General features: G+C 38.5%; 12 protein-coding genes and 1 long non-coding RNA gene across 19 annotated transcripts; 6 read left to right on the top strand and 7 right to left on the bottom strand.

Annotated features, from left to right (window-relative positions):
• Positions 1-3458: 3458 nt before the first annotated feature.
• LOC129729169 (uncharacterized) lies at positions 3459-4820 on the bottom strand. The gene has a single exon (XM_055687654.1). The coding sequence runs from the start codon at positions 4818-4820 to the stop codon at positions 3459-3461; it is 1362 nt and encodes a 453-aa protein (XP_055543629.1).
• Positions 4821-10508: 5688 nt separating this feature from the next.
• Positions 10509-14781, top strand: LOC129727900 (serine protease gd-like). Its single transcript, XM_055686173.1, has 3 exons — positions 10509-11104; positions 13375-13829; positions 13901-14781. Exons 1-3 carry the CDS (start codon positions 10883-10885, stop codon positions 14679-14681), a joined length of 1458 nt encoding a protein of 485 aa, XP_055542148.1. The 5' UTR covers positions 10509-10882; the 3' UTR covers positions 14682-14781.
• An 18223-nt stretch (positions 14782-33004) lies between these two features.
• Positions 33005-35339, top strand: LOC129729633 (serine protease gd-like). 4 transcript variants are annotated; one of them, XM_055688353.1, is made up of 3 exons: positions 33005-33449; positions 34465-34699; positions 34775-35339. In XM_055688353.1, the coding sequence occupies exons 1-3, from the start codon at positions 33204-33206 to the stop codon at positions 35005-35007; spliced, it is 714 nt and encodes a 237-aa protein (XP_055544328.1). In that variant the 5' UTR covers positions 33005-33203; the 3' UTR covers positions 35008-35339. The 4 variants fall into 4 exon arrangements, with proteins under 4 accessions (XP_055544328.1, XP_055544326.1, XP_055544329.1 ...); XM_055688354.1 differs by having other exon boundaries at positions 33026-33449; positions 34483-34699; positions 34775-35320; XM_055688351.1 differs by having other exon boundaries at positions 33017-33449; positions 34465-35325.
• Positions 35340-35463: 124 nt separating this feature from the next.
• On the bottom strand, positions 35464-42963 carry LOC129729632 (PAX-interacting protein 1). The gene is made up of 6 exons (XM_055688350.1): positions 42363-42963; positions 41247-42299; positions 40941-41131; positions 36908-40866; positions 36617-36845; positions 35464-36552 (listed from the first exon to the last, which is right to left on the bottom strand). The coding sequence occupies exons 1-6, from the start codon at positions 42483-42485 to the stop codon at positions 35979-35981; spliced, it is 6129 nt and encodes a 2042-aa protein (XP_055544325.1). The 5' UTR covers positions 42486-42963; the 3' UTR covers positions 35464-35978.
• A 994-nt stretch (positions 42964-43957) lies between these two features.
• On the bottom strand, positions 43958-44929 carry LOC129729505 (NADH dehydrogenase (ubiquinone) 23 kDa subunit). Its single transcript, XM_055688121.1, has 3 exons — positions 44771-44929; positions 44260-44705; positions 43958-44199 (listed from the first exon to the last, which is right to left on the bottom strand). The coding sequence occupies exons 1-3, from the start codon at positions 44805-44807 to the stop codon at positions 44038-44040; spliced, it is 645 nt and encodes a 214-aa protein (XP_055544096.1). The 5' UTR covers positions 44808-44929; the 3' UTR covers positions 43958-44037.
• A 6537-nt stretch (positions 44930-51466) lies between these two features.
• Positions 51467-52752, top strand: LOC129727883 (calcyclin-binding protein). Its single transcript, XM_055686139.1, has 2 exons — positions 51467-51636; positions 51695-52752. The coding sequence occupies exons 1-2, from the start codon at positions 51613-51615 to the stop codon at positions 52385-52387; spliced, it is 717 nt and encodes a 238-aa protein (XP_055542114.1). The 5' UTR covers positions 51467-51612; the 3' UTR covers positions 52388-52752.
• A 563-nt stretch (positions 52753-53315) lies between these two features.
• On the top strand, positions 53316-70648 carry LOC129732672 (dual specificity protein phosphatase MPK-4). The gene is made up of 5 exons (XM_055693752.1): positions 53316-54218; positions 54287-54386; positions 54453-54688; positions 55025-55600; positions 55663-70648. The coding sequence occupies exons 1-5, from the start codon at positions 53921-53923 to the stop codon at positions 55764-55766; spliced, it is 1314 nt and encodes a 437-aa protein (XP_055549727.1). The 5' UTR covers positions 53316-53920; the 3' UTR covers positions 55767-70648.
• On the bottom strand, positions 68923-149717 carry LOC129732673 (high affinity copper uptake protein 1). 4 transcript variants are annotated; one of them, XM_055693756.1, is made up of 6 exons: positions 149030-149717; positions 143401-143598; positions 101725-101994; positions 84596-84870; positions 84178-84207; positions 68923-71020 (listed from the first exon to the last, which is right to left on the bottom strand). In XM_055693756.1, exons 3-6 carry the CDS (start codon positions 101941-101943, stop codon positions 70819-70821), a joined length of 726 nt encoding a protein of 241 aa, XP_055549731.1. In that variant the 5' UTR covers positions 101944-101994; positions 143401-143598; positions 149030-149717; the 3' UTR covers positions 68923-70818. The 4 variants fall into 4 exon arrangements, with proteins under 4 accessions (XP_055549731.1, XP_055549730.1, XP_055549728.1 ...); XM_055693755.1 differs by lacking the exon at positions 143401-143598; XM_055693753.1 differs by lacking the exons at positions 143401-143598; positions 149030-149717 and adding an exon at positions 122593-122752.
• Positions 93358-94750, bottom strand: LOC129732674 (uncharacterized). The gene is made up of 3 exons (XR_008729313.1): positions 94271-94750; positions 93903-94210; positions 93358-93844 (listed from the first exon to the last, which is right to left on the bottom strand). It is a non-coding gene; the product is annotated as an uncharacterized LOC129732674 (long non-coding RNA).
• On the top strand, positions 135009-135524 carry LOC129729168 (uncharacterized). Its single transcript, XM_055687653.1, has one exon. The coding sequence runs from the start codon at positions 135009-135011 to the stop codon at positions 135522-135524; it is 516 nt and encodes a 171-aa protein (XP_055543628.1).
• Positions 149718-162533: 12816 nt separating the features above from the next.
• LOC129727494 (DNA repair protein complementing XP-C cells homolog) lies at positions 162534-165902 on the top strand. Its single transcript, XM_055685363.1, has 3 exons — positions 162534-162801; positions 162861-164772; positions 164839-165902. Exons 1-3 carry the CDS (start codon positions 162668-162670, stop codon positions 165763-165765), a joined length of 2973 nt encoding a protein of 990 aa, XP_055541338.1. The 5' UTR covers positions 162534-162667; the 3' UTR covers positions 165766-165902.
• A 419-nt stretch (positions 165903-166321) lies between these two features.
• LOC129730557 (uncharacterized) lies at positions 166322-167497 on the bottom strand. Its single transcript, XM_055689976.1, has 2 exons — positions 167029-167497; positions 166322-166968 (listed from the first exon to the last, which is right to left on the bottom strand). The coding sequence occupies exons 1-2, from the start codon at positions 167391-167393 to the stop codon at positions 166449-166451; spliced, it is 885 nt and encodes a 294-aa protein (XP_055545951.1). The 5' UTR covers positions 167394-167497; the 3' UTR covers positions 166322-166448.
• A 51647-nt stretch (positions 167498-219144) lies between these two features.
• LOC129729167 (uncharacterized) lies at positions 219145-224463 on the bottom strand. The gene has a single exon (XM_055687651.1). The coding sequence runs from the start codon at positions 224461-224463 to the stop codon at positions 219145-219147; it is 5319 nt and encodes a 1772-aa protein (XP_055543626.1).
• Positions 224464-231837: the final 7374 nt, after the last annotated feature.

The raw sequence follows: 231837 nt of genomic DNA, 5'->3' as shown, positions 1-231837 counted from the left end.
GTTTGAGGAATATATCTGTGACATATGCAGTGTTCGGCGTGGACTTCAAAGATTGCTGGATAATTTTCCTCAGTTAGCTCAAATAGGCGATGTTTTGTGACCGTGTGTTGCAAAATCCTCTATGAGGAGAAATTTCCGAGCAAAAAAAAAACAAAACATTTTTTTAAAACCGAAATTTGGCTTACGAATTGTGAAATTCACAATGAAAAAATTGTTTCTATGAGCAACTGCGAAAATGGATTAATAGAAATTTGAGGAGAAGATACACCTCTAAATATTTCGATGATTAAATACCTATAGGTTGGTTTAGATAAAGTGGAATCGATCGAAGGAACTTTTTTCAAGTGATGAAACTTTGTTACGCAGTGAAATGATGAATGTCTTTCAAATGTCAGTCCAAAATAAGAGATTCAAAATCAAGAAATTCTTTGAAGTTGTTATATGGATCATGCCTTGTAACCGATATGAATATGTTCAAAAATATTGTCTTTCAATACTACTCTGGTGACTTTGTCATCAATATTCAAGTGAATAACACTGGTGGACAAAAGAGGAAAAAAGTTGCCGTAGAGCTCAAACTGAAAAAATGAATGGAAGTGGGAAAAGTGTTTAGAGACATGAATAAAGTTTTCCGTAAGCAAACGTAGAAGCGACGAATCCGGCGAGCAATTACTCTACGACCTTTTGACGCACTTCCGAGGTGACTTGGAACACCAAACACAGAATCTGAGCTGGAATCTGCATTTAACAATTGCTCTAATACCAATGCTCTTAATCATGAGTTCTACAACACCAATTTCTGCTGCAATGAATTGCTGGAAGTTTAGAATGGTCACTAAAATGTTCATCCCTGAGAAAGTTTGCGTGAAGGCACTAATTCCCAAAAGAAGTAACGAAATTTAAACCCTAGACGATTACTGTAACACTGGTGAAAACAACCCAACTAACAATCAAATCGCTTCAAATACTTAGGATTGTTTTGTTATTGTTTTATATTGACTTACATCAAAGCCTTTGATTACAATGGTCAACAAAACCGAAAAAAAGCGAAAAAAGCGCATGCAGAAGTGCGGCAGAGTAATTGCTCGCTGGGTTCGTCGCTTCTACGTTGGTTTATGGGAAAACTCATTTAAGTCTCTGAAAAAGTTATCTCCGTTAGGGGCATCAAAATTCCCAGGAATGATTGAAAAGCTAGTATCTTTCATATTCGTTAGGTCGACTATTAAAAATGTTTTTGATGTAATTCGAGTACTATTTTCCTAACAATTAGCGAGAGCGGTTACTGATGTTACTGATGAATTATAAAATTTCAGCGAATTATGGAAAATGCGATGTTTAATACTCCAACAGACGTCGAATGGGACTGATGCAGCCAAGTGATGGAAATTAGATACAGGTTAAGATTACGTGACATTGAGGACATTTTTCAATTCCAGTTCAGATTCAACGTAATTTAACTGACAAATATCCTAAATGTTGTGTGTTTAAAATTATAAAAGCGTTATTATAAGTTATGGTTCTTCAAATTCAAACAAGTTTTCATTGGTCATTAGTTCGTTGCATCCAAATGAAGTACCGTAAGCCGGGGTAAGATTGTGCCAGTGGGGGTGAGATTGTGCCACACAAACTGCAGACGTTCGATGCGTAAACTCCACTCTAGCTGATAAGGGCACCAAATTAGAGAAACATTCTCGATCAGAGGCCTTACCAACGAGCAATAAAGCGTTTTTAAGCAGTGGAAATCTTAAAAGTTTTTGTGATAAGTCCAAGTTGACGAGTAGCTTTGGAGATAACAGCAGAGCGATGTTGAAAAAAGGTGAGCTTAGCACCAAGTAGGAGACCAAGGTCTTTAACTTGGTCCACTCTCTTGAGGGCATGCCCGTCGATTTGGTAGTTGAAAAGTATTGGACTACTTTTTCGGTGGAACGTCATAACATGACATTTAGAAACACTAAGGACAAGCCAAACATGACATTTAGAAACACTAAGGACAAGCCAATTCAATAATCAACAAACGTATCCAACAGCGCAGCGATTGCACTACTAAATATAATTTCAGATCATCGGCAAACACTAATTTGCAGTCGACTCCAAGAAGCAAGGTAATGTCGTTAAAGAATCATATGAACAGTAGAGGTCCCAAGTTACTGCCCTGAGGGACACAGGAAATACTGGTGACCCGTGACGAGAAGCAGGACTCAATCTACACACGAAGAACTCTGCCGCACTAATATGAACTGAGCCATTCTGTTAGTTTTCGAGAAGTACCAAGCCGTGCAAGTTTTCGTAAAATAATCTTGTGGTCAATACGGTCAACTGCAGCTTTCAAATCAGCGTATACAACATCGACTTGCGCCTTCTGTTCCATGTGAGAAATACAGGTTAACGTGAACTCCAAAAGATTTGTATAAACGGGTCGGCCAGGCATAAAACCATGTTGTTCGGGGGATATGTAGCACTTCGTTTGAGCAAGAATAAAATTGCTTATAACTATATTAACCCTCTAGTGCCCAGAGCCGCCTTTTGGCGGGCTTCAGTCAAACCTCTAAAAAGCTTCAATAAATACTTAAAAGGTGTTTATAATGATTCATAGTGATTTTACCGAAGCCCGTCTAGAAATTAACTTGGGCACTAGAGGGTTAAGTGGTAATATCCACCAAATGCTCAAAAAAATAAGGCTTTTCATCATTTTTAAAGGACATTTGAGATGTAGAGTATATAAATAATATATCATTAGAATAAGCAACTCTTGGTGTGGGGGTGGGAGGTTATGGTTATTCCGAGAGCAAACACTTTTTTATAGCGTTAGCTGAATTTAGGAAATATATTTTAATGAATTGTTTATAGGAAGTGTTAGTTTTACTCACAATTTTAGTGTAAGAATCTTTGCGAATAGAAGAAATCGTATCGATTGCCACGCGTTTTTTGTATGGCTATAACCTACAATTTTAATTAGTTTTTAGTTCGCAATTAATGTCGCAAATAGTACACAGTACCAAAAAATGAAATTTACAGCTAATACAAATGAATGCACATAGCAGTTTCTAGCACATAAAGTGAAGAAACATATCTAATTTCACACCGTTAATAATGCACAATACAGAACCGTTTTAAACCATGTAAATTTTTACGTTAGGTGATGTAAACTTTGAATATAAATATGCATGCAAATTAACAATATATTGATTTACATTGCATGTGAATATAATGCCACACATGGTTTCTAATGCTCCATTTATGTGCATTCAAAGAAATGTAAATTTTTTTTACTGTGTAATTTTAATATTAACTTACTTAATATTGTGAATAGTGGTTCCAATATAGCGATTTATAGATTTAAGTTTAGCATTTTATTAGTAGTAGTAGTTTAGTATTTAATAGTATAAAATGAATCAACCAACTTAAGTATAGAGTTATAATCGCGCTCCTCTCTCGATCGTCGACAAAGCGAATGGCCTTTAGGTCTTCGGGTTTTTGACACTTCGTTCCGTCCGTCGACTGATTGAGGCGACTTGATCAGCGCCACGTCGACGTTTATCGACGGCGCCGCCGTAACGAGGGGCTTGGTCGTTACATACCCCCGCCCGTAAACCTTGGTGTTCTGAATCTCCCGAAGGCCCCGCTGGTTTGCACTGATCTCCAACGTCCAACACCGCTAATTTAACGGCGGGTCGCCGTAGAACTCCAGTCGCTGTCCGTACTAGAGCCTGGCGAACTCTGCCATCTCGGCCGGGAAGGACCCTGTCCACACGTCCACGAATCCATTGATTGCGCCCAGTTCCATTGACTACTAGAGCGAGATCTCCCTCCTCCAGTTCTTTGACGTTCTCGAACCACTTACATCTGCGTGTTATAACAGGCAGGTATTCGCGGATCCATCTCCTCCAGAACTCCCCGGTGATGTACTGGGCTAGCTTCCAGCTACTGCGTAGAGCTGCATAGCCATTGACGTCTGCTGCCGGCTGAATTTTGTTACCCGTGGAACTTCCTAGTAGGAAGTGGTTTGGAGTCAGGGACTCTTGTTCCGCTGATTCCAGAGGCATGTAGGTTAGTGGCCTGGAGTTGACCAGTGCCTCGGCTTCGTAGATGATGGTCTTCAAAGTCTCGTCGTCCGGCTTTCGCCGAGTGTCCAACGCTGAGCCAACTGCTACTTTTACTGATTTGACGAGGCGCTCCCACACTCCGCCCATGTGTGGAGCTGCGGGAGGGTTAAATTTCCAAGCGGTTCTTGCGTTCGTGAAGGTGGTTGCCATTACATCGTTCAATGTTGCGATCTCCTCCTGAAGCTGCTTGTTCGCCCCTTGGAAACAGGTCATCTGGCTGCGCCCTACTCTGACCAGCACCGGCCCGAAATAGTCCACCCCCACGTACGTGAAAGGGCGGACGAATGGTTCTAATCTTTCTTCGGAATGGGGTGCCATTGGTGGTGCTGATGGAATGGCCTTGGCGATCTTGCAGAACGCACAGTTGTTAGCAACTTTCCTAACAAGAGCTCGAAGGTTAGCCACCTCAAAACGCTGCCGCATTTCGTTCACCACTGTCTCGCGATTGGCGTGCCGATATTGGCGGTGGTAGAAGTCCGTGACGAGTGCTGTTACAAGCTGACGTTTTGGAAGGATGACAGGGTACTTCGCTTCGAAAGGTGCATATTTCGCAGCCCCGATACGACCCCGCATCCGAAGAATGCCCTGTTCATCCATGTACGGCCAGGTTTTATAGATGGGACTGGACTTCGACACGGTAGGATGACGATTTTCCGGGGTTCCTTGAGTCAACTTCAATATATTGCGCTCATCTGGATATGCCTCTTCTTGTGCCATCTTCCACAGCAGCTTGTTCGCCCTCCTTAACTCTGCTTGGGTGAGGACCTTCGCCTGAAGCTGATGTCCCACATTCCTTCGCCGAGAGCTATCGATGAACCGTATAGCGTAGCCCTAGTCCGCTGCAGCTTTGTCCACCGGCTGAATCTCGAGAAATCTATCAGCGGGATAGTATTCCAGTGTATCTGTGCCCTTCGGATTTCTTCGTGGGTGGTCTCAGTAGTTATCTGTTTAGGCCAAGATTGCTCACCATAGCGTAAAAACTTGGGTCCTCGCAACCAGGCACTATCAGATTCTAAGTTTGGTCCGCTTTTCCACTTCGTGACATCGTCTGCCACGTTGTTCTTCGATACCTCCACTCTTGAGGATCGCTGAGTGTTATGATTTCACCAATTCGGACTGATACAAATTTGTGAAACCGACGGTGGTCAGAACGAATCCACGCCAGCACTGTCGTGGAATCACTCCAGAAGAAGCGTTGAGCCACCGGATAGGTGTGGTACTCTAGGACCGTCGTCACGAATCGAGCTCCCAATACTGCAGCCATGAGCTCGAGTCTTGGAATGGGGAGAGTCTTCAGAGGAGCCACCTTGCTTTTTGCACCAACCAAGACCAATTGAGCACTGCCGTTTTGCACTGAGCGGAAGTAGACAGTGCACGAGTAAGCATTTTCGCTAGCGTCCACGATTGTATGGACTTGCAGACCATCCAGAGAATCCGGAAACGGGGAGAAGTAGCAGCGTGGAATCATCAACCGGTCCAGCTTCGGAAAGAATTCGATCCATTGGCGCCACTTTTGATGAAGTTCCTCGTTAATCGGTTCATCCCATCCCGTTCCTGACGCCCAGGTTCCTTGAATCAGCACTTTCCCGTGGACTAGAAAATGGGAGATGAGCCCCAGAGGATCAGAGAGACTCATGACGACCTTCAACACCTCTCGCTTTGTCGGTATGTGCGCTGCCTTGACGATGGTTTGAAGGTCTTCCCGTAAATTAACCGTATAGGTGAAGCAGTCCTCCTCAGGAAGTCACTTCATTCCAAGCACAGATTCAATCGTGCCATTTCGTTCCAGTGTCAGGTTCTTCGGCTCATCCCCCGAAATTTCGCCGACTCCTTGCAGAAGTTGAGAAGAATTGGAGCGAAATTTGCTGGTTTCGAATCCGCCTTTTGCGTGAACCAGTATCACTTCCTTGACGACTTCGACAGCCTCTTCGGCGGTCAGAAAGCTATCCAAATAATCATCCACGTAGTGGTTTTTTATTGTGGCTGCTGTCGCCCGCGGATACAGTTCGGCAAACTCCTGCGCGTTAATATTTTTAACGTACTGTGCAGAAGCTGGTGAACAGTGGTCAAATTCCATCTTGCTGGACCCACCAATACAGACCAACAAATCAACAATCAACTAAGAGACTTCATCGCGCTGGATGCCGCTGGGGTCACCGGACACTACGAGCCGCTGGAATCTAAAGAAGATACACGAGCAAATAAAATTCTTGAAGATTTTTGTGGGGGTGGGAGGTTATGAACACAATTCCGAGAGCAAACACTTTTTTATAGCGTTAGCTTCAAGCTGAATTTAGGAAATATATTTTAATGAATTGTTTATAGGTAGTGTTAGTTTAACTTTCACCTATCCTCTTTGTTTGTTTAACACGTAGAGTATCGGACTATTTCGGTAGGTTTTGCGCATTAGAATGCCCTGCCGAAGTAGTCTCACCCCCGCCGCAACGAGGGGCTTGGTCGTTACACTTGGAGAATAGAAAAAAAAATCCTTTTTTCACAAAATGGCGGCTGTGCAACGATTGCCGTGAACCGCATTTTTAAAAGTCCTTTCGCGGCGAGCAGTAGAAGTCGTGCCAAACTCCAGCTATAAACATTTTTCCATTATCTACATAAGTGGCGCTGGTGAAGTACACATGATTGTGTTTTTAGAATTTTTCTTCGCAAAATGTCAACGGTTTAGATACAAAAAATTCTTTTTCGACAAAAAAAAAATCGACTTTAATTGTTTATAACTTCTGTTGTTGTAAAGTTGTCCTTCCTGGATTCTATGTTCCTGTTCTTCTTTTTTTTATCTGATGTAAGGCTGCGCCGATATCGATCATAGGTAACTTCTATTAGTTTACAAAGCCTCGAAATAATAAAAAAAAAACGAGCATCGCCAAAATAAACGAAAAATGTTGTTTTTAAGCAAAAAAGTTGTTCGGTAAAAATTGATTTAAACGAATTTTGAGTTTAGATCAGTACTTCGGCGATGTAGATTTTGATTGTGGGATAGTATTAACATGATTTAAGCCAATAAGAAAAATGATAAGAAATTTTTTTTTTGTTGGGTATTACCTCTTAAATAACTTGGATGCAGCAGAAAGACTCGTAAAACCACGATAGTTCCTTACATTCTCACGGTCTCCAAACGAAACGAATGAGGTTCTGCATCCGTGTTTTATTAATCTTACACTCGATACGAATGTAAATGATCCACAAAGCATCGTTTAAAAAATTATCACCCTCACCCCGGAAACAAATGATGAGCAATTCCGAACTCATAGATTTAATTTAAATTTTTTGAATTTCAGGTTCAATGCATTTCATTAACTAGCGTAACAATAGGTGAGTCTCAAAAAAAAACAGGAAAAATCCAGCATTTCCTAAATTAGGCCGATACAAATTTCATGCTCATTTTATGTCACCCCCCTCTTCAAAAACGTTGAAAATGGGAAGGGGAAGAAAAAAAAGTTCAAGCCGTTTTGTTAATAACATTGACTTTTCGACAGCGTATATGCTTAATTTAGCAACAAAAAAGTACAGTGACAGTGAAAGCGTCATCAAAAGACAAGCCAAATGATTAATAATGATAATAATGTGACATTTTTCAACACACTTTTGCATGCATGTTACAAACGTCGTAACTTGCACACAATTTTTTATGAAAGCTATTCTTTCTTTTTCTTCTCAATGTTATTTATTTTTTGCCCTCCCTTAGCTAACTTTGATTATCATGGACATAAAAACTATTCAAAATTTGTATCGGCCTTATTATACAAAAAAAAACAAACAAACAAAAACCTGGTATGAAGGGTGAACATGAAGTTATTGCAACAATTCCAATTGGCTAAATTCTAACTTTTGGTCTTCAAAATGTATTGTTTACATGCTGTGAATTTGACAATTGCGTATTTCATTACCGCCAATATGGAAGCTATTACAGTAAAAGGGCGAGAAAAAATGTTCTACGCACACATGGCAAATTCGGAGCTTTCCCATCATGCGTTGGGAAAAATGCATTTGTAATTCGATCGTCTCAAGAGTGCCTAAATGGTTCAAAGACAAGTTGACGCTGGATCCCAAGAGTGAAGCTGGAAGAAACCCGGGATCAACAGGCAGAAAACCCGAAGGGAAGATCAAGAAAAGCTGACTTAGAACAACTACCACGACAGGAGTTTTTCACTGGAAAAGATAAGTTTAAAGTGGATGATTGTTTCGAGAAGTGTCCAAATTCGCTGCCAAGTATCTAATTTGGAAGGCTATCTGCACCTGTGGCAAGCGGAGGAGGAACCATCAACAGTGAAACATCAATAGTTATAGTCTTGTAACTGAATTCCTCAAAAAACGCCTATGGAAAGCCCACCATTTTGGCAAGGCGACATCTATAAATTACGTATCGCAAAAAAAACCCAAATTTGGAACCACCACTCCATACCCCCCCCCCCCCCCCCCTATGTAACGAAACGTAACGCCAATACTTACCCCCTTATAAAAATTACATAACACTGTAAAACTTATGTAAATTAGTTCCAATAAATAAAGCACATTTGCTTAGTTCAGGTTTTTACTGTAATTTGGTATCAGTGGACAGTTTCAGCACACATCACCCTATTTATTAGTATTTGAAACGCTTTACAAAACATGTCAGATAACACTTTATCCCTGCTAAAGCATAGTTTGTATGAAGTATATTTCCACATCGAGGGTGAAAAATGTGTGGTCTTATACTAGCTATTATTCTATAAACTAACATACACAATCCACAAAAAAAATTGAATATTATCACTTAGCTGCATTAATGAACAGTTGCTGCTGCAACTTTCGTTATGTTTCTTTTTATATTGAAATTTTGTTTCATGAAACAGTGATTAAACCTTTTTGCTCGAACTGCTGCCAAATCGATGGCCGACCGAAAATAATTAAGATAATGAATATAAACTTGGGTTGTTTAACACTTTTAAGATTTTTTCCTTCGTCTGAAAATGTTCCTGTATCTCTGAAAAGGGGTCCAACTCTTAATAAATTAAAAAACGTGGTATTATGTTTTGGATGAGATTTAGCTGACGACCAGTAGAGGACAATTGAATGTTCGAGAAATAATGATTAGAAGAAATCTAAATCTTTCTACTTAGTTGTCGAAAACGGTAACCAACTCGAAGATGTAGATGAATTCAAATACTAATCATCGTCAACAATAACAGAAAGGAAGATCCAACGACGCAATCAAACTATAACTTGTGACTGTTTCATCCTTCGCGAAACGTTTCGACCAAAGATTTTATACCTCCTTGAGGTAATGTGGAAACGTTTGATGAGCGAAGTCGGGATTAGTTTTTTTTAACGGCGTGTCCGTTTTGACTAGCGAGATAACTAGAAGCAAAGTCGGTAACCAAGAGCGAATCTGTTCAAAAATGCACTTCTTAGTTTTCACTATCGTTGTTGTAATGTGATAAACGCCGTCATCGCTTTCGTTAAATATACCTACTACATAGAGCTCAGCAATGTAAACAGAGATTTTTCTCGTAGGTTAGTGGTTTTCATTATTATCTCACATGTACACAGAGAAAGATGTGCTGGCACTCAGTTGTAACGTAAGATAGCAACTCGCGGAAAGAATGATCCTCACGCCAGTAGATCTACAAATACACAGGCTGAGATCTCCAGTTGCTCGAAAGATAGTAGATCACCACAGAAATCGTTTAAATGTTGCAATTGTTTGAGTATTTTTATATATCTATTCTATTTTTATGACATATTCATCATTCAGCTATAGAAAATCATCAGTTTTTAAATTGGGTTGTTTAGCTATATCAGTTTTTATATCATCTGAAAGATCTGTATTTTCTAAGTAAAACGTGACTAGAAATTTTTTTTATTGTTGTCTTTCGCTTTTTATACGATTTAAAACTGCTCGAAATCGCTATAATGACAGTTCGCCCATATACCAACTGTCATTGTAGCGATTTATAGCGAATTTTTATTCTTCTTTTAAAAATCGAAGGATAATGATATAAAGTTTTAAAAAATCACGTTTTGCTCAGAAAATTACACTCTTCCAGATGCTATATAAACATCGGAAATCCGTGAATCGCTAAACAACCCAATTATGGATCAAGAAATAGATTCTGAAATTTGCGCACTCGTTTACAGCTGTACGAAATTGTTATCTATGGCTTCTTGACGTCCATTTAAAAACGTTTAGCATATTTTCAAAATGTGAAAGCTGTTATAGTATATGTTCTTATAAAAAATGAGCGTTACAACGATGAGAACAAATTGTATATTAACTCTATGGATTTGAAACAAACAAATAATTGCTCGAATATCGGACCTCATTCCATGCAACGCTCTCCCCTACCAAACGATCTCTCAGGTGATCTACTATCTCTCGAGCAGCTGGTCATCTCAGCCAGTGTGCGTGCAGATCTGCTAGCGTGAGGATCGTTCTTACTAAGTTTCTCGCGAGTTGCTATCTTACGTTACAACTGAGTGCCGGCGCGTAGAACCGTATCTTTCACTGTGTGCTTTCGAGATAATAATAAAAAATATCAATTACAAGTGCTCATCGAAGTCTGTTTTCACATGTAATACACAGAATCCAAATTGAAACAACAGCAGTGGAAACTGAGAAGCGCATTGTCAAACAGAGTCGCTGTTAGATACCTAATTTTACATAGAGTCATCGCATTCGAATCGGAAGCATCTGTCGGATTAAAGTTCCCAGAAATGTACGCATGTTTAAACTACCCGGCTTGAAATAAGTGCTATCCATTACAAAGAAATTAGTGGCTGTCGGAATGAAGCGATCAGCTGAACTGCTGCTGCTAGCACTTCATGTGCTGAACTTCTATCCAGTAAAAGCTCAACATGAACAACAGTCACCCTGTAAGGATGTTTTCACTTATCAACTGGATCCCGTAACCGGGCAAATATATGGTTACATCGAAGTTCGAGACATCCACGTCGGTCAAGAGGCACAACTACGCGTCGATCTGTCCATCCCAACCCAACTACCACCGGTAAATAGCTTGAATGACAACTTTTCTTCTCCGCTCGGAAATTCCGTGCTATGCTTGTTTCTCTCTGTCAATAAATCAACTCACTTCGTTATGAAAACACTTACATCAGCTGGTCGTGACTTGAATTACATTTGTCCGGGTGTTCAGATGTACACAAAAATAATAAGGAAAACCCCCTTTGTAGTACAGTGGACAAACATATCATAGCCTGCAGCAATGATACAGAAACTGAACACTTCACGGGGAAATTTAAGCAACAATAAATTTCAAATGGTGCAAGGAAGGCAATTAGCTCTAAATGACCACTTTAAAATGGTTTCTAATAACATGTAGTTGCATTCTAACCGTAGCACTTATACAGCTAGATTATCTCGTCAAACTTTTTTTATTCTCTTGATATTAAAGTTCAAATTTGGAGGTGACACATTCGTTTTCCGAACCGGTTCCCAAATCGTGGCAGTAAAAATGAAACGCTTGTATTTGAAGTAATGTTAAAATGAGCTCAGAAGTTTATTCATGAATTGTAAATCCCCAGATCGAAACAGGATACAAAATTTTCAAAACCTGGCCCATTCATTAGCTTATTACGATTGTGACGTAAGAACATTCTGCTCGTAAGATGGAATGTTCGGCTTGATAGTAAAATTTTATATGAAATTTTACACACCTGTACAGCTTATGTTTTATAGTTTTTCAGTAATGTCGTAATTGTGACATACTTTCGAATTTGGTCAGAGTTAGTTTAGTTGCCAACTCGTTTATATGCATTTTGGAAGTATAGCCGTATTGACGTTATGTTTTTATAAGGTTCCACCGAAAAGTGTTGTCGTTCATAAATACGTCTTAAACAATCATTTGGGTATTCCTAAATAGATAAGAGACATTCTCTGAAGGCTGTGTTACTTAGTCACTGCACTTTTACTGCTTACTTTCTCAAACTTATGACTAAACACAAAATCTACATACAGCAATGCTTTATGCTCTTAAAACAAGATTACTTCTACCTACCCGATCGCATTTCTTCGCTACTTCACGTCTTTTACCAATTCGTGCACAAAATAGCTGTTCACTCAAACACGTAAAACACAACAAAATCTTTTTGCAAAGCTTAGATAAAATAGAAGCTTAGTTAATTAGAGTCACACGAGGTGAAATTAGCACAGCAAACAAAACTAACTTAAAGCAAACAAATTAATTACAATACAAAATTGAAAAAGTTTTTTGAGTTGTTAAACAGTGTATTTTTTTTTTTTAAAGCTGATATATTTCAAATGAATTTTGTTATGTGATATTGATATTATACTCAGATTGTTTTGTGTTAAACCACGTTTCTTCTCATTCTCGAGTAACGAATGAGTTCAGTAATGGCGTACGTGTTTTTTTAACAAAAGGTGATTGATATAATGTTTGTCTGAGTTAATAAAATACTTAATGAGGTTACTAACCGCTTGAGCCAAAATATTCTCTATATTTTGACAGTTGTTTGAAAAAAATATTTATCATATACATGTATGTATTCAATCTTTTTTTGCTATTATTTAAATTTAATTTGATTGGGATACATAATTTGGTTAATATATTAAAATGTAGTGATTGACTTCTCACTCACTCAAAACTAGAGAACCACCCAGTTTGAATTTGTTACGTTTCAATCTATCGACGCGCTGTTATTAAATCAGGCTGCCCATTGACCATTTTCGAAGAAGAGTTGTAGTAAACCCGTTTTGGCAATGATGTCCAATTAAAATTCCGAATATTAATTCCAATCAAAATGGTTTTAAGTACATAAATGCAGATTAGACGTGAATATTTTATCAACTGATTTTGCACGTCAACTCATAATGATCGTTGATCACAAATCACCAGGAAGTGATTCTAGTTGATTTTTTTGGTGATTAGGGGTTATACACCTTTTTAATTTTCAAGAAATCGATAAAAAATTAATGCTCTATCTTAAAGAACAACTTCTTGAGAACATCGTCATGACCACAAAGGCTAACGTTAAAATTTTATACGCAATTATCTCGAAATGATATTTTCCAAAAATAACTTTGCCGTGTTTGCAATTGCTGAAAAACTACCCAACCGATTTTCTTCATCTTTTGTTCGAATATATAATTAGCGTCGTTAATCGTTGTAATAAAAACCAAATGCCTACAAAAATAAATCACACGAATGTGAACAGCATCAAGTGAATACCCCAAACATACCTAAATCAAATTACAACAAATTGGACACAATTGCCATAAATATTACATATATACTTTCAGAACAATGTTGGCTCTATCACACTGATAAAATCCGAAACGGAAACATTTAATGACATCCTCCGGGGATATCCCGCTCAGTATCGTGTAAACTTCCCCTTGCAACATTACATTCCATCGGTACTCTCCATTTCCCTCAATGGACATATACTTTGTACCGGGTACCGCACCCAAGGCCGCATCATGACCATAATAAATCTCGAACATAATTTGCGCATTCGGTTAGCTGGCCAAAATGTACCATTTGCTCCCAACAGCGTTCCGTACAAACGGCCAGATCAAACAACGCAAGTTCACTATCAACCGAAACCAGCGTTTCCAGAACCAATCGTTCCTGCGCCATCCCCACCGCAGATCCGAACGACTACACCGAGACCACGCCCTGTCGTCATACAGCCTCAAACAACAAGTCTACCTGTGCAATTTTCCACCGCTTCTAACGGGGCATCGTCGAATCGGTGAGTACATTGTATACTATCGAAATTCCAAAATATGAGAATAAATTAAATTAATATTTTCCAATTTGCAGCGTATGCGGTAAACCAGCGAAGTCTTCCTTCAGCAAACTATCGTTTAACGGCCAAGTGGCGGGGAAAGGACAATTTCCTTGGGCGGTGCCACTATTCGAACGTATTGATGACGCAGATCCGGAGTACTTATGTGGCAGCACAATCATCACCAGAAAACATTTGATCACTGCAGCATCATGCGTATACAAAACTAAGAGCCTGATGAAGCCAGACCAGATTTTTGCAATACCCGGATTGTATAATCTGGATGATGCAGCAGATGAAAATGCCGCTGGAATTGATGCCATCATTCCACACTCTGATTACGTACCGGAAGGGAATCTCGGAGACACGAACATCGCTGTGCTGCGTTTGAGAAGAAACTTACAATTTTCCGACTACATTCTACCAGTTTGCCTCTGGGACGGTGAGAATGGTTTGCAGCAAATTGTTGGCGAAGACGGTATTATGGTGGGCTGGGGTGTTACCGAAACCGGACCAACAACGGTGCCAACTTTTGTCAAACAAACGATCGTTGAACCGAGGCAATGCATCGAGAGTTGGTCACGTATTTTCTCCAGCAGTGCGCGAGTTTTCTGCGGAGATGGAAGCGGATCCGCTCCATGCTTTGGCGATGCCGGTAGTGCCCTGGTAATGAGGAAAGATAACCGCTTCTATCTTCGCGGAATTCTTTCCACCACACAGGTGGATACTAATACTCTCAAATGTGACGTGACAAAATATGCGCTTTACACCGATATTGCTGACTTCCCGTTCTGGCTGAACGATGTCGCCAACTAGTGATAGGCTTTCTTATTAGTTTGTATTTTAGCATCTTAACTTGGTCTTGTCTAAGACAAGCTTATCTGTAACAAAGTTTAAATAAAAAGAACTGACTCTAGGTGTAATACTTTCTATTACTAAGTTATTAATCTTATGATTTGGGCCTAATTAAAAACATCGGGCAATAAACTATTCAACAAAAAGAAAAAAATCAGTTACTAGCCAAATCAACTGCAATAATTTTTAGTTTTTGTTATTTTTAGGTTAATTGCGAAGAACTTAGAATGAAAACATTTACATTCTACCGTGACGTTACGACATTTTTACTATTCTGTTGGCAAAATTTTTATTCTAACTTGAATATTTTTCATAAAACTCTTCGATATTTTTACAGATTTGAAAAGTACATAACATTTCCTATAAGAATAATCTATAAGACATTTGTTTACTTTGTTTTTATCGCTTTGGGGAGTGAAAATGTAGCGTAACGTTACAACGCGCGAAAAATTGAGGTGTCGGGAGTTTTCTTACAAAAGTCAAAAACTCTGCTCTGCTGGCAATTTTATAACGATTTCTTCTTCCGCGATTTGATAACAAAAAATAATCCAACATTTTGCATGTTTAGAGTGCCGATAACTGGTTACATCTATTTTTGAGAACTTTTTATTTTTCGTTACGTTACAACGCTCATTTTTCAGCAAGAGGTATTCTCACTGCGTTGAAACTTCAAGAAAATATTATCGCATATTTCTTCCACATTTTCATGAGAAATAGTTCAATAACTGGTTCTATACATTTCTACTCCTACTTTATGCACTTGGTTCATGGGTTGCCCATAAATTACGTTACAAATTTAAGTTAGCATTATATGCTTGGGAATGCTAACTCTGCCTGTTACAGTTCTCCTTAGTTTAATCTAGCCTTTACGAATAGACTTGAATTATTGAGAACTGAAGCAGAGGGTCCAAAGCCTCTGGAAAGGATGATGGTTGTAGCAGCTCTGACCCATGGCTGTTACGTAAAATCCAATGGTTAAACCTCTATGCTAAGGTGTTATGCGACCCGTGCTGATTTTTTTTTCTGTATGGACTCATCACTGCGACCAGAGCTTAGATCTATTGTGATATTGCACAGGTATTTTCTGTACTCCGCACTTCATATTAATGGCAGTATCACTATTGAAGTAAGTGATATGCTTATCATTCATATCCGTGCTTGTGTGTGAGTTGTACCTTTCCGTTTCAAGCTTATTGCTCTACTATACCGAGCCTCTGTCCATCCTTACAATATCGCCTATTTACAATTCCCTGTAGAGAACTTTCATACGTTACTCACACCAGTTTTATTATAATAGGGACTTATTTTTGTTAGAAGGAGAGTTAACAAGGGTACTGTAGAATTCAGATTGAAGGAAGGGTACGTGGTGCGGAGCCTGAGAATAAACTCATGCTAAAGTCTTTTGACAACCAAATGGCCTGATTCTACTGAAATTCGAACCCACGACCACCTGCTTACCAAAGCGGACTCTGTAACCTTGCAGCTGCGGAGCTCCCCCGTGCTGATAGATGTTATAGTGGGGGGCGGGGGGGGGGGGGGGGTGGAGAGGTTTCCAAATACCCAGCCGCTAACGGAGCCTGTGGAGCACCAAGACACTCTTCACAGTAATTAGCCCTTAGTGCATCACACGGGTCACTGATGCAGCGGACCCTGCCTTAGGCAGCGACTCGTGGGAATTTTATGAACGAAAAAACTTCACAAAATTCAGCCACCGGCAGCCTTTCTTTGCCGGTACCCATGGACTTAACGGAGCGCAGTCCTTTAAAAACAAACGCACCGGGCGGAACGGAGGAGATGGAATATGAGGGTGATTTCAACCTCGACAGCGAATGGGCGGAGGACCCTCTGCTTCATTCTCAATCCTACGTTTTCCACACGGGAATGACGTGAGTTAAATGGACTTACTTCCCGGTCCAGAGACAAGGCCCGAAGACAAAGGGAAACCCAAATCATCGGCACCCCTTGTTCAGCGATTTTCTAACGCGCAAAGGCGGCGACTGAGCAAAAGTCTTCGCTCCGGTCTCTCGTACGAAGAAGCCAGAAAGCTGGCCCTCATTCCAACAGAGCAGCTTGCTCAAAAAAATCAAGTCGCCGTCAAGCGACAGCGGTCGGATGACTTGGTGTCCCCAAACACCAGTGCTAAGTGTCCACAGCCTAAAAAACTGTGGTACGGCACTGGTTTGGGGTCATCGGGTCCGAAGCCGCTCCCGACGGCCACATATAGGGACATTGCGGGAGCTATAGGCCTTGGGGTTGCTTCTGCCACCCACCCTAGCTCCCTACTCACAACGGACCAGCTTCAGACTGTCCGGACCTCTATCCTCGACCACATTGCTGATCAGGAAAATCCGACCACCAAACCCAAGTTCAACGATTGCCATCTAAAAAAAAGCTTCCTGCAACTCCCTGTGCCGACACCGACACTGTGCAGTTCTCTAGTACCGTGGGAGGAAGCACAGCTTCGTGTATACCATCTACCGAAGGCCAGACGCTATGTCGGTTACTTCGCGGGCAGTGCGAACTCTTTGGACGAGAAGATTCTTCTTTCACTCCAGAATCAGAACGACTATCTCTGTACCAAAATGTGGCGAGTCTGTAACTGCAAATTGGTAAACAGCTCGGTCGAGCTGGTTCTGGATGTTGACGAAGAATCGGCCAAACTCATTGAGAGTGGAAACCACGAACTGCACTACGGTTTCGGCAAAGCACGCATCCGAAAGGTAAGCGGAAGGCCGAACATCACAGGCAGAAAAGACTCCGCAACATCAGGGAAGGTACGTGCGGGCAACTCCTCCGGGAGTGCCCTGCCACCACACAGGCAAAGCGATCCTGCGAATGGGCTAAAGGTACGTGTGGGAAACTCCTCCGGGAGTGCCCCACAACCATCCAAACGCAACCCTGCGGCTGGGAAGGTACGCGCAGGATGTTCCCCCGGGAGTGCCCTGCCACCACCCAAACAACGCAGCCCCGTGACTGCTCGGACGGTTCCGCTGAAGACTCGCAAGAGTGCGAAGCATCAACCATCGAACAGTCGCACCCCTCGGAGTCAAAAACCGCCACAGAGTGCGGGTCGACCTTCTGTTGCCACTCGACTGCTGCAACCGAAGCCAAACAGTGAGGAAGAACAACTTCCATTAACCAGCCTAACCACTGTTGGCAGCTAATACCCGGATCATCTTCAGATCCAGATAAAGACGGCAACCTCACTGCATAGTGAGCAGCATTCGCTGCGTGCAAGCGAATCTCCATCACACAAAAGGCGCCTCGGGTGTTCTTTGCAGAAGATTCGCTAAAGAGCAGCTAGCGGCTGCACTCATCCAAGAGCCGTGGGTCTACTAATCCAAAGTTCTCGGACTTAACGCTCCTAACGGTAGGTTAATCTAATGCGACACGCAGTCCCGCAGTTCTACTTGAATACCTCACTTCGAACGATGCCAATGTATATAATGTAGGAAATAACCCCACTTTTATCAACACTTTCAGACAAGAGGTCCTTAATCTCACTCTGTGTAGCGCCTCTATTTCCGAAAGGATTAAAAATTGGCATGTCTCCGATGAACCAAGTTTGTCGGATCACAGACACATTGTTATTAACATAGAGACTAACCCTCTGAAGAATCCTAAGAATACAGATTGGGAATCCTTCAAGGAACACCTGATCGATTCACGAACTTCCAGTTACAGTAACATTCCAGATTTAGTTGACCTGAACTCGGACCAAATGATCTACTAAACCGAATCATGGATGCTTTTAACGCGAACTGTCCACTAACGGCGGTCAGTATGCCGTGGCGTACCCTGGTGGAATGATTAACTCAGTGACCATCGTCGGGAAACTAGGCGGTTGTTCAACAGGGCAAAAGTCACGTCTAACTAGGCAACTACAGAGCGTCCCTCACTAAGTACAACGCCGAGATATTCAAAGCTAAACGGAAATCCAGAGTTAGTGTCTATGAGAAAATCCAAACGGAAGCTACGTGGCTCCAAAAGACGATGTCCAAAAACCATACTAACGGTTTAGGACAAGTAAGGAAAGAGAATGGATGCCTCACTGTCGCTACCAAGGAAACGTTGGAGGTTCCTATGAACACCCACTTTCTTGGATCGACAGAGACCGAAGGACTGAGTAGGGATGAGTCGCAGCGGGACAATTCGAGACATATGGCGTCCATCCTGCTGGACCGTCGACTGTTCACGGAAGCGTCAATAGGTCGGGGCTCTAAGCTCATTCGACCCTATGAAGTTTCTGGGTCCAGACGGCATACTACCCATCTTTCTACAAAAATCGGACGCAGCTATTATGTCCGAACTCACCAACTTCTTCAGAGTCAGCTTTATCCTGGACCATATTCCGGATAACTAGCAAAAGGTGAACGTAGTGTTTATCCCCAAAGTTGGAAGAAAGGACAAAACCCTACCTAAGACTTTCAGACCCAAAGGTCTGACTTCATCACTTCTCAAGTTGACGGAGAAAATATTGGATAAATATATCCGTGGTGAGTTTCTTAAAGACTCCCCGCTGCATAGAAACCAACATGCCTATCAAAGTGGCAAGTCAACAGAAACTGCTCTTCACAGCTTAGTGACGTTGATTGAAAAGTCCTTGAAATATCAGGAGTCGGCACTATGTGCCTTTCTTGATATTGAAGGGGCCTTCGATAACACGTCCTTTGCATCAATTGATACGGCTCTCTCTCATAAGGGAATCGACCACACTTCAAAGAGCTGGATACACGCAATGCTCTCTTGTAGAGTGATCACAGCAACCTTGGGATATTTGTCTGTTACAATGTCGGTGATCAAGGAATGCGCGCAAGGAGGAGTTCTCTCGCCCTTGTTATGGTCACTAGTTATCGACGCACTTCTTAAGAAGCTTTCACAGCTTGGTTACGAGGTCATTAGATAACGCTGATGACATCGTCCTCATCTTCAGAATGCAAGCGGCTCTGAACATAATTGAGGGGTTTATGTCCTTATTTCATTCAGTAGGAGGAAGATCTCCATCACTCCCCCAACACTGATTGGAATTAAACTGAGCTTCAGCATTGAAGTCAAATACCTCGCAATTATTCTGAATAAAAAACTGAACTGGTCTGCACAACTGGATCATGCCGCTAAGAAAGCGACCTCGGCGATCTGGGCCTGCAGAACACTGTTCGGTAAGACCTGGGGACTGAAACCAGACTTGGCACTCTGGTCTTACAAGACCATTGCCCGACCAAGAATCATCTATGCTGCCCTTGTGGTGGCCTAAGGTGAACGAAGTGACTGCGCGAACCAAACTCAAAAGAGTTCAAAGACTTGCATGTCTTTCGGTTACCAGCGCTATGCGAACAACTTCAACTGCAGCTATGGAGCTATGCTCTGCCTACTGCCTCAACATCTTCATGTGAAAAAGGAAGCAGAGCTTGGCGCTTTAAGGTTGCAAAGGAGGAAAACTATACTCGAAGGGGACTAAACCGGCCACCTTCGCATACTTGGGAGTTCAAACTAACTCCGCTATTAACTACAGTCTCCTACTGGATGGATGGACGTTAGCTGACCATAATTTAAAAATTGGCTAATATGGCATTTTCACCAAAATCGAAGAAACAGTTTCTCGTGACGGTAAACACTCTAAACGAAAGCCGATTGTCAAAAAATGCATTTGGGAAGGCAGCAAATGTGAAACAATTTTGGCCAAAATAATTGGCTAATATCCAATATGTTACTACCTGTGGCATGTTCACGGGGTATTTAGATTGTGCCGGTAGTGGCCAATGCAGTCTGAATTCAAAAATATGTCTTTTTGATGCTTCCTGATGAAAAATCCTGAAGATAGAGCTGTCGCACGCTTTATTTTATGCAGAAATGTAAATGTCCCCATTCCGGGTTCCTCCGGGGCATCTGAATCGTTCCGAGAGTGGCCAACGTAATATGTATTTAAAAATTTGTCTTTTGGATAATTCCTGATGAAAAATCCTGAAAATAGAGGTGTCGCATGCTATATTTTGATGCAGAAATGTAAATTCTCCCACTATGGGTTCCTTCGGGGCATCCAGGTTGTTCCGGAAGTGGCCAATGCAGCCTATATTCAGATATATGTCTTTTAATAGATTCCTGATAAAAAATCCTGAAGATTGAGGTGTAACACGCTATATTTGGTGCAAAAACGTAAATGTCCCCTACTAAAGGTTCCTCTGAGGACCTCCGGATGAAAAATAGCCATTTCTCGATGAGTTCTTGGCCGATTCCGAATCTTGATGAACCATTCGCTTCAGAAATGATTTTGTCATCTATGCCAATGATTGACATGCCTACCGGAACTCAGGAATATTTCCTATATCCGGTGACCTAGGCCAGATCTGGGGTCAGAAAATTAAACTTCAAAAGTTTTCCAGTTCAATGGTGTTCGAATTATTAAAATCGAATAACGTTTAGCAAAGCTATAGCATTTCAAATTTCATCAAAATTTTGCCTATCCTACTTATTTTGACTATCCCCTGTAGGTACTCAATAAAAAAGTTGTCATGAACCGTCAAAATACCGACAGAAAACTTTAAAATGCGTTTTTCTCGATTCGATGCCTATGGCATATTAGCCAATTTTTGAATTATGGGCAGTTAGAACCAACATGGATATTCCGTATAGAGTGATGGAAACAAACCGCTCGATGTGGAACAATAGAGGGCCTAATCTTCCACCTGGCATCGTCAGTTTTTATACGGATGGCTCGTAAATGGGATTCTTAACGGGATCTGGTATATACGGACCCGGTATCAGGGAAACGTTTTCCACGGGCAAATGGTCCACCGTTTTTCAAGCATAGATATATGCCATATATATCTGCGCAAAAATATGTCTGAAACGCAACTACAGACATGCGAAAATCGGTATATTCTCGGACAGTCAAGCAACACTACTCGCACTTAAGTCCGTCAAATGCGCTTCCAAACCTGTTTGGGAGAAAATCTTTAAAAATCTGTCCACGTGGTATGTGGGTGGCCCCTAATATGGGAAAAGCTAGAAATAGAATTTCAATGGCAACAGGTACAGAGTTGTAGACAAGCTAAACAGTTAATCTATCTGAACCCTGGAACCGCCAGGAAGTTACTTAGTCTAAATCGTAGTAAACTACGGATAATCACGGGACTCCTTAGGCGTCGTACACAAATTACGTAACGCCAAAAATCTAGATTGCCGACCCCCTCCCCCCTATGTAACGATAGGTAACGTTCGATATGACTCCCCTCCCCCCCTTAAATTACGTAACGCTGAACAGCTTGACTCCCCTCCGAAATTTTAAATTTCAAGTAAACATCACAGTTACGTAACTGTCTTTACCACCCCCCCCCTCTCCCCTACGTAACGATAAGTAACGTAGACTCCTCTACGTAACGATAAGTTTTTTTTTTTTTTTTTTTTAAAAGGTGGCGGGGAAATCTGCAAACAGACACCTGAGAAGAGAACTCAGGGTGTGGGGATGAGACTAGGGGAGAGATGCTGGGGTAGTTACACTCGCCCAGACACCTACTGATCCCTGTCCCGACCCACTAAAACCCCTCCAGTCTCCAGCCCTGGTCTTCCCGGAACGACTGTTAAGTATTACGTCGGGGAGTGGCTTTTGTGCGTGATGCACCCTCTTTACTCTTATAACCTCCTAGCTAACTACCTGGAGACTGGTAATTAGCTACCACTGGCGTGTTGGTGGTTGACCCGCCACACACGTTGCAGCTCCAGAACAATCTGAGAGGCGGCCGCACAGACCGCGTTCCAGATGTCCGGGTCGTCGCACATCCTCCGGACTAGATTGTCCGGAGTAGTGCCAGGCCCGCTCACAGCCATCATGTTGCTCCTCGCTCTTGCGAAACGGGGGCATACGAAGAAGACATGCTCAGCAGTCTCCTCCTCCTCCACGCACTCGGGACACATGGGGGACACCGCGTGTCCGAACCTGTGCAGATATTGCCTGAAACAACCATGGCCTGACAGGATTTGTGTCAGGTGGAAGTTTACTTCACCATGTCGTCTCCCGACCCAGCCGGATATCTCCGGTATGAGTCGGTGCGTCCATCTGCCCTTTGTGGAGTTGGACCATTCCCGCTGCCAGCGGAGCATCGAGAATGACCTTCTGGTACCTCGTATGCCCCTTGTGTCACGTTGGTCGAAACACTCTCTGTCCTCCTTGATGGCGATGCTGATAGGCATCATGCCGGACAAGACACAGATTGCATCGTATGACACCGTACGATACGCACTCGCAACTCTCAGGCACATGAGCCTGTAGGTACTTTCCAGTTTACCACGGTAACTGTTAGTACCTAGCGCTCTTGACCACACTGGCCCACCATACCTAAGTATGGACGAAACCACGCTGGCAAGAAGTCTTCGCTTGCTGCCATAAACCGCTGAGCTATTGGACATTAACGAGATAGTGCTGCAATAGCCGATGAGGCCCTCTTACAGGCATAGTCGACGTGACTCCCGAACATGAGCTTGTCGTCCACCATAACCCCCAAGAGCTTCAGGGATCGCTTCGAGGTGATGGTGCAGTCTCCGACTCTGACCACCGCCTGTTGCTCCGATTTACGGTTGTTCACAACCGTGACCTCCGTCTTATGATGCGCGAGCTCCAGTTTCCTGGAGCGCATCCAGTCCTCGACCTTGCGTATACAGTGCGCGGCCGTCAACTCGACCTCCTCGATAGACTCGCCGTAAACCTCCAGCGTTATGTCGTCTGCAAAGCCGACGATCACAACCCCTACAGGGAACTTGAGTTTCAACACTCCGTCATACATGACATTCCACAACACCGGGCCCAGGATAGAACCTTGCGGAACTCCTGCGGTAATTGGGACGCACTTCTGACCCTCCTCCGTGTCGTAAACAAGTACTCGATTCTGGAAATAATTTTCCAGAATCTTGTACAGCGACACCGGTACATGGATGCTCCTGAGCGCGAGCGCTATGGAGTCCCAACTGGCACTATTGAACGCATTCTCCACGTCGAGCGTGCAATAGTACGATAAGTTACGCAGACACTTGTGTACACTTGTTACCGGACACTGCCCGCTTTTAACATTTGAAGAAAATTTAAGGATTTTCAGTGAAGGAATGTCAGTTATGATTAGAGCAACTCTTTTCATAAGTGTCGTATATGCTAAATAATCTAAAAAGTGTCTCATATAACATTATGTGTAAAACATACTAAATTTATTTGTCTTCAAGCTTTTCACAATGGCTGAATACATTAGCAATTCATCTAACATTTATGTTTAAAATATGTTTACAAATGTGTCCTAAATGTTAACATATTCAAGAAACCTTTTTTTAACATATTCAAAAACCTTTTGAAAATAATACGAATTCAGTAAAATAATTCTCGCATAATTTATAATAATAGTTATTGTAAAATATGAAAAAACAATCTGAACATTCCGAAAGATTAGCCCCTATAACAGAGGACGTGACTAGCGGCGAGTTACTCGTCTTACCAAGGGACCATTATCATATTTACAGCACCAGAAAAAAGAAACTAACTTCAGAATGATAGATGAAAAAATCAAAGAACATCTCTAATTGTTTCTGGGAAACAAGCCAGGCCAGGAGATTGTATAAAAAAATGCAATTTATGCAATGGTTGTGTTTAAAACCATGTAAAAACTTGTGGATGACCCATAATCACTGAATGAAACTTATAGTTTCAACACAGGTCAGACTTTTTCATTTGAATATAATGATATTAAGCTTTTTTAGATTGTAACCCACAGTTGAATGAACAAAATTTATTCTCAGTTGTATGACAAGTGTGACTTAAACTAATTAAGACACATCAAGTATGTTATTAGACATATACATATACTATATGGAGAGAAAAAAAATCGTAACGTTACAGCGCAAACTAAATCCGGTTGCAATTTAAGTTGTATTCAACTTAGCTAAAATCTTTTAGTGTCAAATTACAGGTATTTTTTAGTGGAACGCTTGTTTTTCATTATTATTATTATTTTTTTGAACTTTACAATTAGTTTTCTACAGTTGCTTAAACATTATAAATTTGACTTTTTAATTTTTGGAAAGTTGAAATACTATAGAATCTAGGAAAAATATACCTACATTGCTGAAATATGCATTTCAAAAATTGGTTTGTTGGTGTACCAAATGTTTACTATTTGTACGTCTCTTGGAGATATTGGAGATATGCACGTCGAATATGCTACATCTCTAGCAATCTTAACATATAAAAATGCAGCTCTGTCTGTCTGTCTGATTCATATAGGCTTGGAAACTACCGAACCGATCGGCGTGAAATTTTGTATATAAGGGTTTTAGGGGCCGGGAAAGGTGACTAAGATAGTTCGATACCTCTTTCTCTTCTGCAAGGGAGGGGTCCCATACAAATGAAACACAAATTTCTGCACATCTCGAAAACTAACCAAGCAAACGGAACCAAATTTGACATGTGGATGTTTTTAGGAGTAAAAAATATGTCCATGTTGATTCGACACCCTTCCCTCTTCTGCAAGGGAGGGGACTCATACGAATGAAACACAAATTTCTGCACATCTCGAAAACTAACCAAGCAAATGGAACCAAATTTGGCATGTGGATGTTTTTGGGAGTAGCAAATATGTCCATGTTGATTCGATACCCTTCCCGCTTCTGGAAGGGAGGGGTCCCATACAAATGAAACACTAATTTCTGCACATCTCGAGAACTAACCAAGTAAATAGAACCAAATTTGGTAGGTGGATGTTTTTAGGGGTGACGAATATATCCATAATGGTTTGACACCCTTCCCTCTTCTACAAAGGAGGGGTCCCATACAAATGAAACACGAATTTCGCACAGCTCGAGAACCAATCAACCAAATACAACCAAATTTGGTATGTGAATGTTTTTAGAGGTAACAAATATGTCCATAGTGGATCGACACCCTTCCTTCTTCTGGCATGTCTCCAAATACCATTACGAAATCCAAGATGGCGACTTCCCGTTTCTGAAAAACAGCGACAAATGACCAAATACCACCCAACATGGGTATTTCCGGAATTTTGACGTTGGACTAACGTCTATATCGAAGTTAGGCACCTGAATTTGAAAATCTAGTAATTCAACCGGGGAAAACCAGGGAAAAGTGGTCAGGTTTTGAGCGCTTATATATCAGTCATTTCTTTTCAGAATTTCCAGGTTTTGGTATCAACCGATCAGAAATTCTTTTACGGTTGAATTTATGTAACAAAAATAACCTATTGTTCGAGATACACTATTGAAAAATTGATAAATCACATCGATTGTCTAAATCATACCGAGCAACCAATCACCACCTCTCTTCACAAGCACAGTCGACACTAACGGATACAACCGATCTGACTTTGTAAACAGTCTCGCAGCTTTCAACCAATAACGAACTCGCTTTCGGTAGCTGCAACAGGTGTTTCAACACCGTTTTAAAATGCTTCTTTTATCATTATCACTGAACAGATTCTAAACACCAATGGCTTGATTGATAGGGGAAATATTGCGCAAGATTGTCATATAATAATTTAAATATGTTTTCGATACTAAACTAGTTAAAAGTTGTGTTAAAAGTCGTGCACATTCAACCAATCACCAGCTCGCTTCTTGTTTGCTCGCGGATGGATTTTTGCTTTGGGCTATATAATAGCCTGTGTCGTCTCATAGCAGTCATCAGTTAACAAGTGAAAGGCCACCAGGCCGGTCTTGTATAATCAGCAGCGGTGGCTGATTCCAGCGGCCAAACTGAGCTGCAGCAGAACCAGAGCGGTGGTATCAGGCAGCAGCGGCGGAGGTAGTGGGAAGCTGCATTTCTTCATTCAGTTCGGTTCTCCTTCGATCTGAGTTGGACCCCACCAGCGGTAATCCAATTCAGATATCAGTGGGTGAAAACAGCCAGAAACTGCACGAGCCAGCACCGCCACTAGGAAAGCTACCGCCATTTAGTGTGTGTGCAGTGTGCACATATAGCGTATGTGCATCTGTATTGCTATGCCATTTGCGATGATAGGGATGGCGCTGTTGTGTGTGTATGGCTAGATATAGCGTGTGTAAGACACTAGCATGTGTAGCATATTATGGCTATTGCGTGTATATCTTCAGCGTGTGTACGGATAGTTATAGCTTGTGTGTGGATAGCTGCTGCGTGTGTAATGATTAGTTATAGCGTATGTATGGATAGTAATAGCACATGGTTGCATAGCTTATGCGTGTGTATAGATAGTTGTATCGGATGTATGGAAAGGATTAGCGTGTGTATGGATAGCTATAGCTACAGCGTGTGTATGAATAGTTTTAACGCGTGTTTAGATAGTTATAGCATGTGTGTGAATAACTATAGCGGGTGTTTATCGAAGATTATTATTGTCATTGAAAATATTAAAACGTCTTAACGAACACAGTTGTGAATTTGATTTTACAGCAGCGATTTTAACTTCTTCAGCCAGTCTTTATTCATCGAGGAAAAATTACTACCTATGAATGATCAACACTTATTTACTAGAAATTTGATTTAGATCAAAACGGGTTCTTTTGAGTATCATAAATTATTGGTAAAAAGAGTTGCAAGTTTTCTCAATGAGCATTCATTAAATTTTCGTTTTTGTTTCTCGGTGCGCGGTTTTGATTTTGTTTCTCGCACACAGAGAAAGAAACAAACTTGTCGCTATCGTGAAAAATAACAAAACAATTAGAAATGCTCTAAATCACAACTGAAGAAGTTAAGATATTTTCCTGTCACTCGCCCAAACCTTGATAACAACTACCGAAAAACGTGTGATTGAGCTCTTGCTATATTGAGTTATTGAACCAAACGTTTTTTTTTTCAAATACATGAAGTTATATGCTGGGCTGGAACTAACCTAGCATGAGTTTTATCGATTAAATGTCAAACAATTTTCAAATTTAAAATTTTCGGTTGAATCGTTCGGGCTCCAATTTCAGATAGTTTCGTAAAGTTTGCTTTTTGCTTAGATAGGAAAATTTTACCAATTCGCTCAATTAAATGATTATCTTGGTAGTGCAGCAAACAAAGGGTTGATTCGAATATGTATGAAATGACAGTGATTAAATAAAAGATATCCATTCTTTTAGTATATATTATTATTTATAACGTTTTAACGTCTCAGCATTCAGAAATGCACTGTTAGATAAAATTGCAGCAGATACTAGAGTTGCAATTCTCTCTATTATTTGTTTTAATGGAATATAAGAATACCGTAGTCCAACGTCATGCGGTCGTGTCTTGAATACCACCCTCCTACTTTTTTATGATGCACTGAAGCCACAAATCGACCTCAGACAACATTTCGAATTGTAAGATGGCGACTTCCGGTGTCTGGAAAACAGCCGAAAATGACCAAATACCACCCAATATGAGTATTTCTTCAACCAGATTGACGCTCAGAGGCCAAAAATTGTCTCCTAATGCCATTTTGAAATCCAAGATGGCGACTTCCGGTTTTTGAAAAATAGCGGCAATTGACCAAATACCACCCAATATGAGTATTTCCGGGAATGTTATGATGCACTGAAGCCACAAATCGACCTTACACAACATTTTGAAATGTAAGATGGCGACTTCCGGTGCCTGGAAAGCAGCCGGAAATGACCAAATACCACCCAATATGAGTGTTTCTTTAAGCAGATTGACACTCAGAGGCCAAAAATTGTCTCCTGATGCCATTTTGAAATCCAAGATGGCGACTTTTGGTTTCTGAAAAACAGCGGCAAATGACCAAATACCATCTAATATGGGTATTTTCGGGATTGTTATGACGCACTGAAGCCACAAATCGACCTCAGACAACATTTTGAATTGTAAGATGGCAACTTCCGGTGTCTGGAAAACAGCCGAAAATGATCAATTACCACCCAATATGAGTATTTTTTTAACCAGATTGACGCACGGAGGCCAGAAATCGCCCCCAAATTCCAGTTTGAAATCCAAGATGGCGACTTCCGGTTTCCGAAAAACGGCGGCAAATGACCAAATACCACTCAACATGCGTATTTCCGGAAAATAGCCGATTTCCATACAATATTCGGTACCAGAATGATACACCGGAGCTAGAATTGACCCCAGAAACCATTTTGAATTCAAAGATTGTGACATCCGGTTTCTGAAAAACAGCCGAAAATGACCAAATAACACCCAATATGGGTGTTTCTTATACAGAATGACGCTCAGGGGCCAGAAATTGTCTCCAAATTCCATTTTAAAATCCAAGATGGCGACTTACGGTTCCTGAAAAATAACCCAAAGTGACCAAATACCACCCAATATGAGTATCACCGGATCCAGAATGATACAAGGAGCTAAAAATTAACCTCAGACACCAGTTTGAATTGAAAAATGGCAACTTCTGGGAAACAGCCGTAAATAACCGAAAACTACTACATATGGATATGTCCGTAATCGAAATGATGTAAAGAAGCCAAGCATTGACCCTGGACACCATTTTGAATTAGAAGATGACCACTTTCAGTTTCTGGAAAACAACGAAAATAACTGAAATGCACCCAATATATATCCGGAATAGAGGTCGTGTACAAGAGCCAAAAGTCGAGGATGTTGTCATTCCGATTAAACCAATCATTTCAAACGATATAAACCAATCGCAAGGAATCAATGAGTTTGAAATGGTTAAAATTATTAATTTAAACACTAAAATAGGCGGGACGAAGTTTGCCGGGTCAGCTAGTAATTGATAAAATTGCATGTGCCGGTCAATCCTGGTCAGTAACGAAGTGGCAACCGGTGGTAATCAATCAAGTTCTCAAGTCAAGCTTAACCCATTCCCGGCCTAGAGAAATCAGATTTTACCTCAAAAAATTACCTTCAAACTGTTATTACTCAGCAACTACATGTACAATTGACACAAACTGTGTTGCGTACTGTAGATTGATCTAATATCTAGCTGTATTGAATAGTTTCATCGTTTAAAATATCAAGTAAAATTGTTAAGCTGTAATCCAAGTTTAGATGTCAGGTGATGCCATGCGGCATCACCCGCCGTGAATGGGTTAAGCTCAAGCTCAAATTAACAGAGAAAACAGAATTGAAAATTTTTTATCCTGGTGAAAAAATGCTGAATACTTGACTTGAGTATTATTAATCGGTGATCGCTTTTGGGGCTGTCAAGACGTCAAAATAAATTTAAAATCCCTTTTTGAATAAAGGTCATTTCCATATCAGGGTTAAAAAAATCAGATTAAATCCTGTTATGCTAAAATCAATTCACTCACGTACCAATAAAATCTCTGCTTAAGTCAACAATATTTTTCGAATTGTATATATCAGCTGAAAAAGTGCAATTCTCCGTAAAAGCCGGCGATTAGTATGAGAATTCATGCTCAAGAACCAAATATGTGAGAAGCAAAAAAACGGTCCTAAACAGTTGTCGCAAACGGAAGTGTAAACGAGTTTGAATAAACGGCATTTGATTGATCGTAAACTAAAACAGAAGGGAACATTGAATGACACAATCGAACTGATACTTGTGACTGCTGCGCCCTTTACAAGACGTTTTAATCAAGAGTTTTGAACTGAGTCTTCAACAGTCGCGATTGGTTTATTTCAAATTCATCGTTGTTGAAACCTTTAAAACTCAATATTCTGAAAAAACAAATTCTGCTAAAATAATTTAGTATCTTTGCCAGATTTCAGATGAAATCACGAGAACGAGGTTATAATATAATTTACCTTAGCAAGTGAATAAGTTCCAACCCTAGCATCCTTCCTGATGAACCCGGATACTGAAAAAAGGCAACCGGCGCCGGTATAAATGCTGCAGACACGGATACTGTCTGGAACCAGCACCAGACTAGTGGATCGATTTTCCACCGAAACCGCAAAAAAAAACAAACAAGAACCAATAAAATGTATATTGATCATAATACCGGGTCGTGTTGTGAGTATCGTATTACTGACCGAGCTAAATGTGAGATTTTAATGTTGGAAATTAACTAACAGGCGCCACTAAACTGAGCAGATGATGGCATGATCTCAGAAGCTGTTAAGAGAGAGATCACATTACATACAGGGCACTATAGGAAAATGTCACTTTAAACTGTTCGCCACTTAGCATGAAAAAAAAACTTAAACTGGGTACTTAAGCTTTCCTAACAACTTTTTCGTATTTTTCGAAGCTTTTTCGTATAATAACTATAGAATCTGCGAAACTTTGGTCTAACTATGAAATGTAAAAAACTGTTCGAATTTTTAACAGAAACATAAGGTTTTTCTTGAGCATTTGCACATTTCTAAATACTCTATACTGCGTTTATATCAAATTTTAATTCAGCAAGGAGAAGATTGACATTTGATGTAATCGGTAAACACGCAAACGAATTATAAGGAGAGTAAGTTCTACTCCGTATGCTAATTAAGGAGAAACTCCCCAAGGTTTGGAAGCGCTGGAAAATCAAATAAATAATTTTCTTCTTGCATGTGGTATACGTATATAAACGATTTTGTATAATGTTAAATAAATTACTAGAATAGAGAATAAAAGCAATAAGAAATATGCTCAAAAAATTAATGATTTGTCAACAATTCAACTGAAATTAAAAAAAATATTGTTTAAAAACAAATACAACAAAGAACATTTTTCTTATCATTACCGCAAACTCTGTTTCGTTATTTTGAGGTTTGATACAATTTTCATTGCATAATTCGTTTGAAAAAATAAAAGGTGTTTTAAGTGACACGTTTTGCCTTTCTCCTAGAAAGTTATAGCAATCACTGGTGTCAGCAACCAGTGTGTTGCAACGGACTATCTTGACGGGGCGACTTCACGACCAGATAGGATCCAGACAAGGGGACAAAATCGGAACCAGAAACTATTTCTCACTCGTCGAGTAAAGTTTGAACAAATCTTGAAGACCTTTTATTTTATCAACTGGTTTGTTACAGTGGTTGTTAAGGAATGAAAATTTTTCACCATTTATCCGTGCATGGCTTGCTTGTCGCCAACAACTGGCAAAACCAAAAGTCCACAGATGGTCAAATGGGCCGAATGTCATATACCACTGGACTCAGTTTGTCGAACTGAGCATTTTCTGTACGTGTATTAAACTTTTTTTTTCTAGCTAACTTTTCTCGTAGATGGCTCTTACATAATACACATTTTGGATAGAATTTAGCTGTTCAAAGATGTATCACAATTGTTATGACTGGTTCTATGGAAATATTTGGCCATGATGGACTGTTTTCTAGAAACCTGAAGTTACCGTCTAAATAATGTAACATGTATTACATTTCTAGAATTATGTAGAAAAATGGTTTACCTATCTAATAAATTTTGCTTTTTTCACATATAGCGAATTTCTTTATTCCACCAGCTCACCTCGTTTTGACCTGGAAGCGCACTAACTGCTGTCAAAACCCTTCTTTATTCGCTCGATTTTGACCCAGTTTTGACCTGCCGAAGTGCCCGAAGCGCACTGTAAAATTTGTCAGCTTCAACCCACCACCGCACGTGCTAAGTTCGTAAACAATTATCTGGCATCTCTTTCTTACTCGCGTTTTAAATGGCGATGACGTTTTATTATTCCTCGGCAGTTTTGCCCGCACACAGAGGAATAAAGAAATTCGCTAATAGATGTTTCGAATGACTTCGTTTACATTGAATAGATATGAAATATAAACTTTTTTTCTTGTAAAAAATTCAAATAATTTTCCACATTTAATCCATCGACCAAAATTTTACTCCTTTACCAATATTTTGTAAATCTTATAGTTATTGGTGATACGATTCTTCAGTAAATACTATAATCCGTATTGATTATACATATATCACAGAAAGAAAAAAATGAATAATTTATAGACCAATAAAACGGCTAAATTCCCTCATCAATCGCACACTTCCCAACGACGGTCGAATGGATGGCGCCACCTAATAAACATGAATTTATTATACGTTTAGGTGAATCACAGCCGGTAACCGATCCCTGCGATCGTCGCCCATAAAATTCAGTCATCGCAGTCACTGAAATGGGCAGGCTTGAGAAAGATATCGCATATCTTATACGATGTTTTATCGCTTGCTCATGCGCCAATCTGTCTTCACTATTCAAATGCGCCAATATTATGCGAGAAGATGCTACAGGTAGCAATTTGATACGAACGCTGATTGGCCAATCGAGAATAGGCGCCCAGCCACTACCAGATTTGATATTTAATTAGTAGTAATCGATCCGTGAACAAGACTACTCAATGATAATACATGATTGATTTAAACTCAATCTTCGCCTCGAATGCTATTATTTTGCATTCTCACACCCGCCTCTTGACACTAGTTTTCTCAAGATAACGTATTCTCTCGAAGAAGGATCTGGGTATTTTCCTGTAAGCAACAAACATCACATAATGTTAGTTCAAGTTCAGCGACGAACCGAGTAAGGCGCGTTTAAACCGATTGTCGGCTTATAGTAACGTCGTGTTCTACAAAATTGCTCAACGAGTTTAAATACACGTATAAAACAATGTCACGAGTGACGTATTTCACCAAGAGCCCATTGGGAATTCCATTGCTGGTGTTGTTGTTATTTGGCTGCGCTGACTGTGTGCCGGCAAACTATCCGGCAGTGTCACCCTGTCCTAATCTGTTCAATTACCAGTACGACACCAACCGGTCCGAGTACTACGGCTTCATCAACCTTCAAACGCGATCTGTCAAAGGTTCTGCGGAGGTGGAAGTATCGTTCTCGATTGCCGCCCAACTGCCATCGGTAAGTCGTGGTAACGTGTGGGTTGGTCAAGAAACAAGTCTTGGCTATAATTACGAGTGCAAATATGGTTAACCATGCGTTCGCGTTCAAAATTTATTCTACGAAAAATTTCGCTGAAAACCCAGCCAATGATTGGGAAAGCGCAACGCAAGCAATGTTATTATAAACAATTATTTCAATGATTTATTATGCGTCTTCGCCATCAAAGACGTGCTTTAAACAGCAACCTCCGGTAAGGAGAGCTTTACCCGTTGTGACTATAGAAATGCCATCGAATTACTGGAACTAATGCAATTGAGGGGCAAGTTGTTTTCTAGCAGATCATGACTTATTTCGAGGCCTCCCACTTGATTTCAAGATACGAAGTTGGTCCATCGAGTAAAACGAAAAAAATCATTGGGATACGAAGACATACCTTTGGGCTCTAAAATAGAATAATGTAACAAATGAGAACGTGAGCTTTTCCTATTACCGCAGTAAAAAGTATCTTTCGATTTCACACTGTTTTTAACCTCTAAACTATTTGGTAATAACTAATAACTCTTTTAAACCAAACTTCATTACTCGAAAGTTTGCCGCTGATTTTCACTTTTTATCATTTTCTTGCGTAGAAAAAACTCTTCGTCTTGAAAACGAATGGATCAGATAAGTGCAAATATATTGAGCTGGACAGATAGTTCCATTTAAGTACTTCCAAAAAAAATTCATGACTTTATAGCAGAATATTTTCAAAATTACGATGTCCAAATTGAGGTCTTTGAATGCATTATCTGACCACCGAGAGATCAACTCTGAATGTTATCAGTTTTGCGGTTTTCGACCCGTCATCGGTAATGGAGTCGTAATAGTAGATCATTATTATTGAGGCACACAAAAAGTTTTGCTTTAGTTTTTAGTAGGTATACTTCGGTATCCAGATAAAAATTCAGACATTTTTAGAAGCACATCATTTCGGCTTCTTATGTTTAATTATAGAAATGTAATTTTGAATTAGTAATTTTCATATTAAACTTAGTATCAAATGTTTCAACAGAAGTTCATTGGATCCATCGAAACGATTGGTGACAGCAGCCAACTGCTTGATCAAATCACGAAAGGCCGTGGAATAAGTTATCGTGTGAATCTTCCAATTCAAGACCCGCTCCCGCAACTTACCAAGTTAACTCTGAACGGTCGTATATTATGTACTGGACCTGAAGAAAAAGGTAACTACGTAACAGAGACTCAACTGCGTCATCTACTGCGAGCAGGTACCAGCACAAAACGCATTCAAACCGGCTTGACCCGACCAATAGCACTAACTAGTCAGTTACCGGTAATTCCAGTGCCCCCGGTTACACCCCAAGCGGTTGAGAATTCCGACCAGTTCAAATTGATCGGTCACCGCGAGCAACATAAAACGGAAGAACGAACTGAACATGATATTAGTCCTGGCAAGAACACAACTTCTTACAAATATGTCAATCAGGTCGTAACTTATAGCGAATATCAATCGGCGCCGATTTTCCAGAAAACGACCCACTATTCCGTCAACACAACCAGCCAGCACCATGTTTGATGACAGTTTCGATACAGTGAGTTCAATTATACTGAAATGCATATAATATGGATATTGATATTGTTAACATTTAGCCTAGTCATTGAAATACAAAAATAAACACGAGCAAGCTCTAATACAGGTTTGATTCTTTAGTTGTTTAGATCAAAATGAGAAAGTAATCTCCATAAGGAGGGGTATTTTCGATGTTCATTTCCATCAAACTCAAAATGAAAATAAATCAAAAAACTTACCAATTCTGCTTAGATTTAAAGCCAGATTAATTATATAGAAGTAAATAAATAATCCATCTGAAAGATAAAACATAAGACATGCATATAATAATACCTCACTCGGAATGCTCTGATTACTAACCTATCACACGATCCAATCCGATCCGACATTGGAGTCGTTTCTTTTATGTTCTTCAGCGTTCAAGGCAATTTTCTCAACCAAAAATCACTGCACACCATAGCATAACTTGCTCCATAATTTATCTTTTTATATTCAAATAACGTTATTGATTTCCTGTGTTATTCATAATCATAATTATCCGTGGTATCAAGAGCTTCATATACTGTTTATATTCATTGTGTTAAATGTGTATAAGAGATAAAATGCACTCGTGATTTCTACTATAGTGTAATTTCTTATATTTTCAAAATTAGCTTACTGCCGACGGCATCCAACTTAATTATATTCCATCGATTATCTATTGACTTCGTGTATACTTCAGATCAGACTCATACACGTCTAGTTCTATTACTCTTCTCTTCATTGAAAATATATCTTCTTGATATAGTAACTTTAGGGATTAAATAAAGTTTATGTAAACTTTGCTTCTGCAATTACTTCTCCGAGAATAATTTCTCCCATTGGTAGTACTTTTTTTTTAAATTAGGCTTTTCACTATTCAATAGCATTCTATATAATTCTCAGTTTTTCCACACACTATTGCTTATGATTTAACACATTTTATATACAACGGCACCCTACGGTACCAACTCCCATTTTATGATATGCGGTTCGATAGCAAGCTTTTGCTGCAGAATCGACTGCATCACATACTCGGTTGTGCAAATCTGGCATACGCCATGCTTTCCCTTCTGTATAAAAGGCTGAATTAGGATTCGGTCTTCCGGGCAGCTGACGATAACATAACAGCCAGGTTTGTCCAAATTCGCTTCTCGAATCTTTTTCACAGACCGAGCGCTTTTCTCCACCAGCCCCCCACTTAATTCGATCATCTGTTTTACATCTTTGAGAGATGGTTTTACCTGCGGAGTGATAAAGAAAATCTTCCCTTCGAATAGTTTGCTTCGGTTTGTCATTTCGAGCACTTTGTACAATCCACACTTAAAAGTCTCGTCCAGTTCCTTTACATCAAGCCGATAGTTTTCCACCGGGAGGAAATAGCCAGCGCTGGCACTGTCTGTAATCCACTTACTCGAAAGCAAATATTTGATACTGGTCAGTGCAGTTATCAGCTTCACCGTTCGGGCTACTCGCGTCATCACCAGATGAGTAGCGTCCGCTGGTCCGTTAGCTATCCGGCCACCGAGAGTTCTACTCGAAATGAACGAAATTTTCAAATAAACATTCAAATTATTGTGATTTAAAAAAAACTTACATAACAGCCCGCGTTAGTCCTTCCGTATTGTCGATTTGGGAGAACAAGATGTTCGGTATGCTCTCCGCATCCGGCTGGCGTTGGCAGACAATCTCCGCAGGAACAGGCTCTAACGGTGGAAGTGTACGTGGTTTTTTCGCTGGTGTCGCCGGTTGTGGTGGCTCCGACAAGCTACGTTTTACACGCTCGTGCGATTCTGGCGTAAGGTTGATGGGTGATTTCCAGGCAGCTGAAATTAGACCCAAATATTTTACTGACTAACCGTCTGTTGATTAGCGTTGTCATACTTACTCATCAAATGCATAACCAGATTGTAGTCGATCCGAAATGGGCAGCTTAGATTAAACTGTTGATACTTGGGTCCATCACACTGCTGCATCGCGCTAAGGTTCCCGAGTAAAATGTCACTCAACCACACCGTGTTGACCGTCGGGATGTTCCACTCTTTCGCATACTTGTACTTCTGATTGTCGATGCGTTTGCATACCAATACCGTGTTTGATTTGCTGAAATATGGCGTCATTTTGGCGCCAGATTCCTCGATCATCTGCTTAATACGGATCCGCTCATCCCCCTCGAAACCGGTGATAGACATGTTGTGCTTCGGAGCTGGTTTTTGATTACCGAAAATGGAAGGTGTTGGAAGATGGAGCGCTTGCCATGGTGGAAGAAGTTGTTTTTTCAGTACGATATCGTTCAGCCAGTAAGACGTAATGCACCGCTTCGCGTCTCTAATGGCCTGCATTACGACGCCGTGCCGTTGGGTTCGACATAGGACGTGGGTTACCTTGGGACTGTAATATTGCTCAATTTTACCGCCATGTTTCCTGATTATTGTTTTCCAGTCTTCAATGTCGTTTTTATGAGTTTCGTCGTACTCGATGATGAAAAATACACACTCCAGAAGGAACAACTCTGGCGGAAGTTTTAGGTTAGGATTGTGTCCGTAGTACTGCGGTCGAGGGAGAGGAGCTCGTCCCGGACTAAAAGGCGGAGCACCTTTCATGGTTGATGGGGACTGTGGGATACCCGGTGTTCCCGGCGGTACTTGCTGCACAATTTGACTAACTACGGTACCCACCGGTGCACCGGAATTAGTTATATTTCCAAGAGTCCGGCGCTGTTGTTGTTGTTGTAGTACGATTAAATCCTGAGGTGATCGAGGTGTCATAGTTTGCTGCAGAGCGGCATTATGCTGTGCGGTCATCATCCTGAGTGTGCCAGCAGCAGATGGTTCGGAAGGAGCAGCACCCTCGGGAAGATTGGGAACAACATTTCCATTCGAACCAAGTCGGTTGCTGAGCATATTCGCAAGGGCAGTTTTCGTTTGGTTCTTCATTTGTTGGGCACCTGGCGGAGCGTTAGGATCTTGTGGTTGTCCAACAGGCGAACCAACAATAGTTTGCTGTACAATTGTCGCTGTGCCATCACCAATAGCAACCTCCGAAGGAAAGCCTGCACCGCGCGGAGAAATTGCCTGACCTTGTTGAGGTTGACCTTGAACACCTTTTTGAGCCTGCTCTCTTTGTAACTGCATTTGGAGCAATCTATGTTGCTGTTGCCGGTCAAGTAGCATCCGTTGTTGCTGTTGTGGAGAAACGTTTGGATCAACGGGAAATTGCCCCATTGGTGATCCCGGAGGAACCACATTTTGCTGAGTTATGGGGCTGAGACCAGGGGCTCCAGGTCGAACCACACCCTGTCGAGCATTTTGTTGCTGTATCCACTGCATTTGCTGCTGTTGGTTGAGCCCTGGAGGCATTGGTCCTCGATAGATTATTTGCTGCTGGCGAACACCGGGTTGAGCTCCCGGATGTCCGGGACGAGCTTGGAAAGCAGCTGCTTGTTGCTGTCTTTGCATCAACACCCGCTGTTTGGCTTGAAGTCTATCAATGTATTCCTGGCGGCTGGCGGGATCCATCTTCTGAAGAGCGGCATGTGCTTGCGGATCCAATTGAATGTATTGCCGTTGAACCTGTGGTCTGAGAGTTGATCTAATAAACTGAGGAGGACCTCCCAGCTGACCAGGAGCAACTCCTGCCGGGCCAGGCACGGGAGTTCCAGGTGGAACAATAGTCTGTTGAATAATTGTGGCACCTGCCGGAATTCCCTGCTGCTGCTGCTGTTGAAATTGTTGGAGCGGCGATTGATTAGGCTGCTGAATTGGACTCTGTGGTGTCCATTGCTGTTGCTGAGGCTGTCCAGGTTGCTGTCCTGGCATAAGCTGTTGTTGTTGGATTAATTCTCCTCCAGGACCAGTTTGTTGCATTATCGGGCCATCCATTGGAGGCGCCTGTCCAGGTCCTTGATTTACAATTTGCTGTTGCAGAATAGTTGGACCTTGACCCGGCGGTTGACCAGGTTGTTGCAGAAGCTGATGAACAGTTCCCCCACTGGTCGAAAGTGTTTGTTGTATGATTTGCTGTTGTGGTTGAGCCGATTGAGAACTCTGAATGATTAACGGCTGTTGTTGTTGCGATTGTTGTTGTTGCTGTTGCTGCTGCTGCTGTTGAGCGAGCATCTGCTGCTGTATAATGGTTGGTTGCTGATTCGAAATCATTTGTTGCTGTTGAACAACGATCGTTTGCTGCTGTTGAGGTTGCCCTGATTGCTGACCCGGCATCATGCCGGTTCCGACAGGTGTCAGAATCGATTGCTGCTGTTGCGGCTGCGATTGGCCAGCCATGCCTGGCTGTTGGTTGAGACTCTGTTGCAACGATCGTTGCTGTATGTGTACTACATTTTGGCCTGTTTGCTGCAAAATCTGACCTTGCTGATTGGGGCCTGCTCCGCTCACAATTATCTGTTGTGTTTGCTGCTGCTGCTGCTGTTGTTGTTGCTTTTGCTGTTGCAAGGTTTGCATATACTGAATCCGCTGCTGCTGGGTCATGGCCTGCATTTGACCGGGAAGAGGACCGGACGAGGAAGTGATAATCTGTTGCTGGTTTCCACTTTGATTGATGATGACAATGTTCTGCGGTTGACTTCCTGGCGGATTACTACCTGGTGGGCCCTGAAGAACCTGCTGTTGCACAATACGCTGAACAATCTGCTGCGGAGGTCCCTGTTGTTGGCCGGGTCCAGGACCTCCAGGTTTTTGCATTTGCTGTTGTTGTTGCTGTTGCTGCTGTTGAATAATTTGTTGTTGCTGCTGCGGTTGCGACTGTGATTGTTGCTGTTGCTGCGGCTGCTGACCCGAGGGTTGTCCTACAATCAACTGCTTAGTGATGGTTTGATAGTTCGACGAGATTGGAGGATGGATAATTGTTTGCTGGATTATCTTCGGCTGTTGACCTTGACCGGTTTGCAATTGCTGTAAATTTTGTTGCTGAATCATTTGACTACCTGGAGTGCTTGGTTGAGTACCGGATTGATTGGCCATTTGTTGCTGTGAGAGAGTTCGTTGTATCATAAGCTGCTGTTGTTGCTGCTGTGATTGCTGCTGAACCTGTCCCGGAAGATGCTGAATTTGTTGTTGGTTAACTTGAACCTGTTGTTGGCTTATTTGTATTTGTTGCTGGGACGATGGGGGTGGTGGCGGCTGTTGAACATTTCCGGGGGGTCCTTGATTGATCGTTATCTGTCGAATGATTTTCTGTTGCTGCTGTGCATTTGGTGCCTCAGTACCAGCAGTTAAATTTGACATGATTTGCTGTATTTGTTGCTGCTGTTGGGTTTGCTGTTGTTGTTGAAGGTTTTGAGCACCCTTATACACTACTTGAATATTCTGTTTTTGCTGCCCTGGCTGTTGCTGAATAACTTGCTGAATAATCTGATTGGGTTGATTCGGTTGCATTTGAATTTGGGTTTGCTGAATAATCTGCTGCTGTGGCGGTTGCGATTGTTGTTGTTGTTGTTGCTGCTGCTGCTGCAATATTTGCTGCTGAGATTGCGACTGGAGAATCTGCTGTTGCTGCTGCTGCTGCAATTGCTTCTGCTGCTGTAGCAGTTGCTGCTGAGCCATTTTTTGTTGGATTTGGTTAACATTGTGCTGCACCTGCTGTTGCAGGGTTTGCTGTTGAATGTTTTGCTGTGCATTCGATTGATTTGATTGCTGCAGAACCTGCTGTTGCATTTGCTGCTGCTGTTGCTGTTGATGCTGCTGTTGTAACTGTTGTTGCTGATGCTGTTGCTGTTGTTGCATTTGAAGTTGCTGCTGTTGTAGTTGTTGTTGATGCATCTGTTGTTGCTGAAGTTGCAGTTGTTGATGTTGCTGCTGTGTTAGCTGCTGTTGCTGCTGAATCGCGGAACTAAAGAAAAATAAAAAAAAATGTTTTGTGAATTATTAAATAAATAAGACATAATAATTAAAAACATAGTTTACCTTTGGATTTGCACTTGTTGCTGTGGTGATTGTTGTAATTGTTGTGGCTGCATCTGCTGCGAATTGGGTATTTGTTGATTTTGTGACTGCGGTTGTTGCATCGACTGTGAATGCACCTGTTGTAGCTGCTGCTGCTGTACCATAGACTGAGGTTGCTGTGCATTCTGATTTTGTGACTGTTGCATTGTTATCTGTTTGAAGTGTAAAGCAAAAATTAATAATAATGACAAATTTAAAATTTGAATTATATTCAGTAATGAAAAGATAACAAATTGAAAGTCAATAAAAACAGCCTTCTCTCTATACCTTTTGGAAATGTTGAATATTTTGTTGCTGTAAATGTAAGTGCTGTTGCTGTTGTTGCTGCTGAAACTGAATTTGTTGTTGCTGTTGCTGAATTTGCTGTTGAATTTGTTGCTGCTGTTGCAAGTTTTGGTTGACAGAAGGACCGTTTGGTCGGTTCAGATTTTGTAACGATTGGTGTTGAATTTGTTGCTGCTGCACTTGATCAGGAATCTGTGGTTGTTGATGGGGCCCGGGAGGTCTTGGGAATCGGGAACCTACTAGCTGCTGCTGTTGGCTCTGTATGGTTTGAATGATTTGTGGCTGCTGCTGTTGAGGAATAGGAGCCGGTGCGTTTTGAGCTGCAGCTGTGATTTTAACTGTGTCCTGGTTACTCTGGCTAGTAACTGGCAACTTTCCTTGGACAGCTGAGACTTCTCCGTCTTTTTTACCGTTTCCACTAGTTGGAACTTCTGTTTTGGCAATATTTTCTTCGAAATCGAAACCAATTATACTGGCCAGTGGCTTCTCGGATTCCGGCTTTTGCAACGGTGTGGCTGGTCGCTGTGGAGCTTGTTTAAAAATTCTTGGTGTAATCACTAATCGAGGATGATAGATTTCGGTAGCCAGCAAATGGTTGTTTTTTGCACTCTCAGTGACCCAGTCTGGAGTTATCACCGTTAAACCAGCAACACTGAGAGCTTTCGTATAAATTGGCCCTTTTGCCACACTGGAAATCAGATGCGTCGTCTTTCGATCAAGTACCTTTCGAAACGAACCTCCGTAAAACGTTACAATTGTGTACAGTTTCTTTAGATCACGGTTATCCAACTGAATAGCCGCAAACGTAAGATTACTGAACAGGGACGACTTAAGCGGAAAGTATGCTTTCGTCGAAGCCGGTCGACCGAGGCGCACAGATGCAAGAACCCAAGATTCAGTAACTGATGGGACTTCGTAGAGCTCTGCAGCCTGAGTTATTTCATTCTCATCGTAGTTCACTCCACACACGACATGAGTAATGAAATCCATAAATTTGAAAATTGATGCTCCGCCATCTTCCAGTAGTTTTGCAACCTACAAAATAAAGTTAGTGTTTACCGTACGTTTTTAAATTTTGATGTGATGAATTGATGTAACCTTTGGGTCAAGCGTTCCTGTCACGAAACATTTAACGGATTTGAACAAATCGTCCCGGATTTTGAGGTTCTCCAGGGCACTGCCTACTGAATCACTCGCACGGTTTTCATCGTTTGCACTCATTGTTACTGTTTACTATTACTATTTTCGTTATAATTTTCATGGAAAACAATCCACCGCGACGACGAGCATTAGTAAACACTTTCATTTCATACAAACACCACGAGATCAGTCAGGTTCGGAAAGCGGCTATCGTAAGCAAGCAGACACAACAGCGGATTGAAAAAAAACGCAAGCTTTTGTACAACACTTGGAAAAACACCAATACCACTGCCACCGTCTCCCGAAGGAGAGCAGGCAAAAAAAAGAATCCGCAGAACTAATTTCTTCCGATTTTGTGTACACTTTTTAGACTAATCAAAAACACTTTTACTCCTGGATTCCAGCAGCACCTGCTTCCGAAACACCGTCTCCAACAAAATACAGCTACTTTTTTCAGAACGTTGCACTTTTTCGGCGTTTTTTTGTCGTAAATCGCATCGAGTGAAAAATGCTGATCCGAAATCTTCTTGACGCACTTCGATTTTCAGCAGCTCGCAAGTTCAACAAGACTCACACACGTTCGCGGTTGTGTGCGTGTCAAGAAATGCAAGCAAAATGCAAAATTTTGACATTTTGTAACGATACAGGGTCAGCAAGAAGCAGACAGAAGTGACTGTACGGAAGTGGGATTTTGGTACGGTACACAGAGCGAAGTTGAGAGCGAAAACTTTAATTTACACAATTTCGATTTGATCGCGTGATTTGTTTTTTGGGTTGAAAAATACATTAGATAGCATATTAATGCCTGTTTCTTTTAGAACAAAACGCGCCGAAATCGTTACCATACAGTTTTTACAACGACGAATTCGGGGTGTTTCGTTTTAAAAGAAACAAATAATATTTGCTGATATAAAGCTTTTCGAACTGGTTTGAAGAATAATTATTCATCATCGACTGGATACATAACGATTAGCTTTTTTTTATTAGTTACAGTGTTATATTCAATGCATTATCTTGATATTATTACCTTTTGGCTAATAGTATTGACAAGTTTTATTACTCCTCTACTTTATTATTTAAAATCGAAGCATAAACTTTACTAACGTTTACATTGGTTTAATGAATTTCAATGTTTTCCTACTGTTAACGCTCTCATTTATTTGTTTGAAAATCTGATTGAAAACTGTTGAAAAAATCCGGCATGCGTACCAAAATTGGTAGGCATATATGTTTTATGATATCCAACTTCAAATCAAACTCGTGCCTAAGCATCCCTTTATTTAGCACATTTCCGAATCGTTAAATCAATCGTTTCGCGCATTGGTCATGTTGATACTTCCTATTTAACCCTCCAGTGCCCTCTTCGGACGGTCTCCAGTTAAACCTCTAAAAAACTCCAATCAATAATTAAAAAAACGTTTATAAAGATTCATATCGATTTTTTCGAAGTTCATCTGAAAATTAACTTGGGCACTAGAGGGTTAAGCTGATTGCATAAACAAAATTATATACGAAATATCAAACACTACTATCGGAACGAATAAAACACGCAATTGTTAATATTCAACAATTTATTCCACTTCTTCTGATCAAAATACCGGACGCACTAATCCGGTCTTCTAATATTTTATACTCAACGATACAGATAGTCAGCGTTTATGTTAGACGCTATTTCAGATTCCCACTTGTCTCCATTGCTGAGCAGCTTCTCCTTATTGTACAGAAGCTCCTCGTGCGTTTCAGTGGAAAACTCGAAGTTGGGCCCTTCGACGATAGCATCTACCGGACAGGCTTCCTAAAACACATAAAAATGAGATATTGGAAACATGACTTAAAGTTCTAGTCCTTTACTTACCTGACAGAATCCACAATAGATACATTTCGTCATATCGATATCATAGCGCGTAGTTCTGCGGCTACCGTCGGCTCGTTCTTCCGCCTCAATGGTGATAGCCTGCGCCGGGCAAATAGCCTCACATAATTTGCACGCGATGCAACGTTCCTCTCCACTAGGATACCGACGTAGGGCATGCTCTCCCCGAAATCGTGGACTCAGCGGACCCTTCTCGAAGGGGTAATTAATAGTGGCCGGTTCCTTAAAAATGTGTGCCAAAGTAACTGCAGCTCCTCGAAATAACTCCGTCCAGAAAAGAGTCTGAGCTGCGCGGTCCGTAATATCGGTCATCTCCATGCTCGGATCTTGATTGTTTACATAATAGTACTGCTCCGGCTTGATTTCAGTTGCCCTCGGTGCATTGCTGTACGAACGGTACACGGCAGCCGGGCGTACAAGTCGATTGCCTGTAGATAACCGGGATTAATTAAACAATAACGCATAGGGAAACTTCGTTTTGACTGGGACTTACTGTGTTTTGCAATGGAAAATATTTTCACGAGAGACATGATTCGAATTAAACAACTTTTTACGCTACAAAATAGAATTCAGTGAAAATCTTTTTCGATCGAACTCTATTGACAGCTGCTTTTGTTATTACGTAAGATTGGTAACCATTCTGACAGCACACCAGACAGTAAACTTCAAAAGGGAATATTAATAGGGTTGGGGACTGATCATATTGCACCATACAATTAGCGAAGTAAAAAGGACTGATCATATTGCACCATACAATTAGCGAAGTAGAAAGTGCTATACGAATAAAATTGATAAGTTGTTGTAAACATAATGATTTTCCATTAAAACAGACAAAAAACTGCGATAAAATATTCAATCGTAATATCTAAAGCATAGTTTACAGTTCTAAGCGAAGTAAGAAAATTAGGCTTGTGAAAAAGCATAAATTTCGCTAGCGAAATCTGTCGTGGAAATCTAGTTGTGGAACACGCAGGTATTTCACCAGTCTGCAGTTTACTGAAGTAGGTAATCCGCTCACGAACTGATCTGAAGAGCGGGTTCTTCAAAGTGAGTGAGTGATTCACTGCTACTTCAGTCAATAAGCGTTAGATGATTTTGTTGATCAGACACCGCAATCGAGAGCCATGTGAATCTTCACTCCAAGCGCAAAGCGGCGCGCGAAACTGCAATAGAACTCACAGCAACCAGCTGCCGCAGGTTGTCTGCTCATCACAGTTTACAAACAGGCGCTGAGTACGCACACGAATGGATGGCAAATAAAAGTGAAACGGAAAGAGCTAAAGAACAAGTTCACTAATATTCTGAGCCTATATAGATGCTGGCAATCGGCACGCGAGCTGATCAGAAGAGTCAGTTCTTCCGAAAGACGAAATCTTTTGATCGCGAGCGGATTGCCTGCGAGCTGATTAAAAGAACCGGTTCATCGGATCGGAATAACCTGTTTAGCAGTTTACAGTTTACGGAAAGCGAAATTCATGAGTTTACACTTCAAGTGAAGTGTTAATGGCCGGAATTGCCAGAACTTCCATGCGCTGAAGAGTCAAATTTTTGCTAGCTGCCCAAGTTAAAAAGATGTGAACTAAAACTTCCAATTTCGCTGGATCGAAATTTGTTTACAGTTCCAAGCGAAATAAAATTTTTGCGGCTTGCATTTTTCATGCGTGGACAAATTAACATTCTGTATGCGATTTTCATTTCACCTGAAACTCTAACTAGGGCCTCAAAAGATGGCGGATTTTTTTTTGACAAATCTATATAATACATATAAAATGTCTGTATGAATCTGCATGGCCCTGCAAAATGCAAAATTATTAATACATTGATACCTAATCATTTGTCAATAGGATCTATCTGAGTACATCCTTAACGGTGCGTTTCTATACCCCGTTTGGCAGCGCTCTATCATCACTTCATACTGTACCAGTCGCTGCTAAACGCGTTAAAGAAATAGTAGCGGGACCTCCGGGAAGCATCGCGCTCTCAAATTTGGCAGCCCGATAACAGCGCTGCTGAAGGTTTATGCTGAATGAAATGTCAAACAGAGACGATCAAGACCAGGGGAGTATAAACGTCAAAATTTTGCCTACCAATCATGAATTCATCATGGTGTCGAAATTTCATTTAAAATGCTTACACAAAATATCTTATTCATCGAAAGTGCACATTGTATTGAAAACAAACGTTGAGTCTTGATTTTTCACATCTATAAAGGTATTTTTTCGAGAATAAGTCAATGAACAATTATGGGACGTTAACTCTATTTCAACTGTCTTAGGGCGAACCAATCAAAAAGCGGGTACCAGAATCGTTGGTACCAGAATCAATGAGTGGTATATGAAAAATATATGAAGTTTGACAGCCACAAGAGCCCCCTGATCAAAACGATAGCAACGACCGCTGTGAAAACGGGCGAGTTAGCAAAAAAGTCGCGCTGTACACATTCGCCATAACAACTTGAATAGTAGCGCACTGTAAGAGCAAGCCCACCAGTGGCTACATTGAAGTTTCTAAAGCTAGTTTGGCAACTCCCACCATAACGCGGCAACCGCACTGGGTGTTGCTATGTTGGTTTGGGAAATAGCAATCCCCACCTCGGGTAGTAGCGAGTTATTAAATTTTGAAACGCGCCGCATCGTTGCTATTTGATGAATAATGTCAAACTGTTGTTAGTTTTGTTGTGCTCGAAAGTAAATGTTCGTAACAATATTATGAAAATAGTGAGTGTTTCGAACATAATTGGTCGGCCCCGGAAGACGAAACGCTTTGCCTTGGTTAAACACGTCGTAGGACGCAAGTATTGGCGTGAACCAGTCTATTTTAATTTCGTTTGAGCTGAAATTTTACACAGGGTGTTTTTTTTTCGGGCGGGTAAACATTAATAGTTTTTTTTTAAATTCGAGATGACCATTCTGGTTGGCACTCTGATCTACACGAAGCATAAAGCTCAAGTCCTCCTAAGATTGGTCAACCATGTCATTATTTCAATGAACCTGGAAGGTTTGAGCTAATTGCTCGGGAGTATTACCGACTATTGCTGCTGACTCTTTTGAAGGCATGTTAGTCTCAGTTTCCCGTTCCGTCCGGTTGTTGAATAAAAAACCATTTTTCGCATCTATAGCTGTTTTAATCTTCGAAAACAACGTAAAACGAATTCGAAAGCGGCGTCGGAACTGGTCATCGTTATAGACCGGTGTTTCCGAAAAAAAAAATTGTTAAAACGCTGGATGGCAAACTTCCTCAGCATAGCCTAGCATAGCATAGGTCAATATTTTACCGTTTTCCAGGCTGAGAGCCATCCCGAATCTTTCCAAAACAACAATTTCGAGAACAATTTCCACGTTCTTCATTTAAATTTTGTTTGGCTGCAAATTTGCAAATATTAATAGCAAATTGTAGAAATCGAGACAGCACAAAGTACAATTAATGATAGTTCGTCAATTTTGAGTATAATAGTTATTGAAGGCAACGTTGCGAAACGTTCCACGGTCTAACGCAATTACTTTAATTAAACATACAAGGATAAAAAAATCCATGCAAGCATAAACGAAGAAACCTGCAACAGAATTGTGTTATCGATAATTTGGGAGAACGGAAACAAAGTTAAAACAGAGTTGCTTGAAATAAAGGGGATATTTTATGAAGCAGAAAGAACGCAGATCATTCCGGAAACAATTGACGGACAGATAAATTGGTTATTACTAGATGCGCAGAATTTTTGGGAAATACGACACACACCAACATTTTGTTAATACGAGCTAGTGACGGTCTTTAGAAATTAGCAACTACCGGCGTTAAAAAGAAATAGATGAATTGGTAATCTCCAATAGCAACGACCGGTGCGAACATCGGTTGCTATCCAAAATAGCAAAGGCCAGCGTTGTGAAAATAGCAACTCAAATGGCAACTCACCGGTGCGCTTGCTCTAAGGATACCCTTAGTAATTCGATATTAATCTCAACGTTTGAATTCTAGTGGAACTTAGACGTAAGGGTCTTTCCCGCGATAGTTGTCATCGTTTTGGTCAGGATATTTCCGGGTGCTGTAGCGTCGTGGCAGTTTAAAAATCAATTGCTTCACCAACCAGGTTTCGAAAAAAGGTTCAAATTCAACAAGAATTTTTTAGATATGTCCCCCATTTCACCGTGTAAGAACGAACGCTTATATAAAGGTGGTAAGGCAATGCGATATATGGAAAAAACATCATCATCGAATTTAAAGAACCGACCATGTACATTTTGTTTATTTGCCCAAAATAATCACCTGTGAAAATTTTCAGATTGACATGATTTAGGGTTGCCTCAAAGCACTTAAAATTTTGGTGTTTTGACCCTTGAAATTAACATTTCTAATAGAAGATTTTGTTTAAGATGCCTAATAAATATTAATTTGATTTAAATGTGGTTTTGTGTTTATTAGGTATCTTGAACTCGATTTTTTATCAGGGATGTTCATTTTCGAGGGTCAAAATATCAAAACTTTGAACACTTTCAGGCACCCCTAAATAATGTCCGTTTGAGCTGAAGTTTTGCACAGTTAATTTTTTTAGATCAATGAACTAAATGCACATGGTCGGTGACATGGCCAATTTTCGCTGCCACTCTAGCTTACATACAGTAAAATAAACTTGATACCGAGGTATTTCCAATTCGTTTCCGGATTAAGACATTTGGCTACGAACGAATTGGATTGTTTAGCTATATCAGTTTTTAAAAATTTTCTATCGCTATTTTTAAATTTTCAAATCACGAATCAGAACTGCTCGAAATAGCTACAATGACAGTTCGCCCATATACCAATTGTCATTGTAGCGATTTAGAGTGATTTTTTTTTTTTCATTTAAAAATCGAAGGACAATGATAAAAATTTTAAAAAATCACGTTTTGCTCAGAAAATTACATTTTATTACCTGATATATGAAAATCTGAAATCCGTGAGTAGCTAAACAACCCAGTTAAACTTTTTTCATGTTGATTGTCTGTATGGAATCTTTAAGCTTATGCGTGTCTGTATCGCAACTCAGAAAGTCTGTATAATACAGATTTGTCTGTATATCTGGTATCTCTACTTTACTAGTAATTGAATAAAACCCAGGGGTATGACGTTCGATTAATATTCCGTATCCAAAATCTTAATGCAATATGGCGTCATTTGTTCAGTAAGCAATTTGAAAACCATGATTTTTCTCGAACACAGTGCAGTACTTACATGAAGATATTATTACCGTGTGGTGTTACCAAAATTATTACATTACGGGAGTCACTCATTACGGGAGTCACTCATTACGGGAGTCACTCCACGGAGAAACATATTTCACTCTCACGCTCACTTCACTTATTGAGACCTATTCCTGATTCCACCTCAAGTGAGGTGAAGTGAAATTGACAGAGAAGTGAAATTGAGAATAGGACAAGTGAAATGAGAATTCCCAGTTCAAAAATTTCTATTGTCCAAGAAAGTCGATTTTTTCCGTTTTTACAGATAACACCAGATTTTTACAGATAACACCATACGTTTTCTGTATTTCCAAGACTTTTGGCATCAAATTTTTTTTTTGTTTTCGGTATAGAAAATTTCATGGACTACGCACTTTTTTAATTAATCAAAAAGTTGAAAAACAATTGTCATTAGTGGCATGCAAATCTTGTCGTGTCTTGCTGTGTCAGTGGTACCGCTATAAAATTTGGTAACGCAACTGTTACATCGGGTTTGACGTTTGTAGCATGACCCTGATAAAACCTGCGTGGTGTACGTATTTCGGTTCCGCACGGTATTATGATTAAAAATTGACCGAATTTTTAGCAGAGACATCAATCAAGCCATTGCAAACTAAATGATATGTGAACGACCAACGAACAACACTTTGCTATCTGTACAGTTAACAGTATTTGCTTTCTCAAAGTTCTGTTAATTGCTACAAGCTCTGACATAAGGCTCGTTTTTTTCGAATAAAATTTTTGAGGTAATGTTGCATACCTGTATTGTATGTATTAATGTAAATAAGAAAATTACAAAATGTGGTACACGGTAAGAGTCGAAAACCTATTAATGGGTATTGTTGTACCCATTTTTTTCTGTCATATGCGGCTGTCAAAAAATAGGTAAATTTAAAAATGTAAAATGGGTAAAATTGTACGCATTAGAAAGACATGTTCTTAGAAAAAAAAGGGTCACTTGTTTACCCATTAAACACTATTGCACGCTTAGCCTTGGGGCTAATAGCGGTCTCGATCAACTAGATTAGTTGAGAGAATTCGTTATCGATATTATTTTGGCACATTTTGTATGTGTAGGATAAGTACAACGATACACCGTGCCCCAGTGCTGAGTCGAGAAAAATTCCAGCTCGATAAGATCCTCGACTCGATCGGGAATCGAACCCGATATCACAACCGTGTGGGAGAGCTAGCCGACCGACATCGCTAACTACAGAGCCACGGGGACCACATGTTTACCCATTAATGGGTGAAAAAATACTTCTTTTTAGTTTGCTCTGTCGATTTGTTCGCACGCGTTTCTTCTACGATCTGTTTTATTTATTATTTGTCAACAATTGCCATGGAAGGACTTTAAAAGAGATTCGATACTGCGTCGTTTAAGAAGTTGCAAGGTAAACAGTATGTTAATTCAAGTATTGAATTTTACAATGTGAGATTTTTTTATATTTAGGTCTAGAATGTTCACTATCCGTATGGTATTGGTTTTGTTGCAGAGAATAGCGATTCTGACAATTGATGATAACAGATGAAATACTCCTGTATTCGTAAATAAGATTCATTTTTGCAAATAATTGAAAATAATTGATTTCACTTTCAATTCTTTTCATTTTTTTAGTGATAATCACAAAATTTCCGTTTGTTTAATAATGGGTAAAATTTCACCCATTTGCTTAAGAAAATTCATTTTTCAAAATAAGTGAAATTTCACCCAGTTTTTGACGTTTAATCGCTATACCCGTTAATGGGTAAATCGAGTTTACCCACTAAATGGGTTGGCTCACTTTTTGGCGAAATGGTTGAAAATAAAGAATCTGGTTCATTGTCAGGAGCGTACTCAAAAATATGGCATAATGGCAACATTGTTTTTGGTAGCAAAAAAAGAATATAATTTTGCGCTTAAATTGGTAACTTAGAGCTAGCAGCCCTAGCCACTGATTACATTACTCGGCAAGCTGCTGTCAATTGATTTCCTTTCTCGAGGCTTCCAGAATTTACACATTCTGCTCTGCTGACATTCATCATCTCACTTTTCACGTACGCGCACAAGGCCAAGGCGTTTTCAAAACTTAACATCGTGATTTCACAAGTTGGCGTTTTTACTTAAACTGTAGTAGAAACCATGTCGCAAAGTAGCATTGAAAATGTAAGAACGAGTACTTCTATCAGAAGGTAAATCAGTAAAACTAATTCGTCCTTCACAGCTCACTTCGGATCTGGAGGAACTCCGTCGACTGGCCGAGAGTGCAACCCGAATCCGGGTACAGCAAATGCTGTCCATTGACATTCGCAAACTGGAAACCGATCTAGAACAACAGAAAAATGCTTTGGCAAGCAAGGAATCACAGTCACCGGCATCGTCTAAACCTCCGGCTTCTGTACCAGGAGATTGTAAACGCTATCGTGTCGAGCTTAAGGAGTACGCATGGGATCAAAGTGATAAGTTTATCAAAATATTTGTCACGGTCAACGATGTCCAGCAGGTTCCGGAGGAGAATGTCAATGTCGAGTTTACTGAGAACTCATTCAACCTACTTATTGGTAACCTTAATAACAAGGATTACACATTTGTTGTAAACCATCTGCTGAACAACATCGATCCGAGCAAGAGCTACCGAAAGGTGAAGTCTGACATGGTTGCTATATATCTGGCGAAACAGAAGCCCACCAAGTGGGCCCACCTCACACTGACAGCCAAGCGCCTGCAGGACATGAAAGACGAACGGGTGTCGAAAAATGCGAAAGAATCCAGCGACGATCCGTCCAATGGGCTAATGAAAATGATGCAGCAGCTGTACGACAGCGGTGATCCGGAGACGAAACGCATGATAAACAAGGCATGGCACGAATCGCAGAACAAGAAAAGCGAACTGCAAGGGGCCGCGTATGTTGAGTAGATGGAACCAGCTGGCATTTATCACACAAACGATTTAATGTTAGTTCGTAGATTAGGCTTATGAAGTTCGATTCACTTATGTCGAATTCGTTTTTGCGGTGCAAAAATTGTTCATTTTTGGTCTTCGAATTGCAAAAAGTGTAGCACGCGAATGAAGCAGAGGGTAGTTCAGAAACACCAACGATAAATATAAAAGTTATCAAATGCCATAACAAAAGAAGAGCTACGCGCATTAATGTAATTTCAGTTGTGAGGTTTAGCACGAAACGGTGCATCATTACTTCGAAAACGAATTCGGCATTATTATACTATGTAATAACAATTATACATACCACTTATCAATAAACGAAACCTAATAATCAGTAATTTCAACTGCCGACCAGTTATTTCGTAGTTTGTGTCACAAACTAATGTGTACAAAAAAACGAAGGGTTAAACCTTACTCTGTGCTTTTTGAATATTTCACGGTTTGCGGGTCATTAGTACATGCTTTTAAGACTGCCTTAAATCAAGTTTTTAGAGCTCGGAAAGGGTCGTTGCACGTTGCTTCTGTTTTATTTAAATCAAAATTCAACACTTTTAAAAGTATGTGAGTATACGAATTTTTCACAACACGTCAATATATTTTTTTAATAAAAAATTAGACAATTTCCCGAATTCTACATTTGAATTAATAGTTCCTGTAATTTTAATGTTACAAATTTTGGGGAACGCTTGAAAACAGTCCGAAATAAATTAACAAAAGAAAACCTAAAGGCATGCTGACTTGACGTGAAATCTTTCTTGTACAGGCAGGACTTTTCAATAAAATAGTTTAGAAGAAAACAAAACAGCGATGAGAGAGAAATCTTTTTAATTTCTCTTCCCGCTCTATTGAATAGCTTGCGTTTTCTATAGTGATAAGAACTGTCAAACTCGGAAGAATGTAAACAAAGGCTAGAGAATGCTCTCGGGGCGTAAATGAGCGACGACGCATTTTTCCTCTGCAAACATTAGCTTTTCCGAGGTGGTACGCGGCCTTTCTGGTGGAAAACTGTGTCCGCTTTGTGGCAGAAGAGATTGTGGGCAGTTTAGTTTTATAGTTCGAATCAGATACGCCAGGATAGTGTGATTAATTTGAGGAGAACAGCAGAGCATAAGGCAAAACCAATTTCAACATATTGGGTGGCTGATTTCCTTACGCTGTCGAAAGAAGGGAAAATCGATTTTTCACCCTAACAACTTAAGGAATCAACCTATAGTGGATTACATACAAACAAAGTATCGGACACGCCGAGAGCGATAATTGAAAGTTGATTTTATTAGTGGCGAGCTTATAACGACTATTTTAAAAGCATTTAGTCATTATTATTTGAAAAAGTATTCAAATATCTGATAGTGATATATAGTTGCCGTTTTCGCTTCCACTCGGTCTCGAGTTTTGCTGCTGACTTTAGCAGTTGGGGAAGCATAAATATTTCGTAGAAAAGGCACTGGAAAAGGCTTCAAAATAGGTCAACCCAACAGTAGATTCAACGATCCCGCACAATTTAATATGCATGAAGGTGAAGTCGTAGTGAAGAAGGTGTTGGGGCATGTGCCCAAGAGCAGTGTCCAGCACCGGGCGAAACCATTGGAAATGAAAACGTACCGCCTAGCGCGGGATGACATATCCGGCGGACCCGTCAATCTGGATGAAATAGAGCCAGGGCTGTGGCTGGGCAACGTTACGGCAGCGGCTGATTTACCGACGCTCGAGAAGCTATCCATTCGAAGTATACTAACAATCGATTCCTGTCCTCTACCATCGCATGTTACCGAGAATCCAAGCCTGCGGGTGAAGTATATTCAAGGTGAGGAAATACATGTACATATGTTTGTATCTTGCTAATTGGGTGAGTATTATTTTGCTTCTATACAGCATCCGATGTGCCCAGAGAGGATCTGATAAGACATTTCGAAGACACCAACAAATTTATCGGCGACAGCCTGGCAGAGGAACGGAACATTCTTGTGCACTGGTAAGTGAAACCCAGCGATAGACTTGATGCGTGTCTAATGTTAAGCAAATGTTTCTCTTACGCCAGCTATTTTGGGGTCAGCCGTAGTGCCACCATCGTGATTGCGTACCTCATGGAAAAGTACAAGCTGTCCTACGAGGCAGCACTGCATCGGGTTAAAAGCAAGCGCCGTTTCATAATGCCCAACCCGGGCTTCATCAATCAGCTGAAGCTGTTCTGTCTCATGAACTACCGTATCGATCCGCTGAACGAGAGGTACAAACTGTTTCGACTCAAACTGGCGGCCGATAATGTGCGGAAAGGTAGGTGTGGAAACGTGATGCCAACACGGGCGGAGTTGGTTATTATTTACGCTAGCTTTATGTGGTGGAAAAAGACATAATGACCGATAAGTACCTCCTGAAGAAGCATAAGATATGCGTCGCAATAGTTTTTAAGAAATTATAGCTACAGGGACGAAGACAAGGTTTTCTTAAACTGAGATTCCGACAAACTTTTGTCAACGAACGTAATTTATTCATTCACGGCCTTCCTTAAACTATTGTGGTTTAGTTCCGATTATTACAAGTACAGAACAGACCTGATCGATAACATTTAAGTAAAAAAACAAACAATAAATCGTCCATCTTTACTTTCAGCCAAACGACTTCCGGTGAACTGTATGGATGTGGTGAAGCCGGACCCGGCTGTGACCCAGGAAACACCCGAACCGATCGTGTACCGGTGCCGTAAGTGTCGTCGAGTGATCGCCAGGAAAAGCAACCTGCTGCTGCACAAACCGAAACCACCCGGTCAAGCGTCCCCTATCAAGCGTCCAATGTTCGGAGCCATCGACAGCGTGGATGAAGGGGACGAAAGTGAATCTGGCGATGAAAAGAAAGAAGGCGAGGAGGAAGCAGGAGCGGCACAGCCCGAGCAGAAAGAAGACTCGGCCGAGGAAGGTCAAGCCTGCTCGAAGGAAGCAGCAGAAGTTTCGGAACTGAATGATAGCTTGTACGTTCCGAAGGAAGCAATATCGTGTGTTACGGAGCAGATGAGAAGAAGTTCAATCGGTAGCGACCAAAGCAATCGCTCGGCGGACAAGGATGGTATGTGTAAGAAAATCTACTTTACCGAACCGCTCGCTTGGATGACGGACATATTCCATAACACGCAGGGACGATTGTACTGTCCCAAATGTTCGGTGAAGCTGGGAAGCTTCAACTGGGTGATGGGTTAGTACGATGAGTTAGCTGGATCAGGATTTGAACTAACTTATTTATATAACATTTTCCAGCTACTAAATGCCCCTGCGGAGCTGAGATATACCCCGCGTTCTATCTGGTGCCCTCGAAAACTGAGTACTCCACTGTCGTGCAGAACGTTCAGGTAACCGTATAATTTGTGGTGTACAAACTCATGAAAGTGCAAAAAGCTTAGCGAACTTTTTCGAATGCATTTCTACATCAAGACAGATACATGGCATTAGAAAATCTAGCAATACAAAAACGGTAATGATCAAAGATCTGGTTGCAAGCCACAAACAGAACCTACTCTTCCCTACATAAAAAAACATATATTGCATTAACTGCTTGGTCACATTGACTAATAATGACACACCGGTAAACCTACATTTACTTATACAAAACAATATTTAAATGCCATTATATATACAAGTAGCGACTTTAACACAAACAAGTGAGAAATAAAGCATTGATGTAGAGGAAGGAACAGCCTCTGAAGGATTGGTGGATAGGCCAAACCGTAATCAAAAGTGAGAACCGAGCTATTTGAGCGCCCATATATAGAAATAGTAGTGGTAGTCGTAAACTTCGTTGCCGTTAACCTTAGAAGCGTGGTTTTTGTTGGTGTTAAACATTTTTAAAATGCCGAGATGACTGCTGGTAGAGATCAAAAGAGGATTGGTAGGGTGCGCGGAACAGTGTACCGTGACGGACGTTGACTAGGCCAGTGCTAAATTTGTCAGACAAGACGGAATATTTGACGTAATTACAATTGTTTAATATTTTTAATATTTTATGAGCTCCTTTTAGTGAATATTCAGTTGGTTGAGAAGTGATTTAGTTTGAGAAAATGAGTGTGTTTCAACACTATCCAGCAACAAGCAACAAAATGTGACATTATATTTGTAGAACAAGAAAGCTTTCATCATTAGTACTGTGTATTTAAAAATACCAGATTTTACTAGAGTTCTCCTCAATTATGACCCGACTTTATTTTTTTCTCGGTATATTCTCGGAGCGGATGTCCTTTCAATAAGGGTTTCTGACTCTGACGATATGTAGGGTAGGGAACATATTCTAAGCAGCTTTAGGAACCGCCTGTGTATTCAGACGAAATACTCGAAATGTGTTGGGTGAAACTCAAACAGTAGTATATCAATCTGTTCTCTATCGTTTTCTCTGTCAGAACTTGTTTTCAGATTGTAAAACTAAGTCAGCAAACTTTAACAATCATCAATCAAAGTTAGAAATCGAGGGACACTATTCCAATCACCCCGAACCTATTTTAAGCAGTTTCCATCTGTTTTGCTGGCGTTTTTTCTCAGCACCCGAAGTGGCTCCTGAATGGCTGCAATATATGTCAATTTGTTTCAATTGCAATTGTTCACAGATTTCTTTGTGATTAACGGTATTTCTTATATTCGTAAGACAGCTAGCCAATCAAAGTTTTCGTTTCCATCATTAAAAATGTCGATATCGATCAAAATGCAGGAGTTTGAGGCCTGTTTTCTTCGACTGATTAAAATAGGCGCTACTGCTTAAGCCGTTCCCTACCCTACATCATCCCAAAATTATGGGCCAACCAGTATTATGGGCCAGTCTTCACTTTGTGTTGGTTTCTAACATATTTCAATAACTTTAAATAGTCAAATATAGTATAGTTTAGTGAACGTGAACAACGTGGCCCATAATACTGGGATGACTTTTCGGGTCAACAACTTTTGATGTTCAGTGAATTTCTTAATCAATAGCATCTTTAAATACCTTGATAAATTTATCTTAGTAAAATTTTAATCTATACATGCTGAATCTCCTGTCTTTTTCATAGAGCTTTTACATTCTGCATTTTGTTTAAGTTATTAAAAAGTATTTTAATGTAACCAAAATTCCATTTGCATTCCAAAAAACTGATGACCACAGCTCACTTCGGATTCAAGTTACTGCTGGTTCTAATTCAGGGTCATGATGTTTAGCCTAAGGCTGATTCATAAAGCGACGTACGACGTACACATCCTTTTTTAGGACGTATTATTTTTGTCAAGAGTAACTTTTCGAAATGGAGATTTTTTCTATAATAGAGTAAGTTTTCAAATTCGCTTATCTGATCAAAATTATAATAGGAAATGAACTATATTTTCAAAAAATAAACTTAAAGGAACAAAAATTGTCTCGTACAGTGCTGTCTGACTGTAGAGCAATTCCACAAAAAAAAGGGCAACAATTTTAATTAATCATTTCTAGAAAAACATTTCAAATGGTCCTATCTGCTTCGATCGACCACTTTCATTTAATCACCACAACTTATTAAACACCTTTTGTGACACGTTGTTTGCACAAGTTGATAGCAGAGGGATCACTCTAGCTTTTCAACGAACACCACACTTCGGAGAGTTACTTAAGCTGAACCATTTTCAAAATGATGAGACACTTCAGAAAAACGATGGAAGCAGATTTTTGATTTGGTTGAAACTTTGAATGGACGGTTATATGGGCAAAAGCTGCCTTTTTGTGCTATTGGTTTTTCATTTTAATCACGAATGTCTGGGAAGCTATGTGTTTAAGAAGCTATGTAAAAATGCTAAATGGAAAAGGAATTGATGATACCAAATATTTTTAGATGCTAAACGGTTTGTTTAATTGGTGTGACGTTTTCGGCAAAGTTGTAGATAACAATTTTGTCAAAGTTGTAGACAAATTTTAATAAAATTATTTTTTTTCCGCTCCAGCAGCCCAAGGCTCTGAAAAGGGCAATTTATGATTTGGCTGAAACTTTGCATAGATGCCATTTTGTGCTGTTGTTTCTTTCGACGTAGAACTATATCTCTCAGGAAGTTCAACGTTCTCTCAAGAAGGGATGTAAAATGAAATCTATTTCTGCGTAGGTTGGCACTGACTCAGTGGAATAAAAAAAATTCTCTTTAAGTGAGGCTCGTCAGATGCAGTATGTTGCCAGTATGCCAGATAAATCTTGATTTTGCCAGATTTCTAATTGCGCGTCAGACAAACCTAAGAATTTGCCAGATATTATATGAGAATGAGCCAGATTTTTGCCAGATTTCATTCGCGTCTTCACGCAAATATGTCAACACAGCGGAATGGGTCGTGACCGGTCTTAGCCTACCTACCCGGTGAGAGCAAAAAAAGGTCATCACTTCAATTTTTGTCCGTAATTTTATCCGAAAAAATGACGATTTGTTGCACGATGGTTCCTCGAAAGATTTTCAATCGTTGGGTACCAATGAACTCGGAATGAATTCTAGTTTATTGGGAACACAAACCTAAAAGAAACAGGATGTCAGCAAAAGTTCCACGCGTTGCAAGAATGCATATTTTGACACACACTCCTAAAATCCGGAACATTTCCGGTGTCCGTTGGTCCCGTCAAATTCGCTAGTACTTTTTGGAAACAACAATAGTTTTTCTTTAGTTTTTCTAGAATAGTTTCGGTTTCATCAAAATTGATTCATTTCTCGAGAAGTTCTGACTATTTCAAAATTGGCAAAATTTTGCTTGTCTCAATCATTTTGTCTATTTGTGGTGATACTTATCTCCTTCCTGAGGTCCAGATCATGATGTATAGATACATGGTGTAACGGTATGTCAAAACGCATAGTCAGCCATGTTGAAAAATTAGTTGACATGGCATCGGATTGTTTATAAACAATAATTAACTTCTCAGTTGCAGTGAATAAAGCAAAATTAGCTTCAATCTGCTTTTAATCGGTAGCGCTCACCGGAACAAATTATGAGGACAATCAACCAGCCCACCTTGCTCTAAAGGAGGCCATCGTACCAGCGAGAAATAATTCAGATATCTACGAAGGTTCGAAAGCACGATTTTTCCCTCCCGATATTTACGAGCTCGTGCCAAATTACAAAGATGCAACATGAAGCTACAAATCAACGCACAAAACTGTAACCACTGCAAAGCCTATGACATCCAAGACGTAAAGCCAAACATCAATTGGGTGCACCCAACACAAACGGGGAAGGTTTGTTACTTTTGGGCAACATTTTATTACTTTTTGTGTTCTATGACCGCACATTAGACACTTCTTCTTCTTCTCTTTTGTTTTGTTGAACAGGCTATATCAACCATACGTCCATCGAATACACATTAGACACAAAAAGTAATAACAAAATAAATGACGGCTACACGCTTGTATATGTATCTGCAGGATAATAACCAAGAACCGCAATGCATATGTATCGAGACTTCATTCGCTGCATTTTTATTGATGCAACGATCAGGTTCGTTTCTGTCCCCTTCATTCACACATAATCAAAATCTCACCCAACACCGGATGAACTGGAGATAAATAGACAGTCGTACTCCCGTTACACGCGCAAAATATATGACAACATGTGTTGTTACTTGATTGGAAAAGAACTTCATTGCTTTTTAAGTAAGAGATTTGTTATTTTAGGGGCCATTTTGCGTTATTGCTTTTAAAGTAATAACGAAAAATTTTGCGTGATGGTGGGCCGGAATTTGTCGGTACGAGCATAATACAATTGGTTTATACCATCAAAAGGCCATGGTTTAAACACTTTTCTGGCTTTAGCATTACTAACATCGCAAACGCAGACCGATAGATAAAAATTCCCAAACTTCAAGTATCTTGTGTTTATTTGTTTTAATTTAATCAGGTCGTCAACTATGCAAAATAACATTTAAGACAGATTTCTGGGGTTTCATTTTTTTTTTCAATTGACAGTTAGGCGGCCAGATTCGCGGTATACTGTGCACGGCAATTCTGGTGGTAAATCCTGTAAAATTGAAAATGTAGTTACCGTTCATAAGCTCGCCTTAATTATCTAGTTACGCGCGTATTTTATGCTCATTCGGTGGAAATGTGACCGACAAACCTAGCGAAAACAATTTAGCTGTTGTTATTGAAAAATTTGCTAGCTGTCACTTAGCGACGTTTCGTCTCCATTTCTCCAGCGCTAAAAAGCTACCTCACCGCGGCCCACTATTTAATCAAATCTTTACACCAGTATCTATACATCATGGTCCAGATGTTTATGATACCCACTTCATATTTGTTTTGATGTTATAATCTTATGTGTAGTTGTTTTTAGGATAAAAGTTCTACATACTTGAATGTGGTGATACTAATTTCTTTCCTGATGTCCAGATGTTCATGATACCCACTTCATATCTGTCTTGATGTTGGTGCCCGATTTTTGGAAGAAATTCAGAAGTTGTAAACCTATGGATGACCTATGTTGCCTCTCCGATATCATACTCATGTTATCTTGTTAGAGGTCAGAAAAAAAGAACGGAAGAAAAAAAAGAAAAAAAGGTTTTAGAGTACATATACACCCATATATACATACGCATATAACAACTATATACACACTTTACGCATACTAATACATATAGATACATACATGCATACATATCTACATACATACTAATATACATAGATACATATATAGATACACACATACATACATACACGTACATAAAAACTAAAAATAAACCATAAAACATTTCTACTACTACAGACGTAACACAGAGCGCGAAGACTAATAGCGAATTTCTTTATTCCACCAGCTCACCTCGTTTTGACCTGGAAGCGCACTAGCTGCTGTCAAAACCTTACTCTATTCGCACGATATTGACCCAGTTTTGGCCTGGCGTGCTGCCCGAAGCGCACTATTAAATTTGTCAGCTTCAACCCACCACCGCACGTGCTAAGTTCGTAAACAATTATCTGACATCTCTTTCTTACTTGCGTCGTAAATCGCTATGCCGTTTTTTTATTGCTCGGTAGATTTGCCCTGACGTAGTGGAATAAAGAAATTCGCTATAAGGTCAAGAAAGAGTAAACCGTCAGATTAAGGCTTCAAATGTGCAAGGTAGAGTAAGGTGGGGCAAGATGGGTTAATGCCGTTTTTGAGCGTGAAATAACTTTTTTGTGATGAGACTAATTTTGCATTTTTGCATACGTTAGGAATGTATTTTTGACTATGTATCACGTGTTCATAGTTCATATTTGCATATTGCTAGTTTATGATAAATAAATTTTTTTCACTAAGTTTCTTAGGTGATTCACAGTTTTGAAAAAATGTGTTCTCTCATCGTACGCTATATAATTTGAAGTAAACCTTCCTGCAACACTCCTTTGCTCATGATGTACTGAATAATATGCTTTTTAGCATGAATAAATGTAAAATGAACATAAGTATCACAAGCGTGAACTAAATTAATGATTAGGAAAGCACGGGTCACCAAAGACGAGGCAGTATGGTTCGCATTGACAGCTGAGTTTTAGGACTAGATTCGACGTAAGCGGTGTTGTCACTCCGGGAAAAAAACTGTCAAAAACATTCAATAAGCCGATAGTACAGAAGTGCTTGAAAATGCTGCAAAAAGTTATTGTCGTAAAAATTTACCTCTTTCGGCAGTATAACATGGACGAGATGACCCCATATTTTTGTTATCTATGAAGCGAAGGCATTATTCTTGCTATCCGTAAAAAGCTTATTGAGATTAAAACATAATTTTGTTCTGTTTGAGAGGGTGACCGATCTTGCCTCGCTTTTTTTACAGTGCAAAAAACCAAGCGAACCAACACTTGGTTTTTGATATTTTTCAGCGTAATTTCAAAAAAATCATCTGAAAAGTAGACCGAAACTAACTTCAGTTACGAGATATTGAAAAATCTTGGCTCGCAAAATATGGAGTTTACGCTCGATATTATGATTGAATAAACCTCAAAATTTAGCAGTGTATTCCTACAAAGTTTCGAAATTTCATTATGGGTATTCATGTCGAGCTCGTAAACAAATACCCAGCCGTAAAAATACTTACCTCCATTGACGAGTAATGGAAGATACACAGTTTACGGCTGGGTATTCGTATACGAGCTCGATGTGAAGACCCCTAATGTATTTTTCGGTGCTCACAGCAATTCATGCAAAGTTAAATCTGGGTGCCAAAATTGTTTAAAATAAAATATTGACCGTCTTCGCGCAACTCCATATACAACACAGGCCCTGATTTCTACTATTACTGAACATAACTAACAAGTATGTTACTATGACTTTTCAGATTAGAACAGAGCTTGCAGTTACTAGGTGGCCTGGTCCACGTGTGACGAGCATTCACTAAACTGATTACAATTAATATTGTCATGAATCCTCCTCACATAGGAGACTGCTGAGATCAGAGTAGGAAGGACTACAACATAGGTATCTGACACTCATAATCTCCCTTGGCTCCCATCCGCCACCCGGGAGTCATCCGCTAGAAATGGTCGGGTTTCGGGTTTTCAAACCCGAACCCATACTGCCGAAAGGGGTAAATTGTAACAACAAAGCAATATTAAATTCCAAAAATTCTGCGATACTTTATATTTCAAATTGGTGCAAAAATCATAACGCCTTGGGCCTCCTTTCTATTCTTTCTGATCGTTTGCTTCTGATTAATTTTTAATCTTAGTTGTATGTATCTTCTATTAACTATCGTCCAAATTATGACAACGCAGTGTGTTCAGTGCGAATATGTTTTATTAAGGGTTTCAAATATGTTATTAACCTGTTATGTTATGACTAGTTTTACTGTTTTCTTCTAAAAAATTCTAGCTCCAAAAAAAAATCGAATGTTGCCTCATTACCGAAAGTTGATGCATTTCTGGGTAGCTTTTTCGAAATGACCGTGATCAACCGACATATTATCCGGTGTCTTATCGGTGGGGAATCGAAAAAAGCCCATTTTTAAAACAACAGCACGGGTTTGAAATAAACCCAACCCGACCATCTCCACCATCCGCTGCTTGGGCTGTCAAAGCTGATAAAACTTGAATGATTCAGTAAAGTTATAAGAAGTCGAGATTGGAGCTCAACCAACAAAATCCAGGGATTTGGGCAAAGTTTCAGCCAAATCTTCTAAACATATAAAAATGCAGCTCTGTCTGTCTGTCTGATCCATATAGGCTTGGAAACTACCGAACCGATCGGCGTGAAATTTTGTATATAAGGGTTTTAGGGGCCGGGAAAGGTGACTAAGATAGTTCGAGACCCCTCCCTCTTCTGCAAGGGAGGGGTCCCATACAAATAAACACAAATTTCTGCACATCTCGAAAACGAACCAAGTAAATGGAACCAAATTTGGCATGTGGATGTTTTTGAGAGTAGCAAATATGTCCATGTTGATTCGACACCCTTCCCTCTCCTGGAAGGGAGGGGTCCCATACAAATGAAACACAAATTTCTGCACATCTCGAGAACTAACCAAGTAAATAGAACCAAATTTTGTAGGTGGATGTTTTTAGGGGTATAAATATATCCATAATGGTTTGACACCCCTCCCTCTTCTGTAAGGGAGGGGTTCATAACGAATGAAACACAAATTTCTGTTTATCTCGAGAACCAACCAACTAAATGGAACCAAATTTGGCAGGTGATTGTTTTTAGGGGTAACAAATATATCCATAATGGTTTGACACCTCTCTCTCTTCTTTAAGGGAGGGGTCCCATACAAATGAAACTCAAATTACGCACAGCTCGAGAACCAATCAAGCAAATATAACCAAATTTGGCAGGTGAATGTTTTTAGGTGTAACAAACATGTCCATAATGTTTCGACACCCTTCCTTCTTCTGGCATGTCTCTAAATACCATTTCGAAATCCAAGATGGCGACTTCCCGTTTCTGAAAAACAGCGGCAAATTACCAAATACCACCCAACATGGGTGTTTCCGGAATTGTTATGATGCACTGAAGCCACAAATCGACCTCAGACAACATTTCGAATTGTAAAATGGCGACTTCCGGTGTCTGGAAAACAGCCGAAAATGACCAAATACCACCCAATATGAGTGTTTCTTCAACCAGATTGACGCTCAGAGGCCAAAAATTGTTTACAAATGCCATTTTAGGATCCAAGATGGCAACTTTCGGTGTCTGGAAAACAGCTGAAAATTACCACTATAATACCACTCAAAATGTGCGTTTCTTCAATCTGATTGACGCACGGAGGCCAGGAATTGTTCCCAAATGCCATTTTGAAATCCAAGATGGCGACTTCCGGAATCCGAAAAACAGCGGCAAAAGACCGAATACCACCCAATATGAGTATTTCCGGGTTTGTTATGATGCACTGAAGCCACAAATCGACCTCAGACAACATTGTGAATTGTAAGATTGCGATTTCTGGTGTCTGGAAAACAGCCGGAAATGACCAAATACCACCCAATATGAGTGTTTCTTCAACCAGATTGACGCCCAGAGGCCAAAAATTGTCTCCTATTGCCATTTTGAAATCCAAGATGGCGACTTCCGGTTTCCGAAAAACAGCGGCAAATGACCAAATACCACCCAATATGAGTATTTCCGGGATTGTTATGATGCACTGAAGCCACAAAACGAGCTCAGACAACATTTTAAATTGTAAGATTGCGATTTCCGGTGTCTGGAAAACAGCCGGAAATGACCAAATACCACCCAATATAAGTGTTTCTTGACCCAGATTGACGCTCAGAGGCCAGAAATTGTTTACAAATGCCATTTTAGGATCCAAGATGGCGACTTCCGGTGTCTGGAAAACTGCTGAAAATGACCAAATAACACCCAATATGGGTGTTTCTTCAACCAGATTGACGCTCAGAGGCCAAAAATTGTCTCCTAATGCCATTTTGAAATCCAAGATGGCGACATCCGGTTTCTGGAAAACAGCGGCAAATGACCAAATACCACCCAATATGGGTATTTCCGGGATTGTTTTGACGCACTGAAGCCACAAATCAACCTCAGACAACATTTTGAATTGTACGATGGCGACTTCCGGTTTCTGGAAAACAGCCGAAAATGACCAAATACCACTCAATATGAGTGTTTCTTGACCTAGATTGACGCTCAGAGGCCAGAAATTGTCTCCAAATGTCATTTTAAAATCCAAGATGGCGACTTCCGGTTTCTAAGAAAAAGCGGTAAATTACCAAATACCACCCAATATGGGTATTATCCGGAATTGATATGATGCAATGAAGCCACAAATCGACCTCAGACAACATTTTGAATTGTAAGATGGCAACTTTCGGTGTCCGGGAAACAGCCTAAAGTGACCAAATACCACCCAATATGAGTATCTCTGAAACTAGAATGAAGCTGAAAGTTGACCTCAGACACCATTATGGATTGTAAGATGGCAACTTCCGGTTTCTAAAAAACGGCCGAAAATGGCCGATTTCCATACAATATGAGTATCTTCAGAACCAGAATGATACACAGGAGCTAGAATCGACCACAGACACCATTTTGAAAATCCAATATGGCGACTTACGGTTCCTGAGAAATAGCCCAAAGTGACCAAATACCACCCAATATGAGTATCACCGGATCCAGAATGATGCAAGGAGCTAAAAACTTACCTCAGACACCAGTTTGAATTGAAAAATGGCAACTTCTGGGAAACAGCCGAAAATAACCGAATACTACTACATATGGATATGTCCGTAATCGAAATGATGTAAAGAAGCCAAGCATTGACCCTGGACACCATTTTGAATTAGAAGATGACTACTTTCAGTTTCTGGAATACAACGAAAATAACTGAAATGCACCCAATATATATCCGGAATAGAGGTCATGTACAAAAGCCAAAAGTCAAGGATGTTGTCATTCCGATAAAACCAATCATTTCAAACGATATAAGCCAATCGCAAGGAATCAATGAATTTGAAAAGTTCAAAATTATTAAATTAAACACTAAAATAGGCGGGACGAAGTTTTCCGGGTCAGCTAGTCAAAAATGAAAATTGAAAAAAAAAATATTGAAATACTTAAAAATATTGCAAAACTAGATTCCATGCATCATTTTCAACAAAATATTTCATACTCGAGCTACTCTCGAGCTTGCAGTGCTTCTGTATCAGGATGCCAATGAAATGCATGGGATAAATTTAAGAGTTGGGGCATTGAGGTTTTGTATTTTCAAAAATGTCCTTAGGCAAATTTTCAAGCGGACTTTGGGAAAAAGAGCCTCAGAGTGACCAATGAAAAAATGCACATAACACGGTCAACATGCATTTTGCGAAATGCATGAAACGTTGAGATCTGTTCCTTCAAAACAATTTTTTTTTCGAAAAACTTCGGTCCTGGGACTTACACAATTTTTAAGCTGGGGCCAATGGAATGTATAAGAAATTTTATCATGGTCCGTAAAATAAATTCAACTGACACTCTGAATAACCAATTTGAAAAAAATATTATTAGCTACTGTTTTTAATATAGAAAAAATCCGAGAAATCTTTAACAAATAGCTCAAGGTGACGTCTTTCCCCAACAAAATCCAGTAGTCAAAAGGTCGAACACAGAATAAAAACTATTTTTTTCTGCGAAACACTTAATGTGGAGAATGTTGAAAATAACAGTCTGGATTATTTATATTACTAAAGAAATTTCAGCAGATATTGACCTAGTTTCCGCATGTCACTTGCGTATGCAATTGAAATGATTCGCAATATAAATATGCTGCTTGTGATCAAAATCATATCAAAAATCGATACGTACAAACCGGGTAGCTCCGTTCCGGTCCGGTTCGAAATAAAATCGAGACTCGAAGTTTCCGGTCCTATCTGACTGTTGACCGGATTCTGCCCGATGCGATGCCGAACACTATTCACAAGAAGTTTCAATACGCCTCCCACGACACTGATTACTTTTTGACTTCTTTGCAAATCTGACAATATATGTTACGGAACAGTAAATTTATCCACCTGACCAAGCCTGAATCTATTTGACGCAGATCTTACTGCAAAGCCGCTGTCGACTTTGGCTGAAACCTACAACCAGCTTTCCCCTAACCGGCAGAATCATGCCAGTTTAGGTCATCGTGCAAAAAAAAAAAACAGGTTTTCATGTTGACATTTTCTCAGAAATTGTTGAACAAATAAAACGGCGGACATGAAAGAAGATGTTTTTCCCGGCATGAAGCCTAATTTCCCGGTGGATTGCAATTCCCGGCTTTTTCCCGCTTCTCTCGTTTTTCCCGGTAGAGTGTACAAAGTTTTGTGAAAGAATAAATTATTTTTGAAGTGTTACTCTTGACGAAAAAATTGAGATAAATGGCAAAGGTTTCCCAACATGACAGCAAAATTTCATTTCAATTGCAAATCTTGAAAAAGAATTAATATCGACACCGCTTTGAGCTGCTATAGAGAAAGGATTATTGCAACATTTTCTGCGGTTCTAATTTTAAGACGAGAACTCTTGACTCAAATTTAGTTTGCAAACATGATTTAAATATGTGATACTCTGTATTCACCGTACACGTGTGAAATAGTCCTTAAATACATCAGTGACAGAGGTTTAATGAGTTTGTGACATCTCGTCATCTTTTAATCTATGCCACATCAAAGAACAAAGAACGTGAGATAACCGTAAAGTCGCACAATACTTATCTACAGTGCTTATACTCTAACAGAATATGAAAGCATAGTATTAGTACAAAACAAATAAAAATAAACATAAAAATCGACCAATCCCAACGCTACTTTTCTTTTAGCGATTTTAGTTGTTACTACTCAAATGCCAAATCAATGCGTCTAGAGCAAGGTCACATCAGGGTTTCATAAAAGTACCTCCGTTCACTATAGTTTCACATTTTAATTATGGCTTCCCTATTATAATCCCAGCCCTGTTTCGGTAAACGTTCCAAACGACATCTGCGCTTAAAGTTGTAAAGTTCACCGAATATCCACCTCAGTGGAGACAGTCGAATATTCAACTGAACCGAGAGCCAGTGTGTATCAAATACAACCAGCTGACGCTAAGATAACAATACCAGCTAGCTGCTAGCCTGAAACTATAAAGTAATATCAAGAAACAATAAAAGCTTTTTACGTTAGGAAAGAATAATGAATGGAGGTAGAGTTCGGTTTCATAATATACGTTATTCAGTATTTAAAAAAAAAACGATAGTAGTATTCGAATCAGTGCAGAGTATGCAATTAAATATGGATTTATAATCAAAAAAAAAAAAAGCTTTACAAGTAACAAAAAAGGTGAAACAACAATTGATAAAGCATTGTATAAGTTGCCTCTATGTATGAAGACTACAGAAAAAACGTCGTAATAGATTAGCTGTTACCATTACAATGTTCGTAAGTTAATCGCGCTTTTGAAACTATATTTTTAACATCCAAGCGGTACCGGATCAAGTTTTTTGTGAACTGTGAAACTGTGTACATACATACATATACATAATGTCGAAACGCTCACAATTCTACGGGGATTCTTAAATAAACCAGAGAAATTAGACAGTTAGACAAATTGCCTTCGGATAGGAAAGAAATCCTTGCTTGCTTGGCACAGGCAGACAAAAACAAAACATCAGGCGGGGGAATTTTTTGAATGCCTTAGAGTTTTTACTATTGTATTGATATATCACTTCTAAAGTTACGGTTTGTCGTCGTTCGAAATTATGGTAAGCATAAATTTATCGTAGGTACTTAATATTGCAGATAACTACTTGCAGTCTAAACTAGGATGATTGTGTGAACTGAATGAACATTTTCAGAGGATGAATGATCGAATCAAACGCGATTGAACTTGTCGACTGAACATCACATTTGTTTCGCGAGAAAATTGAAAACGGTATTTTATACTATCATCTTCCAAATAATGCTCGCAAAAATACATTAGGAGAACTTTGTCATTGTTTTCTACTGTAAATTTTGCCGACCAGTATCAAGATAACAAAAAATAATCTAATTAACCAACAAGTCTTGTCGCAGAATTGCGGAGCAACGTACGGTAATTTTTTCTTGTGCAACTCATTTTGCACCATTTGTTATAGATTTAAACCTGCACTGTAACAATTGCTATTCTCTATGTAAAAACCACCATCTCTTTTAAATCAGTAATTTCTATCAGAAAGGTGCTAAGGTACAAAAAAGCAACAGTAGGTATAAGAAAAAAAAGGATAACAGTGGCTATACTTTGCAGCCGAGTTTTGTGTCTTTTCCCAGTGCGAATTTCGATGGAACATTTTAGTTAATTTAGTAACGATCACAGGGATGCGCTGTTGGTAGATTAGCTGTTGTTTGCATCACACTGATATTGGGGATATGTCAGGAACCTTTTTTTTTCTTTTATATCATTTGTTTTAATCGGCTAAGTGTTTAGCACTATGAACAAACATTGTTTAATTGCAATCCAGTGCCTGTTATTATGGGTAACTTTTTAAATGCCCTTCTCATTAGCAATTTGTCGAAGTCACAGCACAGCAGGTCGAAAGCACATTTACCAAGTCTGCTAAGATTCATTTCTGTACGATAAGCAATATATTTCTAGACTGATATTGAGGCACGGAGATACGAATTCAAAATTCAACAGCGCATTCTATATAAAATTTCCTCACTTTATAGCTACTTATTAAGCAACATATCTCGATTCGAAGCAATCTAAGAATTTCCTTTCATACAAATTAGAAATGTTGCAATTCTGTATGAGCTAGTTTTTTTTTTACCATGTTCCAAAATCAGTCCTGCTTAAGCTTTTCCTTACACACTGGAAGACCAACTCAAAAATAGCGCACACATTTCAGTCGTTATCCATAGCACTAGGCACTGATTGCTTGTTTCTTTTGTTGAAAGCTATTTTACTAGCAAGTTTAACGATGACCGGTTGTTGACTTGTGAGGCAAACTACAGTTTAGCAATACACTGTACAGAAAGTGTGTACCATTAATAACTATACATATAGTTTATTTGTTTTCTCTCTCTCTATCGTTTGCTCCTGAATTAGATATTTTTTACAATATATCCGGGGAAAACCCCATCGGAGGATCGCTTTAATACATCAATTCTTTATTTGTTTTTTTTCTTCTGTTTTGCAGTATACTTTGAGAATCATCATTGGGATAAAACTAATTATTTGTTTATATTACAATTACAAAACAAAACTGGATTCAAATTGATGCGGCCCTAACTTTTACGATCTTTTTGCAGTTTGTGTGAAACAATCGACCAAATAATTAAGTCTTTTCCTCGCAATTCTCCTATATTACAATTTACTTTAAAAATATTTTGGAGTTTCTTGTGTTGCAGACCGCCGCCTAACCTGTTCTAGTATCTTCCTGGTAACTGTACCTACCCCGACGGTACCTAGATCGAAAAACTCCCGGGTAACCAGTGGATGCAAACTCGCAATGTCGTTACGAGAGGTGACGGTCTGTCGACTCCATAGGCCTGCCCCTAGTGGCAATGTTCGGTGACATCCACAACCACCGATTTCTTCCAGCCGAACAAAAAGTATCCCAGAGCAGCACCGAGAACGACGGCTATGCAGAGCCAAGTGTTGTAGGTCATGAAGATCAACATCAGCATGAAACTTAGCGTGACCTGGAGGATGTGCAGGAACGTTTGGAAGAGATGCATTACAGATAGCATTGTTGGTCTGTTGGTGAGAAGAAGCAAGGCGTGAGTTAGAAGGTGTGCTCTTTTCAGTTGGCCGGTGGAAGAGTAAATTGTGCTTGGAATTAAGTTGTGTACTACAGAGAATGGTGCAACATGTGGTTAGATAGTCTCGAAACGTACACAATTTTCGCAAATATAATCATAACAATTAGAAGTGACGTTCATCTTTTGTTAATGACATAGGGTTACAACAACAGATTACCAGAAATGATTACTTGGTTATTTTATTCCGTCTTAATAAAATGTGTGTATTTCATACTGAACAATCGAAAAAAAAAATTAAATAAAAAAAAACAAGGTGTCAAATATCATCATAAGCAATTGGTCTAAATGTATATTTAACTATCCATTCATCTCGACACGGTCGTCATATAATTTTTTTGAAATTTATATATAAATATAAAAACAGCCTTCAATATTTTATTAATAAAAAATTGACCGAAGAAATTTTTAATGAAAAAATGAAACTTTTGAATTGTTTATTTCCCAAGTAATAGTTCAAGATGTAGATTTAACAGATTTCATTTCCACTCTACTGACATCAGATGTTCTCATTATAATTAAGATACAACTGAGTGCCTCACTCTCGATTAAGTTTTCGCAGCAAATGGGCTTGGGAATAAATCTCATACTCTAAAAGCGGTTCTCTTAAGCTTGGGTAATAATAAGTCGTTAGAATTGGTTCAATGGAACTCTTTAAAGTTACCATAATATCACTTGAGAAGAAAAAAATGCCTCAGCTTCGAAGGAGTTTATAATTGGATTTATTGGGGTTATGGAAAAGTTGGTAATATTTTAAATGACTTGTTACTTTTGCTTTCGCTGCAGTAAAAGTTTCATTAACTCCGGATTTGTTGCTTTGGTTTATTATAAGTCTTCGAATATCTTTAAGTGCAAATTGTCCAAAACAGACTCTGAACTTTTTTCAGGATTTGATGGCGTTTATTACCGTAAGCCGGGGTGCAATTGTGCCAGTGAGGGTGAGATCGCGCCATACAAACCCATTGTTTGTCAGTCATCCCTCGACGATTACAGGACCAGATCCTTGTTGAATAAGTTTTTTCGAATACTTAACCAAAAAAGACTAGTCTTCTGATCCGGAAGAGATGGCTGACAAGTCACGGGTTGGATGGCTAAATCTCACCCCCACTGGCACAAACTTACCCCGGCTAACGGTACTTTTTATGTTCCTAATTTACAGTGGTGGGCACCATTCCGCTAATTCGCTAATTCGCTAATTAGCGACGCTAAAATTCAGTTAGCGACTTAGCGATTTCGCTAGTTTTTGAGTTAGTTAGCGAAACTGTTAGCGTCGCTAAAATTTTGGCCTTCGAAACGCTAATCGCTAATTCGCTAAATTTTGTAGAGAAGCGACAATAGAAATATTTAGAAAAACTGTGAATTGCTGATGGCGCACAGTGGGGCAGATTGGTATGTTGGTGGGACAAAACCTCATTACTTCTAAATGGTTGTTTCCACAGTGTTTATGTCTTCGGCAATGTTGTACAGCATAAAAATATCTTTATGAAAAATGTATTCGAGAAGCTTCAATTTTCTTCCTACAGATGGCGCTGACATCTATCTTCTGAAAAAATGGTGCTAGCCATTTTGTTTCTTCAGAAAAGTTGTTCATATCATCAATTGATATAAAGTTGTCGAAAACATCAAAATTGTAGGATTGACTGTTAACGAGATAGAACTAATTTTATTGTTCACAAAACAAAACCCCACAACTGCTCAAATTCAAATCATAGATTATTGGTGTCTTCGGCAAAGTTGTTTGAATGATTGTGATCTATCTTCAATGTTTGGTCTAGATCAGTTTATACTTATCTAAATCACTTTGTTTAAAAAAATAAGCCTAATAACTTTTTAGATTCATGTTATAGCCCTTTCCGACCGAGCCTATATGAATGCGTAGATAGAAGGTGACTTAAACTAAACCTTCTCTTCCGCTTTTTGAAAGTCTTATTCATTGTTTTATTGCTCACAAAGCTAGTGTTAACATCGCAGCTGCTACGAAAAATAAGAAACTGAAGCAAGCAAGTGTTTTTATATAGGAATTACTTTGATTTAAATTTTGTTATCCGTCATTTTTTACCTACACAATTGTGTAGGCTCGGTCGGAAAGGAATAGAGGTCACAAGTATCACGCGAAGTTGATCAACTATATACGATTTACCATTTTGCACATCATGTTTTGATCCAGAGGACTTTTTTATCTAGAATGTCAAAACAAGAAGGTTTGACATTTTCAGGCGAATTTTTTGGCAGGATTCCTAGTACATTCATGTACAACATGCCTGGATTACTGTTTGATCTAGATCGCTCAATTTTGAAAGTGAAATTCTTTTTGCTACTCAAGTTCAAGTCTAAGCAATTCTTTGTTCTTAGATCAGTTGTTAGGGTCATTTAATTGTTTGAGTCATGCATAAAAAAGTTTAAGTTACTTATTTCACACACATACACATACACATTCTAAACGTATTGTAAACGTATTAATGATATATAACAAAATGATTGAATTTGCATAGATTACAGAAACATTAATTCATCGTCTTCCATATCATTTTCAACGTAAAGGAGTTTCAAGACCGCTTTTTTTGATTTGCGGGTATCAGTTGAATCGATGTTTGTTCTAAAACTGGACGAAAAAGGGGTCAGATATAACCAACATACCGTTTAATACATCTTGTATGGTTTCAACTCCTCTGGACTTTTGGATGTGCTTCACGAATTCGTTCATAGAAAGCTGCCGCGAAACGCATGATTTATACTTAAAAGCATGCTGTACCAAAAATCGAATAACTTTTGAATAGGCAAAAAGTTGCAGCTAAAGTTGGGTTTTTTGAATAGCTGAGGCTGGCATCTTCAAATTTGAGAAGAATATAGAGTGGGTACTCGCTGGTAAATCATTTTTTCAAATGTTTGAAATTAATGAAAAACTGGGTTTTTTTTTATCTGCGTGAAACGTTGTGCTCAATCGTGGTATAGTAGGATATACTCAGCTATCTAAGTTTTTTTCCTTTAATTTACTTATATTGAAGAGATATCATGCATAATATCATAATTATTCGGGAGCTCCTGCATTTTGTAGGTTGGTAAAGATGATCGAAATTTTTTTTTTGGTTTTATGAAATGTTAAACCCCAGCTTCTCCTACCTCACGATGTACTAAAACATGCGAATTCTTTACAACCTATGCTTGATTCTTGGTCTCTAGGCATTCTAGTTTCTACAAAATATCGATTTTGAGCCTAATTCCGGAAAAAAAAATTTTAGGTTTTGTCCGAGCTTTTGTATGAGGCTGCCCCAGTGTGTGGCGTATGAAAACATTCCTAAGAGTATCTATTTTCAATGCAAGCTAAATAGCTTTTGTTATTCTTGTTTTTACAAAATCAAATATGAATACCGTTTCGTCAACCTCTTACTGTAAATAGCTTTAAAAAGTAATGGTTTTCGTTTGTTTAACCAAAAAAGATCAGTGTGGTCCAAATCTTACAAAACGCGAGCAATAAATATAGCGATATGACTATTTACATATTGAAAAGTTAGCGATTAGCGATTAGCGAAAGTTCCGCTAATGTGGGTTTAGCGTTTAGCGATTAGCGATTATCGAGCTAAATTTTCCGGTTAGCGACTTAGCGATTAGCGTCGCTAAATTTTCGATTAGCGGTGCCCACCACTGCTAATTTATCATTTTTATTTTTCTTCTAAGTTTGAATAATTCCTATTTCATATTTCTAGTTCAGTTTGTTTCAGTGTTTCACGCTTATTTCAATGGATTTAGTTTTTCGTCCATTTCCATTTTAGATAGAAGAAAGTCGACAAATTTTCTTATTTTCTTTACCCGGGGAGCCGATTTAGCCAATTGAAATGACTTTAATTGCAAATGACGAATTAAATATTCATTCACGCCAAGTTTTTGTTCGGAAAGAATTCTAAAAATTCCCAAAATTTATAAGCAGAGTCGGATTTAAGGGAGGGCCCAGGGCCTCTCATTTTTGGGGCCCCCATAAATCGATCTCTATCAAAAATGAGATTCAATCAAAAGTTTGATTTACAGTAAAAAAATTCGAACAGACCGTTTCGATCTGAAACTTTCCCTCAGTGTTATTTTTTCGCGAGCGTTAATATCACATTTACATTCATTAGAGTTCACCTTGGAGAATCCAAATAAATGGAATATAAATATTATACCTATAAGTCAGCTGGCATTGAATTGTTGAGGAATGAGAAATACGAGGTGGTTTGTGTACGAGTACCAAACGTTCGGTTCAACCCCGTTGGTGTTAAGAAAATAACCGCATTGACACAGATTTCTGCAGAGGAGAAATTCAAGAATGAAAGCATTCTACCAGCGAAAAGCGCCCCACCGATTTGGTTTTTTTGTCCGACATCAACACTAAACCTTTTGGAGCTTACTGCTGAAAAACTGGTGGTTGCCTATCCGGATGATCTAGAAAATGGATTGGGAAACGAGTTAGTTCAGCTTTTTTCGTTTGCTGAGCAATTGCAGAGTCCAGAGAATATTTCATTTGAATTACATTTATACAATGTGATTGTGAACAAAAATATGCAAAATGTATTTGTAAACGCTGAAATTGCGTTGCGGATTTATTTGAGTCTAATGATCTCGAACGCAACTGGAAAAATGTCTTTTTCGAAGATGAAACTGATTAAAAATAGGTTGCATACGCCTATGACTCACAAGAAAAAATTCTAACAAATATTTGGTAACTTTTCAATAACAAATAAACGTTTTCAACTCGTACGATAAAAAACGGATTTATTTTGTTTTGGGGCCCCCACTTAAAATTGGGCCGCGGGCCCCCCAATCGTAAATCCGGCTCTGTTTATAAACGAGAACCTTTTTTTTGCATTAATATTTATAGAGAGCTCAGTTTTGCTTTATTAAAGCACTACAATACATTAAAGCATAGTATTTTAAAAGCTCAACAATTCTGCCGAAAACACTGGAAAGCTAAGATGTCCCTGAAAAAAATATAACTTTTTATAGTGTGTCGAATTAAATGCAGAAAATTATTTTTTCTGCCAACAATAACCTGTGTACCGGCGTCAGTAGGATTTCTATCAGAAGTAACCTGAACTAGCAAGGCAAAGCCTTGGTGCTACATTCCGATTCGAAACTTGACCTTCTGTTTCTTTATACACAGACTTCGTAGTGCTGTTTAGTGCACAGGACAATTGCGGGGCTAGCGCTACGATCCTACTGACACTAACAGTCTCCCCCGAGACTCGACTCCCCCGACGACTGGATGTATAGGCCAGCATCGTATCTCGAGACCATCTGGGAGGTTGCTGTACTATTACCTGTAACCTGTACTATCGAGTTTATCAACTCAGCTGGATCAAGCAAACAAACGTAGGCTAAAAATTCTCGGCGTAGGTAGGATCTACAACGTGTTGCAGTGGTTAAGGACTGATTTCTTCGTTATATTTTCAACTCAAAAACGTCTTTTTTTACGCGGTCCCATACAAATTCCGATCGCATTCACCTCGTGAAAAAAGACCTTAGTGTATTCTTTTTTTCTTGTCGGTGTTTTTTTTTTATCCAACCTTCCCTTGGCTAGCTTTCATAACCTTGGATCTAAAAACAGTTCAAAATTTGTAGCTGAATTTGAGTATTTTTCACGATCTTTGACGTAGAATCATGTTTTACGGTAACATAGGGGTGCAAATTGAAAACCCGGAAACATCGGGAACATCACGAAAATTGTTCACTTTTAAATGCTCAAAATGAAGTCCAACGAATTTTCTTCATTCCTACATTCTTACAGACCGTGTTACAGCAATTGTGATTTTATGAAGCTTGCTGTCGTTTTATTGAAAAATGCCTATCTGTTGTATAAAGCTAGCCTGCAGAAATTTATCTTCATTATCTATCCAATCACTGTTGCAAAAGGATAATTCACTCGAAAGTGGATTGACCAGCAGAGCTGCGGCAAATCGTGCCGCAGCAGGCGGCGATTATAAAAAAAATGTGTTTGCATGGTTTTCTGCTGCAACCCCCGCTCATTCCATTGCAACCTTCCATAGAGGACAAACCAGCAGAGAGAACCGGCAAACTGCCACAGCGCTAGGTCCTGGATCTCCCGTCTATAGCCTGTAGAACTCTGAACAGTGATGGACATGAGACGAATATGACACAATTGTTTTGACCCTGACTAACGTCTATATCGAAGTTAGGCGCCTGAATTTGAAAATCTAGTAATTCAACCAGGAAAAAGTGGTCAGGTTTTGAGCGTTTATATATCAGTCATTACTTTTCAGAATTTCTAGGTTTCGGCATCAACCGATCAGAAGTTCGTTTACGGTTAAATGTATGTAACAAAAATAACCTATTGTTTGAGATACACTATTGAAAAGTTGATAAATAATATCGATTATCTAAATCATACCGAGAAACCAATCACCACCTCTCTTCACAAGCACAGTCGACACTATAGGATACAACCGATCTGACTTTGTAAACGATTTGATGTTGTTGTTGTTTACTCAAGGTCGCTTTCTATTCCTGATATTTTTAGAGCTATGTTGTAACTTACGAACCAGTAACAAACTGGAAAGAACTTGTAATAAAAGCGGAGTCTTACAGGTACAAGACTCCGCCTTTATTTCAAGTTTCTTCCTGTATCTGGTTCGTAATGCGAATGCACAAAATATTAATTTCATTTCATGTTGGCAGCCGGACCGATAGAGCTCTCGCTCACGCAGTATTATACCTAACACGTACAGTTTTGTATTTTGGAAGACAACCGAATTCTTCTGACGGAAAAAGAAAAGCCGGGTTTCAATTTCTGGCTGATCGCGCTGGGCGCGTTGATACTTAGCCACCTGTCTATCTGGCGGCTGTTATGGAGTTTTCGGTAGCTGCAGAATTATCGGAAGTGGCAGGCAATTCTACTAGAGGAAACGAGAGAACTAGAATTATCGGCGAATGGTTATCCGATAATTGAACAAACTTGCCAGTGTTGTTACTGTTGTGAAATATAATAGCACCTTTTGGTGCTCTACAATAATGTGATTGAAGTAGTTAAGATTTTTCATCATGTGTAAAAGACGGAAAACCGCAAATTTCAGTATTTGCAAGCCAAGAAAAATTCAACATTGCCTTAAGAACGTGTTGGTGGCCCTGAGAAGGGCTGGTTGTAATTTATACTTGTTCTCGTGCTGGATGGTAGCAGATAACAGAAATGCAGCACTTATGCTATTGCGTCTTAAAACAAAACGTTTATAGTTTGACATCACAGCAGAATTTCCACCCTCATACTCATGTCCACCATAGGCAATATCAAACACTCAACAATCTGCTTCTATTCGACACGGAGACGGGAACATTTTCTTATTCCAAGCCGCACAACACGACACAATACATCGTCGGCTTCGTGCAACACTGGCACAACTCAAAAAACATAGTTTCGAGAAAAACGCGTTTGAAAATTTGCGTCGAAAATTTATTTTTCGATTATCAAGAAAACTTTGAAGTTTGAGATTACCAATCCTTTATGGAGAAATTTCGATTTGTGCAGCAAAGGCACTTCTACTCATAACTGTGGAATTTTTATGATTTTCGAAATGGGATTTCGTGTGATGAAACTTAACAGTATTTGGCATCGTTTACCATCAAAAACTCAAAAATGCAAAATTTTGAGCCAGTGTTGCACGAAGCCGACGACATGTTATTTCGTTGCCTCTATGAGAGCTCTATAGGTCCGGCTCGACAGAATGTTCACAAGAAATCATTTTTGTACAACCGTGTTACGAAATCGAGAAAATTTGTAGGAACTGAAAATAAAGGCGGAGCTTATCAAAAGATTGCTCTGAGCCAGAATGAATGAGATGTATTTTTCGTACACTAGTATTACGACATACGAAACAAAAATTGCAATTGCAGCAACCGGCCTTTTTCAAGGCTACTAAATGTAGTTGGAAGAGCATAATGAATGGTTATTACTAAACTGCAACTGTGGTTTGCTGCTGCTCATAATGCACAGCATTACGATTTGTTGATACTGCGATTCAATCCGATTTCAAACAGAAAAGTTCGGCACGTTCAGGTCACGGTGCTGAGTCTGTTTTAGAAAATCACAACACTTTATTAGCAAGGATGTAACGTCTTGGAGAAGACGGTTATAGTTTGACATCACAGCAGAATTTCGACCGCACACACCATTTTTCACACCATTAAATTGATTAACCCTAATCGAGTTGATTTCCAAAGCTATTGCAAAAAAAATATTGACATAAGACAGACTGTCGTAATTCTACGTTAACTTGCGGTCGTATATTATAAACAACCTCTTCCACTTTTTTTAAATACATAAAGTTATATGCTGGACTGGAGCTAACCTAGTGTGAGCTTTATCGATTTAATGTCAAACAATTTTTAAATCTAAAAATTTCGCTTGAATCGTTCTGGTCTTTTATTTAAGATAGTTTCGTTGAGTTTGCTTTTTGCTTAGATAGGAAAATTTTACCCAATTCGCTAAATTAAATGATTGTCTTGGTAGTGCAGCTACGAACAAAGGTTTGATTCGAATATGTATGAAATGACAGCGATTACATAAGAGAGATCCATTCATTTAGTATATACTATTATTTATAACGTTTTACGGTTCAGCATTCAGAAATACACTGTTAGATAAAATCGCAGCAAATACTGGAGCTGCAATTCCCTCTACTATTTGTTTTAATGGAATATAACAATACCGTAGTCAACGTCATGCGGTCGTGTCTTGAATACCACACTCCTACTATTTTTATCTCGATGTGCACAACTCATGGTGTGTACAGATTGCGACTAAATCTGAATCCTCTCAATTCGTAATGAATTACGCTAAGGTCTTTTTATACGCGGGGGATGCGTTCCGAATTTGTATGGGCCCGCAAGACTTTTTTGAGTCGCAAATATAACGCAACCCGCGTAAAAAAGACCTGTTCTGGTTTGGTGCATTGATTTCTGGGATAAAACAGATACATGATTAGACTACATCGGCTCCTAGAAGCGAGTCGTTAGTTGTGCCTTTCTCTTCATAGTCCGTCGTTAGGGGAAGAAAGAATAGCAACAGGAGAATATCATGCAGGCTGAGTAGCAGGTGAGCTGTGAGAGGGAAAGTGTGGTGGAAGGGACTGCTTCGGCTGCGAATAAGTTGAGTGAGAGTAGGAGATATACACTGCCATTTACCCTCTTTTTTAACAAAAGAATCATGGTCATCAGCTAAATGAATAAAAATAGATCGGGATTGCTGAATATTGTTATTGCTGGTCAAGTTGAAATCTAGAATACCGCGAATAAAATGACAACCGCAGCATTAAGAACACTGATGGAAAACCTGACAAAGTAATTTAATGAGTTTTATCTCTTCACTGATACATCTCATATTTATGTTTACGAGGAATATTTGAGAGATGATATATAAATAAAAAAACAATGATGTAATTCAAAATTTAGAATAATTATTATGTAACATAATTAATAATCATTTGTGTTCGATTCGATACTGGCATCAAACACACCACCTGATTCATAACCACACTTCCTGAACCCTTTTGTAAAATTATATAGATTGAAATGTTTGAGAGGCAATTGATAACGTTTCCGACATAGGAGCGTTCTAGATACTTCTAGATATAACCAAAAGCGGGGGGAGTTTCGTAGCCGCAAGGTTACAGAGTCCGCTTCGATAAGCGGGTGGACGTGGGTTCGAATCATAGTAGAATCAGGCCATTTGGTTGTCAAAGGACTTTAACATGGGTTTATTCTCAGGCTCCCCACTACATACCCGTCCTTCAAGCTGAATTCTGTAGTATCCCTACTGACCTTCATCCTGACAAAAATAAGTCCCTCTTATAATAAAACTGGTCTGAGTAACGTATAATAGTTCTCTTCAGGGAATTGTGATTATGGCATGATCTTGGCTGGTGGAGGAACGAGGTTCGATAAGATTCCTTCCTCTTGACAAAAAAAGTTCTGCTTATAATAAAACTGACCAGAGGTAAAGCACTAAGTGCTTCTTCAGGGAATTGTAATTGTGACGCGGTGTTGGTTGGAGGAACGAGGTTTCGATAAGACTCCTTCCTCTTGACAAAATAAGTCCTTCTTATAATAAAACTGATCATAGGAATATTTATCCTTCAGGGAATTGTAATTGGCGATGTTGGCACGGGGAACGAGGTTTCGATAAGACTTCTTTCTCTTGACATAATAAGCCCCTCTTAGAATAAACCTGGCCAGAGAGGAACGTTAGGTGAAGTCTCACTCCAGGATAGAAAGAGGCTCGGTATTGTAGAGCAGTGAGCTTGAAACGGAAGGGTAAAATCTCTAAATGAAAAAAGCGTATCATTCATTTCAATAGTGATATTGGCTAATAATATGAAGTGCGGAATACAGAAAACAATCAATATAAGTGGGCAATATTACAATAGATCAAATGTCTCTGGTCGCAGTGATGAGTCCAAACAGGGAAAAAAAAAACAAAAAGCTATTCAACCGGGTAATAGAATAAAGCATACGCCGGCGGAAACACAACTCGTGTTTTCAAATTACGCAAATATTCTAAAATTCTCAATGGAAATAATGCGTGTTCCGTCCATAACCCAAACTGAGTGTCATTTTTCGATATCCGAAGTTGAAGAATATGACGCTAAGTTGAAATGTATAGCAAGTACTATTGTTCCAGTCGAAACGTTTTTTTCCATTATTTCTCGCTGAAGAAGTGACAGACTTAGCCGATTAGAGATCTATTCGTTTGTTCCTGTTATATTCTAAATTACTGTTATTTTTTTTTTAATTCGAGACCATTACAGCTATCTACAACTCGTTTTAAAAAGTGTTGCTTAGGCTTTGTAGAAGATCTTATGCTATAAAAAATCATCGATTGAATATCACCATAAAATTAAAAAAGTTAACGCTGGTATTTGACACTAACAGCACAATTTCTTATAGTCATAATGGACTTGGCAGCTGCAGTTATCTTTTGTGATTGTCCTATTCTAATCTTTTACCGCCCAAGCCATATAAACCTCATATACACTCACAACAAAATATTTATCGTAAGGGTATCGATATGGTAAACGGCCAATGTTAGTTGGTTGTGCGTTTGATGGTAGCGTGTGTTCCTTAGTAATATGCGTTACTTGCGTTCTTGCGGTGTGTCATGAAATAATAAAAAAACTAGAATCATCTCATGTCATCGGCAAATGGTGATCCGCAATGATGAGAATTTGAGAAAACTTGCCGAATTTTTGTCACATTTGCAGTCGGTCCCTTTATTCACACTCCTTCATCGTATTATTTACGCGGTGCCGCCTGGTTGTGGCATTAGTTCTCTCCGTAGGTATTTCAGACAATCGAGTTGTTAGATTATACAGTTTTTTTCACCGTCACACCGTGGCAGAGGAAGCAAAGCCAACGGAAAATTAAAGCTCCGATCATTTGTGCTAGACTGTAAATCTTGGTAGGTTGTCTGCTGCGAAATGGAAATTATGCGCGTTGGTGCTAGAGTATCTGGCGGCTGTAATGGAATACCTTGCAGTAGAAATTTTGGATTTGGCGTGGAACGCTGCTAGAGATAATGAAACGAGAATCATCTCGCGTTATCTGCAGTTGGCAATCCACAATGACGAAGAATTTCAAACAAGCTTCTATCCGGCGTCACTAGTGCCCGGGAAGTTGTTCTGTCGAATATCCAAGCTGTATGCTCCCGAAAAAATCGGGAAAGAAGACATAGTTCCATTGATTCGTTTAAAGGACAGCTACATAAGAATTCAATACTTGACATAATATTCTCATCAAGCAGGATTCAGTTCAACCCACGCTGTTTTGCTCTATCTACAACTGTGTTTCAGCAACCGTCATCATATTTTTCGAATGACTTCATATCAATCAAACAACGCTTCTCTTCAAGGTTACGAATCATCGATTTTTGACTTCTGTGCGTCATCGTCATCATTTTAGATTATTTCTGATCCACCCCCTTTAGAAACATTTCTTGTCCTCAAAAATCTCAACATGCTAAATTTGCTTGATTAGTTTCCTAGTTGTAGAGAAAGTTATGTTTCATTTGCATTGAAGCCCTCTCTTCCAGGAAAAAGAGGGGTGTCAAATTACCATGAAAATATTTCTCGCTCCCGAAAACCTTCACATGCTAAATTTAGTTTCATTTGCTTGATTAGTTTTCGATTTGTACAGAAATTTGTGTACTAGTATATACTTAGATACTTTTTTATACTTATATTATATACTTTTTATATGCTTATATTCTTTTTTTAGATTAGACACCCTTGAAGCGGAACCTCCTGAGATTGAGTACGGAAGTTGGACTTTTAATTTTAATTTTATGATTGTACGGTTAACAAGGGATGCATGCATTTGCCTTTAAGGGGCATTAGAATGGGATTTCAAATGTTTTCAATGAATCCATACTATATTTTTGCGTATTCTAGAGTGAAATATTTTTCACCCCGATGCATCATTGTTTCGTTCCTTCTGTTCTAGTTATTTTAAGTTTTACTTGTATTCAACTAAAAACTCCATATGATGATTTTTCTCTTTTTCTGCAGTTGTAGGCTCATTTTTGTAGTTTATTTCTGCCTTTTCTAATATGTTGCCAAGTATAAATCTCCTTTTTTCATAAAATAACCAGTTTAACCAGCAAAAATTGACATTTTAAAATTTTAAACAAAACATTGCTGAGTTTTTTCTAAAGTAAATTCAGATTTCTCTGATACAAGTGAAGATAAATTTGTTTAATATTACTTAATAGATTGGTAGTTTTTCAATATATATTTGTAATACAAACTGTCGCATATGAATGTTAATCTGAAACGATCGGAGGTTCAATTCCGGATTATTTCAGCTTATTCTGATATTCCGTGTCTACTTTTAACATATCAACGATAGTGCCTTTTAGGTTTTCGCAGCAACCAGTAAGTATTATTGAAATGCCACAAGTCGGATTAGTATTGTCTTCTGAACCAAGATAACAACAGTATTCCCTCAGCCCGTGTACACAGAGAAAGGTGAAATTATACAAATACATAAGCAAAACTCTAAGTAGTGCAGATAACGAGAAAGAAAGAATTCCGTGTCATTCAGTTCATTCCAGGAACTTACGGTTGCTTGTGGATCACTTCGCCAACCATGCTGCTCGGCGGTGGGCGTATTTTTTTTATCAGTTATCATTGTGTTTATCGCCGTAGAAGATAAATATGAGAGTTGGCGGGTATGGATCGCATTGGAGGGATGCGATGAACAATGCGGGGGTGGCATTTGATGATAGACGCCGCACACGTGAGTTGGGGTTTCCGTTATCAGAGGGATCAAACAAGAGAAAAAGAAAGGAAAACAATATGGGTTAAAACGTGCAAATTTGCGGTCTTTCTTGAAACAACGAGCAATATGATTCGTTAGAATATTCGAAATCTATCCAATGGCGCAAGATCGAATTCAGAGGTGGCATGAATTTGGAAGAATTTCAAAGATCATACTATTTGAAATGTTGGTGATAAACTTCGAAACATTCTCTACTCACTGTACAATGCGGGAGCCATCGTCTCCTCCGCCGCCGTTGGCCATGGTGTCGTTATTGTTGGCGACGTTACTATTCTGAGGATTTTTCTCCGTTACTGTTACGGGCCGATACTGCAGAGCATTGTACGTCTTCCAGAACAGATGTTCCCGATAATACTTGAGGCCTTCGTACGACGCGGCCATGATGAAGATCACCAGCATTGACCATAGCAGCCCGCTGAGGCTGTCGATTTTCCATTGATCGAATAAAATTGTCTCGTTGTAGCCTCCGTGAAACTGCAATATAAGTAAAAAAAAAATATCATTAGTTCATTGCAGTTATCCATTTTTATTTATGCTGCGATGTTCCGCATCCTTTGTGTGTGTAAACAAGCTGTAATTGACCAATGATACCAAAAATCGTCACTTTTGTCAACATTCATTTATGTTCCATGTTTCTACAAAAAAGCTACTACCTCGGGCTAACAAAATGAGGACAGTGAAGGTGAACCTGCAAGCATGTCCACACACATGGGCACCACTAAAAGTTAAACTCGTACCAATTAAAGCACAGTTAGGGCGATCATTGCTAGCAGTAAAACTTTCATGTTCGTATTTTGCGAAAGTAGTGTGAACAAGCTAAAAAGCAAATTCCACATCTACACCAGTTTCGACTTGTTTTTACACTAATGATACTCACACGATTTTAATTATTCGACAGAAGCTCGATTAACAATGTTACATGTAGTATTCTAGTGCAAATTGTTCACCAATTAATTATAAGGAATTATAGCGTATATTATAGCGTACAAATATATTGAGCCACTGAATGGCGATAGAGTCAAAAATCAGTAAAAAAGTATTGTTTTAAAATGCTTTGAAGAATGATTGAATTTGAAAATGAAAAAAAGTTAAACCTCAAACCAGCTAAATATGTATTGCGCGACAATATATTTTACGACTTTTTTGCCTTTATGTTCTATTTCGCTGCTTTTCGTCGATAGCAATGGCAGTGTGAACATTTTTGTTCCCATGTAATGTAAGAGAAACAATCCATCTCTCCAGTCTATTTCACCTTGAGGCAATGTGTATATGAAACAAGAAAATTGATGGAGAAAACTGAGTTTTCTTTACTTTTTTGACGAGAAAACCGTCGAGGATACTAAGACAGTGTATACGCATTTAGAAAGCTGTATATTGAGAACAAAAATTAGGAAGCAGTCTACAACATCCCACGCAAAACTCTTTCCCGACGAATAGATCAATTCAGAAACAAACGTCGTCGTAGTGAACCAGCTTGACCACTTTGATACGATTTTTTTCTCAGAATGTAAGAACAAGCTGTAGCGGAACATCTGTTCCTGTTGGCGAGTCGACTGTTAGGCCTGAATTGCTTGGACTTTAGACGCTTTACCTTTCAGCTAGCAGTGAGAAAAAAATTGCCGAACAAGTTTTGCAAGACGGGATTCGCAGAAAAAGATTGGCTTGAAGGATTTCGTGAACGCCATCCGGGATCGTCATTCCGCACTCCGGAAAGAGCTTCAATTGCTCCAATAAACCGACAGTGGAGAAGTTTTTCAAAAAGCTGCAGGATGTAATAGGCGAGAAATTTTTTTACCGTCAGTATAACATGGACGAGATTACAGCTTATTTTTGTTGCTTATGAAGAGAAGGCATCTTTCTTGCTATCCGTACAATGTTTATTAAATTTTAACATTGTTTTGTGCTGTTTGAGAAGTTGATTATTCTTACCCCGCTATTTTTCACAGTGTAAAAAATAACCTTATTTTTGAATTCTGTGAACTCGATAAAGCAGTTAATTTTTGAGTACAGTTATTAGTTATAACATTCGATATAACTCTTTGTAGTGCAAAAAACGATTTTTACAAAAATATAAACACATTGATATTGATTTTATTTCAGTACTAGTTGAACATTCCCGGCGATGCTCGGGATCAAAGGCTTCACAGATAGATTTTTTTTTATATTTCATTGCTGCATTAGCTCAACTCACTTCAGGAATATAATTTACATCTTATACTTCCATCATCACTTTAAGTAGGGTGTCGAACGTCTTCGTCAGTGGTTTTCTTCGGACCTTCTTTGCATAAGATTGCGCCAGTAAAACTACCGAAGAAAACCACTGACGAAGACGTTCGATACAATATTCTGAGAACGCGCAGAACGGAAATACCCATATTGGTTTGTTTTTTTGTGATTTTGGGCTGATTTACAGAAACTGGGAGTCACCATTTTGGATTTCAAAATGACGTATGGAGTTCCACTTTCGAAAGTATTGAAATTGTTGGCCAAATATCACTTTAGAAGTCATAAATTTGCATGTTTCATGTAGTTTTGTGAATAATATATCAAATTTAGTAATCAGATACTTGTTATTTTTCTTCAAATGGTCTTCTCAACGTTAACAAACATTTTAATGAAAAAAAATTGTGTCATCGCTATAAAATGACGTATGGAGGTCCACTTTCGGAAGTATTGAAATTGTTGGCCATATATCACTTTAGGTTATTTTCCTGAAACCGGAAGTCGCCATTTTTTATCCACAAAACTTTGTAGAAAATAAGAAAATAAAAGATTTTTAATGCTTAAGCTGCCTCTTAGTCGATATTCAAACAAATGAATCGTAACCATTCCTGCAGCGAAATGTGAGTTTTAGTTTGGATTAACGCAAAAAAAGTAAAACAGTAAGATTAAGAGCTGAATGACCTTCTGGTTAAAAGCTCTCTAATAAAAATCAAATTCAAATTCAAAAGTACAAAAGTAAATCGAATGCCGTAAAATGTAACTATTCACAAAACTACGAAAACATCAGAAATGTAAAATGTTCATGCTCGAGACATGGGTTATTCTGCAAAAAAAAATTGTAGATGGAAGAACAACGAACATTTTATTGCAAAAAAAAACAAATCATTGAATTTTGATTCAGAGGCGAATTGCGCATAAAAAGTCAAAGTTTCGCATGTAATCGTATAAAAACGTATAAATTAAAATAAAATATTTTTCGGTGATTTTCTGTATTTTGTATGCTGTATGTGGTCCTCGTGGCTCTGTGGTTAGCGATGTCGATTGGCTCCCACACGGTTGTGATATCGGGTTCGATCCCCGATCAGGTCGAGAATTTTTTCGAACTGCAATTTTTCTCGACTCAGCTCTGGGGCACGGTGTATCGTTGTTCTTATCCTACAACATGCAAAATGTGCTAAAACAATATCGATAACGAATTTTCTCATCTAATCTGGTTGATCGAGAGCGCTATTAGAAGGCTGCAATATTGTTGTGCTGTATACAGAAAATCGTCTTCAAACATACATTTTATATTTTAACATAAACAAACATTTTAATGAAAAAATAATCACATGTCATCGCTTTGAATTTTGATTTAGAGGCAAATCCAGCATAAAAAGTCATAATTTTGCATGTTTCACGCAGTTTTGTGAATAATATCTCAAGTTTTAGTAATCATATACACTTTATTTTTCCTCAAATGTCTTTCCTGAACGTTAACAAACATTTTAATGAAAAAAAATCATATGTCAACGCTTTGAATTTTGATTTAGAGGCAAATTTAGCACAGAAAGCCATAATTTTGCGTGTTTTCGGTAGTTTCGTGAATAATATCTCAAGTTTTAGTAATCAGATACTAATTATTTTTCCTTACATATCTTTCCTGAACGTTGACAAACATTTTAATGAAAAAAGATTCACATGTCATCGCTTTGAAATTAGATTTAGAGGCGAATTCAGCATAAAAAGTCATAATTTTTCTTGTTTTACGTAGTTTTGTGAATAAAATCTCAAGTTTTAGTAAACAGATACTTGTTACTTTTCTTCAAATGTCTTTCCTGAACGTTAACAAACATTTTAATGTAAAAAAATCACATGTCATCGCTTTAAATTTTGATTTAGAGGCAAATTGAGCATAAAAATTCATAAAGTTGCATGTTTCACGTAGTTTTGTGAAAAATATCTCGAGTTTTAGTAATAATATACTATTTATTTTTCCTCAAATGTCTTTCCTGAACATTAACAAACGTTTTAATGAAAAAATAATCACATGTCATGGCTTTAAATTTTGTTTTAGAGGCAAATTCAGCATAAAAAGTCATAATTTTGCAAGTTTTACGTAGTTTTGTGAATAAAATCTCAAGTTTTAGTAATCAGATACTAATTATTTTTCCGCACATGTCTTTCCTGAACATAAACAAACATTTTAGTGTAAAAAATCATATGTCAACGCTTTGAAGTTTGATTTAGAGGCAAATTTGGCACAGAAAGTCAAAATTTTGCGTGTTTTACGTAGTTTCGTGAATAATATCTCAAGTTTTAGTAATTAGATACCTATCATTTTTTCTCAAATATCTTTCTTAAACATCAACAAACATTTTAATGAAAAAAGAATCACATGTCATCGCTTTGAATTTTGATTTGGAGACGAATTAAGTATAAAAAGTCATAATTTTGCATGTTTTACGTAGTTTTGTGAATAATATCTCAAGTTTTAGTAATCAGATACTAATTATTTTTCCTCGAATGTCTTCCCTGAACATTAACAAACATTTTAGTGAAAAAAGAATCCTATGTCATCGCTTTGAATTTTGATTTAGAGGCAAATTTAGCACAGAAAGTCATAATTTTGTATGTTTTACGTAGTTTTGTGAATAATATCTCAAGTTTTAGTAATTAGATAACTATTTTTTTTATAACTAATGTCTTTTCTGAACATCAGCGAACATTTTCATGTTAAAAAACGTACATGTCACCGCTTATTATTTTTGATTTAGAACGATTCAAAATGATGATGAATACTGTACACCACAGAGACTGAGGGAATAATATCAATAAGATCAAGCGTTACGGAATTCCATTTTTATATAGTAGACGGAATTCCATTTTTATATAGTAGATAAAATTTCAAATATATTAGGAGCGCCAAAGCATTCGTGAAGATTTTGCAATCTAACTGAGTTTGAATCGAACACTTATTCGCAGGATTGTTTTCTAAAAACATCATGACGCGACGAAACAAGGAGTTAACTTGATATACTTGATAAAATTTTTGCAGGACAAAAATTTGACATCCAGTGAATTGCCGATTAGCTCAAATGTGCAGATAATGAAATATTTGAAAGAATCTGATTGAATTCTTTATATAATTATAGTTGACCTAGGGGATGAGGAAAGAAGCAACAACACAAACGGATAAACTCACTTTTCAGGAAGAGCTTAAAAATACCATCAACGAACAGTCATAATCAGAACTCAATAACAAATCAATGAACCGCGCAAAATTCGAACGTTTTTTTGTCAAACAATTTTCAAAAATTGTTACAGAACCAAATCTTTATGAAACAGAGCTCCACATGCAGTGAGCGGGTTTTTTCTCTGACTCGATTAACTTCTCAGCATAAAACGCGCATCTCTTACCGAAAAAACTTTAAAAATTCTAATATTCTCGAAATCGTATTTAGGAAACTTACCAGCCAAACCAATGTCTTTTGTTGATTTTTTTAATGCTTTTTCATGAATTCGAATCTTTTTCTAAGTTATTTTTCATGTAATAAAAAATGTTCTAGTTCGCCGTTTTTATATATTTTTTTGCAAATTTTCTTTCACTGCCGGGATTTCTCGAATCATAGGAAGCTGCAAACCGTCGAGAAATGCACGCTGAGGATCCTCCGAAGCGGCCAAAAGCGATACAATCAGCCCGTAAAATGTTGTTCGGTTTAATAAGGGTTCGAAAGGCATAATATTCAAAGACTGTCTCGAATATGGTATAACAATCAACAAAAACTGTTATTGTGTTTTGTTTTATCGACTGAACGTAAAAGTTAAGGCGAAACGGCCGTATATGGAGAAGAACAAAGTGCTCTTTCACCAAGACAACGTTCTTGCTCGTTCTGCTTGTGATACGACCAATGAATTAAAGAAATTACGCTACGAACTGCTTCCTGATTTGTCGTATTCGACTGACTATTTGCTTCAACAAGTGCACGCATGTACACATGTAAACTTCATCGAAGAACGAAAAAGTTTTTTTTATAACAATTATCGTTTTCTCATTAATAGGCCAACGACCTTTTAGCTCATATAGAATTAGTGTTTTTAGTATTTTTTAGTGATAATGAATTTATGAACATGGTTCATATTCAAATACAAGAAGTAAAAGATCCTAAGGATAAAGTACCTTTTATATAGCAAAAAAGCCCTTGCTTGTTCTACAAATCCCCTGATCCTGATTCCTTGGTAATTCTATTTTTTCTTCAGGCCCTATACAATCTGTATAACACAGCTCAACCACACACATTTCTCCGGTCAGTTAAAAAGAAGAAGTCAAATCGAAGCTGCATCCCTCTGGCCAGTATCGCTAATTACAATTCCCTGGAGAGCACAATATATCTCTGGTCAGTTTTATTATAAGACTTTGTGCAGAGGAAGAAGTCATAACGAAACCTCGTTCCTTCTGTCAATGTCGCGCCACAATTACATTTCCCTGAAGGGATTCTTATTTGTATAATTTAGTTCTGAACGCATCGATTTTTTTAGAATCAATACACACACTTCTCCAGGCAATTCTAATTGCCGATACTTGGCAGGAGCAACCAACGAGGCTCGGTAAAAGGGCAGAAGAAATGTAGAGAAGGATGAAGGTATAAAAATTCGATGACAAAAGTACCCTTCTTTTCCGTATGACAGTTGTTAGAGAGATGCAGAGGTAAACTCGATCTCTGGCAACAACTATTAAAACACCTCCTTTCTTCTCCAACCGACCGTAAAGACGTAGCCGGCGCTGTTATCAATCTGTACAAAGCGGAAGCTACTGAATTGTTGTACATTGAAGATTGTAAATTAAGCTCAAATTAGCCATCTTACGGTGGTACTTTGTGTAAGCCTTGTTAGCTTAGATCCACCAAACCCAGGAGCATGTGAGACTTCGTAATAATGGTGCCAGCTCTGCACGCCAGCCCTTTGTATAGACCATCACTCTGCTTTAAAAATCAAAAAGCAGAAAAATCATGTTCGAGTACAATTTACCATAACTCGTTTCTCTTAACTGAGTCGTACGCTGTCCTGAAGTCTATGAACAGATGGTGAGTTTACAAGTTGAATTTTAGAAACATATCGAAGATTTGTCGCAAGGCGAACATTTGGTACGAAGTGGAGCGTCCCAGCTAGTCTCGAGGTACGATGCTGGCCTGACAAGCCAGGCGTCGTAGGTTCGAGTCTCGGCTCGGGAGAGACTGTTAGGTTCAGTAGGATTGTAGCGCTAGCCCCACAACTGTCCTGTACAAATAACAGTTGGCTGCGAAGTCTGTGTATAATAAACAGAAGGTCGAGTTCTGATACGGAATGTAGCACCAAGGCTTTGCTTTGCTTTGGAGCGTCCCACTCGAAAATTACATCGGTATCCACCAATGTTCATTCTGCTCCTTCCGACGCCTCTATCTTCCTCGTCGTTCAACAGCACACTAAAATGTTGCCAAATGTCGGTAATTAGGTTCCTTTTACTGTCGTTACCCTTGCCCAAGACAGAGAGTGTTTTGCCTTTCTCCTAGAAAGGTATAGCAATCACTGTAAAAACTAAAGATATAAAAGTGGGACCAAATGTCGTATATCACTCGACTCAGTTCGACGAGCTGAGCATTTTCTGTATGTGTGTATGTAACGCTCTCCCAATCTCACTCGATTTTCTCAGAGATGGCTGGACCGATTTAAATGGAATTAGTTGCAAATGAAAGGTCTAGTTGTCCCATAAGACACTATTGAATTTTATTGTAACCGGATTTCTAGTTTAGAGGTTATGTATCAAAATGTAAAAATCACGAAACATCAATATCTCAGAAACTACACAACCGATTTGAACAAAGTAATTTCAAATGAACGAGCAACCTAAAAAACCCTTAACTTTTGAATTTTATGGAGATTGAGCTTGTGGCTCAAACGTTATTTACAGAAACGTGTTCTGGAGACTGTTTAATCTCACTCATGTTTCTCAGAGATGGCTGGACCGATTTTCATAAAATCAGTGTCATATGGAGGTCTTGTTGCCTCATAAGCAGCCGTCGGAAAAGTACAGCAATTTTGCAACTGTCGTTCCAATGCAGGATTTACTGCTGGTGTCTACACTCTACAATTATCCAAGTTAGCTGTTATGAGGTCTGTGCTAAGCTTATTGGCAACGAGAAGTTCATTACCACTTCAACACTGTGCAGCGCCTGCTTATTTGATACTTATCCGCTAGCCCTTCTGTACACCGATCGTTGTAAATCATATGCTACTGTTTCATTCTAAGTTCTCTGTGTCTTCCTCCACAATCAGTGTGTACCTGTAACAGTCGTTTTGCAATGATAACATCCTTCGTTTTGCCTCTGGACGACTGTTATGACTTATGAGCGGAGGTTATGATTAAACTGTTACATGTTGAATGATATCGTTTGGAAAGCTGCTGATACTTGATCATAACACGTCTTGTAACGCGAACATAAGTAGATTAGGATAATTTAAGCGTGACGTGACAGACACAAAGAAATTGAGCTAACATCAGTTTTTAAATACGGTGTGGGTTTAAGTTATAGTAAAGTTTGGGTCTCTCATATAGAAGTTTGCCACTAGGTTTGAAATAACAGCTAGCAAACGCAGACAAAAAATCTGCTAAAAATCTAGTGTTCGTTTCGTGCGACAAAGGGCCATTTTTACGAATAAAATAAAAAAAAAAAACGAGCAATGGAATTTAACAAATAATTACACAATCTCAGGTATATTATTTAGAAATTTTATTTTTGCGAGTGTATCCAATCCTTTGAATTGTTTCCAATCGTTCATATAAGGGACAATGACATCTAGTAACTCCTCGTTCAATTTAATAATTAAAATTTTTGATAAATTTTCCTCACTCAGTTTTGTTCTGGCATCTGACAACACAAGTGCTAGAGCACTAAATGCTCTCTCGACAGAGGCTTGGGTTGCTGGATTTGATAAAATAGCGAGGGCCAACTTCGAAAGCTCAGGATGCGAATCTCTTCGTTCTTTCCAGTGCTTCCATATGTCAAAGCTGTGTGGTTTATGTGATTCCAAATCCAAAGAGCTGACTTGTTTTTCAAGTTTGCTCTCTGAGGATTCAGAACCGGTAGATGGGAACGAACCTCCAAAGAGGTTTGTTTGATGTGTTTTTATTTTCGGCAGGAGCGGTTGCATCCAATGATTGTTTAGGTTTAACAGATTTCATTCGCTCATATGTATCAAAGATGAAACGCTATAAAAAAAATTGTTAGCGTGATCAAAAAATAGATAAAAAAGATTGATTGGTATACTTTAGCCTCTTGCTTTTCTTCTAGAGAGAGAACAGTTGAAGATAAATAGTTTAGTCTCGGGTCAATTAACAAAGCAGCTTTAAACGGTAAATTTTCGCGGAGAAGTTCGAGTCTCCTATTCAGCGATGCTACCAATGATTCAGCTAAGTCACTTGAGGTAAGCTGCTTTAGTTCCATCATGCACCGAAGCCATTCGATAAAAAACTCCGACAAAGTTATATGTTTCGCCTGCATCAACTTAGTGCAGATATAAACGGGGTGTAAAGCAGTTTTGAATTCGTGAATAAAATTCCAGAATTTCGATAGATCTGAAATTGATGAATAAATAATTTTCAAAAAAGAAGTAGTAATGATTCAAGGTATCTTACCAAGCTCGCTGAACTTTTTTCCTAGATCTCTTTAAAATTTTTCATTGTCGTAGAAATTGACGATCATTTCGTAAATTCCTCCCCACCTAGTTTTCGCGTACAGCGGTGGAAGAGGAACTTCTCCATCTCAAACGAAGGTTTGTATAAAGCTTTTCTGCAATTTTTCGCAACTTTCGTAATGCTGGTCGTCGTTCGGTTTCACCACATCAACCACCGCCAATTGCAGAGTGTGGACGGAACATTGAACTAAATTTACTGTCGGGGCAAACTCCTCAATAATATCACCCAAAAAGTCCTCATCATCGTTTTCATCGTCGCTCTCAAGCATGGATTGTTGGAGCTTTGATGCGTGCATATCTTGGTCTAGCTGTCTAACAGCTGCCAACATATTTGCCCCATTATCGCAGGTTACACTAATGATTTGTTCAGAAGTGATATCGTACGCTACAAGAATTTCTTGAATTTTCTGCTTGATAACAATGGCTGTTTGCCTCTCCGTCAGCTCGAGCATTGCTATTCAGAATAAAAACAATAAAATAATAACAATTATATAATATAATATGATATGACATAATTTCGATGATGCTCATAATTCATTAATTGATTATCAATAATAATAATAATAATATATTAAAAATTGTAATTGTATTTTAATTATGATAATAAAATAACAAAGCATTAAATTTAATTTCTAATAATTTATTTCACCATTATCAAATTGCAAGAGTATGTCAAAAATCGATGATTGTTTTCCAAATAACATTTTGTTTCAAAATCAATTCTTGTCTATGTGGCGTCTCAAATTTATTTTTCAACACTTTATTGAAACGAGCTCGGAATTATTCACACATGAACCTACATGCCGTTTCAAGAGAGCAATAAGTGAACTACAGCATATTGTTAACATCGACATGTCGTCTGGAATTTAAAAAAAAAACAGACTAAGTTGATATTTAGGATGACAACTTCATGATTGCTAATTTATTGTATTTTTGTTTTAAATTCAATGTATTTTAATATTAATATGGCGAAAAATTACGTATGCAAAGTTGCTTAGTTAGTAGGGCTATGTTATTGTTTAGGAATTCTTGTGTGTGCTTACCAAGAGTTCGGATTACTACTTCTGCGCCATTCCAGAACTGAACATTAATGCCCTGTATGTGGCGGCCATATCGAGAAGCCGAATCAATTTTTATTGATAACAACTTCGAATTAACCTCTTCGCGAATCCGTTCCTTTATCTTTCTTGCACAAACGTCTAGATGATCAACAACTTTCCTGACGTTCAGCTTCATACCTAGCAAATTACATATAGGGTCAAGCAGCATCTTGAGTCCTTTTGATTCCACTTTCCTAAGAGGCATATGCTCTACTCCTATCAATCGTATTACTGCTCCAACAACGGTTTGATGGTCTATGGTGACAGCAACTTTTCCAACACGTTGTTTCTTCGTTGGCACTTCGCCGTCATTTTTAAACAAGCCGCCCACGCGTGCTAGCTCCATATGCTCGCATCTCAAATGGCGTAGAAAATTTCCGCAGTCTAATCTCTGGGGCTTTTGTTTATATTCACATTTCGAGTTGCCTTCAATGCGACAACATAAAAATCCATTTTCTAAGGTCATGCATTCCTCCGCGATACTTCTGAATGTCTTTTTTTTATCACCTGCGCCCTCGGCATACCATGCATCATTCTCATGTGATGCAACACTATTTAAAAACGTTTCACTCAACAAGCTCACATTATAACTCAAATCTTCCATTTGAAAATCTTTTTGCCTTCAAGATTATTCACAAACACAACCGCTTCCGATTGACTAATAACCTTTTATCTACTGACATAAGCTTTACAATGAAAACAATGCTCAACTTAAACGACAGGCATGCTATGATGGAAAAATAAATCAGTGACCATTTCGCTATGTCACGAACAGAGATGCCAGATATACAGACAAATCTGTATTATACAGACTTTCTGTGTTGCGATACAGACACGCATAAGCCTACAGATTTTATACAGACATTTAGTATAATACAAATATTACACAGATATCTGATATTCTACATAATGGTTTTACCAGTATACACAAAAAAACGAACACAAAAACCAAAAGTCACTGTAGCCGTTGCTGGAAAAAGTGAACTAGGAACTGAACACTTTGCAGAACATATTAATCTTGCGTTTTTGAGAGTGAAATCATGACAACGGGAATCGAGTCAGGCTATCGGGGTTTTTATCGGCCCCGTGGGCACTGATCTGCCTGTTTCGCCCCCAGTAACAAACAGCTGATTGTCTCGATCGATTGCCATGCAGGTTATATTGGTGAAAAGACCGTTTGTTCTATTCGGAGCAATATCCAACGTTGAAGAATTGCTTAAAATGTCCCAAACCTTGAAGGTACTATTTTTATAACCGCGAGACTTCTGCCATCATGTATTAGTTTAGCTACATTACGTTGAACGACGATTTTTATCACGGGAAAGACTCTTACTTCTATGTGTTACTTAGATTTAAAAGATAAATTAGTTATCGATTAATCGACCAACTATGATAGACTCGAAAAAGAACAATCAAAACGAGCAGTAAAACAAAACAATCTGACAGGTCGACAAATAATTAGGTATCAATGTATCGGTAACTTTTTTTCGCAGCGGTATACAGACTTATACAGACATTTTTATGGATTATACAGACTTGCCAAAAAAAAGTCTGGCATCTCTGGTCACGAAGCATGTACCTGAGTTCAAATGTAACGCGACAAAACAGCATGCGTTGCATCGCGCACAGGCGAGAAGAGCAACTGTAATGTAATCACTGAAATGCATGGAGAATGCAACGGCAACGTTGCAAGTCGCACAATTTTATTTTCATCGGCTGTTACGTTTTGATTGGTGTTACTACTGTTGCTGGGGAAGAAGCACTGATGTCGCCCAACGGCTGTCGTAGTACTGTACATTTTCTAAGGCTGCTCATAAGACCCTATTTAATTTTTTTGCAAACGGATTATTACTTTGCCTGTTATGTTTAAAAATGTGAAATGCAGCTATGAAAAGAAACATATTCCAAAGACTACATAAACTCACTCACTTTGCTCAGAGATTGTTGAACCGATTTCCACAAAATTAGTGTGAAATGAAAGGTCTAGCTGCCTCAAAACACCCTATTGAATTTTGCTGTAATCGGACTGTAACTTCGTCTGTAATGTATCGAAATGTGAAAATCACGAAACTTCATTATCTTAGAAACTACACAACCGATTTGAACAATATTCATATCAGATGAACGGGCTAGTTAAGGGTTAACTGATGAATTATGATCGAACACGTGGTTTCAAAGTTTGGCTGCCCTACACGTTCCCTTTTCATTTGATTATAATCGAACTTAATCAACCGTTATGTATTATATTGTTAAAACAACGAAAGACTTTATCACAAAGATTACACGACTTATTTGAACATAACTAGTGCCATACAAACGAGTCATCTCTCAAACTTACAAATAACAAACTTCATAACATTTTGATATGTGGCTCAAAAGTTATAGACAGAAATGAAATTCAAAGACTAGATCAATATATGTAGCCCCAACATAATTTAAATGTGGTATCGTACTATTTGAACGTTCCCGGTATCGCTCGTGATTAAAATGTTCGAAATTAGGAGGCATTTCTTTTATTTCGCTATTTCTTAAGCACTAACATTACGTAAAATTTCATAATTTATACTTCAATTACAACATCAATATTTTAGAACCCAAAGAGTGAATATACCTTTATTGGATTCAAGCGTTCGTGTAAATCTATTTTTACGAATAATAAGTTTGAATGAAAAAGGCTGGGTCTGACCGCTAGGTTGATTAATTTAGGTTTTTTTTGTAGAAGCTCCTCGCATCATACCTGGAGAAGCAGCCTTCCGCCTCCGCAAGAACACGCTTCCAGTGCTGACGTTTCTTCCGGCGATGGAGTCTCTTTTCAGCGGCTCTAGCCGCTTGATATCTCCCTCCGCTCTGACGTATCACAGCGTGTTACAGCCTTATGTCTGTAACATCTGAAAAGTGCCGACCATCAATCAAAACATGGTCGATCTGAGATCAGGCCACCTCATTCGGGTGCCACCAGGTGTGCTAGGCCATTATCGTTTGTAGTAGAGTGGAAGCTTTCTCTACCAATTACGGGGTGGAAGAAGTCTTCCTGCTCGACCATTTGTGCATTTGCATCTCCGATAACGATCTAGATCCCCCATCACCAGGTTTATCATTGGTCGGTGCGTACACATTGATTAGGCTGTAATTGGTGAATTGGTCTTCAATTCTCAATATGATCACAGATCGGCGTACATCTAAAAACACGCTTATCTGTTTCTCTATTAGCACGAAACTGGATCCTCTCTCTGCTTTTAAACCGCCTCTGCAGTAGACTGCAGACCACAAGCGTTGCCGAAACTGTCACATAATGCAATGAAATCGAAGACGTGATAACCTTCTTGAAATCGTCTGCGAGAAGCTTTCACTGATTCTTTGTTACCATATAGGATGCTCCTCCGTTCTGGCGGAATAAGTTGTCGTAGATGCAGTACTCGGCATAAATTCTCGTGCACTCTAGCAAACTGAAGCTATAGATTTCTGCACGCAAAATTCCAGCACTAAACACAGCACGACGGATAAACTTGTGCGGAATGGATTCACGATAGATGCAAACTCGAGTATTGATCGAACTAGGGAGCAAATGAGGACACGTAAGCAGGTGAGATCACTCACGATTGGCTTGGTTGTTGGTAGTCTAGCAACACGCCAAGATCTCTGACTTCATCACATCGTTCAAGTACCTGATTATCTATGACGTAGTTGTAGAGAATCTCTTTTGAGAAGGTCTTTTGAGTGGCCGATATGAGATCACGTAACACTTCGACAAGCTCAATTTCAAAAAGTTTGGCTTGCACCAATACACGAAGTTATCCAGTAGCTTTGGGGGTTTCCTGCAATCGGTTTCATTTCGTATGATGAGGTATATTTTTAAATCGTCAGCATAAATTAGGATTCCACCATTCGCAAGAAGTATCGTCACATCCTTGAAAAGTAGTACAAATAACGGTGGACCAAAATTGCTTCTTTGAAGCACACCAGAGGATGTATACTGTTTATCCGACTTTAAAAGTAAAGCTGTCTGTTGCTCAAATAAGAACCCCTTCATTAAACCTGATATTGATCTAAATTCAGAAGCTTAGGGTCCGTCTTCTTCGACTAACGCAAATACAGTGCGTTTTCGATTTCATCACGGTCAAAAAAAATTTGACGAAACCGTGAATTTAGCGAAATGATAAAAATTGAATTTTTTGTGTTGGATTCAATTGAAATTTATGATATTTTGAGTAAAATGATGGACTTGAATAGTTGAATGGAATATAATTTCAAGATACAAATGAATAAACAAGAAAAGGTTAGTTTCTGATATTTTTCTCTATTGAATTTTCGCGGGCTTTCTCACGGCTATTATACATGCCATATCAATATGATTTGTACTGCCCATTCTTTAGCATAGCTAGCAGAGTCTAATGCTTGTTTATGTGAAATTGTGGAGCCGCTAGATTTTATAATTTTTAAAACCACGCTCTATGAGGACCGAACTGTAGGGATTTTTAAGTTGTTAACAGATCTTCTTTCTCAACTGCTCGAATAATACGTAATTTTTGCTTCAAAAACAATGAAATACGTATTTCACGGTACATTTTTCTCTAAATTATGACAAACTATTTGTAACAGATATGACACTTGGTTGCCTCAGAAAATTGATCAAATAAATTGAGTTTATAAAACTATACACATGCAAGGACACAAGGCACAAATGAAAATGATGTTTCGAATACATTTTCTACAACTGGAAGTACATTATTCTTGATTTGAAGTTATTTTTAAAAAAGCGTGATAAAAACGAAAAAAAAAACGTGATAAAATCGAGCGTGAATTTGGCAAGTAGTGATAAAAACGACTGTTGATAAAAGCGAAAAAGCACTGTAGTGGATTCCGATTATTCCATTTCATACCCTAAATCCGCTTTATTCATGATAGTATCCATGAAAAAAAAAACTGGTTTTCTTGCCACAAAAACAAATCTTTTCCATATTTTTCCACAAACTTATCCTCGCAAATAAACTTGAATTTGTTAGAAAACTTCATCGCGAGCTTGAGCATTGAAGAATTTGATTTGGTTGAAATTGGTTTCCGCATTGGTTTCATCGTCGATCAAGACCCGCATCCAACGCACAACTTGTTTAGGGTTGCGATTGGGTTGTCAATTAATTTTTACAAAACTTATAAATCCTGCGATCAGCATTCAGTTCACACACTTTCAACTGCCATTGGAGATCAAGGGTTTCACTTTTACGTTTGGTTCACACTCATGGTACAGTAGCTTTATGATAATCTAGCAGTTTCAGCGGCTGCTGGATCTTAGAACTAACAGCACAATTATTTTTTTCGGAATCATGTTGATTCAATGTAAAAAATAGTCGAGAACTGTTCAAACATAAAAAGCGCTGTCAGAAGCTCGCATACCTGTTGCATTTCGTAATGATCTTAGCTTCAGGAGCTGACCGAATGGTTACGTATAGTTACAGCTTTCAGCAAAGCATTACGAAGAGAAAAGCTAGAAACGTTTTGAAATGGAATCGATGAGGTTCGTAGCTTACATTTGGCGGCATGAACCAAATTAGGATGAACCTTCCAAGCAACGAGAAACTTTTCATAATGGTTCCATGTTCATCGAAGAAGGTGAGGCAAACAAAGGTAAGTGGGAGAGGCTTTTTGCACCATTCACATACACCTACCTAGCTTTGCCATCAAACTTTTCGGTTGGTAAATTACATTACCGAGAGCTACAAATTTCGATGGTTGATGAGGCCTCATTGTTACCGAACGTGGCCAGAATCAGAACAGTAATAGCTTATCAGTAAGATTTATGTCACGTAACACTCATGCTGATTGTCGCATTTGATCGTCATTAATTTCAGAACAAAACATAGGCACCGAAATTCATGGATTAAATTTTAATTTATTTAAACAAGAATCATTCTATACAAAATCAAATATATCAGAGCTTGTCACACCACAACCAAATTAGATTAGCTCTGAGCAGTGCTATAAGAATGAGACATTCACAGTCTTCTAACACTCACAACAGCAGTGAAAGCGAAACACAGAACGGCACTTTAATAGCTATTAACCACAACTGGATGTGGTCTTTTAAGTTATTATATGGAGCATTATTGTGCCTAGAGAGCGTACCTACTTGTGTTCAAAGCAGCTGCTTCAGAGTTGAAATGACTATGATAAACCACAACCCTTGAAAAAACAATTTTTTTGTTGAACACACCCAATAAATAACTTTTTGTAGAATAGAATGCAAGGCTACTGGCATTCGATTCTCAACTCAACTGTCAAAACCAGTTACTTTACTTACCGCCATCGACATCATGTGGTGAACCGTGGCCCCCGCCCCGGAACTGTGCCCTCCGTGGCTACCGTCGGCATGACGGTCTATCGCTAATTCTATACTATCGGATACCGTATGACCGTGCGAACCGTGATCCATTGCGGCATGGTGACCATCGTGCACATTTGCCCCCGCCGACAGATTCATCGGGATTTGGCTGTAGTCGTGGTGTTCTGAGTGATCCATACTAGTTCGCGGCACGTTACCAAACCGGATAGAGCGTTGCAGTGGGATAATCTGTAACCATGGAAACAATGGATATAAGTTGCAGGCTGGTTATGTAAGAAGTAGTGTTTCGCAGAGATTGAAAGTAAGGGTAGGTATTTTACATAATGTTAAGCTAGGAGAATAATTCCCCGTTTCCGTGTACTTCGCATTTAATGCGAATAAGTTATTCCAAAAATATAATAGTCAAACAAATTTCAGGAAAACTGCATATCTACTGGTCCAGATTAGAAGGAAATTAAAGCGGTGAGCATGTGAACTGCTTCGTCGTGGCAATCTGTTTAATGGATTACGAAATCAGTGCTGATTTCAGCGTCACATTAGGAAAACACACTACACTACATATAAAAAGTAAATGAACATGACACTTGACATAACCGCAGAATATGCAATTTATGCAGATTAGGAAAAACGAAGTAGTTTCTAGCTTCGTACTTGGTTCTCAGATGCAAAAGTTATCGTAATCTCTTGCAACAAAAAAGTGATGATCAAATGGTTTCTTCTGGCATTTCAGTTTTTTGTTAGTTACTTTTTTTGTGTTTTGAACTCAGACACATATTTCTTCTTTATAACAGAGATATTTTTACTAGATAAATGACAGGAAATCTTAGGAAAATTAAATAATAATGTTAAAGCTGGAAGCTTACAAGGGAACCAAAACTGGAATGAGAATGATTCCTATGTTTGTCCATCAGAACCATAACTTTCGAAGAAATATGTTCCGGTATCAACCAAATACCGGCATCCATGACAGTAGCCCGAAAGAGAGCGGCTGCCCAACAAAGTTAAAGGACCGATTCTACACCAAAGACGACTCTCCCGAAAGTGCAAGTTCAAGCACCTGTTCGATTTGAAGGTTATGTTGTACATCACAATATCCGATAGTTTTGGATTCAACATGATGTGTACTATAGAAAGTGTTTGTACAAAATACTGATTTCATTTCTTCAAAAGCGTCATTCTAGTGGGAAATACGTGTTTCGGATGGATGCCAAGAAAACACTAAAGTTACTGGAGAGCCAAAATATGTGTCAAATGCCGGAACCTGACAAATCTTTCTCGGTTTATTGTGCTCCACGGTAGACAAGCATAACTGGAAGACCACCAAGCAGCACACGAAAAGAAAAATCGATGTGGCAACCATCCAACGTTTCAATGTCATAACTAAGCTGCGCCCCACAGTGGACCACGAAGCGTATGATAAAAATCACTAGCCTCATGTTAAAGACTTAAGTTAACCCTTTGCATGAAATAAATGAGTTTGAATAAAACTTTTCTCCTGCTTTTCATTCTCATTTCTATAGGACAGCCTTTAAAAGGATACGATGTATGTATGTTTGATTGCTTTTTAGCGCACAACTTCCTTCGATTCGTGCTCTTGAAATTTAATTACACCCTTACTCTGCGGGATACAGCTTGAATAGTCTTTTCAAGACGCACTCGAGGTTTGCTGTAACGAACAAACCTCTTGTTTGAACAACAAATTGAATTCCTTAACTGTAAGTACAGAATAATAAAGAATCCCCAACTCTGGAAAAAAATCTAGTTTACTGTGACTTCCGAAAAGCATATCATGGGAAGAGCACTGGAAGTAGAATAGAGTTGCTTAGAATTTCACTTATTGTCAGTTACAAGCTAATATGCAGCACCAATAGAACCAATAGGTTGGTAAGTTCTTGGGATGGCCGATAAAAATTAATAAAAAATATGATGTTCGTACATCCCCCACGGGTTTATACACAACTTTGCTTTCCCCTAATACAATATAAGCAACTATAGAGCGATATTCACTCATTTTAATGACTATCAAAGCTGATTTCAAACCAACCAAACCAAGTTGTGAAACATCAGATAACTATAAGTTGAAAAATAACAATCAAAATTAAGCACAAATCAACTTAATAACAGATAATCGTTAAAATAAACAAACTTCTCAGATTTCTTTCAAACTGGGTTTTCAGATAGATGATTTATTTACGTAAAACTCTTCTGAACAAAACAAAGCGGGCACTCTTGTTAAAAAAATCTAACAAAAACTTTTTCATATCAAACACTGTTTTACTATTTTGGTTATATTTTTTTCTACAGAAATTCTAAATTAAAAATAATTTTAGGTACTTCAATTTTTTCGTGATAATGAAATAAACGAAAACGAAAACGGAAATAAAAACAACATGCAAAACATTAATTTGCTTCAAGAACTAAAAACATTTTTTGTCTGATGACTAACATTTTAAGTTGTAAAGTAGGCAATGTATGTACAGTCGAATCCCTTTATAGCGACATCGCAAGGACTGTCGTTATAGCGAAATGTCGCAACAGTACGAAGAATGCTTGCATATGTAGAACAGAAGGTACCGTTGAGAATGTCGTTATAGATTCAGCAATGTCGTTATAGAGAGATTCGACTGTACTATTGTCGTAATAAAGAATGACAAGTATGTGTTTTGGTATGCCGTTATAGAGGAAGATCGTGATAGCAAAATGTCGCAATAAACCGAAGAATTTTAGTATAAAACAGAAGGGACTGTTGAGAATGTCGCTATAGCGAGATTTGTCACTATAAAAAGTGTCGTTATAGAGGGATTCGACTGTATGTAGGTATGTTAAATATAGTAAGTCGCTATGCAAAGTGTGAGAGCGGCTGTCTCTCAGTTACAAAAATAACTGACACAGTGTGTGTTGATCGAGGCGTACTTGGAACATGACACAATAGATAAGGGTGATCGATATGAGTCTTAGGGGAAACTACCTCCCCAGTAGTTTAATTGGCCAAAACACCATACCGGAGACATCGGAGATTGTGGGTTCGAGTCCCGTCTAGGAGAGGGAAATTTTTCTTCGTTCACATAATGACAAATCGTTAGTCATCTCTTTTCCTACTTTTCCTATCCCACATAGTACGATGTTTTCTTGCACACAGACACAGCGTTTTTGTTTTTCATGCCGCTCACGAACAACCACTGCACAGTGGTCCAATAAGGCAAAAAGTGGAACTAAATTCCATAGCGCCTTTTACCTTCATCCTAGCTTAAAAGTGTCTTCGGAACAATTGTTTGTATGAATGACCCGCATAATCGCAAATTGTCAAAAAGTATGAAAAGTTTACTATACTAAAAATAAAAAAAATAACTTTTTGTGTTAAGAGATAGAAGAATAGTTTATGCAGCAAAGTTGTAGAAGATTCAAAAATATGAAACTTTGTTGAAAAAAAGAAAATCCTATCTTCTTTCGGTACAAAGTTATAAAGTAAATTACATGGAACTTACTTAGAAGTTAGTTTTTTGTACTTAACTTTTGTTATTTGCAATTTACACGGAAGTATTGTTCAGAGGAATCGTTAGGACACATAAAACACACATTTTTGCCAAAGGTCATATATCTCCAGGACTTTTCCTTACAAAGTTATATCATATTTCAGCTTATTTTTTTCGATAACTTCAAGAACGTATAGGTTAAAAAGGGGCAAGTGGAATCATGATGTCAATACTTTTCCTTGAAGTTAGACTAAAGTACTAAAATCTCCTGTAAGTTCCATTTGTCCCAATCCGACCATATTAGAGTACGGCGAGCATATGCTACAGTAGGTTTATTAGGTAGGTTTTTTTAGGTAGGTATATATCCAAAATACTAACTTTTTTGTGTTACGAGATAGAGGAATGGTTAATTCGGCAATGTTTTAGAACGTGCAAAAATATGAAACTTTGCTGAACAAATAAAATTCCTATCTTCATTGGGTACAGAGTTACAGCGTATATTCTATGAAAGTTACTTAAAAGTTAGTTTTTTGTACTTAACTCTTGTTAGTTACATTTTACAAGAAAACGTTGCTTTAAAGAAGCATGTGGGCATACAAAACACACGTTTTTGTTGAAGACCACACATCTCCAGGACTTTTCCTTACAAAGTTTTAGCACATTTCAACATATTTTTTCGATAACTTTAACAACGTGTAGAATAAAGGTGGATTGAGACAGATGGAACTTATAACAGTTCTGAGCGCTCGAGCTAAACTTCGAGAAAAAGTATTAACATCATGATTCTACTTGCCCCTTTTTACTTTATACGTTCTTAAAGTTATCGAAAATATAAGCTAAAACATGCTATAACTTTGTAAGGAAAAGTCCTGGAGATGTGTTGCCCTCAACAAAAACGTGTGTTTTGTATGCCCAAATGCTTCTTCAGAACAACGTTTTCTTGTAAAATGTAGCTAACAAAAGTTACGTGCAAAAAATTAACCTTTATGTAACTTTTACAGAATATACTCTGTAACTCTGTACCCAATGAAGATAGGAATTTTGTTTGTTCAGCAAAGATTCATATTTTTACACGTTCTAAAACATTGCCGAATTAACCATTCGTCTATCTCTAAACACAAAAAAGTTAGTATTTTGGATATATGAAAACCTACTGTAACATATGCTCGCCGTACTTTAATGTGGGTGGATTGGGACAAATGGAACCTTAAAGTATTAACATCATGATTCCACTTGCCCCTTTTCAACCTATACGTTTTTGAAATTATCGAAAAAATAAGCTATAATATGATATATCTTTGTAAGGAAAAGTCCTGCAGATATATGGCCTTTGGCAAAAATGTGTATTTTGTTTGTCCTAACACAACCTCTGAACAGTACTTTCGTGTAAAATGCAACTAACAAAAGTTAAGTACAAAAAACTAACCTTTGAGTAAGTTCCATGTTATATACTTCATAACTTTGTACCGAAAAAAGATAGGGTTTTCATTTGTTCAACAAAGTTTCATATTTTTGAATCTTCTACAACTTTGCTGCATAAACTATTCTTCTATCTTTTAACACAAAAAAAAATATTTTTTTTTTATTTTTAGTATAGTAAACTTTTCATACTTTTTGACAACTTGCGATTATGCGGGTCATTCATACAAACAATTATTCCGAAGACACTTTGGCGTCGTACACAAAATACGTAACGCATGAAGGGGAGGGGGTTAAGTCTGCGTTACTTATTGTTACATAGGGGGGAGGCGGGGTAGTTGAGCCCGTTACGTAACTGAGATGTTTGCTCAAAATTGCAAATTTGGAAGGGGGACAGGTTATCCAGCGTTACGTAATTTCAGAGGGGGGGAGTCATATCGAACGTTATTTATCGTTACATAGGGGGGGGAGGAGGTCTGAAATCTAGGTTTTTAGCGTTACGTAATTTGTGTACGAATTTAAGCTAGGATGAAGGTGAAAGTCGCTATGGAATTAAGTTCCACTTTTTGCCTTATTGGACCACTGTGCACTGGCGGTTCCAACCCCAAAAAATCACTATTACAGATCTCGGCAAACTCCAAATTCCATTTAAATGCTATAGTGTATTCGAAAAAGTTTTTGTAGATCTCAAATGGCAACTTTTGATGCAAATAGATTTTTGATTAATCCCCCTATTAGAGGGATGAAAATTTTATTTTTTTATTACTTGTCAAATCAAAGTGAAGTCTTTGGCAGAGTTGTAGGTAATTTTATGTTAGCTCAGAGATAGACACCTTCATTTGTTTTATTTTTGTTCAATATGACATCCGTAACGGTTGGTAAATGGCTGGGCACGTGTCACTTGAGACTCCATTGTGGTCAGTCACCTCTGTCCAGCAACTCTTATTCCAACCTCCATGAGGTGCCAATTGGAATACGAGTAACCTCAGAGGAGATCGGGTAACCAACCCCCGGTGGAAACTATGGTCGTATGCTGACTGGGAAGGGGGGTCGTACGCGGCTGTATCCACATGTTAGGGGCGGCGTACAATAGCGTCTGACCCGAAGCGGGCGGCTGAATTACGAACGGTGCCTCACAAGCTATATCTAAGACGGCAGCCCCGTCGTGAGACTAGGTATCGCAGTCTTAGAAAGGTAGCATACTGAAGGTAAATTACTACGAACAATCTAGATATACAGTCATGGAGAAAATAATAAATACACTTGCAGTTTTGGATAATGTTTCGTATTTGCGCACTGAATTTAATTGTTGTATGATGTTATGTTACGTCATTATGATCCTCTTTTTCAAAGAGGCACGGAGAAATTTCTCTGTCGGTGATTCCGAAAATTTTTTTCGTGAGTTAGTGTTTTTGGAGTGGCGATAAAAATAAATACACTATTGAAATATATATACAAAACAATCCAAATTAGCTTTATTTCTCTACATATCGTTGAAAAAGTGACCTTTAACGTTACAAAACTCACTTTCAAATTTTTGTGGCTTGTCCTTTGTTTTGTAAATATTCAATCTTCCGGGTATGTTTATCACCAGGTTTTCACGAGTAGAAGCTGAACTAGCATTTCACGCTGCCTGTCCGACGTTCCATAAGTCTGTTTTATTCTTTGATCCTAAACATATAGTATTGAAAACACGAAGATGATTTTCAAACGAAAATATAAGATTATTAATTTGACCAGCGCAGAATCCTAGTTTTAATCCTTTAGAAATTCTGTGGAAGATTGGAAAAGTCTAGGTTGCAAAGCATCATCCAAAGAATAAAACAGACTTATGGAACGTCGGACAGGCAGCGTGATATGCTAGTTCAACTTCTACTCGTGAAAACCTGGGGGTAAACATTCCACGAAGATTGAATATGGCTTTACAGAACAAAAAACAGGCCACAAAATTTTGAAAGTGAGTTTTGTAACGTAGAAGGCTGAGCTGTAGAAGGTGAATGTGGAGGATGCTGCCATACAGGAGGTGAGGTGGCCGAAAACAGGAGAACGCGAATTCCGGGCAGTAGATCCTATTGCGGGCACTTCATTTAAGTACCACATCTACAACAGTGACGGCGTGAAAGCAGAAAGGGGAGTCGGTTTCGTGCTCATAGGGAAACAGATAAAACGTGTCGTTAGATGGAGGCCGATCAGTGACCGTATATGTGTGTTGAGAATTAAGGGCAAATTTTTCAAGTACAGCCTGATAAATATGTACGCACCGACAAACGATAAACCCATGGAGAGAAGGAGGAGTTCTATGAGCTTCTGGAAAAGACGTATAATGAGTGCACAAAGCACGACATCACGATCGTCATCGGGGATGCAAATGCGCCAGTCGTGTAGGAGAACTTCTTCCGCCCCGTGATTGGTAGAGAAAGCCTCCACTCTACTACGAACGACCACTATAACACTATCATACACAAGGCAAACAACATGTTAGGGTTTATCAAACGCTTCTGTTATAATTTCCAAGACCCGTACACTATCAAAACTTTGTATATTGCCTATGTGAGGTCAATACTGGAATACTGTAGCATTGTGTGGTCTCCTCGTCCTGGCGTACATGAAGAAAGAATAGAATCAGTACAAAAGCAATTTCTACTATATGCTCTTCGTAAGCTAGGTTGGACCACACATCGTCTTCCGTCATATGAAGCACGCTGCATGTTGATTGACATTCAAACATTAAAAGAACGGCGAGAGTACGCGATGGCTTCATTTGTAAACGATATCGTTTCGCAGAACGTTGACTCAGCAGTACTACTTTCTAAATTGAACTTTTATGCACCCATTCGACAACTTCGACACCGTAGTTTATTTGCTCTTAACCATCATCGTACGGAATACGCAAAAAATGGACCTATGAATAGTATGATGAATTCTTATAATCAACACTGCGAAGCCATTGACTTTACGATGTCCCGGTATAAACTGAAACAGTATTTCAAGTCCTTGAGGCTGAGGACACAAAATTAATTTGTTTTATGTTCGTGTATAGTTTAGAAATTATTGTAACTAGTCTACATATATGATTGACGAAATAAATAAACAAACAACGGCCTGAGAGTTGTCAATTTCGCTGCAGCCAGATGTATGGCTATTTGTAGCACCTATTTTGCACGCCGGAATATACGTAAGCACACCTGGAGGCACCCAAATGGAGAGGCATGCTCTCAGATCGACCATGTTCTGATTGATGGTCGGTACTTTTCAGACGTTACAGACGTGAGGTCGTCTAGAGGACCAAACGTTGACTCCGATTATTATCACGTGGTATCCAAGATTCGCGCCTGATTGTCCAACGTGTTGAAATCCAGGACGATAAGGAGGATACAGTTGAACATCCAGCGGCCTTCAACTGGAGAAGTGGCTACAGAGTACCTGCGGAAGGTTGATGAGCGGATCGAGGATCAAGTTGGAGCTAGCCTGAATGAACAGTTATGCCTCCACTGTTCATTCAGGCTAGCTACAATCAGTACAACCAGCACCACAGCGGGAGAAGTGTTGGGTACATCTGCGGCAGCAACGTCCAATGAGTGGTTTGACGCTAAATACCAGCGAGCGACGGATGAAAAGAATCGCGCCAGAGTTCACATGTTAGATACCGGGAAGCTAGAGCTGCTGAAAAAAGACTCCACCACCGGAAGAAACGACAGCATTGGGAGCGTATTCTTGCGGAGGCGGAAGGTTGCTTCTCTAGACACGATGCGAGAAGCTTCTACAAGATGATTAATGGAATCAGGAACCGAAACGTGTCAGTCCCTGTCATGTGCAACGATAGGGAGGGGAACCTGATTACTGATAGAACGGAAGTGGCCAGGCATTGGAAGGAGCACTGTATGGATGTATGGTGAAGAAAACAGCGTAGTCGAAAGGTGCAGGATGGTGATTGAGGCAAAGGATGATGGTGGGTAAAGCTGTGGACCCACCATCCATGGACGAGATTGAGAAAGCAGTGAAAGAGCTGAGGAACTGCAAGTCAGCTGGTAAGGACAGCATTTTTGCGAACTGCGAAGTCGGGAGCGAACAGCTGTATCGTGTGTTACACCGGATTACGCTGATAGTGTGGTCCGATGAAGAATTACCCTCGGACTGGCTGGAAGGTCTCATACGTCCGATCTACAAGAAAGGCCATCGCCTGGACTGTAGTAATTATCGGGGCATAACCCTTGTTAACACCGTTTACAAAATTCCTCGAGAAAGTTCGAGCATTCAACCTACAGACTTACCTTCATAGACTTTAAGGCAGTGTAAGATACAGTTAAGAGAAATGAGTTATGGCAAATGATGCTCGAACATGGTTTCCCAAGAAAACTAATTAGAATGATACACGCCACCCTTGCAGGCTCTATATCATGCGTCAGGACAGCTCACTACGTTTTTTTAAATCCGCGTAAAGTTGTCCAGCAAGAAGGGCTTTAGAAAAAACCCGAGACGCTCTAGAACCAGTATTTATAATTGTCCTCTTTGACGAACATTCCGAATCTTTCGGTGGGCGGAGAGTATTTTTTGGATTAAGTCTTTTACTAGATAAACACTTAAACGTTTCTGGTTCCAAACCCACGTTAATTCGGAAATTCGTGAATTTTTTTTTTAAATTAGCGCTGTAAAAAAAACCGCGTTAAGTAAAAAATCCGCGTACAAATAACCGCGGTAATTCAAAAAGCCGCGTTAAAAAAACCTCGTAAAAATCCGCGTATAAAAAACCGCGTAAAAAAAACCTGACTGTATTTCAAATTGTCCTCTTTGACGTTCATTCCGGATCTTTCGGAGGGTGGAGGTTTTTTTTTTACTAAATCTTTTACTAAATAAACACTTAGACGTTTTTGGTTCCAAACCCACGTTAATTCGAAAATTCGCAAATTTTTTTTTTGAATTAACGTGGTATCGCGTAAAAGAGAACCGCGTTAATTCAAAAATCCGCGTAAAAAAATCGTAAACAAAACCCGCGTATAAAAAACCGAGTAAAAAACCTGACTGTATTTCTAAAAGAAATTATGACAGCTTTTCAAGTTTCCCGGAAGTTTCTTCGGAAATGGATGAGCAAATGAAGCGGAAGATATGTAGATAAATAATTTTCCGGTATGAAGCCACATTTCCCGGTTTGCCCGTCTTTTTCCCGGTGATTTAAAGTTCACGTCTTTTTCCTGTTTTTCCGGTAAAGTGGCCACCCTGATAGTATTTATTAGGTATTTCCGTTTGAACAAAGGTAAAAAAATTAGAGTATATTTGATCTGACATTTCCTTTTCAGAATGCGAGAAAAAACTTCAAAGTAACCTTTGCATTAAAAAACCTGAATTAATCCACCTAGCGGTCAGACCCAGCCTTTTAAAATATTGATGTTGTAATTTATACATATAAAAATGCAGTCCGGAATGTCTGTCTGTTTGATACATATAGGCTCGGAAACTACCGAACCGATCGACGTGGAAATTTGTATGTAGGGGTTTTTGGTCCCGATAAAAGTTCCTATGACAGTTTGAGACCCCTCCCTCTTCTGGAAAGGAGGGGTCCAATACAAATGAAACATACACTTCTGCAAAAATCAAGAACGAACCAAGCAAATGAAACCGAATTTGGCATGTGGATGTTTTGAAGGGTAATAAATAATGGTTCGACGCCCCTCCCTCTTATGGAAGCACATGTTTCTGCACAAATTTCTGCACATCTCGCGAACTAATCAACTAAATGGAACCATATTTGGCAGGTAAATGTTTTTAGTGGTAACAAATATGTTCCATAATCGACCTCAGGCAACATTTTGGATTGTAAGATAGCAACTTCCGGTTTCTGGAAAACAGCCAAAAATGGACGATTTCCACCCAATATAATAATATCCGGATGAAGAAGGATACACAGGAGCTAAATTCGACCACAGATACCATTTTGAATTCTAAGATGGCGACTACCGGTTTCGGAAACACAGCGGCAAACGACAAAATACCACCCAAAAAGGGGGGTATTTTCGGAAGCGTAATGATGCACTGGAGCCACAAATCGACTTCAGACACCACTATGAATTGTAGGATGGCAACTTGTGGTTTCTAGAAAACAGCCAGAAATGGCCTAATTCCGTCTAACATGAGTGTCTCCGGATCTAGAATGATACACAGCAGCTGAAATCGTTCAAAGACCCCTTTTTGGATTCTAGGTTGGCGACTCCCGGTTCCTGGAAAACAGCGGAAAATGAGCGAATTACACCCAATGTGGGTGTTTCTTCAACCAGAATGACGCTCAGAGGCCAGAAATTATCTTAAATATAATTTCGATATCCAAGATGGCGACTTCCGCTTTGTGAAAAACAGCCTAAAATAACCAAATAACATCCAATATGAGTAACTCTGGAACCAGAATGATGCAATGAGCTAACAATTGACCTCAGGCAGCATTTTGAATCGCTAAATGGCAACTTATAGGAAACAGCCGAAAATGACCAAATAATACTCAACATGGATATTTCCGTAATTGAGATGATGCATAGAAACCAAACATTGACCCTTGACACCATTTTGAGTTCAAAGACGACCACTGTTAGTTTCTGGAAAACAACCAAAATAACTAAATACCTCCCAATATGAATATTTCCGGTGTCAGATTGATGCCAGAAAATTTGCTGAAAATGACCGAATACCACCCAATATGAATATTCAGAATTAGGGCGATGTACAGAAGCCAAAAGTCGAGGATGTTGTCATTTCGATAAAACCAATCATTTCAAACGATTTGTCTTTTGACTTTGATCATATCCTATGGCCGATTCGTCGTGCATTTGCAGACGATGTGCAAGGAATCAATAATTTGGAACGTTCAAATATTACAAAACCACATTTAAATTATGTGGAGACCACATATATCAATCAAAGCAGGTATAGTTTTAAATAGCCTTTGAATTCCTTTTCTTTACATAACTTTCGAGCCACATATCAAGATGTTATGAAGTTTGTTATTTGTAAATTTGAGAGATGACTCGTTCGTATGACACTAGTTATGTTCAAATGAGTCATGTAATTTTTGAAATAATAGACATTCGTTGTTTTATTAACGATTTAATACAAAACGGTGGCTTAAGTTCAATTATAATCAAATGAAATGGGAACGTATAGGGCAGTCAAACTTTGAAACCCCTTAACTAGCCCGCTCATCTGATAATAATATTGATCAAATCGGTTGTGTAGTTTCTGAGATAATGAAGTTTTATGATTTTCACATTTTGGTACTTTACAGACGAAGTTACAGTCCGATTACAGTAAAATTCAATAGGGTGTTACGAGGCAGCTAGACTTATTAGTTGGCTTATTTTTGTGGAAATCGGGTCAGCCATCTCTGAGAAAAGTGAGTGAGTTCAATTAGTCTTCGAAATATGTTCCTTTTCAAAGCTGGATTTCACATTTTTAAACATAACAGGCAAACTAATAGTCTGATTGCAAAACAAATCAATAGGTCTTATGGGGCAACAAGACATTTGACACTGATTTTATGAAAATCGGTTCAGCCATCTCTGAGAAACATGAGTGAGATTAAGTAGTCTTCAAAACACGTTTCTTGTCATAACTTTTGAACCACAAGTTCAATCTTTATGAAATTCAAAAGTTAAGGGTATTTTAGGTAGCCCGTTCATTTTAAATCAATTTTGTTCAAATCGGTTGTGTGGTTTTCGAGATAATGATGTTTCATGATTTTTACATTTTGACACATAACCTCTAAACTAAAAATCCGATTACAATGAAATTTAATAGGGTCTTATGGGGTAACAAGACCTTTCATTTGCAATTAATTTCATGAGAATCGGTCCAGCCATCTCTGAGAAAAGTGAGTGAGAATAAAAATCTGCACATACACACACACATACATACAGAAAATGCTCAGCTCGTCGAGCTGAGTCGAGTGATATATGCCATTCGGCCCTTTGGAGCACTTTTATACTTTCGGTTTTGCAAGTGATTGCTATACCTTTCTAGGAGAAAGGCAAAAACTGTTTCGAATGGTCATAAAAACCAAGACAGATAATTAAGTTTGATAAATTTCCCATGTGAGATAATTATATTAGCTTACAGGCAAAAACAATTCAACGCCCTGGCGAGCGGTCTTCCTGCAGTTAACCGAGAAGTTCGCCATGGCGTACGAAAACATTGCAGGCATGTTTTTGAGTTCTTTCTTCGTTTTATTATTCAACTCTTCCAATGTTGTCCTCCAACAGGTTGCCCAGAAATTACGATTCAGGTTTGCCCAGAAATTATCGATGGGACGCAGCTGAGGAACGTTGGGCCGGTCACCAAGACTTGAGTACTACATCGATATTTAGCCGCTCCATCTTTTCCAACGATCGTTTGAAGTAGGCCGACACCAGATGCGCCCAGAACCACGCGTATTCGCACTTATTATATTTCTTGATGAACGACGCAACTTCCGGTAGGCCCTTCGTACTATAAATTTCCCCGTTCACGGCCAATCCGGAGCGAAAGAAGAGCGGCTTTGACATCCCCTTCTCGCTGATTGTCATCCACAGCAGCACCTTCTTGAGAAACTTGAAACTTGTGTGTGGAATGAACTTCATCCTGAATTTCAATACTTTCGTGAAGGAAATTAAATACGCAGTGCCCTGCCAGTCGTTGCCATCCAGGGTGAGATGTTGTATGTTGTATGTAACTTGGATGATACGTGTTTTTTCTGCGAAATTTGAACATGTTTTGAAAAGCAATAATAATCTATTTGGGAACACTTCCGCCCAAGAAAAAAAATTTTTTTTTGATTTATTTGGTTAATTTTTTGGTCTTACATCTATAAATTTTAAAAAAAAAGCAAACAGAGATAAAATTCGAATTAAAAAAAATCAACAGTAAAAATCAGGTGACATTCCAAGAAAACTCTAAACAGCGAAATTTTTGTTGTTGTGGTTCTATGAAAGATTATGGATTGACTGAAGATAAAACCCCACAAAAAAAAAGTTTATTTGCTATTAATTTTTATTGAATTGATCCAGTAAAGCAAAAGACAAAAAGAATGAAAAACTGCTATTACGCGGTTTTAGCCATAAACTTAAAATCTGAGGAGTCCACAAAGGCACCGAGGCCTAGGGAAATTTACTTTGAAAAAAATAAATTAAATTAATTTACAGTCAAACAACATTCTTATCTACAAGTTTGTTATACTTTGAGATCCGCTAAATTTTGGATAACGGTTTAAATTCTAGTTTGTTTCCGCCAAAAGGAAACAGTTTTCATCTCCGTGGAATTCAAGACACCCAGCGAACAACGAATCAGCAAAAAACATGTTAGTTTTGATTCTAGAATTGACTAAAGCTCGCAGTCGGCAGCGAGGATAAAAAATTTGCTTTTAGTTTTTAAGATACCTTAAAAAATCAAGACACTAGCTAGATTTAGATGGCGCCGTTAAACATTTCTTTTGTATTGTGACGTGTCAAATAAATGTTGTTGTGAACAAAAAACAATCTCCGTGGAATACTTGAAAATCCTCACCATGATCAGTTTCTGACACAATTCTTACAATACACTTCACCCAACGAATGTGGATTGAGTGTTCAAGATTATTCAAAAATCCGAATCTTTCTGCCTAAGAACTTATTGATTTCAACTCCCGTAAAAACCAGGTGTTTTATATCATACGAAACTTTTTCTTTTGACTTGAAACTAACCTTGGAACGCCAGAATAATGTCAATTAAAGTTAGCATTCATCGTGTGTAGCCCGTTGCGTTCACCCAGAAGTCACTCAGCACCAGCAAAAAAAAAAATCGTGACCAACCATAATCGTGGTTGCGGCGGTTGGAAATTCCTGCTGCATATCCATGTATACAAGCACGAAACTTTTCGCGTGTGTTGAAAGTTTTAACTCGTTTGAGGTCTCGTTATGTACTAGAGAGCATGTGTGTGGGAGAAAAACTCACTGTGGTGAACATTTGAAAGAGGGTTTTGAATTTGATTAGTGATACAAAATCTTTCCTAATTGTATGTTATAAGTTGTTCCTTCCAAACTCAAAACGAATGTCTTCCATCGAATCGAATATAGCTGCAACCTGGCTACCATTGCTGCCGGTACATTCCACCTTACAAATCAAGGTCAGCTAGTTTGGTCGATCAGACTCTGACAATTTAGTTACAACTACTGAGTTAGCTGAGTTGAGGCGGTCGCTTTACCAATGGTCAGCTGTTTGGCGTGATTTTGAATCAGGAAAACCTGTTGATTTGATATGCTAACCTGTTATTAAAGGTAAAGCCGAAGTGAACTCGAATTGAGTGTGGCAAATTTTAGAACATTACTATTTGCTTGCGATGGATATTTGAATGCTTGAATAAATTCAAGTCTGAAATTTGCGATTAATTGTTCAATCATCAATATGGGTTCATATTGTAAGCGAGCTACATCGAAACTGGAACAAAGGCCATTCTAGTTTTTTCGGTCCAATTGTGCTTGTTGACAATTTATGAAACCAAACGAGGCTTTTGCGCTCTTTGTAACAACGCAGCTCTCTATATAATTTCCGGCGAACGGAAGTAAACACCATCCGGATACCTAGGTAAATGTCAGTACCTGAAACCAATGCAATGCTTTTAGAGATAGAGTGCAGTAGAGGCTGGTACTGGTTTGCAATTATCACCATAAAAAAACACCTTCTGTATGCTTTGCATAAAATAACTCTGCTACAAACAACAAATAGCCTTATTGGATTTTTATGTCTGGCTGATCCTGGAGTAAGTTATGGAACGACGTTGGGCGGATGCAATTTCAGAGGATGATAGGGGAAGCAAGAATTTATACAATATGGGATTTAACTCTTACTGAGAAGCTGGACTCCACACACCCGGTGAAATGGAAAAAGAACATGTCTAGAATAGTTATTGCAATCCACAACCGAACACGTAGTTTCAACATACAGTGTATTAGTGAGTCGGCTCGTGGCATATTGCCTGGACTGTCTCTGCTGATGCGCTCTTGCACCGACCGGCCGGCGATGCGTTGCCAGTCACATAAGCGGGTAGAATTTTCTCAGATTTCTTGGTGCCAATTGTGCTACGCAGAACCTGATTTCGCAGCGTACTCAATTAGCAGCAATTGTCTCGATCGGGTAATCAAAGCACCGCGGCAGCGTGAAACCGACGCCGTAGCATTATTTCCCAGAATCGGGCTGGCCTGGCCTGGGATGACAGGAAATTGCCTCGTACCAGTGTTATTAAATCAACAACCTGCATTCGTTGTTCCGCCGGGATAAGGCACAGCATAAGTCTGCAATTTTGGGTAGATTTCCTTGTGCAATATATTCTCTGTACGTGATGTGCTCGGTCATCGTTTTATCTAGCGAAAATACGTTATTTGTGTTATTTGCTAAAGAAGATGACAGAGGAGTTTAGAGAAAGCTCTGCATCCAAGCGTTACGTTCTGGTAACAATGCTTATCATTATACCGTTTTCATTGAGTCATCAGAGCAGATGTTGTGTGATGGTTATATCTCATGTTACGGTGGTTATAAAATTTTAAATTTGAAAGAAATTAGTATACTTAAAAACAATTGAACAATGCATTGAAAGGATGATATAAACAGAACAAGTTTGTTTTGCTGATGAATAAAATAATCTACAAAGTTAGTCCAGAATGTGTTGTTACCAAACAGTAAAATTACACACCAAATTCCATCCAAATCCAATTCAAATCCAATCTAAATTCAATTCAAATCCAATCCAAACCCAATCTAAATCCAATCCAAATCTAAATAATTTGAATCCAATCCAACTCCAATCAATATCCGATCCAAATTCAATCCAATCCAGTCCAAATTCACTCCAATCCAGTCCGAATTCAATCTAAATCCAATCCAAAACCAATTGAAATCAAACAAGGGTTGCCACTAGGTTTTGAGAAAATCTGGCAAAACGAAAATAAAAAGTCTGGCAAAAATCTGGCACTCATTTTCGGATAAAATTCCTGCCAAAATTTGAAGTTATGACCTTTTTGTGTTCTCGCCGATCGTAGGTAGGCTAAGGCCGGCCTTGACCCCTTTCGCAATAATGAGCTTTTTGCGAGACGACGCGAATGAAGTCTGGCAAAATATCTGGCTCATTGTCAAATATCTGGCAGATTCTGAGGTTTACCTGTTTGTCTGGCGCACAATCAGAAGTCTGGCAAAATCCAAATTTATCTGGTATACTGGTGGCGTCAAATCCGACCCAAATCCAATTCAATCTAGATCTAAATCCAATCCAAACTCAAATATAATTCAAATCCAATCTAAATCTCCAAACCATATCCCACCAAATTGTCATCATAATTTATTCCAAATCAATTTCGAATATAATTCAAATCAAATTCAAATTCAATCGTACCTAATCTGAATCTGATCCAAATCCAATCCATTTTTTTCAAAATCCAGACCAAATTTAATCCAAATCGAATCCAAATCCATTTGAAGTTCAATTCAAGTTCAATTCAAATTCAATGCAAATCCAACTTAAATTGAATCTAAATCTAAATCCAATCTAAATCCAAATCCAGCCCAAATCCAATCCAGATATAATTCAAATGTAATCCGAATCCAATCCAAGTTCAATCCAAATCCACTCTCAATTCAATGGATTGGAGTCAGAAGTCTAGCAAAATCCAGCTTTATCTTTATCCAATCCAATTTCCAATCCAGTCCAAATGCAACCCAAACCAAATCTAAATCCAATCCAAACCGAATCCAAATTCAATTCAAGTTCAATTCAAATTCAATCCAAATCCCATCCAAATCCAATCCAAAACGAATCAAAACCAAATCTCATCAAATTTTAATCCAAATCCAATTCAGTTTTTATCCAAATCCAATTCAAATTTATTCCAAATCCAAATTAAAATTCAAAAATCAAATAAAAAGCAAAATACATTCCAAATTCAAATCCAACCAAATTTTAATCCAAATCTAAATGCAATCCAAATCTAATAAAATTTTTATCCAAATCCAATCAAATTCCAGCTCAAACCCAATTAAATGCAATTCAAATCCAAACAAAATTTCTATCCAAATCCAATTCAGATTCAATCCAATCCTAGTTAAATCTAAATCCAATTCAAATCCATTCCAAATTCAATTTTTGTATTTTCTGCGGGTGAATTTTTTTTGGCTTAAGAGTAATTTCCAAAACAAGGCGTATGTATTTTGGTATGGACTTTATATAAGTGCATTGACATCATTGTAGTTCAGAAACCTTTGACTGTATAGAAATACTGTATGATAATGAATAGTATGAAATAGGCAAGCATCCTTGTAAAAAATACACTGTTAAAGACGAAACTCCAAATTACATCAACAATACAGTTAAATTTTCTAATCAAATTTATTTTTTGTTTTATTATTCCATAACTTTTAATGAAAAGCCCTGAATAAATATATAAAACGAATTGTTACTTAAAAATATGCAGGATATTCCAAAATTAACAGAACTCAAAGATTTTAAAACTATGCAGTACTAGAATCTAACACTCTAAATTGTCAAAAACGTAGGATTTCGCGTCAACTCGACTGAGGGCTGGCAGCACCCTCTCAAAACTCAATGAAACTTTGTGGATGTGTAGGCCTTACTACCCTAATAGCCCATTGTCAGAAGCGTGCTCATAACTAATTCCTTTATCCACCTGCGTCAGGGCAAATCTGCAGAGGAATAAAAAAACGACATCGCGATTTACGACGCAAGTAAGAAAGAGATGCCAGTTAATTGTTTACGAACTTAGCACGTGCGATGCTGGGTTGAAGCTAACAAAATTTACAGTGCGCTTCGGGCGCCAGGTCCATACTGTGTTAAAATCGAGCGAATAAAGAAGGGTTTTGACAGCAGCAGGTTGTTTTCAGAAAATCGCTGTAAGAAACTTTGCATATTTTTTCTAAAATTTATCGGTACTAACATTTGAAAAGGGCTGTTTTTGTTTAAATAGGTCAATATATCTGAATAATCACAAAAAATAGAGTAAAGTTGTCAAGGAATGACTTCTAGGGAATCGTCTGAACTTTCATTTAAAAATATTGAAAATAATTAGAATTGAGATTCTACACTAAAAAAAAGCAAACAGTGGTTTTTAACAAATCGATCATCTCAGATTTTTTTCAAAATATATTTTTACAAAAACAATTCAGTTGCCTAGTTGAATCCAGAGAGGGTGCTGCCAACATTTGATCGAGTTGGCGCGAAATTTCTTCAATTATATTACTATTTTCTTAAACCCAAAAAAAGAGGAGTGTATTTTGAAAGATTTTCAAAGATTTGGGCATTTACAGATTTGAAGAAATAGTTGGAAAATCGAGATCTTATGATTGTGATATAAAATTTAAGGTCCTGTTATTTTTAATATGTAAAATGAAAGTTCTTTCTTGAGTTCTAAAACATTCAAATAATACATTCTACTATACATCTTAAAATCATTAAATTACACTAGTCGACGAAAGTAGCACTAAAGCTCAAAATAGTTGACCTAAAAAATCATAGGTTTTAATCCATTCCTGTGCATTTTGGTGCCTCTAGTGTATGCAGAAGTGTGTCAAAATTCCGCATAGTAATTGCTCGCCGGGTTCGTCGCTTCTAAGTTGGCTTATAAGAAAACTCAATGAAATCTCAAAAAAAAAAATTTCAGTCTATTACTGCATCAAAATTCACAAAAAAGGTTGAAAAGCTATAATCTTTCTTTTTTTTTGTAGTTTGAGCTCTATGGCAAAGCCTGTGTTATCCTCTAATCACAAAATTACTAGATTTTAAATGGCAAAAATTTTAAAAATTCAACAAAAATTAAATCTTTTAGTAATGAAATCTCAAAATCCTGAGATGCAAAATGTTTCGAAATACTATCATTCAAAAACATCGAATAATTTAAATATTTTTTGGAGTTTTAGGCATTTTCGTCACATCACAATCTCTGGGATCGACAGTTTCTATAGCATCTTTACAGTGATTATACTGGTGTCGTCCCAAAATAAGATTTTCAATTTTTGATGTATGTTCTAAAATACTAATAACTTGAATCTAATTATTCGAAACTCCTCAATTAAACAATCCCAATTTTTTTTTCAAGGTTAGAATTCTGAAATTCGCAAAATTCCGAAAATTTGATCACAATCCTTGAGTTCGTAGAACTTGAATTTGATTGACAAAATACTAAAATCCTTGCATGTTTAAATCCTAAAATCACAAGAATTTTAAAAAGATAGACTTATTCAAAATCCCTAAATCACTGAGAAAACAAGATTTCAAGAACAAATGAATGATTATTCAGAATTTCATCATTTTGGGACTTCGGGATTTTAAAGTTTTGTGAAGAACTTTGTAGTTTGTTTTTAATTCAAGCTTGAATTCAACATTAACATAAGTTAATGTGAAAAACAAGATACTTTTACTTGCTTTTCATTTTTCTACGACTATTTCAATAACTATTTAAGAACAACATTCCACAAGCAGTCAAAATACGACTGCTGACGAGCGGAAAAATTAATTGGCTTTGGCGTAATTGTACTCATCACTTCATTTGTAAATCTGTTAGCCAAGCATCGATTTCGGGATTCAAATTACACTCAATCAAATGGATGTTCGTTGTAAGTCTATGTTATCCACGTTCCAAGTTATGGTTGCTATAAACACCGCTACGATCGTAAGTAATTAAATAAACACTGTTAAACAGGGTTATGTTTCAAAATGGGTTTAAGCATCACTAAGCGGTTTCACTTTCTCTGAATAATGACTAAACCAGGATCGAATTTCCACCAGCTGAAAGAACGAATGACAATGTAAATTTATGTTTTGACTCCATTATTCTTGTGTACAAGAGCACACAACCGCCCAATTGTGCGCGTACACAGTTTACACAGCTGGCAGTTTTTCACGCGAATGATAACACCAAAATAATCGTTTAATTCTCCATACCTTCAGTGCTCTTCGGAGCCTTAAATTGAACAAACTATACGGCCCCCAAGCATCCGAAAAACTGCTAAGTGTGCTCGAACCGCGCCGAATTGAACTTGACCTTGCCGTAGCAGAAATCAACACGACTGTTAGCACCGATAACAAACGACAGACTGATGCAGTCGGAATTCGCTCTCGTTACGCTGCAGTGCAAGACGAAAGGAAAACACAATCGTGTGTTTATGCACTTCAAGAGATTTGCGAACAGGCCCGATTTTGTGCGGATCGTCTAGCACTAAGCAGATATGATTCTGGAGCCCGCGCCATGCCACGTGAATCAAACCGGGAAAAACTTTCGCTGTACCCTGTTGGGAGGGGGTTGATAGGAATTAAACCAGATGGATGCGGCTTAATGGAGCAGTGTCGACAGCGGTGGAATTGTTTTTTTGTTTTCGGAATTTCCTACTAAAGGATGTGTACTATTCAAAGCAGTTTTGGGGAATTCGATTGGAGTGATGTTGTAAATGAAGAAACAACTGAGCTAATCTTTTGTTGAGTTAACAATTCAACATGTGTTTTTTATATTATTTTTCTATTTCTCGAGAACAGTTCTTGAAATTGGAGTATTCAAAATATTATTACTTTATTTATAAAAAAAATTCTCTGTGTGGGCTCCTCCCTGCGACCAGAGACATTTGATTCATTGGGATATGTACAAATTAATGTTTACTTAATGAAAAACTGATAGAAGAAAAATCAGAATTATGTAATCTTAGATAATATAAGATAAGAAAAGAGAAATGACAAATTTGTAAAAATCGAGACAACAATGGCATTTTTCCACGTTTTAAGCTGGAGAAAATACAAAGGAGTGCATATTTCAGCAAAACTTCGGGAACAGTTTAAGAATCCAGCTTACACTGTTCGTGGAAGCTCTATAACCATATCACTTCGTGAATAAAATAAACAAATACGCACACTGTCATAATTTTGATACGATTATTGTATTTCAAATGAAACAAGTTGCTCGTTGAAAATTTCTGTTGTACGGCCCACTATACATGTTGTCCAAATGCATTTTAATGCAGACTAATGGAGACTGTCGTACTTTCCCATCAATATATTTATAGTTAGAAAAAAAAAACACTCAACAACGAAGACACAACGCATAGGTACGTGTGCAGCAATTTCGATATAAAGCGTTTATAACAAGATCGTAAGTAATGAACAAAGAAATTATTTTATTTTCAGAAATGCTTTGGATGCCGCTGGAATGAAACAATATCGAAGAAACGATCTACCTTCTAAGAACCCAGAAAGCTTTTCTTTCGGAGTGGGAAATTAAATTCAAGTGAAGAGCTCAATCGTTTCGAACCAATTTGTTTCATTCGAAATTTATTTTATCATTTAAATATGTAACAGTGAAGTCTTATTTTAACTAAAGCTCGAAATATTTCTGAGAAAATCTAGAAACTTTTATAACAGTGGTATCCTAAATTCTAAAACAAACAAATTTTTACAACAAAAAATCCCGAGAAAAAGTTTACACCATAAAATTAACAGCACTTATCATTCATAGCAGGAAATAGCTACAAATTATATTCGGCACTCAACAGCACAATCGTTATTGCTGACCAGCGTTACTTTTCGTGTCGCTTTGTCTATACTGTGACTCTACCGAAATGCAATCAGACAGTTAAGAAAATATGTACCCAAACGTAATCGATATCGAGAGTCGTTTAAATTTGCAACGCGCGTTCAAGCGTGTGGAGGTGCTGCGGTAAACTGAAGAACCGAATAACTAACTGTGCAAGCGACATCGACAATTAAAAGCACTTCTTGCAGAAGGCGTAACTGCTATGAAGGGTTCCCGCAGAAGTCCAACTGCAGGCTATCGCTAAGGGCAACATTATCAGCGTGCGGTCTTTCGCCCTGCCGCTTAACGCTGTTGACACAGCCAAAGCAAACATGTGCGGTCATCGCGTTGTGGTTTCCGCAGACACGTCGTGAGTTGGTTTTAGTTCATTTGGTATCGAATTATCATACGCTCATCAGAACAGAACACATTTGGTGCTCTGTTGTGTTGTGGGAAATGTGATGCGCTAGATTTCTGATGTTACGAAGCTCTGATGAAATTACTGTTTTATTAGAGCTAAGGGTAACCGACCATATCCAGCTCAAAACGTCCCTTTCCAATAGGACGTGGTCAAAGCTTGAACAATATATTTTCATATAAGTTATAACTAACATTTAATACAGATAAATTCTGCTCAAGATTTTCTCACGAAAATTAGGGTACAAAAAATTTGTAATAAAAACGATCTAGCCGAAGGTAAATGCCAATTAAGTTACCTTTTCTTATTTAAGGTACGCCATTAGACGTGAATTGCGTACACTGACCCTTGATTGTTATACATTATATGAGCTCTTGAATGTTTTCGTTTCTACCTACAATCCAGACAGACTATGAATAGGTACAATTTCTGAATTATTTATCTAATTTGTTCGCAACAAAGATCAAAATATGTAATATTGCTCACACTTTTTGATGGACGTTGCTATAACCGTGAATTATTGAAAAAAAAAGGACGTAGGATGCGGTACAAACACAAAATAAAAAATTAAAAGACAGAATTAAAGTCGGATATGAATATACCTATATTAGTTATGTTTTTTCCAAGTTGGTTCATTCAACCTCCTCTTCTAGGCTGGATGCCCACACCTTTCACTTAGCGCTACCCAGCAAATCCTTTTCAACAATCGCGACATTTTTCTTACACACTTTCATCCATTCGTTTCAAATCCTGGACGAATTTTATGATCATCATAAACACCTATAAATTTTTTATTGGGTGGCTCCGGCTTAAGAGGTTATATACCTTTTTAGTTTCCAAAAAAACGATTTTTTTTATTGCATTATCTTGAAGTACAACATCTCGAGAACATTTCACAAATTTTTATGAAGATCTGAGCAATAAGGAGAAAGTTAGAGCGATTTGCAGCGCGCGTCGCCACGGCTGCATAAGCTGAGCTTGAAACTTTATACGGGTTTATCTCGGAATGGTGTTTCTCAAATCGTACAAGGTATACAGCCCTAGGGTTGTATGAGATGTTGATGTGGGACTAAACACTGTAATTAGGGTATTTTTTGTTACAAAATATACAGAGTCTGCAGACAGAATCAATGCTCAGCGACTGTACGTATTTTTATTTTCAGCCTGCCCTGGAAATCAATTTTTGAAATATATTCAACAACACTCGAAAGAATATCCTTTATATCTGACGATATTATGCCTGTAGTATTTTTTTTTGTGCAAACAACATGTATTTTACAAGGCACAAGCATATCGTGTTTGTTGGAGAAGCACCAAGAATTTCTCGTGATGCGTCAAAGTCAGGATTAACTCTATATCCTTAAAGCCAAATCCAATAATACTTACGTTATCATGATGAATGGTTTTGTCTTATTTAACTCTGATTAAATCAAATCTTTAATATGGATCTTACTTTCAAAACAATATGGAAGCCCTTACAAAGGTTCATTAATTGGCAAACATAAGATATTTTAAACAAAATTGTTAACAAGTTCCAGCGAAAAATCGTAGCAATCAACAATTCTATTTTTGTTTTTTTTTGCTTAAAATTTTTTTTTATTTTTTTTACAACTATATTCGCTGTATTACGAAGACAGCTGATATACGTTTATTATGGCAAAGCTTAGAATAATAATATATCATCCAACAATTTTGAAATGTAAAAAGAGATTCTGAATGAATCTTAGTAAATAAACAAAAAATTCACCAGCATTCGCAGGATCTAACTCTTCTATAAATGTGTATATTCAGGAATTTACTTTTTCGAAACTATCCGGTCACGATTATTTAGTGAATATCGACAATAAAATTGAACAAATATCCGTTGAAAAATTTACAATTATGGTTGAGTAATTTAGGCAATCATATTTATGAGATAAACTTTCAATCACCATCAAAAGCAGCATTGCAGTTTTTCCTCGATTGCACACGGATAGAAATGTACGAACAAAAGTGTACCACTGCAATACGAATAGTACCGCTGCAGTACGAATAGAAGTGTATCGCTGAAATGTATGAATAGAAGAGTACCGCTGCAATCATAGACGACGAGAAACCTGCGGTTCTTTACTCCACTGGTACTGTTGCTTTTACCGGAATGTTTTCTTTCAAGACATCAGTTTTTATTAAGTTCTGAAAGCAGGTTTAGAAATTGTTTGAGGATGGGGATTGTTTCAAACTTTTACCTTCGAGACATCATATTAGTCTAAGCTCATGGAAGCAAAAATAAATTGACCTAGTGGGACGGGGAGACTGTCAATTTTTATTTCGATATTGATACAGAGAATATCACAGGGAACGGATGGTGTCCATTCACGTCGTCTGTGCTAGGAATGCTCGCATGTAATTGGTTCATTGTTCGCGTAAATTTGTCATTGAAACTTTCTAAATTTAGCAATGAAATTATAGTGATAACTAGCATATTACAACATTGTTATACATTTTATCTATCCAACAACAGTTGGTTATTGTTATTCATCATGTGGTTATGCTGTTATTAACGTTTGAAATTAGACGCAACATTCGCCAGTTTCATTTTCAATTTTACAGAATGTATCCCAGTATAGTAAACAAAGACGTAGTCCCACGTAAAAAATGACTTTGCTGTGATCCTGATTGCGGGAAAACTATTGAACCGACTTTCTTCATCTTTCTTTTTTTTTAATTCGCCGGTTCTTGAACGGTCGCTTTTCGAAACATACAGTTACATTTTGCCGCAAAATTTTTGTTAATGCAATTTTAGGCGCTCAAAACGTGCATTTTTGGGAAAAACGTTCCCGTTTGCACTGAAAACAAAACAAACAATATCGCACGCTTAACCTTGGGGCTAATAGCGGTCTCGATCAACTAGACTAGTTGAGAGAATTCGTTATCGATATTGTTTTTTGGCACATTTTGCATGTGTAGGATAAGTACAACGATACACCGTGCCCCAGTGCTGAATCTAGAAAAATTCCAGCTCGAAAAGATCCTCGCGACTCGATCGGATATCGAACCCGATATCACAACCGTGTGGGAGAGCTAGCCGACCGACATCGCTAACCACAGAGCCACGGGGACCACACGGGGCACTGAGAACAAAATACTCATAAAAGCGATCGTTCAAGGACACGGCACACTTCTAAACTAATGGAATAATATGAGTTTTTTTGATTTCAGTTGACCCGCTAAATCTCTATCAGGATCACCGCAAGTCTCTGCAAAAAAAGCATTTCGGGGAAACAGCCAGTATTAATTGGTATATCTCAAATTCAAACGTATTTTTTTTTGTTGATAAGCTGTACTTTCAGAAAAATACCACTTTGATGCAATAAAAATACGAGGCCAGTTCGCGAAGACCGCAACTAGGTCTTGTTTCGAGGTTCTCCGATCGGACTGAAACTTCCAGGGTTTGTTTATCTATATAATAGAACAATGTTTTGCATAATGTCAGATTTTTTAAAAAAGGGGTAAGTGGGGTAAATAAGCACGTCAAAAATTGATGTCCAAAAACTGCTAAAAACGTAGGCAGAGAGTAATTATTTTACGATTTGAGCAGTTTCCGAATACAAGATTTTGAAGCGCCTGTTTACTCCACTAACCTTTTCCAAAAACTTCAAATTCTGCCATAGTGAATCAGTGCATAAAGAACAACGACACAAAACGGAGCTTCGCTTCTCGCACAATGGGTTCCAAATAATGGTCAAAAACATGTTATCGAAAAATTGGATTTTCTCACGCATCTTTATAACGGCGTATTTTTTGAATATATCAAATGAAAGCTCTTGAGTTGCACTACAAAACGCATATATTAAGATGGCTTGACAAAGTAATTTTTTTCAATTCTCTTATCACCAATATTTAGTGGTTAATTTGTGAGTTCGAAATCCAATTTGTGGTAATTTGTGGTTAAGTGGTTTCCGAGAAATTTTCAAAAAACTGAGTCATGCCATCTTGAAACATGATATTTCTTCAAATGAATCGGACAACGATGATATATAGATCAATCGAAAGCTCTTAATTTGTGGTTCACGAAAATGTAAATTTTAAAATTATAATTATTAGTGTTTTTACAGAAATTTGTGTTTCATTGTTCACGTAGTTCAACGTTTTGTTTATTTGTTGATGACGCTGCTGGCCGCTAGTGGCGTTGGCTGTTTGCGCTGTTTGTCATTGCCATACTGAGCGTGCGTGTGGGGAATATGGTAAATATCGATATTCGGGGAACTTAGCCAACACACTTGCTACTACAGGTAGCCCAACAGGCGCAGAATGGATATGTGTAAATTTGTTGTCAAAAAGGATACCGGTAACGAAAATGTACTTTCAACGGAAAGCAATCCAATTCGACGGATTATTTTTCAGAACCAGTAGGAATGGCAAACAATAATTATCCCTTTTCATCACCCAGATTCTGAGAAATGTTTCGGAAATATTCAAACAAATGTTCAAATAAACTGCCGGGGTCCAACTTAATGTTGCTCTTCTGTTATTTTTTCATGCATATGTGCTAACTTATGAGCAAAGTTGTAAAGAAGATGTCTGCTGTCCGCAGGTCTGTTAAGCTACTAGTGGCAACGTCGCACAGAGGAGTACATAGAACAAAAATCTGGCCAAAATAAGAAAAAAAAAATAGTACGAGGGTGGTATCCAAGACACGACCGCATGTTTGGCGTAGGACTACGATAGTTTTATATTTCATTTAAAGAATTCAGACTTTGTTCGATTTGACCTCGTTTCACTTTCGACACGGTTTGACTTTGGCACACATGAGCCAAAAACGAACGGTTATGTTTAATCATAATTTATAGTTTTCTTGTTTTGCTTTTAAACAATTCAAACTCAACAACCACCAAGAGAAAGGCATTTTGTCCATTATGTTGCCGAAACCGAAACCAAAATAGACATGATCAAAGCAGTACTTAATACCGTGCTATACTTCTAATTACTCGGAAGGGTCATATCAAGTGTCTAAGTCGTTGAGGGCTTCATGCGGACGTTGCGTTTCGGATACTTCCAGATTATTGAGCCTAAATCCATCAAACGACACCTCTAACAACTTACAATCCTAAAACTAGTTCATTGGTGGCCACATATTGTTAAGGTCATATGCCACCAGAAAGTCATAGAAAGAAAAGCGTTTATTTTTAAAAATAATTTAGATTATTTATTTGCAGACATCTATTTAAGAAGAAAAAAATACTGTTTTCAACATTGATGAATACCTTTCATCCTAATGCAGTCAAATTTCTTTAACACGCGAAAAGGCAATTTTTTATATAGGTCCTAATTAAGAACGATTCAGTAGAAAGCAAACTTCTTTTCATCTTCAATTGCGCTTGTGAAAGATAGCTCACTCACCGATTTCAAAGCAGTATCATTGTCAGTTTCTTACAACTGCTTAGCAAAGAAGTCACTTAAAAAAATCCTGTATTCACAAGTTCGTTGGAAAAGTGACGATAAAGAGTTGCAGTTTTAAGTGGAAAATCTATATTCACAAAAATTTTGAAATTGACATTGGAATTTATGAGGATGTAACATGTCACAGTCATTTTTTTTTCATTTTAGGCCAATTGAAACATTTATTCATTAAGCAGAACCAGAAAAAAATCAATCAATTTTAAGATACCAACGAAAAAACAAACAACAAAATGCCATATTTAAAAGTCAATAAACAATAAGTTAATAAACCTAGCTCGGTTTGATAAACAACATTAACCTCTCCAACTTATGTTTGCATATTACAAGTCTGGCAATGACAGGTTGTGTTCATATGTTTAGTATCTTTACACGGTTGTGTTTATATGTTGTGTTTTGCGACAGGTTGTGTTTATATGTTTAGTAATATTTTCCTGCAGATGCTGATGTAATATTTTTGTAATTAAAAAATATGAATTTGAATGTTTAAAACCTAACGTCAAGATGCATATAATTTGGGTTTTCTCTATACCACAACCGCGTAATGCAACTAGGATTGTCATATTGAATTAAATTTATTTAACTGGAAAAATATAACCATCAGTACAGCTTAAACGAGCTATCTGAAATATCTGTTTAAAAATCTTTACGAAGCATATTGGTTTTCTATTGTCTTTTAAATAGCCTATAGTTGATGATTTAAATAAATCTGAGAAAAACAGAGTGTAGAATTCGAAAAGACAACAACCCAATGCAACTTCTAATTTTAGGAATTTGAAAGAAGTTTTTATCACTAAACATGGATATGAAAATCACTACGGTTGCAGTTCAAATGCCATCTACTCGTCACGATAACCAAAAGGAAACGAGCAACGGGGTAGCAAACTTCTGATTAGTAGAATGTTAACACAACTTTTGTTGAAGAGATATTTTAATTATTATATAACAATCTTTCGCAATATTCTACCTGTCGATTAAGACATCGGCGTTTGAAATCTGTTTAGGGATAGTAATACAATAAGCACTTTAAAACGATGAAAAAACATCTGTTGCAGCTATATAAAGCGAGCTCGTGATTGGTTGGAAGCTTCGAAACTGAGCTAGAAGAAGTGGATTTCAACTGAACTTTTCACTAATTTACTGTTCATCGTACAATGTACAACGAACAATGATATGCCAATTATCGTATCACATGCTTTGGCAACCGTCGTCGTTCGATCAAAGCATTGGTGGTCAAAATCTGTTCAGTTGTAATCACATATTGGATGCAACATCCAACATCGTGATATACTGTTGCGTACAAAATTATTTTATCCCCGGTCGCACAGTGTAGTGTGCGAACACGCACCACAGTACGTCGACAGCAGCTACATTGTTTCCACTTGGCTTGACTGCACACAAATGGCAATCGAGTGCTACTGCACTGACGACGAGCGACCGTCTTCTCATACATAGCCGGGGCAGTACTGTTGCCTGTGTCAGCATGTTTTCTTTCAAGACATCAGTTTTAATAACATTCTCACAACAGATCGTTTAATTGTCTGATAAAGGAGGTTGTTACTTTGTAACTTTCCGAAAAAGCTTTACTTTCAAGACATCAAAATAGTCTAGGTTCATAGAAGCAAATGTTAGTTGACCTATTGGGACGGGGAGATTCTGTCAAATTTTTTTTTGCCACTGAATAGAGGTTGTCATAGCAGGCAGTTGGTGTCCACTCATGAAGTCTGTGCCAGGAGTGCTCGCATGTGATTGGTACATTGTTCGTAAAAATACGACCTTGAAACTTTTCATCAATTTTCACTGTTTAAAAATTAAGTAACAATGATATATGAAGAATCACAAAATTGTCCATCGTTTTATCAATCCAACGACATATTGATTATTGTGATCCATCATGTGGTTACATCAGTATTACCATTTAAAATCTTTCATTGCGACGTTACATCTTGGTTTTTAGTTTCCTCAGAATGTATCTCGATATAGTGCGGTTAGACGTAGTCCTACGTCAAAAATTGTCGCTTTTTGGTGCCGCTATATTTTTTCTGCAGCTTAAATAAATGCTTCACAATATACCATCACTCGATTAACGTTAAGCGGTATTATCATATGCTGGGAGCGCTTTAAACATTGACAAATTTTCAAGCATTTTTTGGGAATCGAACCAATTCATGACATATTTGGCTCATGCTGAAAACAGAGTTTCAGTTCAACAAAGATTAATTGAGATTAGTTAAGTGAATGAATTTCAACTAATTTAAGTTAACTTAAAATAAACTTGATGCACAGAATCAATAATCCAGGTAAATAACACGCTGTCCAAAAGCCTTTTTCTAAACTACGTAGGTTCCATGAGGCATCATATAATCTGTGAGCAACAAATTCAAAATTCAAAATGAAGATATTTTGCCACATCATTTTTCTTGTAAATTCTTCGATTTGTTTCGCTGCCCGTTTTGCGAACACAAATTATACGAGCGTATTGCTTCATCTATTCAATAACATTAATGAAGCCACATAGGCTATGTAAATGTAAACATCAAGTTATGTGCGTGATATTTAGAGTTACTCTTTGATACAATACTCGAACCAGCCACTTCCACTTCTCACTCAAATATTTTCCAACATATTACTAAACAGTGGCGAAAATATTTTTGGCCAGGTTTCCACTCGAGTTACTTCTCTGTGCGATCGAAAAATAATCCGTCGAATTTGGATTGCTCTCCTATGAAAGTACATTTTCGTTACGGGTATCCTTTTTGACAACAAATTTACAAATATCCATTTTGCGCCTGTTGGGCTACCTGTAGTAGCAAGTGAGTTGGCTAAGTTCCCCGAATCTCGATATTTACCATATTCCCCACACGCACGCTCAGTATAGCAGTGACAAACACCGCAAACAGCCAACGTCACTAGCGGCTAGCAGCGTCATCAACAAATAAACAAAACGCAGAGCTACGTGAACAATAAAACATAAATTTCTGTACAAACACTAGTAATTATGACCTTAAAATTACATTTTCGTGAATCACAAATTAAGAGCTTTCGATTGATGTATATATCATCGTTGTCCGATTCATTTGAAGTAAAATCATGTTTCAAGATGACTTGACTCAGTTTTTTGAAAATTTCTCGGAAACCACTTAACCACAAATTACCACAAATTGGATTTCGAACTCACAAATTAACCACTAAATATTGGTGATAAATAAATTAAAAACAATTATTTTGTCAAGCCATCTTGATATATGCCTACAAAACGTATTATTTGGATTTTAATGTTCTTGAGCAGTCAGACGATGAAGACCCCAAATCCCTTATCGACCTAGACGGCTCAATTTGCTTTCTTCCATATTCCGAGGGTACTGGCTTTTTTAAGAGGGGAGATGTTACATCAAGGCAACCAGTGAAAAGTTGTCCTTGACATCAGAGTGGGAAATTTGATTATTTTTTGTCCAATCTCGAATGGACAATGGACAGATCTTTAGTAAAAATTCTTAAGTTCATTTGAACCTTTGGACGTATCAGTGATCAACACTAAATTTCATTTTTTCAATAAAAGTTAACTAAACTAAACTATAATTTAATTTACACTAAACGTTCCGTAGAAAGATAACAATAACAATGTTGTTAAATAAAAACCATCTTCCTTTTGTCCTCCACAAATCGCTCCAGTGCTAATTCAGTAAATTTCTCACGATTGTTGTTAACCATCTGCCGATGAATACTCAGCAAGCAGAGAGCACTAAACCGCTGTTCAACCATTGTTGACCTCAGCCAGGTTTTCACCCGACGTAATGTGCTGAACGAGCTTTCAATCATGCATGTTTCACATGGTAGAGCAAGTGATATTTTAATTGCTTTCTCAGTCGCAGGGAAGAAAGAACGGGCTTCATCTAGCAGGTTTATAAGATCCAGCTCCTCCAAGTTCTTACGATCTGCTCTCATGCTGCTGCAATGTTGATACCAGAATTCCACCTCTCCAACAAGATTGCTAACTTCGTAAAAAATTACGAAAGCTTCGGTTTTGCACTTGAACTCTTCCAACGACATGGGTATTACGTTAGCGGGATGCAATAAGGACAACGCGTAGGCAGGAACATTGTGAGGTTACAAGAGAACAATGGTAAGGAATTGCCACAGCTCGGTTCCGATACTCCAAGCTAGTTGATGCAGGCGGATTTGCCCGGTACTTTTGCCGCTGCTATGTCCTTGGTGGATCAACTGAAAAACCTGTGCTATTCCACGCAACAAGCATTTTAATCAATTATTTTTATCTGACTGATACTACATACAAATATTTCTATAGGCTGAAGATGTCGTTATGTGCTTTTAGAGTTATTGAAAGCAAAATTCTGCACCAGTGCCAACAATTAGGGGAGGGGGCAATGCCCCCCTCCCCTGCCCCCCTATGGCTACACCTATGCACCCTGGAGTTCGTGCAACTACACACCTCATCACTTCCCGCTACGTTTGGCCATCGGTGCGACGAGATTGCAGAGAATTTGTAACCTCTTGCATTCCGTGTCAAAAATCCAAAGTGCATCGACACAACAAATCACCTACATCGCAGATTGCCATACCAGAGGGACGATTTGCGCACATCCACATGGACATCATAGGGCCCCTACCACCATCAGAAGGTAATGCCTATTGCTTAACACTAATCGACAAATTTACTCGTTGGCCAGAAGTTATCCCAATCCCCAACATGACGGCAACTACGGTAGCTAAAGCTTTCGTGAGTGGCTGGATCGCCCGATTCGGAGTGCCCACTAACGTGACCACTGACTTGGGAAGACAGTTTGAATCAGAGCTCTTCGGCGAGCTAACCAGGATGCTCGGTATCACCCACCTTCGCAGCACGCCTTACCACCCCCAGGCGAACGGACAAATTGAGCGAACTCACAGACAACTAAAGGCCGCGATCATGTGCCATCAGAATCCACGATGGACAGAATCGTTGCCGATCGTGCTACTCGGCATGAGATCGTCACTCAAAGAAGACTTACGTGCATCTACAGTACCTACGGTACTACACTTCGCTTGCCCGGTGAATTTTTTACAGCCAGCAGCAGCAATCTAAAACCAACGCTAGAGTTCATCACAAAGCTAAAGCGAGCCATGGCGAGTATTCGGCCTACCCCCACAAGCAATCATTCGAACCGGACACCGTTCGTTCAGAGGGAGATGGCTACATGCAGCCATGTTTTCGTAAAAGTTGGCGTAATTAAACCTCCACTTACACAACCGTTCGATGGACCGTTCCGTGTACTTCGAAGGAAGAAAAAGGTCTACATAGTCGATATCAACGGTAAACCATCTCCGATTTCTATCGATCGGCTGAAGGCAGCTTTCGTCCAGACTGATGACACCTCTACAGCACCAACCAAACCTGAGCCAGAGGAGAAGCCCTATACAACCAGATCGGGACGCCAAATTAAAATCCCTTGCCGCTACTGGTGAAATTAAGGGGAAGGTATTGTGGCAACTATCATCACCATACCCTATATTAACACTCACGCTCAACGCCGATACTCTCCGCACACGATAACCCGATAACACAATCGGTCACTTACTCGATCTTACGATTTTGATACCAGATCCCACACTCTCTGTACATATCCCTTTTTAGTAATAAACTGACGATCAACCTAATCAGTCGTCGATTATAATTATCAATATATCCGAGAAGTTCCCCAAACACCTGTGAAACTGGTCTGGATTTTCCTAGACCGCACCCATTATTTTTTGTTGAAGCACTTCTTGCTTGGTGGAAGCAATCTCTATAACCAGTAAACTCTCCAAACTAGTTTTAACCAAAATTTCATCAATTTGTATCCATACAATATGAAGTTGGCGGGTAAAAAGTCGTTATAAAAAAAAGGAATTAGTTCGAAAAATCTTTGTAAATAATTCTAAATAATCTCAAGATGGTAATAAATTATGGCTTTATACTGCTCGTCTATAAGATTTCTAAAAAAAAAAACTTCAGAAATTATGTTATGACAAAACCAAAGTTCTAAATAACAACTAAAAAGCGGAATGTCATATACTTGATTAAGTTCGACAGACTAAACATTATCTGTATGCGTGTAAGTATGTGCGTAGCCGGAAGGTTACAGATTCCGCTTTAATAAGTGGAAATTTTAATTAGGGGTTAGGTTGTTTTCCGGCTCTTAACTACGTACCCTTTCTTCGCGTTGATGTCGACAAGGTACCTCTTTTAACTTTCCTTTTGAAAAAATGAGACGGTTTTGCGAGAAAACTGGCCAGAGAAACGTATGATGTAGGGCTGGTAGCGGACTTGGAGTAATAATAGTGACTTTAGTGACATTTTTCATCTAAACAGTGATCAAATAGAGACTTAATAGTGACCACAAAGTAAACAGAAGAGGGCGTGAAAATTCATTGTTCAACCATAAAAGGATTACGGTTGTCCATTTTTCTCGCATTCTGATCTCCCTGGTACCGCCGTTAGGCTTTGCTTCATGGAGAAGGACGAGTGTGCTTTTAATGCACCACACGACAATTTGATAATATATTGACTTTACTGCTTAAGTAAAGGTAAGGTCAGCCTTCACTGGCATTTCGATGGTTGTCTCGTCGATCGAACAATCTGGGATGCAGCCGTGATGACTGCTCTCCAGGTACCATCGTCTTCGCACATCCTTCCCACTATGTTTTCCGGAGTAGTATCCGACCCGTTTACTGCCAACATTTCGCTCCTTACCTGTGCGAAACGTGGACAAGCAAATAGCACATGCTCAGCGGTTTCTTCCGCAACCGCACATTGTGGGCACATCGGTGACTCCGCGTGCCCAAACTTGTGCAGGTATTGCCTAAAGCGGTCATGGCCTGACAGCATCTGTGTCAGGTGAAAGTTAACTTCTCTATGGCTCCTCTCGATCCATCCAGCTATCTCCGGGATGAGTCGGTGTGTCTATCTTTCTTTTTATAGAATTGGACCATTTTCGCTGCCACAAGAGAGGTACACCATCGTGTCACGTTGGTCGAAGCACTCTACGTCCTCTTTGACAATGATGCTGATAGGCATCATGCCAGCCAGAACGCATATTTTTTTTTTTTTTAAAGAGGCTTTGCCTAATTTGGCATTCGCCTCTGCGAACACATATTGGTAACTGGAAGCACCCAACGCTTCCGACCACACGGGTCCACCATACCTGAGTAGGACGTTGCCACGCTAGCTAGCAGATTACACCTGCTGCTAAATACGCTATAGTCGTGGAAGCTTTCTTGCCAGCGTATCCGATGTGGCTCCAAAACGTGAGCTTGTCATCGACCATCACCCCCAAGAACTTCAAGGATCGCTTCGAGGCGATAGTGCATCCACCGGCACTGATCGCTGCCTTCGGATAATCTATTAGTGGGATATTCGGGTATCCGGATATTTACTATCCGGATATCCGTAATTGTTTTCTGTCTTTTGAAGCCTCATCAAATAAAACGTAACACGAAAAATGGCTTTCATAAGTAATTATTTACTCTGCTTAATTTTCTTTAAACTATGTTCGGATTAAAAAATCCGGATATCCGGAAATCCGAGTACCCGAGAATCCGGATATCCTGTCGGATAATATCCGAATATCCGGTTGATCCGGATTTAGGATATTTGTCGGATATCCGATGCTGGATATCCGGATATTTTAATCCGGATAGTCCTAGCACTACTTTCAACTCGACCTCGCTGACCGACTCGCCGTAGACCTCTACAGTTATATCGTCTGCGAAGCCCACAATCACCGCTCCCGGTAGAAGCTTCAGCTTCAGCACACCGTCATTCATGGCGTTCCAGAGTACTAGACCCAGGATGGAACCTTGAGGTACCCCGAAGCGTCCAGGCTATAGAGTCCCTGCTGGCGCTATTGAACGCGTTTTTCATGTCTAGCATGACGATTGCGCAATAGCTTCTTTTACGTTGGAGTGCTCCTCGGCCGTCTTGGTGACGGAGAGAATAGCATCCACCGTGGACTTACCCTTACACAAGCCGAACTGGTTGCTTGACAGACCGGTTTCACTCTCGGTGAATCTCACAAGTTTGCTGAGGATTACCTTCTCAAGCAACTTGCCCGCTGTGTCTAGCAGACAAATTGGTCTACATGCGGATGGGTCACCTGGTGGTTTCCCGGCCTTCGGCAATAGAACCAGTCGCTGTTGCTTCCACTATCCGGGAAGAGGCAGTCGTCTAAGCTGACAAGACCTACACATGGTGGCGTCGCACGCCCGTGATAGTATAGCAACAAGTTGGTCCGCCCACCGGGGATCCCTCTCCCCTTAGAGGTCCAATCTTATTGCTTCCGCAAATACATCGGCATCAAAGTGCGATGTCTTCCAGCCGCGAGTGTTTGGGGTATTGGCCTTACCGGTCACTTGCCGCCTAGTATCCACGCTATAGCTGACCGACTGGTGGTCGCTATTAGTGTGGCCGTTGTCTACCTTCTGTTTCGTGATCAGTCCGGGGCTGCCGAACGTCACGTCGATAATCGATTCCGCGCCGTTTCTGCCATAGGTGCACCGACATTTGCCAGATCTAAGTTGAGCTTCGTCAAAGCTTTCAACAGGATCTGGCCCCTCTGGTTAGTGCAGCGGCTTCCCCACTCAGCAGCCTAAGCGTCAAAGACGCCCGCCACATCTGGGCGAACCTTTCCGTAGACCAACGCGGCGGAGCACAGCAACTGCAGTAGAATACCCCGTCCTCCTTGGCAACCACGTAGCCCTCGTTCGACGTCGACACAAACTCCCGAACCACGCACCCGCCTTTCGTCCGTATGGCCGCCATCCCGGGCTTATCCGCTGGTAAAATTGAAGTATCGATAATCGATACTTGTATGCAACAACTCTTCCCTTTTTAGTTTTTAAAATATTTGAAAGAATTAACAAACTTTATTAATTCTTAAGTTTTATAAATAATCTGAATTTGCGAAAAAGAAAAAGAATATAACATGTAATTATTTCTAATATAAGATACATAGTTTTAAGTTTATAATTATTCGGAAAATAGATTAGATCAGTTTCTTAATTTACAATATAATTCAGAGCATTAATATAATTAATTAATTGTATATAAAATCTCGATCGGTCTTAACGACCTTTTTCCTTTTCGATCTTTTGACGGGAGAATTTGTTATTATTTTCCTTTTCCGCGAACGCGCAGAAAACTCCTCTGGGAACCCCCTGAATCCTTCCTGCACCTCTTCCTGGTTTCCTCCAGTCACCGTTGACTCCGCCATCTCGACAGAGAAACGCACGTTTGGCTGAACGAGCGAGTTTGTTTTGGCCATCCTAATTTGGCCTCTGTGTGCGCTTATTGGCACGTTTCCAATTTCCACCTGAAAGACATTTTTAGAAACCTGCCTTAGAAATGTTGCCTTTATCCATCGAGCATGGCTACGTGTGTCGTGGTTTTTGTACCACACCTCGTCGCCAGCCATCAGATTTTCCAAAGGATTTTTTTATCCTTTGCCTTAACCTCATCATTCGGTTAGGTCTATTAGTGTCTTAGGCGTAAAAGAGAAGATTTTTTCTGATGGAAATTGTCTATTAATTGTCGAACTATTACGATAGTTTATGAAAAATAAATTAATCTGATCCTCCAAATTCAATTCAGCTACTTCTGGATCTAGTAGAAATTTCTTTAGTACCTCTTTTACTGTTCTTACCAGTCTCTCCGCCTGACCATTACTGGCAGGATTGTATCGAGGACTCTTAAAGACTTTAATTTTCTTGTCTTTCAAGAAAATCTACAAAAGCTTGTGAATTAAATGGAGGACCACCGTCCGAAACTAGAACATCAGGCAAACCAAATCGAGCAAAATATGCAACGAGCTTTTTCAATGTATTTCCTGTGTCCGTACCTGTCTTCATCCACTCTATTTCCACCCACTTTGAGAAACTATCCACGATAATTAAAAAAATGTGGTTTTGGAAAAAGAAGAAATCTATATGTACTCGACTAAAAGCTCTATTAGTAGGGATCCATTGAGATTTGATATGAGATTTTGGGACTATCGCCATACCGTTGCATGCATCGCAACTAGCAACAAAATTTTCTATGTCTTTGTTTATCCCAAACCAATATATGTATCGCCTTGCCAATTGCTTCATTTTAACCATTCCTCCGTGATTGGCATGTAAAAGTCTTAAAACATCGCTTTGCATTGCCTCTGGTATAATCACCCTGTCTTTAAAGAGCAAGCAATCGTCAAAAAGTTCCAAGTCTTGCTGACTCGAAAATATATCTCCAAAACGCTTGTCAATACGTTTCATATAGGTCACTATCTGTTGCAGAAATTCATCATTCTTTGTTCCTGAAGCAACCTGTTTATAGTCAATTGGCAAACTTTGACTAAAATTAATACTTTTGACATATTCTTTATCAAATTCAGCTGGCACCATCTGCTCCAATGGGAACCTGGAACAAAAATCCGCGTTTCCCATTTGAGCAGAGGGCCTATACTTTATTTCAAAATTATAAATTGAAGGTTCTAAAATATATCGCTGTAATCTAGTCACATATATTGAATGTTTACCCTCTTTTCCAAAGATTCCTACTAAAGGCTTATGATCGGTATATACATAAAAAAAATTCCCATATAAATATTTGTGAAACTTCTTGATAGTCGAAACTATCGCCAAAGCTTCAAGATGAAGAATAGGATAATTTTTTTGCGCTGTATTGAGAGAAAATGATGTGAAACAAATGGGTTTCTCAACCCCATCAATAATATGAATTATTACTCCTCCCAAACCGTAGCCGGAAGCATCCGAAATGATCGCAATAGGTTTATTTGAGTCATAAAATTCCAAAATATTTGAATTCAGCAAAGCCTTTTTACTTTCCTCAAAAACTTTGTTATATTCATCAGTCCATATAAACTTAACGTCTTTCTTCAAAAGTTTGTATAATTGATACAACTTTGAAGACAAATGAGGAATGAATTTATTGTAGTAATTTACTAAACCCAAAAAAGATTTGAGTTCTGTCACATTCTTAGGAGTTTTTGCTTGCTGAATTGTAGAGATTTTGTCCGGGCAAGGCATCAGCCCTTTTTGGCTAATAATGTGTCCCAAATATGGAAGAACCGTTACAAAAAATTGATTTTTATATTTGCATTACTGAGTCTTTTTAAAACCTCAAAAAGCTTCTGTTTGCAATCTTCCAAACTAGTCCCTGCTATGAGAACATCATCTAAATAGCAATAAACAAAATCTAAACCCTTTAGAACCTGATCCATTACTTGCTGGAATATTGATGCACTAGACGATGCACCCTGTGGTAATCTATTATAAGTGAATAAGCCCTTAATCGTATTTATCACCATAAATTTTCTTGAACGTTTAGAAAGAGCTAACTGGGTATATGCGCCTTCTAAATCTAGCGCACAAAAAACTTTGCACCCAGCCAAACCAGCAAAAAGATCTTGGGCTGTAGGTAACGGGTAAGTATTTGGAATAATAACCTTGTTAATAGAAACCTTGCAATCAATTACAAGTCTAATTTCATTGTCTTTCTTCGCTACTGCGATCACTGGAGAAGCCCATTCACTAGTTTGAACAGGAGTATTTACTTTCTCTCGCTCCAGCTTGTCCAAATACGACATAACTTTATCCCTTAAACGATAGGGAACGTCATAAAATTTTTTAAAAATTGGTCTATCTGTTTTAGTTCTAAATCCGCCTCAAAACCTTTGATCGGCGAAGAAAAATCTTTTTGGAATAAATGTCCAAATTTTTGTTTGATTTCAGAGACAATTGAACAACTGCTGTCTCCCATAATATTATTTATCTCCAAAAAATTAGAGAAAAACTTTCTCCCATTTGGAATAAAGGCGTCCAACCATGGCCTGCCAAACAGAGGAATAAATTTATTCTCACAATTAAGTACTAAAAGTTTCAAAACCTCTGTTGTTCCCCTGAAAGAAACTAAAACTTTAACTTCTCCTTCAATAATCAGTTTGGCACCGTTGACAACTATCAATTACTTCAAAGATTTTTGTAATGGTTTATCAAAATGTGAGAAATACTGTGTTTTACTTATTACAGAAACGGAGGAACCACAGTCAACCTCCATTTCTAACTGTTTTCCTTCTACCAGCACATGCACCAAACATGGTTCATTAACCTTATTTATAGACGTCACATTCATGCATTCCAGAATACCTTCATCCGAGTCACTATCTGTCTCCTCAGTTCTCATTCGTTCCATTAAAGCCGGCAGATTTTGTGTACCAGAGGGTCCTGGTTTCATTTGATCCACCAGGTTAATCGCTTCTCGTTTTAAGTCTTTCCGCTTGAAGCAACGCCGCTTCAAGTGCCCTCGTACTCCACAAAAATCGCAAACTCTATTGTCTTTTACGCGATTTGGATAAAATTGATTTTCCCTGAAACCTGCCGGTTTAAAATTTGTCGAATTCCAACGCCTATCATGAGAATGATTTCGATTTCTGAAAGTCGCTTGCCTTTTATGATTTGGTTTAAATCCAAGCCTATCTTTAACAGATTTGTTCTGAGGTTTGTTGTTAGTGGAAAACAATCTATTCACGGATGGACCAATCGGTTCATTAATTGTTACTAATTTATTTATGGATACTGGCCCTGGCGTTAAACTTTGTATGTTACTCTTAGCCGCCTCCCATGTCTGAATAATCTTTTCAGCTGACTCAAGCGTTTGGTCAGCATCACCAAGATATTTTTTGTTTGAGAGAAACTTCCCTCAAACCAGCTAGAAGACGGTCACGAATGGCCGTATCTTTAAATACGCCATAGGTACAAAGTTCTGCCTGTAGCTTCAAAGCTAAAAGAAAATCTTCAGCAGATTCGTCTGCCCTTTGACAACGTTGATTAAAAGAAATTCTCTGACATATTCCCGATGCTGTTTTGTCAATTCTCATTTTAAGTTTTTCTACCATCGTCGAGAACTGAATGTCCAATAAGTTGGTTGTAGGAAATAAAAGTTTTAACTCTGCGTAGATATATGGTCAACTAAGCGTCACAAAGTGCGCTTTACGCTCATTTTCTGGAATTTTGTTGGCTAAGAAAAAAAATTCCAGCCTCTCTACCCAGTTTGAAAAAGAAGTACCCTTTCTAAAAGGTTCTATTGTAGTAGTGAACTGGGGCATGGTGCTATAATTTAAAATATAAATCCAAAAATCAAAAATGAACTTATATTTAAATAAAAAATATCACAATGAGAATCTTTTCTTCGTGGATTATATAAATTTTATGTAATTGTTATATTGGGCAAAGTACAAATGTATATATGAAAGAAAAATTACACAATTAGCCCAAAATACAATAAAAGGAGAAAAAACAAACGACTCACCGGATCCTTCCTAAAAGGCAAAAGGGTATTTTGAGTATCCTGTTGTATTGTTTTATAATATCCTTTGCGTCTTTTGCTAAATGATTTCCTTTACTCTGCATATGCCGGTATGCCAACCAGCCAGTCAATCCAGTGGTTCAGGAAAATATTCACTTTTATCCTCGTCCGATTATCCAATTGTCCGAAAATCCAATTGTCCTCGTCCAACAAAGAAAACAAAAAAAAACGAAAAATCACTTTTGTTGTAGAAACAAAAAGCCTTTGTCTTTAAAGACAAAAGAACGACACAAAAACCCACGCCACGAAAATTTGCAAAATGGTTTGTCACTCACTTTTTTACCAGAAATTAAATGTAATTCTCACTTTTGGTCTTTTTGTGTACTATGACGGATCGCGGAAAGCTATTTTTGTTATAAAAAAATGATGCTAAACTAGCGAAAAAAAAAAAAAAAATTCCGCTGAATTATGGTTCACGCAATAGAAAAGGTAACCTCAAAAGTTACTTAATACTTACCGAATATCCTCGTCGCCAACTATATTATCCTTCTTTATTTATTAATATCAATCTGGAAAACCCGATAAACGTCTGGTTTTCAATTCCAGAGAAGTAATTTAGAACGACCAAAGTTTGAAGATTCTATCTTATAATATATTATGTGGTTCTGCCACTTAATCACCTTCCGTGGGGGCTTTCTTTTAGTTACACTTTAGTTACAAATAAATCAACTTAACTGGTTGGATGCTGGAAATGAACTGACGCTCAACTTCACGTCGTTCGCATTTATTAGAATCTTTTTTGACACAGCTGCTCGAATCCGAACAGCACTCTAATTTGGTTCCTATATATTTTAGGTAGAATTGAAGTATCGATAATCGATACTTGTATGCAACAGTTGCTTATCTGTTTTAGTTAGTTTTTGAAGTGCGATGTAGCGATTTTAAAAAGCTGTAGTAAAACGTTTTTTGGTCAATGACCACTCTTGCACAATATTCAAACCTCCTCAATTGTGTGAATTTAGGCGAGATTTCGTCTACAAAATCATCGTAAGATACAAGAAGACATTCTCTTTGGGGAATCGTTGAAAATCCGGTCCGCCACGATCTGTAAGGATCTCGCAAGTCGTTAAAGTTATAAGGGAGTGTGTCCGGCGAAAAATCGTTCAATTCGAAATTCCCACCGATTGTGCCAATATTTGTATGACAAAAGATGGAATTCACAGAAATTTTATAAAAAAGAGTTTGGAAGGTGGGTGAATGTGCTATAACCAGCCTATGTTTATATGATTAAACTGTGAGAACGTGTGAGTGGTGCAATATAGGTACTAACCCCGGGCTACCCCGGGTAATCGGTTAGATTAACATAAAATAAGATAGGCTAAGACACCCTTCCGAACACTAACGAATAATAAAGTAATCCCGAGAACGCCGCGGGTAAACGGCATCTCCTGTAACATTTAGCTTTAAGTTAGGATAAAAACCATAACTGTGTTATGTATTTGTAAATAAAGTTTGAAATATACAGTTTTATAAAAAAAAAATTGATTATATCTATTGGATCTGTCCAAACTATTTCATTGATTTCAGACAATTTTCGTGAATCTGATACGAAATGACTGAAATATGAACGCTCCAGATCCAACACTTTTCCCATAGTGACATTATTCATTTTGTACCTGTAACTTCCAGTTAGACGTAGTCTGCTTTTTCAAGGGCTTTCTGAATTAAATAAATTGGCTAGATAATTCCAGCTTTCTCCTGGCGTTAGACGTCGTCAGTCAACAAATCATTTGAACGTGATGAAAAGCCTTGCGAGGAAGGGGTGGAGAACAAACCGATTAGGTGAATTTGATTAATTACTTCGTATTATGATATCAATGCACCCAACTGTACCGTGCAAATTTACTGCCGTGGCTTTGTGTGAGCAAATATAATACCTTTCGCACACAATCTGTTACGTTCGCTGTGAAAACCGATCTGATTGTTTGTTGTGCAACGTTGCAATATAGGGATATATGTTTTATTGTCACGTTTCATCCGATGATTATGCGATCGGTATGTTTAACTACTTTAAAGCATACGTGTTTTTTTCGCAAACGATGCTGCTATTATTCTATGTACTATTCACATTTTTTTGCGGCTAACGCCGAGTAAAATATGTTTATACATATTGCTGGTGAAAAATAAAGCGATTTTGCATTGTGAATTAGAATTTTATGCTACCGTTGCGAATATTTGTTCTCTCTAATGTGTGCTGTAGCGAAGAGACATAACAAAAGTATCGTTCGTAATTGCATGTGAAATTTGATTCACGTGTGCAGCACAATAAAGAGTGGAGAAATGGTACTGCACAGTGATATACATATTTGTCAAAACTTCGGTTCAGTTGGAACCCGGAAACAGTATACTGTTGAGGCGAACAATTCTAAATCCAAGATTATGGTCCCACAAATTTTAAAAGCTTTCAAACTTTGTATTATTTTAAAACTATCTAAACGTAAGTAGACAACACAGCAATTATTTCTCTTGGATCACCCGTGTTTGCTTTTGAAATTGAGTTTATCTTTGCACAGTCCGCAAGCATGCATGGAAAAGAGCATCAAAATATGGAGGACATCGCAACGGTTGCAATCGAATCTCATTATCTCTAGGTACGTTCTTTTTTTTCATTTCTCTCGATGAAGTGACGGAGCGTCTCGCTAGCAGGAGTAATAACGTTAGGGGTTCCTGTATCCATTAGCCAGGCTTTTACTACCTGCTTCGACTGAACGAAGGACACTAAATAGTAGCACCCGACCGTGATTAGCGGTTGATAATCTGATTATAATGTTTCTTTTGTTTGTTTGATTTGTTTGATACATGAAAATAATTTGCTGCTTCATTCACGCAACCGCAGAAAAGTTGGATGCCGAAACGTGACTCTGTACAAATTTGAGTGAAACTCACAACCAAATCTGGATTGAGTGGCGACAATAATCAGATAAAATTTAAATAGTAATTCGAACTGAAATAAATTGAATAAATTGAAGCGATAGCTTTTTCTGGTTAGCAAAGACAAAGGGAATCTTGAAAACTAAAAACGCTTGATTCTGACAAACCATCAACGATATTGAAATTGGACTTTCACACTAATTAGGCGCCATGGTAAAATCTGTAGACACGATTCTCAGCAGCGGAAATTATTCGTCTACCAAGCTCGGGTCTGTCGATCATCATCGAATTGTCTCGATTCAGTGAAAGCAGTAACAGACAAGCGTTCGACTAGCGAAACGAAGTTTTCAGTTAGCAACAACCATAAAAGTCGTTTACGGCCTTTGTCTACACAGCCGATCCAAAATGAGCTTTAATTTCTTTCATTTCTTTCTTGTCATGTCGTTTCGCAAAAATCATTTGACATGCTTTTTTTCTTGACTGAAGAGACACGAAAAAAGATTGTCGCTTGCTTTTAACGAACGCAATGGTTCAATCTTGATGTTGTGCTTTTTTGCATCTACGTGCTGCTGGAGGTAAATTGTGTTTATATACAGGTGCATACAACTGCGCACCAACTGTGATGGTGACATACCTACATGATACTAATTCCGAATGGCGTTACCTGTTGATTTGGGTAAATAGATTGTATAAACACTTCCGTCAGCGTCGAAAAGCCACTTCTCGATATTTGTATTAGATTATTGAAAGTGCTTTTGTTACTTTTCCCTAAGGTACTACAGAAATCTACTACATTGATTGAACCAGAGGGTGGCTGAATACTACCAGAGTACAACCCTTTCCATGTACTGATTTGGATATAGTCTCACAGCCTGCATTGATGAATGGACGGATAGTGTAACTGTTCGCACCTCTTGGTAGTAGTAGCCAAGCATACACTAAACACCGCGCTGATGTATTGCGTAATAGATTCTTTGTGAACGAAAACCTATTCCACCCAGCAAGTTGTTGCTGTTTTCTCGTGCTCTGTTACGTTCACTTTTGCTCTACATCATTGAGAGATACTATTTATTGAGAGGTGTGTTTTGCTATGTAATACATACATCTTAGGGGGTTTAGGTTTTTCTGCATACAGCGAAATCCGTGTGGCAAATCACAACTAGTGTTGCCATGATGGCAGGAACTAAATTCTACTACTCACTGCGAATGGCAATTATTTTGCCCTATGTATAATACTGCTTTATTGGCAGAGAATACAGATAACTAGCATTGCATCCCAATGATTTGTTTTTTACTTGTTTTAGGGTGTGGTCTCAAAATTAGAAATTAGCAAATCTTATCTAATCTGTTCGATTACATTTACGCGCTTCGATGTCTACCATAAGACAGAAATAATTCATAACAACATTAATAATTCATAACAACAGCGTTTCACAGTGATGCTGAGGTGACAATTTGGATTGCGAATTAACCGTCAAGAACTTATAAAAATACCAGTATGCTAAAACCCGCTTTATAATCTACCTATATCAAAAAAAGTATATATATTACTAAACTTCCCGTCTTTGGATAATATTGCATGTCTTGCAGTTTGTGCATGCTATTATACTTTCCCTCAGTCAGTTCTTACAAGCTATAAATCAAGATTTGTCTGAGGCGACGAGCAAAGAATTGATGTATAACAAACAATATGCAATGCAGAATTATAACATCACATTCAATGATATAGTTTCAATATACAACATTGAGGGTTGTGCAGAAATAAATACAGCGTTACAACCTCAGTTCCAACGACATTAAAAATTTTGTAAGATAAGTGTTAAAGTTCGGTATTTGAATGTTTTATTGGGTTTTAAATTTTTTACTTACCAGAAAGAAAGCTAAACTTTGATATTGTATTTTATTTTTCATTCTACGATGCTATTTTGCCATTTTTCTGGCAATGAATGGATACCATGTCCATGTCGAAAGAATTCTTTGTTCCCACCACGTGTGAGTACGCTCTGCAAAAACATGAAGAATAGACCGGGTTGTTGTCCCAAAAGTTTGCAACAATTGGCGTTCTCAACTTTAAACTGATACCTATCGAGGAATTACACATGGATTTTCTTTATTTAACTAGAGGCACATAAATCCATATTGTATGTGTGTATGTATGACCTTCTAGATTCCACTATCTGGCAGAGGCACATAAATCCATGTTGTGGGAAAATTAAAGTATCTAGCAGATTGCTGTTTGAACAAGCTTTGCCTGCAATGGAGCTCTGAGGATAAGTTGAATTGTCAAAGCATTAAATTGGATCTTGTTCAAATAGTGAAAGAGGTGAAACGTCTCAACTAATTATTTTCTGCATCTGTAGGCATTTTCTGCACCTTTGGAATTGTTTCTAAAGTACAATAAGGTGAAGTATTGCATTAAAAAACCCGTTTGATATGTAAATAAAGCAAGACTGGCAACAAACGGTACGCGCCGAGACTGCTCGAGGGAAAAAAACTATTGCATCATTGTGCAGACATCATCTCATAAAAAGTTTAAATAGGTAGCTACCCTGGAGCAAGACTTTTTTCATTTCGAGACTTAAACTTCCTGTTCAGGTGGCTGTACTACAACATAGTGGACAATTAAATTGATGCTGGCAATAGAACGTTTCCTGAAACTGTCAAATACATAACAACCATTAATCAGCTGTAACTAACTTACGATCGTTAGATCCCAGGTTAATGATTTCGGGACGTCTCGCTGCTGCTAAAGATCACTGATAACGGGATTGTTATCCCGTTAATGCACGTCGATTGCAGACAATATTGCAACTAGACACACACACAAAGCATGCGATGTGAGGGATGCCGAATAATGGAAGCAATACCAGTTCACTTCACACCGGTTGCAGGGTCACTCCTGTACAGTGTACGGGAACCAAAAATATCTTTCACTACTAACTGTAATGTGTGTGTACCATTAGCTTCGATGTTGGAGAATCCACTGATAACACGCACTGATAATCACACTAGCTGCTAGAGCCTTTTTGATGCACAATTACACTAGGTTTTCCAGTCGGAGGATTCCAATACAGAGCACACGTGAGAATCGATGAATGCCCTTTTTTAACGTTTCAAACTCGTAAATCCAGATTTCAGCATAACGGGATGCCCAGCAGGCCGTAAAGTGAAACAATATAAACTAAAAGCAAAAAACGGCAGCTGTGCGCGTTGCTCCACTCAGTGCTCGGTGAATTTTCTGCATGTAGATTGGGGTTTGGCCTTGTAACTTGATTTGCGATATTTTATTGGGTTAAAAGCAGCAATGGTCCGCTTTTACGTCACACACCGCACTACACACATCCAACGCAATCGAAAAGGCACCATCGACTGCTGCGCGATTCGACGGATCCTCTCCTCTCGCTGTTCTTGTGTTTTGTTCGGATCTCGCTCAAAGAGCAAACTTCTTGCTTTCAGATGACATTTGATTACTTTCGGTTTTGATACTAGCGACATACTGCGTTCGGTGGTGTAACTAAACCATTACACTCTATCAGAAAAGACGTAGCAAAAGGAAACAAATTTGCTCAGTTTATGACAAGTTGGGGTTTCGATTGATAGACCACATAAATATGGTCGCTGCAGCACTACTCTGCAATTCGCTGGTGAGTCCAGCGACGCGAAAATTTCTAGCGATGTTATATTGCATGATTATTTCTCGCACAGTACAATGCAGTTTCAATGTTTTTTGATAAAACTGACATAGTTTTGCGACTAGAAAACAATCAAAACTATTAAGCCTGTAGTACACTCTTTGTCTAATGGTCAAATATTTGACCTTCTGACATAATGGTCAAATTTATTTGACATCATGGTTGTTGTTTGCCCGTGTTTGCCCCATTGTAAAATTGGAGAGTGACAAATAATTATCTTTGACCAAGTTTTTATCTATCAAAAAGTGACAAATATTTGACGCTCGGTCAAAGAGTGTACTACAGGCTTTAGAAAATAATACAGTCGCATATTTTGGGACATTTTATGTTGAATCAAATACTACTTTATATCAAAATACTACGAAATTCGCTGGAAAAGCCAGCGTTGGCAAAATGTTTGTTTGTGATGTATTTCGATTATTTTTTGCGGATCTAGTAATAACCAACTTATCCGTCAGTCAATCGTTTCCGGAATGATCTACCTTCTTTCTACTTCATAAAATGTTCCCTCCATTTCACATAACTTTGTTTCCGTTCTCCCAAGTTATCGATAACATAATTCTTTTGCAGATTTTTTTACTTGTGCGTACATAAATTTTTTCATCCTTATATGTTTATTTAAAGAAATTCCGTAAAACTAGGCACGTCCCGCAACGTTGGCTTAAATAACTATTCTACTGAAAGCTGGCGAACTGTCATTAGTTGTATTCTGTATTTCATGCTGTCTCGGTTCCCACAGTTTGCTATTATTATTTGAAAATTTGCCGCCAAAAAGAACTTAAGAACGCGTAAATTGTTTTCGATTATTTGATTGATTATAGTGATGAAGAAAGTGATTTCGCAAAACAAATTTACTTATACGCGATTAAGAAAATGGTTTTTGGAAAGATTCGGGGCGGCTCTCAGCCTAGTTAATACCCAAAAAAAAAACTGCCATATGGAGGAAGGTGCAATCCAGCGTTTTAACAACGGTCTATACCGATGACCATTTCCAACGCCGCTTTCGAACGCATCTTAGGTTGTTTTTGAAACAGCGGTAAAGGAGAAAAGTGGTTTTTTGTACAACGACCGAACGAAACGGGAAAATAGTTGGTAATACTCTCGAGCAGATTTGCTTAAACCTTCCAGGTTTATTGAATAATATTGGCCAATCTTGTGAGGATTTGAGCTTTCTGCATCGTTTAGGTTGCAGACGAAAATGCCAACCAAAATGGTCATCTCAATAAAAAACCTATACAAAATGTTTACCTGCCCGAAAAAACACCCTGTGCAAAATTTCAGCTCAATCGGAAATAAAATTGAGTAGTGGTTCACGCCGACACTTGCGTCCTACGACGTGTTTAACAAGCGAGGCAAAACACTTCGTCTTCCGAGGCCGACCAATTGAGTCCGCATTCAAAACACTCATCATCTTCGTAATATTATTACGAACATTCACTATCGAGCACGAAAAAAACAACAGTTTGACATTTCATCAAATAGCAACGATTCGGCTCGTTGCTATCGCGTTGCCAAATTTAATAACTCACTACTACCCGAGGTGGGGATTGCTATTTCCCAAACCAACATAGCAACGCCCGGTGCGGTTGCCGCGTTATGGTGGGAGTTGCCAAACTAGCTTTAGAAACTTCAATTTAGCCACTGGTGGGCTTGCTCTTAGAGTAAGACCAGAAATACCAGATGTTTTTGAAAAATGTCTGCAACTGCTCGAAAAACAGGCAAAATCTAAAAAAAATGCATGCGTTATTGAAAAAATTCGCTTGCGCAACCAAAACTCTACAAAAATCTGTACGCATTTTGAGAAAATCTGCGCCTGAGGGCAAGATACTATTGATATTTTGCGAAATATTCTCAATATTCGATATTACAAAATATTTATCGTTGCGTTTTCGAGCACCGGTCTACCTGTCTCATAACTCTGTATCGCTCATTATTGTCGGAGTGATATGAATGTGACAGATAAACGATAAATATCAAAATATATCCACCAATTCGGGTTATTCGCGTTGAAAGAGATATTGAAGGCTGTTCGCACCTATGTGAACACTCATATGTAATTGTCAAAATGTGCGTGATGACAAAAGCAAAAATATTTCCTTCCTTCTTTTTCGCATGCAAAAACCAAACAAATATCAGCAACACCGTCAACGCGAATATCGTATAACATTACCGAAATATTTTTCTTGAAAATATAGTTGTCTAGCCCCTAGGCACAGAACAGATATGCAACTTCGAACAAAACTCTGCAGCAAATCGGTGCCCAAGCTTTCGCATTCATTTTTTGCTGTTCCATCCTACATTGATTTTACAGTGCATCGTTCGTACAGTTCGCTCCAATAGTTTGAACATGTACCAAAATACTATTTTTTTTTGCTTTAATGTCCAGGCAAAAAGGTGATCGTGAATAGTTGAATCTATCAAAATCAAGCTAAGACAGGATCGCATTCAAGAGATCTTTAAAGTGGAAATTCAGTAACAATTCACAATCAACGTCAATGAAACAAATTACACTAAAATCTTTCAACCATTCAAACATTGTCTAACTAATTTTCTTGGATCTTACACCTCACGACTGCTAAAACTATTTTAACCTGTTAGTTGAATATTTTCCTTGGACTTGGAAACCGAATTTCTCGATCAACAATATTTATTTCTCGTATCGTTTTTTATACCTAACATTGCTAGAAATGCATATCAGACGCGCTGTACAAACACTGCTTACTTCATTAGGTACAATGTAGTCAAGATATTCAGTTTTCAACTTGGGCAACAATGAAATTCATTAAAAATATATCTACATAAAAACCGTTGCACGCATGCGGGTGGTACTGTACGTTTGTCATGAAAAGGCACCCTCGCCATAGAGATAAGTGACTTTTCACCTACGCACACTAATGAACGTGTAAACTCATGTAAAGTTGCTTTTGTTTCCTCCAAACTGTAAATCATCGCATCTCGTTGCTCCGACTTTTTATCACTTTTTACCATTTTTGGTCGATAATGTTCAGCAGCTTCCCCCGATTCATGATCACGAATGAAAAATTCATTCAGAAACGAGATTAGAACTTATAATAAGTATTCAACTGAATATTTGTCCAGCTACCAAAAACATAGCATAGCAAACAAAAAGGCGATTTGTAAATACTTTCCTCAACTAGGTGCACTAATACATTCGTACGTAAAAAGGTCTATACCAGTACCGGGGAGAACAAAGGATTCTCTCGATGAAAAAGCGGCGAGAGCTCATACAGTCCTTTTGTTGAATGAATGGAATATAAGCGTAATGAAATTTCGAGTGTAAAATGCATGCTCTCCACCGCTAGATGTCGATACTTAAAATAAAGAGATTTTTTCTCGTTTTTGGTTCTTCAGTTGAACAGATGTGCCCTAGGTCTGCGCAAATATGAGGAGACTCTGATAAAAACCTGCTATACGAAACAGACCCATAGAATTTTGAAATCAACTGGCCGGTGAAGCCAGAATTAAAGAACCAATTGCTAAACCAATCTTGATAGATGATGCAACGAGAGAAATCAACCGCGTAATTCGGCAACTATGGAACAGTCAGTAGTTCGCAATGCAAGACGCCAAACTACGACAAATCAAGTTCGATACCAAAAAATTGATAGACTACAGCAATCCCGGAAACCAACGGGTCTTAACTCGACTAAGAATTGGACACACAAGACTCACCCATACCATCGTACTCGAAAAAAATACACCAACATCATGTGAATGCTGTGGAACCACCATCGATGTATCACACCTTTTACTGAATTGCAAGAAATATTCCGACACGAGGCGAAAGTATGGATTTCATGAAATAACACTACAAGGACCACTCTGCAATGAAACAACAATTGAAACAAAAGTGATCAAATACATGAAAGAATGTGAATTGTACAATTTAATATAAACTCACTAAAAGATTCCTGATACAGACATGAATGCATTTATAATGTAAAGTGTCTAAAATTATTAAAAAAAAATAAAAAACCTGCGTTTTGCAGACAAATCTATACATCTGATATCCCTGAATATAAGACATGCATAACGTTACAAAAAAAATTAAAAAACTATGGATTAAAATAACCTGCGGTTTTAGTTGTAACACGCTCGTAAATAATTACAAATAATAACTTCTATTCAGCTTAGAACGATGTTCGTAGACGTCAGAAAATGAGTAGAATTCCTTTTTGTTTTTGAGTAATTTCCACTCTCTTTGTGGGTTCCCTTCATACACACTGAATTTTTATTGCTGGAAACCAGCAAAATTTTGCTGATATTCTACATGCTGAAAAATCAGTTATGAATTTAGCAAACTTTCTCGCTGAAACGATCAGCAATTCGAAACGTCAATTTTTGACACCATTTTGCTGAAAATCAATTGTTTGAATAGAATTGCGGCCTGTTCAGCATTTGAGCATTCTACCCCGTTCACACTACACCGCATATCACCTGATATCAGGCGGTTCGTTCTATCGAGGCCATATCACCATCCATATCACCTGATATTCCATACAATCGAGCTGTCATCGGATATCACCTCGGCTACGTGATATCGCGGATATCATGTTCGAAAACCAATAAAAACCAGATTTGCAGCAGTTGGCAACACGGCGAAAAGGCATTTGACGCAACTCTACAAATTTCGAAATTCGCGTTGTATGCGAAAAAGAAGGAAGGAAATATTTTTGCTCTTGTCATTCCGCACATTTTGACAATTGCGTATCAGAGTTCGCGTTGGTGCGAGCCAACTAGTTGACATCTCTATCCTAATTGCATCTCTCTTGTTGTCTTGTTTTTGTGCTCCGACCTGTTTTTGTTTTCTTTTTTTTTTAATTACCAAAGCAAATGTCAAACCATATCATCTGTCTGTTGTATGAACACCCGAGGTGATATTCGATATCATTTGGCGATATCAGATGATATCCGGCGTAGTCTGAACAAGGCATTTGACATTAATTTACTGATGTATCTCAACGAAAGTTAGAAAACGCACAGAATGTTCGTTAATTTTTTGTTATTTTACTAAAACAAATGTTTTACCAGTATTTTTTTTAACATTGCGAATATTTATTTTGAAGTTAGCTGACTTTATATCTGAATTATCAGTATGAACTTTCAAATGTCTTCGTAGCCTATCGACATAACCTTCCACTAATTGGTAGCAGAAAAATTATTACAGTATAGAGATAAGTGACTTTTCACCCACGCACACTAGTAAACGTGTAAACCCGTGTAAGGTAACTGTAAATCATCGCATCTCGTTGCCTCGACTTCTATCACTTTTTACCAATTTTGGTCGATTATGTTCACCAACTTTTTCCGATTTCTGATCACGAACGAAAAAATTTATTCAGAAACAAGTTTAAAACTTATAACGAGTGTTCAACTTAATATTTGTTCAGCTGCTAAAAACATAGCATTGCAAACAAAACAGCTATTTGTAAATATGTTCCTCAACTAGTGGCACTAACACATTCGTACGTAAAAAGGTCTATATTGCCCATATTTCCCATTGGGTTGTTTAGCTATATCAGTTTTTATATTATCTGAAACGGCTGCATTTTCTAAGAAAAACGTGATTTTCAAAAAATTCCTATCATTGTCGTTCAATTTTTAAATCACGAATCGAAACTGCTTAAAATCTGCTCGAAATCGCTACAATGACAGTTCGCCCACATACATAAGACATACGTAACACTGGCATTTTTTTCTGGTACACGTTGCCCCATAGTACTCCGTACCTCGCCCTGTCAAACTGCTCGATAAATGATGAACAAAATGAAAATTCTTTTTCTAGGCCTTATCGAGCCCCAAAGAAAATCCCATAAGGAACTGTCAAAAAATTATTTGCAAAACCAATGCAGCATTTTTCGAGTAGGAACGAGACAAATGCAGGGCTGCGCAGGTACACTGCCTTCAAAGACAACTCAAACAGAGGGTTTTTTTTACAGAGGTTGGTACTTTCGAGTAGTTCATTTTGTACCAACTTTTTTGGAAGATTTCTTCCTGAGTGTTACGTATGTCTTATGTATGTGGTTCGCCCACATATATAAGACATACGTAACACTAGCACTGTTTTCTGGTACACGTTGCCCCATAGTACTCCGTACCTCGTCCTATCCAACTACTCAACAAATAATGAACAAAATGAATTTTCTTTTTCTCGGCTTTGTCAAGCCCCAAAGAAAATCCCATAAGGAACTGTCAAAAAATTATTTCAAAATCAATGCAGCATTTTTCGAGTAGGAACGAGACAAATGCAGGGGTGCGCACTGCGCAGGTACACTGCCTTCAAAAACAACTCAAACAGTGATTTTATTCAGAGTGTGGTACCATTCGAGTAGTTCATTTTGTACCAACTTTTTTGGAAGATTTTTTTTGCTTAGAAAATGCTGCTCTTTTAGATGACATAAAAAACACATATAGCTAAACAACCCAATTCAGGTTCAAATATTTCTCCATTGATTAAGAATAAAACGGGAAAACAGCGACGCATTGTTAAAAAAATATGGGCAATATTGCTGAAAGCGAGAAGTCAAATTGACGCGGACTATCTTTTCAGGGTTAGGCCAAATGTATGGGAATGAGATTTGTGACGAGAAAATGTTTCACAAGAGATACTCAGAGAAAGTATTGCTGGTTTTCACTCAGTAAAATGTATGTGCGAGTGAAATCGCTAGAAAGGGTCTATGTTCTCAAACTTCAAGATATGTCATTTTCTCCACACTCAAAAAAGTAGGTGAGTGAGTTTCCTACTAAATATGAGAGTTCTATACAGATTTGTTCAAATTGGAGAAGAATGGAATAATGAAAAAATTAGTTCCTATTACCTCTCTCAAAAAAAATTGAGAAGTGTTTGACATTTGAGTCAGTGGCGTAGCTATGGTTTGGTGGGCCTGGTGCGGTAACAAAAATGTGGGTCCCCAATGAAAATGACTGGGCACTTTTGAACTGAGAGAAACAAAAAATTTAGTTTTTTATACTTATTTATTCCGTATTCCACAAAATCGAGAGTAAGAATAATTTAGATACTCAATTTCCTTGCTTTTTAATTGGAAAAATCAGAAATTATATAGTCACGCGCGAACGCGGATTATTTCCCTCGCTCTGTTTTATGTTAGAAACCTAGCAACACAGATAGCGGAACTGTTCCATTATTCATCTCAGCCCATAATTATAAAACGAAAACTCAATTGAAAACACAAACAAGAAAAAAAACGCATATTGTCTAACTAAACCAATCAACTAATCCATGGAATGGATTCTTCTCATGAAGTAGAATTCTCGAAAACTAACCTAAAATCTCTGAATTTGTGATTATAGTCGGGCATCTACACTGAAAGACACGTTCATTTCGATCATCTAAACAAGAAAACGAAATCTGCCCATTGCTCTATACGGTTACAACGGGATTCATTCAACAGCCAACCAAAGTTTTTTCATCATTTTCGGACTACATTTTGTATTAATCACTAAACAAAATTACTCACTACACTAGGAATACTTTAATTTTCAAAATGTTCACCTAAATTTCCAAAAACAAGCTTTAAATTTGAATAATTCCGACATAATTAACATAAATCGACAGCACTGCAGTGAATACCTAGACTACCAATTTGCGCGTAAACAACTACAGCGGATACCTAGGTAACCTACTACGACGGTACACGGCTACGTTCATAAACAAAGTGATTAACTGTGTGATGAATATGGGGGCGTCGTGAGATGAATAATTAAGCAGTGGTTTAGGTTTTGAGATGAGTATGGGAGTGTTATGAAAAATAGTTTGTTTTACAAAATTCAGGATAAAACTATGTTTACCAAATTTCCATTGATGGGCGATTCTATGAGAGCATGTAATCGTATTTTGTTTATTTGTTCAACGATTTAGCGTAAATCTGGTATTTACTCCATGCATTCTTCGTGAACGTCGGCCTAATGAAATGAATAATTAACCTAATACCCTAGACAGCGTTTTCAGTGTCGTGAAAAATCGCTCCTTTGTTACGTGTTTCCACGTTGCATTGTTTTCTGCGATCGGAAAACATTCAACTTTGGCGTCAGTCGAATCACAAATCATGTTGAAAATGAACATCAGTATCTCGTTGTCTTTGTCCGTGTGGCAAGCACAAATACATGAGATTGAGTTCAAATGGGCATGTTGACCGGTTCCGTGCTCGCAAGATTTTTGGGCCCCTATGAATGGTGGGCCTGGTGCGGACCGCACCAACCGCACGCCCCTAGCTACGCTACTGATTTGAGTACCTACTAATGATTTTTTTCAAGTGGTTCGGACTACGAAACTAAAAGAAATTTCAAGCGCCTCAGGAAACCTTTAATGGCTTGTCAAAACGTGTGTACTAACAAAAGCAGAAACATTTCCTTGCATCAGTTTTCTAATCCCAAAAACGAAGCAAAAATCAATAACTTCTTATTTTCGAACTGGATTGTTTAGCTATACATACCAATTTTCAAATATCGGTTTAAAAAAACAGCATTTTCTGACCAGGACGTGTTTAAAAAAAACGTGTCGTCCTTCAGTTTTTGAATGAAGAATCAAAAAACGTGTAGGATTGAGGTTAGCAATGGGCAAGATCGATCCGATTTTTGCAAAATCGATCTTTTCTAGTCGATTCATCGATTTTTTGAATCGATTTTTCTGCGCGCGATCTTCTGCTGACTCGATCCTTTGGATGGCAAGATCGTTTTTTTCCGCCTGAAAAATAAATGTGTGCAAAACGGATTGAAAACAATAGTGATTGCATTTATTGTTGCTAACGTAATCTGCGGCTGAATTCCGAGAACACTTTTCTTTGAAGAGAAGAAAATTTCTTTATTGATAGTATACGAAATTTTTCTCTCTCCGAAGAAGTGTGTGCTCGGAATTCGGACACTGATCTGAAAAATGTGTCAATTATTTACCGGGATGCCCTTAGTTGAAGAATGGGCTAAAATTCAATAGACATGAAACCGAGAAAAACGCATTTCAAATGTTTTTGTTGGCTCAAACAATTGTCTACGTCCATGACAACTTTTTTCATGAGTATGTCACCACCCCCATATCCAGCATATCCAGCTTTTCACGAACGGTAATGGCGTATAGTGCACGCAGCCCATTTTGACGTTTTCTGTAGGTCAGGGAAGCTGGATAACCTTGTCGTCGAGTTGAAAAAGAACAATCCGCAACCAAATTAAGTCCCTCCAGTATTTTTAACGCAGTAACCATTTTTTGCCTTTGTGAACGCGACATCAATAGACAAACCCGTATGAAATTTGGCTAATACGCTTGCGTTGTGAAATATATCAAGGATTAGGGGTGGGTGAAACGGCTCTTTTGCAAGAGCGGCTCTAAACCGACTCATGGTTCACAATGATTCACGAGCGTTGACAGTTCGTGTTGTCTCAGTAAACTTCGGGTTCGCGCGAACCAAACAGTTCTGGTGCGCCCAAAGAACCGTGGTTCTTTTTCGTGAGCCGTTCGTTCTTTCGCTCTTTCCTAAGAACCGGTTCATATGAACGGCTCGTGTGCCGTTCGCCCATACCTAGCGAGGATGAAAAGAACGACGAGACAAGACCTCGAACTGAATATAAATTACCAGACCACAAGACCGTCTCGAAAGTTTGACATATATTGTATACAATCATTACTATCTGATTGGTGTACATTGGGGTGGCAATGGAAATTGACTTTGACAGTTTTATTTAGAAGTAGTGTTCAAAATATCGCCTTCACGAACAGTTAGCAAAATTTCGATTTTTTGGATAACACCCGACCTCGACGTTTTATTCATTTCTAATAACCAGTTCACATGATGTAATGTTGCCCATCTTGATTTCAAATCCCATACTCCAAATTTTCCGTGAAAACTAGATGTATGTATGTTTCAAGATCACGATATCACGGGATATCTGCTATAGTGTGAACAAGGCATAAGACATTTGGCACAAAAAAAAACTATTACAAACTGTGCTTTTCTTCATTAGTCGAGAAAGTGAAATTTAGACCAAATACTCCTGAATTCCGATTTAGCTGAAATTTTGCATTGCATTGGATATTGAATTTACCATTTTGGATATTAGCCAACATTATTTCATATTTGCTACCTCTGCAAGTAAACTTTTTGAAAATTGGCTTCCGTAGGGACGTTGTTTACTATCGTTGTGGGTGTTTACTATCAAGCACCAATTTTTTGATTTAGGTAGAGAAGGCATATGCGCTTATTTTTCAACTTTGAGTAGCGGGGTACTCGTTAACTCAAATATTGCAAAAGTTGAATTGAATGGTCGTGTATATGCCGTGCTGTATTCTGTTCTGTATGGTGTCGCACTCGCCATTTTTGTTTATTTGAGTTTGTTCTGCGGATGGTCCGATTTTTTTTATGAATTGGATTGATCAGCTATATCAGTTTTTCATATCATCTGAATGATCTGAATTTTCCAAGTAAAACGTGATTTGAAAAAAATTCTATCATTGTCCTTCGCTTTTTAAATCACGATTTAAAACTTCCTGAAATCTGCTCGAAACCGCTACAATGACAGTTCGCCCATCTACCAACTGTCATTGTAACGATTTAGAGCGAATTTTTATTATTCATTTAAAAACCGAACGCGACATCGCGCTAATTCAAAACAATTTTCGCGAATTTCCGAATTAACGTGGGTTTGGAACCAGAAACGTTTAAGTGTTTATCTAGTAAAAGACTTAGTCCAAAAAATACCCTCCGCCCACCGAAAGATTCGGAATGACCGTCAAAGAGGACAATTTTAAATACTGGTTCTAGAGCGTCTCGGGTTTTATTTAAAGCCCTTCTTGCTGGACTACTTTTCGCGGATTTAAAAAAAAAACTTGTTTTTACGCGGATTTTTAAATTAGCGAGGTTTTTTTTTACGCGGATTTTTGAATGAGTTCTTTTTTTTACGCGGATTTTCGGATTACCGCGGTTTTTATGCGTTTTTTACGAGGTACGTATCCTCCGCGTAAAAAAAAACTGACTGTATACAGGTTTGGATTGCTCTTAGTGCATCCGAAACAATAGACCATTTCACGAACTGACAGGTGTCACGGATCCTGCTGATGTTCTTGATGCTTTCACGTGCATTATGTCAGCAGTTCCAAACTTTCTGTCAAAATTTCGTTCATGAATCAAGTTCCCAAACGTCTCGTGAAATGGTCTATGGGATGAGCGACAACGAAAACTTTTAGTAGAAAAAAAACGCTAAGAGTACACACGGTTAAAGAAGATGGCAATAAACTAAAAAAGCCGTATCGTTAGTAGATGTTGCGTACGAAAACTCGATGAACATGATTAATAAACCAGAAAACGCAAACAAAACAAAATCTCCATAAATATAACCAAAAATAGTCGTAAAAAGCTTATACCCAAGTAACAATTTTTGTTGCCTAAACATTTACTCGATCACTTTTATTAGGCTACAGTTGAACAATAACCGAAATGGAAAATAAAAAACTACTGTTAAATGGTTGTTCAGTTGAATTTGGAGAAATTATCCGACACACAGTTGTTTAGGAACGGCGAAGAGGGTTTTGAGCAACAACAGCAGAATATTGTATTCAACAATATAAAAATATTCTGATGTTGTTGTTTAAAACCCTCTTCGCCGTTTCTGGACAACTGTGTGCCGGAAAATTTCAACTATTGAACATTCCATTTCGGTTGTTGTTCGACTGTTGTCTGATCAAAGTTATTCAAAATTATAAAATGCTGTTCCAATTTTCATAGAGTTCCTCAGTTTCCGAGAATAAAAAAAATCTTTCGGGGCATCACTGACGTTGACGTTGCTAAATCTTTTAGTGGTTTAAAAAAATGTTTATACTGCAATAAATCAACTATACGACGCATCCAGAAGAATGTTTTATTAAACCGGTGATCTAGCGTTCGCGTCTATAAGAGCTAAAGAATTGCTCTTTGAAAGACTTCAAACGCATGTATGCAGCATTTGAACAACATGTGCAGAATAGTTGCGGAGTTGCCGTTTGAAACGTTCAAATAGCTTTTATCGAGATGTGATAAGTGGAGACCTTTAAAGCGCTTCAACGCAGCACATATTTATTAGTGCTGCTGGTATTCACTTGCAAACGTTTGAACAACTTCTGTTAAGCTAGAGTTTCACTGTTGAATAAGTACATGAACAAAGATTGCTGCAATGTTTGTTCAACAAATAGTTCAACGTGTTGTTTATTCAGCATCGATTGCTTCAACACTGCTCTCATAACAGCTTCCAAATTGTTTCTTGCGTACCGAACAAAAATCGATTTTTTGTAAAATCGATTTTTCAGGCTCGATTTTGTTATGAATCGATTTTATTGATTTTGATTAATCGATGCAGGAGAATCGATTTTTGTTCAAAGATCGCCCATTGCTAATTGAGGTAGGGTTTCCATTCTCTTGAGTATCAGCAATCAATTTGATCGTGGGTAAGGCGAAAATTCTGAAGGGAACAAACGTCATTCATTTTTTTTGGTTTGTTTTTATTTTACGTGATTGACGTTCGTGAGATTTTTATTATTATTGGAGTGAAATAATTTGTCTACCTAGTTCATGAAAAATCATGTTTTTAGTGAATAAAACCGATAGTTAACTACAATTGGTATACCGCAACTCTTGAAACACCACAGTATGGATTCCGAGGAACTAGAGGAATCGCCATCAGAGTTTTCTGCAAGTGAAGACGAATGGAGTCCGCAAAAAGTTGGTGTTTCACCGACGAAAGATAAAACTTTCAACGCAAAACACAGAAGTCAATCAAACAGGTATAGTGAAATATTTGGCTAATTTCGCAGCTTTCACAATTGTTATCAATTTATTTTAGTGGAAAAAGTACGTCAAAAAAACTTCCACTAAAACCAACACGAATCTCCAGAAGAATAGCCACCCGTTTGGGAAAGCCGCTCTCTGATCACGAGACAGATTCAGATTCTGCTGCACCAGCAGCAGAGATTCAATCAGAGGAATCGTATTCCTCCGAAGAAGAACCACCGAAGAAGCGTCCCACCAAGCGGCGTGTTAACAAGTCCTGCACCAGTCCGAAGAAACCCATTAAGCTAACCACATTCACTGTGGAGCAGTTGTATAAAAAATATCGGCCAGATTTGGCAGCTAGTTCCTCCAGGAAAACTTCGGCTGTTAAAAGAAAGGCTGAGAAACCTAAGCCGCAGGAAGACGATAGCAGCGGGGACGATTATCTGATGGATCCAGATGAACTGGATTTGGATTCGGAATTTTTCAACCCAATTGAGACTACTTGTAAATCGGATGTGGTTTTCGATTGCAATGCCGGTTTGGCTGTGGGCCAGTCTGATGATGAGGATGAAAATCAACCACTGAGCAGCGTCAAAAAGTTAGATGAAATTTGTTTGGATATAAACCGAAAACTTATCAAGCAAATAAGTGAAGCTGGGTGTAATTTAATAAATTCGGCTGAAGCGTCAGAAGTCTCGCAGGGTCGTAAAGTCGAGCAGAATCTAGAAGAACAAAATGTCTCGAATCTCTTGCTGGCAGGGGAGAGAAACAATCTTAAAAAGGCAATCCTAACGTCTGGTGGAAATAACTCAGTTTCCGTAGAAAAAAATCAATCACAGGATCAAGAAAAAGTAGTAGAATTTACCATCCGAACTAAACCGCTTGAGCCGAGTAAACCGCAAAAGAAGAAGGTAGATTTGTTGACTGCCATTAAACGACTGATGAATCGCGAGAAGCGCCAAAATCAAATTTATTTACACAAGGTGTCGGTACTTTGCTGGATAGGTCACGGAACATTTTTGAACAAAACACTGACCAAGAGTGATTTGCAGGAACAAATCACAAAAAAGCTTCTGCCATCTCCTAACTGCCGACCGAAAGGTCGCACAAATTTACTTTATTTCGAGCAAATCACACGGTACTTTCGAAAAGTCATTAAACTGAGAAACAACGAATGGCATTTTCGTTCTAGCAGCACTAATTGTCCACCGTTGGCGGCAATGCTGAAATATCAGATATTGAAGAAAACTGCATTTTCGAAGCGGGATTATATTTTACTATTTTTGTTGATGTTGCGCTCATTGTGTATTCACAGCCGGTTAGTGATGTCTCTGGTGGTGCCAGCGAAGCAGGTGTCCCCAAAAGATTTTTATCGTATGACAGCGCAAAGTTCTCACGATTTGGAAGCAGATCGGCGTTTGTTGATGGAGTTTCACCGTGCACCCAAGCACAGTACCATTTTCAAGGTGAAGGAGAAGCTTGCCACTTTAGTCAAAAAAGATTCCGATGAAATACGGAGTAAAGCTAGTAAAAGAAAGCGTCTCATGCGTTCTATGGCTTCCATTCCCCAGCTGGATGGTAGTAATGACATCGTCGAATCTAAAGCTTCCAAGGGTAGCGGGCTGAAATTAATGCAGGAATCTTTTTTGGATGTCGAACAAAAAGTTAATTCTAAACTTCCCAAGCGACAGAAAAAAACGGAAGAACCAGCTTTTTCCGAAGGCTTAGATGAGACGGTCCGGCGACGCAGGGAAAAAATACTGGCAGCTTATCGAGCTTCCAAGGAACAGCGGGTGTGGCAGCAGACATCTAGTGAAGATCAGTATGTCGAGTCTCACAGTAACAAAGAAGGAAAACTGAAAAAAGCTCGCCGTAATCGACCAGGTGTGGATATGTGGGTAGAAGTGTACTGTGAGCTTGAGGATAAGTGGATTTCGATCGATGTACTTTCCGGAAAGGTGCACCGTTTGGAAGATGTGGTGGTAAGAACTGTTTGGTAACTATCAATTAAGTTATTTGAGAATTAACGCAAAGATTTAATTACATAGAACGCCGCTTCGCAACCGATCACGTATGTGCTTGCGTGGAACAATGACGGTACGATCAAAGACGTTTCTCCTCGTTACATTTCCCGCTTGGGAACCAAGAAGAGCAAGCTTCGAGTAGACGACGCATGGCTGGAAGCGACGCTCAGCCCATATCGTATTCGTCGTGCAACGCGTCGCGATCGCAGCGAGGATTTAAAGTTCGATAAACTGCTCAACAAACGTCCGTTCCCAGAGCAGATAGCCGAGTATAAAAATCATCCTCGCTTTGCACTAGAACGTCATTTGCTGCGACATGAAGCCATCTACCCGAGGGATGCAGTCGTGTTGAGTCACATCAAAGGTGAACCTATCTATCCGAGGGATTGCGTGCATGCGTTACTCTCAAGGGAAGGTTGGCTGCGGCAAGCGAAAACGGTGAAATTGTATGAAGAACCATACAAAGTGGTTAAAGCCAAAGCCCGACTCGACCGATACACAAGAATATCGGTTAGTGGTGGACAAACCGAACTGTTTGGAGCCTGGCAGGTTCAGGATTATGAACCACCGGTAGCGGAAGATGGCAAGGTACCTAGAAGTGCCTACGGCAATGTGGAACTATTCAAACCTTGTATGCTGCCGAAGGGAACTGTGCATCTGCAGTTGCCAGGGTTGAACAAAGTCTGCAAACGGATGCGGGTGGATTGTGCGTCCGCTATTACCGGGTTTGAGTTCCGAAATGGAGCTTGCCAGGCTATTTACGATGGGTACGTTGTTTGTGAGGAATTTCGCGATCAGGTAATTGATGAGTGGTACCAGGACCAGGTCGAGCTGGAGCGCAAACATGATGAGAAGATCAGAAAGCGAGTTTACGGCAACTGGAAGCGGCTTATTGTTGGCTTGTTTATAAGGAAGAAGCTTAAGGATCGATATAATTTTGATAATTTTTAGATATGTGTCTTTGAAATATGTTATGTTACAGAGCATAAATTGTATAAATGTTATTTTTAATTAATAAGCTAAGAGTAATGTAAAAATGGGCGTTCAACGAGATTCTATTAAATAGAGCAAATTTATTAGCCACACAATTTTTTTTCAAGATAGCGGAATTATTGGAAATAAACGAAACTGCACTAAACAACTTTTTGTTTTGGATACGATACGACATCGCTATCTGCAAAATGAAAAACTGCAGAACACAACATCTATCAGGCGGAGGATCATCTTTCGGTATTTAAATTACGTATTAAAACTGTCCGAAATGGCCATGGGCCAGGTGTCATTCAACAGATTTCGATAATTTTTTTTTCATTTGAAATCGAAGGAGAACACTATAATTTTTTTCGATAAATCACATTTTCTACAGAAAATAACGCTTTTCCGGCTGATATAATTTTTTTAAGAAAACCATGTGTTAAACAACCTAATTGTGTAAGTTTCAAAAAATCGAGTAAAAATAGACGCGTCTTCAGTGTACCTAATCGAGTTAGACAAGCTTTTATTGGCAAAGCTTTTTCAGCAACTCATTAGATTTCCACTAGGTGGCAATGAACGGTGATCCCCGCAAAAGTTACATATTATGTTATGGATGTTAAAGTTGAATTACGTTATTTTAGATGGTTATATTCTCATCATTATTTATATAATTTCGTTTTCAAAATTTCTCTTGACAGTTGAACAGCCGCGTTATTCCCGGAGCGTTCTCGCAGAATTTTCGTTGTCATACTGTCCCGTCTATCGAGAGTCGTGTTGGATTTATTCTGAGCAACATCCTTTTCATTGCGAACACCAGCAATAACGCTCTCGACAAATTGCGCCAGCCCTACGCACATATGTAAGTAGAGTTCATGGTCGTGAACAGCGAGCGGTACACCCGCATATTTAACAATTGTTGCATATAGCGTATTTATAAGTCGTTTTCTTTCTGTACTTAGCTGGGATAAATCTTCGATGTTGGCATCAAGCACCAAACTCGGGAGTTTTCTGAAAAACGTTTCGGCTAAACGGTCAAACGCTTCGCGTTTGTTATTGGTTGCAAGCTTTTGCTCCACATTAGCAGCCCTTTCCTTGTCCAAACGAGGTCGACGAGATTTGGGAGGTGATTGGACCGGATCTTGGATGCATTGCTTCAAATGCACTCTTGATGTAATTTTGCTGTTTAATCGAAAAAAAAAACTTTATAGGAAAAGTAGTTGAATGTTAGTGTTAAGTTACTGCAAGGAGTTTTGTGCCTGAATCTGCTCATTTAAATTTTGCACTGATCTTTCTCCGAGCATATAACCGAATTGTTGGAGCGTGTTTTCTAAGCAATAGGCCTTTGGCCTCGCCAGCGTTTCCAAGCGGAGAGATACCGTTGATCGTATTTCTCTGGGGTCCACAGATGTTGCCATGCTTGATGATGATGATGTGGCTTTAAGAGCTGGATAGAACTGGACTCCTTCTTCGAGGTCTATTGGCATTTCTCCGGCATTTGAAGGAATGTGAAAAGCATCATTCAGCATCGATTCTGATTGTGACGGGGAAAAATCTTCCGGAGCTTCTCCCTTCATACCGTTTTCTTGAATTTTGACTGAATCCATGTTTTTGATTATTTTCTATTTTGTTCTTTTACTGAAATTTTGATTTCTACCTAAAATAGTTATTTGCCTATTTTTCGACTGCCAAATTTCGATTATCTGTTCAGCCTACTGTGATCACCGTTGGATTTTTGAAATTATCGTACAATTTTGGGCCGAATTAGTTTCAGATACCTAGTCGTCATTTTTAATTCTACATTTAATCATTTTACTCCTTTGTAATGCTATGTTAATAATGCTATAATTTAGTCGTTTTAGTTTGGATAATAAGATTAATCTTTTTAACATTCGAAAGATGCATGACTCATGGTTGTTCAAGTTGAGATATTTTTTTGGCGTTCACTGGTTTTAAGAAACGTGTTTTTCATTATACTGAGTCCATTTTCTTTCTCGACCATTTCTGGTCTGTAGAAGTGTTTCTTAATATTTTGAGTTCAATTAGGAATTATTTCCTAATTTGGCCTGTGAAGGAGTTTTTTCGACCTTTCGAGCCTAAACTCAGAATTGAATTTATTTTAGTACTTGTACAAGATATTAATATTGAACCGTATTATGATTAAAAACGTTAATTCATCGATCTTATATTTCATATACCTACACTATGAAAAAATGTCACGATTACTTCAAGTGTTTTTGCACTTGACTCAATTCGTCACATAGCCCTGCAAGTTGAAAAGATTTAGTGTTGAATTCTCGATGATTAAAGGCCTAAACAGAATTGATACGTTTGCGTTGCGTTGACGTTAATTTGACAGAAAATGTAAGGACCAACTGTCAAATTGCCGCAAACGCAGCCGAAACGTATCCATTGTGTTTAGGCCTAACCACTTTCCAATTAAATGATCTTGCGTTGAAAACTGGTTAATGGAAATCACCATCGTATTATAATGAATATCTCTTGTATTATCACCACTGTTTAAATCAATTGAATTACAGCTGCAATTCAAATTGACAAACGTCAAAGCCGTGAAGTGAAACAAAAATAGTGACGATGACGAACGGCGCAAGGAGCACATTTACCCAGAAATCAAAAATTTGTTTGAGCGTATATAATTGGATCTTTCAATTAAAATAACAATAAACGAAAGAATTTATTGTGAATTTATCTTATCATAAGCATATCAATAAGGATGAACATCACAACAGAAAATAAAGTGATTTGCTGTTGATTTCATCGTTCCTTGCATTAATAATTTCGAAAGATTTTCATTCAACTCTGAAATGTTAGGTAAGTAGCGCGAATTCAACAGCAAATCACTTTACTTCGGCGTGATTTTCATTTAGGGTAGTTTGGGGTAATTTGGACCTCCTAAGGAAAACTCCTGTTATTTCGTAACCTGTTTTTTCTATCCTATAAACGTAATGTATTATAATAATATTGATCTGTTTTCTATGTTTCTGCACGGAGAAATCATGATATTGAGGTCAAAAGAACAAAAAAATAACGAAACTGAAAACAATGATTTTCGGACATAAAAAAATCGTTTGGGGTGAAAATGGACAGCTATTGGTGTAATATGGACAGTGTTTGGGGTGATGTGGACAGGGTAAAAATGTAAGTTTTATAGTATCAATCGTTGCTTAACACACTAGAGAGTGGTATTAGGCATACGGAATGATAACTGCTGTTCTTAGGCATTACATAGTGGTTCCACCATAGGCCAAAAAAAATTACCCTTTTCAAATTATTCATACCAGAAACTGCGCTCGTGTGTCGCGCACGCGCGTTTGTATGTGTGTGCGTGTGTGTTTGTGTGCGTGTGTGCGCGTGTGTGCGCGAGTGTGTGTGTGTGTGCGCGAGTGTGTGTATGTGTGACTGTGTGTGTGTGTGTGTGTGTGTGTTTGCATGGGTGTATGTTTGTGTGTATGTGTGTGTGTTTGTGTGTTTGTGTGTGTGTATGTGTGTGTGTGTGTATATGTGTGTGTATGTGTGTCTGTGTGTGTGTATGTGTGTGTGTTTGTGTGTGTGACTGTTTGTGTGTGCGTGACTGTGTGTGTGTTACTCCCTCTAACTGTAACTCTCTCAATTTTGATCCGATTTTGGATCAACAAGTTTCGTTTTCAAGGGTAACTTATGCTATTTTTTTAATTTTACAATGTTTACCAAAAATAACTAGTTCCTTAATCAAGTTTGCCTGAAAGCCAAAAATCATGTAATTCAGAACTCATGTGTACCGTACAGTCTTGTGAAACAATATGGAATGATCGGATAATCAACAGTCTATGGGAAATTAACCGTCGTTCTAAATCCGTTAATCCCAAATCCGCGAAATGGGAAAATATATATCGAATGTACTTTGACGTACGATTTTTTTTTTCATTGAAAGGCCTATCACATACCTTCAATTTTCCATTAAATCTTTTAATCGGTCAAACGACTCAAAAGTTACAAATTTAAAAAAAAATGATTGTCGATTTTTGGCAACCCTAATACAAAACGGATAACCCTAAGGACCAAACAAAAAAATACGGATATTAAGTTTTTCGACAAAGAACAAGTATACCAATGATGAGCATGCTCTGAACAGAAAAATAAATATGATAATAAGAAAGGTTTAACGGCATTTTAGGTGAATAACATTTTCTGACATCAGAAATGAGTTCAGCGCCCATAAATTGGCATTCTACGTCATTTTCAATCATTTTAGAAAAACTTTTGGGTTTTTTCCAACTTTTGTTCAGAAACCCGCCACTGTGCGGAGTATTGAAAACAGTTTGTGTACAGATAAATCATCCCGGATCGCCTGCAATACTTTTTACAATTCATCCTTTGTACACCGCCTTTTGTTCGTCCGTTTTTGTGTGCCCGCGGCATCAGTCCGACAAAAGAATTTACTTAAAATTCACCTGACCATATCACCCCAAAAAAATTGTCCATTTTACCTCAAACAGGACGCCTTTCTAAAAACTCAATTTCTACCACTATATTCGATCAAAATTATCGTAATCCTTTACTAAAATGTAGTCTTTTACTAGACAAACGCGACTGCAAAGCTGATTAGACTAAAAACATTGAAAAAGTTCTCAAAAAACCTTGAATACACGAGCGTAAAACTTACAGCAACATCAACTTTGGATGTCTTCTTTGTTTACATTGGCACTGCGGTACACCTGTCACAGCAAACTATGAAATTTTAATGTTAGTAAGGGTTTAGTAGTTCAAGGAAAGGATGGAGTAGTACATGGAAACTAAAAAAGTAATACTTTTCAAGATAAAGCATCTGTCCATTTCACCCCAGGGGTCCAAATTACCCCAAACTACCCTACAGTGTACCTGTATAAGTTCTGATTATCGAGGGAATGTGCTATGAGTTATAACATCGAGAACAACATAGAAACGTCAAATCTGATGTTTTTGCTCTTTTCCGTTTTCTTGCTTGTGTTTGCAAGAGTTTTTTACTTAGATTACATTACTTTATTGGATAATAACTAGATCCAATGTGTCTACTTAAGAAGCGTAAAGGCTAAGCCCCAACCGAAACAGCAAAATAATGAAAATAATCCGACCGACATTGACGTTTTCGTATCAGGTTTGACGTTTTCTTATCAGTTTTGACGTTTTCGTATCTTCGATGTTATACTCTATCAAATGTACAACGAGGGATAGGAAAAGGCATTCCCTCGCTGATTATGCTTCTAAATAACAAAAATAGAAGTTTGTATTTTTCAGGTAAAAATTGTTTTATCTTCACGAGAACATTTTTTGATACTCTAAACTCAGTTTGATTTCATTTCTGGTCTTTTTTTGGTCTTTTCTTACCTTCAAAATCGTTTTCCCGCTAATTTGAACAAAGCTTTTCGACACTCTAAGATCAATTTGAAATCATTTTTTTTCTTTGTCTTCTTGCATGTTCAAAAGCGTAAAGGTGCCGCCACACGGGCGCTAATTTCCTTAGTTTCTAAGTCATAGTTGATCGTGAGTGAGCGCATGATTTTTCCTTTCTTTCTAGAACCCTCGAACACACTTGTTTACCGCGATCTGGTGTGAGAGCAGGGATGCCAGGTAATTTTTTCAAAAGTATGCATGGTCCGCGAAAAAATGCCTTCCTATCCGAAGCCCTTTCAGGAAAATCGAAAACTGTTGAGCAAAAAAAAGGTCACCACTAATGCACTAATGCAAAATTCGGGTCGTTCACATATTTTTCAATATCTTCACATGTTTTCTCCAATGTCTTCACGTTGTTGTCACAAAAATGGATGTTTTCATCGTACACTCAAAATATTTTCCACGTTATTGTTACGTGAAAGTTCCTATACTTGTTTATTTTCTGTCATTGTTCTGTGCGAAACGATCCAGAAATCAAAATGACGAAGCTGTTGTCTAATTCTGAACATAAAACAGAATTTCTAGGTCGCTTGCAAATAAGTGAATTTTCGAAAAATCCTAATAAACTCGAGACTTGAGCTTACAGGTTTCACACAGCTTCAGTTCAAAGGTGAAAGAGTTACCTGAACAAAAACAGCTGCAGCGGACAATAACAATCCCCGGGAATGTCGTAATATTTATCAGTTTGTATATTGATTTATTCATTTACGATTTGACGAATTTGCATACCTGAGTGATATCTGACAGCAATCGCGTTTTACGAAATGTACAATTTTCATTTATTTCTCTAATTTTTATGAGCTAGGAAACGGGTTTTAGAAATTATCAGAATATGTTGCGTAATAAATCACTCAGGTATGCAAATTCGTCGTTTACCAGTAGATGAATTCTACGTGAAACTCACATGAAATGCATGCATCTACTGAATAAGTTTGAAAGGATAATTCATCTCACTATCTACTAGAAAACGATAGTGAACTATATTCCGGTAACTATAACGTGAAAACTATTTTGAATGTAGGCTAAATGTCTTCCAATCTGGCATCGCTGGGTGTGAGACGACCAACCAACTGCCTGACACTTTCAGTACCTGAATAATGTCAGCGCTCATTATTCCGTGCTAGAACAAGTGACATTTTGCTTCGAAGCAGTGTTCACAGTAAGTGAACTTTGTTTTCCCTTTCGGTTTATGATTTCTTTTTAGCTGCGTACTAGCTACCAGATGAAATTTAATTGCCTGATTCAGTGCCTGAATTTTACATGGGATTGAGATAGGAAAATGAATTCCTTTTTGAACTGCATACTGCGCTTAACGCGGGATTGTACTGTCAAAAGCTATAACATAGAGCCCCTGAAGTACTCCGTCATGCCCGAATAGTTCATAGCCTATCATTCAGTGATGAAAAAATGCTTTTTACAATCAACTCAAGAGAAACTTTTCAAAAGGTCCTATCTGCTTTAATCGATTTTTTGATCGATCACTTTTATTTAATCACCACAATTTATTAAACACCTTTTAACACGCTCTATTTGCACGGGTCGATAGCGGAGGGATAACTCTAGCCTTCTGAACGAAAACCATGCTTGGGAGAGTTACTAAAGCTGAACCATTACCACAATGAAAAGACGTTCCGGAAAAACGATGAAAGCAGATAGGACCTTTTGAAAAGTTTATCTAGAACTAAGACTTATGTGGTTTTCGTTTTTGCGGTGTAGCTACCCCGCGGACTACACTTTGTCCTATCACTGTTTTTTTTTTACATTTTCCAGACTATCCCGGACTACCCTTTTTCTGTCCCGGACAGTCCGCGCAAGAAACAGAGTGCAGTTTTGAAGACACCAACACATTCACACGTATGTGTCAAAATAAAAAAAAATGTGTCGAAATCGGTTTGCTTTGATTATCGTTCCTCGCGTGTCAAACATCAGGTTGAATTTTATTTATTTAATTTTGTTATTTTGTCATTTTTCAGTAAATTGGCAAATTTTTCATACAGTAGCACAAACGCGATAAAAGACAATGGCAATAATGACCAAAACAAAAGTGACAGTTACCTCTGGTATTACGCACACCATTGCAACTGTTCGGAAAGTGTTTTTTTTTCAGCTGCAAAGCGTAGTCCGGGACGGAATAGTCCTGCCGTAAAAACGAATTCGACATTAGAAACTAAGGGAATTAGCGTCCGTGTAGCGGCACCTTACCCCGTTATAACTATGTTTTGAAGTAGCATACGACGTATAGAAATGAAAATTGAAAAACCGCAAACATCGAGAGTGTTACGAAAATCGTCCACTTTCGAATGCTTAACATTCAGTCAGTTTCCAACGGATTTCCTTAATACTTACAGTATTCGATCAGAAAACTAGCAATGCGTCCAGCAAAATGCGGAATGTGATGATAACTATTGTACTAGCCTTGCTGAAGGACGGTTGACTGTTATTGAAAATTGGCTCGACCCGCAGCCGGCAGAGCAGCAGGTGACTTTAGCGCAGCAAGGCTGAGCAGGCGGCTAATTCGATCGCAGCATACCACAGCAGATGGACCGACCGGTTGACCGCAGCACTGCACAGCATGGCTAAACATGTCTGGACATGTTAGTAATTTTGTCCGGGTCGGTTGCGTTGCGTTTGCTTTCAGCCATTTGGACACAGCTAATAGCTGTTAGTGTGCCTATTATGCCTTGTTTGCTGTGCCTACTATGCCTTGTTTGCTTGCTTGCAGTATGTGGGGAGCATAGAATGCGAAAAGAATTAGAATAATCCTGTCATCGGTAATGGGCAATCCAAAGCGATGCTAAATTAAAAAACTCGTCACTATTGTGAGAAATCCTAAGCATTTGTAAATGCTCTAAATCACAGTTAAATCATTTAATATATTTTTCTGTAATTCGCCACAACCTAGATGACAGCAATAACAACTGCGCAGAAAAGCATGTAACTGAGTTCTCGCTCTTCTTTGAGTTTATTTCTCAACCGTGGCCGGTGCAACTTATAGAAAATGTTTTACTTCCCTTGCAATTTCCTAATTCACGATTTTGACGTAAAATTACGCCTTTGGCAACATACGGGTACAAACAGCAAGAGCGTCAGGAAAATATATGGTTCAACAAGATGTTGCTATATATTTTCATCACAAGGTTGCTTTCCTTAAAAGAAAATATCATGAAATATGCTAGATTGCAGAAAACTATTGAGCAATTTCTAGTGTTCAATGGAAATTTATAGTAGAAAGTGCTTGTCGGAAGTTGCGTCGTTCATCAAGAAATACCAGAAGGGCGAAAACGCGGTGTACTGGCTGGATCTGCCGTCGGCCCACTACTTAAAGCATTCGTTGGAGGAGATGGAGCGTCCCACGTAATATCTACTCCGAAAAATTTTGTCGCGAAAATTGATAAATCAAACCTAAATAGATCCACCTAGCGGTGAGACCCAGCCTTTCTCATTCGAACTTATTATTTGTTCAAATAGATTTACACGAACACTTCAATCCAATAAAGGTATATTCACTTTTTGGGTTCTAAAATATTGATGTTGTATTTGAAGTAATAATAGACGTATAAAATGTGAAATTTGACGTAATGTTTGTTAGTGCTAAAGTAATCATTGAGATTTTTTTCCTTGTTGGGTATTTTATCACTGCGACCAATTTTTTGATCTTTTGTGACATATGCCCTTTTTAATTTTGCTAAGTCAGGATAACGTACCACTGTTGGAAGTGGCCGTCATGATATGATCAATAGCATTATTCCAGTCTGGTATTACACTTCGCATGAAGCGAATAACCGTACTGAGAGTTGATCTCCAGATTTCAGAGGGTTCTAATAGCCCCTATCGTAGAACTTATATCTTTTACTAATATTTGCCGGTATATGTGCTTAGATCTTTCTTTGAACGCTCTAGTATTTTGCGAGTCATAGAACCGTTCGGTGTGATAAACCTCTTTGACTGCCTACCAATGGAAGTGTTTGTCCAGTTGGACTCCACCTCCAAAATTTTCCATGCTTCCAGCTCCATTCTGAATGAAGAAATAGATAACGTTTGCGGTTAAAAAAATGGACTTTTTTCAAATGGTGATGAAAAAAAAACTAAGACAGATAATTGAGTTGGATAAATTTCCTATGAAAGGTAATCATGTCAGCTTCCTCGCAAAAAAATATTACGTCCTTGCGTGCGGCCTGCCGGCAGTTAATCGGATCATTCGCCATGGTGGACGAAAACATGCATGTAGGCATGTTTTTAAGCTCTTTCTTCGTTTTTTAATCAATTCCTCCTCCGTTTTTGCGACAAAATTTTTGGAAAAGACCTTGCACTTCAAGTTTGCCCAGAAATTCTCGATGGGACGCAGCTGGGGGACCTTGGGCGAATTCGCCGACTTCTGTACCACATCGATATTCAGCCGCCAAATCTGGCCAGAACACCGTGTCTTCGCCCTTATGGTATTTCTTGATGAACGACGCAACTTCTGGAAGGCACTTCGTATGATGAATTTCCCCGTTCACGGCCAGCCCGGAGCGAAAGCAGAGTGGCTTTGACATCCCCTTCTCGCTGATTGTCAGCTACAGCAGCACCTTATTGGGGAACTTGGTGTGTGAAATAAATTTCACTTCGGAGCTCACTTCCTTCGTGGAAGAAGTAAAATACGAAGTACTCTGCCAGTCGTTGCCATCCAGGGTGTGATAGGTCTCGTTGTCCATCCCCACTGCCACGTCGCACTGTGGTCCAGAAATGAAAAAAGGTGGTCGAAAGTCATTTTCTCATAAACGTTACATTTTAGAGCAATACTGTCTTCGGGTAAGTTTTAGAGTAAAACAAGACCCTTCAATTTCTGAATACCTACACACCTTTCAATGCGTAGACCTTTTTAATAACTACGTTTTACTCGGGCGGCTTTAATCTCGTAAGCTTCAATACTAGGCAAGTATAATCTCAGTAGGCCTTAATTCAAAATATCATCAAATAGGAATAACAAATTCCAGTTGACTTAACTTTTTTGTTCCTACTATAAATTGTGGCTTTTCTCACTGTAGGTAAATAAAGCGGAAAACATTAAAAAACCTTACAGAAATGTGATATTTACCATCATTATCTTTAACTCCTTAGGGAAATACTTTGTGTCACCGCCAGACACCGAAAGATACTGTCTGTTCCTGTGAAACATGCCTTCCATGCTACCAACTCCAGGATCGGTACACTATACGGATAGTGAGACGTACGCCAAGCAAATATCTTCAGTGCCTACAAGCTACAATGTGCCGCTGTTCTTATACAAACGTGAGTCAAGTCTTTCTTAACCTATTCGAGGTGGCCATTGGAAAGTAAAACATACTGAAATGAAAGTCCGCCTAATAGGTTGGAAATGCTTTAATTTAAAACAACCTGTTTATGGGACTTATGAATCATTCAGCATTGAAGTTATTGGGTTGATTTTGTGTCTTCTCGAGCACAGCTAGGTGTATGTCGGTATTCGTTGAGCCCAAGCCGGAACATTGTCGGCTAGAGGATACGAGTGGAAGGAAATCGAAACAATAAACAACCCGTTGTTGCTCAAGTCAGCCAGCCAGCAGTCGCAGCACGGGAAAACAGCTTATTTTGCAACGACTTATCTGATATCCTATCTGAAAGGTAGCGCCTCATATCCTCGAGGCGAACTCGAATGCACAAGTGGAAGTTTCTTTACTCGAGCAACGTTGAATTCCAAGCGAAAGAAAACAAAACTCGGCTGCGATATTTTGCCAATCTTTTTCTGATTGCCCCGAAAGCATTGAGTTCGAAAGTGTGTTGTTTGTATTTCCTCCACAAGCAATCAAAACAGAACCTGCCGTTGTCGTTGTCATCGTCGTCGGTGCACATCCAGAAATATCCTAGGTACACGTTCCGTCTACACACTCGCTGGGGGGAAGCCTCTCCTCACCAAGAAGCAAACCCGCTTGTTGATCAACCCTTTTCAATTGTCTATTACTGTTTCCCTAACTTTTCTACGACTTTTTGATTGATAATCTTCCGCGCGTTATTATCTCGTATCATTTCAGGACTTGTCTCGACGGCATCCCATCTCCGGGATGAGTTGAAGCTTTTGGAACGCGGTCGTCACAGGATATTGCAACGAGTCGGCAGGTACAGACAACCGGAAAGGAGGCAAAAAGGTATTGCTCGGGTATTTTTCAATTTGGTAACATTTCTGGGGCTCTTAATCATAAAAATATTTTATTATCTCAAACGAAAAGTTAGTTGTCAGGTCAAAACTAAGGTTTCAATTAAATCTATTAGATACGAAAAAGCATTCTTAGCAGGTGTGACACTACTAAAGTGACATGATCTGCATCGTCACAGGTCGAAAGAGCGGAGGAAAATATATGGCGCAACGACGAGATCACGGCAGATAAAGCTGATAATAAAGTTCAGTATCTTTTGACAACAACATTTCTCTTCATCGTCCCGGCAGATGGGCTTCAGCGATTTCATCGGGCGAAAAATAACACTATCAACTCCACCAGGTGCCGCTCCAATCGATAATGTGAGAAATGAGCCCGCGGCAGTTTGCCCGTCAGATGTTCACCCCTTCTGCCACCTACTAACCCTACCGCTTCACAACTCACAGCGTTTCCTACACTTGTGTAGATATAACTCTGCTCTCGGAAGGGAAGCAAACACATCGACGAAGGAAATTTCCGGTTTTATTGTACGTCCAGATTTTGCTTCTTATATTTATTTTCCGCTGACCGTCTCCATCGTTCGTTTATTTTCTCTGTCCACTCGAATGTTTTGTCTAACAATGTTGGATTCCGAACCCCATAGAGTATCGTAACATTAGATATAAAGCACTAGGGATAAAGCTTGACACTTGCGAGGCTGCTGCTCATTGAAGGTTGTTGGCTAGAGCGAGCCAAGTCACTGTCTATCCGGCGCATAGTGGGATGGGTTTAGTTTAAAAATTGCATATTAAATTGAATGTCCAAATTTAACCAAAAAATCAAAACAAAAATTATTCGATATTAGGCTTAAAATGTATGAATGATGCTTTTGAGATTTAGTAAAAGTCATTAAAAAGAAATTATACCAAAATAAATTTTAATCGATACAAAACACTTCTATGCTAAAAATTTATTAATTTCTGTTTGAGCTTTTGATAGAATCTATATGCGTTTTAAATTACACTTATAATCTTCTAATTAAAAAGTGAATTAGATTAGAAGTGCAATGTTAACATCTATGCTTCTAAAAGTTATTATTCAAAAATTCATTGAAAACAATTTTGAAAGTTAGAATCCAATATTAAAACTCTGGAATCGGGGAAAATATAACCACTTATTAAACCGTAAATCGCCAAAAACGACTTTAAACTGAGTCAAGCTTAAAATCTTTGTATAATGCCTGAAATAAGCTGAGATTGTCAAGAGACGTTTCAAAAGACTTGAAAAAGTTTAAAGAGGTGAAAGATTGGAAAAATTTGCTTTCAAAACAAGTGGAGGAGAAGTGAAAGAATTTTTAGTGTGCTCGAAATCCTCGAAAAATGCATCTGGAATCATAAGAGGAAACCCAGAGGAGACCAACAATATAAATAATAAAATCAAAACAAACATGCATGTAAAAGCGTTGAAGCATGTAAAAAATTGGCACAGAGCAAACAATTGAATAGATCAGAAGAGATTGGAATAGAAAATTATCCCAAGACAGGCTTGATTGAAGCATTTAAAATGATTTTAAACTGAAATCGGACAAAAAATCTTGTATTACGCATGAAATTATTCAAGCAAGGCTTTCGAATGACGTCAAATAATACTTTGAATGTTATTCTTCATTTTTTTTTATTTTTTATTGTCTGTAAGTGGATATCAGGCAGACCTGAAATGAGAAAAAAACAGAGTGCTCTCACCATAAAATTCTAGGAATTAGCAAAATTTTTGCCCTGAACCACTGTGCCTTAGCAGCTTCCTTCGCTGAACGAATATTATACTTAACACCAATTCTTCTACTGACGACAGAAACAATATCTCGCAGCTGGCAAATCGAGTCGAAAGAAAGCTTCCTTCAGGCAGGCACTGAACACGAAGCTGGACCTGCCCCACCACGCTATCCTATTTCCCATTTGGTTTCTCCCCAACGCATGAAGAATTGAATTACTCGATCTGTTCGCCCATCCGTGGAGTGAAGCGCACAAAAAAAAAAAGGAATCCTCTCCGTGATGTCCCTGCACACCAATTGGTCCGATAGTAGGTTAGTGTGTGCCGTACACCCAACCCATGGTCCCTTTGTGTCTATTGACTTTGGACCAGGGAGGGATAAAATGATGGATGAGCACTTTATCAATATCAAATAAGATGCTCAATGTGTACATTCAAGCGCGCAGAGGACGCCCGGTTGCTGGAAGGTCCGCTGAAAGTTCACTCTCTAAGCTTGATCGATTTATCGGCGAAAGATGATTTGTTTCATAGCTTTCAGTTTGAGCGGTGAAATTTATGTGACCCATACGGGAACTTTACGGGCTCCTGTGCTGCGCCAGGGGTTAGAGCAAAAAACTCTACATCTCTTTTCGATTTGGAGCAGAGAAGCACATCAAAGCCTGACGTATCTAAATTTCAAATTTCATTTTATATAGCGTTGATTAATGTAGCAAATTTCGAGGCTTGGCCACTTTCGGAAATATATGCATAACATACAAGAATGAAAAGTATTTATTTACGCTTGGCCCTGCACCACGGCCACAAGTTGCGGTTGCTGCGGCGCCTGTTCGTTACGTTTCGAGTAACCCTGAACCTTTCGTTTTGAATTAGATTTAAAACCTCCACAGCTAGTAAAGCAGCACCACGATAAATCAAGGCTAGGCACGCAGAAATCTTTCTTCGCGGCCAACTGACGGCTGGCAGCTAGAAAGTAAAAAGATTATTTCCGTGCCATAAACCACCTTAATGTGACAGGCGACAATGATACGGCTCATAACGGCGGCGGTGGCGGACTTGACGGCACTCACCCGTGCAGGATTTGTGGCGTATTTCACACCAGATGCTGATTGGAAATGCCTTAAAAGCATTTAGTGAAACAATTATCCATGTTCACTATGGATAATTCAAGTTCTTTTTTTGAGGAACTCAAGGAAAAATAAATTGTTTACTCGAAGTCAGAAAGATTAAGACTTATTTATATAATAACACACTATTGGGGTTTTCGAAGTGCAATTGGTCGGGACGCAATCATATCGAACCAAATTTTATTTATTTTGCGATTCTAGGTTTTTTAGAAGAGTTGCTAAAATTACAAGATCAATGTGAGCTAAACATTTTGAAATCCTTTATTTTTTTTAATTTATATTTCGATTCTAAGGACTGGAATATGATCTTTCAATTTATTTGTACATTTTGTAATTTAAGGATCTTGGGTTTCAAAAAATAAGAATAAAAGAAAGAATTTATGGAATTAGGAAATTCCAGGAAAATTTCATTTGAAGATCGAGTTTGCAAAACTATCGTATGTCAAGATTCAGAAATTAGTTTTCTCGAAGATTTTGGGCATAGAAAAAATTGAAATCTCAGGATTTAAACATTACAGTCTTGTGTGAGTTTGGTGATGTTCGGGTCAGTGTGTCGAACAGTTGACATTTTTGCATGACACCGTATCGAAAAGAATTGTTGCCTCTCTTGCAGACTGCGACAGCAGCGTTCAGCTGTGCGCTTCTCTATTTGAGAGAATCGTTTGACTAGAAGCCAACACGGATGGTTAACGATTCTCTTTTGTGCCGATCTCCGGCCGCTTTGATATCTCGACTGTAGCATTGTGCGAATGACAATAATTAGCAATCACGCGACAGTTAAGTACAGTAATAAGATAGAAAATAATAATTTCTATATATGTACTGCCGAAAAATATCATCAATCGTGAACACCAGATACTTTGTATCCCAACTTCTGAACTTTTTCATTCGAAAATAGTTCGCTGTAGCGAAAGTCTCATCCAAATTTAGCATATTTAAGCAAAAGCGGGACAATAAAAACGATAATCTTCAAATTCAATTACCGTCCTCGGACCCAAATAAAAGTCGATGCTAAGTAAATTGATTCCACTTCAATTCGTAATAAATGCAATAAATAGCACAGACAGCTACAGTCAATTACACACGAGCCAGAGATTCTCTGTACATTGACAACAGTATAAAGAGAAGTGAGCGAGAGAATTGTTGTTCATATTGAATTCGTGACAAGAAGCAAGCGATAAAGCAGATCGTATGCAACTTCGGTAGCGGCTACTGTCGCGTAGTGTTTCATTCCACAGTGGTAATTACAGAAATCTTGCTACTGTCGTGTGAATACTGTAGCGTACAAGTACATTTCCCTACCCTTGTTCGGGTTCTAGTAATCCGACATTTCAAGGTTCAGGGAAAATGTTAAGGTGTTGAAATTAAAAAATTCTAAGTTTTTGGGATCATATGGTTTTAGCTTTTGTAGATTCCAGAATTCATGAGTTAAAAATTTACGGAATTTGAAAATTGGGAATTCCAGAAAATTTTGATTTTGGGATGATTGAATTTGATGATTTTGGAATTATTTACTTTTCAGGGTCTCAAGATGTTTTTTCGGGTATGCTGAATTCTGGAAAATTAGGATTTAAAAATTGGCGAATTTAAAACCATATTCGTCTATATTCAATTCTTGGGGATTGGATTAAAAGTACTTGGGTAGCCACAAAATTTTATTGGGCATATTCTATTTCCAAAAAGACATAACTTTTGAATCAGTTGACCGATTTTCGACGTTTTTGGATCAAATTGGAGGTAATTATTTATAGTTTTATGAGAAAATAAAAAAAGGGTTCTTTTGAATGCAAAAAATGAAATTGTTATAATTTTTATCTTGTTTTCCAATTGAATTTGATCAAATATAAAGTATAGCCCATTAAAAAAAATCCATATAGAAAAAACTAGGAAGGGTTGAATCTTTCAATGTATCTCACAAGCGAAATAAAATATGTTGATCGAATATTCTAGAGAAATGTGACATTTGGCTTAAACCACTAGTCTTGTTATGAAAAATCGGAATAGAAAACACAGAATCCAAAAAAAACAAGATTAAAAAAAAATCGAATTCAACCACCTCTAAACAAATTCTTTTCCAATATTTTGACTTAAAAAAAAAATTAAAAACGAAATATGTGTACTTTTGAATTCAACAGTGATCACCCGATTATATCACCCCATTGATGTATTTGGGGTGATAAAATAGGAAAAGTGATAGAATCGGGAAATTTTTTTTATTATTATTTTGTTATGAAAGTTTAAAAACCAATTATTTATTACGTAAAATCAGCGATTCAAATTACTACAAGTATCCTGTCTGCTCGTCTCTCTGATCCTAATAGACATGAAAACTACTATACCAATCGGCGTGAAAATTTGTATGTATGGTTTTTTGAGGCCGGAAAAGGTTATTAGAGTAGCTCGAGACCCTTCCCTCTTCTTAGAGGAAAGGGTCCCATACAAATATAACACAAACTTCTGCGTAACTTGAAAAATTAACCAAGCAAATGGAACCAAATTTGACATGGTGAAGTTTTTAGGAGTAAGAAATATGTCAATGTAACGTGACACCCCTCTCTCGTCCGGAAGGGCTCTCATATAAGTGAAACATAAATTTCAGTACTAATTTGTAGGTTAGGTACTAGTGTTTGCATAAAACTGTTTGTGTCATACATATCTCAAGCAGTTTAAAAAATTAATTTCTCGTGATTTTCAGTTATTTTCTAAGGTAACGGAAGAAGGATCAGAAATGACCCTAAATGTGTATACGTGGTTTACTGATAGCCCTTTCACAAAATATCTCTTCAATACATTTCTTCATCTATAATCTTCAATACATTTCAAAACACATGAAAATTGAGACTTATTTTACTTTTTCTTCATTCACCCGCAAGCAGAAAACAGAAGATAACAAATCGATAACGTAGTTGAAATAACGCCGATGAATTTAAAAACAAAAATAAATCGAGGATGCTGTCTACAGACTTTGAAAAACGAAAATTTGTATCTTAATTGCCAGTGGAGCAGCCACTAGTAAATAATTGCGAGATTTGGAGATGCTGGACGTACAATTACCCCTGAAAATATTTTATATGGCAAAGAGCTTGTTTATTTTAAAAGATAAAACATAATATATTTTTTGCAAAAACATACATTTTTGGAAGGCTGATAACTTTGTAGAAGGTTTAAAAATTCGGAAAAATGTGAGAAAAAGTTAGAACGAAAATTGGGATTTTTAGTGCCTTTAAAAAGAAAGCTTCATATGGTTCGTAATATGTAAGAGATTTGCTGGAGACACTATGCGTTTATCTCAATCAAATGAAGAAGGAAATTTTCTATGTAACTTTTAGGTGGATTGATCACCCGTTTTTCTATATCAAAAGATGCGTTGTTCAATAGCTTAAAAAATATATGAATATACGTTATGGCTTGAATCACTATTCAATTAATCGAACGAAAACGCCAAAATAAAACACTGTGCAATGCTTGAGTTTTCAATGAAAACTATATCCAGAATGATGTGAGTCTACACAGAGCTGTGCAAAAATACTAAAATATTGAATCTAAATAGAAAATCAGTTCATACTGACATTTTTTTTGGTGAAATGTTATCTTCTCTTCTTATATTTATATAAAAGAGAAGTTTTGTATGTATGTATGTATGTATGTATGTTCCAGCATACATTCGAAGGCCTGAACCGATTTCAACCAAACATGGCATACGCGTTCTGTGTACAAAGGAAGTGGTCCTTAAAATATTGTATAGGGGGAGGGGTCACCCTTAAAGAAGGAGGGGGTCAAAAGTAAAAGTCTTGGTCATACTTAGAGGCCGAAAGTTGATGTCCAGAACCGAAACATGATGTTTGATGCCATTTTCAATCCAAGATGGCGACTTCCGGTTTCTGGGAAGCCATTTAAAACTGTGGAAAACGCTCATAAACCCCCCAATGTTGGTATTTTTGGAGCAAAAATGACTCTTAAGAACCGGTTATCAGTGTCTGACGATACTTTGAAATTTGGGTTGCCGACTTCCGGTTTCTGGAAATCAGCGAAAATTAATAATTGAATTATATACTTGGCAATATGGGTATTTTCGGAATCGAAATGACGTCGTCATACGAAAATCGATCATATATTTCCAAGTATTGGCCTCTTTTGGAACGTAGTGCGGTCTGTTTACAGCCGAGAATCGGCTTTCGTGCAAATGTTTCTAGAGAAGTGTTTCAAAACATCCAACCTGCTTTGATCCGTTTTTGAAACGATTTCTTGACATATTTCTTGCATAACTTGATAACGGAGAGCCCAATCTAGCGTTTTGGATGAAAAAATTTGTTTGGAAAAGTTACTGAAGTTCAATTATTAAGAGCTCCTAAAATCCAGCAATTTATTTAAAAAAAAGTTTTTTATGTATGTATGTTCCAGCATAACTTTTGAATGACTGTACCGATTTCAACCAAACTTGGCATACGTGTTCTCTGTGTAGAGGAAGTGGTCATAGAAATATTGGGAAGAGGAAGGAGCAGGGGGTCTTAATTGGTCAGAAAATCAAGTTTTTTCATGCATTATGGGAACTTTCTGAATGAATACTATAGTTTTTAGGCCTTTGGTCATATCTGGAGACCGGAACTTGATTTCCAGAGACCGGAACATGATGTCGAAAAGAGAAAGAGGCAGCTATCAAAGAGGGTGGGAGTCTTAATATATAAGAAAGTCAGGCCTTGTAGTGTCCTATGGGAATTTTTCGAAAAAGTACGATAACTTTCATGCCCTCGGTCGGTCATGGCCGGAAATTGATGTCTAGGGACCGAAATATGATATCCGATGTTTTTCTAAAATAAGGATGGCGACTTTTGGTTTCTGGGAAGCTGTATAATACAACTGTAGAAAACGTTTACAAACCTCCAGACATTGGTATTTCCGGAACCAGGATGACCTTTAGAAACCAGAAATTAAAGTCCAACGACATTTCTTTAAATTCAATATGGCGACTTCCGGTTTCAGAATTTTGTGAAAAACGAATATATGCTCTTCAATATGTATATTTTCGATATCAAGTGACGTCCAGAAGCCAAATTTTCATGTCCGGCGCAAAATTTTAAATCGTACATGGCGGATTACATTTTCTGGAAAGGTTACTAGAATACAGAAAAAGGCGTGGACATTATATTGAAACGTTGTTTTGAAATCAATTCCGCTATTTCTGCTTTCTGTTAAGCTGTGTGAAACTGAGTAAAATGGTAGAATAATGTCAATACTTCTAGAAAGAGAACTATGTTCAGAAAATGACAACGGGCCTTCAACGCTATTTTCAAATTCAAGAAGAAAAATTTTCAAATTCTCCCTGATATTAGGTTCATAGGTCAGAGCTGACTCCCCAAAATCGAAAATTGGTGTCCAAACGTTTGGTATAGCGAGGGTTGTTTTTCTGCATTGGAAGTTATTCAAAACTTGAGGAAAATGTGAAGATAGTCCCCGTATCACCAAATTGTTAATTAATTCATGGAGACTGATGTTCAACTATAAGGATGATATTGATATTGTTTACACAAAAAAGTAAAACGAAAAGACATAGCAAGCAATAATTTTTACTATCAGATTATGTACTTTCAGTCTAATTTGATTTTATTGTAAGATAATCGATACCGTCGAAGATGCTGATGAGGCAATCCATTTTCCAACGAATTTTTGAACTCCTCGACCCAGCTGGAATGCCTCCTCATCGATTGTTAATTAACGAAAAAGGTGGTATATAAGCAAGTTTATAACTAAAATAGAAATATTATTTGAAATGATGGATTGGAAAAAGTATATGGAAATATGGAAAATTGTAGAAAAAGCAGAAATTTTTACACGAGCAAGGCCGGGTACATTCAGCTAGTATGATAATAAAATCGGGTGAAAAAGGTGATGAAATCGGGGGCCGATAGAATCGGGGGCAGATAAAATCGGGTACTGATATAATCGGGTGATTACTGTATTACGAAATGTTTATACTTTTATCATGTTTTAAAATTGTATTTATTCAAATACAAAAAAAAAACATATTTTTCAAATTTTCTTCGTATATAAAATCGAATCGAAATGGTTTTCAAAATAAAGTCAAAAGATTTTTTTTGGTGTTTATCTTAAAATTAAAATAACGACACACAAATGAAAAGGGCGTATATATTTATTAAAAATATCAATGAATTTTGACAGGAATAAGATATTCACGATTTCAGCATTGCAAAATGTTTATCTTAAGAAGCTTCAAAGCCCATCTGAAGACAGTTTCGATTAGAAAATTGAAATGGAAAAGACCGTTCACCGGTCTAGGGCCGAACGAATTAGAGATGTCCAGCTTCTGCTGTCTGTACCACGAACCACGAAGTCGACGGCCTCTTCCTGGTTCTCTACTGAAGATAGTTTTGGTGGCTCTCTCGTCAGGCATTCCGGCTACATGTCCAGCCCACTGAAGCCTGCTCCGCTGTATTAGCTTCACTATATCAGCATGTTTGTATACTTGGTACAACACGTGATTCATGCGTCCATCTTTCAGTTTACCGCCAAGTATTGATCGCAGAACTTTACGCTCAAAAACTCCGAGCACTCGTCGATCAGCTTCCTTCAGCGTCCATGCTTCATGTCCGTAAAGGGCCACTGGGAGTATCAGCGTCCTATACAGCGCTAGTTTTGTGTGAGTTTGCAAACTACGGGACCTTAGCTGGTTACGCAGACCGTAGAAAGCCCTGTTCGCAGCTGCAACTCGTCGTTTCACTTCACGGCTCATATCGTTGTCACATGTCACAAGCATACCAAGATAAACGAATTCGTCAACCACTTCAAATCGTTTCCCATCTATCTCCATCTCAGCACCAACACCACGGGGACTCTCACGCTCTCTGCCAGCTACCATATGTACTTCATTTTGGCAGAGTTAATGACAAGTCCCAATCTCGCTGCTTCCCTTTTAAAAGGTACGAAGGCCTCCTCCACGGCCTACCGATGATATCGATGTCGTCCGCAAAACCAAGAAGCATGTGAGATTTCGTGATGATCGTACCGTTTCTTTCCACGTTTGATCTTCGTACTGCACCCTCAAGAGCGATGTTAAACAGGATACGGGAGAGCACTTTGTATGCGGAGTTGAGCAACGTTATGCCTCGATAGTTGCTATAATCCAATCGATGGCCCTTCTAATAGATAGGGCATATGAGGCCTTTCAACCAGTCGTTCTGCATTTGTTCATCCGCCCAGATCCCTTTTATCTGGTGGATCGCATAGTACAGCCGGGATACCGTCCTTCCCAGCGGCCTTGCCATTTTTCAGCTCACTAATCGCCTTTTTCACCTCCTCCTGTGTTGGTGGCTCCACAGCTTGTTCGTCACTCATAATCGTAATCCTGTTCCTGCTCTGCTCATCCAGCTCCTCACCGTTCAATAGCTCCTGAAAATGCTCCTTCCACCTGGTTGTCGGTTTATCAGTAAGTAGGTTTCCGTCTTTGTCATTACACATGACCGGCACAGGAAAATTCCTGCTCCTGACTCTGTTGACAGTTCTATAGAATCTCCGCACGGCGTTTTCAGCATAGCTGTCCTCTGTGCTGGCGAGCACCTGCTCCTCGTACTCGCGCTTCTTCCGACGGTGGGTTCTATTTTCGGCAGCTCTTGCTGTACGAATGAAGGAAATCCGTTGGTAACTGGCTGAATTTTGAGCATTTGGAAGTGGACAATTTTTGTGACGCTCTCGATGTTTTCGGTTATTACATTTGTTGTTGTAAGACGTAATTCTACGACAAAAATAATGACCCTGTGCTCATACTGAGAAAAAAAACTATAATAGCTTTTCAACCATCCCTGTGAATTTTGGTGCCCCTAGCCAGCTCGGAAGGGTGTCAAAAGGCCGCAGAGTAATTACAAGTCGGGTTCGTCGCTTCCATGTTTACTTACGGGAAAACTTCATTCGAATCTATGAAGACTTAACGCACTTCCGAGGAGCACCAAAATTCTCAGGAATGGGTAAAAGGCTATGAGGGAGCTCCGTAGCCGCAATGTTACAGAGCCCGCTTTGATAAGCGGGTGGGCGTGGGTTCGAATCATAGTAGAATCAGGCCATTTGGTTGTCAAAGAACTTTAGCATGGGTTTATTCTCAGGCTCCCCACCACATACCCTTCCTTCATTCTGGATTCTCTCCTTTCAACAAAAATAAGTTCCTATTATAATAAAACTGGTCTGAGTAACGTATGAAAGTTCTCTCCAGGGAATTGTAATTAGGTGATATTGTTAGGATGGACAGAGGCTCGGTATAGTAGAGCTTGAAACGGAATGGTAGAACTTACACACAAGCACGGATATGAATGATAAGCGTATCACTTATTTCTAGTGTTGTTAGTCTCGCCCGTAAACAGCATGCAACAACTCATGTGAGCTTTTCGTTGCTGCTGCTATTACACATTGGAGAAATCTTCATTCAAGCTATTTCTCGTTCTTTTTCGTTTTCTTTCTTGCTCGCAGTCGCTCTCGAGATCATATACAGACACTCCCGTCTACTTTCCTCGTGTGTACTCGTGTGTTCCTACTCCCCAACAACCAGCCGAAGACAATTGTTTCAAGATATTTTACGATAGTTGCAATATAGGGTATCGGATAATAGGGTATCGGACTACTTCGGCAGCGGTTTGCTTCGGCTAGCTTTGTATTAGACTGCTGTAAAAATCTTACAAAGGCAGTCCAATACCCTACACGTGCCAGTATGCGACACTTCGCCCCACTGTCGGTTGTCGGTGCATGAAGCAAAACCGGGTAGATGAAGGAAACATTTTCGTTTTCGAGCACAGTTTTTTAAGCACACTTCCTAGTCGAACAATTTTAGTCGAGTACTTCTACTCGCTAGCAGGAACTCGCTCTTTTACAGTCGCTGAGTAGCAATACAACAGAGCTTTTGCATTTCAGTGCGTTCTTGCTGCTACTCACTCTTAATGCATGAAGAATTAAGAGTAACTCGGAAGCGTGTGTGCAAAAGACTTGAGAAGCGTAGCATATGTTTCGTTGTCAAGCAGAAAGAAGGAGAAAGGTTTTGCTTCTCGCTCGCTTTGCAACGCTGCTTACTTTAATAGTGATACTGCCAATAATTTGAAGTGCGGATACAAAAAACACCTGGGCATTATCACAATAGCTCTAATGATGAGTCCACACAGGGAAAAGGCATTAATCTTTCATTTGTTTCAAGTTTGAGCTCTGGAGCAGTTTCGCTTCTGTCGATCATTGTTACAATCCCCACAGACCAACAATTTGCGAACTCTCTGGAAATATTTCCATTTGGTCGAAAACTTTTGCTGTTGGGGATCTATTCACCAAGCTCTCAGTTCTGATTTAAATTACATCAAAAATCGTTACAGAAATATGAATTCTAAAAATTTGTTCTTCCGAAAATATCGAAAATATTTTTTCTTTTTTTTAAGTTCTTAAAAATTTTGAATGACAATTTTGCGCATCTCATCATTTTTTTCTGAATTTGCAGTAGATTGGAAATGGCTGGACGAGGTCCAATAGACCTATTAAAAAGGTTGATGTAAAATAATTCGTTGATAGCGACTAGTGAAATTTGATTTTATCTAGCCTAAAACTAGTGACGTCGTGGCCGTTGCGTTGTGTTACGCCATATTTGAATAAATATCGAAGATTTACCACCAAGTTTAGACAATAAGCTTTTCTATACACTTATGTCGCTTTTTACCCGTGGGTTACGTGCCGCGTAAAAGGAAACCGCGTAAATTCTGGAATCCGCGTAAAAAACGCGTAAATTCCGGAATCCACGTAGAAAAAACCGCGTAAATTCCGGAATCCGAGTAAAGAAATTCCGGAATTCGCATAAGAGAAAAAAGACCGCGTTGATTCCGGAATCCGTGTAAAAATAGCCGCGTAAAAAGCGACCTTAGTGTAATTAAAATCGTGTCAGCGCGATTGGACTTATTGCTTATTGGTGTCCTAAAATAAAATACTTTTTAGAAATTGGCAGTGGTGGGCACCATTCCGCTAATTCGCTAATTCGCTAGTTAGCGACGCTAAAATTCAGTTAGCGATTTAGCGATTTCGCTAATTTTTGAGCTGGTTAGCGAAACTGTTAGCGTCGCTAAAATTTTGGCCTTCGAAACGCTAATCGCTAATTCGCTAAATTTTGTAGAGAAGCGACAATAGAAATATTTAGGAAAACTGTGAATTGCTGATGGCGTACGTAAATTGCTTCGAAAGATGAACATACTTTACTGCGAAAGTTACTTTTGTCAGTTTTTTACCCTAGAATGGAGTTTCAGTTATCGTACAAGCCACAGGAGCATTTTGAAGAACAATCACAAGGTCTAGATTGAATTTTCGGCACACCAAGAACTTTGGTAAATTGCAATACGCTTGAAATTATGACAACTTTGGTTCTACCTTTTCAATTCAGATAATAGTTGAATTTTTATGAAAACTTTTTTAAGAGTATCTATTTTCAATGCAATCTAAATAACTTTTGTTATTCTTGTTTATACATAATCAAGTAAGAATACCGTTTCGTAAACCTCTTAATGTAAATAGCTTTAAAAAGTAATTGTTTTCGTTTGTTTAACCAAAACAGATCAAAGTGGTCCAAATCTTACAAAACACGAGCAATAAATATAGCGATATGACTATTTACATATTGAAAAGTTAGCGATTAGCGATTAGCGATAGTTCCGCTAATGTGGGTTTAGCGTTTAGCGTTTAGCGATTATCGAGCTAAATTTTCCGGTTAGCGACTTAGCGATTAGCGTCGCTAAATTTTCTGTTAGCGGTGCCCACCACTGGAAATTGGTCAACAAAATCTCCAGCGAATACATTCAACATTCAATTCAATACTTCGATTTTCAGGTAAAATTAAAACACAATGACGCTTTTGTAATCAAAGAGTTAATTAAATAACCCGAGGTTGACGTCTCAGAATAATCTATTTGACACAAAATTAGATTTCATGGACATATAATACTCCCTTGAATACAATTCCCCCTCCATTCCACAACAGTTATAATAATTCAGCATTTTCTCTTTCCGTTCCAGTTGCCCAAGTGAAATCAACCCGGGCAGTTGAAAAACCGAAACCCTTCCGAATCCGCTTAAAGAGCTGTCCAAAATCGCTCCGAAATGGGCACAAAGAATGGATCCTGGCCCCCAACAGGTACGTTATGCAAATAAATCAGTGTAAAGTGATCAAAACTACAGCCCATTAAAGATAAGCATATACATAAGTGGGGGAAGAAAAAAGGGGACACACCGGTAAGCCAATAGATCAACCTCACTCGACATCAAATTTACCTTTTATTTTTATTGCCTTTTATCAGCCGTTCATAATTTATTTGCCACTTTTTACGCACTTCATCTGCCCGGGCAGGTCACTTCCCAGCCGGGACCAGGGGCGACCTTTTTTTTCAACCGGACGCGGTATACGAGCGCACGTGGCCATTGTAGAACCCGGCCGGGTATCAACCGGGCGTGGAAGAAAATCCCAAACCGCCACCGTCGCCACCGTAGCGAATGCTTTGAATATTTATCTTGTCTGCCTGCTGTTTGATCTTGTATCATATTACGGTGTTCCACCTAGCCCTTACTGATTGAATGCTATGTTAGCTAGAAATTATAGCTATTAAAGGATTGAGCTAGGGTATCAATGAGAAGACAACATTAAATGATTGTGCGATTCGTATATAAAAATGATAGCCTCTTTGGTGTTTTCGCTGGGAAAAAATCCTATGTAATAGGAACTGATTGCAGCTTTTGACAAAACTGTAACTTCCTAAAAACACCACTACTTGTAATTGTTACCTATCACCTCCAATGAAATTTTTAAATCGATTTCAAATTTGCAATTCGGATCGGCGGTAATAAACGGACCGTACATTTTTTTCATTCACTTCATTATTCCAGGTATCGATTGGCAGGCAATATCTCCGATTCCGCCAGCAAATCAACAGGTCGCAAAGGACCTTATCAATGCTTCACAGGTAATTCAGTCCGGTCCGGCGGGCTGATCCCTCGCATCCATTCGTGATATCGTTCACACCGTAACAAATTGATCTAATCATCCAGCAAATGCGTTGGCATGATTTCCACGTGCGGTAGGCTATTCGTCGTTCGCTGGACTGGATCAATCTTCTCTGTATGCCCATCGGTGTTTAGTCCTTTTTTTTATTGCCTTTTTCAGGAGAACGATTTCCAACGAAACAGACTTTCAGCGGCAGACCGAAAGACGCACTGGTGGAAATCGAACACGACATTCAGATTCCCGCTGAAATGGATCGGTTTGCGCATCCCAGTCGGTATTTCGTTGGAAAATTTGAAAAAGGTTAGATTTTTTTATTTGTATTAATAAATTGACTCTGGAGCAACCCAGCATACAAATGATGGTTAGAGTTACAAATAAAGTTACAATTGAATAAAAATATGCAACTTCAAAAACGCGTTGGTTGGCAGTTTGCACATACACACAGACGCATGCATTTCCAGCGTGCCATAAATTTAGCCACTGTTCGAAAAATGGCAAACATTCTAATGAAGAATTTAATCCCCCATATAAATTTCATCCCCCAGGCGACAGAGACAAACAACGGCCCTGCTGTCGGCTGGCCTTATCCGAGCCGACCCTCTGCTGGCGCAATCCGTCCGAACCGGGACCGAATCATTACTTCAAAAGCATATTCGACATCGCAGCGTCCGCACAGCCACAAGCCGGTGGGTCGCTCCTTTCGCCCGACTCACCATCCGTGTACCATTCATATTGCGCGGAACCATTCCAGCGACCACCGCCCGGTCGTTATCAGTTGTCAACACGTGTCGCATCCGTGCGTTCCGATGTTTCTGCCGGTAGCCGGCAGAAACGACGGCCGAGATTAGATTTTACATTCAACCCTTTCTGGGACCCGTATCGGCAGCCGGCTACCCTTCGAATGCACACGGTTGACATTTCGCAGCGACGCCGACGGCGAGGTCGCAACATGAAAGTGGCCTTTGGAAGTGGGACCGCGCGCTTCAAAGATCAGGAATTTTTTCCTATCGGTGCGCTTCAATCCGCCCTGCCGAAGAAGCAGGGTGTTAATCGGAAAATTGCTACAGCAGGAACACCGATGGCAGTGACAGCGAGCTCGCAGGAAAAAACTGACCATTGGATGGATCCCAGCAGAACACGCACTAAGCTATTTGTGATTCCTCGTCGACATCAAACGCGAGTGGACGTCTCGTCTGCTGATGGCGCGGCTGGCAATGCTGACACCACAGCACGGAACAGATCTATCACGATTGACCGCGTCTCCGGTTCGCAATGCAATTTGAAAGGATCGGATCCACTAGCGTTGGACAACAGTGGCAACGACAGTATTACCGAGGAGGTCTCAGAAAGGAAATCAATTTAAGACAATTGAAAGATCTGGCAGCTTGCAGTTAAAATTGTGAATAGTAGTTGAAATTGTAAGTTGCTGTTTACACCTTCTGAGAAATTTTGTTCCAGGCCAATCAAAATTGATAATATAAAATTCTGAAATTCTTGCTAACGTTAATGCTTTTATTCCAAAACTATCTAGCGCCTACGAAGTGCTTTTATTACACAACTGTCCAGGATGGTGATTACGGGTTTCGCACCGTGAAGGAATCGCAAATTAATTCGTCTTGACAAAGAAAAGACAATAAAATTGGCTTAGAAGGCCGTACACAACCGTACGCGTCAGTAAAAAGACGCTAAAAGACAAAAACGTACTGCCAAAGTGCTTTCGTATCATTTTCATTGTTGAGCTGCTGCAACTGAATCCAAAGGAGGTTTCTTTCCTACTAATAGTTTGATTTTGGCTGCAAAAACTAATAATTGGCTGTCATTGCTAACAAGTGATTGCATGCTTGTAATTATTTAGTGTAGTGCGTTAGACAAATGAGTCAATCGTACGGAAAATTTACGAGGATATTCAACCTTGAAACATTGTCTCAGTTCCAATCATAAAATAAGAAAATGGCCATAATAATTATCGATCATACAAATTTCCCTTACGTCACAAGACCATTTCACTCAGTTTTCATCTTTTCACTCGCAAACTAATTGAACTAACAATGAACTAAAAATAAATTGGAAAAGATGCGGTTAATCAATCACGAGCTCGTCTTCTATTCACCATGTTTATTTTGGACCCATGTTGATAGTGACCCCGCTTTTTTTTCAAGCTATATCATTTTGTCAGTTTCGCTGGACGCAAAGACATTTCATTCCACATATAATAAGGATTGTACAAAAATAAATCTTGTTTCGTGTTGGCGAACAGTGGAACGTTAGGTTTTTCAGGTGATCCAGTCAAACTGTTGAATCTCACTTCTTTCACTTTTTCTATATGTCTGTCAGTTTTATCCAGATTTGTTTATCAGCATCAGGTTCCAATCGTTCCTCTTTTTTTGAAAATAGCTTGAGCTTGAGCTTGATTGATCACCACCGGTTGCCACTTCGTTACTGATCAGGATCGATTGGAGTTGTAGATCGAATTTAGTGATTCCTGCTTGGGATTTAGCTTTTCGATGTGCATCTCCAATAACCCCTGCATGCTGATCAGTACCGACGCCTGCCGGTCCAGGACGTAGATCAAAGGAAGGAAGGAAAGGGGTGTTAGTTCGATACTTGTTGTTACTAGAGGCCGGATATACTCCTGCACACTCCACAAGCACCACGGGTATAGGAATTTTGTGTTAGTTGTTTGTCGCGTTTTTTCTCTACATACGATAAAACTCTTGGCGGTATTTATGGGCCCTCGTCCACTAAGATATTTTTCGCGAACCTATCTTCTATGTATCTAGGACGTTTTGTTTCATTGATTTTAGGAGTACGACGGAAATTACGAGCTTTGTACTAATAGAGGAACTGACCGACCCTTCCAATTTTGAACCCGACGTGCACGCACTTTCCCGAGGTTAGTGGTGCGATCTTCGATATATGAACTCACGCGCCAGGTGCCAACATGTTTGAAACCTCATCATATTTGCAGTGACGGGATACAAGCGAATCGTGGAGGTTAAGTAATTTCGGTTACCTTACGTATCGTACGACTCTACGCCTTTTTGCTCATGAACACCTTAATTTACCCATTCACGAATCAATGAGTAGCTTTATTTCGTAAGACGTTAAACTTTATTCGGAAACTGTAAGCCGACCGCAATTTTAGAGGATACAAGATCTACAACGCGTTTTTCTCTTGTAATATAATTTGGAATGAGCTGAGTATCCTAATGAATTCAAAAACTGGCAAATTTACATGCCTCCAAAGCCCTTAAAATTCAAAAACAAAAAATTGCATCCAACAAGATTTAAACATTATTGAATAAAAAAAAATTCAAGTGTATCAACATTTGTCCAAAAGCTAGGAAAATCATAAAAAATAATAGGGTTAAATATGGTTAAATGACCGTAACCGATCAGAACTCTTCATGACAGACGAAGCACTTAGATATTTGTCGCGTGTGAATGATAGATGATCAAACTCTATTGTAAAACTATCAATTCGATCTTGTGAAAGTTAGCGTGTTCAAAGATTTATAGTAGCATATGAATATAGTAAAACCTACGACACGCTGAACCGCATCCGAGCCAATCTCCGCTTTTCAACCACATCAAGAAGTTCAATTTACTATCCCATGAAAACCAAAAAAATCTGTATTATTTCCAGAAAATCTGCAATCTGCATGCAGATATCTGTATGAAAAATACGCGAGAAATCTGTATAAAAGCAGACAAATCTATATATGTGGCATCACTGGTCACAACTGAAATGATCTGCTATAATTTAGAACCAAACTGCATCGCCCGAAGGCAAACAAAGCCACCAATAGCTGTCAAACGCAAGTGCGCGACGTCACCGTGCGATGGTCTATTTGCTGAACACACATTCTCATGTCAGCCTACTGCAACTTGCAAGTTGATGCAACGTAAAAAAAATCATGAACACATGAACGCGCCTCCCAACACACACAGCAAGTGATCGAGAGAGAAAGAATCAGAAAATCGGCATCTTCGAAGGTGCCTCTGCGGTCGTAAGCAGCACAAAAGGCAGAAAAAAAAACAAATTCTCTCTCGCTCACATGCCGTTCAAATCGAATGGAAGAAAAGCTGTGTGCGTTAACATAGGTAGTCACAATTTCACTCTGATCCCGTTTCAAACACGACGTGAAATATCACCAAAACCAATACTTAGCTTCTGTTTCCTGTCTCTCCAGTTGCATTTTGCGAGCCAGCAGCAGGAACCACAAATGCAAGAAAGCTTTGCACTTCGCTGCGCGCAAAGCTCGGCGGAAGATAAAAAAAAACCCACAAACCCAATCGATGTCAGTGGAGAGGACGTGTTGAACCTCATTCCTTCTTCACGGTTTCCACTCTCTTTTCACTAACACTACCGTTCACTTGGTAAAAAACAAAACGTACACGAATGGCGAACTATATCTTCTGTGCCAATTTACACTGCATAATCACTTCCATTTTTGATCTTCTAATTTTCACTCCACTCTAACTAATTTGTATCTTACACACGCGACACCCGATATACTTGAAAATTTACAACCTTTCATGACCTCTAGTGCGAAAATACACGTGAATTTTATTACAAATTTACGGACCGATTCAATGTACGTTTGTTTTATTGGCCATGTTGCCAGTTTCCCCGTTCCTCTTTTTTTGAAAATATTAGATAAAATCTGTGTCTATTGCATTTATAGATAAATTTTTAATACTCTTAAACATCAAATTAGATCATCGTGCAAATTTGTATTGTGTTTGTAATTGTATTCATCCAATCTTTTTGATGTGAAAGATTGAGTTGTGTTAAAATGATTATATCTATGCATATAGAAATAGAGTTCTGTCTGGCTGTATGATCCATATAGACTTGTAAATGACTGGACTGATCGGCATGAAAATTTATGTGTAGGGATTTTTGGAGCCGGGAAGGTTCTTATGATAGTTTGAGACTCCTCCTGCCTCTGGAAGAGAGGGCTTTCATCCATGCAAAGGAAATTTCTACAAACAGAATTTTTTTATTTTTTTTTTTTAATTTTTTTTTTTTAATTTTTTTATTTTTATTTTTTTATTTTTTTATTTATTTTTTTTTTTAAGGGGGGATTTGTTAGTAGCTTAAGTATTTATGATAAATATTAGTAAATAATGAGTATGTGTGTCCAATCACAAATGGTGACTTCTCAACACTGTTAGAAATTTGTAATTTTAATTGTTAGGATTTGTTTGCTTTCGCAATTAGGACTTATCATTCGTAGGGATTTAAACCTACTTGTCAGAAAAGGGGAAGTAAACTTACAACTAACTTAATTGCTAACTTATTGGCTATAAAGAGAGCTTATCGTAGCAATTGAGGATTGCAACGATTTTTGTCGAAAATTGTTAATAATTTTATTTGACATAGCTTCTAATGGTTCAACACCAGTAAGTCTATGTAATTCGAGTGTACCAAACCAAGGAGGACGCTTCAAAATCATTTTCAGAATTTTATTCTGAATCCTTTGGAGCGTTTTCTTCCTTGTTGAACAGCAACTTGACCAGATCGGTACAGCATAAAGCATTGCTGGTCTAAAAATTTGTTTGTAAATCAAAAGTTTGTTCTTTAAACAAAGTTTAGAATTCCTGTTAATGAGAGGATATAAACATCTCGTATATTTGATGCACTTGGCTTGTATACTCTCAATGTGCTCTTTGATTCTACAAACAGAAATTTCTACATAACTCAAGAACTGATCACGCAAATGGAACCAAATTTGAAAAGTGAGGATTTTAGAGTACAATAAACATTTCTATAATGGACACTTCACCCGAATTCGGTAGGGTGGAAGGGCATCAAGTTGGTTCCACAAAAATGAAACCCATATTTCACCCAATTTTTCCGGAAAACAACCAAAAATGACCGAATGCCATCCAATATCGATATGTTGGGAACCATAATGATGCAGGACTTCACATTCCATTTCGAATTCTAAGATGGTGGCTTCTGCTCTCCGGAAAATAGCACAAAGCGATCGAATGCCGCCAAATACGAGTATTTTCGTGATCGAGATGATAGAAGCCTAAAATTAACCCGGGGCATCATTTTGAATTCTAAGATGGTGACTTCTAGAATTTGGAAAACGGCCCAAAACGGCCGAATGCCACTCAGTAAGATGAATTCCGGTGCTAGAGTGATGTCCTGAGGCCAGTAATTGACTCCACATGCCATTTTAAAACCCAAAATGACGACTTATGGTCGGGTTTCTAGAAAACAGTCAAAAATGACCGAATACCACCCAATATGGGTGTCAAAATCTTCATCCGAGCTTAACTGTGTCTTTGAAACAATTGTTTGAATGAATGACCCGCATAATTGTCAAAATTTATTAAAAATTTCCTATATTAAAAATAGAAAAACCAACTTTTATGCGTTATGAAATCGAGTAATGGTAAAAATATGAAACTTTTTTGAACTAATAATATTCACCAATTGCACGAAAGATTTTAGTGTTGACAAAGCAGAATATCCCCTATGGAAAAATGAAAAATTTCATACTGCAATGAGTACTCGCTAATGATTGATACTGAGAGATCACGACCCTCTGATCATGAGCCTGAATATAAATATGACTTCACTAAAGCGAATTTTGAACTAGTCAATCGTAAATTAACTGACATCGACTGGCAATCTTCTAAAAAATGAAATAGATATGAACAAAGCGGTTGATAATTTTTCATCATCACTGTATGGTGTTTTAGACTCAACTGTACCAAAATCAAAAAAGAAAACGGCTAGCTTAAAAGATCCTATTTGGTTCACCAGAGAAATCAAAATTTTAAAGAATAGGAAACAAAAAGCTCATAAAACTTACAAAAAACTTAAAGACCAAGGAAATTTGGACAAATATTTGAACATATGTGATGAACTGAATACTAAAATATCTATTGCGTATGAGAGCTACAACACAAGGGTAGAAAATAACATTAAATCAGAACCAGAACAGTTTTTTAAATTTGCAAACGATAAAATGAAGTCTAATAACTTCCCATCTCGCATGCAATATGAGAACTTTGCCAGTACTGACTCAAAGCAAATCTGCAACAAGTTTGCGAGTTTTTTTTTCATACCGTTTATAAAAATAGTGAAAAAGTCAGGGACTTTGAGTATTTCTCGCACTTGCATTAACAAATAAATAACGTATCTATTAAGCAAATAACTGTTCAAGAGATCCTCGCAACACTAAAAGAACTGGACGCTTCGAAAGGTCCAGGTCCAGATGGAATTCCACCCTCACTTATGAAAAATCTTGCTCCTGCCTTCGTAAAACCCTTGTTTTGGCTTTTCAACTTATCCCTTACGTCCGGACAATTTCCATCGGTCTGGAAAAAATCATTTCTTATACCGATTTTAAATCAAAAGAAATCTGATATCAAAAACTGCCGTGGCATTGCAATGATATCATGTATTCCCAAACTTTTTGAAGCTATCGTAAACCAAAAAATATTTAATCAGGTAAAGAACCGCAGAACGTGTGACCAACATGGTTTTTACAAAGGAAGGTCTACGGCTACCAACTTGCTTGAATTTGTTGATTTCTCTCTTGCGTCTATGGACAAAGGCAACTTCGTGGAAACCCTATAAACGGATTTTAGTAAAGCTTTTGACAGAGTAGATATTCCCATGCTGATGTTCAAATTAAATAAAACTGGGATTTGAGTCAGGCCTACTTAGATGGATTGAATCTTATTTGACGAATAGGACACAAACGGTTAGGTTTAAGGGACACCTTTCTGTACCAGTAAAAGTGACGTCTGGAGTTCCACAAGGCTCCCGTTTAAACCCTTCGCTCTTCATTTTATTTGTTAATGACGTTACGTTACGTTGTGTTGAATCGTCTCAAAGTATTGATATATGCCGATGACATGAAATTGTATATGGAAATAAAACACAAATCAGACATCCAACAATTCCAACAAGAGTTTGACATTTTCTACATTTGGTGTAAAAAAAGTCTTCTTGATCTCAACGTAAAAAAATGTAATATTATATCCTACACAAGGAAAAGAAATCCTGAACATTCCAGTTGCACTCTTGGACATCAAGTTTTAGAAAGGTGTTATCAAATTAGAGATTTAGGAGTAATTATGGATTCTAAGTTAACATTCATTGATCACTACAATACGATCATCAATAGAGCCAACAGTATGCTAAGTTTTATAAAAAGGTTCAGTTATCATTTCGTTGAACCGTACACTATAAAAACTCTCTTTATTACATATGTTAGATCTATTTTAGAATACTGTAGTGTTGTTTGGTCGCCTTATCCAGACGTCCATTCCAATAGAATCGAATCCGTACAAAAACAGTTTTTGTTATATGCACTAAGAAAACTAGGTTGGAATTCATTTCCTCTCCCTTGTTATGAATCGCATTGCATGCTTATTAATATAGAAACGCTTGAAAAAAGAAGAGAAATTGCCTCGGTAACTCTTGTCAACGATTTACAACGCATAAGTTCAGAAAATTTGCTTGGAAAACTCAACTTTTATGCTCCTACACGCTCATTAAGAACGCGAAAAATTTTTGTATTAAATTCTTATAGAACAGAATATGCCATGGCCGGGCAGTTAATAGTATGATGAGTCTTTTCAATGAATATTGTGAAGTTATTGATTTAACAATGTCACGAAATGCTCTTAGAAAAATATTGAACACTAGAATTACATAACTATATTTGTGATGTTAGCAATAGTTTTTAAGATGTAGTCTACTATGATTGACGGAAATAAATAAATAAATAAACTTTATTCCTATCTTCATTGGGTACAAAGTTATATTATATGGAAATTATTGAAAATTTAATTTCTTGTACTTAACTTTCGTTAGTTGCAATTTACAAGTAAATATTGTTTGGAGGAATTGTAAGGAAACACAAAACACACATTTTTGTCAAAGACCACACATCGTCAGGACTTTTCTTACAAAGTTTTAGCACATTTTAGCTTATTTTTTCGATAACTTCAAAAACGTAAAAGAGGTAAGTGCTATTATATTATCTATACTTTTCCTCAAAGTTTAGCTCAAGTAACATTAGCTGTACCATTAACTGTGGTAGGTCTCAATCCACACATATTAGAGTTATTTAGAGTAGATTAGAGAGGAATATTAGAGTACGGCGAGCATGTGTTACAATAGGTTTTCGTATATTGAAAATACTATATTTTTGGTGTTAAGAGATAGAGGAATGGTTCATTTGACGAAGTTTTAAAACATGTAAAATTATAAAACTTTGTCTTGAAAATGTGCAACATACGACAAAAACGTGTGTTCTGTATGCTATAACAATACGGGAGCTGCGTAGCCGCAAGATGGCAGAGTCCGCTTTATCAAGCAGATGGTTGTGGGTTCTTAGTAGAATCAGGCCTTTCAATGCCAAAAAGGACTTAAGATGGGTTTACTCTCAGGCTCCTCCACAATCTACCCTTCTTTTATGCTGAAATCTATAATAATTGTGCATAACTTTCTGTTATTAAAAATAAGTTCATTATACCAATAGAACTGGCCAGAAGGACGCGCGACGACCTTCTGCAGGGAATTATAATTGGTGATATTTGGCAGGAGGAACGAGGATCGGAATAGTGGAACAGTAAGTGTGTAAAAGAAAGGGTAAAATCACATTACGCACAAGCACTGATAAAATAAAAATAAGCATGCCACTTCTATTGCTAATAATAGAAGTGCGGAATACAGCAGACACCGGGGCATATCTCACAATAGGTCAATGATTCTGGGCGCAGTGAGGAAGTCCATACAGGAAAAAAAATGTTCTAACAATTCTTCCAAACAACGTTTTCTTGTAAAACTGCAACTAACAAAATTTAAGTATAAAAATTAAATTTAGGTAACTCTCATATAATTTACTGTATAACTTTGTTCTATAACTCAATGAAAATAGGAATTTTGTTTCTTTAGCGAAGTTTCATATTTTTATATTTTATACAACTTTACCAGATAAACTATTAATCTATCTTTCAACACAATTTTATTTTTAGTTTATTTTATTTTTGTCACCCATTTATTTTTTATTTTTATCTTGAAAAATATACAGTTTTTTTAGCCAAATACGTGTGCAAAGTTTTATTGAAATCAAAAATGATCGATTAAATTTTCACGAATTTTTAGATCATTTGGCATGGAAACGCTCATATGCGTTTTTATCAGTCATTCCAGTAACCTAGCGCCTCCATTGAACAAAACTACTGCAACGATTCAACGGAGGCGCTTAGTTACTGAAATTCTTGATGCAGACGTATCTTGAACAAAAAAAAAAAAAATAACAAAATTGAATCTCGAGAAAAAATGATTGATGATTCCGTAACATTGCATATCGAAACTCGATTATTTGAAATTTAGGTAAGGGACCATTCATTTATGACGTCACGCAAAATTCGGAAAAAATTAACTCCCCCCTTTCCTTTGTCACAAACTGTCACGACTTCCTTGACCCCTCGTCTCTATAACGTCACATTCCTACACTCCCTTTTTCTTCTTCGGTTATAATTGACTAAAAATTGGGAAATTGGTAAGAAATCTTTTTTTACCAAATTACAACGATTTTACTGTAAAAAAAAGGTTTTAAAAGATAAGTAGAAAAGGTATTTAATCCTTAGTCCACGTCGAATATCGACGATATAGATAGCCGAGACAGTAACTGCAGTATCATATCTGAGTTCTGAAGAAAGAGTATCTCGAAGGCGTCTGTGCAAAAGACTTGAGAAGCGTACTGCCGCTATTCGCATAACAGTCCCATGTTCAAGTCCTATGTTTTCTTGTTTTTTGCGGAAAAGGTTCTATTTTGGTATGCTCTACAAAAGTAGCCATTAAAATCGAGGTTGTGGAAATCAAACCTTACTTTTTTAATGGCTATTCTTGAAAAACATGCCAAAATGGACCCATTTTCGCGAAATTTACATAAGACTCGCAACTTTTACATAGGACTATTATGCGAATAGCGGCAGCGTAGCATATGTCTCGTTTTCAAGCAGGAAGGAGGAGAACGGTTTTGCTTCTTGCTCGCTTTGCAATGCTAGTAGCTGCCAAATTCATAGAAAATACGCTAGAGCATTAATTGCGTTATGCCTAACACGCAATCATTGTACTGGTTCCAAATAACATCAACAAATGTGCTAAAAATGCACAATTTTGTACTGGTTTCGCACCATCCAATTTTTGCGTTATGTTCCCCGTTCACAAAAAAGGAGATCGGAAGGATGTTAATAACTATCGAGGAATTTCGTCATTATGCGCAATATCCAAGTTGTTTGAGCTTGTGATCATGGCTCCGTTGCTGTCCCACTGCAAACAATACCTGAGCGATTATCAACACGGGTTCGTCTCGGGTAGATCAACCAATACAAATCTACTGTGCTTGACGTCATTTGTTGTGGAAAGCCTGATGGATCGCGCTCAAACGGACGTCATCTATATCGATTTATCTGCGGCTTTCGATATAATCAATCATGTCATTACGATTGCTAAGCTCGAAGGACTCGGTCTTAGCGGCAGTATGTTGCGTTGGTGCCATTCCTACCTTGCTGGTCGTAAAATGAACGTGACTATCGACGATCTTCAAGCAAAGTCTTTTTCGGCCTCGTCTGGAATCCCGCAGGGCAGCCATTTGGGTCCGTTATTCTTTCTATTATACTTGAATGATGTCAACTGTGAACTGAAAAGTCCCCGTTTATTCTTCGCTGCCGATCTGAAGTTATACCTGAAGATCCGTTCGATAGCGGATGCCACTTGCCACTAGCGCGAATTCAACACCTTCATGAATTGGTGCAACCTAAACTGCATGGTTGTCAATCCTGAAAAATGCTCGGTTATATCCTTCAGCCGTATTCGTCAACCTGTTATTTTTGATTACAAGCTCGACGGTACCAACACCCAACGAGTCGACCATGTGAAGGATCTAGGCGTTATACTTGAAGCCAACAATCGTTTAAACGGCATGTTTCTTACATTGTGGATAAGGTATCCAGAACTATAGGATTCATTTATCGCATCACAAAGAATTTCACCAGCGTATATTGTCTCAAAGCATTATACTGTTCATTAGCACGTTCTACGCTCGAACACTGTTCTGTTGTCTGGCACCCACATTACCAAAACGGAATGGTAAGAATTGAATCGCTTCAACGCCGCTTCTTACGCTTACTGCTCTTCGTCGTTTACCTTGGCGAAACCGAATATTGAGAATAGGTTATGTTTCCATTTAATTCTACTACAAAAGAATTAAATGGAAACATAACCTATTCTCAATATTCAATTCCATTCTACTAAGGCGCTCAAAAAAGAAATTTATTTGGCGAACCCGGTTCCGTCTACCGAGTTATGAGAGCCGATGTCGACTGATCCATTTGGAGACTCTCCATCCCGACGCGAAAAAACATCGCAAGAGCTATGTTCGCTTCCGATACGCTGCAGGGTAGCCAAAATTGACCAAATACCACCTTATATGAGTACTTTTAAAATCAGGATGATGCCCAGAGACATGAAGAAACGTCTTCCGGTTTCTAGAAAAGATTGAGAAATAGCCGAATACTACCCAAGATGGGTATTTTCGGAATCGGGATGCCACCAGAGACCTCGAAACGACACCAGACGAACCGGAAGTCACAACTATAAATTTCAAAATGGCGTGTGAAATTGATTTTCGGTCTCTAGGAATCATCCTGATTCCGGAAATACCCATCTTTGGTTAATTTTGGCTGTTTTCCAGAAATCGGAAATCATCATTTTGAAGTTCAAAATGGCATCTGCAGGTAGTTTTCGGTCTCTGGGCATCATCCTGATTCCAGATTGGGTCGTATGTAATTGGTCATTTTTGGTTCATTTCTAGAAACCGAAAGTCACCATTTTTGAATTCAAAATGGCATCTGGAGTCGTTTTCAGGTCTCTGGATATGATTTTGATTCCAAAACTACTCATATGAGGTAATATTTGGTCAATTTTCGCTGTTTTCTAAAAACCGGAAGTCGCCATCTTGAATTTCAAAATGGCGTCTGAACCTGATTTCGGGTCTCTTGGCCTAATCTCAATTCCGGGAATACTTATGTTCGATGGTATTCGATCAATTTTGATTCATTTCCAGTAACCGATGTTTTTTGTGGAGAACATAACAGTTATCGCCGAATTCCAATTACATATTGAACTGTAACGTGGCTGTTCAAGTATTTCATACATACTTGAACAGCCTCGTTACACTTCAACAAAGCAGACATTAACTGCAGCATGAATTGTTGTAGGTAGTCAATCTTCTCAGGAGTGGAACTACCCAAATCACAACTGGCTGATTTTTCTGCACCAAACACTGTAAATTTAATAAATGAATTTAAACTGTATCAGACATACTAGCTATAGGAAATGCTGGTGATGCCTGAACAGTATTAAAAGTCTCACCACATGAATAGTGTTAACAACAGGTTGTTTTGAACACCTACGTTGTCTGGATGCAATATTTTTTATCTAAGAAAAGATAAATATACCTTCAAAATTTACACATTCGAAACTACTAGCGGTATTTTTCATGCAATAGATGTGTGAAACGAGTCACTAAAAATCTTACATCCACCTGGGTCTTGAACCCTTTAAAATGCAAAAACGGTTTCTATCATTCTTTTCGAATAGTTATTGTTATTTGAAGTACAGTTTAATATTTCTCTTTAATAGACCCACTAATTACCTTAAACTTGATGGTAAAAAATTTAAAATTGGTCAAACTGCTCAGAAGTAATATATTTGAAAATTGAAAATTTTGAAAAAGATAGAAAATCAAACTCGAACAGCCATTTCATGAAGTGTTTCCGTAAGGGCCATTAAAAAATACGGGTCTGCAATTTTTCGATGGAAAACAAACACAGCGATTTCAAGTATTATCGAAACAACAAATCTTTCGGATAGGATTTTTGAGCGTGGAATTACTTAATTAGAGACCAATGCACTGTTAGTTAAAATCGTAGGGAAAACTAGACACCACTACTCCGTCTAACTATGAGTGGCATTACAAAATATGAAACTATTGTAGTCCTGCGTCAATCATGCAGTCGTGTCTCGGACTCCCCTCTCCAATTTGTTTAATTTATGATATCAATAGCTATAACGAATTTTATTATTCCACGACTGTTCTCGTTCTAGTTTTAGTTCGTTTATCAGAATTTTCTGCAATGCTTGGGAACGCTGCTAAATCTTCTAAGCATTAAGGCCAGATACTATATTAATTGATAGAATAACGTATAATATTTGGTAATCCCAGGAAAATCTAAAAATCCATATCTGAAATGTAACAATCCATTATCAAATGTCTCATTACCTATCTCGCTACTCTCGAGGCATAGCATTCATCGTCGAGAGAATAACCTAAACAATGATTCGTCAGGCAGAAATGCAACGCATCTGACACACGTAATAAATTATTCAATCGCTTTAACAATTATTTTAAAACTTCGAAAGCACATACTGGAAGTTTCAATCAAATATTGCATAATGCTTTAACCCTACGAATATGGCATTTAAATTCCCTCGATTGCGTCCCGCTTAAATTTACAGGACGATGGCTTATTGACCCCTCCGTATGAACCCAGCTTCCTTCACGCTAACGACAGCGTATTTCAATTTCGATAACACGCGAGCAAAACTTTGACACATTCCGGCAAATACCGTTAAAGTTGCCGTCTCTGTCGCCGACTGCCGCTCCCTAGCTGCCGTAGGTGGTGCCCAGCAACTTTGTGGCACTCCGAGTTGACGCCAGAAGGTTACTGCGTAAGTTCGACCAATAATGAGAGTTCGGTTAAATCTAGGAAAGTTTCCTCCGCATGCTTCCGCGGTTCACTGAGCGGGTCTAAAGTTCGAAATATAGCGGTTGCTCTAGTTGCCGTAACAGCAATCGGCAATCATCATTACTCGAGTTCGAGGCCATCGCTGGGATGGGATCGAGGCTGCCTTCCGATCTAAAACTGCACACAGAGATACTGAGCTACAAAACGATGAAATAATAACCGTTCGAATAACCATTATTGTTTTACGGCATTAGTTCATTACTGTTATACGTTTGTTCTTTCGTGTGTTCGGGTCCGGTTCGATGGAGCCCGTTTTTTGTTGCCCTGAATAAGGCGGAAATGCTACGGGCGAATGCAAAACTACAGAAAAAAATTAAATTGGTTACAGCGAGTGTGTACGCTATCCTTTTATTGCAGGCATTTGGAAGTTATATTCGGTATTGTAACTGAAGCATTTTGAATTGTTATTTGCTGTTATTGTTGTAGTGGGATAAATTTTATGTGGAGCTAGTCATAAAAGTGTAAACATGTTTTCTGCTTTGATTACCAACCAGTTCTTTGCTTGTATATTAAATATATATTTTAGAGTTTTGACTGAGCGCAAGTTTATCAACAAAATCAAACCCAACATATTTTATTATTACCTCTTAATAACGGAGAGCATAACTGTGCACAAGATTTTAGTTTGAAGGGGTTTTCTTTGAAGCAATTTCAAGGAACTTTAATCTAACAGATCCTTGTGTACAATTTTTTAAAACTTTGAAAAAAAAAATGACTGTGAACAATATGTTTGTGTTCATGTAGGTAGAAGATTCATGAACAGATTGTTTTAAATATCACAATCACGTGGACAAATTTGGAACATATTGTTTTGAGCGTATTAGTAGAATGGTATCAAATATCGAAAGAATGCCTTAAATGAATTTAAATATTTACTTTTGAAGTTGGTAGTAGAATTTATTGGAAACTTTTCATTCTTTATATGCGTGAACAACTCTATCATTAAAATCAGCAAATTACATAGACAATTTTCGAGCACCTAAGTGTAGAAAATCAAAGCACCACTTGGCGATCATCGGAAAATGGGGACTTGAGTTTTAGTCTCCTAAAACTCATCAGTTTTAATTTAACAGTTCCTACGTTATCGAAAACATTACTTTTTAATATTATTGTCACCGCTATTATTGTAGCCGATTTTCATTACAGATTATTTTTGCTCATCCTATTGAGCGATAATCACAGGAATACCATCGGAAATCCGGGAAAGCTGGGGGTGACTAGAAACACGAACTGAGCGCCGGGTTGCCGATTCCAAAAATAGCAAGCATTTTTGCTATCCAAATCGATAATGGGGGAGGATAAAATCAGTTCGAGCCATCTCAGTCTAACCGGATTTCGTATATCAGGCACCAGTACAACAACACCAGAGCGGGTTTGGTTCTTGCCTGTGCAAACAAGAAAAAAACGCAACCCGCATAACAAGAAAACGATTATCCGTATTAACTGCGGCCCCTTGCTCTCTGTGTGAGCTACCACCAAACTGGCACTCGACAGCACCACCCAGAGAGGCGACGCTTGGAAATATCACCATCGTTGCTACTTCTGGGAATAATAACATGATGGCACAAGAGCAATAGCAGAAGAGGATTATCGTTTTACAGAGGAAGAAAGGTCACAACATTCGGAGCTTTCAGTTGCCAGCAGCTGAGCATGGCCAAACGAATGAAGGAATGCGATAGAACACAGAGCACAGGGTGCCAAGCAGTTGGCGGAAAGTACGAGGTACGAGGGCAGAGATCAAATTCCGTAGATTCGGAATTATTATTGTGCAATCTTTTTATCGGAATTTGCACCCGACCACAGTTTACTATGATAGGCAAGCACAGAGTGTTCTTCTGCTGGGAGCTCGGATGAAAAAGGATACTTTGGTCGGACCGTGTTGCCAACTGCGGATCCGTTTTTATCGGTTTTAGTTTTTCGTCTATTGACTGTTCTGTTCCGAATCGATACTGTATTTCTGAACGTTGCTACGATTCCGAACAATTTCGCCCCTGATGAGATGTTTTGCCTCCCCGAATGATAATAGCACCAATCGGAAACAATTGAAATTGGCAACTGTTCATATAGGCCGCATTATAACGGAAGCTAACAACACTCGAAATGTTGCCACCCCTCGGCCGACGGCAGGCGGACAGGCAGGCAACCCAGCAGAACGGACCCCTACCATTGGAACACGTTTCATAACGAGCAAATTAAATAAATTTTATTTAATTTGGCATCGCATAAAACGAAATTGTATGAAATTATCTAATCATTTATTCAATTTATCATTCGACCGAAACCGGGCCGGGAATACGGGAATATTTGCTCCTGCCATCACGCGCCAGTGGCAGTGTTGTGAAGATGAACGCGGTACCATAACCAGCTGCTGCTTCCAAAGCCGTTAGTGGAGACGCGCTCATTTTTTTTGTTCCATTCGAACAAAAACAAACGATTGCAGAAAAATCGAACCAATCTTAGAGACCCTATGGCAGTGTGGGAGCACGCTCGATGTGGGCGAAGAAATAAAACCCTACGATATAATGCAAAATTTATTGCGTAAAGATTGGAACGCGGTGACAGGAAAAGTACGTGAATATTCGTTTTTTTGCACCTTGAGCCGTGGTGCTTCTTCAGTGGGGCTTAAATTGAAATCATCAGTATCAGGTTGGATTGAATTTCGGTTATCAATCAGTTCGTGAAAGAGACATTTTATTTATTATATTTATTAAACAGAGATACAGTATTGAAGAACTACTAACCTTAGAATATTTTATTGTTTTGTTGCAGTACATTGTTTTTTAGTTTTTAGCTAATGAGTTCCCGATACTTCTATTGCTTATAAAAATTATAAAAATAATAATTACTTATAATCATATTTTCAATAAATTTATGGCGTTTTCGTGTAACAGTTATTACAAAACAACTAAATATTGTATCTAACTGCATGAAAGATTTGTTGTTTGGGATAAACCCCTAAATTATCCTAACACTTTCTGTAATTAGATGGTCCACAAAACTGACTGTTCTCCAAAATTAATAATTTTTGTTACTTTTGAACCGTTTGACCGTTCAATTTTTTGCCATCAAATTGAGGGTAGTTTCAAGGAAAAAATACCTAACTGTAGTTTAAATAATAATAACTATGCCAAAAGAACGATTCAAACAGTGTTTTGTCATTTTGGAGGGTTTCCCAACAAACAATTTTGTTGAATAACGGCTTCTAAAGCTATAACTCAGCCGAAATCCGCTTAGTAATAGCTTAATAATCTGTAAATCAACAAAAATGTTTGTTGGGTCAAGACTAGATCCTATCGTTACACATTTGTTTTTGATTTCAAATTTTGACTGAGGTTAATGTATTTTTTTATTTTGAAGATAAATTTCTTTCAATCTTTTGTTTTCACTAAACATATCAGACGCATCCCCATCAGGTATTGCAGTAACCAAGCGTCTCCGTTGAAGAAATTCAGTAGTCTCATTCAAACATTTTTTAACTGATTATGTTGAAATTTTTTCGATGTGGCACGAGTCTGTATTGACAATATTTCGCATATTAATATATTAGAATTTTTAAAAAGTTTTTTCGATTTTTATTGCATGGAATTTTGCCATTTTTTACATCCAATATGTGACTTAGCTTATTCATGGTATCAGCGGACTCGTCCAAGCGCATACTTCGCGCGTGCTATGATGATCGTGCTCAGTATGGCTTGTAAAATACAATAGGGTTATTACATCTCAATTGCCATGTTAACAACCTTCTAGGATTTGATTTAAAGTTTGGGGAGTTGTTCATATAAGGACATAATGCGAAAATCTCAATTTTGGTGCCGATCGGTTCACCTCTCACCCCGTGGGACCGTCCCCTTTTCAGGAAAACTGCCACTTTTCGTCACAAAGCCTTGTTTTCTTTCAATTAGGGCTACAAAAACACTTTTGAGTGGCAGTGTTGCCAGGTATGTTGTTTATGCAGTTGAAAAATGAAATTGCATTTTTCGGCAAAAGTGTATACTTTAATTTCAAATTAAATATTTTCATCGTTTCCCTTAGAAAATTATACATGAAAAAGACTTATCGCCCTGAAGTGTTGTAAGCGAAACTCCAGTTACAGCATTTTAAAGAATAAAATTCTTTTTTTTCTGATGTGCTTATAATTTGTATTATTTTTTCGCTAATATCTCTGGAACTTTTTTGATTATGGACATTCCGACGCAATTTGGAAAAAAATAGTCAATTAATCCCTAAAATAACAATCTTGATTCGCAGTGTTGCCAGAAATGTTATTTTAATAGTTGCAAAATTGAATTGCATTTTTCGGCAAATGAGTATATTATGATTTGGGACTCGAAAATTGCATCGTGTTCCTGAGAAAATTTTATACACAAAACACTTGTCACACAGAGGCGTTGTGGGCAAACTATGAACAATACCCCAAACTTTAAGCCAAATTTGAGAAGGTCGTTGACACGTTTGTGCTTTTTTGCACACTTGAGATGAAATGACTCAATAGCATGAACATTTAATATCCACGAGATGTACATAATTGTGAGATATTCAAGTGTGTTTTATGGTGGCCTTGTGCTACAAGACTTCGTTCCCCGTAATTTCATTTCACCAGCACCTCAAGAGATAATCCATCATATCCGAAAAAACAACGTGTTTAAATTTTTAATCCTGGTACAATTGTCAATTTTTCGCGCTCCTTTTACAATTATTGTATAAGGTTCAGTTGTACGATACGAATTACTAGCAATGATAATAATTATGTACGCTAGCCGAATGTAGAGGATTCATTGGTCTCTTGTAGGAGCAAGTATCAAAATAATATTCTTGAAATCTATTACTATCATTATCACTATCACTATCACCATCACCAACACTATCATTATCACTATCACTATCACTATCACTATCACCATCACTATCACTATCACTATCACTACCACTTTCACTATCACTATCACTATTACTACAGTGAAACCTCCAGGAGTCGATAACGAAAGGACCATCGACTTAAGGAAATATCGACTCATTGCATAAATTTTTAAAGACGTCAATTATTCATACAATAGATTGCATAGAGTTGTGTACACTATTTTTTGTTATTTTAAACTCAAGATATTTTTTATTTAGCAACAGGTACCTAGAGTCAATAATGTTGCTTCGCGAATCGACCCGGACCCATTGTTTCCGATATAGTTGCGAATTTGTTTGATATTGGTGCTTATTACGGGAGTCACTTCACGGTGAAATCAGAGTGAAGTGAACAAAATCCTATTACGGGACTTACGTTAGTGAGAAAAACGTCGCAAAGTGACATCTGCCGCGAAATCTAGGTTATTATGAGTGTCATATCAGTGAAGTGAGAACGGAAAAAGCGACGTTTCGCGTGGAATTATTTCACGACCATTTTGAACGGTGAAATGATTCCACGAAGATGCCATAAGTCTTAAAGTTGATTGATTTGTGATCTAATGGTAAATATTGGATTTATCCTTCAGTAAAGAAACGAATCAGAATTTGATCCGTGCCTTGAAGCGGTCAAATTTTAATTTTTTTGGCCGATGAAAAAAATGCAAAGTAGGGTAGGGAACATATTCTAAGCAGCTTTAGGAACCGCCTGTGTATTCAGACGAAATACTCGAAATGTGTTGGGTGAAACTCAAACAGTAGTATATCAACCTGTTCGCTATCGTTTTCTCTGTCAGAACTTGTTTTCAGATTATAAAACTAAGCAAGCAAACTTTAACAATCATCATTCAAAGTTACCAATCGAGGGATACTATTCCAATCACCCTGAACCTATTTTAAGCAGTTTCCATCTGTTTTGCAGGCGTTTTTTTTTTCTAGTACCCGAAGTGGCTCCTGAATGGCTGCAATATAGGTCGATTTGTTTCAATTGCAATTGTTCACAGATTTCTTTGTGATTAACGTTATTTCTTATATTCGTAAGACAGCTAGACAATCAATGTTTTCGTTTCCATCATTGAAATTGTCGATATTGATCAAAATTCAGGAGTTTGAGGCCTGTTTTCTTCGACTGATAAAAATAGGCGCTACTGCTTAAGCCGTCCCCTACCCTAGTTCAGGAAATTTTCGGTACCGAAAAAAAAACATTTTTTTTGATGCCGAATGTCTTAGAAATGCAGAACACGTCAAGATCTGGTGTTATCTTAAACATCGGAAAAAACGACTTTCTGGGACTTAGAGATTTTTGAGCTGGGAAACAATCTCATTTCACTTGTCCTATTCTCAATTTCACTTCACTGTCAATCTCACTACACGGAGGTGATTTTTGTCACCTCACTTGAGGTGGAATCGGGAATAAGTCTAAAAAAGTGAAGTGAGCGTGAGAGTCAAATATATTTCACCGTGAAGTGACTCCCGTAATAAGCACCATTCATAAAGATTTTATTTTATGATATTGGTTGATTATTTAAAATCACAATTCTGAGAAAATAATTAAAAAATGGCAATAATATGTCAAATATAATGTTATCAATGATGATATGTTTTATTGAAATACTGTATTTGGCAATGTTATAGATAGTAAAGCTGCAGTTCTGAAGAAAAAATTTACCCTGTAAAAGTAACTTTTCGTTTGGTAGCAAGAGTTAAAAAAAATTCTAAGAAATGAGAGCATTTTTATAAATCCGTAAATTTTTTAAACTATAAATCTAACATCTCTTGATATCATGTGTCAAAATTTGCCGATATTGAAATGAGTTGAGGTCATCTAAAAAGATGTTTTTATTTGAGAGGTTTTCAGCTGGTTCGCCTCTGCTTTCAAAAGATTTCTTGTCCGAATCATAAATTCAGTTAGATATTAGGGAGATTTTTTGCTAACTTTCAAGCTTCCGGTATTATTGCTGTAGAGTTTGTTGTTTCGTCTAGTTTTGCTAACTAAATTTGTTAAAAATCCGGTCTAGCCTATCATATTTGTAGCAAGTCAGCACATTATTCCTTCACTTCCCAGTTTTCTTCATCTTCAGGGCGAACCGAGATGTCATTTACTCTTTCACGTCAAAAAACTTGGAATTTGAAAACAACATCGGCTCGTAGAAACCAAACAACTAGCAAAGTTAACATGCGGGACCATCGAGCGGAGGAGGCATCGAGTAATAGGAATATTGACTACTGGGATTGAGTTTGTATGCGAAATCGAAGGGACTGAAAATATCTTCGAGAATAGGAAAATATCGACTTTTAGAACATCAACTTATGGAGGTTTGAATGTATTACTATCACTATCACTATCACTTTTCCTATCACTATCACTATCACTTTTCCTATCACTATCACTATCACTATCACAATCACTATCACTATCACTATCACTATCACTATCACTATCACTATCACTATCACTATCACTATCACTATCACTATCACTATCACTATCACTATCACTATCACTATCACTATCTCTATCACTATCACTATCACTATCACTATCACTATCACTATCACTATCTCTATCACTATCACTATCACTATCACTATCACTATCACTATCACTATCACTATCACTATCACTATCACTATCACTATCACTATCACTATCACTATCACTATCACTATCACTATCACTATCACTATCACTATCACTATCACTATCACTATCACTATCACTATCACTATCACTATCACTATCACTATCACTATCACTATCACTATCACTATCACTATCACTATCACTATCACTATCACTATCACTATCACTATCACTATCACTATCACTATCACTATCACTATCACTATCACTATCACTATCACTATCACTATCACTATCACTATCACTATCACTATCACTATCACTATCACTATCACTATCACTATCACTATCACTATCACTATCACTATCACTATCACTATCACTATCACTATCACTATCACTATCACTATCACTATCACTATCACTATCACTATCACTATCACTATCACTATCTCTATCACTATCACTATCACATCACTATCACTATCACTATCACTATCTCTATCACTATCACTATCACATCACTATCACTATCACTATCACTGTCACTATCACTATCACTATCACTGTCACTATCACTATCACTATCATTATCACTATCACTATCACTATCACTATCACTATCACTATTACTATCACTATCACTATCACTGTCACTATCACTGTCACTGTCACTATCACTATCACTAGCACTATCACTATCACTATCACTATCACTATCACTATCACTATCACTATCGCTATCACTATCACTATCACTATCACTATCACTATCACTATCACTATCACTATCACTATCACTATCACTATCACTATCACTATCACTATCACTATCACTATCACTATCACTATCACTATCACTATCACTATCACTATCACTATCACTATCACTATCACTATCACTATCACTATCACTATCACTATCACTATCACTATCACTATCACTATCACTATCACTATCACTATCACTATCACTATCCCTATCACTATCACTATCACTATCACTATCACTATCACTATCACTAGCACTAGCACTATCACTATCACTATCACTATCACTATCACTATCACTATCACTATCACTATCACTATCACTATCAATATCACTATCTCTATCATTATCACTATTACATCACTATCACTATCACTATCACTGTCACTATCACTATCACTATCACTGTCACTATCACTATCATTATCACTATCACTATCACTATTACATCACTATCACTATCACTATCACTATCACTATCACTATCACTATCACTATCACTGTCACTATCACTATCATTATCACTATCACTATCACTATCACTATTACTATCACTATCACTATCACTGTCACTATCACTATCACTATCACTATCACTATCACTATCACTATCACTATCACTATCACTATCACTATCACTATCACTATCACTATCACTATCACTATCACTATCACTATCACTATCACTATCACTATCACTATCACTATCACTATCACTATCACTATCACTATCACTATCACTATCACTATCACTATCACTATCACTATCACTATCACTATCACTATCACTATCACTATCACTATCACTATCACTATCACTACCACTATCACTATCACTATCACTATCACTATCACTATCACTATCACTATCACTATCACTATCACTATCACTATCACTATCACTATCACTATCACTATCACTATTACTATCACTATCACTATCACTATCACTATCACTATCACTATCACTATCACTATCACTATCACTATCACTATCACTATCACTATCACTACCACTATCACTATCACTATCACTATCACTATCACTATCACTATCACTATCACTATCACTATTACTATCACTATCACTATCACTATCACTATCACTATCACTATCACTATCACTATCACTATCACTATCACTATCACTATTACTATCACTATCACTATCACTATCACTATCACTATCACTATCACTATCACTATCACTATCACTATCACTATCACTATCAATATCACTATCTCTATCACTATCACTATCACTATCACTATCACTATCACTATCACTATCACTATCTCTATCACTATCACTATCACTGTCACTATCACTATCACTATCACTGTCACTATCACTATCACTATCACTATCACTATCACTATCGCTATCACTATCACTATCACTATCACTATCACTATCACTATCACTATCACTATCACTATCACTATCACTATCACTATCACTATCACTATCTCTATCACTATCACTATCACTATCACTATCACTATCACTATCACTATCACTATCACTATCACTATCACTATCACTATCACTATCACTATCACTATCACTATCACTATCACTATCACTATCACTATCACTATCACTATCACTATCACTATCACTATCACTATCACTATCACTATCACTATCACTATCACTATCACTATCACTATCACTATCACTATCACTATCACTATCACTATCACTATCACTATCACTATCACTATCACTATCACTATCACTATCACTATCACTATCACTATCACTATCACTATCACTATCACTATTACTATCACTATCACTATCACTATCACTATCACTATCACTATCACTATTACTATCACTATCACTATCACTATCACTATCACTATCACTATCACTATCACTATCACTATCACTATCAATATCACTATCTCTATCACTATCACTATCACATCACTATCACTATCACTATCACTATCACTATCACTATCACTATCACTGTCACTATCACTATCATTATCACTATCACTATCACTATCACTATCACTATCACTATCACTATCACTATTACTATCACTATCACTATCACTGTCACTATCACTGTCACTGTCACTGTCACTATCACTAGCACTATCACTATCACTATCACTATCACTATCACTATCACTATCACTATCACTATCACTATCGCTATCACTATCACTATCACTATCACTATCACTATCACTATCACTATCACTATCACTATCACTATCACTATCACTATCACTATCACTATCACTATCACTATCACTATCACTATCACTATCACTATCACTATCACTATCACTATCACTATCACTATCACTATCACTATCACTATCACTAGCACTGTCACTATCACTACCACTGTCAGTATCACTATCACTATCGTTATCACTGTCACTATCACTATCACTATCACTATCACTATCGTTATCACTGTCACTGTTACTATCACTATCAATATCAATGTCGTTATATCGTTATTCTTGGATAAGCGTTTCTAATTTTTATGCATTCCTTTAACCTTCATGCACTTTTTGTTCTCACTTCTCAGCATATCTTTTTATGGCTAAAACTATGTTTTAAGGTATTTGATGTTAACACTTTGTCATATCGGTTGTTAGAATAAACTTTGATGAAATTTAATTTCTTTTTCGATTTGATTCTTTTTCTGGTATGATTCAATCCACTGTGCTTTGATATTTGCTTTTATATGCTTATGATTTTACAAGAAAACACAGGTTTTGCTCTAGAGCTTAAGTTGGAAAACTTTTTAGCCATTCCTGCGATTTTTGGTGCCCCTAGCAATATTAAAAGTGCGTCAAAAGGCCGCACAGTAATTGCTCGCCGGGTTCGTCGTTTCCTTACGGGACAACTTTATATAACGTGTGAGGACAAAAATTCGAACAGCTTTTAAATTGGTCTACGATTTCGAAGTGCTGCACAAATCGAAAAATCGTTTTCCACAGAAGTAAGATCCTCTTTTATATAACTGGTAACACTACCAGTCGATTCTGTCAAGTGACGCTTAGTTGGAAAAAAGGCGTTGTCGGAAGAAGATCGTCGTAAACTGATTTGCAATTTTTGTGAGCGAAATAAAGAAAAATCTAAAAGTGAAGTGTTCTGTTGTGACCTCCAATATAGCGATATTCCGCGACTCCGACGCGAATCCCGAATTCTAGTAGCGTAAAATTGCGCTCTCCCTTTCTAGTCGAGCTTATTGCCTAACTTCACACCAGAGCGCCAGTATGCGAGTAGTTCCTTTTATTCAAGCACTCACTACACGATTTTTGTTCTACACAACTGTTAATTTATTGGCTCAAAACTTTTACACTCTAACAACGTTTATTAAGTTATTCAACTTTATTACACTAGCTACTAAAATTTTACAACTAAACAATAATTAATTTCGGTGACCGGCCGTGACACTTGCTATTGGGTTGATCGTAAATAAGAAAAAGAGGGATCTATGATGGTGGAATGCCCTTTTATAACGAGGCTAGAAGCATTGAAATATTGGGCTGAGAGAGATTGGTTGATTTGCTTGTAATCGTGTCTTTGGCTAAGTATGGCAGATGATGTGTCTCGGCTAAACTACGCCTACCCTACGATTGCTACCAACGGTTATCAAAAACTACGTTACCGACAGTAGCCCTTTCCATACCGTGAATCTACATTGCCGGCCACCTAAATTTGACAGTTCAAATTTACTTAGCAAAACAAACTACAATAGCACATGGAACAGTTTTGCACAAGGAATGAAATTTTTAACTTAATCTTCTCTTTTTTGTGTTGTACCTTTTTCAGCTTCTTCGGTTTCTGGAGGATCATCTGGTTCGGCTGTTGGTTGCTGGTTGTCGGGGAGTGGAAAAATCCGCGAAATAGGGCGTTTGTAGGTCGAAGTAGCTGTTCGCAAAGTGGCAACTCGTACCACTCCGTCGGCTCCGGGATGAATTTCTTCTATCCGTGCGAGAGGCCAAGAGATGGAAGGTTTTCCGTCCTCCTTGACCAAAACAATCTGTCCGACCTGGATGTGGGTTGAAAATGTAGCCTTCTCTCGCTGATGGTTGAGTTCTGTGAGGTATTCTTTCCTCCACCGGTCCCAATGTTGTTGGATGAGTTTTTGCAGCTGCTGGTAGTGATCAAGCCGATTGGTGGGGATGTTTGTGTAATTCGGCTCCGGTAGGCTGATAAGTGGCGATCCGATGATGAAATGACCGGGAGTGAGAACGTCTAGCTCCAAAGGATCGTTCGATAGCGATGTCAGTGGACGGCTATTCATGTTGGCTTCGATCTGGGAAAGCACGGTCGCGTAATCCTCAAAGGAGAGCTGGGTGCTGCCGAGAATTTTTACCAGTGATGTTTTCGCGGTTTTCACTGCAGCCTCCCATAGGCCGCCGAAAGAAGGTGCCCGTGGTGGGATGAAGTGCCACTGGATTCGGTGCTGGCTGCATTCGTTAGTTATAGCTTCCCGGGTGCGTTTGTTGTCGAAGAGGCGGTACAGTTCGAGCAGAGTGTTGTTCGCTCCTTGAAAATTTGTCCCGTTGTCCGAGTGAATTTCAGACGGCATACCATGGTGGGCGATAAAACGATGTAGGGCAGCGATGAAGGCATCTGTGGACAAATCGCTGACGAGCTCGAGGTGTACAGCCTTTGAGGCAAAGCAAACAAACACGGCTATGTATGCTTTTCGTGGTGCCGCTCTTCGGTGTGGTGGTTTGATGTAGACAGGGCCGCAGTAGTCCACTCCGACGACGGTGAAAGCTCTGCTAGGCGTGATGCGGGATTTCGGGAATTGGCCAATGGGTTGCTTAACAGGGACAGGGTTTTGGCGGAAGCATTGCGGACACTTACTACACACAAGATTAGCGGTAACTTTTCCGTTGATTGGCCAAAATTCTTGCCTCATCGTAGCTAGCGTCATGCGAAGACCAGAGTGTAAGCATAGTGCGTGATAGTGTTTCGTGATGAGGCGTGTGAGTGGGTGTATTTTAGGTAAAATCGCTGGGTGCTTGGTTTGGTAGTTTTCAGCGGAGCGCTCAAGTCTGCCGCCGATACGAATAATGCCTTTTTCGTCGAGAAAAGGACCAAGTAATTTCAACGATGATTTGTTGGAAACCGGTCGGGATTGTGCCAGTTCCTTCAGCTCCTCAGTGAACATTTCCTGCTGTGCAACTTTCGTTAGCGCATCCTTTGCGTGTTCTAATTCTACTACAGCGAATGGGTGAGGATAGTGATTAAATTTGCGACGACAATGGTTGGCAAAGCGAAGAATCAAAGCGGTAATTCGAACCAAGCGCCAGAAGGATGAGTATCGGTGGAAAAGGAAACAATGTTCCAGTGGCTGGCGTATCACTAGTACAGTTTTTCGTCGTTCTAGTATGTCTTCTGGCGGAGTTCCAGTGGGGTGTTTAGGCCAGTTTTCTTCTCCTTTTGAAAGCCAGGGTGGGCCACAGCGCCAGATGCTGTTGATGACAAATTGCTGAGGAAGCATTCCTCTAGAAATATGGTCTGCCGGATTGTCGGTTCCTTTGACGTGATTCCAGCTGTAGCCGTGGGTAAGTTGCTGAATTTCAGCTGTACGATTTCCGATAAACGTTTGCCAAGTGTTAGGTGGTGCCTGAATCCAATGAAGAGTGACAGTTGAGTCCGACCAGAACCAGCAAGGAATCCCCTCCAACCGCAGCGCTGCTGAAACCTTGGCGTAGAGTCTCGCCCCCAGACGTGCAGCACAAAGCTCAAGCCGCGGCAGACTAAGCCGTTTGAGTGGAGCAACTCGTGATTTTGCCGCGACGAGCTCAATTTTTATTTGCCCATCCTTGCCAGTCGAACGAGCGTAAATGCAGGCACCATACCCAACTTCGGACGCATCCGCAAAAACGTGAAACTGGGTAGAGATTGCACCGACCAGAAAAACGAACCGAGGAATCTTGTAGCCTTCCAAATAAGACATTTGCGTTGAGAATTCTTCCCATTTGGTCGCAATATCCATCGGAACGGGATCGTCCCAGTCGACAGTGGATAGCCAGAGATGCTGCATTTTGATTTTCGCCCATGCCACGACAGGAGACACCAATCCAAGCGGGTCGTATAGTTTCGCAATCGCCGAGAATATGTTCCGTTTCGTCCAACAACCGTCGTTAGTAATTTGCTGTACTTCGATGCAAAGCCGATCAGATTCTGTTGTCCACCCTACTCCAAGCGTTTTAATTTTCTGTTCGGGATCAAAGTGCAGGGTGGTTTCTCCTCCCAGTGCTTCAGTGGGCAAATTTTCTAGCACTTGTGGGTAGTTCGAACACCATTTCCGTAGATCGAGACCTCCTTCCGCCAATAGGGCTTGAACTTCCTTTTGAAGCTGAATCGCTTCTTTGATCGTGTCCGCCCCCGAGAGAAAATCGTCCATATAGAAGTCTTCATCTACGGCCTTTGCTCCAAGTTTGTACTTTTGGCTGCCGTCTATAGCCAATTGCTTCAAAACACGAGTGGCGAGAAACGACGATGGGGCCAAACCGTAGGTGACAGTTTGCAGCTCGTACACCTGAATTGGATCCGAAGGATTGAAGCGCCAGAGAATGCGTTGAAGCGAAGTGTCGTCTGAGTGAACCTGAATCTGCCTATACATTTTCGCAACATCAGCAACCAAAACTATAGCATGTTTTCGGAAGCGGAGCATCAAACTGAGCAGGTCGTCTTGAATCGTGGGACCAGTTAGTAGAGCGTCATTAAGAGAGAAATTAGTTGACGTTTTAGCAGACCCATTGTATACCACCCGTACTTTAGTTGTAGTACTCGACTCTTTAAAAACTGGGTGATGTGGAAGATAGCAGACCGTTTTACCTTCGTCGAGACTAAGGTCGTCCACGCCGCCGATGCATTTCATATGACCTAACTCGATGTACTCCTTCATAAAGTCCCCGTACTGCGAGCGTAGATTTGAATCCTTTGCCAGCCGTGTTTCAGTTTGTAAAAACCGTCTTAAAGCCATTCGTTTCGATTCACCGATCATTTTTGCAAAATTCATCTGCTTAGGGTAGCGCACAATATATCTGCCAGTTTCGTCTCGTGTGAACGTGTTCACGAAATGTGTTTCGCAATCCTCTTCTTCCTGAGAGCGGGGGGTTTTAACCGGTAGTTCTTCGACTATCCAAAACTTTTCGATCGCCTTTTCAAGAGAGTCTAGCTTCGTGATGTGACAGCTAACCAGTGTTGATTCCTTCATGCATTTAGCTTCGCCGGCCACCACCCATCCGAACACCGTATTGACGAATACTGGTAGCGTATTGTCGAAATTTCGCACTTGCAGCCGGCCACCATCGCGTACATGAAACTCGTAAAATTGCTGCGCACCCAAGATTAAATCAATCGGTCCAGAAACATTGAAACTGGGATCGGCCAAGACCATGTCAGGGGGAAGTTTTAAATGAGCTAGCGGTATCGAAACAGATGGCTGGTCGCTGGTGACCTGCCCCAAAACCAAGAAATCCATTGACGTTGAGAAATTCTGCACTCGAGACTCAACCGTGGTGGAAACTTCATATGCTGTACGGCTCCGAGATCGTCCAATTCCAGTAATTTCCACCTTCTTGTCCCGCCGTGATAACTGAAGTAATTTACACAGATTTTCAGACATCAAGTTGACCTGTGATCCAGAATCCAGAAGAGCCCTTGCTTGGTGGGTCCTTCCCCATACGTCCTTCACCTTAAGCAATACCGTTAGCAAAAACGTGTGCGACCTAGGTTGCCCCATCACCACATTAGAAGAGATTGATGCCACCGAACTAGAAACCGATTCACCAGAGTTCAGAGCACCACCGGTTGTAGGTGGAACAGAAGAATTCACGTTGCTCGCTACTGAAGTTGAATTAGGATTAGAAGTAGAACCAGAACCGGGAAAACCAGGATGCAGCAACGAATGATGCTTTTTCGAGCACGTTTTGCATCGATATTTGGAAGGACAATCTCGCGCCAAGTGATTTCGCCCCAGACAGTTGCTGCAGAGACGCTTAGAATTTGTGAGCTGCAGCCGTTTGTCCACCGGTAGGCTGGCGAACGTTTCACACTTGGTAATCCAATGTTTCTCACTGCAAGCGAAACAGTTTGAGGGAGTATTTTCGGTCGCCGAGTTGACCGAAACTTTAGTGGGACGGAATTTGCTACCACTGAACGATGTTGCCGTTGAAAACATATGTTGATCGACCGAAACCGCATCCAAAACTCTAGTTTGCTTTTTGAGAAATTCGACCAACGACGCAAAAGATGGCTCTTTGTCCGGTGTAACATTTTCCTCCCATAGTTTCTGCATGACGTCGTCCAGTTTCGACACCATCAAATGGACCAGCATGGCTCCCCAACCGATCGTTTTCTCTCCCAATTGGTCCAAAATTTTCGTGTTACGTTCAAAACAGTCGATAAGATCGTGTAAACCAGCCGCTGATTCCCGCCTCATCCGAGTGTAACCGAATAAGGCATTCAAGTGTCGCTTTTTGAGGAGATATTTGTTCGAAAACCTGTCGACTAAACTTTCCCAAGCAACCCTATAATTAGCCTCACTCATCGCATAAGAATCTATCAACTTAAGAGCATCGCCTTTCAGAGAAGCACGCAAATAGTGGAATTTTTGAATGTCGCTGAGTTCCTCAGATAATTCAATCAAGGCTTTAAACGTGTCGTGAAAAGGTAACCAATTTTGAAAATTGCCGTCAAACTCTGGCAGATTTATTTGAGGAAGTCGTACGGAAGATTGAACATGTGGAGCTTGATTTGGGTGTGTAATAGTAGTATTTGGTGTCGCATGCTCTTGTGGTAATTTTCGCGCCAACCCTGCCCTTACCTCGTAATACTTTTCCTCGAACTCGGCCCGAAGTTGCTGGTGGTCGGCTATGTTCTCCTCACTGTCGTCAAGGCCTTCGATGTCGTTTTGAATCTCCTCGAATTCCGTATATTTCTGCTCCAATTTTTCCATGCGAACCCTGACTGCTTGCTCATCGAATTCTTTCGTAGTTTGCAGGTATTGGTCCAGTCGCTCTACGCATTGCACCACGTAGTTTCTGCTGCGCACCAGTCCCTTGTACTTTTTGGACGTCGTCGCCATGCTCCCTGCACCGTATAAATATCACGAAGAGCAGCCAAAACCTGTAAAAGGCAACCAGCAAAGCACCTTCGAGAGAAAAATATCGTTCACTGGACAGGAACTCACCTGGTGAGCCTGTCTAATAGGCCTTGTATTATAAATATCTCAGCTTCCCTCGTTTGGCGCGCGAAATTGAATTCAGCACACCAGCACAGTCCAAAGCGTTCACGTAGGGTTGCAAGAATCCTGCGTCCACCGAGTTGAATTCCAGATCGTCTTTGCGAGTCCAGACTTAGTCCCCAATAGCACCAAATCGATGAAAAAATATCCGGCCACCAAAACTCCGTCGAAGTAGTGAGACAGTAGAACCACAAAAAATGACCAGGTAGAAATGAAATCACAAATGTATGAAATTGGACAGGTCCTCACCTTGTAGGCCTGTTCAATAAGCCTTGTATAATTATTCAATGTCTCCTTGATCCCGAAAAACCGTTATAGCTGCACACAGAAGTTTAGCGTACGAAAACGTGATGGCAGCGCCCAGTGAATTCACCTGTACGATAGTCGCGATGGCGCCTCTACCTTTGTTAAAGTTGAATATGGCACCGATTCAATTGTCCAAATGGCGTCTCGGCGTCGGTATCTCAAGGGAACGCTATCCTGGGCACGGCACCAATGTTGTGACCTCCAATATAGCGATATTCCGCGACTCCGACGCGAATCCCGAATTCTAGTAGCGTAAAATTGCGCTCTCCCTTTCTCGTCGAGCTTATTGCCTAACTTCACACCAGAGCGCCAGTATGCGAGTAGTTCCTTTTATTCAAGCACTCACTACACGATTTTTGTTCTACACAACTGTTAATTTATTGGCTCAAAACTTTTACACTCTAACAACGTTTATTAAGTTATTCAACTTTATTACACTAGCTACTAAAATTTTACAACTAAACAATAATTAATTTCGGTGACCGGCCGTGACACTTGCTATTGGGTTGATCGTAAATAAGAAAAAGAGGGATCTATGATGGTGGAATGCCCTTTTATAACGAGGCTAGAAGCATTGAAATATTGGGCTGAGAGAGATTGGTTGATTTGCTTGTAATCGTGTCTTTGGCTAAGTATGGCAGATGATGTGTCTCGGCTAAACTACGCCTACCCTACGATTGCTACCAACGGTTATCAAAAACTACGTTACCGACAGTAGCCCTTTCCATACCGTGAATCTACATGTTCCATTATTTTAAATATCTTGGGTATAAAAAACCATTTCAATAAATTATTGTCAATCTCGTCGAGAATGGAAATACCTTCAAAAGAAAATCTGGTTCCGGACGAAAATGCACTTTGCAAGAGAGCAAAGTTCGAGCGCAATTGAGGACGGAAACGCCTGGTCGGTCGTTGAAATCATATCGTGAGCAGGGCAATAAATATCAGATTAATCTAAAAACGGGGAAAAAGTATCTGCATGAAATGGGTTTAAAACTTAGAATATAAGTACCATAAAAATGACAAAGTAGTGTTTTGGCCAGACCTTGCATTGTCACACTATGCTAATGCAACTTTAGCGGATTTGCGGCAAGGCAATATCGGGTTTATTCCGAAAGGATACAGTCCTCAAAATGTACCACAGCTGCAGTATATTGAAACTTTCTGAATAAACTTGAAGCGAATGATCTACCATAAAGGTTAACAGAGCAAAAAACGTCGATTGTTTGATAGAAAAATAAAGAAGGAGCTCAAAACAATTGAAACATCCGGAATTCAGGAAGCTATAAAGCAAGTACCCCAGAGGATCAAGAAATCAGCGCGATGTTAATGAGTTAATTACTTGAATAAACAAACAAGTAGGGGAACTGCTCCATTATTCATCTCAGCCCATATATTCATCTCACACAACATGAAAACGCAATTGAAAACAGGAAAAAACGCATATTTTCTTCTTAAACCAATCTGCTAATCCATGGAATGGACTCTTCTTAGTTCACTTTATATTCCTCATAAAGTATAACCCTCAAAAACTCACTTAAAAAAACTAAATTTGATATTATAGTCGGGCATCCGAAAACTCATTTAATTCAATCACCTACCTCAGAAAACAAAATCCGCGCATCGTTCTATACGGCTGCAACGGGACTCGTTCAGCAGCCTACCAAAGTTTTTTTCATCACTAGCGGACCACTTCTAATTTTAATCACTAAACAAAATCACTCACTACATTAAAAATACTTTAATCTTTGAAATGTTCACCTCAAATTTCCTAAAACAAGCTTGAATTAGCAGAAGTACATATATAAGATGAATTTCTACAATTCTCAAATTTCAACTGTATGTATTTTCATCTGTTTTCACTGTATTGAAGAAAATCAAAAGTTGCCAAATCAGTTTCTGTTAATACGAAAAAATCATACTGAAAGTGTTGAATTATTCCGACATAATTGACATAAATCTACAGCACTGTAGTGGTTACCAAGGTTACCAATTTTGCACGTAAACAACTTCAGCGAATATCTAGGTAACCTACTACGACGGGCTGCGGCTACGTTTAATCATGATAATGTGATTCATTCATGATTAACAGTGTGATGAATATGGGGGCATCGTGAGATGAATAATTGAGCAGTGATTCAAGTTTTGAGATGGATATGGAAGCGTTGTGAAAAATGTTTTGTTTTACAAAATTCAGGATGAAGCTAGCTAATTTTACTAAATATACAATGCTAAACGATTCCATAAGAGTACGGGAGCATATTTAGTTTATTTGTTCAATGATTTCGTGAAAATTTGGTGTTTAATCCGTGCATTCTTCGTGAATATCGGCCTAATAAGATGAATAATGGAGCAGTTCCCCTATAGGAAAATAGGTTGCGCAAAATTTTGATTTGGAATTTAAAGTTTGTTCGGACTTTTTTCCTCATACGTTATATCTACGCACTTCCGAGCTGGCTAAGGACATTATAAGTTACAGAAGTGGTTGAAAGGTTGTAATCTTTCATTTTTTAAAGGTTAAGCTCTATGGCAAACCAATTACTGATCAACCAAACGCGAAAAAAAATTGTCGGAAAGAAGAAGTTATTTTCTACAGCCACAAACCGCTCTGGCTCTAAAGATATTTGTTATCATCAATACCAGTTTTATAGGAACCCATTTCAAAAATTATTCGTGATTAAAAAAAAATTAATTGCACATAATGGCACCAGCTCAAGTTGAGCCACATGTGTGCGAAGTTTCAGCGAAATAAAAAATAAACACATATTGAATGGAATTGCTGAATAACAAAACTGAAAAAAATGTCGTTGTCATAAATGTACAGTTTCCTCTTTTCGCTGACAAAACAATAATGCCGTTTTTAGTGGTGTCTCAAAACGAAGAAATAAAAAGGATATCCCAGTTCTAATCGTGTTGGCATATTTATTCATAAGCCCCTCTGATACGTTACCGAAACACTAACGACGGTCAATGTTTGACTTTGTTTATGGTACTTGAAGCTGTTGTTACGCAGCTTACGAACTTATGACGATTGCAATTTTATGTTGTTTCTTGTCAACAACATCACATTGGAAAATTTTATGCTCCACCCACTGGACGTATCCAGCAAGGGTTAAGTTTTCAAATGTCGTTAAAATGTTTCAACCACAAGACCAACATCGTAAATGTAGTTGTTGACACTGGTGTCGATTGTAGCTTTTGCACCCAGTGCGGAAGTGTCTGGTTGCACACCCTTTCGAGATTTTCGTAATTGAACTAAAAGTTTCATTTATGGAAAAAAATGAGAAAAAACTATTTTAAAATTCAACTGCAAACGTTTTCAAAATGTAATATTTAAAGTACACTTTGTTAAAATCACTAATAAATATGTCAGAAACTTACTCTGCGAGGCTTGATTGAAGCCAAATCATTAAGAAGTTTGTAACTATCGACGTGAGCTTTGAAAATCCAAAAGCTTCATTCGACATAATTCTAGAATGCTACCTGCTACCTGCCGAATGAGTTTCCCACGGCTTACAATTCGGTCGTTTGAATATCGGTCTCAGTGTACCTTAACGACGATGCATCGTCTAGATTTTGCCGTGTGTGTGAATAATTAACAATATCGTAAGTTAAGCGTCGCATTGCTTGAAAAAGAGCGGATTTCGATACCGTAACCAAAGACACCGCAGTGCCTGGGATTTTACTTCGCTTTCTTTTCTTTTTGCTTACCTTTTCCTTCTTTCTTCGATTTGCCGGCATCATGCAGAATACCGCCGAACCAAACCGCTTGATGTTAAACCGAATCAATTATTCAGTTTGGGAAACCGTTGAATAAGTCCCCTTAGCCGGTAAGAAGGGTAAGAATTCCTGTCGAATTCTCAAATGTCGCCGATGCGATGCAGTGAAAATGAAAGTCGACAGCCATGCAAAGAAAGATGACCCACCGGGGCCGTACAGATACTAAGGTTGCAAGAATATAGCGTATAAAACTTCATCCGGGCCATAAAAGAAATGTTCATTCGTTGCAGAGGTGAACGGCTTTTGCAGAACGGTTCCCAATCGGTTTCGAATTTGAATTGAATGAAATTAAAGTTCCGAAACGCTCGGAACATGGTAATATCCATCTGAAAAATACTCAACATAACATTAAGTAAGCCAAAATCCTGCAATGGTATTCTTCCACCCCCTCCTAACGCGGTATCAACTAAAAAACAACCATTCCGTTTTAATATTTATAGTCATCGTCGCAGATTGCCATCAACGTCGCTGCAAAATTACGACCAATTCCATTCAATTTACCAATAACCATATTAATAGCAGCCACGGTTGTAGATATACAGCACCGGAGATCGAATCCGTACCCGCTCGGTCCCTGGCTTGGAAATCGTGAACACATCACTTATTGTGCTTTATCTCCTCGCGACCGTGAAGAAGGTCGCCACAAGGGAACCGTCCGCGAGCAGGAATAACACTGCGCGCTCAAGGACGGACGGTTGTTGTAACGTAATCTTTGCCAACCGAAAGGAAAACAAATCGTCGGGAATAAAACGGCTCGAGTGGATATCTCCATGGTTCGGGCTAAAGCTGCCAAGGGTCGAGCTGCACTGCGCTGCGTTGCGTTGCCAGTAACGGCTAATAATGGCATAGTTTCCACTCGCTTCACGGTAATCTCTGATGAGCCACTCCAGGATGGATGGTAACATTTTCTTCCTACGTTGCAGCTCGGCTCCTCGGTCAGTCAACAGTCAGTGTGGTTGCGCAGCCTGGAGACGCAGCGATTGTAGCATGCAGTTTATTGGAAGTGGCTTGGAAGCGGTTTGCTCATTATGATTGCTTTTTCCACTCCACTACGATTGGATGGCACTTGGAAAATATCCCGGAACGACCAGTACTTGTTTGTATGTGCGTTTGTGTTATTGGAAAAGTTTCGTTTGCTAGAATAGCGGATAAATCTGGATGGTTGTTCACTTTAATAGTGATTGTTGAATTTTTGCTCACATATGCAACTGGTTTTTTCACGATTGTTTTCTTGTTCGGAAATCCATAGATGAAATGCAACAAAATTTTTACTGGGGCTTCAGAAATAAGCTATCATCTTTGAAGAATAAATTGATGATAGCTTGCTAATAGAATTAAAATGGAAGATAACCAAAATAAAACAATCGCAGGGCAAGCAGAAAGATTTCAGTTACTAAAATAATTAATTTTCTTTCTCTTACCATCGTGTTCTTATTATAATGTTTTTTCTACTGATTTGCGTGCAAACTTAGAAATTTTGACTTGAATTATCAAGACTAGTAGCTTGAAACTTTGATCGATTGTTTGCACCGTCAGTACAAAAACTAAAGGCCAAAATAGATAATGATCCCAAATTGAGCTCAGAATCGCCAAAAAGAGCTTCTAAAGGCCAGAAAAGGTAAAAATGAAAAATGATCCCAAATTGAGCTAAGAATCGCCGAAAAGGGCTTCTAAAGGCCAGAAGAGGCCAAAATAGAAAATGATCCCAAATTGAGCTCAGAATCGCCGAAAAGAGCTTCTAAAGGCAAGAAAAGGCCAAAATGAAAAATGATCCCAAATTGAGCTCAGAATCGTCGAAAAGGGCTTCTAAAGGCCAGAAAAGGCCAAAATAGAAAATGATCCCAAATTGAGCTCAGAATCGCCGAAAAGTGCTTCTTAAGGCCAGAAAAGGCCAAAATAGGAAATGATCCCAAATTGAGCTCAGAATCGCCGAAAAGGGCTTCTAAAGGCCAGAAAAGGCCAAAATAGGAAATGATCCCAAATTGAGCTCGAAATCGACAAAAAGTGCTTCTAAAGGCCAGAAAAGGCCTTAATACCTAATGATCCCAAATTAAGCTTAGAATCGCCGAAAAGTGTTTCTAAAGGCCAGAAAAGGCCAATATAGAAAATGATCCCAAAATGAGCTCAGAATCACCGAAAAGTGCTTCTAAACGCCAGAAAAGGCCCAAATTGAAAATGATCCCAAATTGAGCTCAGAATCGCCGAAAAGAGCTTCTAAAGGCAAGAAAAGGCCAAAATGAAAAATGATCCCAAATTGAGCTCAGAATCGTCGAAAAGGGCTTCTAAAGGCGAGAAAAGGCCAAAATAGAAAATGATCCCAATTTGAGCTCAGAATCACCGAAAAGTGCTTCTAAACGCCAGAAAAGGCCCAAATTGAAAATGATCCCAAATTGAGCTCAGAATCGCCGAAAAGAGCTTCTAAAGGCAAGAAAAGGCCAAAATGAAAAATGATCCCAAATTGAGCTCAGAATCGCCAAAAAGAGCTTCTAAAGGCCAGAAGAGGCCAAAATGAAAAATGATCCCAAATTGAGCTCAGAATCGCCGAAAAGGGCTTCTAAAGGCCAGAAGAGGCCAAAATAGAAAATGATCCCAAATTGAGCTCAGAATCGCCGAAAAGAGCTTCTAAAGGCAAGAAAAGGCCAAAATGAAAAATGATCCCAAATTGAGCTCAGAATCGTCGAAAAGGGCTTCTAAAGGCGAGAAAAGGCCAAAATAGAAAATGATCCCAAATTGAGCTCAGAATCGCCGAAAAGTGCTTCTTAAGGCCAGAAAAGGCCAAAATAGGAAATGATCCCAAATTGAGCTCAGAATCGCCGAAAAGGGCTTCTAAAGGCCAGAAAAGGCCAAAATAGGAAATGATCCCAAATTGAGCTCAAAATCGACAAAAAGTGCTTCTAAAGGCCAGAAAAGGCCTTAATACCTAATGATCCCAAATTAAGCTTAGAATCGCCGAAAAGTGTTTCTAAAGGCCAGAAAAGGCCAATATAGAAAATGATCCCAAAATGAGCTCAGAATCACCGAAAAGTGCTTCTCAAGGCCAGAAAAGGCCAAAACAGAAAATGAGCCCAATTTGAGCTCAGAATCACCGAAAAAAGCTTCTAAACGCCAGAAAAGGCCCAAATTGGAAAT

Source organism: Wyeomyia smithii, chromosome 3 (genome assembly GCF_029784165.1).
Source record: "Wyeomyia smithii strain HCP4-BCI-WySm-NY-G18 chromosome 3, ASM2978416v1, whole genome shotgun sequence".
NCBI lineage: Eukaryota > Metazoa > Arthropoda > Insecta > Diptera > Culicidae > Wyeomyia > Wyeomyia smithii.
The sequence above is the reverse complement of the archived record's forward strand: the minus strand, read 5'-3'. Positions and strand labels throughout refer to the sequence as shown.

Bases quoted from the DNA above. Each gene is read 5' to 3' on its own strand.
- LOC129729169 (XM_055687654.1), bottom strand. From the start codon at position 4,820: ATGGCACAAGAAGAGGCATATCCAGATGAGCGCAATATATTGAAGTTG.
- LOC129727900 (XM_055686173.1), top strand. From the start codon at position 10,883: ATGAAGCGATCAGCTGAACTGCTGCTGCTAGCACTTCATGTGCTGAAC. The intron at 11,105-13,374 runs GTAAATAGCTTG...ATATACTTTCAG, and splicing joins TCCCAACCCAACTACCACCG to AACAATGTTGGCTCTATCAC. The intron at 13,830-13,900 runs GTGAGTACATTG...TCCAATTTGCAG, and splicing joins AACGGGGCATCGTCGAATCG to CGTATGCGGTAAACCAGCGA.
- LOC129729633 (XM_055688351.1), top strand. From the start codon at position 33,204: ATGTCACGAGTGACGTATTTCACCAAGAGCCCATTGGGAATTCCATTG. The intron at 33,450-34,464 runs GTAAGTCGTGGT...TATTAAACTTAG, and splicing joins TTGCCGCCCAACTGCCATCG to TATCAAATGTTTCAACAGAA.
- LOC129729632 (XM_055688350.1), bottom strand. From the start codon at position 42,485: ATGAGTGCAAACGATGAAAACCGTGCGAGTGATTCAGTAGGCAGTGCC. The intron at 40,867-40,940 runs GTAAACTATGTT...ATTTTTCTTTAG, and splicing joins CAACAAGTGCAAATCCAAAG to TTCCGCGATTCAGCAGCAAC. The intron at 36,553-36,616 runs GTAAGTTTTTTT...CATTTCGAGTAG, and splicing joins GGACTAACGCGGGCTGTTAT to AACTCTCGGTGGCCGGATAG.
- LOC129729505 (XM_055688121.1), bottom strand. From the start codon at position 44,807: ATGTCTCTCGTGAAAATATTTTCCATTGCAAAACACA. The intron at 44,706-44,770 runs GTAAGTCCCAGT...GGTTATCTACAG, and splicing joins ATTTTCCATTGCAAAACACA to GCAATCGACTTGTACGCCCG. The intron at 44,200-44,259 runs GTAAGTAAAGGA...TATGTGTTTTAG, and splicing joins TCTATTGTGGATTCTGTCAG to GAAGCCTGTCCGGTAGATGC.
- LOC129727883 (XM_055686139.1), top strand. From the start codon at position 51,613: ATGTCGCAAAGTAGCATTGAAAAT. The intron at 51,637-51,694 runs GTAAGAACGAGT...CGTCCTTCACAG, and splicing joins CGCAAAGTAGCATTGAAAAT to CTCACTTCGGATCTGGAGGA.
- LOC129732672 (XM_055693752.1), top strand. From the start codon at position 53,921: ATGCATGAAGGTGAAGTCGTAGTGAAGAAGGTGTTGGGGCATGTGCCC. The intron at 54,689-55,024 runs GTAGGTGTGGAA...CTTTACTTTCAG, and splicing joins GGCCGATAATGTGCGGAAAG to CCAAACGACTTCCGGTGAAC. The intron at 55,601-55,662 runs GTTAGTACGATG...AACATTTTCCAG, and splicing joins AAGCTTCAACTGGGTGATGG to CTACTAAATGCCCCTGCGGA.
- LOC129732673 (XM_055693756.1), bottom strand. From the start codon at position 101,943: ATGGATCACTCAGAACACCACGACTACAGCCAAATCCCGATGAATCTG. The intron at 84,208-84,595 runs GTGAGTAGAGAA...ACCGCCGAGCAG, and splicing joins GATGGCTCCCGCATTGTACA to CATGGTTGGCGAAGTGATCC. The intron at 71,021-84,177 runs GTAAGTTCCTGG...TCTCACCAACAG, and splicing joins GAAGTGATCCACAAGCAACC to ACCAACAATGCTATCTGTAA.
- LOC129729168 (XM_055687653.1), top strand. From the start codon at position 135,009: ATGGACAGAATCGTTGCCGATCGTGCTACTCGGCATGAGATCGTCACT.
- LOC129727494 (XM_055685363.1), top strand. From the start codon at position 162,668: ATGGATTCCGAGGAACTAGAGGAATCGCCATCAGAGTTTTCTGCAAGT. The intron at 162,802-162,860 runs GTATAGTGAAAT...AATTTATTTTAG, and splicing joins CACAGAAGTCAATCAAACAG to TGGAAAAAGTACGTCAAAAA. The intron at 164,773-164,838 runs GTAAGAACTGTT...TTAATTACATAG, and splicing joins ACCGTTTGGAAGATGTGGTG to AACGCCGCTTCGCAACCGAT.
- LOC129730557 (XM_055689976.1), bottom strand. From the start codon at position 167,393: ATGGATTCAGTCAAAATTCAAGAAAACGGTATGAAGGGAGAAGCTCCG. The intron at 166,969-167,028 runs GTAACTTAACAC...TCGATTAAACAG, and splicing joins CAGGCACAAAACTCCTTGCA to CAAAATTACATCAAGAGTGC.
- LOC129729167 (XM_055687651.1), bottom strand. From the start codon at position 224,463: ATGGCGACGACGTCCAAAAAGTACAAGGGACTGGTGCGCAGCAGAAAC.